This window comes from Solanum stenotomum, chromosome 6 (assembly GCF_019186545.1).
Source record: "Solanum stenotomum isolate F172 chromosome 6, ASM1918654v1, whole genome shotgun sequence".
Classification (NCBI taxonomy): domain Eukaryota; kingdom Viridiplantae; phylum Streptophyta; class Magnoliopsida; order Solanales; family Solanaceae; genus Solanum; species Solanum stenotomum.
Window position 1 is genome coordinate 57,960,800 of NC_064287.1, and position 278,860 is coordinate 58,239,659.

The following is a 278,860-nucleotide window of genomic DNA, read 5'->3' on the forward strand; positions in this document are numbered from 1 at the left end:
AGAAAATTGTATATATACATATATTTTCGTTCCCCTCTCTCCCCTCTCCTAGATCTCACTCGCCACTCTCCCAGATCTCGCTCTCTCACTTTATACAAAAACGCAAATGTATAAAATGCGTGAAAATTGTATATATACATATATTTTCGTTCTCATCTCTCCTCTCTCCCAGATCTCACTCGCCACTCTCCCAGATCTCACTCGCCACTCTTCCAGATCTCGCTCGCTCACTCGCCTCTCTCACTTTATACAATTGATCTTTTTGTATATGTATACCAAAGCAGATTATACAACTGCTTTCTTTTGTATATGTATAGCGAAATATACATATTTATGTTTGTTATGGAGCGCAATTATGCAAAGTTTGCTATAACATACAAATATGAATTTTGTGTTTGCTATATGTGAAAGTTTTAGCTGATTTTTTTATATATAATATCCAAAGTTTTATTGTAAGGAAATATTAGGTAAAACTAGTCAGGACACCACAATTAGTGAAAAATAAATTTAAGAATTAATAGAGACAAATAAGTTTAATTCATTTTTTGACTTTGACCAAGTGGGAATGCAAGAAAACAAGGACAAATTAACAGGTAAGCAAAATATACACAATATTATCAACTTTTATTAAATGCACAATGAATAAACTTGACTTATAAATAGCATTATCATTTTGAAGTTTTCTATAAATTAACAAATAAAAAAAGATAAAAATACAACCATGAAAAATCTCAAAATTGTGTTTGGATTTACAATATTTTTTATCATCTTAGCAAATGTTATTGGAGCAAATATTAGTATAAGTAAAATATCTTGCAAAGGCTTATGCAGACTTACATGTATAAGTTCTTCTCAACCTGATTTTTGCAATGATGCATGCATGAAAAGATGCATAATTCATAGTGTTTATGAAGCTATGACTCATAACACTAGTTGTTATGAGCAATGCTCCAACACCATCTCAGGTATAATTTCGATCTTATATATACAATATAATTTTTGAATAAAAAAAACGATCCTAGTAACAAGGGTTTTTTTTTTTTTTACTAAGAACACTGTTTTTAAAAAAATTAAACTATGGATCCAAAATTAAAATTTGTTCTGTTTTATTGTTTTTGTTGCAGATGAAAAGAAAATGGGAGGCTGCTATGATGATTGCACAGCCAAATATAACAAGTCAAAAAGCAGTAACGTAACTAATATTTAATGTGGATCATCCAATAAATCTTTATGAATATTATGTTATGATATGAAAGGAGTTTACTTTTTGATACTCTAATCTTTTCCAATTTAATTTTAAAGTATTTAATTCATATTAGTATGCTCGATAATTTATTGAAAATAACCCTTTTTAGATCTCTGATAAAATTACACCGATATATTATTGTTGTTGCAATTGACTTTGTACACCATAGGAAGAATCACGGGTTATACTGAAGACAAACGAATGCCACAAAAGAGCTTGCAAGTTGCAAGGAGACTAACATTATCTTGGCAAAGTAAAATAAAAGCCACAATCATGTCTATGATACATATATTTTTTTAATTTTCTATATGATACTCACATTACGAATCGATTGAATTCAGATAAATTTCATATCGAAGGTAAATTCTATACTCAGAACTCGTACTCCCTAACGAAAGAGACTCTACATCCAGACTTAAATTCTATACTTAGAATTTGTACTTCCTAACGAAAGGGACTTTATATCCTGACTTAAATTCTATACTCAAAACTTGCATTCTCTAACGAACGGGACTTTATATCCAGACTTAAATTTGAGGTCTTTAATTAAGGAAGAATGAGTGGCTTACCACTCCACCGCAACGGTTGTTGGTGATATATAGAAGATACACTATATACAGTATACTACACTATACTCCCAATTGAATTGGAATTGTAGGTTGTCATGCATGGTGACACGTGAACCTATATTCAAAGAAACAACTTCACGTGAAACTATCAAACAAAATTTTCTTATAGAAAAACTAGAGGTCATTATAATTTGACAACTCCTAGCCACTAACTTCCAACACTTTTTGAATCTCATGACCAAAGTATTATATACCAAAATGCAGAAATCAAGAAGAGTTTAAAGTACAAACAAAACTTAGAAACTTGGAAAAGAAAAAAGTAGAAAAGAAACAAAGCAAATTTGTGAGTTTAAGTTGTTCAATGAAGAAACAAGGTTGTGAAATTGAAGCAGTAGGCATCAACTACACAATCTATACACATAAAAGAGAAACCCCTTTTAGTTTTTTTAGCAGAAAACAACACCACAAGTGTATAAAAGGAGTTCAAGAATTGGAAAAAGGTGATACTAATAATAATCCAAAGTCTATAAGGCATGTTCTTAAGGATGTGAATTGTAGAGCAAAAACAGGTGAAATTCTAGCTATTGTTGGTCCAAGTGGTGCTGGAAAGTCTACTTTTTTAGAAGTTTTAGCAGGAAAGATTGAGCCACAAAGTGGATCTATTTTTGTGAACCAAAAACCAGTTGATAAAGCAAGGTTTAAGAAGATTTCAGGCTATGTTACACAAAAGGACACTCTGTTTCCTCTGTTAACTGTTGAAGAAACATTAAGTTTTAGTGCAAAACTAAGGTTAACACTTGCTCCTAAAGAATTGAGTTCAAGGGTGAAGTGTTTGATTCAAGAACTTGGTTTAGAACATGTTGCTGGTGCTAGGATTGGTGATGATCGAATTCGAGGGATTTCAGGTGGTGAAAGAAGGAGAGTTTCTATAGGAGTTGAACTGATTCATGACCCTGGAGTCTTGATTCTTGATGAGCCAACTTCAGGTCTTGACAGTACTTCAGCATTGCAGATCATTGACATGCTTAAAACCATGGCTGTTACTCGTGATCGAACGATAATTCTTAGTATTCATCAGCCATGTTTTAGGATCATGAAGTTGTTCAACTCAATCCTACTTTTGGCTAATGGTACAATCTTGCATCATGGAACCATTGAACAGCTTAGTTTAAGGTTAATCCTATTAGGATTAGACCTTCCCTTTCATGTCAACATACTTGAATTCGCCATCGAATCGATTGACATAATCCAGAAACAAAACCACACATTGTTGCCTCAATCAGCACTTATGATCAAGAATTCAGGTAAGTTCACTTTACAGCAACTCTTTCAAGAATCTAAACTGATAAATGAAGACTCTTTTTCTATGTCTATGTCTATGCCTATGCCTATCCATGTTGGCTTTGCAAATTCAAGTCTGCAAGAGATTGTTATCCTTACAATAAGGTTTTGGAAAATCATATACAGAACAAAGGAGCTTTTTGGTTTTAAGACACTACAAATGTTACTCTCAGGACTTGTTTTAGGATCAATTTTTTACAATCTTGAAGATGATTTAGTTGGAGCACAAGCAAGAGTTGGCTTATTTGCATTCATCTTGACATATCTTTTGTCAAGTACAACAGAAGCATTACCAATATTCTTACAAGAAAGGGAAATACTAATGAAAGAAACATCTTGTGGGAGTTATAGAGTTTCATCTTATGTCATAGCCAACAGCCTTGTCTACTTGCCATTTCTGTTGATTCTTGCATTGCTTTTCTCAACTCCATTATACTGGATGGTTGGTTTAAACAAACAGTTTATGGCATTCATGCACTTTTTGTTACTAATTTGGCTCATTCTATACACAGCAAACTCAATTGTTGTGTGTTGTAGTGCCTTAGTACCAAACTTCATCATTGGGAACTCATTAGTTTGTGCTATGATGGGATCATGTGCATTGTTCTCTGGTTACTTTGTTTCAAAAAATGAGATACCAAATTATTGGATTGTGATGCATTATGTGTCCCTTTTTAAGTACCCTTTTGAAGGGTTCTTGATTAATGAGTTTTCTGGTTCTGGAAAGTGCTTACAATACATGTTTGGGATGTGTTTGGCTAGTGGTGAACAAGTACTAAAAGAGGAAGGATATGGTGGTGAAGAAAGTAGAAGGAAGAATTTGCTTATTATGGTTTGTTTTATCATGCTTTATAGGTTCATTTCTTATGTAATTCTTAGAATTAGATGTACTTCTCAAGGAGGATTCAAAAAGATCTTCATTTCAATTAGATGAACTAATTTTAAGTACTTCACAAGTCACTTGTACAAAATACATAAAAGTTGTTTGTTGTAATGTTATATTAATTGTGCATTTTGTTAAAGGACTTGTATAGTTTATATTTATCCTTCTCTGTTTGAATAACTAGTATCCATTTTCTTGAAACGTTTTATGTCACTTCTCTTTATTTTCCATGCTCAATTGAATCCCCTTCGTCGAAATATTCTATCGTATGTATATAAGATCCCATGACGAGGTTTGTGTCTTCGCCATGGATGTGTAGACACAAATTATCAGGATTTGAAACTTATGAGTTCTGAACTTGTCATATAACTCATAAGTCATTTTAGTTAGACACAATACATAAGCATACACTCAAACTTGGCATCAATTGGCAAAGTAAGCACTCTAATTTTGAGTATGCATATTTAGACATCTCAAAAATTTATGTGTCATGTCAGCATAAGTTGTCCATGAGATACAGTTTAGATGAGTTGGGGTGTTTAGTTGTCATTTGTCTGCATGTGGACTCTCAAAGTTGAAGTACTTACTTTGAGATCTAAACAAAAGTTTTTGAATCCATTCAAACGCGCACCTAGTATTATTTTGTTTATTGAATCCATTCAATCACGCACCTAATATTATAGCTCCGCTCCTTATCTCGTAAACTTAAACTAAACAATAATGGGAATAATGTGACAAGATCATTCAACAAAAATAATTCATGTTTGGCACAATAAGTGAAGGGTACAATATTTATTAACAAATATTCTTATGATTTTAATTTATTTTATTTTGGATACAAAAAGACAAAGGAGCATCACGGACTCTCTTTCACAGTTTTACTCATGCAATGTTTTATATTCCGCACACACTTTTATTCATGGCCACAACGAAAGATTTATAACATTAAATACAAATCATTTTCTAACTCTTTATTGTCTCTTTCATATCCGTGACTTGTGTTCCTTTTTTATTATATTGTCCTTTTCAATCATTTTAAAGAATACAGCGAAGTGATGGATTCAAAATTTAGACATATGTATGTGTTTTAATAAACGAATAGCATCTTTTTTTGGAAATTCTAATTATTGTTAGTATGATATGATTTGTGGCTTGTGAATCCATTATGTGTGGATTCAATTTCATTGTTTGTCCTTGATTTCTAATATGATCAACTTTTCGTAAGAGTATTTGTTAGTATGATATGATTGGTGATTTGTGAATCCATTACGTGTGGATTCAATTTCATTGTTTGTCCTTGATTTCTAGTATGATCAACTTTTAGTAAGAGTATTGAATAGTTATAAGTAAACGATAGCTTATCATTTAAATGAAAAAAATTATAACTCTTAAAATTCAACGCGTAAATGGAGTGGAAGAATTAGAATCTTAAAAGTATGCTCATGAGATGCACGATTAACTCTGTTTACTTGTTTTTCACACACAAAAAGGTTGAGGCAAAGTCATAGTTTTATCGAAGTAATAGAAGTCATTATGAATCCACCACTAATAATATTCCACATGTTTTATTTTATATAACAGTGTTGATAGAGTGTGAATCAGAGTCTGGAGAAGAATGAAAATCTATTGAAATTAAAATTTTAAAAATATCAATATATCATGACATATATATGTTGTTTTAAAAGCATGTCACTAAGTAATATGAAATTTCTAAAATATACACTATTTTTTCCATATGAAAATGCTTATTCTCTTCGAAACATACTTTACTAAAAAGAAGATAGCACTACATACGATATAATCGATCCATAGAGTTATAATGGAGTAGTCTAATTGTGACTAGAGAAACTTGTATTATATCAAACTCAAAGGATTAAAAGAGAAGGTTTATCGCAAATAATTGGAGCTTGTTTCACTTCGTATTTTTCAAATATATTTTGAAACCTTTTTCTTAAGTCAAAGGTCTAACGTGATTAATTACTCTACCTCAAAATTCATTAGGTAAAAATAACGTCTTTATAGGTCGTACATTTTAACTTCCTCAGATTTCACACGGAATATGTTATTGTAATGAGTATGGGTTTGTAAACAAAAATTTGGCCCATGGATATTAGTGAAAAAGCCCAATAGTTGTGTCAAATGATGGGCCTAACCATGAATAAACCGGGGGCCCAAAAATACTCCTCCAACCCGTTAATAGCTCAGAAATTGAGCAAAATTCCTACTGTTTGTAATAATGGGACGGAGCATATCCCGGTCGCCGTCATATTCTCGACGGTCTCGATCTCCGGTGAATCGTCATCGCAGCAGTCGCCGGAGCCGACGTGACCGAAGCCGCTCACCCTATTCCAGCAGGTAATATTTTGTCTTCCAGCTCGTATACTCATGAATTTGCATCTCTTTTTTGTTGAAAAATGCAATTTTTATGATTTATTGCTAGTTTATATGAATTTGCATATCTGTTTTGTTGAAAAGGTTCAAACTTTTGTTATTTTTCTTATTTACTGTATGGAGTGCGGTAACAAAGGTGTGGCTTAGTGGTCAATGAAATGTGTGTCGAGCACCATGAGGTCTTATTTGTTGTAGCCTTGGTGGACAGAGTTACATGGTAACTGATGCTGGTGGGAGGTGTCAGGTATCTAGTGAAATTAGTCGAGTGCCCACAAGCTGGCCCCGACACACTTTTCGTTTTCTATTTTTAGTTTAAATGTTGGAATTTCAGCTGCATTGTTATGAAGCCTGAAAAATCTATCTTCATTTAGTAGTTTGTTTCAAATCTCAACTAGAAATCTCCTAATTGCTATATTCTATATATAAACCGATGTCTTTACAGGTATGTAACTTTCTGCTTACTACTTGTACTTTTGGATAGTTTGGTTTGATTGTGGTAGTCAAAAGGGTGGGCTGAGAGATAGATAGTAGAAGAGGGTTGATTTAAAGGAAATTGTGTGCGAATACAAATTAGGAATGCCAGCAGACGGTGTAAGTGTGTGTGTTCTACTTAAAAGTGTAGCCTTTTACACGGCAATCACTTGCTTAAAACTATATCCAGCAAGTTTTATGTTTTTGTAACAGGAAGGTTGTGACAGTGAACCACACAGAATAGTTCATGTTTTAGTAGCGGATTTTCGTTGAAATTGGTCGTCCTTCACATTATCATCTCTATTTAGTTACAATTGTTATATTTCGCAGGAGAAAGAGTCGCTCTGGTACCCCTCACCGCCGTCGGAGCCGTTCTCCAGCTACAAGGCGCAAAAGAAGTCGGTCCCCGACGACTAGGCGTCATAGGAGACGACGAAGTCACAGTTCCTCAGAGTCTCCTGTACCTAAGTCTCGAAGTCCTAGTCTTACATCCACTGAGCGTAAAAGTGCTGCTGAAAAATTGAAAAAAGAAGAAGAAGAAAAGAAAAGGTTTGTTAGATGTGATTGATACTGTTATGATGTTCCTTTGGCTCTAGTCTATGTCCTAAAGTTACTAAGCTAATATGCATGTGTGTATGTAGCTGTATCTTTTTATGTCGTCGTTTTTTGTGCTTATATATAATTTAGAGTTATCTAGAGTGTACTTATACGAAATTAATGCTCATGTTAACATATTTATACATTGCTATACGTACTTGATATTTGATATGCTATACTTGAGCCGAGGGTCTATTGGAAACAACCTCTCTACTCAAGGTAGGGGTAAGGCTGTGTACACACTATCCTCCCCAAAACCTACTTGTGGGAATACACTTGGAATGTTGTTGTTGTTAACATATTTATCCAGAAGGTTTTAGTGTAGTATTCAACCACTGTAGACTCTTGGCATGTTGGGTTATTAAGAGAAGATTATTACTTGATTTTCTGTGGGTCTGAAACCCTCTGAAAAATGTGCTGTACATTTTTGTCTTACATCTTGATCATTGGTGATATGTCTTGGCATTACAGGCCATTATGTTTCAAGATACATAGTGCAGCATGCCTGTTGCTTTAACGTACTTGTTTTTTCTATTCAAATGTGGAAGTGTTGAAGAGTTATGGTTTTATTTCATGTGCTCTCTGTATTTTGACCTAATTGAATAACTTTCAGGCTACAGCTAGAGGCAGAACTCAAGCAATTAGAAGAGGAAACTGCAAAGAGATTGGAGGAAGAAATAAGGAAAAGGGTCGAGGAAAAGTTAAATTCAGAGGAAGTTAAGCTGGAAATAGAGAGGCGAATAGAAGAAGGTCATAGAAAACTGTTTGAAGATGTTGAAATTCAACTTGAAAAAGAAAAGCAAGCTGCTCTTACGGAGGCAAGGCTAAAAGAAGTAAGTTTCTGTTGGGGTGGTTATTGACCCATTGCTGATATCTACTAATCATTATATTCTCCGCTTGTGTACTTCTTTTTGTCATCGTATCTTTATGAGATCTTATATGAAAGATAACATGTTATTTACGGCTAAAAGATAAGTATTTTAATTCTTAGTTCGGATGAGGAAGGAAGCAGGGAAAGTTTAACTCTTCTTTGTTCTACTTGTACTTTAGTAGCAGTACAAGAGGTTAGGCATTAGCCCATGAACCTGATATACTCCACAAACTTTCCTGTCTACACTGAAAACTACTTGTTAGTTCACCTTTAGAGAGCGAGTCGGCTAGCTTTCCTCCATTTATGAATCTTATATTTTAACAATTCCAAAATAGTTTCTTGTCTTCCCATTTAATCGAGGTTAAAACTATCATGTTCTTGGTCTAAATATACAAATCTTTGAACTTTTCGATGGCGTTGTTTCTAACATAATAACCCACTGAATTAAACAGGAAAAAGCACGAAAAGAGAGAGAGGAGCTGGACAAAATGCTTGAGGAGAATCGAAGGAGGGTACAAGAGGCTCAAAGGAGAGAGGCTCTTGAGGCACAGCGAAAAGAGGAAGAGCGACTTCGGGAGTTAGAGCTCATTCAAAGACAAAAGGAGGAGGCTGCTCTAAGGAAAAAACTTGAGGAAGAAAATCTAAGGAAACTATCGAGCAAAAATAAGTCTAGGACCAACTCGATTGGTCTATAAAAGCACACTCTCTTGAGATTTTCTTACTCAGATGTAATTGGATAAAGATATCCGGCATTATGTGTCAAACATGGGGAGTCGTAGAACCAAGATTAGCTGATTTTTGGAAGTTCACTCGACCAGAATGATATCACCATGGCTCAACTCAAAGTCTCCATTGCAGGTTTCTACAATTGCAAGAGTTTCTACATCTTCAATTCATGGCTAATGCTGTTAATCACTGTATTTTGTAAACTTATAGGGGACAAGCAAAACAATAACTGATTGGTGAAAGTTTGTTCATGACTTTTAAATTTAGTACATGTATTTGTTAGAACTACTAGGGGGATATTCAATAGGTGATAAAGAAAAATGTGAACTTTGATCTTATGGCATTATGCAAGATGTTCTTGCTTGCCTCTTCTTGAAGTTCTCATGCTGAGTAGCTCTTCTCCTGTATCACGTTTTATTTTTATTTTTTGGTGTTGTGTATTGAGCCCTTTTTTTTAATGTCACTATCAGAGCGATGTCTCTGTGAACCATACAATGTTCGTTCTTCTATTGTTGGTTCTTGAAATTTCATCTGTTTATTCATTCAATTCACAGTCACAAGGGGCCGGAAGGACTTTAAAGTCTATTGGAAACCACTATAATAGCATGAAATGAAGGTTTCACATGTAAAGTGTAAGTTACCAAATAATACAATAAAATTGTAAATGCAAGAGCTAAGACTTAATTTTTTAGCTTTTACTAGAAATTGGTTGGAATAGTATCCAATTATCCAATCATGGTATATGCTTTTTAGAAGGGTGGAAATTACCAAAAGTTGTATTCTTTTTCAGAAATTTGTTTGGCCATTTCAATCACATTGATGGCTTCAACTCAACCAAAATTTGTTAAGTCCATTTGTAAGTAAAGAATGCTAGTAATTACTTCAAGTATTTTGACTTGATAAAGAAAAACAACAAACATTCAGAATAATTCGAGTTACGAATAGAGCGAAAAGATGGAAATTTCTACGGAGGGGTAAGAAAACAAAACAAAAAAAAAAAACTTGAAACAACTCAGATAATGAAAAAGAAACAATATTTTATCCTTGGAGTGTACAATAGTTGGAAAAATGTATCATTGAGAAAACTAAAAAGCAATGGTCTTTGTACATATGCTCAATAATCATACCTACTCAATATGTTGGCATAACTTTTTAATCTTTAGTTCAACAATGCTTGAAGAACAAAACAAGTAAACAACACCCCCCACCCCTCAACTCCATCTTTTTTTTTTCAAGTTTTATTATCATTAGTAAAAGAGTTAGTCCACCAACTTAATCTCTTCTAAGATCATCTCATCAATTGACAAAAAGGCAAAAAAGAAAGAAAGCAATAATACTCATTAGTTAAAATTTATGTGGCGGTATTTAATTAGATACATAGTTTAAAACTTTAAAATTTGTAATCTTACATATGATGACAATTCTCTGAAATAAAAACTTGTCATCACGGGGGAAAATAAGAGAAATTGAAAGCTAAATTATTTTTTAATATAAGAAAATGCTATTATTTTTTAATAGACTGAATATAATATTTTTATCATATAAAGTGGAATATAGTGAACCTTTTGTTTTCTAGGTAGAAAGTTAAATAGTCTGATGTTAATTTCAATTACCTACTTAAGATGTGCCACCTAATTGGCAACACAATATTTTAGAATGAAACATTAGCTAACATTATTTTTCCTATCCACCCATTAGAAGGACATTTTGTTTTATTGTCACCAAATAAAAAAGTACATACTTTTCATTAAATGAGAAAACAAATTATTCTTCCATAATATATCCTAATTAATCTACTTAGATCATAGTCTTACCCTATTTATATTTCTCTATCTTGCTAATGTTACCCTAGGTCTTCAGTCCAACTAAGGGCAGATATAGAGTGTTAATTATAGACTCGTCTGAATTATATATATACCTTAAATAAATACAAATAATTGATTTTGAATTCAGTAAATCAAATGAGTTGATTCGAACCTATAAAATTCAAATCTGGAATATATATGAATTTCCTTCAAAGGAAGGTTAAAAAAGTTTCAAGAATTATTACTACACAGTATACTACCTATTATGATAGTGTAGAATAATGATAACTACATTGCTTGTTATATGTATAAAAGTCCTTGTCTACATAAAATTCAAATAGAAATGAACTAAAAAAAATAAAATATATGACTCACTTCCCATTTATTTCTTGTCATCTCCAACAACTATTTTAGTGGTGTAATTTTTTAATTAAGTTGATATTTCACCTTCCTTTTGATGTTGAAATTGCTCATCACTTCAATACCCAACTTTTTTTCTCCATTTTGATGTGCACCTATTTTTTATTTTATTTTTACTATATACTCCCTTTTGAGTGTTTGATACATATATATATATATATGTTACATATTCTTTAATCTTTATATTACCAAAAAAATATATGGCTTCATCAAAGTTTGCCTATTACATCCTATTTCTTTTTCTATCATCAATCTTATTTGCTTTGCAAGTGAGTTCAACATCTAGACATGTTCTCAATAACCATAAGGGGTTCAAAGTGAGCTTAAAACATGTTGATTCAGGTGGGAATTTCACAAAATTTGAACGTTTACAACGCGCGATGGCACGAGGGAAATCAAGGTTACAAAGGTTAAGTCTAGTGGCTAATTTTGCAACTTTATCATCAAAAGATGAAACAAATGATGTAAAATCAACAATTCATGCAGGAAATGGTGAGTTTCTAATGCAAATATCAATTGGTAGTCCAAGTGAGTCTTATAATGCAATAATGGATACTGGTAGTGATTTAATTTGGACTCAATGTAAGCCTTGTAAAGAGTGTTTTGATCAATCTACACCAATTTTTGATCCATCAAAATCATCAACTTTTGAAAAAATTTCATGTTCTAATAAACTTTGTGAAGCATTGCCAATGTCATCTTGTGGTGATAATAATTGTGAGTATATGTATACATATGGTGATTATTCATCAAGTGAAGGTTTTTTGGCTAGTGAAACATTTACTTTTGGTAAAGTTTCAATACCAAATGTTGCATTTGGATGTGGAAATGACAATGAAGGTAGTGGATTTAGTCAAGGTGCGGGCCTAGTGGGTCTTGGACGAGGTCCACTATCACTAGTTTCTCAACTACACATGTCCATATTCTCGTACTGTCTGACCTCGATTAATGAGGATGCTTATAGCAAGAGTAGCACGCTTCTCATGGGATCGATGACACGTGATGATCATAACAATATTATTACAACCCCATTAGTGAAAAACCCAACACAACCATCTTTTTATTATCTTTCATTAAAAGGAATATCTGTTGGGGATACTCAATTGGCCATCAAGAAATCTACATTTTCACTCAACAAAGATGGCTCTGGAGGAATGATAATTGACTCTGGGACAACCATAACATACTTAGAAGAAAGTGCATTTAGTCTTCTCAAGAAAGAGTTTTCTTCACAGGTAATCATCTTAATTTCACGTATGATCACTAAACTAATTTTCGTCACATTATAAATATACAATAAAGAGAGAAAACTTTACTCACTATAACAGTAAGGTCGCCTTATTAGAATAGGTTTTAATTGTTATAGTGAGTAAAGTTTAGTGATTTCAATGCGACATAACATAAATTTAGGACTTTATATTATATTGTTCTGATGCATAGGATTCGACGACTATACTGTAATAGTGGATATATAAAACTCAATAACTTAATTTGTTGTAGTTGTTTTGTGACTTTACTAGTCTTTATATATATGGTTAGTGGGTATTCATACAACCAGTTGACCATACTAAACACTGTTGTTACAATGTATAAAGTTCATTGATCATACGTGAAATTAACGTGCAGGTAAACCTTCCGGTGGATGATTCAAGCTCAACAGGACTAGATCTTTGTTTCAAATTGCCATCAAACACAAATAACATAGAAGTTCCAAAATTGATTTTTCATTTTGAAGGTGCAGACATGGATTTGCCTGCAGAAAATTATATGATTGCTGATTCAAGAATGGGAATTGCTTGTTTAGCTATGGGAAGTTCAAGTGGAATGTCAATATTTGGAAATGTTCAACAACAAAATATGATGGTCATTCATGATCTTGATAAAGAAACTTTATCATTTGTACCAACACAATGTGATAAACTCTAGAAGGATTGTGTGTGCGCTTTCAGAGGCGGAGTTAAAAGTTCAGATACGGATTCAGGTTCAATTGAACTCAATATAACTTCTATTGCACAAACAATGTATTTGTGTTGAAAAATTCATTAATATGTGCACATATTAAAATCTTAGCTCCGCCTATGCGCGTTTCAAATTGTTCGTTTATTTTTTTTCTCTTATTTTCTTTGCTTTTCTTTACAAATACCATATTAATAGAATCTTACAATATTTTTATGTATAAAATTTACTCCCAATTTATATAATTTGTTTAGGGCTATTTGTATTGTCCAAATAAACAATATTTAGTAATTTTAGTATAATAAAACAAAAATTGAATGTCAAGTTCTACAAATTAAGATAAAGTGGATAGGAAAGTTATAAGAGTCAAAACAACTACAACAATAATTGCTTATATTATAATTAGTAGAGGAAAAAAATACTGAAAATAATGAAGCATGTAATTAATTAATTTACCTGCCTTGATCACCTAACTAATCATTTTACAAAGGCTTGTTCAACTGCCTAACCACTTTATGAATGCCTTAATTTCTCTATTTTATTAGTATTATATTATAACCTGTGTGATGCACGGATAATATTAAAATATATTAATCGCATCAAATTGTGATTTCACTAATTTTACATATTCTTGTTCAAAAATCTGATTTTGTTACTTATTGCAATATTTTTCTGTTTTTGTATTGTACTTTTGGATTTTTATTTAATTTTGGGCCATTAATGGGCCTAATAGGCTTTTCTAAGGTCCTTAGAAGTAATACTCACTCCTGTCCCAATTGGGCTTTTGATTGAGACTTAGGCCCTTAGAATGGGTCATTTGCACTTTTGTCCCTATTTTGTATTGGTCTTTAATTTTTCGTCTCAAGGCAAATAACTTTTTTGCGGAGATAATTTTATATTTTTGAATAATAATATCTCTCAAGTTATGTCTTACTCCCTTAAAGAACTTATGTCTCGATAGGCATAAGTTCAACTGCTAAGGGAAAAAAATAAATAAAGACGAACTCATTTATACAATAAAAATTAAAGACCAAACACATTTGAAGGACAAGTGTATAAACACTCGTCAAAGTTGATTGTGAGAAGAAAATACTATTTAAAAGGGGAATCTTAGTAGCTTGTGGCGTTCTAGTGCGTTGTAGTCCTGTAGATCGATTTTATTTTTCACCTCGTAATCCTCTCCCTCATTTCTCCTTCCCCTACTTCTACCCTCAATATTTTTTTTAAATTATTTTTTATATAAAATGATTAATTATCCAAACGTGTGAAATCTCAACCTTCATAAGAGTATGCTTAAATTGTATTTTTAGTAAAAAAAATCAATGACACTAAAAGATATTATGATTCTATCTATAAGAAGAAAGTGAAGACCCATAAACATCACTTGTGGGGTGGACATAAAAGAGTTGGCAAATGTTTATCACTTTTTCATAATAAAATGAAGTTGTAGAAAAAAGCCAAATCACAAAATATTATGGCAAATGGATCAAGTATTTTGGGCGGTCTAGTGATGTCAATCTCTTTTATCTTGTTTTTGTACTTGTAGCTTGAAACAGTTGACTTAAAAGCAAGTCATGAAATTAGTGGGGTGGGCAAGGCCATGATTAAAATCATTCGGTATTCAAAATTTACTGATCGAACTAAGTCAAAGAATTTGTGTAACGTATTAGGACCTTGCGAAGGAAGTGTGTTCCTATCAAGATTTTCTCTATTTTCTAAGTATGATTTAGAAACTTCTGATTTCTGAATAAGGATATAGAAATTTTATTCATCCCGACCTGCCTTTACATTAATTAATTTTCAGTCATGGTCATTTTTTGTGCAAGTTGTAAGGAGTCTCAATCTCAAGACAAGTTAAGGTGTCATTTCATTCTGGAATATGAGTGGATCAAATTTTACTGATCCGACAAATTTGAAGAAGTTCATGAGTTGTGTAGAAACTTGAAATGAAACATATTTGTACCAAAATTTTCTCAACTCTTGAAGCACAAGTTAGAAACTTCTTATTACTGAATAAGGATATAAGAATCCCATTCACCCCAACCTACCTTTTCATCAATCAATTTTCATCTCGACTGGTTTTAATACGAGTTGTAAGGAGTCTTAGTCTGAAATCAAGTTGGACGTCATTTCAATGCATCAAAATTTTACTAGTCCGACAAAGGAAAAAAAAGTTGAGTTATATTGGAATAAAGTATATTAATATTAAGATATTTAAATAAAGATGTGGAGATCGATCTCTTCTGTTCTGCCATCCTTCTTGATGTCCAGAATGATACTCCCTCCGTCCCTATTTACTTGTCCATATTTCCTCTTTTAGATATCCCTATTTACTTGTCCATTTTGACAAATCAAGAAAGGACAAAAAAAAATTTCCTATTATACCCTTATTTAAACTTCCCCCAACATTGATTAGTTATTTTGAATAAATTTATTTTGGAATCATAATTAATAAGGGCAAAATTGTAACTTCATTATGCTAATCATTGTTGCCTTAATATTTGTGTCATTTCAAAAGTGGACAACTAAATAGGGACGGAGGGAGTAGTTGATATTCTTTTTGAGTTACTTGTAGTTCCTTCCAAATTAATTTCAATGATTTTAAAGTGCATGTACCTGTTATGATTGGGGAGATATGATTTGAAGAAATCTTTCCTAACCAAAAACTGCAAAAATAAAACTATCTAAAAATAAAGGTCGGTAGATATTGGAGATACTACATATTTCATTGAACAACTTTTAATTTTGTTAACTAAAGGGAAAAAAAAATAAAAAAAATCACACAATTGGTTAGTTAATAAGAGAAATAAAAACAAGAAAAAAACAAGTTCAAATCCTGGGTATGGAATAATGTTTGATAAGAACATTCAATTTACTTTTACATCGAAATTTCTTAACGTAAATTGATAAGATTTATCGAATTGCTTATACAATATCAACTAAGAAATTGAATATAAAAAAAATTGTACTATAAAGCTAGTGTGCCAGACCCAAAAACAAATGTATCAACATAATTTTGTACAATCAATACAATGCACAAAAAATAGAATAAATTCTAGAATGGTCAGTATTATGTTTATTTCTATAATAAAATAAATAAAAAGAACAATAAACATAAGGAAAATGCGTGGAATATAATTGAACTATGCAGACCAGAATCGTATCAAAGGGGATCAATGATATAAGTGTGGGACATATAAATCTGGAATAAGGATCGGATCAGTGCGACGGATTTAAAATTTTCATTATTTTATGTACATAATAAAAAAATTAACTTTATTTATACGAAACAATTTATTAACGAAAGAAACTCGAATAAAAAAAATCTCTAGTAAGAGGTAAAATTATTACTATGTAACATTTTAAATCGTACTTGCGGGTACCATATATATAGTTTTAAATTTTAATAAACTAAACAAACACTGATTATAGTCAATTTGACTTTTTTTTTAAAAAGGGTCATTTATCAAATATTTTGAAACCCTACAATGCACTAATATATAGAATTTTATTTTATTTTTTTATTTTTTATTTTATAAAAAGGAAAAGAGATCATCACTCTCAGCACTGAATAGTTATCATCAATTCTATATATATGGTGGACCAAAGCATCTTATCAAGAGGCTCCTTTGATAGTGGAGAAAAAATAAAAATAATGTGAAAGCATAAAATAAAATAAAATAAATAAAAAGTACTTTGGGAAAGAAATATTTGAAATTCCACTTTCAAGAATATCCCTACATAAATCTCTTAATTGAAATTTTGCAATCTAACCAAAATTTATTGTTTTACAATAATAACTATGTCTTAGAGGCTGATCTAGAGGGGACATGTGAGAGTATTAATTCAGATTCTTTCGATAAAAAATTATACGATATATAGAGATTTTGAATTTTCTAAATATGATATTAAAAATTGACTATGTAGTTTACGAAGTTCAAAATTTAAATCGTAGACATTATATTTTTATTTTTCAAACCTCCTTGATGAAAAATTCTGAATTCGCGTCACAAATCTTTTTCTCAAATAATTTTGTGTTAGCTATATGAATTATCAATTATTTTTATTTAAGCTCAACGCATGTTATAGTGAATTAGTTTGTTTAAATGGGATTATAAAAGATAATTTTTATTAAAATTGAATCCAAATATTTAACACATTATATGACATAGAATTTTCAAAAGCTCTTTCTTATTTTCTTCTTATTATTTCTAATATTGATCTTGAAATGTATCATTATCATTGCTCCACTATAAAACTTGTGGAAGATAATGAAGGAATAAAACAAGAAACTAATAAACCCAAATGTATAAATACAAGAAGAAAGAGGGACCACTTTGAAAAAGTATACCCAACGAAAAGGGTATAAATTGCAAATACAGTTCAAGTAAATTTCGCATATCCGTATTTGTACGACCGGCACAAGTCCACTATGGCCTAATTCTTTTTATAACTTCTCGTATTTTAACTAATTTTATGAGATATTTATTATATTCAACTAATGTAAATATCGAATAAGTCTGACCATCATAATTTGAACATATAGAAAAATATCATCTAGTATTTTGCCTCTGAGGTTTCTTATGTCTTAGGATTTTAGATCAATTGGGTACATTAAATAATCTAAAATATCTATTATGTGTTAAGTTAATCAACTCTGATTTGACCATAAATTTTGAAATTAAAACTTAAAATTTTGAAATTTAAAATTATATTTAGACATGCATTTTATTTAGAAAGAATTTAATTTTTTTATAAATATAATCAAGTGAAATTTCTCAGAAAAACTTACTTGAATATTTAAAAATACTTTAAAATTAGATTTTTTTAAATCTAATTAAATTTATGATCAAACAGATATCTGAACATAAATAAGTCAAAACATAATCTAAAATATATAGTCAAACTCTTTAGAGCTTAAATATCATAGAGAGGAAGTTATATTCAAAGTTTTTACAAAGGAAATAAATCAATTTACATTATATTATGACAACATTTTTCCAACAAAAAAAAAGGAATAAGATTTAATACCATATATTCTCCACTTGACCACCCCACTAGTTCACTCACCCAACCAACACTCATTCTCCACCATCTTATAATATAATTATTATTACCATCACTTTTGCTATAAAAAATTTTCATTAAATATTGACATCAAAAGCAAAAAAGCACCACAACTTTTTCTTCCAAATTTCACAACCTTATATATACACACTCACATATTCACCACTTATTAGACCTCATCACTTGTTCACAACACACATATTCTCCCTCTCTTATCTTTTCTATCGCGATCAATTCTGCGATCAAACTTTTATTAATTTATATATCAATATCGAACGATAAAAATCATGAAGGTGAAGAAAGGATGGCTAGCAATTCAAGTAGGACTAGAAGAAGAAGATGGTGGTATTCAAAAATTTGTTATCCCAATTTCATATCTATATCATCCTCTTCTACAAAAGCTTCTTGATAAAGCTCATGATGTTTATGGCTACCATGTTGATGGACCATTAAAGCTACCTTGCTCCGTCGATGACTTCCTCCATATAAGGTGGAGGATTGAGAAGGAACCTAATCGGAGCCACCATCACCACCACCACAAAAACAATCACAACCATCATAACCACCAATATTTTTCTAGTTCTTTGTCTTTTCACTCATGTTAATTAAATTATAGTACTAAGGTTTCCTTGTAATTAAGGTCTAATTTAATTTTTCTTGGGAAATTTTGACTTTTGTTATTATACTATCTTGTTAAACACATTTAGTTTTCAATTTATTGAAACATGCACTTTTAATTATTTTGCTTGTGAAATTTGGACTATTTACTTCATATTTGGTATAATATATACATATAACAAATTCCTAAAAACAATCTAAAAGGTCCAAATATGCATATGCTTAGTCAAATATCATAAGGATCGAAGTTAAAATTTATTAGCAACCGAAGATCATAATTGCAATGATTCCATTCTTATTTTTTCTTGTTTTTGGTTGGAAGATATCCTTATACGTGCCCACATTATTTTGAGAATTTTTTTTTTCTTGAGAAAATAATAAACTAATTCAAAAGATGAGTTGTATTCTTATTTTACTTTCGTGTTCAATGTTCTAACACTAATCATGATAAATGTTTTGCTAATTTGACTTTTTACTTTACGATTAGATACAAACTAAATCAATACTATACGATTAGTTACAAATTAGATCAATTATTGGAATTAACTAATGAGTTGTAGGTTTACTTAAAGATAATTTGTTATTAAACAGTAAAAGTTAGGTCAAATCTTTATTAAATGACCCTTAGATATTTCAAGAGCTAAATAAATTTTTATTTAGCGTTAGCGTGTGTTTGACATGAAGAAAATCAGTTTATGTCATTTAATATGTTGGATTTCATTTTTCTGAAAAAAAATCATGACTTTCCTCGTATATATCAAAAATGTATAACTTAAACATTATTAATATTATCATTCACAAAATCTATCAAAAACATTCTCCAATTTTCTGATCAATGATATATATTCAATGTATGATATCAAATTCATCTAAATTAGTACTTTTAACGCGGAATATATGCTTATATGAAAAAAATCACTAAAATTTTTAATAGTGTAACGTTAAAAATATTATAATTGATTGAGTACTAAGAGAACTTAAATAATGAATTTACCTCTATTTCTGATATTACTATTGGTCTTTAATATACTTATATTTTGAGAAAAAAATATTTCCACTCACCTATATTCAGATAACATAAGATAATTTTCAAAATATTATTTTAGGAAAATGACTTCCACCGTACAAACCATCACTTAATTATTTCTCTCCATTTAATTTGTATCAAAGAAAAAGATGAAATAATACTCTAATAAATAAAGAAAATTAAAGTAGACAGTAAAAGTTATCTAATAAGCTTTGAAAATTAAAGTTATCCAGCCAAAAAAGTAATAAAATCCACTAGTCTTGTAATTATGTGTGTGTATCAACTATCATCATCCACTTTAATTTTCCCTTTTTGTGTTGTAGGCAAGTTAATTAGTGGAAGGTACGTACTACAACATTTGTTACGTACGATATTATATATATATATATTGGTTGTATTATGACTAAGCAAAACTTTAGTTTACATACGTACGTTAATTATATTTGACTTACTAATATATTTATAAACATAATTAATATATAGTTTGATACTGCCTTTTCAATATGGTATAGGTCATGATAATCTTCGATATGATAAGGTGTTTGGTTTGATATGATAATTCAAAGTAATGAAAGGTTAATTATATAGAAAATTGTTTAATTAACAAAACCTAAATCCCACAACTTTATAAGATATTTTTAACTTATGCACATCTAAACAAGCACTAAAGATAATGTAATACAGTTGTTATACCTCGTATATGATTTTTAAATATAGAAACGTTGAAAATAGAGCACAAATGAGGCATTTCTATTGTCAAATGCTAATTAATTGTGTATTGAAAAAAAAAAGAAATAAGATGTAAAATAAGTATACATGTGATAAGAATGGTTTTATGGTATTCGATAGGGGATATTGTATGAATAATGACAATAGATAATCAATAACCATATTTTATATTTTGATTTTGTAGATTAAGAATAATATATTTGACTATTGTTGTCTTACTAGTCTACCTACAATAATTAGCTCTTATTATTGGTTAGGTGGAGAAGGGATATAACTTAGCGATAAAGTGTAATTTTGATGTGGTGAAAGTTATCAGTTCGATTCTGATTATTCCGAAGTTCAAAGTGAGTTTTTTTAAAATAAAATTTGCTCCTTTAACATCTCTCAAAAAGGATGATCAATGAGAGGGTTGTGGGATTAATTTGAAAGTGGCAAAAAAGACGCTTAATTCTAAGCAAAACTATATAGATTTGATTCTTACTTTAAATCACAAGTAATTCATAAGTTCTTAATTTAAACTTCTAAAATCTACTTGCATACACTATTATATACATTTTGAGATAAATTTACAAATTAACAAGTTACTCAAAATATTATCAATATATGAATATTGTTGATTTGATTGAATATAATGATTAATCATGATTAGGTGCATGAACTAGTACTTTACTCAAATTTGACAAAGAAATCAAAATTTTGATTTTATAAACATAAATAGATTGAACACCTCTAGTGATTGACACCTGTGGCATAGATTTTCAAACTATATCATTCTCTTTGCCTCCACTATAAAATTTGTGGAAGACAATAAATGAGAATAGAACAATAAACTAAACTTATAAACCTAAATGTAACAATACAATAAAAAAGAGGGACCACTTTTATAATCCAATGCCGACCAAAAGGGTATAACTGCAAAATAAAATCTCAAAAAGATTCCGTAATCCTTATTTGGTACGGCCGACACACTTCACATTTTTTACTAAATCAAAATGAAATTTGTGTATAATGTTAGTTAGAGAGATTTAACGTCCTCGTTGAGGTTTATTTCACTGATCACACATCTTTGTTGATATTGATTTTAACAATCCAATATCACTAATATTGTTATTTATTTTAGATTTAGAACGCTTCAAATTGCTTCTTCGTTATAAGATTTGCAATATCCAAGATTTTCTAACGACCACATATATATTTAGTTAATGTCAATCACAGAAATATTAGACGAGTTATGCCTAAAACTTGTATGGTTTAAAACATGTCACTGTAAGTTATGTGATTGCAAGCCAAATAGATTATTTTTTTTCGCTCGATCTATTTTTAAATACCAAATTTAATTAATATGTACCTAAAAAAATTGTGATTATTATTGTTATTGGTCGTTTATGGTAGTTCTAATTTATGTTTATTCTTAACACCTAACTTCAACATCTATTAACTCCTAATTACTTAAGAAATTAGTCAATTTTATATTTTCTTTTTTCTCTCAATGAAAGGGCTCCACTAAGCCATTCTCCAACTAACATATATATTATTAATTATCATAACACTTTCCATAAAAATTATAAAAGAATAGTCACCACATTTTATTATTCACAACCTTATATATACACACATAACATCATATATTACTACACAAACATAAAAATATTCTCCTAGCTACTCACCACTCACTATACACTAACTTCTCCATACATTTCAATAGAAGAAAAAAAGAGAGAATAATTTACAAAAATTACAAGATGAAAGTGAAAAAGGGATGGTTAGCAATTCAAGTAGGATTAGAAGAAGAAGATGGTGGTATTCAAAAAATTGTTATTCCAATTTCATATTTATATCATCCTCTTCTACAAAAGCTTCTTGATAAAGCTCATGATGTCTATGGCTACCATGTTGATGGACCTTTAAAGCTACCTTGCTCCGTCGACGACTTCCTCCATATAAGGTGGAGGATTGAGAAGGAACCTAATCGGAGCCACCATCATCACCACCATAAAAACATCCATAAACACCTTCCTAGTACTTTGTCCTTTCATTCATGTTGATCATGAAGGACTTCCTAGTTTGTAAAGGTGTAGTTTTTCTTTTTCTTCTAAAGAAACGATCAGACAATAAATATCTTTTCATTCTTAGTCATGTCCTGAGATCTCGGGTCCAAACTCTAGAATGAAGTTTATTTTTTATAGGGTGTGTTTCATCTTCAAATTAGTCAGATTTTTCGATACGAATCTAAATTGATCCTGCTTCAAAATAATAGATATCAAGCATCGAAATATTGGAAGTTGAGTAGAAGAGGAGCTACATAAAAGGTGTTGGGTTAATTTTTTATATGGTACACGACTTTTTGGGGAAAACCGTGCATATTTGATAAGACCATGGTTAAAAGTATTGTTTTTGAGGTGGCTTAACTCAATAAATTGGTATTAAAGTCGATGTTTTGATGAGACGAATATACAATAAAAGTGGTGGGATGATTAATGTGCAGAACAAGTTTTTTATAGTCTTTATTCGTCTATCGATATCGAATATCGATTTTATTCGTAATTTGAAAATTCACGTTCAAAAAGACGCATAATAATATAGATGACACACTATTAATTTTTAAGTAAGCCTATAATTATTTTACGATGAACAACATGACGAGATCACTTTCTTTTTGTTTTCCCTTTTTTGCTACTTTTATTGATAGGGATATACATAGTAAAGATTTGATCTTTATATTATTGATATCTATCCTTTTAAGCATCTTTTTGTTTACTTTGTGCTCGATGAAGACGATGTTATTGGATCTTGTTGCTTATAATGAAAAAAAAAGTTTCAAAGAATATGTATCTTATTTTGCTTTTATTATTAAGGCATATATTTGTACCATATATTATATATGTGCCACATAATCTCATTAAACTGTTGAAATATATTAGTGGAATTTTAAATAATCCATAAAATATAACAACTCCACCCATTATATATGCAAATTAGTTTACTATACGACGGGTACAGTACCCAATTTCACCTACCATTTTTTTAATTTTATGACTATATATTGTACTATATATGTACGTATATTTAATAACAAAAATATCTATGACAAATAAAATGAATCGAAGAAAGTAAAAATTTCCTAGCACAAAAGCAAGAAGATCACTGGTAACTAACAAATTCTATACATTCATACTCCCTCAGTCCCTAGTTACTTGTCCACTTTTAAATTGACACACCTATTAAGAAAACAATTATTGACATAGTGAGTTTACTATTTTACCCATATTTATTATGAAGTAGATGGATTAAAAATTTAAGATTTTTAAGAAATTGTACCTTTTTCAAAGTAATTAATTGAGGGTGTAATAGGTAAAATTATTTTATCTTTTATTGATTTGTCAAAATGGAGAAGTAATTAGGAATAACTATAAAAAGAAAAGTGAAAAAGTAAATAGATAATTTTTTTCTTGCACAAAAGCTAGAAGATCACTTGTAAGTTGTAACTAATAAATTCTATATATTCGTATTAATCAAAAGCTACTTTATTTTTTTTTTCCTTTCCTCATTTGGTTGATTATTGACTAAAGAAATTTAACTTTTTATCTTCTTTTGACTTAATAAATAAATAAATAATTTTGGTAGTGGCCTTTGAGTACGGATTAAGGCGGCCCTTTGATGAGGTGATTCAATAAGTCAAAAGTTATATATTGTGATAATATTCTTATTCTAAAGTGTTTATCAATAATATTAACTAAATTAATCCTAAAATGTACTTTGTAGATTTCCAACTAATTATGCACACGTATAAAGTAGGAAATCTACACTACTTGTGCACTATGATGACACATTGACACATATATATGTAATTAATAAATTTTTAATTGTCAAGTGTGTGATCTCATTAGTCATTTCAAATTGCAAATATATAAAATTGTATGGATAGACAAACTTAAAAGTGATGTATTTCTCGAATAAAAAATAGTGTGTGAGTTTTTAAAAAGTTGATTTTGAGAAATAACTTTTTAAAATGTTTTCTTTTCAATTGTTTCTCAATCAAAGAGACCCAAAGTGATGAATTTCTCGAGTTAAGAACTATATCTACAAACTTCTTAAAGTATTTTATTGTCAAAAAAGGTATAACAACACCTTTTATTGATCTTGAGAAAGAACGTCATATCGCTTTGTTGCTACAAAAATAATATATTGAATATCTTTATTTTTTTATTTTTTTTTTAAATACTTCAAGAATTTATGGCGTATTTCTATAAGTATATTATATATGGGCTATGGGCCTATGACATTACTAGAACCAATTAATTAGAAGTATATATGTTTTTATTCAAACAACGGGCAACTATATAAATACATTAAAAAGAAAAACAATTAATGTTGAGATTAACGTCCTAAATATTCCAACTTTTGGTACTGATTATAAGTTAATCGTCATTAATCTACGACATAGTCCTAGTCAAATTTGTCCTTTCAATTGTGCACGAAGGTAGACATGACGAATAGATCGATTATATTAAATTTAACCAAGTCAAGTTCACAAGTACGTTATAATTTAATCCTTTCAAAATCAAAAGTTTATTTATGTAAAATAACAAATGAATTGAATCAAACAATAAGTCATAATCCACCGCATCCAATATATAGGATCCAAAATTTTATCATACTGCTCCAATAATGAGTCAAAGTTTTGAATCTATATGGATTTCATTCCGTTGAATTACACTTTTCTAACACGTTAATTTAATTGTTCATTTTAATTTCAATTTGCTATAAGATTATAGTAGTTATGTTATTTGTTATTGTTATTATATTTGACGATCAATTTATTAGATTAAGTACACGAACAAGTTATTACTCAATCCATTAAAATTTGAATAAGTTGGACGAATTATTAAAACCTAAATTTTGCAAACACCACATTCCCATGAGAGTTCAATTTGTGATCTAAAAGTATAGATAAAATAGTAATTTGAATTTTAATAAAAACTATTACACTAAATACAAGTTCTAGTCGTAGAATTTATCTCTAAATTTATTTATGAATAACGTGTATATATATATACGAGCTACGGTTTTAGAGACTTTCATTTTTTTAGTGGGTATAATACAACTAATTTTGCATTTATTAATGATATATGTATTTATCTTTTGAGAAGTTTGTTATTAATGAACTACAAAAGTCTTAAAGAGATTTTTAAATGTAAATATTCGTGTCATTAATCTTATTTATAACTATTAATTAAATAAAATATTATATTTTATTTTAATTATTATAAAAATCAAGCCGTGTTTGTAGCTCTAGAAATTGAGTCCCGCCTTTAAACGTTGCTTTCACTTTTTATTACTATTTTTTTGCTTATAAAATTCAAATAGTTGAGAATTTCTTCTTAATATAAAATATACAATTTTTACGTATAAATAGAGATTCTTCATAAATTTTTTGATTTTTGAATATTCTATTATAAATGTCGAATTTTTTGCTCATCTCCGCAAATCCCTTTTGCCGATTATTCAGGTTCCTGATCTTCTACTTTTGATTTCCTTTTTTTTTTTTGGTTTAATATAATGTATTTTTGAGCAATCTTCATATATGTATGTAATTTTAATTTGTAGATCTAAACTCAATTTTTTATGTTGATTTGAGGATTCATATAGCTAGTTTCGGATCGATTTCATATGAACTGATAATGTTTATGTCAATATATAATATAGACATTTTTTGTTTTTTTTGGATAGCTATGTGTTTTTAGATATAGATATGCTTTATTTCTAAGGTTGTGTTGTTTGGGATGTAATGGGAATTTTAATTTACATAGTCATTGTGAATTTGGGTAGACCTCCACTTGTGGGATTACGTTGGGTATGTTATTGTTGTTGTTGTAGCTATAGTGAATTTGGGCAAGGCACCACTTGGGGGATTACGTTGGGTATGATTATGTTGTTGTTGTAGCTATGATGAATTTGGGCAAGGCACCACTTGGGGGATTACGTTGGGTATGATGATGTTGTTGTTGTTGTAGCTATGGTGAATTTGGGCAAGACACCACTTGGGGGATTAAGTTGGGTATGATGATGTTGTTGTTGTAGATATTGTGAATTTGGGCAAGACCCCACTTGTGATGATGTTGTTGTTGTAGCTATTGTGAATTTGGGCAAGACCTCACTTGTGGGATTATGGTGGATATGATGATGTTGTTGTTGTAGCTATTGTGCATTTGGGCAAGACCTCACTTGTGGGATTATGCTAGATATGATGTTGTTATAGCCATTGTGAATATGGGAAAGACCCAACATATGGGATTACACTGGGTATGATGTTGATGTTGTAGCCATTGTGAATTTGGGCAGTTTTTGATCCATAAAGTGCAAAATTATTGGGGATTTGTGAAGGGTGAACGGTGTGGTGATTTGAGAATTCTACTTCAAAACCGTGTTTGGTTTTCATTCGCCATCCTCTTAGGGGTTGTGTGGGATTGTGGGATGGCTACCTTCTATTGGGTTTATTATTTTGTGAATGAAAATATGAGGAGTGAGGTTTAGTCTAGTTTGCCTCTTTTATTTTGATGGATGTTTGGAGTTACCATATAACTCATGAATAAAAATCTTATGCACTATTTTTATTGCACGTTTATACATTAGTTATTACTTGTACGGTTTTGCCTACTACAAACTCCATTATGCATGCTTCAATTTGTTCAGTAGTATTCTTTTAGAATCCAGTGAGATCAGATTATATTCGTTGGAATTTGCAACAGCGAAATGGTCCTTATGGAAGACAGGCTCATTTATGATGTTTTTAAAAAACCTATATTCTTATATGATATCATGTTTAGATTCACCTACATCGTCTCAGTTCTAAGATGTCATTTGATAGAATAATTCTCTGATGGAGATTCAGTTTGACTGAAGAAGTAGCAATCTGTTGTCCTTTAGCCTTGCTCGTGATATCATTTATGGATACATTTGTCTTTGGAGACTATTTGCTTTTTAGAGTATTATATATTTCTGGATGTAGTTGAATATTAGCACATTATTTTACTACCATACTATTCTATTAAAATTTCTTTACTTTGCTTATCTTGTTTTGTAATTAAACAAAGTTTCTTTTGGTAGGTTAAGGTTTCAATTACCAGAATTGGCTCCATAAGGAATAGCCTCCTGGCTTTTTATAGGAGTTGAAAAAGAATAATGAGACATTGGTTTAACAATGGTTGATATCAGTGTTTCATTATTGAGGTTGCTGAACAGCTCAGACTTTTTTAGTTCCTGTATCTTCGCATGGTTGGTTACCGGATCTCTTGGACTCTTGGTTGTTATATATGTATTGCATAAGTGGCAACGGAAGACATCTCTCAATTGGGTTAAAGCTGCTGCTGTAGCAAAGAAGCAAGTGTGGGAGAAACTGAAGGTTCCCTTATCACATCATATGTGGGTTGAAGATTTTGCTTATGGTGTACAACCATCCACATGCAGTGTGTGCTTATCATCACTTGTTTCTCCACATAACTTAAGTACAAAAGCTGCATCACATTCTTCAGTACATCGTTGCTCTATTTGTGGTGTCGCAGCACATTTTTGTTGTTCTCAGTTTGCCGCAAAGGATTGCAAATGTGTTGCACAGGCTGGATTAAGCCATGTGCGGCACCATTGGTCCGAAAGATGGACTAACTTGGATGAGAATCCTGAGATGTCTGCATTTTGTTTCTATTGTGACGAACCTTGTGGTGTTCCTTTTCTTGATGCATCTCCTACTTGGTATTGTTTGTGGTGTCAACGATTGATACATGTCAAATGCCATGCCAAGATGTCTGAAGAATCTGGTGATATTTGTGATTTGGGTCCTCTCAGGAGGCTTATTCTCTCTCCACTCTATGTTAAAGATGTAGAAGCTGAGACAAAAGGTGGTACAATGTTAAGTTCTCTGGCAGAAAAAATGAATGCCAATGGGCACATCAGACGAAAGCGTCATCGGAACAAACATGGAAATGACCTCATAAATGGTAAAGTGCAAGGCAGTTCTGCCGCAAAGCTAGCTCTGGAATATGTGATCAGATCCCTGGCGCCTTTGAAGCTTTCCAACAGTGAGAGGAATAATGGCTACTCTGTAAAATGTAACAAGCTGGGTGGCAGAAAAGGTAGCCAGAACAAATTGGCCTGGAACAACCAGGAAAATAGAATCTTGGGAAGATCTAAAAAGTATGCACTAGTGGATTTGCCTCAGGATGCTAGACCTCTTTTGGTTTTCATAAACACTAAAAGTGGAGCTCAAAATGGTCCTGCTCTAAGAAGGAGATTAAACATGCTGTTGAATCCTGTTCAGGTGAACTTTCAATTAAAGGCTAAGACTTAACTAGTAATCCTGCATATTTAGCTGTCCCACGCACAGCTCTATTTAGAAGGAAACAACTAGAATAATTAGCTAATGAGTAAATTATAGCAGATGTACTTAAAGACTATCTAAATGGCTCAACTTGGCTCTTACACTTACGTAAGCCAGTAGCTTGGCCCTATCTTTTGCTATGGCCAGGATGTACCTCATGCTTCCAAATCACAAATGCTCATTCTGTCTGACATGTCTTCTTCATTTAGAATGTGATCTATCACCATCCTCATTTTCCTCCTTATTTTGTAACTTGAAATAATCTAAGTTCTGTTTATCTGTCATGAAAAGTGTTGTTTCTATGTTAAAGCAGTTCAAACTGCATAAGAATTTCATTTTTCATAATTGCAGGTATTTGAACTTGGTCAATCCCAAGGGCCTGAAGCTGGTTTAGAATTATTTAGTAACTTGCATTACTTTCGTGTCTTGGTCTGTGGTGGTGATGGGACTGTTGCCTGGGTCCTTGATGCAATTGAGCGGCTTAACTTTGAATCGCCCCCACCAGTAGCAGTTCTTCCTCTGGGAACTGGAAATGATTTGTCTAGAGTCCTGCAATGGGGTGGTGGATTTGCGATGGTTGAAGGGCAAGGTGGACTAAGACCCTTTCTGCATGATTTGAACCACGCTGCTGTTACAATGCTTGATCGTTGGAAAGTCAATATAATTGAAGAAAAATCTGCCTGTAACACCCCTAAGGTGCAATCAAAGTTCATGCTGAATTACTTGGGTAATCTTCCATCTGTTTGCATATTGTGACTTGTCTTATTTGATTTGGGTGTTTGGATGCCATTTGCCTGCCCTAGGATGGGGAAAGGGGGTTTATGATGCTAACCCAGAATTCAATGAAAAGCTCCTTTTATTCTGCTATTTTTATCTGTGATGCTTGGACATGCCTTTTAGTACTTATACCTGTACTGCTCTAAAAAATGTAATGACTCTCAATGCTGCTTGCATGTCCTGTCACAAGTACCTTTTTGTCTATCAAATTAATCTTTTCTGTTACAGGTATAGGATGTGATGCAAAGGTTGCATATCAATTTCATATGAACAGGGAAGAAAACCCTGAGAAGTTTAACAGTCAGGTATGAACATGCCATTTTGAGCCTCCGTGATCTCTGAGCTGCAGTTGTTTCATAACATAATATATGAGAATGTTTATTTATATGTTCTCGAGAATGACCTTTCCAGTTGCTCATATATGTTCTCCGGGAAATAATATATAGAAAAACAATGGACAAAGGTTCAATGGACATCTTTGAAGATGATTGGTTTTTATTGCTTGTTGTCAATAGATTACTATGCTTTTGTTTTCTTCTGTTTTAATTAAATTCCATTTGGGAATGTACTGTCTGTGTTGTATGTGTGTCTAAACAAGCTTCTCCTACAGTTTGTAAATAAATTGCGATATGCAAGAGAAGGTGCTAGAGATATAATGGACAGAACTTGTGCAGATTTGCCATGGCAAGTATGGCTTGAAGTTGATGGGAAGGACATAGAGATCCCCAGGGTACACATTGCAAAATCTGGAAGTCAAACTGCTTCTTGCTTTCACATTTGTAATTCCTAATCGATCCCCTTATTTATAATCTATCAGGATACCGAGGGCTTAATTGTGCTAAATATTGGTAGCTATATGGGTGGAGTTGATCTGTGGCAAAATGAGTTCGAGCATGATGATGACTTCAACCACCAGTCAATGCATGACAAAATACTTGAAGTTGTTTGTGTTTCTGGAGCATGGCACCTTGGCAAGCTACAGGTATGGAGAGTTTCCTTCTGCTTCCATTTCTATCTATTCATCAAGTCTGCCTCTTTCACGTTTTCCCCCTTTATTACTGCTTCAGTCTTTTTCTACTATTTAACTTCTTACAATCCTTTTCTTTTAGGTTGGACTTTCTCAAGCGAGGAGGCTAGCCCAAGGGGGGACTGTAAGGATACATGCTTCCAGTCCTTTCCCTGTCCAAATTGATGGGGAGCCTTTCATACAGCAACCGGGTTGTTTAGAAATAACGCATCATGGACAGGTACCTAAATTTCCTCGGTCGAGTTAACATGAGCCCTGACATGAAATGACAATACATTGTATAAAAATGATAAAAGCTGGTTCTAATTATTTCACAATTTGGAACCTTTTGTATGTATCTTGCCTGATTTCTGGCTAATGATAACAACAAAACAACATACCCAATGAAACCCCACAAAGTGGGGTATGGGGAGGTAGAGTGTATGCATACCTTACCCCTGCCTCGTGCAGGTAGAGAGGTTATTTCTGACTTATGATCAAGTGGATATTTCTGAAACAATAGATTTAAGAATGGCAAAACTTCTTTGTTTATGCAGTTTCAAGAGGATTTTACGAAAGAGTTAGGTTGTTGATACTTACCTGTCTTTATTTGTTTTAAGAGCATACAATGGTATTGGCATCTATTTATTCTTCTTTTGCACTTAAAGACTGCATAAGGCTGAACTCATAAATTGGACTCCACAAAATGTGTTGTAAATCTAAGCTTATTCTTTTAGTTATTTAACCCAAATTGTTTTGACATTCGATAGTGGCCCAGCTCTATACGTGCTTGGTATTTTCCTGTAAACTAACCCCTGGGCGTTGTTATTTCTTTGATTGACATAGTTATGTAAATGGTGATTGAAGATCTATCAGTATTGTTCATGAACTACAATCCAATTAGTTACATTAAGTGGGTTGTGGTGTCTAAATTTCTCCTTTCTACTTGTATTTTGAGTTCAGGCATATTACACTTTTGTTTTTGATACATGTGTATAAACCTTCCTTTGAAGGCTCAATTCACAAACAATAATTTTCACTAATTCATTTAAAATGTCATAAATCTTCTGGTTGAAATTTATTCTCTGCTACATAGTGTTTCATGGAAGATAATTTCCGGTTGTGTGCTTTGATCCAAAATCTTTTGCAACTTTCAGCAAGAATGTGTCTAACTCGCTTGACTTTATTCAAAGTTGTCAAGATTCTTGCTGAGTTAATTGTCTTTCTGAGTGAAACTCAAATTGAAGGTTTCGTTCTTATTTCCAATCTGGCCTCTTAATCTTCATCCTGTACGGTTTCCAGATGTTCATGCTGAAGAAGGCATCAGGGTCCAACGAGCCTAGAGGTCACGCGGCTGCTATTATGACAGAGGTTCTAGTGGATGCTGAATGTAAAGGTCTCATAACTGCAGCTCAAAAGAAGGTACTTCTTCAGCAGATAGCTCTCCAGCTTTCTTGATTTTCACTTCCATAGACTGACCTCATTCAGCTCATACAAACACAAGTTTAGTCACTCATATTCTTTTCTTTTGTTTTTCTAACGGAGGGAAAACTTTTGTACACTAAAAGAGAGTGAAAGATTTTTTAGACATAGGAGATACGAGATAATATAGAAGACGTGAGTTCCAAATGTAAATTTTTGAGTATACAGTTTTCTTCTACAAATAGGGAAATCTCTTAAAGCTTTTGCAACATGAAAAATTATTTGTTGTTATCTATTATTCATTTGTAACAAGTATTGCACAAAAACCACTTTGATCAGGTATTGTTTTGGATGGTATGATAACAACCTAGATAGTTGATATGATTGTTCACAACATCACATACTATGGCTACTTCTTTATGATACATATTTTTGTTGTCCTTTTGAGCCGAGAGTCTGTCAGAAACAACATTTATATACACTAACCTCTTCAACCTTATTTGTGAGATTATACTGAGTATGTTATTATTGTTGTTGGCCTTTTGAGCCGAGGATCTATCAGAAACAACCTATGTACACACTACCCTCCCCTAGCCTTATATAGAGTATGTTATTATTGTTGTTGGCCATCGTAAGTGTTACGTTGTGCTTTATAGGATATCTTGCTCTTGGAATATGTTTCACTCTTTGTTTCTTAATATCTTGGTTAGGTCAAACAATTTTTTATGGTATTGTGCTTGTTTCCTTAATGAAGAAGTTACTATTAGGATATTTTGAAAACTTAGGGGTACCTTTGAGAAAAGTTTCTATAAAAAGATGGGTCCCACCATGTTATTATTTGGTTGTATCTGTTTGAGTTGCCCAAAGTTGCAACTTGAATGAATACATCATTTAATTAGTTTGTAGTACTAGGTTAAAAGTATGTACCGTATTTTATTTTATTTTTTAATTATTTGGTTGTATCTGCTCAAACATTGTTATATGAAATAAAATGAAATATGTTTTTAATAGGAATTGGCAAGAATATTGTAGAAGCTCCTTTAGAAAAAGTCTAGCAAATGACGTACAAAAAAGTTTCTATTTTTGGAAACTAAAAATATATGAAGCATACAATTGGAGCAACTTGTGTATAATGAAGACAAAAAAAAATTACCCCCATCATACGTAAACGAAAAAAGCCCACCGTTGGAGCCTTATAAAAAATACTAGTAGTTTGGTTCGATCAATTATTTGAACACTAATATTTTGATTACTCAACCTTGTATAATCAAAATTCAATTGGTTTAACAATCAAAGAGTCCGAGTGACAACGTTAAGAATCAAGGTTTGAATCTGAATAGATGGAATGTGATTTTCAAAATGCTATTGTATTCGTGTTGAATTTCTTCAATATTTTTGAGAAGTTCATGTGATTAGCTCAATTACCATTTGATTACGTTCAAATTCTACATAACTAGTATGATGTATATCTTAGACATTCAGCTTCTACTAAATAACCATATGTATTTAAAAATTAATTGTAATGTATGCAAGTTGAAATGAAAATTAATATAAAGATCAATGAAGATTATTATAAGAATATATAGTATGTAACACCCAACAAGTGGAATATAAACGACATCATTGACACAATATTCGATGCAAAATTTCATAATATGTCCACTTGTTGTGGTTCAGAATTTCATTCATAATTCATAATTTAATAATATATGTAACAACATTTATTTATATAATATAACATCGCCAACAAAAATTTAAATATGAATCTTCATGCATGATCAAACAATGAATATAACCCAATAAATTAAAGTAGACGGTCCTTTTTACAATATGATTTCTTAATATTATTATTATTTTATTATAATTTAGCTAATACTGCTCGCATAGCCCACTGGTTCTTACACTCTGGTTTTCTTTTTTTACTTATATATATATATCATCACTATATTATTATGTTAAATATAAAGTTCTTGTAGCTTTATCCCAAAAATCCAAATTTTCTTTTATATGCAAACCGGTATGTATTATGTACCTAAATACTTATTTGGCTTTTAATTTCTTGTTCGTCGATTGTTATTGTTATCTGTGTTTTTTTGTGCTCCGATTATTATAGCCTTATTACTTCATTATTGTTACTATATTTTTTTTCAGTGCTTTATTTTCTTATTACTATTTACTATTGCTTTCATATTTGATTTTATTTTTTTTAAAACTGTTTTAAGATGTTTTGACTTTTGTCAAGGGTCTATCAGAAATAACTTCTTTCAAAGTTGCATGCACCCTAATATTCACTTGTGATATTATACGATATAAAATTGTTGTATTGTTGAAAAGAGAGATATTTATCCAATCTACATTAGGTACATCTTGTTATATTTCACTCTCTATAAATACTCATCCTTACTATCCCAAAGTAGCAAATTTTGATTTCTATCTAACTTTTGAGTTTCCATTACTTCATCCTTTTGATAGTCTCTATTTATATTGTAGATATATAAACCAACTCTCCATGATGAGTACTAGCAAAAATGGGCTAGAAAATGGCAAATCATTCCACAAGTTTTTCGAATCATGGCTCGTTAAACAGAATCAAGACTTGGATCAACTTGTACGTGCCTCAAAAGACAACAACAACAACAAGAACAACAATGACATGATGTTGTCACCTTTAATTCATAGTGTGGTGAAACATTATGAAGAATATTATAGAGAGAAATCGCGATACGCTAATAGTGATATTTTAGGCATGTTGCACCCCTCATGGTTAAGTAATCTTGAAGATGCATTTTTATGGATTGGTGGATGGAGACCTAGTATGGCTTTTCATTTGTTATACTCAAAATCAGGTATACAACTTGAAGCTAATCTTCATGAGTTAATTGGAGGATTTAACACAAAAGATTTAGGAAATTTAAGTGGTAATCAACTTGTATTAATTGATGAGTTACAACATAAGACAATAAGTGAAGAAAGAAAGTTAAGTGAAAATTTAGCTAAAGTTCAAGAAAGTTTAGCTGATACATCAATGGTTGAATTATCACATGTTGTGAGTGAATTAATGAGGGATGAATTAGTTGTTAATGATGAAGAGGAAAAAATGGAGAAAAATATTAGTAAAAAAGAGGAAAGTTTATTGGATTTGTTGAAAAAAGCTGATGATTTAAGGTTAAGTACAATTAAAGAGATTTTGAGAATTTTGACATCAACACAAGGTGTTCATTTCTTGATTGCTGCTGCTGAACTTCATTTGAGGATTCATGAATGGGGTAAGAAGAAAGATGCTGCTGTTTCTCATCATAAATGGTCATGTCAAACAATAAACGAAGAGCCGAATTCTGAGGGGACGTCTGTCAAAAATTAGTCATTCAGATCTATCAGAACGATACAGAGAAGATCAACATGGTACTTAATAGTTATGAATATTCTTAATTACTACTTAAGGAGCTAGCCAAATGTTATTAGTATTAATTACTAGGTAGATTGTAATAGGATGAAGTTCTTTTTAGGGCTTTTTTTTGTTTCATTTTTGTTTATGTAGTGACATGATTAGTTTAAGAATTAAAAATCCTTTTTTTGACTTCTTTTCTTTAGTTCTGTTACTGATGTAGAGCTATGATAACATATTTGCTCCGACTCTTCAAAAATATCGCTAAAGTGTATGTTGGAACCGACCAACAATATTTTAGAGAGTCCGACCAACAATAGACCCTTATGTTATTGCTGTCATGCATAAAGTAGGCTAGGAAGTTTAGGCAAACCATGTACTCTCCCTGTTTTATCTTATATGACGATGTTTTGACCAGGTACGAAGTTCAAGAAAAAAAATGACTTTGTGAGATTAAAAAGGAGTTTGCAATCTTAAACATGTCGTGTCATTTCTATGGTTTTAAGAGCCATGTCATTAAGGGAAAAACGGAAAGTTTAAGAACGTGTCATTCTTTTCGAGACATTTAAAAAGAGAGGGTAAGAGTGTCATTTTAAAAATTGTTTACTCAACTGCAATTTGCTAGTCAATTGCAAACACATGAGATGATGCATATAAAACCAGTTAATTGACATCAAGCAAACAGAAATTTTTTTTAGAAAAATTGAAGTTTGTCATGTAGAGTTGTCATGAGATAATTTTAAATAACAAGACTTTCTTTATTGTTCGGATTCTTCAAAAATACATTCACACGATGGTATTTTTAAAGAGTTTGAACAATATAGTCAACTTCAACTCAACAAGTATGAATTAACCATTTGCTAAATTTCATTGAAGCATTGAACAAAACTTCAAAACTAGTAATGTTGAGTTGAGGATTTGTCATTTGATAATAATAATAATGAAGATTCAGTTACAACTGATACATAAAATTGTGCAAAAGATATAACCTAAACTCAAAACATCAACATAAAACAGCAAATCCACAACAAAACTTGAGTCCTCCATGGAGACAGAATCCCAAAAACCTGAAAATCAGAAAACAAAAATATCAGAACTTTGATCATTCTATCGACAATCCAACAAACGATTCAACACAAGAAGAAATGCAGTAATCGTTATAATAAACACTCGAAAAAACAAGAATTTACATACTTATAGCTCATCTTTTGCTGAATCTGTTGTTACTGATTCTGGTTTAGTGGAATCAGCTTTGACAGATTCTGAGTCATGAGCAGCAGGCTTATCGCGATTCTTTTCAATAAACTCGATGATGGCTTCTTTTGTTCTATCACCTTCATACTGGGATATATTACCAGAAGCAGATTTGAAGTACAAAGTTGGGAATCCTTTAATGTCAAATTCACCTTTTGGAATGTCATTTGCAGTTGCATCCTGATTCACAACAGTATAAACAAGTAAGTATATTGCGATTCTTTATCATAATGACTGTCTTTAAGTCCCATAATACTTACAAGTTTTGCAATCAGAACATCAGAATCTTTTTCGAATGACAAAGCTACTTCATCCAAGATTGGAGCTAGTGCCTTGCAGTGGCCACACCAAGGTGCATAGAACTCTAGCAGTACTGTTTTAGGGGGCGGAAAGCAAAAGAACGATCCAAACAAGATATTAGTTCACAGAAATGAGCATTTGTCAAAGTGCTTAACACTGACAGACGTACCATTTTTGCCCGAGTTGAGAACCAAGTCTCGGAGGGTATCCCTAACAACCACCTTCACTGGCTCGTTGTTGACCTCAGGGATCGGTTCTGATTTAAAAAATTGCTTCAATTTACCATCCTGCAACCATACAAAAAGAGAAAAAATGAGGAAATTAGCAATCCATCGCTTAAATGCAGAAAACTCCTAACGAAATGATCCTCAGCTATGTTTATATGAATCCTCACTGACCATGTTTCTCTGTTTAAATTACCTTGTAATCCTTCAACCATGAAGCAAGAACATCAGGTTGTACATGTGTACTGATATACTTTTCGCCTTCATTGACCATTATAATGATCAGAGGTGCCTGTTTGGGCTCCAATCCAAAGTACTGCAATCCATATATCAAATGAAACATTAACGTGTGTCGTTATATATGGTCATTTGGAAAAGCCACTATTTACTAATCAGATAGGCTGAAACAATGTTACTAACTTTGAAAGCAGCTGCACCAGCCTCAACATCTCCCAACAGAAAGCTCAATCCGTCCCCCTTGTAAGACACAGCGACATCCTTATACTTGGACTGAAAAGCATCGAGCTCAGTGCTAAAGTTCACGAAAAGCAACACCTGCATATCACAAATTCATGGTGAGTAAAATAATTAACTCTGTAAGGTATGAACATGTTATAAACTTGTCCATCGGGTACCTTTGCATTGGGAGTTTTAAAGAATTTGCTAACATAAACTTGGTTTTCTGGTTCTTGATCGAAAATAGTGACAATAGGAACAGTAGCTTCTGCAATGAACTTCTCTGCTGCATCAACATCAAAATCCTGCACGAATACACGTTAAGTATCATTCTAACTGAAGAAACAGGTCCATATCAAACCACATTATCATTAAGGGAAAGAATATACAACCTCAAAATCAACAAAAAGCTCATCGAATGGCTTAAGGAGACGAATAGTTGGCTTATCAACTGGCTCACCCCGAGGGAGTAGTTTAGCATCAACGGTGTAAGCAAAATCATAATCAGCTCGTAGTTTCTCAGCTAATGTTATAAACTTCTCAAATTCCTCCCTGGATAGTTCAGGAAATACACCAACCTGAAAGAAATCACAAGCATTTCAACAACCAGTTGCATAGCCAGGATTTTTACTTTAACATGACAACCTCTACAATATACTAAGCAATGATTGAGGCGCGATAAAAGGTAACAACACTTACAACATTGATCTTTTTCTCATCGATAAGACTAGAAACATCTTCTTTCGACTTGATTTCAACTGATGCAGGACCAGATTGTTTCTTCAAATAAGCAACGATACCATCTGCATCGCGAGGACCTTTGTATTCTTGAACGTCTTTTCCTCCGTCTCTCAAGATCTTAATAGTTGGGAAGCCTCGAAGCTCATACTTTATAGCAAGTTCTTTACTTGAATCATCACTTGCATCAAGTTTAGCTAGAACAATTGGAGGATCATGACTACTCAAAATTGAAGCAGCTTTTTCATACTGAAAAAAAGATAACATTTTTATCACAAATCATATAACTTACAACAAACAAAAAAAGTGAAAAATGTCAAATTAATAATCTAAGCAAGTTAGTACCTCAGGAGCAAGTTTCTTGCAGTGTCCACACCTGTTACATTTAAAATGAACTTATCAGATTTCAAAAACAAATGGCTCTAAAGTAATTGGGATCTAATCTATGTTGCTCGGACTCTTCAAAAGTATAAACACATGTGTGTTCGATCATCCAAAAGCTATACATTTCTTGGAGGATCCGACAAGGGATTGGAAAATTTACAGTTGATACATCCTAAAAAAACCCTTTACACAACAAGTTTAAATACAAAATCCTCTTCAACACAAACTCAGAGGCGAATTCAGAATCTAGAGAGTTATATATATACTTTTAGCGAAAAAACAACGAGTTCAACTGAACCTCAGAGTGGTCATAACATAGAGGCAAAGGTGAATTCAAAATCTAGAGTTATACATTTTGATATGTATACATAAGTTTTCGCCAAAAAGCAATAGAACTCGCCCTAAATCCATCTCAACATAAAAAAAAATAATCCTAAAAGTCAACAAGCAAGCAAAAAACATCCTCCACAACACATATAAACATTAAAGCGAATTCAAAATTTAAAGTTCTACATTTCAAATCTATTCACATGTATATAAACAAATTTTATAGAGAACTCATCCTAGATTCGCCTCTGAATAAAATAAATAAAAAGAATTACCATGGTGCATAAAATTCAACAACAATAAAGTTGTGTTTGGTGATGGTGTCAGTGAAATTTGTATGGTCTAATGTTAACACATATTCATTCTCTTCTGCTATACAAACTGAAAAAACAACACACAAAACTACCAAAACACCACTCCACTCCATTTTCATTTTTTCACTCTTTTTATGTAATGAAATAATATAATTTTTTATTGTTGTGACAAACTGAGGAAAATGTTGGTCTTTTTATAATGTTAAAAAAATTGACCATGACAATATGGGTGATGACGTGTAAACATGTGATTGGTCAAAACATGTGTCAAAAAAGAATTATAATCAAAATCTGATTTATATTTAAGTCTTCTTTCATTCTTGAGTATATTGTCAAGTTTTTACCTTTTTTGGTTTTTTGGATTCCTTGTGTAATATAATGTAAATATGGCAAATTATAATTATTAACATTGTAATATTAATATATATTCATAATATGGTCAAACATAAGATAAAGTTGAATTAACTTCCTTATATTTTAGATTTGAATACATAATACAGAGATCTATTTTAATTCAATTACCTTAACTTGTTGATTATGTATATTTCCCATATTTGACTCCTTTTTTTTTTGGTGTGTGATATTTTTAAAATATAATTGACCAAAATATAAATGTTTTCTTGATAAGTCCAACGCACATAAGGCATGCCTAACTTTGGGACGCAAGCTCGAATGACTTAAAAAACTTATATGTATTTTGTTTGATATCGAACAAGAAAATTAAACAAAGCTAATATATAAATTCATATATAATTTGAATGATTGAGATGTGATTATTATAAATTATGAATCATTTTGTTTATTTTAGAAAAAATGATTCTGATGTGTATTCTTACGTATATATTAAAGTGTTTTTCAGACATTTCAATCTGTTTTTATTTCATTTTTACAAACCAAGACTTAGTTCTTATAATATTTTCAATTCTGAGTACTGTCTTGCTAATAATTCATAAAAAATAATAATTAAAAATACATTTACTTCCTTATTGATTTGACAGTATAATGGAAAAAAATTGTAGTCAAATTGTAATAGGCTTGAAAAAGGACAGAGCAATTTTATTTATCTTTTATCTCCTTTTATCCCCCATTGAACTTGGGTGAAAATAACTGCTCATATTTGACAAGTACATTTTGACAAGGGTCTTATCGAAAATAATTTCTACGTCTTCCAATGACAGTTTCGCATTGAGAATCTGTTAAACAACTAATCATTAAGGGGTCGTTTGCTACAAACATTGATAATGAAGAAATTAGTATTGCAAAGATTAATAACACATGATTAGTAATGCATGGATTATTTTTTGATAAGTGTTTGATTTATTGTTTCCCACTTAATCTTGTGTTTGATTTAAAACTTAACAAAAAAATTATTTCATATTATACCCTTTTGTTATTGTGAGATTGTTTATTTCATGTAATTGGGTCAAAGTAGATAACCGTCGGACAATATTATCTACTTTTTTTTTTTGGTATTTTCTATTTCATTTAACTAGTTGAGTATTTAAAATTGTTATTAATTTTAAGGTGTGATTGTACCACTAAGGCATGGGCGCTCACCATAGGCGAAGGGTGGTCCGATGCACACCCTTGGTCGAAAAATTATGTGGTGTACAGAAGCTAAATGTTAGTTATTATGAATGTATATTTAATTTTGCATACCTTTAACATAATTAAGAAAATTAATTGCACACCCTTCAACAAATTTCTGACTCCGCTACTACACTAAAGAGATCCTTGATGGCACGGTGTATTTCTAATTTTTTATTGATCAAATATATCTTAAACTTAACATCAATTTAAAACTACTTAAATTGTTCAATACCTAAAGCTACTAAAAAACAAATAGTTCAAATGGTTAATCGACAAACTACATTGAATAAAAAAAAGGAGAAAAAGATATTAGTGAAATCATTAAATTACACTAAACTAAACGATCCACAGAACATTTATAACTATTCCAATATAAATAAAAAGGAAATTAAATGACAAAATAAATTCAGGAAAAGAAATAAGGAGATGGTTTAGCCATATAGGGGTCTTAGATGGACTAAAATTTAATCCATGGACTATTTTATTTAATACCGCCTACCAAACTGGTCCTAAGGATATATCGGACAAAGTTTCTCTGCCCACAAGATCTTCTATTGATGGTCAAGCCCCCAAGAGTCTATCAAAGATAGTTTCTCTACCCCGCCCACAAGATCTTCTATTGATGGTCAAGCACAGAGAGTCTGTCAGAGATAGTTTCTCTACCCCGCCCACAAGATCTTCTATTGATGGTCAAGCACCGAGTCTGTCAGAGATAGTTTCTCTACCCCGCCCACAAGATCTTCTATTGATGGTCAAGCACCGAAAGTCTGTCAGAGATAGTTTCTCTACCCCTATGATAATTGCCTAGCATGGAGAGACTCTACAGATCTTTTGCACCACATTAACAGTAACAGCCACAGCCACCTAGCTAACAGACACCAATAATAATCAAATAGCAGTAGCTTCATAAAGGAGCAGACCAAATTTAGGCCACCATAAAAGACAACTACAATAATTACTTATTATTACTAGCCTTATCAATAAACTGGACTCAGAAGCTAAGGGCAGAAAATAGTGTCATCATTTTTCAATTGATCACCATTGGCATTTGCCATATAACATAATGTGTTAGCCACAATCTCCTCAATTGCACAATACTAAAAGAACAGTTATTCAACTATCATTGCATTAGATATCAAACACATTGTCAACAATTCAACGATTCGAATGCTTAAACCAAAAACATCCTTGAAATTAACCTCCCCAACCCCCTTAAATGAACCTCAACAGCGCGAATGAAAACTCAAATGTTATAGATGCTCAGTCGTGCAGTGTCCCCAAAATGTCTTCATCCCGGTACAAATGAAACCTGCCACAAGATCATCAAGAATGGTTAGAAAGCTGAATAAGGCTTTAAGCCTTTAGAACAACACAAGGACAGTTAACAAAGTGCTCTCACTCTTTCTCCCCCAACTTGACTTGAGTACCACCATACTCAGGCAACAAGACGGTGTCACCTTCCTTGACAGCAGTAGGGATTAAGTTCCCTGTCTTGTCATGAAGTCCTGGCCCAACAGCTACCACTTTACCGGAATTCAGCTGAAATTAACAAGACTGACTTGATTACACTTGAAAACACAAACACTAACAGATCAAAATTTATAGCTCAAATTGGGTTGCATATCCAAGATAATATAACTCTAACAACAACTCAATCAATCAACTTCTTAACCAAACTTGAACACACACACACCAAAATATCCCAACTTTAGCTAAAATTGGAATATCCACTTTAGAGTACACTAACTCAGTCAAAGACAAGTTAAAATCATTCAAGTAAATCTTCAACATCAGTCAAATTGCTCAACAAATTCTACAGGTCCTCCAAATTTAGCACTTACAATACACCAGAATATTCCCCATCACAATTTCAACTCAACCGTCTACATGACCACCACTTATTTACACCGACCCAACTCGAACCCCTTTCATTCAGATACTTGAGAAATGACAAGTCTTTCAAAACTAAATGTTCTCTAAATCTAACACTCTTTCAACCTATGGAATCAATAACCAAATTATGTTGCCAGATAAACCAAAGGAGTTTCAAATACTTATTTGTAGAGGTTTCTCAAACTACATGTTCTCTAAAGTCACAAGACAAAAGATCTCAACTTTAGCAAAACACCAACCAATCAAAACTCAAAAGTGTCTCACAATCAAATATAAATCAGAATTGGCTACGAAAATCTTCAATACTATATGTTAAGCTTAAAATGGACCCATATGAGTCAAATGCTCAACAAAATCTAAAATTTAGCACTTGGATTAATCCAAAAAACCAAAATAGTTGAGTTCTGAGCTCGGCTAAGTAAACCCAATTCATTCGGATACTTAACAAAGCAGAACCTTTTTACAAAATTAAATCTTGTCTAAATTTCACACTTAATCTACCTAATGGAACCAATCAAATGAAAACAACAGACTATGATGAATCTAACAGAGATCCATTTACCAATTTCAATCGAACATTCCAACAAATTACTCAAGGTTACTGACCTTAGAGGACTTCTCAGGGAGAAGAATACCGGCACTTGTTTTAGCAGGAGCTGTAATTTTCTCGATCAAAACCCTGTTAAGTGTTGGGATCAAACGTTTCGCCATGGCTACTGCTGAAGATTTTGCTTTTCTGCTGTACGTGGAAGAAGAGAAGAGAGCTGGATGAAACTGGGATTTTATATATGCACAGATTTGCGTAGAAGGTTCTAGTCTCAGGGTTTTAAAGTCCTTTTCCTGATATTGGGCCTTATCATGTGGCCCAATTTTATTATCTTTTTGTTAATTTTAATTGAGTAACTTTCACATATAGCAAACAAAAAAATCATATTTGTATGCTATAGCAAAGTTTGCATAATTGCGCTTCATAGCAAACATATATATGTATAATTCGCTATACATATACAACTAAAAGCTGTCTATTTCGCTATACATATATATAAAAAGAGCAATTGTATAATTCGTTCACTTTATACAAACAGAAACGCAATTTATACACTTCTGTTGTATAAAACGAGAAAGAGAGAAAGGCACAAGAGAACTGGGCAGGAGAATATTTTTATTGTATAATTATAAGTGTATATGACGAATATATATGTATTTGCATGTGTAAATACAATTTTCTCTCGCTTTATACAAACAGAAACGCAATTTATACACTTCTGTGTATAAAGCGAGAGAGGAGAACACAGAGGGAGTGAGCGAGAGAGGAGAGTGGCGAGCGAGAGTTTGAGGGAGAGAGACGCTGACAAACAGTTTGCTACAGGACACAATTAAATCAAAGTGTGGTTATACCATTTAATTTGAATTATTAGTTTGCCATTATATACAATTTTATTAGTAGGCTTCAAACCAGCAAGAAATTTCACACCCATAAATCAAATAGTAGACAATGTGAACGGAGAAGGTCAGGGGATCTATCACCATTGTTCAAAAAAGGTGATTTTTTAATACTTTTTATCTTCATGTCTGGTAATTTAATTGTTGATTTTGTTATAGAAGAAACTGAAAAAGGATTAAAGTTTGTATTTTTTTTAATAAAGAATTGTGAAATAAAATGTTCTCTGTAATATTGTCATTTTGGGACTTTTATTGAGCCGAGTGTGTATCGGAAACGGACTCTGATTTGCGTACACTAGTGGATTGTTGCTGCCATGTTGGGAGTAGCTTGAGGATAGGAATCAGTCAATTGGGTTTTCTTTACTCTTTTACTTTTTAGTTGTTTTCAGTTATGTTTTAGTCTGCTCCTAATTTATATAATGCTCTTGCTGGTAAGTTAAATATTTATTCTCTTTGTTTTTTGGTAATTGAATTGATTTTGTTATAGAAGAAGTTGAAAAAGGATTAAAGTTTATATTTTTACTAGTAATAAAGAATTGTGAAATAAAGGACAAAACTTGATTTGGATATGTTGTTTTCTTGTGTTTAGTTATGGAATTGGTGCTTTCTTTTGGCTGTAATGTTGCCAGCCATTTGAGACTATCTTTCAGAAAGTTAGCTTTAGGATAGGAATCTGTCAAATGGTTAAATTATATTTTTGGTTCTTTTCTGTTATGTTTTAGTATGTAACTAATTTGTATAATGCTCTTCTTGTAACATACTTGATTCACCAGCAAATGGTTTCATAGAATAAAAAGATTATGCTATGAAAGATTGACCAAGTCCCATACCTCATGTGGTTGTGACCTTGTGACAGTTCACAAAAGTCATATAGTTTCTTCCAGAATCAAAGAGAAAATTATAGGAGCAACACAAGAAAGATAATGACCACTTTGAAAGCTGGATGCGACATATGATATGCATAATTTGACATCCTGAATTGTTAAGCTGAATCCTTATGAATAACTTGAGAGGCGAGATATAAATACTGTTTTACATTGAAACGACTAATTCTTAGATTCCTGTGACTGTATACATGGCTCCCGCCTTTCATTGTCGTCGTTTTAGAGGTTCAAAGAGTTGATAGAAGCTCTGTTAAATTTGAATATTTTCAACCTTTTTGTCTGATTTAATAAAGTACATTGTATTTGAGTGCTTGAGTAGTTATCTTGACATGGTTCTTCGTTTAAGCTTCTATCATTTAGTTTCAAGAGCCCAGACCTGTGAAAGTTGTGGCTAAAATCTTGATGGTGGTTGTCTGAATGTCCCAGATGTCCTTCACTTCACCCATGTACAGAAGCTCATTTGTGTTGTAGCGGAAGAACAGCAGCAACTCACAAGTATATCTCTACTTGGAGTGTGCATTGAAAAATGAAAGGCGGAAATGTTGGTAGATTTTTGGGAGGACAGTTCTCCTTCTTCCTGTCTGCTCTCTTATTTACAACCATATTTCTTTGGTCCTGGGAGAAGAATCCACTTCTTACTAACTTACTGTCAGCACAAGATCAGTTCATAATGCAGCCCTCAGGTTTGTACTTGATTGAAACCTTGTGAGTATTAATAACATGTCAAAGTTGTATATTTACACTAAAGACAAAGAAGATAATATGAACTTAAAAGTCGAGAGATCTTGTATTTTCTTCCAGTCACCTTTTATCTTTTCTTGCACCCATAGTTCTGTATCAAAAATCAAGCATTTAACCATACTCTTAGTTATGTCTTATTCGAATGGGACGCTTTGATGGGAGGATATTTATGCAGTCGTCTACTGATAATTAGAATAGTAACTGGCCTTTTTCTTATCCGTTATGAATAATCAAAGAAAATATTAGAAAATAACCTTGCTTGTTCTAATTGACAACTAACGATCCACTCCCACCTTGATCGTGTAATTCTGTATCCTGATAATCCCTCATTCCCCTCCAATTTAATTTATTTTACTTAAATAAGACACCATGATAGGAGAGGGCGGTGATTAGATGGAATGCTCACGTTGAAGCTTCATTCCTTCATGTATGTCATTGATATACTGTTATTAATGAATTGTGCGGGACCAGTGCATGGTTGAGCTTAGTAGTTAGTATCATAACTAACTATGGTACTTAGCCTCTCATTTCCTCGGAACAATCTTTTGCTCAGCTTTTCCAACGAAGATATGATGGATTGACCACAGCTACATGCCTATCTGATCATTTTGATAGATATTTTTAATTAGCATATTTGCCTATTCTTCTGGGGCAGCATACTTGCCATTGAGTTGATTTCCCCCTTAACTCCAATTTGGATGTCTTCATTCCAAAAAAATGAAGTGCCTATTATTGGTTCTAATTAAGTAACCGTGCTAAAGAAAATTAGTTATATGAGAGAAGAAACTAAAAGAAAATCAGTGCAACAGATACAACACTGCCAAGGAACAATTCTTTTTAAACTGTGAAAGTTTATGTGTCTTTGGACTTACCTCGCTGTTTCTGAAGCTATAATCTGTGTGACTTTATTTAACTCTCTTTTCCTCTTATTTAGTGTTTATAGCGCTATTATGTGATGCTATGTAGCTGTGGCTTATACCCGTATCAGTAAAGCAGTGATCAGTAAATTATTTTTGAAGTAATCTTCGCTATTTCTATTCTTATTGTTTTGTATCTCTTATTGTAGATATTTCAGTGGATGAATCTGCAGTATCATTGAGATCAAACAAACAAATAGTGGACGAGCATTCAAAATCACAAATAGCAGAAGGAAGAATAGAGGAAAATAGATTGGAAGTATCTGATAGTTTTGTATAAGAATGTCACAGTTTCTCCTTCCACTAGAAGGAAAGACAAAAAAATCATGACTTCCCAATTAGAGAGAAAAGGTAATGTTTCTGTTTGTTTTTCATTATATTCAAAATTGATATAGTAGACTTTTCGCTTTTCCCTTCAAGACTTTCCTATTTTTTTGCCTTGATGAATTGTTATAAAGCACATTGCCAGCTTAGAAAATATTTTAAAGAGCCAATTACCTTTGGACTAATCTGTTTAAATGTTTTGCAAGAATTCGATATCTTCTTTTGCTGGATCAGTATTACCATATTATGAGATCAATTACAAGAATAAAACCTTTTTAGGAAAAGAAAAGGGGAGATGCAATGCACATATTAGGTTGAGAGGAAGAGTTATAAGTTCTAATTTAACATAAGTGCAGAAATGTTCTGACCGACAATAGTTATAATTTGAAACAAATTAATTCTATTTTAAACCAATTGTACCAAAGATTGCCCAAAATACTTTTTGCTTTTAAGCATTACTAAAACCACGAGGCCACAACAATGGAAAAAAAGAACTGATCCCAAAATGATCACTTGTACCATGAGTACAGTTCATGTTTCTGTCAAAGTAAATAAACCTCTTTATTACATCCTACCAGAGAAAATGTGAATGAGATTGCACCCAATAGTGTGGCCTAGTGGTCGATGAATTGGAGGAGAACCATGAGCGCTCGGGTTTAAATCCTGGAGGGAGTAAAAAAAGAAATCAGATGATTTCTTCCCATATACCTAAGCCTAGCCATGGTGGTAGAGTTACTGGTATCTGTGCTGGAGATGGAGGTAGCAAGTACCCAGTGATCCATTGTGTTGATAATACATAATGTACCAATTAGGAGAAATTGCTGATTTTGTACCATTGCATCATAAAAGTTTATGTGCTTCAGCTGGTAAGTCCTAAATGGAGCCTGTCTAACCCAGGATAATCTTACCAGAAGAAATTTCCAACTAGCCAACATATGCTACATGTGTTTTTCCAACACAGAGACTATCCATCATTTGTTCATCCGTTGCCCAACTGCAACATACATTTGGAACATGTTTCTAACTTGGACTGAGATGGACTATGCCACATACTGTCAGAGATGTTTATGAATCCTGGGCTCTAGGGAGGTTGATAAAGCCATCAAGAGCATCTGAATTGTGGTGCCTGCTTGCATTTTTTGGTGTATTTAGACTGAAAGGAATCATAGATATTTTTGATGAAATATCAACTCCGAGAGGCTCCCTAAAATCTGACATCTTCTCTCTTTTGTAATTTCTGCATCTTCTAGATTCCTTTTAATGATATATCACTTATTTCATTAAAAAAACTGCTGAATTTTACCTTTGAATCTTTAACGTTCTTTCAGTTTGTTTTCGACCTATTATTCTTCTAACTTTTACAATCTATGAGATTTTTCAAGTTTAGTTCTGATATTGGCTTGAATATTTTTTATTTAAGGGGTAAGGAAAAATTCTTCCAAAATCTTTAGCTGTTGTACATCTGAGTTTTCTAATCTGATGGTTACATTTGACGTTTCATCTGAAAGACTAAATGATTGATATTGTATCCTCATTTTCCTGTTCTTTTTTTGCAGCTTGCAATTTTGCTAGAGGCAGGTGGATTGCAGAGAGAAGGCGACCATTATACTCTGGGTTTAAATATAAGCAATGGTTATCAGATATGTGGGCTTGCAGACTGACCCAACGTACAGACTTTTCCTATGAGGGATATCGTTGGCAACCTTAAAATTGTGAAATGCCAGACTTTAACGGCTCAGAATTATTGAGAAGGTATACATCAATTTTTTCCTGATCATTGAAATTTTTGACTCAGGTGCAATAGAGAGAGGTGGGGAAGTATATGTCTCCGAAGTTTGAATTAGTTGCTTAGTTTGGATATCACCACACACTGATATTTAGAAGAGGCAGTTTTGCAGCCAACATTGTGGTCCCGCATGTGCTATGAGGTAGATAGGAAAAAACATAGTAAAAGGTGTTACAAAGAGATGAGATATTAAAAAGGCACACCTGAATCAATTATTTTGAGCAGATTTTACATTTACTGCTTCAACCCCTTAGTGTAACTTCATTTCAGAATGCAGGACAAAACAATTGCTTTTATTGGAGATTCACTTGGTAGACAGCAATTCCAGTCTCTCATGTGCATGGCTACCGGTGGTGAGGACATGCCTGAAGTTGAAACTGTAGGATGGAAGTATGGCTTGGTCAAACCACGTGGAGCTATACGCCCTGATGGATGGGCTTATAGGTTTCCAAACACAAACACCACAATTTTGTATTACTGGTCAGCAAGTCTTTGCGGTATAGAGCCCTTCAATGTTACAGATCCTGCCACAAAGTCTGCCATGAACTTGGATCAACCTCCTGCTTTTCTGAGGAAATATCCTGTGACAATACTATTCCACTTACTAAAGGAAATGAAGTCCAGCAAGAGGAATCAAGTGATCCAGTTATTGGGGATGCTGTGAAGGTCACAAAGGTTAAGTTATTGGACATAACAGCTATTTCTGAACTAAGGGATGAGGGTCATATATCTCATTACAGTTTAAAAGCATCAGAAGGTATAAACGACTGATTGCATTGGTGCCTACCCTGCATCCCTGACACGTGGAACGAACTCCTGTATGCACAACTTTAGTGTTTATAAAATCTGCTGAAAAAGCATGAAGCTCATCCAACTTGACCAATGTTGATGACCTGTCACTCATGTTTGGTCCAATTCAGCCTACTCACTTGTGCATTCTATATTATTCTTTTTGTAAGTAGAGTTATTCATATACCAGGAAAGAGAAACAGCTATTCCCAAGTCAAATCAGAGACAAAGCAAGATGCAAATGCAATGCATTATATGGGTTACAATGCTTCATCTGCAGAGAATACTGAAGCTGCTGCAGTACTTGAACGACGTTCATGACTCTTTTGTGATTTTTTGTGAAAAGTTTCTTCCTCTGTAGGCTTATTCATCAGAATATTAGGAATTCTTAGTTTGAAGCTCCTTGTTCATAACTTTTGGGATTTATACCAATTGCGTATATTCATTAATAGGTGTTCTTTAGAGATTTAGTCTTGATAGATTCAGTGTTGTAACAACATTATGATTTATTATTCATCAATACATGTTTATAATACGTTGCTAAAGTATTTTTGGGCTTCCATTCAAGGCTTGTATTCTCCTTTTGACCTTCTTAACATTGAGCATGTGTCAGACTCTTTGCATCGTGTTATCTTGTGTTGCTAATAAACAGTCATTACCCACAGGTATATGCCACTTTTCTAATTGAATCTTATCTAATAAAGTTAGTCAGTGTTACAATCAACACACATTGCTCAAGATTAATTATTCAAGAAGAGAATTTTTTTAACAACCATGTTCTTATTTCATGATTGTTCATGTTATGTTATTTTATATTTTCTTCTCTATAACTACATTTCGCTATAACAACCAATTAAAAAGGTATCGTGACAAACGATACTATTATAGAGAGGTTTGACTGTAGTAGATGAAATGAAGTAAATAAATTAATCTTACTGGATTTATCTCATGGAGGTCAATGGTGAAAGGGAAAGTCATCCATGTCTTTTGAATCTACTCAATTCAATTGACTTCCAAGTCATATAAGCTTCCTAGTTTTGACTGTCATTTTCTCAGAGCAAGTTTCTAACTTCATTCAAATTACTTTTTCCTCATTCACCATTTTTCCACCACTAAATTTTGATTTTCCAATGTTAATTATCTTTGTTCTTGAAAGAACAACTAGTCCTTTTCATGTATACCTCTTAACAGTAAAACACGCGTTTTCTTTTCAAAACTATGAAAAAAGATATTGAGCCGATTCTTCGGAATGATGGAGAAGAGTTCTGATATATTGATGATGGTCAGTACAATAATAATCAAATTGTAGATGAAACATTACTGCAATAGCTGTTAACTTTTTCCTATAGGCTTTGCATTTACAAGACCACAGTGACTATTATAGAACTTGTGCTGGAGTGTTACATGCAGAAACCACACATATTTTCACCTTTATTGTTCTAAATTATGGTGGCTATGTGTTGTATTCTTCTATTTGTTCTGCTAAACTAAAAGAAGCATCCTCTTTGTTTCCTCTCTGTGCAGTTGCTTTCAACCAGCCTGCAAATATCAGGTAACACAAGTTAAATTTAATACAACATACTCCATGTGACCTATAGGTCACCGTTTGAGCCGTGAAATGTGCTTGTGTAAGGGTAGGCTACCTACATCACACCCCCTTTGGGGTGCGACCCTTCCTCAGACCCTACGTGAACACATGATGTTCCCTGCACCGGACTGTCCTTTTTTTTACTGACTTCCTATTCTCTAAGGGGAAAAGTTTAACTTTTACCTGTTTTTGCTGGTGCTATTAGCACTCATGCTTTTCTTGATACTTCTGCTATACTTATTCTCTTTTATAACTACATACATAATCTTCCACCAGTCCTTATTCACAGATTTCTCTGATTCATCAACCGATGTTTTCGATGAAACTTTTGAGTAGTTCCTTGTCTTTAGTTTCTTCTTGCTACCTATAGAGGTAGGGAGGAACATTTTCAGTAAGAAAACCCCACTATCCATGCTTTCACTTCTTGATATTTGACTCCTTTTCAAAGTTTTTCTCTGTTGTGGCATTCTAGCCTTTTGATTTGTCCCTCCTACTATTGTAGCTTGTTGGCACTCTTTTATCCTTTCTTGATCATCAACAATATCTTTCAATGACAGTTCAAAAGATGACTCTGGCAAGTCTTGAATCATCTCCATGAGGTGCCTCCTACCACTCTTGATCACCTATAGACATAGACGGAACATATCGAGGTGAAAAATCACAACAAATATGTTATGTTGAAACTCAAATTTTTCAAAATAAGAATCTAAAGGCTAAACACAACAAATTTAAATCCTGAATACGACTCTAATCACCTGTAATCTTGATCCGGGAAAAGGATGGCCAAAATAGTCATAACATGGAGTAGATGCTTGAGTTTTGGTTTCACTTAATGCCCTTTGAGTCATCCATAAAGGTGGAGAACAAGGAAAGTTGTCATTTGTGATATTTTCAAACGTCTGAAACTCTATATCATCATGTTTTTGTTCATTGTATGGTTGAAGTGTTGTTGATAATTTGTTGCCTTGATTGTAAACACTTTTTGATTCAAGAAAAGGGTCTAAAATGTGAAGATTATCTTGTGTCATGACTCTAATTTGAATTCAAGAATGGTTTAAAATTTAGATTAGACTAGCAAATTGAATTCTAATTTGTTTGGAGTTCAAGAAACAAGATTTATGGTTATATGTATAATAGGGTGCAAAAGACTTTGTCAATGCCATTTTCTACAAGAAAAAATGTATCTCATTTTCAAAATTCTACCACTTGTGACTTATAAAGTCTTTCTATTAGTCAAAAACTCTGTTCTTTCATGGAATGAAAAATTGGCCTTTTTTTTTTCTTTAATGTAGAATTTAATGAAACGTAAGTGAAGGTTCTAAGACATTAGGCGAATTTTACATCGGAATGTGAGAGAATAGTGAAGGTCTTTATAAGACATTAAAACAAGGTCACATGGTACGCACATTTGTTGGACTTAATGATGGTGTAGCTCCAGGGACAAATTTGTAAGATTTGTTAGGGCAAAGCTGATAATACATGTCATGTGCTTGAATTATGACAAATTTGTTTTTCGATTGGTGTAAGGTCTTTTACAAGATAGATTTGTTTAGGCCAAAAGATTACTCACGTTTTGATGCTACATCAAACTATATTATTTTATTATTATGAAGTAATAAAGCAATTAAAATATACTATAACACAAGATTAAAATATATATATAAATTAACTACGGATAAATGATAAAATAAATGCAAAAATATACGTATTATATATTCATATTTGACATAAACACTTAGTACATATAATTCTATGTTTAAGTGGCAACTAACAAGTGTCTAAAGCTCAAACCTATTAATCGAGACGTTGAGTTAAATTTAAAAGTTGAACGCATCAAATTTATTCATACCGCACTATTGATCTTGTTCCTTAGGAAAGAGTTTTTTAAAAAAAAATAGGGGAGAAAAATTCTAAATGTTATTGAAAAATTGACTTTGTTGCATCACTTTATTAACTCCTACAGTTTAATACTTTCTATACATGTAAGTCATATGAAATTTCCTCTCATAAACTTTTTGACTGACTTGTCAAATTCATCTTTTAAATAATTATATACGGTTAATATATAGGAAAAATTGTATGAAATAACAAATTATTAATTTAAATTAAATGTTATAGCCACAGTTTATTTTATTTATAATTCACAGCAAATATCCCATTTTTTTGTCATCTGATTCGGTATACAATTAGCCATTTTCGGTATACAATTAGTCATTTTATACATTTCAATATAAAATGCGTTTATATTTGTATAAAGAAAAGTGTATATACAAATATAAATACATATATTTTCGTCCTATACACTTATAATTATACAAATACATATCTTATTATATAAATTACAATGTATAAATGAATTTATACAAAACTGAACAATTTGTATAAAATTGGATGTATCTAGCGAATTATACAAATCAAAAGCTCCATAGCAAACATAAAATTTGTTATAGAGTGCAATTATGCAAACCATAGTTATAACATACAAATATGATTTTTATGTTTGTTATATGTTAAAGTTGTTATTTTTCATTTCTTTATTGGGCTTGAGTTAAACATTAAGCCCAATACATATGTCAATCAGATTTGGGCCACAAGTTTCAGCCCATTGAGGGAGGCTAAAATAAAATTGAGATATGTTAATTTCATGTTATCTTTTTCAACCTTGTATATACGTGGAAAACGTGGCGTATATTTAATTATTAATAAAGTGTGAGATATATTAGTTTTATTAATATATTTAGCTAGTCGTTCAATTTATTAATGTCAATATAATTACATTTCATAGCATTATATGAATAAAATACTTTATATATCTCTACTACTGATTAAAATTGAATATAGGTCTTTAAAAACAATCTTTCCATCTTTACGAATTACGAGATTTTTATGCATTTTAACTTTTTTAATCACCACTTACAAAATTACACTAATATATTATCGTGTTCAACAGAATTCACTAAAAAATTAACTTAACATATATATTGTCCCATATATAAAAATCAGATTTCATTGACTTTAAAATTAAATTCTCCATTTATTTATGGAATAAGGAATTATACACAAAAAATGGTGGGTATAAACACACTTGTGATAACACTTTTGGAAATTTGGAACCAAATACCATATCTAAGATGCCTATAGGGAGAGGATAAATGCCTAACTTTTCATATACTTAATTTTAATTTTTAATGTATAACATCATACATTACTTTTAGGTCATGTCTAGCCAAATGTATTGTCAAAATCTTCAAAACCTTTTTCTTTTTTCTTAACTTAAGCTTTTAGGAGAAGCTTTTTCTTACTTTTCTTTTTCCTCTATTATTATTATTTTTAAAGTCTTTTGCATTAGAAAATAAAAGGTTTAACAAAAATAAGAAGAGGAGAGAGGCTAGTATTAAAAAAATGCAATTAAGTTATTTGTTTAATAAAAACGTGTGAAGTTTTATTGATTATGTTTCAATCAAATGCTTATAATTTAATTGAAATATATTTAATTTCAACAAATTACAAACTCCCTTCATAATTTTATTACTAAATATCATTTTTATGCAAACATTTATAGTATGAGATGAGAGAAAAGAAAACGATTGTTAATTCGATGGGATAGTTCTTGCTTTTGGCTAGAATATATTTGATTTGATACGGCGAAAAATATATTCCTGAAAAATAATATTTTTTTTATGAAATACACATTATTATATAAAAAAAAAAACTAATACTTAGATATTATTATTAATTTTTGATATATAGTAAAACTAAATACCACCAATCAATTGTGTATTTGTGTTTATGTTCTATCCTTACAATAAATAAATAAATAATAATAATCTACCTCTGCTTTGTAGGATTATCATGTCTTTTATTTGTGTATTTGTGAAAATTGGCAAAGTGGAGAAACAATCATGTCTTTTTTCAATTATTCTTCCATTATCCAATCTTATGGTAAAATTTAAGTGGAACAGGATAAAAAAGATGATGAATAATTGTATTAAAGTGTCTTTTTTTATATTAAAAAAAAAAGACCAACTTTTTCATATTTCATTCAAAGCAAAACATTATGAAACCATTGCCTATATCATCGTTGCACCTTTTCAAAAGTTTTATTAACAAATTAAATCATAACACATTTATCATCAAGTTATACAAGGTTGTACCATTAGAAGTAAAAAAAGTACAAAAGTTAGAGAACACCCCAAATATTAGAGGATATTGTAATAGTTTAACATCGACATAATTTAATAACTTCGAGTTTGAGCAAGTATTTTTTTAAGAATCGGAGGATAAAAGATAATCATCCGTCTTACTAGATGAGTTAATTATATTTTGTTCGAATTATATATAAATGTATGTGTGTGTTACGAAAAGGTACTAACGAGTCGTTTAATTTGTCACACTAACAAAATAATCATAGCATAAAGTTTTACTTAACTAGTATTGAAGTAAAGTTTGATTGGCCTAACATAATTTAATAAACCCTTTAGTTGACTTTATTAAACTCTGCAAGAAAAAAATAATTAATAAGAGCAAGAAGATTATTTTATTTAAGAAAAAAAAACTAAAATAATCAGTCCACACCTAATATTCCTCTGTTATATTATTGTAGGATTTTGTAGTAATATCCTAAATCAAGTATGTATATAACATTCAACTTCTCTTTTTTCTTTTTTTTTTTCAATCCAATTTCTGATACCTGTTTTGGAGTTTTTTCTAATCTGAATTCACGGTGAAAAATCTTACTTAAAGGTATTCCTACTCTTCACTCGAACTCGAAAGTATAAATAATTAAAATTATCACTAAACCCAAGAGCATGTGAGAGTGTTATGATATGATTAATGAAAGGATAGCTCAGTGCATAAAGTATATAATATTTATGTAGAGGCCTTAATGCAGAACTCGAAGAAGAGACGCATCATAAACATTTGATTGATTTCATAGTGGAACTTGTGACCTATAAGTGAACGAAGACAAATTTATCGTTACTCTTAGAAGTTGTTGTTTGCCATGATGATTATCCAATAAAAAAGATATTGCTCTCCTTTAAAGAAGAGGGGAATATGGTCATGCTCATTGATTGCATTTGGGGTGTAAGCATCTAAATATTAAAGTATAATAAAGTAGAGAGAACAATGTGTTTTTCCTGTTATTAGTAGTGGCCTTCTCATTCACCATCAACTCATCACCAAGTAGACTCTTTTTTTAGCTCCACTCACCCCCCCCCTCTCCCCCTACCCCTACCCCTCTCTCAAAATTGTTCTATTCCTACTTTCTTGAATGCTTTGTGTGTCCCACTTTACACATTACACTAAACCCCCCAATTGCCATTTGAATCTCACCTATTCATCATCATGTCATCAATTATCTACTATTACTCTTCCTTGTATATCTTAATCATTCATTCTACTCTTCAAAATCCATGGCTATTAGTCCAGGTCACTTTTCTTACTAACTTGTATATTTACATATTACTATTTGCATATATACATGTTGTGAACCTCATATAGTCGACCTCAACTTGTTAGGGACTGAGGCGTAGTAGTTGTTATACATGTTGTGAAGCTTATATAGTCGACCTCAACTTGTCAGGGACTGAGGCGTAGTAGTTGTTATACATGTTGTAAAGCTTATATAGTCGACCTCAACCTGTCAGGGACTAGTAGTTGTTATACATGTTGTGAAGCTTATATAGTCGACCTCAACTTGTTAGGGACTGAGGCGTAGTAGTTATTATACATGCTATTATATAATTTTCTTGATATTTTTTTGGGTATATTGAACTAAGTTAATTTTGCCTTAGCTTTTAAATGAACTTATGTTAAGGGGATTCAATAGTCTAATATATATATGTGCCTATCATTTAACATATGTATGTCATTTAGTTTTTGTACCTTTGTCGTCCCTCAACCCCTCTCCAATCTTTTCTATCTATCATTAGAAGTAGGACAAGTAATATTCCGGTGAAGGGAATAAAAATTAGTTTAAAGCTTTTATGTTTTGATGATCATTTGAGAAATCAACTCTTAGGAAGACTAGTCACTCAGAAATAGTCATTTTGATTCTTTTGTTCTTACTCAGTATGAGCATTAATTCTTATTGGTAGCACAAAGAGAAGTGGATACTTCTTGAACTAATTGGTAATATTTTCATTGTGTTGCAGCTTCAAGGCCTATTTCTTTGACATCATATTCTCCGACCTAGACTTGTTTGAGATTGAGGCGTAATTGTTGTTGTTGTTGTTATATAGAGTATCGGAAACAAGGAGAAGGATCAACTGGAAGCTCTCCTCTGGTTGATAGAGAAAATTCAATGTCTACAGCCTTTTCGTTCCAGAATTTTCACTTGAACTTGCTGATATTCCTACTTTTATGCAGCAATGGTCTCTCTTCAAATGATTATGATGTTGAAGGTATGGAGTTATAGGTTTTGGTTACTGTACCTGTGAAAATTTCATATGCTTGCAAAATAATGTGCTAATAAAATCGCGATAACTGTTATTCTTTATTGAAATCATATATCATATATACATCATTTCAGGTCATGCTTTAATTGAGTTGCTGAGGGCTCTGAATGATTCACACAATAGAATCAAAGATTGGAACATTGATTTTGTGACTCCATGTTTCAGTTGGTCTCATGTTACATGTAAAAATGGAAATGTCATATCCCTGTAAGACTAATTATTTCCTTTCTGTTATAAGTAAATCAAGTAGATTCATATAGTCGACCTCAACTTGTTTAGGACTGAGACGTAACTATTGTTGTAATCAAACAGGAACTTAGCTTCTAATGGATTCTCAGGAACACTTTCACCATCGATAACCAAATTGAAATTTTTGGTTAGCTTGTAAGTATACTGCACTTTGTATTAAAATTAGAGTTACTGGTAAAAATCACACCTAAAGTATCTCCTTTTTTCGAGTTCCCTATCACCAACTATTTATCAAAAACACACCTCAACTATTAGTTGTTCCCTTTTTCCTACCTGAGATATCACCATCGTTCAGGCAGGAAAAATGAAATGTTGCTAATACTCAATGTCTAGCGAACCTAGGAAAGTTTTGTGAAGTGTTGCTAAAATGTTAATGGAACTGTGCAGGGATTTACAGAACAATGATCTATCTGGTGCCTTACCTGATTACCTTAGCAGCATGTCAAATCTACAAAACTTGAATCTTGCAAACAATAATTTCAATGGCCCTATTCCACCAGCTTGGGGTCAGCTCTACCAACTTAAATATTTGTAAGTACTTGTTGTTCTTTGTTTCTTTGTTCTCTCAGTTTTCCTAAAACATCAAGGAATGTCACTCGGACTCTTCAAAAATGATGACAGGTTCGTGTCAGGTCCTCCAAAAGCAGTGTATTTTTGGAGGATCCAACACGAGTGTGACAACATTTTTTGAGAGTCCTAGCAGACCTTAACATAGCTCTTATTAAATAGTTCTTGTAACAAAGTCTTTCTATGATATGTCCTTTTGTCCTGCATCAGGGTCATGAAAGGAAATCACATAACTGGAACTGTTCCAAATTCACTTATAAACATCACAGGCCTAAAAGAACTGTAAGAACTATGTTTACCTTACGGGCGTAATTTACTCTTTGTTTGAAATTTTCGGTTGGATTGAGGCCTATGTTGCTCAGACTCTTCAAAACTACTATAGTATGTGTGTCGGACCCTTCAAAAGGTGGTACCATTTTGGAAAGTCCGAGCAACATAGAATGAGTTGTTATTTGATGTTGTCATTTATTTCTGGTTGTAGTTCTTACTTGTTTTAATTCTTCACAGGGACCTGTCCTCCAATGATCTGACTGGAGGTATCCCACTGCAGTTGTTTTCAATACCAACATACAGGTAAAGTCATCATTTATTCTTCTTTCTTGCCAACTTGTTTAGCCTTCCCATTTTGATGTTGAGCTCTCAAAAAGGGCTACTCGATGTACAAAACAGCCATGGGGGTGTGACATAGGCAGTCTACCCTGGTGCTAGCATCAGTAGCTTATTCCACAGCTCGACCTCATGACCTATAGGTCATATGGAGACAACTTTACGTTGCTCCAAGGCTCCCTTCAACTGATAAAAAAATGAAAATTTGTTACTCATGACTGCATTATTCAACTTGAAGCTATTATTATTGACTTAGTTGTTTAACTATGTTGTTTTAACAATCATTCTATACGTCGTAATCAGTTTTTCAGGAACTCATCTTGCTTGTGGCAATAGATTTCAGAAACCCTGTGTTTCTAGTTCCTCTGCTCCAGGTTAATAGTCTTGTCACAAATGCATCTTTTAGTTCTTTGCCAACCAAATGATTATTGCTTAAGTGATATTTTTTTCAACAGCTTCTAGCAGAAGACCAAAACTTGAGGTTGCTATTACTGGTGCAAGTTGTGGTGCATTCCTTCTTCTCTTAGTTGGGGCTATCATCACATATCGTTGTAATTATAAACGTAAACTCAAACAAGATCAATTTTTTGATGTGGAAGGTATATGCTTTACTCCTATTTCTTCAACAGAAAGAGTATATGGTTTTTCTGTACTGAACAAATTTCCTTAATAACTTCAAATGCCATCTACTTTTATGGCATTTTAGGTGACGTTGAGCGCAACATTTCATTAGGCCAACTAAGAAGGTTCTCATGGCGCGAACTTCAGATTGCAACGGACAATTTCAGTGAAAGCAACGTTATAGGACAAGGAGGTTTTGGTAAAGTTTACAAGGGCTATCTTTCAGACAACACAAAAGTGGCAGTGAAAAGACTCACTGATTACCACAATCCTGGTGGAGAGGCTGCATTTCTAAGGGAAGTGCAGCTGATTAGTGTTGCAGTCCATCGAAATCTCCTACGTTTGATCGGGTTCTGTACAACCTCTTCTGAGAGAATTCTTGTTTATCCATTTATGCAGAATCTTAGTGTTGCATATCGGTTAAGAGGTATGCCCCTTATCACTCAACCACTTTTTTTGACATTCTTGATACTATTCAGTCTGTTAAGTCTGTGTTTGTGTTTTTTTCCTCTCTTTTCGACAGATTTAAAACCTGGAGAGAAAGCTCTGGATTGGCCAACGAGGAGACGGATAGCATTTGGAGCAGCACATGGTCTAGAGTACCTACATGAGCATTGTGATCCTAAGATCATTCATAGAGATCTAAAAGCAGCAAACATCCTCCTAGATGATAACTTTGAACCTGTTCTTGGAGATTTTGGACTAGCAAAGCTAGTTGATACAAAACTGACTCATATTACAACTCAAGTTCGCGGAACAATGGGCCACATTGCTCCAGAATACTTGTCTACCGGAAAATCATCTGAGAAAACAGATGTATTTGGATACGGTATTACACTTTTAGAACTTGTAACAGGGCAACGTGCAATTGATTTTTCGCGTCTTGAAGAAGAGGAAGATGTCTTGCTACTGGATCATGTAAGTCCCTACTTCCACACACTTTTCAATTTTTGAAGAGTCAGAGCAACATAACGGATACCTTTTTACTTCTACAGATCAAGAAACTACTAAGAGAGAAAAGGCTAGGTGACATTGTGGATGGAAACATGAAAACTTATGAACCCAAAGAAGTTGAGACAATCCTTCAAGTTGCATTGCTTTGCACCCAAAGTTCACCTGAGGAACGTCCGAAAATGGCAGAAGTAATCACCATGCTAAAGGGTGTAGGTTTAGCTGAAAAATGGGCAGAGTGGGAGCAACTTGAAGAAGTAAGAATTCAACAATTTTCGCTCATGTCGCGACAGTTTATGTGGGCTGAAGACTCAACACATGATCAAGAAGCTATACAATTGTCTCAAGCAAGATAAACAAAAAGAAGATGCAGAGAAATGTATGTATAAGTACTTCTGCAATAAAATTTAAGAGTAGTTTTAGCTTCTGCTGCAGCTATAGCTAGTTATGTAACATGTAAGAGTAATTTTATCATACATCTAGCTATAGTTATGTATCATGTAAGAGTAATTTTGTCATACGTATATATAAGGCACTAAGGTGTCTTTTTTTAATTTTACAATGTATATATAGAGAGAGATAGAGAGAGACCATCTATTACTGAATTTACTCGATTCCTAGCTCGTTGTACTAAAATTCCTGCTCGATATTTATATTAAAGTTCCTTCAATTAGCAGTGCATGTGTTGCTATGTAATGCAAGTAAACTATAGACTATCCATATGTGATTTATTTTGTTTCAAGGATTATTCAGTCCACCTTCAAATATGAGATTTTTACCAATTATTTTTAGTTTACCTAATAATATAATTCTTCTACACTTGTCTTACATAGAAATATTAGAGAAAGAAATTGAAAATACATGCATATTAAAGGCCATCTTACATATATAATATCCTTGAGAAAAAAAAAGGCCCCTTACATTTACATACTACATATAAGACATGTAACTAAAAACTTAAACAAAAACAACTTTCATGACATACAATACTAAACTAACAAACTAAACACAAACAACATTCTTAAAACATAAAATACTAAACATAGAACCTAAGATTTCAAAATATAAAACATATATGGATAGATCCAATGTTTTCATTTCACCCCAGATCATCGATAAACTCGAGCCTCCAGGGAGAAAATGAAAACATTGAACATACATCACTACAAACATAAAACCCTTTACGACACAGCTAAAAGCTTAAACTATGTTGCTCGGCTCGTCCAAAAATGCTGGTATATTTAGCATTTTTTGGAGGACTCGAGCAACATATAGTTCCAGCAGCTGCAAAGTTCTAATTAGTCGTGTCACTGGATGAATAAACTGACGGAACTGCAGCCAGATTGCCAATAGTCATTGGAGCTGTCAACCTAGATGAACCGTTCCTCGGAGGGGAGAAAACAACTGGAAGATATTCATCAGTGTCACATATAAACTTCGACTGCGAAAAATGCTTCACCAATTGATCCTTGCCCTGAAATTCAATCAAACACCATTAAACAAAAAAGCAACCAACATTACAAAAAATTATATGCATCTATATAAAAGACGATACACTAGAAACCCCAAAATGTACGCTACAATACTACATTAAATTACAAACAAACTCAGTTTGTCAAAATGCGCTAATATTTGGGAGTTGAGGAGTGACCAACCATACATTGTTGTATCTCATGTCTTTCATTTAACACTTGTGTGGTGTTATGAACATCAACAAACAAGTTTGAAGTGAAACATGTTGAAAGAAATCAAGAAATGTGAAGTCATTTTTACCTGAATACGAGCCCAAGAAACTACACAAATCTTCCTTGACGAGTAAAAGCCCGTGGGAGTCTCAACACTATTCCATTTGAAGTACCTGAGAACTTTCCTAATCTCTGAAGCAGCACAACCCGACGTGAAATTGACAAAAGCATAGCCTACATTGTTCTTGGTCCTGCATTATCAGCAGGATCAATTAACAAAGAAAAATGAACATGATAAGGATTTAACTTATATATACCGACACAATATATAGAAATAAAGTAATTAGTCTCACTTATTTTTGAAGTTTCTAATCGTTTCAAGAGGGTCGTTTCTTTTGGAACAAGGATATATCTCATATGGGACTTAAGAACACCAAATTTTCGTACCAACAACAAAACACGCGAAAAATGTAATCCCAAATTTTATACCGCGAGTAGCATTCTAAAATTTCATTGTAGAGGTCATTAGTGTATAGAAGCTAAAATAGTGTGTTAAACCAACTAATTAACAATATGCTGCAGCATGTTATTAAAAAATGCAGCATTAATTAATAGAATACAATAGTAGAAGTATTACCTAAAATCCATTGGCAGATAAAGGAAATCATACTCCCAATGATTCACATTGCAGTACTGATCAACAAAAAGCATGAAAGGCTCTCTCCTGTTAAATAAAATCCATTCAAAAAGAGTTGTATTTTTGTCAGAAACTAACAGATTCATAAAAATATACATACACCAAAATTAACAAAAAGAGGAGATAATTAATAATGGAGAATTAAAAGCACACAAAAATTGCATTTAATACAGTAACCAATCATATATGATGCATACTACGGGCATGCATCACCATAGTAACTGTACATTGGGATATGAACAGACAGTGAAAAAAATTAAAGTCTGGAAAATGCATAGTAACACTAAAGAGTCAGTTAAACTAGAACCCAAATAGGACTGAGACCTATGTGTTGTTCCGACTCTCCAAAAATACTGCCGCACCCGTGTTGAACTCTCGAAAAATACACTACTTTCGGAGAATCCAACGCGCATTTGTTGACATTTTGAAGAGTTCGAGCAAACATAGATTGAGACGAATGCAATACATGATCATTTCAAGAACCAAATATGAACAAAAACAAGTGCAAAAACCAAAAGTAGCACATAATATATACTAGAAGTACTTTTTTTCAAGTCTCAATTTCAACATGCAAACAAATAAAAGAACTGAAAATAGTAAAACAGAAAGGGAAATACTATTGAATGAAGCAATATATCAAGAACAAGTATATGAAAGGTCATGTTCAAATAACAAAAGCAACCCATAATAGATATTTTGCATTCAAATCTCAGTTTCAATTTTCAACATGCAAAAAATGAAATATTACATCATTTCAATAACAAATACATGAAAGGTACAAGTGCAAACAAACAAAACACAAAATGACCCATATTAGATCATTTCAAGAACCAAGTAAATGAAAGTCAAGTACAAAAAACAAAACTAACCCATAATAGATTACTGTATTTAAAACTCAATTTCCACATGTAGAAACCCACATAACATGAAAAAAAAGGTTAAACAACATTAAAAAGTTCTAAAGATTTGACCTTTACGTAAAAAAAGATAACACATCACAGACCTGAATTGATTGGGTATGTTTCTTATCATAACAGTAGTTTTGTTCCTACTGAAAAAAGTAGCAGAAGATTTGCATGGAGAGATAGAAGAACCAGTTTCTTGCTGTGGCTTCCTCATAAAAAACCCTTTTGGCTTCCAACCATTTTCACCAGCTCTCATCAACCTAGGTGGCAAAAGGGGTTTCTTATTTTTCCAATTTTTCTTCATCCCAACACTAAAGATTTCATCTTTACCAACAAAAGACTGATCTTGATGTGTTTTCTCAACCCACATACAATTCTTCTTCACCCCATCACTAAAGATCTCACCTTTTGCAAGAAATGACTGATTTTGAGGTGTTTTTTCAAGTTGATGATAACGATCTCTGTGAATCCAATAAAGGGGAACATTTTGTTGATAGTAGTAGAAATATCCTAAGTGATGATATTGAGGCTGTGAAACATGAAATGGCAGTAATGGTGGCTGATACACAACAAGTTCATTGCCTTGTGGGAGAAAAGGGACTACTTCTCTTTCTTTATTAGTTGGTTTAAACACTTCTGCATTAGGATTCAGTACTGACATAACTACAACAAGAGAGGGAAAAAAATGAACTTTCTCAAGAAAATAGTAAATGTCACCGTTTATGTAAACTATATATACCACAAATACAGAGGGAGTGCGTGGGGGAGTGGTGATTTGGTGGAAGGTTGAGCTACAAAGAGAAAATCTTTCATTTGTTTGTTTAAAAAGGTGATGAGTACGTAGTAGACTAGTAGTATCACACTGATCATATAGGTGGAAAACCCCTATAGAGATGTAATCATATCAAGAAAATAGGTGTACAATAGAGAAGTATTAAAAACCTACCTTATCGTTCTCCGTTCTTATATTAGTACGTTTATAATTTGAATAATAAACATACAAGAAAAATAGAATATCGAATAGAGTTATTATGAACGATAGGAGAAAAGATAAAATATGATTATTAAATAATAATAAAGACAAAACAAGAAAAAAATATTGATGTAATAACGCGATTCTACCAAATTAATCGAACATAAAATGTGTCCTTTCGTTATTAGTTAACGATGGATTCAAATGATACGATACAATAGAATTTAGGCTAAACTCATCGGTGACCCTCTAAAATTGGCATCAAATTTCACTTAGACACCTCAATTAGGCAATATTCATTTTAGACACTCCATGTAGGATTTTATTGAGTCATTTTGACACTTTTTGCTAATATGTCAAAATGATTGTGATACACCCAATAATAACGCGTGAAAGGCATAATTTAGCCATCTTTTTATTTTATTTTCTCTTCTTCTTCTCCATTTTTCAAGCCACCATCCCCCACCATTTTTTCAAGCTTAAACTCCTGAATGGAGGTCGAATTTTTTATTCAAATTTGTTTTTCAGTCATTTTTCTTCTTCTCCATTGTATTTCTTTTTTAAATCTATCATCGCCTCCCTCCACTTTTTGTCGGAAAAATGGATATCAACACCCATATTTCATATTTATTATCTCTTTCTTTCTACCAAAAAAACAACACTAAAAAAAAAAAAAAGAATAAATATGAAAAATAGTAAAAGAAAAGAATAATTCTTAAAAAAAGCACAAAAGAAATTTTGGGTGTAATGAAAAAAGAGATTTTTTTAGAATAATATTTTTATTTTATTTACTAAATAGATTTTAAAATAATTTTTAACTGAAAATAACACATGTAATCATTTAATTGATTGTTTGTCACGTCATCAATGAGTGTATGTATTACACACTCCTTCACTTTTTTGTTATTGTCAGAAAAGTGTCAAAATAATATAACGGAATCCTACATGAGGTGTCTAAAATGAACATCGCTTAGTTGAGGTGTCTAAGTGAAACTCGTTGTCAACTTTAGTAGGCTGCCAATGAATTTGGCCTAGAATTTAAATAATAATCAAAACAAACATTGTATTTAAACTTACAATACAATTCAACGAGTAACAACCATTCAAACAAGGTGTAAATGTCACATGACATATTATAAAAAAAAAGATAGTATATTTTTATATTTAGTAATAATTTAATTTTAAAATATTTATTTTACTCTTAATAAAATGAGTCAAAATAACTTATAACCATACAAATACTCTTGGGTTTAAAAAGAATGGTCTACTATTATTATTATTTTTGAGTACGTTTCAAAAACAAACTTTTTCCTTTTTTAATAATATTTTAATTTTATTTTTTCACATGACATATTTAAAATTACAAAATTAAAAGACATTTTAATATAATAACTTTATATAACTTTATTTTAAAATTACAATTTTTTTATTATTATTTTGTTAAACTCTATATTAAATTAAACTAAGTCACATTTTTTAAAACCAAAAAAGCCTCCTTATATCACAAATTATAAAAATTCTATTTTTCTTTTAGAAAATAACATAGGAAAGGAAGTGAGTATTAAAGTCCGTTTAAATTGATTTAAAAGTTGGTCAAATTTATTTTTAGGTCGGTTTTTTACTTTTGAAAATGTTTGATAAATATAAAAAAACAACTTAAAATAAGTCAAAAATGACTTAAAATAAGTCAAAAATGACTTAAAATAAGTTACGATGTATTTGACAAGATAAAAAATGACTTAAAATAAGTCAGAAATCAAAAGTAGATCTTTCTCTACTTCTAATTTTTTGAATTAAAAGTTATTTTAGTTTGATTTTTTATTTTTAACTTAAAAATTAATTTTTTTAAAATCAATCTAATTTTTTTAAATCAATCCAAACGGATTCTATTTGTCTTTTATGTTTGAGATTGTTGTTATATACATCCAAATAAAATAAAACAAAGAGTATTATAGGGATAGGGATATATGAGGGGAGGCAAAAGTGTCAGAGAAGTAAAATATATATTCACAAAAAAAGGGGGTGTAAAATCTGTGAAATGATGGAAATAGGCAGATTCAGATACTCTAATTATTACACTTCATTTAATGCCAATACATTTGGCGGCCAAAAACATTTATCGAGGATTTTCTTGATTAGACCATTATAATAAATCTACTTAAAAAATAATTAGAATTACTATTAGGAGAGATCTAATATTAAAAATAAAGATATTCAGAATAAAGTAAATGTGACTTTGGTGGAAGATATTGAAAGTGAGATTAATATAGTTTTGAATTTTGGTATATAAAGATATTCTAAAATGTGATTAATTATGACATAACATACTTTTAATTTATCGAGAAGATAATTTTCAATGAAAATACTTAATAGTGTGTTGTTATCTTGTTTATTTTTTCATACTAAATAATGTCTCATTTGTCCTTGTTCAAAGAATCAAAACTCTTCATTACACAAAAGAAAGTGCATATATAAAGCTTGTATATCTCATTTAAAATCTAATATATCAAATAAATAAATTCATTTTCCATATTGTAATAGTTAGTAGTCTGTATACTTTATTATCCAAGGGTCAAACAAGTCCAAAATTTTTTATGTAAATAACCACAAACTAGTCCCAGGTCTAAAGAAAGACTCCACTAATAAGAAGGAAATAGAAATAAGCAAAATGACTTGACTATCACTCTTAAATCTGCACATCAATCAGTACTACTCTTTCTCCCTTTTTTTTTTTTCCCTTTCATTTTTATATCAAACTCACTAATAACGTCTCCCTCCGTCTCAATTTATATTACAGTTTAAATTTTGAAAATCAATCAAGAAGCTCTTTGATTGTGAGATCAAATAAAAAGATATAACGCTCGGAATCCAAACTATATTATATAAGGAGGAAAGGAGAATGAAAATATGACCTTTATAAAGTCACAAAGTCATAGCTTCCTTATTTGACTATAAAAACAAGCAACTGTTTTCAAAGATTCACTGTTTGTTGCTTCTACTAAATCACCAAAAACATGCTGTATTGTGACAGTGTTTTTGACAAACCAATTTAATTGTTTTCCTTTTTCCAATAAAAAACACCTACTACTACTATTCATATTTCAATGAAAAAAAACTACTCCACACTGTTTTAAAAGATTTTGGCCAAATATCCTCTTCTTGTTAACTGTCATTTATCAGACTTTGCTTATTTTTGTTGTTTCTAAGTTTGACCATACCTCTTTTAGCTAACACACCATACCTTATACACTATTTAGGATATATCATAATCTGAATTCACAAAGTAGAAAACTGAACTGTTCATTTCTGTACAATCTAACTTTTATAGTTGATGCTGGACAAGAAGTTGCCTTTTCTTTTGGACTATATAGTAAAGTTGGTCATGGTTTGATTTTGAAACTTGCTTTTGGGTTTGACTTTTGAAAAGGTGGTTCTAATTGGTTAGTGCAGTAGTTCTGTATCTTCAGATGAATTGACTTATAACCAACGAGGGTTATGATAGAGTGATACATACTCCTTCATCCTAAATTATGAGAGTTGCCTTTGTAAAGAAGCGCTTCAATAAGAAAATGAATGAATCGACTCTTGAGAAACATGAATCCCTTGAAAAGAAGAAACCATATAGGTGCATTTCTAATGATTTCATTTATCCCAAATTCCCAATTCATAAAGCAGTTATTGCAGTTTCACACAAACATTTGATCCTAACAGCAATAAAATAAAAGGAAATCCAGAAAACCTATGTCGATAGAATCTGGTATTTATAGCTACAAAAAGACTTGAGATTGGGAACTTAAGAAACGTGGCGAAAAGGTGATTGACATCTGAAAGCACCAGAGCTCCCCCCCTCTCAAGCCGCTGTTGTCACATTTCCAATTCTCGATTAAGCTACTTGACTTTGAACATTGTAACCAAAGATCCTGAGCAATTACTAAACGTCCTGAAGCAACTCATCATCGTTGCAGGTACCGAGTTCATCCAAAAACAAGAAGCAATCTTTCTGACCTTTACAGTTCATTGATGTTGTACTAAAGAGTAAGTGAAAAATTCAGCTTAGTTAGTTTTCTTCTCGTCTTCTTTCAATGCTGGAGTATCTGAACTACTGGCAGCTTGATCCACATCTTCCGCAGCAAAACCAAACTCATTCACCCGTTTCTTATCTACTGGATAAACCCATCTCTGATATATGTATATCAAAAATATAAGATCTGCATGGCAAAGGCAGATGAAATATCAGTAACCCAGAGTGAGCTAATGCACAGAATAGAGCCACAGAAACGCATAGAACATTTGTAATGATAGACTTCTAAAACAAGACGACCACAAAAATTACTGCTCAACATCATCTAAGCTGAGGGCGGATGTAAAAGCTTAAAAGGAACAGTAGCATTCAGGCTCTGTTTATTTACCACTCCTTTCATTTACACAATAATTATCAGTACCTCTAAATGGCAAACTCTAAAGTAAATCCAGCATATGAGCTGTTGCAATTAAAGAACCAAGTTCATCTTTTATAATGGTTAAAGAGCTCGAACTTCTGCAAAAATGTGAATAGTAGCCAATATTGAATTCTCTAAAAATTGAAAACACATACTTGGCATCTTAAAAGAATCTGGCATGGATCATTACCCATGGATGCTCTTATCTAGCTGGTTACTTGGTTAACCAAGAAATTTTCAAGATCTTGAGACGGTCAATGAATCTCTCTAAAGAGAGTGTACAACGTTCTCAGGCTTTGAGCTTATGATACATATATGAATTCAAGTACAGCATTGAACAGGAAATACTAGCTTGGATTCCAAGAGTCACGGAAGAGAACGACACCACTGCTTAACCCAATAAAAACAATCAATCGACTACAAAGGAATTTACTTCAAAAACTTACCATCACGGAACACAGACAGGCGATGTAGCGTTGGCATTTTTATCACAAATGCAAACAAATCATCAATGATGGTATTTAGAAATTTGTAAGTCATTTGCCTCCAAGGTAAATGAGCAACAGACTTCAGTTTATAATTGATGAACAACTGTGGACACATCATAACAAAACCTGCAGCAGTAGTAGAAAATAATTAGATTAAGAAAAAGCGAAGTGATAGGAGCATATGGTATTAGAAGTCCCTGCTTTAAATGGTTTTAAGAATACAAGCTTATCAAAAGTGTAAACTGTCCATTACTCCATCTCAACATATCTATTCAATGAAATTGTAATATCAGCTGCAAGATCATCAACTGTTAGAGCACCACGAGGCTCAGAACTAGGTTACTAGATCCTAGATACCAGAAGATAGAGAGTCCAGAGAAATGGAGAGCAATCATATGAAAAGACTGACAGAAACTTACCAAACATATAAACGCAGCTTGTCAGGGATGAGAGGATCCACGAATACCAACTCTTGTGGCGGTCATACATTAGAGAGTATATGGCAAAGCACACGGCAAGGAAGAACAACACATAGGACAAATATTTCATGGCAAGATCATCATATTCTTTCGTCTTATTTCCAGCATATGATTCCCGATCTCGGAACCTCAACATGGGTATTCTACCAGATCTGTCAATCTAGAAATCAAGGACAATTATCAATAAAACTACTGGTGATTAGAGTTTGAGCTTAATCAGTCACCGTATGTTAAAGAGAAGCATTAGTTCTGAATAAGACATTGATAAGTTTGAATTCTCAATTATTAATCACAAGTCCCATGTAGTATTCTATCCCCAAGCAACTCAAATTTCCAAGTTCATCAAAATAAAGATTATGAGAACCCCAGGAGAAGCAATTATGTAAGATAAGGACACATGAAACTTTGTCAGAGTGTGTGTGTGTCTCCTGAATACTTGTCAATAAAGAAGAATCTAAGTGTAAACAATGAATTAATTTGGATGATTGAGAAAAAAATGGAGATATCCATACAACCTTGACTCAAACTTCCAGCCATTGTAACAGTAAATAATGGAGAGAACCGACAATCAAACACCAATATGAAATTACATGACGATATTATTACAACCACTGGTAATAAAAGAGCTAAACAAAAACCTGACTCCATTATTAGTGATCATACCTCAATGTGCATGGCCTTCCCTATTTTCCAGAACTCAATGCAACAACCAACACCAGAACTTGCAAGTATCATCCATGAAGTATCATTATCAAGCAAATACAGGAAGACAATAAACTGGCAGAAAAAGTTCACAACCACTGATTTTGCAGACAGCCCTTCCATGGACTTGTTTTTATTCCAAAATTGAATATCTGCAAGGAAAATCAAATATATTCTGAATCCAATCTACTCCACACTTCCTGTAATTACCTTAGAAGGCTAAATGCTCACTACTGTACTTACCATTCTTGAATGCCAGGAAATCAAATAATGAATGCATTACTGAAACAATCATAGTCACCCCCAGAAGGTACGGATTTCCTTCCAAAAACACTCTCTGGAAAAAGTGTAATAAATCACATGTCAAACACATAAATAACAGATGTTGCTAAAATTTCACAGCATTGCTACAGCAATCTAAAGCAGGACCTCTAATATGTTAGTTTGGACTTCTGGAGTTGAATTTTTTAAAATATTCAGGGGAAGAGAACATGCAAATTGTTACTGATGTAACCAAGTAATACAAACAGAAAAAAGGAAAACATATTCTAGATACATAGAACAGAATATACACTAATAATGTACTTTTCAGCTTTTCTATTTTGAAATGTCTAGCATACTCTTGAGCCTTATGGTGTCTGCATAAAATTCATGTTTATCTACTCACTACTCAGGCTTAATGACAAATCATTCACATCTGGTTATTTCATGTGCAAAAATGCTGCGCCAATGGGTACAGCAAAACAAAGTAAATGATACCTTCAGTTCATCAGACTCCCCGTCGAGCATGCTACCATAACTACGATGAATTTGGAAGGACTGGTCCATCTGCAGGAATAGCTGCCATTTTGTCATGCTTATGGGACTCACCTCTAGATGCAGAGGCACCTCAGTTACTGTATCATTGATAGCTATTAATTTATCCCTAAGCAACCAAAACTCATTGAAGAAAACAGTCGGATAGTAGTTTCCTGTTGTAGATTCAATATTGATGTCTAACAAGTCAGGTCAAGGAATTGAACAGTGTGAAAATGTCTTTTGTGAACAAGAAGAGCAGACAAAGATGCTCTTTTATTTTTTTTATTTTTTATTTTTTATTTCAAAAAAAAAAAGAGCAAAAAAAAGAAAGGATTCAGCATGACGGAAATCATAAATTTGCATCAAACAAGTCAACCAATATCTCTTCCACAAGTTCAATTGAAATGCTTCTTGCCTTCTGCAGAAGTGCCTTACTATCGAAACTATTTTAGCAGAATACATTGTGTAAAAGGAACCCATGAGAAAATAAAGAGACAGAGGAAGTAAAGGATACAAGGAGCAACAATAGGTGGAATGGCATTTGCAGTGTATCTGCAAAAAGAAAAGAGCAGTGTGTGGAACAATTAACAAGATGTTAGAATTGTATACAGAAAAAGGAAAAGCAGTTCAACAGATCAGAAAGAGAGACACACATCTAGTTTAACAACAAAAACCCATACAGCAAAATTCTATATGTAAGATTGTCATTTTAAATTGGTTACAGAAAACATAGCTAAATGAAACCAAATGTACTATTCAAATCAGAACTTTAAGAAATTGCTGGTCAAGTAGGCATACCTTGTGAAATCATCAACCAAGTTGATTGTAACATTAGGTTTCCAATATGAAATCCATTCAGGAGGACCATCCTCCTTAAGATCATCTTGAGCTTCTTGAACTGCCTGAGGAAACTGCTCATCATACTTCATGATTATATGGTATAAAAAATCATATATGGTGATGAAAGGGATGACAATGCATTTAAAATAAACAAAATTTATTACATCACAATGTAAATTAGTCAAAATACGCATTCTAGTCTATTGTTCAGGGAATCGTGTGGAAAAAGTGACAAGGCCCTGCTTCACGCTTTAAGCAAAGCATGAAGCAGAAACAAATGATCTCAATGCTCACACCATGAAAAATTGCACAGAATATTACATACAAACACAAGTCCGAATATAAAAACACAGGTGTACCTCAGGAATGGTGACATCCTCCTTCGAGTCCTCAGAATTTCTTAAAAGGCTCTTCTTCTTGTCTGCTTTAGATTTGGGTAAATATGCCACAATAGCTGAGTTCACAAAAATAGTACATTAGTATTAGGCACTCACAAAATTCCATCTTCTATAGCCATAGATAAGGACAAAAACTTCACAGATAACACGATCTTACAATATGTCCGTCCAAAAGCAGCCAATGGCTGATACTCGGGATCATTTGGATCGGGAGAATACCCAGAACGTGCAAAGAAAACATGAGCATAAAGACTCCCATTGTTCTTCACTGCCTGAGAGGAAACAATCATAGGCAGCCAAGTACGATAAGTACTGTGCCACAGTAAAAGATAGTGCAAGACAGTAAAGACCAATGCATCCAAAAGAGAAAGGCAGTATCCTGAATCAAATGTTGTTCGTATTGAACCACACATTTTAAGGCAGTTAATGTTGAAGATCTTGCATTTACCAGTTTCCAAAAAAAAAAAATGTTACCTCAGATAGATGATACTTCAAAGAAAGAGACCTGGTACTCTCTGGTCCCCAAACTGCATATGGTATGTTTGTCTCATGCCAAATAAGTGCACCTTCATTACCAAAGTCACTGAAATTTTGTTGTTCGGAAAGATAGAACCACATGTCCTATTAAACATCCAAGTCAGAAACTTTTAAGTTGAGCATAATTTGTTGTTAAATAAGATGTTGCATTCACAAAGCAGTTCTCAGAAATGGCATAATTGTGCAATGGAAAGATAAGTTAAAGAACCCCTACACCCACCCTCCTCTTTACCTCAACACATGCATCTAATTCATCAATATTTTCAGAATTGATTTATTTCCATTGTATAATGACCACCTTTTCATCTTTTTTTTTTTTCATTTTTTCAGAAATGTAAGAATATATAAAGACAGTGTTGGGTGCCATGTCTACATTTCAAAGACCAAAAAAAAAGTACATGTATTTGATTCTTCTTGCAAGTATTCTAAAATAGTTATGAATCTCTCTAAAAACTTAAGCTTTTAGATAGATCATTACACGCCTCAAAGTATGGTTGTTGTTTTTTTGCATCAGATTCAACTGAACTCCCTACTTTCAGCTCAAACCATATATACAAATAAAAAATAAATACAAAAGATGCATGTATAAATATTAATAATAAACTTCACATAGTCCGAACGCATTAATTGTAATTTAATATTAGATAAATTCAACTAACCAAAGGTTCGCCTTTGTTGAATAGATTTGAGATCTGGAGATTAGGAACCGACGGATCGGACATAGGCTTTTTTGGTGAGAAGAACTTGGAAGCAAAGTACCAGAAAACCGCTATTCTTATTACTCCCGTCAGCATCTGTCCAATTCCCCGCTGCTGTTGCTGCGGCTGAGCCGCCTGTTCCTGCACTTCTCCGCCACCTCCATTCGCCGGTGGCGCCATCGATTCTTGACGGAACTAGCTCAGCTTACAGTACAAATTCTCCGATCCCTTGCCGCCGGCGATAAAATACAGAGAGAAGTGAAAGAAGGAATATTAGTGAAAGCAGGAGTTTTATATAAATCTCGAGGCGATTGAAACAGAGAGAGATATTTTATTTTATTTTTAGGGAGAAAGTATAATTGGAATAGAAATCTAAAACTAAAATTAAGCAAAAATAATCTCAAACCTAAAATTTAGTACTATTAAATCATATAAATTTAAATTAGATAATTTAATATTGAATTTTTTTTACTCGTGTCTACTTTTCGTATAAAAAAAAATATATTAATAAAAGTGAAGGATTTCTTCAAATAATAAGTTGTTTGATATGGAGTATAAGGTATAATAATCTTAAGATAAAATGTAGAAATATTTTATCATGCAATTGGTTCAGTTATTAGGTAGTCATGAGATTATTTATCCCACAATTTATACCTTACTGATGGGATAAGTTATCTCATGTACATAGTGGAATAACTTATTCTATAATAATTTATACTTGAAAAGTTAAGCCTATGATAACTTACTCCCAAACCAAACAACCCAAGGGTTTAGGTTAGACATTCCAATAACTCAATAGACTCGAATCTCGTCTCTACCCAATCTGATCAATTAGATCTTGAGAATACAAAATATTGATCCAACAAAACAACCCAAGGGTTTAAGTTAGGCATTCTAACAAGTCAGTAGATTTGAATCTCGTTTCCACGTGATTTGATCAATTAGATCTTGATAATACATAATATTGATCCAATTTAGTATAAATACTGAATATTGAACAATCTTATCATTTAAAAGTGAAGGATATATTTGCACTTCATGTTTACATAAAATCATATCAACTTAATTAATAAAGTTAAGTGATTTAATAAAGTGTTCAGATAGTGAGTAAGTTTAAGAATAAGGATAAGCACAAATGAAAATAAATGACTATTATGTTCGTTCAAAAACACTATAATAACATATTATAAGATAATTTGATATTTTTCTTAAATTTGATTGTATCTAATTATCAAAAAAGTTCATCACTAATTAGATTTTTAATATAAAATTAATATAGCATTGACATTATTGCCCTCTTTTATTATGCTTGGGTTAGTGATCCGATTTATTTCAATGTTAATCAAACTTATTAAGAATATTCATAAGATTAAACTTTCAACTTCATCAATTCAAATTTGTGTGTCTCGATTTTTGATGATCGTGGTATCCGAATCACTTTTTGTGCACCTCAACTATTGAGTATTAAATCAGAGACCTCAGGGTTCTCAACAATTTCATTAGTCACTAAGTCATATCCTTTGATGCAATGTATTTTTATATAGAGAGAAATAATTGATATGTTTTAATAAAAGCATATAAAGTTCATTAATATTTTGAGAATATTTTAAATTTTCAACTAAACATTCTTTAATCATGTAGTACATTCTTAAAATATCAATTACATGTTAAACATATCATTGTTATATTTCAAAATAATAAGTTAGTTATGTTTATAAAAAAAAAAAAATTAGTTTTGTAAGTTTGAGTAACAAAGGATGAAACTTGTTAATTTTGAGAATCGATAAGGATGCAAATCGAATGTTTAAATAACAAAAGAATGAAACTCGTTAATTTTGAGGATAAATAAAAATGCAAATAAAATAATTGAGTTTTGATCCATTAATTAACCTATGTTAGTCTAAATAAATCATATATTAATTAATTTACTTTATTTTAACACGTCTAAATTCAGCCCAATTTATTTATTTGTTGCCTTTAGATTACAAATTACTTTATTCCGTTAGTTTTTTTGTACTCTAGATAACGGAAGGACGAAACTTATTAATTCTTAAAATCAACAAGGTGTTGTTTTGTTCATAGTGATACTTCAAGGACAAGTCTTAGCAATAGGTATAAATTAAGAGGGTGTTTTAGGTCAAAATAGACGTTTTTGCTTATAAATTTTCTATTCCATTTATACCCTCGTTAACTTTGTGCTCTAAATCAAGCAAATTCGCTTCTGGATTTTGTGTCTTGCAAAAATTTACAGAGAAAAAGATTGATTTTTTCGGCTCCTTCTTTTGCTGCGTCTTCGCCATCGATAAGGTGACCGGAAAGTTCACAACTTCTTTTTATTTTGGGGATTTTCATGATTTTTGCTGTTTTGTGTGTATGTAATTAGATTCAAAGATTTAGCTTTTTTTTTGCTTGTCTGGGTTTTTTCTGTTTGCAAATCTTATGTTAATGAAATGGAATTGGTAATCGCTGAATAATTGTTGTGGCCTCGTGGGTGATAAGCTTTTAAATGTTAATTCTTTTGAGATAAAGAGAACTTTGAATTTGCTTGAAATGATTACTTTTTTAGTGTTAGGATGGAATTGGAAAACCTAACTGATTTTAGAGTGAGCTCTAGTTGATTGATCGATTAATCACTGTGGTTTTTGCTGTTATGGGTGTATGTAATTAGATTCAAAGATTTAGTTTCTTTTTGGGTTTATCTGGTGTTCTTTCTGATTGCTGATGTTATTGTTATGAAATGGGATTGGCAACTGCTGAAAAATTGAAAATGTTAATTCTTTTGAGATGTAGATAATTTTGAATTTGCTTGAAATGAGAAGTTTTTTAAAGTGTTAGTATGAAATTGGAAAACCTAACTAATTTTGTGAGACATAGTTGATTGATTGATTACTCACTGTTTTTTTTTAGTAATTTTCTTTTTTGCCCCTTTTTTCCCCTTTCTCAGTTGATGGCGTGTTGGTTGAACTAAAAAATAATCTTTATAGGGAAGTATGATACTTGCTTGAAACGAAATGGATATGCCGGTCCACCAATTATGTTTGCTCATTATTATATCAAATTTTGAATTTTGTAAGCTTGCTACTAACCAAAGATATAAAAGATGATATCTTGCCTTTAATTGAAAAAAGATGATACTTGCCTTTAATTGAAAAAAGATGATATCTTGCCTTCAATTAAATTCGCAAAATAGAAATAAGATCTATGGTTGTAGAATTTTAATAAGACATGAAGCTAGCTTGCAAGATCGTCACTAGCATGTGAATATTACTTATAAATGGCTTTGCATTTATTAAGCTGTTTGTGGATTTGGTGAAAAGTTTATAACTTTGTTACCTAAAGATGGTTTTAGTTGTTATTTTCTCAGAACAACATCAATTTAGGTGGATGATATTCATCAGGTTTTAATGTTTTGCAGGTTGTGGTTCTTTAGGTTCCTTAATTTATATGCTGAAAAAGCCAGAATATGAGTGGTACTCCGAACAAAAGACCTCATGAGGATGGTGGAAATGGTGGGGGTAGTAACCATAGTTACTCTTCCGCTCCAAAATACTCACATGACGACTCTGGTGCATTTCCCAAGGTGATGAGCTCGGGAACACCTGAATATCATGCCTCCTTTGATGTGGGCCAGAATGCTCGGATGCCAAAGATTCAACGGACTGAATCATCACGAGATGCAGACAGAAGATCTCCTGTGCTACCAATGTACCGTGTGTCATCATGTCCAGTTGTTTCACATCCTGATCATTCTGTTGCTTCAGAAAATAGGTTGGAGCCCAAGGAAATTAACAAGGACGTCAAGGTTGAGAATCGTGATGCGAAAAGTGAATTAAGGGAGTTGTACCAAGGGGCTAAATCTGACAAGGATGATAGATTTGAGAACAGAGCTGATGATGGTAAGGACATTAAAAATAGTAGGGATACTTACCCTGAATACAAGGGAGATGTGAAGGCAGATAAGGACAGGTTTAGCGGAGTGAGTTGGAAAGATTCGAAAGAACAGAACAGGGGAAAAAGATATCCTGATCTCCCTGTTCCTGTCGGGAACATGGATCCATGGCATGCGTCAAGAACCCATGGTGCTGCTGAGATAGGAAAAGAAGTCTCAAATTCTGAGAACAGGGATTTTGCTAAAGTGCGTGAAGCCGTTGCTGAAAATAAGATGGATTTGAAAGGTGACGATAAATACAAAGATAAAGAGAGAAAAAGGAAAGAAGGGAAGCACCGGGAATGGGGAGATAGGGATAAAGAGAGAAATGATTGTCGGAACAATTTACAACTAGGGAATAGCACTTCTGATAACAAGGAGTTGCTTAAAGAGGAACGGGAATCTGAGCGGTGGGAGAAGGAAAGAAATGATCTTTCGAAGGATAAGGACAGACCAAAGGACTGGGAAAAGGACCATGTGAAGAGGGAAGTGTGGAATGGAGTGGAGAGGGAGGTTTTGCAGAGCGAGAAAGAAGTGATTGATGTTCCCGGAAAAACAAATGAGCCGGAAAACTCAACAGTGGAGCAGAAGAAACAGAAAGATCATGATAACTGGAAAAATACTGACAGGGATGGAAGTGAGAGGAGAAAGGAAAGAGATACTGATTTGGAAGGAGAGAGGCCTGAGAAACGTGTCAGGTGTCATGATAAAGAACCAGAGGAAGGAGACCTGGATACTGAAGGAGGAGGAGAAAGGGAAAGAGAAGCTTTTAATTATGGAGTTCAGCAGCGCAAGAGAATGTCGCGGCCAAGAGGGAGCCCCATGGCCAATCGCGATCCTCGTTTTAGGTCACACACTCATGAAAATGAAGGGTATGCCTTTTTGATGATTGACTTGACACTATTTGATGCTTTACTCATTAATAATGAGCCATAGACAATCCATAGCCTACAACCAGCAGACATAATGGTCCATTAAAACTCTAGATAGACATCATAGACTCTATCTGCTACAATCCTAGAGTTTGATGCTGTGAGAACTATTGTATTTTAGAGAAATACGTGTCTACATTCATACACGTCTTAATTCAATGAATTTGTTGAAGGAAAATATTATAGAACTAATAAAAAAGAATAAGGAAAAATAATAGAACTTTCCATAGGATACCTTGTGAGATCCTGTATTCAATTATAGAATATTTTCTTACCTTATATGCATAGAGAATGCTTACCTGTCATATTGTGCATAGACTCTTATATATGAGTTCCCCTTGTACATTGTTAATCAACTAAATCAATAAAATGTTAGATTTAATTTTCACAAGGTAGTTGAGCCTTTTCGATCTTGGTAGACATTCATACAGCTTCCACCTATAAGAGCCGACCTTATGCCGCCTGCAGGTCATTGTTTTTCTTCTTTCCTTTTTGTTTCCTAGCGATCAACACTCTCATCCACGAGTGGTGTCGACTGCTCTGACCTCTTTTTTCGGCTATTGGCGCTGCTCCTCTCTTTTTCTAGCATGCCGGTCCTCTTTTTCCTGTGACCAATGTCACTCCTATCTTCCTGAGGCAACTGCCCCTACTCATTTCTCTGGTGATTATTCTGGATGCTCCTCTCTTCAACTACCAATACCACCGGTGTTGCTCTTCTCTACAGCGGACGACCTCCTCCTCTAGACCTTGAATTTTGGTCATTCTTCTGCCAATTCAAGTTTCCGATGATGTCTCGGAGATCTGCGACACCATATCTCTATTCGATTATTGAGAATAGATTATTTTCTGGTCCTAGGTCTTTGGTTCAACGGCAAAGGTAGTACAACGTGGGGTGTGTGGTAGGTGCACGCCACAACTTCGAATCCTATTGGGGAACTAGGTGTTGTGTTTAAATGGAGAAGAATAGGGGGTGACCTATTTTCCACCGATTTTTGAAGCCTAAACAATAGATTTATCGGTTATAAAAATAAAATAAAGAGTACATTATTTTTTCTCTGTTTCTGAATCCAATTATATCTTGGAATTCTTCCATTTCCCTGTCCTGAAAATTCCTCCTGTCAAGCAATTCAACTAGGTTATCATAGACTTATTTGTCAAAGAGTAATATATGGGATGTGTTAAGTTCATTTTCTCGTCTACCAACTACAAATTACTCATTTTCTTGTCTTGCAACTACAAATCGTTAATCTGTGTTGAAAAAACTTCCTATAAGTTATTTAGCCTGGAAATTTGATGGTTTTTTTACCACTTAGATGATATCTGGACATAGATGTTTCTTTGATTGTTATGTAGTGTAACTCTTCTTCTGTCTTTCTGTGCAGATCTCAAGGTAAGCTGTTAAAGTACTTATCTTGGAGTTGTCTCAAATTGGTATCATCCAGGAGGGAGTTGCCCTTAGCATTCATGCTTGCAGATTTGTTTGATTCTGAAAAATTGCTAATTTAACTAATTAGACAACATTGATCCCATCTTTTATTGGTTGAGATAGTTTCCATGTTAGGAATTGATGTTCTTTTGACCAGCTGTTTCTGCCTTAGGTTGTCAGATATGCCTATATGCAAAATCATAGGCTCACATGTTCCTGCTTTTTGTTCCATTTTTCATCATAAGTGCTTTCTGTTTCTGTTTATAGTTTCATGAATCTCCTTCTATAGAAGTGTTATACTTGAACTGTTTTGAATGTCTCGTTGGTCATTACTTTTCCAGCATGATGAGAAAGGAACTCTGTAGATGTCCTGATTCATTTTCTGCATCTCATGTGTGCATGTAGTTTTTTTCTTTCTGGATTTACTCCATTGATTGCTGGAACTTTTTTGCACGGTATATCCGGATACTCTATATAGTCTTAGCTATCCTGAATTTTGTATTATTTTGGACCGTGAACTGCAAATTTTGTGCCATTTGTTTGAATTTGTATAACCATTGTAACTGCCTCCACAGTTATAAAGTTTTGTTGTGCATTAAGATAGTGATGCAGTGACCAATTTCTATGTTTACTAGCCAAAACAATCAGTAGTTCGTGACCAAATTAGCATGATGCATAGTTGAAAACTGTTCCCACCAGAATTAGAAGACTGTCTTGCTTGAAATGCTTCAAGTCATATTAGATGACAATGCATTTATCTTTTTGCATTGGAGTCTTCTTGTACAAACACTTTCTGGCTACATGTTACATATTAAGTTCACTTTTTACAACCATCTCAAAGGTCGTTTGACTCGTGTGCTCTGAATCAAGGGACCATTTGCTGGATTGTATAAAACCAATCAACATCGTCAAGCTTGTGCTCTTTCTTTCTTTAGATACTAAAAAAAAAAAATCTCTTTATACCTTTCTTTGTTCATCAGATTGAGCAGTACTTCGTAACATACTAAGCTTTTCAAAAATAGTCTATATGTGCAAGCTACGATTAAGTTAGGAACTAAAAAATCATTTTACATGAAATCATACCCGAAAATTAACCAGAAAAAAGTACACCAGAATGGAGATTAGGTGAGGTGATCAGGCGAGATATCTAAGTCATGGTATGATTATCTGTTTCTTTGAGAATATGACTTTTCCTTGTATTTTTGCCTTTTTAATAAAACTGTGAGTTGCATTGATCTCCTTTCTAGTCTGCCAAAATTACAGAGTCCTTCTTCTGATTCTGATGCATTAAAATTTCATTACAAATTTACAAATTCTTCCCTATCCTGTGTCAAATCAAATCTAATTTGAGGAATGAACATTGGCCAAATTCCAAAATACTCCAAAAAGGTCCACAAAGATTAACAAATTAAAATGGTTAAGTCAGTCATTATCAAGAGAAAACATGCTATTGTATCCTGTTTGGCATGTATCTGTTCCCATTTCTTCCGTTGTGTCTTTGGGGAGAATTAGGGAAAGTGACTCCTAATTCTTAAGTGTCTGTTTAAGAAAAAATTAAAATTGAAAATATTAGCTTAACCACAGTAAAAAGAGGTCAGAATAGTTACTTAAGCTCAATCCGAAATCTATGTCTGTATGTTTTTGTTATAAAATTGCACATTGGTTGATGGAATGAACTGTTGTGTGCTTACATGTCCTTGGGCCTCCTCATGAGCTAGCCTTTGTGATTGAGTAAGGCTTGAGGTTCATTTTATTTACATGGTAGCATAGCCAGAGCCATCCCTATTGTTCCACGCTCCAAGTGTTCCATGTGAGGCTTGGGGGGGTAAGTATTAGAATGTCTCACAGTGGCTGAGAGATTGTTGTCTCCGCATATGGTTTTGAACAGTCCTAATATCATGAGCTAACTTTTGGAGTTGAGTTAGGCCCAAGGTCCAATTTTTTTCAAAAAATGTCTGCTTATTTTAAACATGAAAGCTTTCTATTTTGAATTAGAAAAGTAACAGCCGGACATTACTGGGGATTTTATTTTGTAGTTTCCAGGATTTAATTTTTTACGTTGTCAAAAAAATATAGTGGTAATTGTTACATTTCACATCAACTAAATCAAAGATTTAGATAATCAGCCACACTTCGTGCAAAACCCAACTTATAGCATACAGCTGTTATCTGATATTTGTGGAGCTTGTAACACATACTCCCTCCGTCCCTTTTTAGTTGTCCACTTTAGAAATGGCACACAGATTAAGGCAACAATGATTAGCACAGTGAAGTTACAATTTTACCCTTATGACAACTTTTCACTTCAAAATTACAACCACTTATTTGAATTAAAGTGAAATAAATTGGAGGGAAACAACATACACTTTTACAATTTTCAAGAAGTGTAAATAAGGGTATAATAGGAAAAAATTTGTTGTCCTTTCTTGATTTGTCAAAATGGACAACTAAATAGGGACAACCAAAAAAGGAAATATGGACGAGTAAATAGGGACGGAGGGAGTATTGTATTAGCTGTCAGATAATATCTCAGATTCACATATAATCTGTCATTTGTGGAAAATTGCTATGTGTAAATTCTATTGATGTACTGACTGCAACCTTTTATTCTAGTAAAGTATGCTATTTGCTTGTTGTGACCCATCACGGTACATCGTATGCTTGAAGTTGCGGATTTGGTACTTGTAACATATGCAAATGATTCCGATCCATTAAATTCAGACCGGCATATCTACAGATCATATTACTTATTTAGTGGAAGGGATTTATGAAATTCCTCTTTTGAATAGTCGAATCAAAAGAGCAAGTGGATTGAACTGTTTCTTGCCTCTCCTTTGCTGCAGAGTCGATGCGTCTAATGAGTTCTGTGATGATAAGTTCTGTAATTTCTTTTTTCTTTATGAAGTAGCTTGTAATAATAGCTTTGATCTCAGACATTTTTTAGGAAATATTTGTTGCTTCACCTGCCATTGAAATATTAGTCATCGTAGGTTAGGAAGTTTTTCTAACTGTTTCATCCCACTATGCTTGCTCTGCTGTTTTTGTATGGAAACCGGCCAATTATGGTACCACTACAAAACAGAGGCTGTTCATAGATTAACTGACTAAGATGGGATGCAAAAATTATTGTCGACTACTTGGTACTCATGCACCATATATGAACAAATGTTTCCTTTGTCTTTGCAGTTAAGCATGATGTATCTGCTGTCAATTATAGAGTTGGTGAGTGTATGCCAGAACTGATTAAATTATGGAAGGAATATGAATCATCCAAAGCAGATGGAGCATCTGATAGCTCTCCAAGTGATCCTACTCTAGAAATTAGGATTCCAGCTGAACATGTATCAGCTACAAATCGGCAGGTAAGATTGGAGAGGTAGCTGAGGGTTCATATACACCTTTTTTATTTTATTCATTTTCTTCTATATGTGTTCTTCAAAGATAATGATCTTCTTAATTTTAAATAAAAGCTCTTTCGATACTCCACTTAGGGGTTTTCCTTTCCGATCATTGAACAACCTCTCTATCTCCGTGAGTTAGGGTTAAGGTCTGCATACACTCCCCCCTCCCCAGACCCTACTTGTGGGATTTCACTGGGTGTGTTGTTGAACAAGAAAGGGGTTGTATGATAGGTGTCTAAATACTTGTGGTTCTAGATTAGTTTAAATAGGTTTACGGGTAAGAACTAAGATGTGAACACAAACTGGTTTTGATTTCTTAATTGTAAGTTCGTCTTAATAGTTATATTTCAAAGGATATCCTTGTATTGATTGAATCAAATCTGTCGCTCGGATTTGTGGCTTTGCATTAGGGAAGTAATTGTTCCCTTATGGACCTTGTTGGTTGAGGATTCTATCCATGCAGTGCCTAAGTTTTCTACTTCTCTCAGCAATTGTAGTTTTTTGTGTCATTCTATGTTTAACTACACGCTTCTACTTCCCATGCTTCCTCTTGTTGTATAAGAAACCTCTATTCATGCAATTTGACTTCCTCTTGTGTATTAGGATTGAAATTGCTTTTATGGAAGCAGGAATATAATGAGTTTGCTTAGGTAATTTTGCATAATATGTGAAGAATTCTTCATGTACATGTTTGGCACGTATAAAGTGTTCCATTAATAAACAACACCAAAATGGTCTAGAGACTCTTGACAATCAGAGCCTCTACCATCTTGGTGCAGTCTCGGACACCACAGTTATTCCATTGTTGTGAAAGGAGATCGCCTCGTCGCCAATGGCGAGGCGACCCTTCATCGCCTTTTAGCTTTGTGGCGAGGCGATCTTCAAAAGGCGATGTCATGGCGACAAAGGCGAGAAAGATGTCACCTTTTGTATTTTCTTTAAAAAAGGCGACCAATTTTGGGTTTTATAAGTTAAAAGGTAATTTTAGGGTTTTCGACTAGACTCCTCGGGCGACCGGCCAGAATTTTCCGGCGACTCCAAAGTCAAACCAATGCGTTGTTCTTTCTTCTTCCTTTGTTTCTTTTTCCTTCTTTTTCTTCAGGCTTCAGAGTCACTTCTACCTTTGTTTTTTTTCACTATTTTGATTTTTGTTCTATTTTTTTCTTATTCAAGTTCTAAGTATGTACTATCTATTTTTAGTTTTTGAATTAAAATATTTGCTAATATGTTATTGCTATTGCGATTTTGATTATTTTTATATGCAATTAAATATTTTACTTTTTTTATATTAATTGGGCGCACTTCAAAAAGGCGAGTGCCTTGCCGCTCGCCTCGCCTTGTGGCGAGGCAGACCCTTGTCGCCTTTTATCGCCTGTTGCCATCCAAAACACACTTATTCCAAAAAAAGGAGGGGCTCTATACAGGAGTCTAGCCTAATAAGGTAAGTAATTAGCCTATAATTAAATCTAGATATCCTAAGGTATCCTATTGCAGTATTCTATAGTTGTTCTTAATTACTTCAATAAATCTAGGCATGTGTGAATGTATGCACATATAATATTATTTAGAGCCTGTTTGGAGTAAGCCGACTAACAATAGTTGATAAGCATCAATTGCTGAAAAACACTTTTAAGTGTTGGAACTGATTTTACATATTAACAGTTACATATCTGGACATATGTGCTGACATTAATAACAAGTAATTGGTATCTTTGGTAAAAATCTCCTTATTTCTGTTTAAAATGACTGAAATACCCTTAAAACGATTTACAGAAATTATAAATTTACAAGTGCACATGGAAAAGAGCTAATAGTGGATATAGAAAGGAGGAGATATGGATTTAGTTTTAGGAATGGTACATCAACTATTACAAACTTTTTTGAGGATAAAAGAGTTAAGAGTCTAGTCAAAGCAAAAGTGCTTAGAAGCTGAAAAGTCATAAGTGACCAACTTATAGCTTTTGCCTGATTTTGACTTACAAGCACTTGGCTTATAAGCTATTTCGGTGTTTGTCAAACACCGAGATAAGCCCAAAATTGCTTAATAGTTGGTTTGACCAGTTATAAGCTTACTGAACACACCCTCTTAATCTCGTAACAATAAAAAAAATTGTGTGCAACATTAGACTGGTCAATTGATGGACCAAATTTGACTTGAGATGCAATAGAAGAGAGCTTCTGAATTCTAATATAAGTGTACCCAAGCGTCATCTCTCTCTCTCTGTCTCTCCCTCATTATGTTGGGTGCATAAAACTTGTTCAGCAATTTTATCCGTTGTATGCATATTCCTGCCACTAATTCTGATACACATCTCATATCCCCATGCCTACAGTTCTGGCTAATGTTACATCTTTCTCTCAGTCTTATCTCTTGCGTTTGTAGTTTGGATTTGTCTAATCATGTTATTATCGTCATTTGAGTACTACATCATTTGCAGGTGAGAGGTGGCCAACTATGGGGAACAGATATATACACCAATGACTCGGATCTTGTCGCAGGTTTGTCCTTGTCTCAATAATATTAAGGCTCCGTTGTGCACTCATGTATGTATGTATGTATGTTTGTAGTTTGTGCACTTGGTGAAAGTAAAGGGTAAATTAAGAAAAGCAAATTTGCTTAGCCCACTGCAGTTTCCAATTACAACTTTCTTGTTTCTCCTTGTGTATTGTGGGAGCGGCTTGTTATTCTTCCAAAAGGAAAATATTTTTGTTGATTAATTTTTGAGGGATGTTTTGGAGAAAGATAGAGAATCTATGAAAATCAGATGTAAGGAAATGCATATGCCTCTAGACATGCTTTCCAGTTTCCACAATTACATTAAATTGGTGAAATCAGGAGCCTTAAGTTAGAAAGTTAATTTTTTTTTTTAGAAAGTTAGTTTCAAACCCTACTTTAGATCTCAAACATGGTGCCACCCTAAATATTTCAGTATTTTATTGGAAAAATACTCAGCAGGCAAGATAGAATGGCCTGCTGTAGAGCATTGTCTTGTGTGTGGTATTTGCAGGCTATAAGATCTTAGTTGAGGCATTATGGATTTATGGTGGGATTGTTAGATGTGTAATTTAAGAGAAAAATATATTGGATGAGGTAGTTGCTTAGTACTTTAATGCAGGTGATAGTGGCATTAACTGATAACCCTAGATGACAGATGACTCTGGATGTTGAGTTCGTGGGTACTTGTAGTTAAGTTTGGTTAAGAGGAATCACTCTGTTGTTGGTTGTGACCCATTTCACTTGTCGATATACTGATTCGGCAAGCTATTCTAGAACGCTGCCTCTTTGTCTCAGGCCTTTCAGAAACTGTTTCAGTTTAACTTACTTCAAAACCGAAATGAACTGTCTAGGTCAGACAGAATTGAATTTCTCTTGATCCATAGATCTATTCACTCCCAAAGGACACATGCAGAGACGTGGAGCTCCGGTGGGGGGTTTCATAGGTGTTATTTCTTAGGAGGTGTTCACTTTTCATCTTCATTCAATTTTATTTTAGCCGTATAGGAATGTAGTTAGTTTAGGAGTTCAGGATTTTGTCGGAGAGGTCTAAACTTGTGGTGCACTGCCCTACCTGCGTACCTATTTGTTTCCCCAGTTCTCTAAGCAGAGGTAGCAGGTGGAGTAAGAGAAAGAAGATGGCTTTGAGAAGGTTTAAACCAGAAGCTAGGTCATTCTGGTTAGTATTACTTAAAACCATCGCTTAAGAGCAATGGGGTTTTGCTTCATGTGTGAAATTATGCACTTCAAAGAATGAGGCGGAGAAGTGATCTCAGCGTGCAGTCAATCCTTTGAATCTCTGCTTTGAGAAGTTTGATTTGTGGATGTTGATTTGGTAGGCTATTCAAGAACTATGCCCCTTACTCTCAGGCCTTTAAGGACCTGTCTGGTTGAACTTACTCAAAAAAATAAAATTGAAGTGTCTGGGGTGAACAGAATTGAATCTCATGATCCATAGATCTATTTACTATCAAAGGAAGCATGTAGAGATGTGGAGCTTCAAAATAGATGGTATTTACTTAGGAGTTGGAAAGTGTACAATTTTTTTTTTTGAGAATGGTAAACTTTACTTCTATATGTCCTTAGGTGTACTACAACAAAGTGTAGTCCCCCATCACAAAAGTTGTCTCTTTACAAAATCGTAATAAATCTAATTACAGCCAATCAATTGCATTAAAAACATCTTCTGTGCTGTCTATAACTACTTGTTTATACCAAAAATAGTAAATGCCTAAGCTGTCTTGATCTTCTGTATGTCCTTAGGTGTACTACAACAAAGTGTAGTCCCCCATCACAAAAGTTGTCTCTTTACAAAATCCTAATAAATCTAATTACAGCCAGTCAATTACGTTAAAAACATCTTCTGTTTAGCTCTTTTCTATTTTTGGTGTAAACATGAATATCCTCATGAAGATGAGGATATCACTAGTATGTTAGAGTCTTTAAGGAGTTCATAGGAAAACAACAACACTTTTGTATTTTTGATTGTAAGTATTACTGGAATACATCCTGAGTATTCCTGTGTTTATAATACAAGTTACCTTTTCAAAAAAAAAAAAAAAATCTTCTGTGCTGTCTATAACTACTTGTTTACACCAAAAATAGTAAAGGCCTAAGCTGTCTTGATCTTCTGTATGTTGCTCTTTTTGCCTTCAAAACATTTATGATTTCTCTCTTTCCATGTGGTCCACCAAATACATGCAAGAATCATCTTCCATCTCTCCTCCTTTCTTCCAGCATTACCATCATTGTTCCAGCTTCTTAGCACTTCTTTGATTCCCCTAGGTTTCACCCACCTGATCTTCCTCTTGTGGATGAACATCTGCCATAGCTGGTCTGTCCATTTACAATGCAAAAAGAGATGGTTGACTATCTCTATTTGTTCTTCACATAGATAGCAACTAGAGCATAGGTTGAGTTTCCTCTTGTTAAGGTTTTCATGAGTGAGGACGTCTTCCTTTGCCAATAACCATGTAAAGTAGTTTACCTTATTAGGCACTTTGGTCTTCCAGATCATTCTCCATGGCCATCCTATCTCCTGAGTATTTGTTCCTGTCAGATCTTTGTAAGCAGACCTGACAGTGAAAATTCCTTTGCTATCCACCTTCCACACCAAGCTGTCCTTTATTCTGTAAGATTGAGATTTTGAGGGATTGTATTATGAAAATATGCTATAAAGGTCATCTCCCAATCATTTAAATTCCTTCTTAGATGAAAGTTCCAACCTTCTCCTGTCCATACTTCAGCCACAGTAGCATCCTGGGCCTGGCATAAGTTGTAAAGCTCAGGGTAAGTTTGCTTCAGAGGCCATTGCCCACACCATATATTTTTCCAGAAAGCCACCTTCTCTCCATTTCCAACCTTGCAACTTGTTCTTGTTGAAAGCTTCCTGATGGATTTCCATACACTACAATTATAGGGAGTTGTCACCTCCTCTGTCATCCATCTATCCTGCATGCCATATTTTGACCTGATCACTTCTTTCCATAAAGCTTTTTCTGGGGATGCAAACTTCCATAACCACTTCATCATCAGTCTTTTGTTTTGTCTGTTTAGTTCCCTGATGTTTAAGCCCCCTCCTTTCTTACTTTCCAGTAGCTCCTCCCATTTCACTCGATGATATTTCTTCTTGTCTTCACTTCCTTAGGCTAGGTATTGGCTTTAACAGTTTGCCAATCTTTTTTCACTTCTCTCTATCACACCACTCCATATGTCCTTAGACTTGCTCTTAGCTCCTAAGGGCATTCCCAGGTATGTGGTTGGGAGTTCACCCACTTTTCCCCCAACTTTTCTACCAGATCTTCAATGTTGGCACTGTATTAACTGGGTATATGAAACTCTTATCCCAGTTTATGTGCAAACCAGAAACTGCTTCAAAGATGTTGAAGATAACTCTGAGAATTAACAGTTGTTCCCTTGTGGCTCCACAAAATACTAGAGTGTCATCTGCATATTGCAGATGTGTTACCTTTAGATTATTGCCTGCTATGTCTCCCACTTGAAATCCTCTGACCCATCCTCTAATTTTGCTGTTTGTACATGGTTGCTTAGTCCTTCCATGGCAAGGATGAAAAGGAAAGGGGACAGTGGATCCCCTTGCCTTAAACCCCTACTGGAGGAGTTAAAGCCACATGGACTTCTTATCAAAATTGAAAACTTCACTGTGCTGATACATTCTTTGATCCACCTGAGCCACCTTGAACCAAAACCCATCCTCTGTAGCATATTCATTAAGAAGTCCCAATTTAGGTGGTCATGTGCTTTCTGGATGTCCAGTTTACATAGAATCCCTGCTTGTTTGTCTTTTTGTCTTGAGTCTACACTCATTTGCCACCAGCACTGCATCCATGATCTGTCTGTTCTTGATGAAAGCCATTTGTTGCTTGTCTACTAGCTTATGCATCACTCTTTTCTGCCTTTCTACTAGGATGTTTTCAATAATTTTATATACTCCCCCCATGTACAACTTTTATTTTCATTCAATTTTTAGTGTAAGGAAATGTAGTGGATTTAGGCGTTCGGAATTTCCTCAAAGAAGTCTAAACTTATGTTACAATGCCGCATGCTTATTTGTTTTCCCAGTTCTCTAAGCAGAGGTAGCAGGTGAATGAAGAGAAAGAAGACAGCTTTGAGAAGGTTAGAACCGCAAGCTACTCATTCTGGATTTACGGTAGTGCTGGTTTATTCAGGGCTTGTTGTGAAAGAAATGGGTAGTGTGTACTTTGAATAATGAATCAGTGGCTGCACAAGTGTACAGTTATAGCATTTTTTAGTAGCGATAATGGTCTGGTCTGTAGGTGTTTTCTGACAGTGGTGGCAGCTATGCAATATGGTTTGTGACTTAACCTGGAACTGATCATAAAATTGAAACTTCCTTGATGTGGGAACATGACAGAAAGAAAAGAGTTGAATATGTGAAAAGAGACAAGCACACAGGTCTATGGATGAGGAGGTGTTTCTTTGGATGGGAGAGAAGAGTATGTAGGAAGTCCTTGTACATGATGAAAAGATGGAGTAGATTGGAAGGTGATAAGTTCATCTTGACCTTACTCACCAAATAATTTGCACTAGAAAACAAATTTAGTGTACGGTTGTTTTATGCATTTTGCCACAAACTTTTGCAAACCAACAGTGTTTTAGGGTTTCCAGTTTGAAGGATACCTTCATGTGGTGGATTCTTTCACTAGTCAAGCTTCCATTGTCCCTCCATTGTTCCTCGAGTTTTTCAGAACTATGATCTAGTCAATTGGCCTTGTAGATAATTATTCTAAAGGGACAATGTAATTGTCCTGAACTTTCCTTGTTGTTGACTGTGCTACTGGTTTCTGTTTGTCTCCCGTTAAAGAGGCACAGATATATGCTCATATCATATCAATTACTATCAACTTATCTGCTTGTCCATTCAGGCAAACTTGGGAAAACTGTTTTGCCTTATGCCCCAGAATTGCTCGAAAACTTCCCATGTACTTTTCCTTGTGATCAGGGACAATATAGATTATGATATCTATTAACTACTGTTTGTCTTGTTTCTCCAGTTCTTATGCACACAGGTTACTGTCGTACAACTGCGTCTCCTCTTTTACCTACTATTACGGAGTTACGTGCTACTATCAGGGTGCTACCTCCACAAAATTGTAAGTCTCCTGCACAAAATCTTGCTTTAAAAATGCTATTGTTAGGAAACAAAGCCTGTTCTACAAATGGTATGATGTTTTAAAGTTTTCTCTTGGTTAGTTGTTTTGAGCTGCACTACAGCCTAGTGGTCAATGAAGTGGGTTGAGAACCATGAGGTTTTAGGTTCACATCCCACTTGAGACAAAAACATTAGGTAATTTCTTTCCATCTGCCTAAGCCTTGGTGGACTTAGTTGCCTGGTACCTGTTATTGGTGGGAGGTGGCCCGAACACCATGGTTATAACTTATAAAAAAAGTTGTTTTGACCTTCTTTGTAGCCCTAAAATGAAGAGGATCCTTGGAGCAATGGCGAAGTATCTCTGTGTGACCTACAAGTCATGGGTTTGGGCCGTGGAATCAGCCATTGATGCTTGCATCAAGGTAGGCTACCTACATTACACACCCTTGGGGTGTGGCCCGTCCCTGGACCCTGCGCAACTGTGGGATGATTCTCGCACTTGTAGCCCTAAATTTTACAATCACCTCTTTATAGTCACGAGTTTTGATTAAACTCTCTCTACTACTGTTTGTTAATACTCTTGGTGTGTATTTTGGCACCGGGAAGATCAAACATGGGGTACGATACTTTTTTGGGTAGCTGAAGTGATAATGTTTTCTTTCATTAATATTGATGTCTGGGGTTCCAATTAAAGAATTTGATTACTCAAGGCCAAGATAATATTTATTAAAAGCTTGTGACTTGGGTAAGCACCTTGCTTCCCCCCTCAGCCAAGTGTAAAAGAATTTTAGAAAGGGAAGTGTGCTTCGTATTAACCTATGCCAATTGACATATATTTGGAAAATCAATGCATGATCTGGTGAAAAATGACTGTTTGACCTACTTTGGTTATTGAATAGCTGTAAGGTGCACCTATCCAGGAATATGTAAGAACAATGATGAAACGGAAAATCTCTTAAATATGTGTTGCACTTGCAGAGTATCTTTTTGAATTTCTGGCACTTCTACATATCCCATGACTCATCTAGAAAAACTTTTTTGATGAAGACGAATCATCAAAAAACAAAGGATCAGTTAGGATAGCCTCTTGTAGTTTTTATTTTCATTCTCTCTCTGGCTTGCTCTTTCCTTTTTGGTACTTACCTAATGATTATGAATCTCTGAAGATTTATGTGGTGAAGACCTGGATGCATGCATATTTTTTTCCACAATGTTAACTAGTTTGTTCCTTATGGAGATTCCCCCACAGTGTTTTATACAATATTGGCCCTAAACTTCCATTTTTAATTTTCCTGGTCCTTATTTTGATAAGTTAAACAGATATCAAATCCAAGCTTCTGCAAGTTGACAAGTTGCTGATCCCTCGAAATGTGCATCTTATATGAACAGTACTAATTGATTATGGTAAAAATGGAGAAACTATGGAGGTGCAAGTAAACAAATTGCTTATCCCCTTAAAATATGCATATTGTTCAACTATACCAATTGATCCCTTGTGTCTTTGTTTGTTTGTTCTTCTTTTGTGGATTTCATGGCCTTCAAATCTAGTAGGCGCTGTACTCTCCTTATGACATTTCTTTACTAATGGGGAAAAAGATACTTATTGACTAGCTGTTCAGAACCTTAGAATCTATAACATGATTTCTGTGAGTAAAATCATAATTCTGTTCAAATTAGTTGTTGCATCCCGATTCACTGCCATTTCTGATGTCAGACTCTGAATTTGTTGTTGAATTTATGAAGGCTACATATCAACTCTGAGGAACAATGTGCGGTCACGTGCGTGGGGAGCTGCAGTTGGCTGCAGCTATCGCATTGAGCGGTGCTCTGTTGTGAAGGTGTGGATTACCATTCTTCATTCCTTCCCTTCTGTTCTTTCTGGTATAGCAAAAAAAGTTCATTTTTTTATAAGGTAAATAATTTTATCAATAATTGGAAGAGCACTTCTTTCGGAAATAACCTCTCTACCTGACAAGGTAGGGTAAGGTCTACGTACCCTCTATCCTCCTAGACCCCACTTGTGGGAAAATATTGGGTATGTTGTTATTGTAATGGGGAGATCTCCTGTTTACAAGTGATATGCCAAAAAGTAGTGCATCTTTATCAAAATATGACTCTGACGAGCAGCTCCTAATTTTCTATACAAATTGTAACCTCATTGGTGCACCAAAAGTAAACTACGAATCAGACACTATTCGTCAAATGTAGATATTCGTTAATCCCCTCGAAAGCTCTTCTATTTCTTTTTTTCCACTGAACCCACAAGGAGTTCTTGTGGGGCAACATCCAGGCTCTTGTTCGAATTCTCTTTCTAAATTTCTAGCGGAGAGTCTCTTTCACTGTACCTACTTTGTTTTGCCAAAATTTTAGTTGTGGATGGACTTGCATTTACCAGCTATTCTTGCCTAGATACACACTTATTTACTTTTGATTTATATATGCGAGTAATTTCTTTGTATTACTATTGAATGTGCAGTTATCTCTATGTGGAACTTTGTACCGCTTCCTATATAACCTTTTTGATTATTTGTCTCATCCTTCAGAAAGGAGGTGGAACGATCGATCTTGAACCTTGTCTAACACATTCCTCAACCTTGGAGCCTACTCTTGCTCCGGTGGCGGTAGAGCGCACTATGACCACTCGAGCTGCAGCTTCGGTATTGTTTCACTTAAGTAGAAGTTCATTCTGCTTTCTAAATTTGTTAGTGTTATATGACAAAAATCATTTGCTCACTTTCCTTCTCTGGTAGCCTAAAATTGTTTGTCATTCTGCTGTTTTTTCTCTATAAATAGCATAATCAGCTGAAAACCTTCTAGGCGGAGATAATTACTGGCTGTTTCTCTTTTCCATTTCTGTAGGCTACTGCTAAACCCTTTTTTACTCTAAAGCTGTCAAACTAACATCTAATGGATGTAATCCTATCCATTTAAACAGTTCGATAGAAAAGGAGAGGATTTTGGTTTATTCGTGGGAACATGATTTGGCCTCAACTATATTATCAAAAAAATGATTTTGCCTCAACTATCTTTAAATTTTAAAATAATAACATAAATTTAAATTCTGAAACTTGGAACTTCCTGCATCTATACCTTTTTGGAGTGATCCAATTCCTTCTATATGATTCATCATATAAACAGCCCAAGTACATCACAGTTGAGTTCGAGATAATACCCAGTCTTTATACATCATGTTATCATCTTATCTACATTTTCTGTGAGATGTATTATGCTGCGACTATTTAGGATTAAGGGAATGACCTCGCACAGGTCTGCATGTCGAAGATTAGGCTTCTCACTAGCCTGCATGGGGCTAGGGACTTGTCATGGAAAACTCAATATGACACAATGTATAAAATTACTTCCTCCGGATTTTGAGCTTTCTGCTAGATCCAATGGTAATGAGAACTGGAAATAACTAACTCAAAATAGATCTGATACTCCATTTAGGTTAATCAATGTGATCTGATGATCCTCTTTTTGTTATGCATCTTTGCCTAAGCTACTGAAAGAAGAAGGAGATTTAAATTATGCCTTCTCTTTTAATCTTTGTTGTAGTGTATTGTCGTTTGCTATTTTTACTTTAACTCAGCCCCTCAACTTTTCTGTTGGTTACTCTCTTTGTAGAATGCACTACGACAACAGAGGTTTGTACGTGAAGTGACAATTCAGTTCAACTTATGTAATGAGCCTTGGTATGTACTGATTTTCTGGATCAGCTTGCTCTTCAAATAGATGTTTTTTTTCCATTCCTTAGATACAGAACTTTCCAGTTATGCAGACTCTTGATATGTTGTTGTTGTTGTTATGCATAGACCCTTGATGTGGTATAATACTCTGTCTTTTTTTCTTCTCATTCTGATTTTTCTGTTGTGTTTTGTTCATAACAAAAGAAGTAATTTTAATACTTTTGGTAAATAATTTACGGGGAGCAACCATTTTTGTTTTCGCACTTTTTAGTAATTTATCTGAAGATATTTTTCAAACTTATTGGAAAGGAGAACCAGGTAAATTTTCTGTCAAATCATCTTTTCTCTTAAATAATGTGTGTTACTCAATAGTTACAAAATTGTTTCTATCCTATGCAAGGATTGAGGGCAGATGCTAGTGTCTATAAAGATAAATCTCTAATAAATCCTCCTCAAGACTTCCCTTCAATTTGCTTCAATGAAGTTTCAATGGATCTGTGAAGGCTTCTCTGCATTACTTATCCTTTTGTCCTAATTTCCATACTTGTTAAAAATATTGAGCATATGACTAGAAGTATAACTTCGAAGCAGTAAGATTCATTCTTTGGAGGACCCTTTATTTTCCTTGATCTCGATCGTAGGGTGCTTGGGACTTTAAGGACATTTCCCTGGTAGATATGGTCTTTGTAATCTTGCGTTGAGCCTTTCCCCATATGTTGATAAGCACTTGAAGTATGAGTTGGTATATCAAGGATGATCCATGCTATGTTTTACTTGTCATGCTCTATCCTCTGACTTGTGGTTTTGAGTCAGTAACAAAACCGGTGGTTTGATTGATATCCTTGAAAACAAAGCCCACTTTACTGGCTCATTTACCTTGAAAGGTTCTTTTTGATATTTTATCCTGATGAGCTGTAGCCTATGTTTTTATCCAGGCTTCTATTTACGTACTGTTGCTCATCTCTTTCCCCAGGCTCAAATACAGTATTAGTGTTGTTGCTGATAAGGGTCTAAAAAAGGCCCTTTTTACATCTTCGCGCCTGAAAAAGGGAGAAGTTCTTTACTTGGAAACTCATTCTAAGAGGTAACCACTGGCTTCCATGGGTAAAAATGTAACTCCATACAGCTCTCTTAGTCTCTTATATTCCTTGCATGTTTCCTCTGATAAGAGCGAAAAGGAAAGAAAAATCACTGAGAAAGTGATTGATATGTGATCTTTGATAATTTTCTGTCCAATTTGTACCTTCTATTGTGATCCTCATTTTCCTTCACTTCCTGACACTAGTTAATTAACCTGAAGGTATGAGCTCTGTTTTAGTGGTGAAAAGATGGTCAAGGCTACAACTTCTCAGATGCTTGAAATGGATGTTGACAAACCTCAAACTTACAATTTACACATGGCAAACGGAGAAAAAAATGGAGTGAATGGTGAGAATACGATGGTAGATATGTTCCGACTGTCTCGTTGTAAGAAGCCCCTGCCTCAGAAACTAATGCAATCAGTTGGAATTCCTTTGCCCCTTGAACATGTTGAGGTATTCATCCTTGTTTCTGCCCCATTATATGTTATCAATACGAACCTATATTGCTCGGACTCTTCAAAAATGCCGATAGATGCATGTCAAATCTTCTAAAAAGTAGTGCATTTTTTGAAGATTCTACACTAATATGACAATATTTTTGGAGAATCCAAGCAACATTTGTATAATAGCTACACCATTTAATAATGGTTCACTTCTTAGCATGAAGAAAAAGTAAAAATGTGCTGTGAACCAAAGCTACTTCCCTTCACTAGGAAAATGGCTTCTTTTTTCTCAGGGTCTACTTTTACCTTGATTGTCTAACAATGTTGTTATTAACTTTTGGAAGGTTTTGGAGGAGAATCTGGAGTGGGAAAACATTCAATGGTCACAAACTGGTGTTTGGATTGCTGGAAAAGAATATCCTCTTACTAGAGCACATTTTCTTTCCCCAAATTAGGCAATGCTTTGTAATAGGTTTTAGATACAGTTTATCTATAAGACAAAGATGTACTGTGGGATTGATACTGATTAGAATGATAAATTGTGGAACTCATGAACAATGTTTTCTGAACATTGTGCATATGTTGATTTCTTCTTCTAGTTTCTCTGTTGTTTTTCCTTTCCTTATTGATGATTTCCAAGTTTTACCTTTTCGGTTAGCTGCATAGGTGTCACAAAATAGAAATTCAAGAATTTAGACATTTTCCGTGTGTATTAGTTCATTAGTTTTTCAAAAATTAGTCTACCCAAAAGTTTTCAAAAAAATTGCCCAGAAGATATTTCACCAAATATTCATGGGACTCACGAAAAATTGAAGAATTCCTATAAAAAGGCTCCCAAATGCCCAAAAATGCCTCGAATCATGGTGAGGTTATATATACTACTCTCCCAACTCCTTACGGAGGGTTTGGTAAAAAAATTTCAAAAAAATTATCCGGAATTCATTTCACCAAATATTCATGAGCTAATATACGCAAAAAAATTGAAAAAAATCGTTTAATTCCTATAAAATGACTCCTAAATGCCCAAAAATGTCGCGGATCATAGTGAAGCTATACGTACTGCTCCCCCAATTCCTTACAGAGGGTCTTGTAAAGTTTTTTTAAAAAAATGCCCGGTAGTCATTTCACCAAATATTCATGGGTTAACACACATAAATAATTGAAACAATCGCCTAATTCCTATAAAATGACTCCTAAATGCCCAAAAATGTTGTGGATCAGGGTGAGACTATACGCCCCAACACCTTACGGAAGGTCTTGTAATGTTTTTCAAAAAAAGTCGCCAGGAAGCCATTTCACCAAATATTCATGCACTAACATACACCAAAAAATTGAAAAATTCGCCAAATTACTATAAAATGTCTGCTATATGCCAAAAAATGTCGTGGATCATAATGAGGTTGTATGTATTGATCCCCCAACTCCTAACAGAGTCTTGTAAAGCTTTTTTCAAAAAAAATCTACCGAGAGTCATTTTACTAAATATTCATGGGCTAACACACACGGAAAATTGAAAAAAATCGCCTAATTCCTATAAAATGACACCTAAATGTCCAAAAATGTTGCAAATTATAGTGAGGCTATACATATTGCTCCACCAACTCTTTACGGTGGGTCTCATAAAGTTTTTTTCAAAAATATTGTCCGAAAGACATTTCACCAAAAATTCATGGGCTAACACACACGAAAAATTGAAATATCACCTAATTCATATAAAATGGCTTCTAAATGTCCAAACATGTCGCAAATCATGGTGAAACTATATATATTGCTCCTCCAACTCCTTAGGAGGGTCTAGTAAATTTTTTCAAAAAAATCGTCTAGAAGCTATTTCACCAAATATTCTTGAACTAACACACACGAAAAATAGAAAAAATCACCTAATTCTATAAAATGGCTCCTAAAAGTCCAAAAATGCCGCGGATCATGGTGAGGCTATATGTACTGACTTTTTCGTGTGTATTTATCTATTAATTATCTAGAATACATGTGATCAACCCTGTTCAAAGTAAAACCTTCTGCTATCATCCAGGTTGACAATGATATTAAGTTACTATTATCAGTAGATAACAATAGAATGCAGAAGAAAGCATCTCAAAATTTGGGCACAGAAAAAGGAAAAGAAGATGATTCTCAGGTTGAAGGATGAGTGTTATCTTGCTAGTATTACAAACTTACTATGACAAAGCAAAAACTGAATGCTTCTCACTATGGCAAACACCAAATCTACCTTTCCTCTTTGACAGTATATCCAGGAAAGTAGTCAGGTCCAAACCTCTATTCAAAATCTAGCATCTTACATATAAGGTTCTAAAATAGATCGTTCCCGGTAACTGCTGGCGAGAAGCAGCAGGTACCCGGTGGAACTAGTCTAGGTGTGCGGAAGCTAGCCCGAACACCACTGTAATCAAAAAAGAAAATTATATTGTGAATAGGGGGTATAACTTTTCTCCACTCATCCCATGAACACATGAAGCTATTCACATCTTTTCTCCAAGAAGCATGAATCACCACTCATCCCATTTATTGATAAAGTCATTCCACATTGCTGCTGTAACGGAATCTCTCAATGCAGAGGCACTCTGTTCTTGTACCTGAAAAGCCAAGTGCGGATCAGGATTGTCATCTAAATCAGGCAACTCTTCTACATATCTTCCTTCAATGTCTTTAAATAACCAGTCACTCTTATCCTCACGCCGGATGTGATTGTGAATAACACATGCAGCTATAACAATGTCCCTCTGTGTATGAAAAGCATATTGAGGAGCAAGTTTGAGGATTGGAAATCTTGTTTTCAGCACATCAAAAGATTTCTGAATGGCATTTCTAAGTGATGCATGCCGGTGGTTAAATAACTCGTTCGCATTTCTAGGTAATAGATTAGCACCCCGATATTCAGGAAGATGATAACGAATTCCTGGAAATGGAGCAATAAATCCATTCATATTAACATAACCTGTATCAACGAGATAATATTTCCCTGCAACAGACAATTTGTTGATAAATATCAATGAGTTGTTTGAGCATGTGTAGAAAAGAAAAATGAACTAAGGTAAAGACAAAACTATTATGTTTAAAAATTATGAACAACCTTCAGGAATTGGAGGGAAGTTTTGATCAGGATCATCTAGAACTGCTCTCAGTACCCGTGAATCTGTAGCTGAGCCTTCCCAGCCAGGGTAGACAAATATAAATTGGAGATCCAAAGTGCACGCTGCCAATACATTTTGGGTCAAATTACCCTTCCTATTACGAAAACGAGATTGATCCTTGGCTGGCACATGAGCAGGGATACGCATGCCATCAATCACACCAATGCAATCCTGTAATAAAATAGTCAGGTTAATAAGTCCAATCTACAATGAAATGAAATAAGTAATAAGGGGATCAGAGGCTAACCTCAAAATATGGGTAGAATCTATTACTTTCAAGGATCTGGAGAGGAGTGCTGACTGGAGGAAGTTGAAGGAACTCACGTGATAACGACTTAAGTGCCCTCAATACATTATTAAAATGCCTGCTTATTGTTTCACCAGAGTGCTGATAACGCTCTTGTATTACCCTGTTGCGTTCATTGTGGCCAACAATGTTCAAAAAGATTGCCAATTGCTCCTCTATCATAACACCAGCTGTGTCACGTAGCATGGCTCTTTCTCGAAGGATGTTACATAGCTTGTGAAAAACATGTTTATCCATCCTTAACATTTCCCGACACACATCATTGTCGGCACTGAGCAGTTCGCTCAAAAACCCAGACCCTTTAGGAGTTGAACCACGAGAAGGCTGCCTAGCTATACAATTATAATAGTGGTAACCAGCAGCAGCAGCAACTAATTCCAGTTCATCCAATTCTATGTCGACATCATCCATGCTTTGGTGTATATATCTCCAAATGGATTTTAAAAAGTATTAAGAGAATGTCCTACATGATGTGAATTTGGTCAATTGATCACGAATAATCATCAAATCAACATTTTAAGCTGTCATGTCCTTGCGCAACAAATATGAAGTTAAGAACACTATATCGGAAAACCAAATGTGTGTGAAACAACCATCAATAATGAATTAAGACTAAATATGCAATCAACAATAATAACTATGCCTCAATCCCGAGCAAGTTGGGGTCGGCTACATGATACCTCACTGACCATGTTTCTCTGTTTAATCTTAACTCATGTCATCATCATAATTCATACCAAACAAAAATAAATGTGAAAAATATGTTGTGTACATATAAATTGATTAGGTCAAAATGCTCCTAGAAAGGCAACAGGTTCAAAATGAATGTACTAACAAGACTAAACCTATTCCCACCTAAAAGATATCACCTATACGAATCTTTATCTTCCATTGTGCCCTAATTTTAGCTAAGTCAGCACTGATTCGAAGAAATTGTTGGTCTTTGTGGACAATTTCTTTCCATGTGATTTTAGATCAACCCCATCCCCTTTTAGCACTTTTACTCATCATAGTTCCACACCTATGGACTAGTGCATATGTAGGTCGATGCAGAACGTGACCAAGCCATGTCGAGTTGGCAGCTCTCACTTATTCTCAATGTGTGCTACCTGCACCTTTTGGCGAATGTGGTCATTTTTAATCTTATCCAAATATACAATCAAAATCCAAGAAAATCTTCTACATAAAAGCCACGAACTTATAAAAAAGTATACATGCCCTTAAGTTGGTTGCACTTGACAAAATAGTTCTATTTGTAGAAAACTATATTTGTATACTCCTAGTTTTTAGCTATACACCTTGTATACAGATGCTATTTGCCCTTTTAGTTGATAAAATTTGATTACTTCAAAAAAATATAGCTTCAGTCTCTTCCAACATTTGACAGCAAAATAGAAGCACCATGAGGTACTTATTTTCCTTGCAAAACCACCTTTGAAATGAAAGTGAGCTCTCTGTGGATCCCTAACATATCTTTTTATGAACTCAAATATAGCACAGAGCGAGAGCTTAACCAAGACCTAAAGCTAACTGAATTCATTTACCGAAGAGAATGTGATACACTAACTAAAGTAGAGCCTTGTTAAACCAAAACTTAGAGTAGGGAGTATCAAAATTATATCTTTAATGGAAGAATTAGCACATACAACAGAAAAATAACAGAGCATTTCTAAAAGATATTAGCATTTAAGTACACGTCTCTATAATTTTAGTTATTCTTCCCTTTGACATAGCTAAATCAAGAATCAAATGACGGTAAAGATAGAACCCACCCCACGAAGCTCTGAAGAACGTTAAAAGGCTTCCTCCAACTAAGAAGTCACACTGAAAACAACATTGCACATGGTCTCATGCATCAGATAATATATCCAGAAAGACGACATTCAAAGATAACTAAAACACACCACACAAATTATCAACAATCAATGTTCATAGTTATTTTTCGCAGAAAAAAGGAAAAAAACAGACAGTCCCTCATTTTCATAATAATGTTGTTTCATCTCCAAAGCAATCCCAATTTGCATTCACATTTCATTGCCTTCAACTGTCCCAAACATAAACAAACAAACAAACAGATGGAAACCAAATATACAACAAAAATGGTACATTAAAGAAACCATGATTTATTTCAACAAGTATCACCAAACCCCAGAAATCCATATACAATTCAATGAGCATCAAAAAGACTACATTTTTCAGAAACCCACAAACAATGAAACAAGAATCCCCCCACCCCACCCTCACTCCATGGACGAATGTAGCTTTCAACACCCCTATTGCCTAAAACGAAGCAAAAAAAATAGCAAAAACAAAAAAAATAATTAATAAACAGAAAAGGGTCTTCAATTACCTGAGAAGAAGATCGTATTGGAGAATCCAAATGTGTAAAAGTTGAAGTAAAAGAAGCAACTTCATATGAAAAAGATTTTTTGGGGGGTTTTTCTTTAGGCCAATTGAAGGGTTTAAGAGTGTTTTATGAAATAAAATAAAAAAAAGCCCAAAAAAGTATTTATGTTTTGAGATTTACTTTAAATTATGTTATTTTTGCTATAAGTTGTTGTTTTTGGTATGATTTGATTTTTTTAGCGGAGCGTCTATCAAAAATAATCTATCTATCTTTTAGGTGAGAATAAATTTCGCGTATGTTATATTTTTTATGTCTTACTCTCTAGGATTATACTACATATGTTGTTGTTGGGATTTACTTTGAATAAGAAAAAATATATGTTAATGTGTATAATTTGATCGTAATAAATAAACTCATTGGATACTTCTATTAGATGATACTCACTTTATCTTTTTTTTTTTGATGAAATAAGTTGTTTCATTACCGACATCAAGAAGATGCAAAGAGTATAAAAGTAGATATTCTATATATCGAAAATAATAAAGTCATGTTAGGATCCGAAATAATAATTCTTATATACATTATTTATTAAGTTCACTCCTTAGATTTTTCACTATTAATACTGGTTGCACACGAGTGAATGTTTCTCACCTCATGAGAGATTAATATTATTTTTTTATATTCTGATAAGTATAATAGTATTTGAGAGAGTGTTTCTTTCACGATATAAATGTTATTTTGATTTTGCATGGAGAACTAATTTAAATGATTTACTCGATGAAAGAAAATGTTACTCTATCTAACAAAAACTACATGAACAAGCTATCTCTAGAAAAGCTATGGTGATCATCCAATAGGTACTACAAAAAAAAAATGTATTATTTACATATAGATCAATTTCATCATGCTGATTGTTCGTGAAGTAGCACATACTTTGAATTACTATTATCAAACTTAAGAATATCCTTTTCAAATAGCTCGTAGTAATTTTCGGGCTCAATCCAATTTTCATTAGTAAAAATGTTATTCATGCAAGATCCATTACATATGACTCTACTCGCTTCAATTCTTAATTTTCTTAAAATTTGAATCTAAAACCTTTCATTGAATATCATAACTAGTTCTTGTTCAATAACAAAATGCATTTGTGATTAAAGAAAAACTTAATTAATTAATGTAGCATGCCAAAATTGACTTTTCAAGTTGTCACAAACAAAGTAACTATACCCTTGTGGGAACCTTTTTTCCCCAAGCCACATAAAATAAATATTCATAAACTAGAAAAATAATTACAAAAATTGTGGAGGTTGAGTTATTGAGATTTTTCTGTTTTTTTTTTTCTTCATTTGGTTTCAATTTAATTAGTTGAATAATTCTTCTTCTTCTTCTTCTCCTCTCTATTTTCTTCCTTTTTTCCAATTTCTCTTTTCTTCTCGACGATCGCCGGAGATTCAATCGGAAAATTCATCAACTGTTTATGGATTGCAGAAGCAGATCCCTATCAGCATCGCCGTCCGCCGTCTCCGCCTCCGTCAACAACCAATATCCGATTCTTCAGTTTTCATCTCAACTCTCTAATCCTTCATATACTCCTTTCACCCCGTGGATACGATACCTCCGGTTCAGTTTTTCCTGATTTATCTTTCAATTTATTGTATTCGAAGAGAACTCCAGAAGGTATATTGACGATTTTACCCTTGATTCCTGCTTACATATGTTTACTAAGAACTGTTTTTCTTAAACTATTAGCTGAAGGTTGGATTTTTACTGCTTTATAAACAAAAAAGGAAAAATTGGAGTTTAGCTGTTTCTGAATGGTGTTAAGGTTTTGTATGTTGTAGGAATTCCTTTATTTTATAACTGTGTTGTTTGGTCCAGCCTGTGCACACCTAGACTACGGATACCCCATCGACAACATGTACCATAAGTAACCTAGAACAAATAGAAAGCAATCACCTTGTGTTTAGTTTCTGGAATCGAATCTGCGACCTTGTCGTGCTCAATTCACTCCATTGACCACTAAGCCACACCGTTAGGTTAAGCTGTAGGAAATTATAAGTTTAGTGAAGCTGATAACTATTGGACATTAAGGCTTTGATTAGGAACATATATTACGCTCTCCGATTACTTTTACTTGTCTACTATTCCAAAAAATGTTTTTCACTTTTATTTGGCACTTTTAAACCTATATTGCTTGGACTTTCCAAAAATGCAGCCGCACCCGTGTTGGATCCTGTAAAAATGGGATCTGACATGCACCCAGTGACATGTTTGAAGAGTCCGAGCAACATAGCTTTTAACATATTGAGAAAAGACAATTTTTTTTCATGTTTTACCCTTAGCGTTAATCATTTATTCCCCAAATTATTTTTCAAAACCTTAATACTAAACATCAATTAAAATGGGCATTATGGTAAAGTACTCATATCAATCATTGTTTCTTAAGAAACTTGCAAGGTCTTAAAAGTGGACAAGTAAAAGTGAATGAAGGGAGTAATTGATATTTTCCTTAAGTTTAGCTAAAGTTTGGATTTTTACTGCTAAAAAAAAGGTTGGATGTTTACTGTTTCTGAATGATTGCTAAGGAATTGAAGTCCTTAGAGATTAGAAATCTTACTGTAGGTGGTTATTGCAGGACATGAAAGTTTTGAACAGGAATACAAAGTTGTTTGTAGTTCTCCTAAAAATGAGCTTAAGGTTGGATTTTTACTACTTCTCAAAAAAATAAAAAAGAGTAGAAAGGTAGAGATGGTTGGATTTTACAGCTTCTGAGTGACGCAAACGTTTTGAGTTGTTAAAAAAAATTAATTTTACTGAAGGTGACTGTAGTAGGACATGAAGATTTCGAACAGGAATATATGTTAATTGTAGTTTTCCTAAATTTGTAGCTAAAGGTTGGATTTTACAGCTTCTGAGTGATGCAAAGGTTTTGAGTTGGTTAGAAAATTAAATTTACTGAAGGTGATTATTGTACGGCGTCAAGATTTTGAACGAATATATGTTAATTATAGTTTTCCTAAATTTTTAGCTTAAGGTTGGATTTTCTGCTTCTGAATGCTGCAAAGAGTTTGAAAATGTAGAAAGTTCATGTTTTTACTAAGGTGATTATTGTAGGAGATACGCTTTGTAAAAAATGTTTTTTACTTATATGTACAAGTGGAGAGGTAAATACCGTACCGCTTTAAACTGAATTTTCTGTTCTTCAAGTATGATTGTAGAACTTAGATATACAATACAAAGTTTTAATTGGATTGATTTGCATCGCGGTAACTGATCAAAAGGTCACAAGGGGAAGTCCTAGTGGTTGAGGTGGGGACTAACGACCTAGAGATTTCAAGTTTGAATCCTAGCTTGAGTTCACCTGATCTAACCTCAGTGAGCATGATCACGTCAAAAACCTATGCTTGTCGGTTGGACAGGCTGTTTATTGAATTAATCATGTGGGCATAAGCTAGCCGCGACACCATAGATATTAAAAAGGAAAAAAATTGTAGACTGATCTTAAGTGGAGAGCTTATGATAGTTGTAGTCTAGAATGAACCTTCATAGTTAAACATTATTTTTCAACCAGCCTTATTGCTTGTATTATCTTTCATTTGAAATTTGATGTTGGAATTTTTGTGCAGTTTAAACGCCTTCAACCTATCATTTTTTTCAAAATCCGGAGCCAAAACTTAAACTTGAATTAAGGAGACACTTATTAAATTATAGCCAAGAAGAGGTGGTGGTGTGGCACTTAAAATGATTTAAGTGCTTTCCATGTCAACTTAAGATGGCTGCTTCTACGAGTGTGACAAGTCCTCTACATAAGAAGATGTCTAGGAGGAGGGCTAAGACTTCTGGTTGGGCAGCATTTGACCTTAATGAGAGACTGAAGCAACAAAATCTTGAGCCAGAGCCTGAGAGAGAAACCTTCCCCCACTTATCCGTTCCCTCCACTTCCTTAAGGGGTCCATCTCAAAGCATCGCAAAGAACAGTGGAGCAACTCTAGAGAAGCCCTTTTCATCCTTGCTGCTACCGTCTGTAAGTTTTCCATCTTTAATGGCTAATAAAGAGTCTGATGCAAATCATAGTCAAGTTGGCGATTCTTGTTTCAACCGGAGTGATGGTTTTATCCGAGAAAGAGGTTTTCTTGAGGTGTGTCAAAAGCTGAAAGAGCTCCAGCCATGGGCTGATGACACCTTGATCGCAGATGTCATGGCTGGTGTAAATGATTTCAATAAGGCCTTGACATTGTTAGAAACAATGGTATCTCCTGATCATACATATGTTGCACATGACAACAGAACAACTCCAGAAGAAGCAGATACTCCCTGCATACAAAAGCGTAAAGACGTAGACACCGATACTAAAGGGGTGAAGTCTAGTAGTAAGGATTCTCTCATGAATATTAGTAAGTTTGCTGCTAATACAGGTGTGTCATTGACAAACAACGTGGATCTGGATGAATTGAGGCATGCACTTGCTAAGTGTCTTCAGAGCAACAGTCAAGAACTAATAAATAACTGTGTTCCTCACAAGAACAAACTTCATTTTGATGGAGCAGTGGGGAGTATGAGCTTTGTACCGGTCGAGCCTGAATGGGAAGAGGATGATATTTACTCGATCCATCGGAAGGATGCGGTGAAAATGACGAGGTAGATTTACTTGCACTTGTCTATACACGTTTACCTTTTGAGTGAAAACATGATTGATTTACCTTTTCCTTGCTTCCCTGTCTTTTTTTAATTTCATTTAAGATTGCAAGGATAGTTTATACTGACGATAAGGACAACTTATACCAGCGAGGGTCAAGCATTGGCTGGGTTTTGTTCAGGCCAGTAACTTGATTGAGAAACCAAAACTATTATGATTTCACCAAATTATTAAAACTCTGATTCTTCTTGTTCTTTCTCAGAAAACTATGATTCTTTTATTGAAAATTTGAACAATACACCAATTTGAGGGAATAAATAAGAAATAAGACTACATTCGTGAGAGGAAAAAGAACTCCAACAACTTTTCCATCTCCCCTCCTTTCAATTACCGATGGTCAGTAGTAACACCTTTTTCAGTAAATAGAGAATCAAGTGGAAAGATGGGATGCAGACAATTTGCAGCTAAATCACAATGACAACACACAGTCTACATAGCCCACTATTTGAATATCTAAGATTTCTTTCATCTATTGGTGCAGATACCTGGTGGGTAATATATTTAAAATTCTACCAGGGTAAATCAGGGCAGTTAAGACTGGTAGATTGTGTTTTTCATGAAAGGGTATTTGGTATCTTTTATTTTACATAAATGGAAGACAGTGGTAGTTGGTGAACGTTTCTTTTGTTATTGATTTTTCTGTATTTGAAGTGATACTCTCTAAGATCCTATGAACAGAAGATGTCTTCTCAAAGCTCTGCCAGGTTTGGTTCTTAAATAAAGATAATTAATTATATTTGGCATATTTTAGTATGAAACATTGGGAGAATTATAGAGGCCAAACAACTTCAAAAGCAGATATCGCTTTTTCAACAAACTAAGTTATGCAACATATTATGATGAAACAAACCATCTTCATTCTTTGTTATTATCATTGCAGCCGTAAGTGTTAGAAGTTTCATGGTTTTGAACGTGTTAAGCTCTTATCCAAGTTATTATTAAATCAATTCTAAAATCCTCTCTCATTCTATAAACAGGTCAGCAGCCCGACATTCTAAGGCTGCCAGTGAGGCCTATCTCAGAGGTGACCACTTATCTGCCCAACATTTTTCTCTAAAAGCCCAAGAAGAGTGGGTTGCTGCTAATAGGCTAAATGCCCAGGCCGCAAAAGAAATTTTGACTACCCGCAACGGTAAGAATGATCAATGGACACTGGACTTGCATGGTCTTCATGCAAAAGAGGCAGTTCAAGCCTTACAAGAACATTTGCAAAAGATTGAATCTCAGGTGGCACAGAATCTTGTTGGCCATATGAATCAAGTGAACTTGAAGCGCAGCTTAGGAGCTGCTGTCTCTATTGATGTGGAGAATGAGAGCAAAGGGTCCCTATTGAATAAGCAGCGGCCAGCTTTCTTAGAGGTCATAACAGGTATTTTCCTCTTGAAAAGTGTTGCTCAAGGATATGATACATCTTACAAGTCTAGATGTATTCACCAGCAACATGTTCTTCATTGTGGTTGTAGTTATAGGTTGGAGTGTGCTTGGACCTGTTATTACTTTATGACTGGCTCTTCATCATTCACTCTATTTGTTTAGCTCTAGGCATTCTGTTACTATCTTCTGGAAGTGTGGAAGTGTTATGAGAATGTGTGTTTTCTAAAAATATTGTGCTTTTAGTTGCTTTTACTAGGAAGATTGAGTAGCCTAGTTGAATTGTTATGCTTGATATGTGGTGATCATGGAGCTCAATCTCATACATGTTACCGAATCATAGCATCATGTATCTAAATGAGTTTGTAGTCCTTGCCTTCAATAGAACATGTAATGGTGGTCATACTTCCTGGTGTCAAAACTTCTCATGGATTGTCGGTTATTTTTGAATTTTATTCAATTGGAGCCTATTTTGTTACTAGTGCCTTAACTGACTTACAAGCATAAGGTTGTCTGACTAGTGTGAAGTGTTGTACGCAATTTCACAGGTAAAGGTATTCATAGCCGGGGACAAGCTGCGCTTCCAATGGCTATAAGAAGCTTTCTCGTGGAGAACGGGTATATTTCTCTTCCAGGAACTTTTGTGTGCTTTTGCCGAGTCTAACAGGTGGCAAATGTTCTTTTCTTCCCCAATCAATAAACTAAGTGAAATGTGAATCTCATGTTCTGTAGATATCGTTATGAGGAGACAAGGCCCGGGGCGATCACAGTTAGACCCAAGTTCCGACCACGATAAATATGTTCATATGTATATTTTGGGTCCCAGATTTAGTGCATTTGTTTCTGTTGCTATCAACTTTGTCCGAGAGATTGTGAGTCTTGAACTGGTCTGATAAAAACGACCAGAAACCTGTTGTGGTTTTACCATCAAACATTATATGTACTTGCTGATTTCTCCACAGGTCCATATCTAACACTTGAAAGTATATTGATATCAACATCACTTCACGAAGAGGTAGCTTGGCCAAGTGTCTCAAATTACTATTTGCGGCGATTTTTATATGTATTACCGGCAGTTGAAGTCACCATACTCTTTATAAGTATTGCAGCGGTTATAGTTGACCAAATAAAACACCTTTGGCAGCGACTTTTAAGAGTATTGGTGGCAGTTATAGGCGCCACAAATAGCATATCTATAGAGGCGATTTTTAATAGTAATAGTGGTGGCTAAAGTCGCCACAAATAGAATTATTTAGTGGTGAATTATATTAGTTTTAGCGACGGTAAAGGCTACCACAACTAGTGTATTATAGGGGCGGCAACCGCGGCGACAAATAATATGCATTGAGTTGCCAAATAGAAAGATGGCGAATTATATTAGTTTTAGCGACGGTTAAGCGACAAAACTAGGGTATTTTAGGGGCGGCAACCGCGGCGACAAATAATATACATTGAGTTGCCAAATAGTTCATATTGCGGCAACTTTTATTAAGTTTGAACGATGGGAAATTATACTAGTTTTAGCGATGTTAAGGCTACCACAACTACTAGATTTAAGAGGCGGCGACAAATAATATGCATTGAGTTGCCAAATAGTACACTTTTGGCGGCAATAATGTCGTCACAAAAAGTGTACTTTTAACGGCAACATATTTAGCTTTAGTGGCGTCAATGTCGCCACAAATAGTATATTTTTGGCAGCACGACAAATTTAGCTTTAGCCACAAATAGTATGCTTTTCGCGGCGACATATTTAGCTTTAGTGGCGATAACGCTACAAATAATAGGCTTTTAGCGGCGACCAATGTAGTTTTAGTAGCGATATATGTCGCCACAAATATTAAACTTTTAGCGGCAACTTATTTAGCTTTCATGGCGATGAATGTCGCCACAAATAGTTATCTTTTAGCGGCAACTAATATAGTATTAGTGGCGATATATGTCGCCACAAATAGTTATCTTTTTGCGGCGACCAATATAGTTCTAGTGGCGATATATGTCGCCACAAATAGTTATCTTTTTGCGGCAACTAATATAGTATTAGTAGCGATATATGTCGCCACAAATAGTTATCTTTTTGCGGCGACCAATATAGTTTTAGTGGCGATATATGTCGCCACAATAGTTATCTTTTAGCGGCAACTAATATAGTATTAGTAGCGAAATATGTCGCTGCAAATAGTAGGCTTTTAGTGGCGATATATGTCGCATCAAATAGTATGCTTTTAGCGGCGACTTATTTAGCATTAGTGGCAATAATTGTCGCTACAATATTAAACCCTTAGCGGCAACTTATTTAGCTTTAGTGCCGATAATTGTCACCACAAATAATGTACTTTTAGCGGCTCGCCAAATTGTTTTCCTTTTACGGCAACTTGTTACCGCTTTAGCGGCGATTACTGTCGCCACAAATAGTTTTCTTTAGCGGCGACTTGTTTTTAAGTTTTGGCAACTGTTGAAGACTCCACTGTGACTTTTATTGCAAGTTTTGGCAGCGTTGAAGACTTTTATTTTAAGAAGACGCCACAGTGTACTTTTAGCTGTTGTCGCCGCATATAGTGTTCTTTTAGCGGCGGCTATAGTATACGTATACCTTTAGCGGCGTTTGTGACTCCTACAAATATTATTTCTTTAGTGGTGACTTTTTATCAGTATTAATGGCAGTTAACGTTGCCACAAATAAACATTTAGTGAATATTAAGGTTTATTTTGACGTTTTGCACTTAATAATGAATTATTGGCATGTTTTAGAAATTGTTTGCAAGTATTCTCCGTGACTAACGTTTAATCTTACCTTATTTTTGTGTTGGTCTTCATGCTGATTTATTCTAATATGGTGAGTGCTTCATATACCTTCTAATAGACAGTACTGATTGTGTTCACCATGACTTTACTCGTATGAGTACATGATTTTCCTGAATTTGATTTCAGACTTGGTATGGCCTTAAATTTGGTGGATCCTTTAAAAAACATGCCTGATAGCCAATACTGATACCCCTTACATTGTGATTTACTAACCATGACACAGCCATCGTACTCGCAATATCAAAATTAATTTAAAACCAAAAACTGAAACAGAATCTATATCAAATACAACGCAAACATATTGACAACCAACAACTGCCAGCAGTCAAAAACAGCAGAAGTTACATGTCGAGCACAAAAATTTCAGCAATCAGTCCTATACTGAAGTCATATAGACGAAAACTTCCAAGTGGTTATCAAATGCAGTTTGAATTGCAGAAGCATTCCACTGCAGCATAGTATCATGTTCATTCCGGAATTAGCTGGTCATTGTCTGCATCACCTTCTTCGTCTATTTTTGGTTTCGATGGTCCTGTTCCAGGGGCTTGCTTCTTCTTTATTCCACTCACAATGTCATCAATTCTCAGAAGTAGGCAAGCAGCTTCAATGGCAGTTTTAAAGGCCTGTGCTTTTACAGCATAGGAATCCCATATCTGGACATATTTAAAGATTGTTCGATCAATACAAATTCCTAAATTTTGTTTACTCAAAAGATATTAAAAGATGAAAACAAGTGAAGCATTGTCTCTCTTCAAGTCTATCTCCTATTTGCCATCACTGTCCAATAAAATATATCAAATCAACCATACATTCATTCTTCATTCACCTAATAAAATCTAATTTTACCGACTCTTACGCATACAAGTGTGTAACAACAGTCCTCCCCTATCTAGTTCTGATGGGGTCATGGAGGAAGAACTTAATATCATACCTTCCGCTCTTTCATGTCGGTAATCTCACCAGTGTTTCCGTCAATGCCTATCCATGCATTCTCGCCATTTGCATGCTATAGATAAATGAAAAGAATTAGATGAACACAAATAAAGGAAGATTGCATATCCACCTCAAACAATAAAGTTTCTACCTTTCCTTGAAGAGCGGTCATAGTACGAATCACATTCACACCGCAGTTCTGAGCCAAAGTTCGTGGTATAGCTTCAAAAGCAATTGCAGCAGCTTCATACGGCCACTGCATATGAAGAGTATTAGCATCCGTTGGCTTTTTTTCAATTCCACGAAGAGTCTCAGAAGATCATATATATATTCATGACTTGATTTCAATCTGCAAAAGAATAGCAATAACTTGACGAACACAACTTACCTTTTCTATGCCTTCAACGGATGAACTTTTCTGCTTTAACATGGCAGATACAGTTAACTCTGTCGCACCACCACCGGGAACTAGTTTAGGACACTTGATGATGTTTCTAGCGACAGACATGGCATCCTGAAAAAGAACAAGGAGCAGCTCAAAATAGTGCGATTTATAGATATCGATTATCATCTGCTAAACTTGTGGAATTGAGGAAATACCTGTAGATTTCTTTCTACTTCATTCAGTAGATCTTTGCTCGCACCCCTTAAAAGTATAGTACATGCTTTCGGATCCTTGCAATCGACAATAAAAGTAAAGAACTCATCCCCAATTTTTTTCACCTCAAACAGACCAGCACCAGTACCAACATCAGATTCTTGCAACTCATCAGGTCTATTAACAATAACTGCCCCACATGCCTTAGCAATTCTGTTATTGTCTGTCTTCCTTAGCCTTCTGATTGCACTGACACCAGCCTTGCACAGATAATGGCATGCCAGATCACTAAGTCCTTTTTCAGTAATAACCACGTCCGGCTTGAATTTAAGTATCTGTGCGCACATGTTCTCAATGTACTCTTCTTCCATTTTCAAGAGGACAGTCCAATCCTCCTCTCTAAGGATCTCTGCATTGGTTTGGTTCTCACCTTTCTTGTACTCTAGAGGACAATCAAGCAGAATGATGCGAGGGTTTACAATCTTTCTCTTCATTTTGCCAGGGGCAACTACATCTTTGTTCATCATTACTCCTTTAAGCACTACAGAGTCTTCCAACTGCCCACCAGGCACCTTCTCAACCTTGATGTACTTCTTGATATCCACCTCGCGTAACCCTTGGCCAAGTTCCACACCAACCATTCTTGTGGCATCAATTGCTAAATCCTGAGATGATAAAGTCAGACAATGTACACTAAATACATGACCTGTTCAATCCTATTGCAGTAAAGGACTTCTTGAAGGAAGACTTCTTCAATTTGAAATCCATATATCAATCAATCAGTTGCCCAGTGAAGACCTGATCTCGTGGTTACCAAACCAAAGTCGAGGTGCTGGAACCAAGAGATCAGAGGTTCCATTCCCATCACTCCATAAAATATATATACACAAATCCCGAGAATCTCAATCATGTTGTGGGAAGTAACTTCTAAAGTCATTATAAATAACACACTTTGGAAAGAAATACAAGAACCAAGTATCTATATGACTACAAGAAAAGTAATAAGAAACATTAGTAGTTAACTAGTCTGTATGCATGTGTTTCTTCTTGATCTTCAAACAATTAATTATTTACCCTTTTTGAGAAAAAAGAGTACTTCCTTCTTGATGTTCAAACCATTTGATGTGGGGTAATAGAACGCATGGGAAAGATATCTAGGCACGAATATATGTTATGCTTTGATTGCTTTCTGCTATTCCCACTTGTAGGTTATACATAGTACATACCTTCAAGAAGAGGCAATCTATACAAAATTAAGAAACAATACTAAATTAAACAATTTTAATTTTTTGGACTTCCATCAAAAGATAATATGGAAACAAATGTAGAACAAGTAAACATTTCGCCCCAAATACCTCCAGATGTAAGTTTTTCAATTTATTTCTTCATGCCACTTGGAGGGTAGGGGTGGGGGGTATTAGAAATAATTTTTACTTACTGCAATTAAATCCCCAAATTGACTAGTAAATTTTGTGCCGATGCAACTCTTCACCAGACCCAACATTGTTTCACCTGCCACAGTTAGCAATTATTTTGAGTAATAATGCATGTTAAAATCATTCAGAAAACTTATATACGAGCTACAATAATAGCATAAAATCTATTCCTGTAAAAAATAAGCACGAAAAAAGTTAAAACTTGAAAAAGAGCAGGGAGCGATAAGAAAATCAAAATCCAAGAAAGAAGGATTAAGTTAAACGAAAAGCACAAAAGGCTGATCTTTAAGCTCACAGAAATTTGCTCATCCAATACAAAAGTAAAGCTTATCCGGAGATGAGATCATTCTACAGTGCTCTTTTATTAGTTAAATGTGTAACTTCCATATACTCAATTCGATGTTCATAACAAAAAGCTATTTCAAGAATTTATTTAAAAAATAATGTTGTTTCTCTGCTTACGACCCCATATCAAGACCCAGCAATTCCAGCAACCACACAATATTAAGTTCTCTTCCGCACTAAAAACAAATAGCAAACTCAACTAGTATTCTTTTTTCTGTTTTAGCTTATTTTACCTGTAATCCAAAAGCAATTCCAAAATTTCTAGAGAAGACATCCAAAAAATCTAGGTGTTTTGTATTTATCTAATACCTCCGGGCATGGAACTACTAAAATATAGAAGTACTCACAGTGGAGTTAAGAAAAGACAGAGAAATGTAAGAAGCAGAGGAAACTTACGATCTTCAACATCAACTGTCATTGCAATTTTGTCAAGCACGGCAACAGCATCCTCAAGAGCTTTAGCGTAAGCTGGTCACAGAAGTACATATATTAATTCCAGAGAACTTGGGCTGAAGGATATAAAATTTTAAGGCTCGTCTGTTACCTCTACATATTACTGTAGGATGATACTTCTTGTCAATAAAAGCTTCCGCAACATGGAGCATCTCACCAGCTTCAAAAATATTGATAACATAATTAATATTGAAGAAGTAAGCAGCCAGCTTAGAGATCTTTTATACACTTCTCATCATAGTATTGTGCCAGAATTTAACTCATTTTTTATTAACTTAAAAACAATTGACCCCTTGTCTCACTTTAGAGGCGTTGAAACAAATGTGGTTCAGCTTAACTTTAAAAACAAAGACAAGAGCCTCTGCCCCTCTTCTCGTGCTTCCTCTCTAACTCTCCCTCCCTCCCCCCCTCTTGTTTTTATTTGCAAGTGTTGAGGCTAGATTTCTAGCCCATAACCTTCCTCTCTAACTCCCTCGGTCCACATCAATCAAACATAGGCTTGGTTTTTGGTTGTCTTCCACTGTGCCTGACTTCCTCTTTTTTGGTCCTCCTCCCAATTCTAGTCCATTTCGACCTCCATGCCTCCTATTTCATCTTCCTCCCTCCCTCACGCGCACACGCATCGTAATCAAGCTCAAACGCTATTCCTCTACTAGTCTACTGCTTTAAAAGTGACCATAGACATGCAGATTAGGATTAGGTAGGTTGGAAACATCACAAGAAATTGACCAAAAAGGTACATGGGTAGAGCTAAAATATATTGCTTTGACTACATATGAAACAATGTCCAAGTCTTCATGACTCGTTCGTTTTATAAGGTGAAGGTTTTATTAAAAAGTACCAAGATGGTACACAAGAGTGCATGAAAGAAAGCTCCAAAGCAGCCTATTACAATTTCCTTGTAAGCATCTCTAAAATGTCCAAATATTGTTCTACATTATTTGATATGCTACTCTTAAGCCAAAAATAAAAGTTAGTAGACATATGCTCTCCTTTTTTTGTTAAATCAAATAAGCAAAAATATTACTTCGCTAAAAGCATGCTGGTACATAGAGACGTGCAGTTACATAAAAAAGGCTTAGTTCCTTTACTGCAAATATAAGGAAGTAAGGAAATCTATCATCCTATCAGCATCCTTTATATCCAAAAATTTACACCAAAAATCCAAAGTTGATATCAATACACATATCTCATTGATGTTCTTATTTGTATCCTCAGTTTGAGTTTTGATTCAAGTAGAATGCCTTTTCAAATAAATTCAAATTTGGGGAAGGAATTCGATATAGTGAAACTGAAATTAAATCCCAAATACTTACAGACGGAGGTCTATTAAAGTGTTTGCCTGTTCATTTCATGGAATCTAGTGGCTGCTCTTCTAGAGAATTTAGGCAAACTGAAACTTAAGATTACTGAACACCCCTCAAACAATTGACAGCTAGACAATATGTATCAATTGATTACACAATTAACAGTTAGATACCTAAGATAAAGAGGTGAGTGAGTTAATGAGTTGCATGACAACAACAATTTAACTGATAAAACCATCCACCTAAATGAAAAAAAAATTAAATAGAGACATACCAAGGACAATTACTGATGTTGTTCCATCTCCTACCTCTTCATCTTGGGTGCGGCTTAGTTCAATCATTGACTGCAGCAGCAGAAAGATATAACCAATATGAAAGCTTAAACAAGAAAGCAAGCACACAACAATGTGACCACAAACATATTCATTAGAGTATGGCATGTAATCAAACATTAACACAACCAAAACAAAAATCCATGAACCAAACAAGGGAACACACACAAACATATATGTCTAGGGGTCAGCAGAGAGAGAGAAAGCATATACCTTGGCTGCAGGGTGAGCAAGATCTAGCTCACGGAGAATTGCATTTCCATCATTGGTTACTACAATTCCTGAAATTATTCATTAACATTCATGACTTTCACCAAAACTACCAAGAAAGAGGATACGCTCATGACATGTTTCAACATGTGTACAAAATAGTATACCTCCAGCAGCATCAAGGAGCATTTTTAACATGGATCGTGGTCCCAAAGTGGTGCGGATAATGTCAGCAACAGCCTGGCAACAAAACAAAACATAAGAGAACTAACATACGTACTAACATGAGCTGTGACAAACAATTATAAATTCTGAGAAAATACAGAGAAATATATGATTCCTCGTTCCCACTTTATTTGGTTATGAGGGTGGTATCCAGACAAGCTTGCCCTCACCTCGAATATTCCCTACCTACTTCCCACCCGCACAAGTATTGGGTGACTCTGCCCTTGGGCAAATGGGAAAAAGCCACCTAGTTTTTTGCCTCCGATAAGATTTGAACCCCAATAAGAGGGATTCAAATCCCTTACTTGTCCAATGTATTCTTTTTCTAACTTAATTTTCCATGCAGTTTGTTGTTTTAGGTTGAGAGCAACAAATCAAAGAAATGCCTTGAAGACACTTGAACTAGCAAATAGACTTGCCTCCTCAAAATTCTAGAGCATCCAAAATACGGCTAAGATTTCTACAAATTCTCAATCGTTCTTGGTGTTTTATAAGGATCGCGTTCATTCTTGCATAATGTTGATACTGCCTAAGGAAAATTATCAATAGCAATGCTTGCAGGATTGCTTAGACAACATAATGAGAATAGGACCCAATATAAGCACATATTCAACTCAATAATCATTTTCAGGAACATCAGTCAACATGCATTTTAGTGCAACCTGTGTATAACCACATTATGCAGTTTTACTGACAAAAGCCACAACAAATAAATGAAAGAAGAATATCAACAAAGCAATCAGTTAAGTCAAGTCCAATTTAGCATGGTTGTATAAGCAAGTGAATGATCCATAAATGCATAGCAGGAACTCAAACTAGTGGGCACAGAAATGTAGCAATTTCAAAAGGATCAACAATATCTTCCTTCATTTAGATGTCCGACGAATAAACATAGAAGTTCACATCAAACATGCCATTTTAACAGCTAGTAAAAAACAAGTATATCAGTAAACATATAAAAAAAAATACAAATTATTAATGTGTTTACTTATTATTATAAGAATGGACAGTGGAAAAATGAACAAATAAGTACCTTTGCCGCTTGGATATTAGCCCGCTGTACCTTGCCACCTTGCTCACGTTTCATAGAATCCTCTGCTCAATACAACCATTGTAAGAAAACAACTAATAAAATGGGTCCTAGAAACTAAAACACTACGGGGTCGTTTGGTAGGATGCATCAGATAGAATAGTACATGCATTAGCTTTGTTTATTATTTATACCTTGTTTGGTATTTATTTTAGAAATCATGCAACACATCTTAATTTTAATACACCAAACCAAGCTGAGCATATGAAATAACTTAGCATAACTAATACACTCTATTCAACATTGTTCTTGTACACCCTACCAAACTACCCCTAACTAAATCTGCATATGCAATAACTTAACATAACTAATACAAGCATTAGCTATACACTCTATTCACCATTGTTCTTGTACACCCTACCAAACGAGCCCTAACAGAAAAGCTCAAAACCATAGTAATTACTACATCCTCAAGCACCCTTTAACCCATCTTACTCAACCCGTGTCTAAAAACTCAATCTTGCACAAACAGATCGAGCATTTAAAAAATGAGACAATCAACAAATCAATCAATTAGTTCAAACCCCAACAAGTTAAGATTCGGCTAAATATAAACTCTTATCTCTCAATTCCCCTCCATCAATTAGTTAAAACCTCAATCCCAAACTAGTTCCTGTCACACTACATGAATCCTCCAGATCCGTTCTACTCCACTCGACACATTTTCACGCAAAACAAGCAAAAAGGTATCCAGAAAATACACGGAAAAGTGGAGAAACGAACAAAAAAACCCAAAAAAGGGGGAAAAATCAAAAACAAAAACTTACGCATAACAAGAACTGGAGCATGCATCTTGCTAATTTGAATGGTGACCTAGAATGGAAATGTTGAGATTTCTGCTCTTCGGAGATTATGGGGTTCGCGAGAGGGGGGGTGGGTTAGGGCAGAGAGAACACTTTACTATGATCTCTATCAGAGATTTGAGTTTCTTCGGTGCTCTATTTGAACAACTCGAAAACCCTCGAAGGGTTTTGGGTAAAATTCAAGTGTATCGCTGTCTACGTGCTTATCCTGAGTACCCACTCATATTATGAAGATATAATACATAAATAAATACGTGTTACCCTTTTAACTTAGCTTTAATTAGTATTTATGTTTTTTAATAAATAGACACACATATTTTATATGGTAAAATACACATAAGATATCACACAGGACACGAATTTTCATGTAGGACGTCATGTAGGATAGATATGTCTATTTATTCAACTTTATACAAGTTTAAGTGTTTACTAATGCACATTCAAAGTTTGAGGGCGTAGATGTCAGTTGAGGCCTAGTTAAATGACGTGTTTATATATTATATCATAATAAATATGTTATTTAACTCAACTTCAACTGACATTCATGATCATAAACATTGAATTTGCACAAATAGGCATTTAAACTGTATACAATTAATCAAGTAGACACACGCATTTTACATGACATAATATGACGCCACATAAGATGTTATGTAGTACATGAATCGATACATACGACACCAAGTAGGACACATGTGTTACTTGTGTAGACCCAAAATTGGAAGGCATAATCAGCATGTTTATGTATTATGCCTATTATGAAACTTGTTTTATACTAAGGTGTAAAATAAAATCTCATTAGCTCAAAATTGTAAGTGTTAATTATAACTATATTTGTTAATGAATATAAAGACATAATACATAGATATGTGCTTTAACTTGATCTCATTTCATATTTATGTCCTCCAACTCTGGCTGTGTATAAGTAGACACTTAAGCTTTTATAAAGTTGAACAAGTAGAGTAGTAGACATACACATCTTATGTGGCATCCTACAGGGAAATTTGTGTCCTATGTGGTATCCTATTTGTATTATGTCACGTATGACTCATGTGTCTATTTGCTCAACTTTATACAATTTTAAGTATCTACTTATGCACACCCAAAACTGAATGACGTAAATGTAAAATGAGGTTAAGTTAAAGACAATATTTATGTATTTCGTCATATATCTATTTTTTTAAAACAAACAATTGTTACTAAAATAGTATGTGGTTGGAATAATAGCTCATCATTTAATAATTGTTACTTAATTGTTTTGGGCCAGGTCACTTTTGGGCCTGGTCTGTTGTACCTAGAACTGATTTTATTTTAGGGAAAATTGTATATAATAGCAAACTATTAATTCAAATTAAATGCCATAAATATAGTTTGATTTAATTGTACCTCATAGCAAACTATTGTTATTTCACCTCTCTCTTGNCAACACGTTTATGTATTATGCCTATTATGAAACTTGTTTTATACTAAGGTGTAAAATAAAAATCTCATTAGCTCAAAATTGTAAGTGTTAATTATAACCATATTTGTTAATGAATATAAAGACATAATACATATATATGTGCTTTAACTTGATCTCATTTCATAGTTATGTCCTCCAATTCTGGGTGTGTATAAGTAGACAATTAAGCTTTTATAAAGTTGAACAAGTAGACACATGCATCTTATGTGGCATCCTACAGGGAAATTTGTGTCCTATGTGGTATCCTACTTGTATTGTCACGTAGGACTCATGTGTCTATTTGTTCAACTTTATACAATTTTAAGTATCTACTTATGCACACCCAAAACTGAATGACGTAAATGTAAAATGAGGTTAAGTTAAAGACAATATTTATGTATTTCGTCATATATCTATTTTTTTAAAACAAACAATTGTTACTAAAATAGTATGTGGTTGGAATAATAGCTCATCATTAAATAATTGTTACTTAATTGTTTTGGGCCTGGTCTGTTGTACCTAGAATTGATTCTATTTTAATAAAGAGCTTAATTCCCAGTTTTTTATTTATTTTTTATAAAAAAGAGCTCTTCATTAAACATTAAGGGTAAATATGGATCAATTTTCTTATAGTTTATAATAACTAAGACTTATTTTCATGGATCTAGAATAATTTTTATTATTTTTCTTTTAAAGAGTTTCAAATTTGAATTTTTTTTTTGTCATTTGTGAATAAAAATACATTAAAGACAATCTTATAAAGACAAGTATATTAGCTTATCTTTAAGCGAAGGACAAATTTGAATTGTTTCATGAAGTTTGAGAACATCTTTGAACATTTTTCTTATAAGAACATGTTGTTTTACAAAGGTTCAGAATTGCTACTAAACTTTGTGAAATAATTTAGTGTGATAGTTTTATTCTTGTTGTCATAACACTAGACTACATTTGTTCTTATTGGCTAGCGTCATATGTTTTCCAACATGTGGACCTTTCTTACAAGGAAAAATGTTCAAATTTAGACTTAACTATACAAAATGGTCTAGATTCGTCTTTAAACTTTGTAAAATGGTTCATATTTTTTTTCAATCATTGTATACATTCCTTCCCATCCTTTAATATCGTAACAAACAATTCTTTCTACTTTCAAGAACTTGAAAATATCACTACTTTATCACCTTACCGTCACAATACACAGAAAACAATCAAGATTATTTGAATTATTGTTTACCTACTTGACTTGCCCCTCCTTTATAAGTAAAGAGGAAGTTGTGCCAGCAAAGCGAAATCTATTAGAATGAAAAAACAATAAGCTTTAAGTTGTGCTTATACAATTTGAGGGTTGAAGATATTGAATTGTAACCTAAATGAAGATGATGTTATCCAATTGATTGAGCAGAAGATCGACAAGAAATGTCGATGTTCTTGGTACTAATTTTTAACGCCAAAAATGCTAATTTTGAAGTATTATAAAAATTTTATTATCTAAATCATATTCGTTGAAAAATCAAAACCACCACAATGTATAGAGAGTGAAAATAAAATATATTGATGTCTTTAATGATGATTCTTCAATCTCAATCAAATTGGAGTTAATCTATCAAATTACATGAATCTTCAATTGCATATCTTTTTATATGTAAGCTCACCTCTTAAAAATACTAAAGTTCGCTATACTTTATTTTGACATACAAAAGTGTGGTAAGACCCTTTTTTTGTCTATTTATATTGTTATAATACATAAATACGTCATTTAATTTGACTTCAACTGATATTTATTTTTTTTAACTTTGAATATACATAACTAGACAATTAAACTTGTATAAAATTGAACAAGTAAACACACACTCCTACATAAATACAATACACATAAGACACTATATAGGACGGAAAGACATATATATCTATTTGTTCAACGTTATGCAAGTTTAAGGACATCAATATAAGTTGAAACCAAATTAAAGAACACATTATAAGATTTATCTGTTATGTCATTCAAAAAATGTTATTTACTTTTTAAAACTTTGTATCAAATCAAAATCAGACAAACAAATTAAAACGACCGGAATATTTAATTTATATCTTTCTTGCCACAAGATTTTCCAAAAAATAGAAAAAAATCAATTTATATGGACCAATGATTCCACGTTGCCTTCCATCATTTTGGACTCATCCATCAAATGCAATCTCTACCACAAGATCATATACCCTTAAAATGACCAAAACACCCCTAATGGAATCCTAAACAAACTTAAAAAAGAATATCTCAATGAACAATTTCGTCATTTCACCTCTCAAACTCTCTTCTTCTCCCTTCAAATCCTCCGCCATTTTATCTCTCTCACACACACACTGCCTCCACTCTCTCTACCTACACATACAGAGCTATACGTATAGACTGATAATAGCAAAAATGGCGTTACAAGTTCAAGTAAATCAGGTACTATTGAAGTCATCAATGGCGCCGGCGCAGTCGGCATCTTCTCCGTGGAGGTTCAACAAACAGTCAGTGGTATGCGTTGCAGGAGATTATGGCTTCTCGTCTAGGGTTTTGAGGAACAGAGGATTGAGCTCGAAGGTGAAGTGTAGTAGCTCAGATGCTACTGTTACTACTACGACTGTGACGGTGGGACAGGTGACGGAAGTTTGTAAGGATACCTTTTGGCCGATTGTTGAAGCCGCCGGTGAAAAAACTGTCGTAGTTGACATGTATACACAGTGGTAAAATTACATATACTTCCTATTTCCTATTAGATTTGATGATGAATTTAGTGCTTAATTATGATTATTACTAGTAAGAATCACTGCTAATTTTGTTTTATCCCTTTCTCCAAGTCTTTTTTTAGCTAAATATTAGTGTAATCCTGATAAAAGATAGGAGGATTGGCGTAATTTGATAGTTATAATCATAATTATGATAATTAACATATAAGTGTGTGACTTACTGGTTCAATGAAGGTCGAAATGAACTACCTTGGTTGAACAATGTTCGAAGTATAGTGGAGACGAAAAATATTGGTGAAAGGATGCAAATACTCGGTAGAATATTTGAGGTCCGAGTAAACTGAGCCGCACACTACTTCTATATAATAAAGAGGAAAAGAAACTAAGATGAATTCTGCAACGGAGTTCTATTTGTTTTCCTGAGAAGAATATACTAGATTATGAATCCATAGACTGGAACAGAATGGATTAAGAGGATTCATATAGCTGACTCTGATTCATTTGTGATTGACGTGTGCTAGATGATTGGCAAAATCCTTATCTTATTAGGAGGAAGGAGGTTTCCGAGTCAACAACCAGATACTATCTAGTTTTCATGTCATTCCACTGGAAAACTAATTAGATATCCAAGAGGAAATTATTTGAACTTAAATGGTGTGGTTCTCATATCACTCCACTATTGGCGAGAAGTTTGCTTTACTAACATAATTTGGGAGGTTGTAGAGTAGGAGAATGAATTAAGCTGATTAGTTTAAATATGGTTTGATGAAAATGAATTGCCACTAAACTAAACTTGTACGCATTGACATGAAAAATAGAGGCAAATGGAGTCAAAGGCCAAGCCTCAATCAGCAAAGGGAGATGAACTCTTTTATTTGGACAACTTGGAGCAGAAAGTTATCTTCAAAATTTAATGCTTAGCTTGGATTAGCCTCTCATCAATTGCTTTCTCCTAAATTGAAGTGATTATTGAGATCAATCATTGATAGATAGTTGAGAACCTATATGACTGCTGGTTTCTTGGCTTAAGCAATTTTTATTTGACTCTCTGCTTTGTCTTGACCTTACGGGGTGGGGTGAATGTAGTAAAATCTTATTTGGATGTTGCAGAAAGAATGTTAACTGTCAGTTGATAGTTCTATAAGTTTCTGCTGTTGCCAAACTGTTTTGAAGATGGGGTAGATTCTACCTAGGTGGGTAGTTGGTAGTATATGATTGAGAACCAAAATTGCTCTCATCCATAGCTCTACACCTTGCAAATGAAAGCCTCCCATGCTTCGCCTCCCATGTCCCAACATATTACAGAGTGAAAAAGGGAATACAACGGAGAGAAACACCAACGGATTTCACTATTGATCTTCATGAAATGATATTTGTGTATTCATCTTAAAGAAAACGGAAAATAAAATGGACTAATGAATAGTCAATTGTTTTGGAAGACATGTTTTTTCTGCTTTCAAGTGTAGGATTTGAAGAGTGTCTGATATATCATTACTTGATTGAATGCTTCTTTGGATTTTGAGCTAGATGTTTTCTGGACCTCACTTTTATCTATCATCAGTAATAATTGGTTAGTACGTTTGTTCCTCTGGGAAACAGTTTTTCAACAGTGTCTTCTCCCTATGTCTTGGTTTTCCGCTTTGTGATTTCTGATTTCAATCCACCTGCAGGTGTGGTCCTTGTAAAGTGATCGCTCCAAAGTTTCAAGAGCTATCGAAGAAATATAACGATGTGGTCTTTCTGAAGCTGGACTGTAACCAGGACAACAGGGTATGTATTCTTTAAACTACCTCTCCTTCTAATGAAACAATACACTCTAGAATTGATCAATGTGATAATTTTTGGCAGCCACTAGCCAAGGAACTAGGCATAAAGGTGGTTCCGACATTCAAGATTCTGAAGAACAATAAGATCGTTAAAGAAGTCACTGGAGCAAAACTTGATGATTTAGTAGCAGCAATTGAGGGTGTGCGATCAAGTTAAATATTTTTTTTTCTATTATTTCTTCTCTTCTTTTGTTTGTTTAAATATGAAGCAGATAATGTCTATGAATGTCGTAATTAGTTCTAACTAAATTCAGTGTATAGCCGTGGATAATGAAATGGAAGTGATGTATTTGTGCTGCAAAATTGCAATAGATCTTGTCTTGTTAAAATATCTCTTCCCAATGTTTTATTTTACCATGGAGAGTAATCGAGAAAGCTAAATTCCTGTATTCTTATTTCACATTTTATAATCGATATAAATTTTGATTCTAACATAACATATGTGAGGAAATGACAAGTCTTGTAATAAAAGTTTTTTCGAGTCAACATGGGTCAAGTAAAATGAAACTGCAATTATAAGTATCGTATGATCCGCCATTTTTGATGATTCTTTTCCAAGGCAATGATTAAACAGTGAAGAAAAGGCCTGGGGCTAAATAATCAAACTTCATACAATCCTTAATTTGGTTAGTTATCTTAATTTGATGAGATAGCTATCGAGGTACAAACCTCAAATAAATATGTCAAATGAAAAAAGGAAAAATCAGTAAAGCTAGAATCCACAATAAAATGCCAAAGAATACCTCAGATTAAACACTAAACTCTCCTAATGAGTTTTAGCAAGAATCGTCTATTCCATCACACTACCAGTCATTGCAAACATACTCACTGAAACTGAAATACTGCAAAATATCATAAGCCGAAGGTAAACAAACACCTGCCAAGTTCCTCTGCATATTGTTTCCTGGGTCTTACTCGAACAGTTCTATGGTTTGATGACAAACAGAGGCTGCAGAGAGATAAATACGATATTAGGAAGGAAATGGTATTAACAAACTGAATAGTTGGATTAGGTTAGTCAAGAAACTCACAGTATCAACACTGACAGGTTTTCCATCTTCAGCAACAACCTCAACGATGGTTCCTGACCGATCAGCCTGAAGGGAACAGATAGAACATAGCAGTCAAATTTAGACAAGGATAACTTTTCAATTGCCCCACATTGGCAGGTAGGAATAGGTTGTCTCCTTATATGGTCTTATCCTCATTGCATGACCTAAATTTTGAGGTTAAGTTAGGGGCAAGGTCCATTTCATGGATATCAGAACCCAGCTTTACGTTATTCATGCTCCAGTTAACCAAGCTAGAATGTGCGGGGGGAGGATGTTAGATCCTCCTACATCTATTGAAGGAATGAGATTATTGTCTCCTTATATGATGTTGTGCAACATTCACCTCTTAAGCTAGCTTTTGGGATTTAATTAGGCCCAGGCCTATTTTCTTAACAATAACAAACTAAAAGAAACTGAAATCAAACAATCATGTGGAACTAGAAAAGCGCATCAAGAGGATAATGCAAAAGTAGGAGGCAAAATCAGGGAGTTAATGGACATAATGTTGTCTTTGAGTGAAGCAACAAATGAATACTTTAACAAAATTAGCCCAAGGTTTCCTATCATCATTCTCTCATCAACTCTCTAATGTCTTCCAAGAATCACATACAGTAGAACAAGCTTTGATGTAACTATTAGTTCATAGTGGGACGACATAGGTGAAATAGCAACATCAGTCATAACTACCACTAGTTTCCACAAAATTTCATCAGGTCGACAAGAAAGGATTTCTCTGCAACATGAGGGCAAGGAAACATGAAACTTCTGCCACTTACTTACAAGCATTTTATTGAAACTGGCATGAGTTCATCTACATGACAACTCCAGCAGAGACAAAACCAGCATGTTAGAAAACGAAGAATGAGGGGATGTAAAATAAATAAACTTATGGATTCCCAGTATAGTTATACAATAATAAACACTGAATGCCTGCTCCACATATACTCTTAACATTTTATTTTTCTTTCAAAAAATACAAATAAAGAAGTTATGGTTCTCTAACAAGATTTAGATTTTTCCCTTATTTCTAAATCTGTCAGCTTCAACCATTCCAAGGAACAACAAGGCCCCTCAACTTCTTTAATATTGGCGTCCTGAATTAATTGAGTAGCTATTGCAAGAAATTTTGTTCACTTCCTAACCACAACGACATATACTTATAGTCATCTTCATGAAAAGAAGACTTCACTGATCTACTAATCCCTCTAACAGATGCCAATTGGCATTCATCCTTCTTTCATTGTCAATTCTATGCCAATTGCCAATTCTAAATTGAATTGCAAATACAGAATCAGATATTTATTACATAAAAATGAAGAGAATAATGCAGTACCAAAATAAATAATGAACAAAAAAAGAGTACACCCCGCCCTCCTCCTACTTGTGGGATCACACCGAGTATGTTGTTGTTCTAAATTAGAATAGCACCAAAGGATGTTGCTAAGTCTACAATGACAGTAAAAATGTTACTATACCAATTACCAGACGAATCTCAAGTAGAAAAAGGTATTCCCAAACATTATGTACATTTCATAGCAAACCTTACACGTCCAAACTAGATCCACTAAGTATCATCAAAGTTTAAGCATGCAGCATGCCCAAACAATCCACAAGCCCAGAAGTGCCACTACAAGAATATAAAATCTAAGCCTGTTCATCATTCATTGAAACCCCCAGAATCTTGGGGTATCTTCCTTTACTACTTCTAATAATATAAGTAAATAGTCTAAGAAAAAAAATTCTTAATTTGTTTGGTAGACTAGAAATATATAGGTTGTCCAATATATATATTGGATGTGGTCTGGACTAGTAGAGTAGAAACATATATATTTAAAGATACTTAATATTTCTCCTGTTTATTTTCTTTTACAAATTTACAAACTCTAGCAAAACCAACAGACATCAGTTTTGGAAAGGAGTCGTTAGATGGTAAAATGACAACCCAAAGCTTTTTGTCTCAAGCTAGCTTGTGCACACCCCCACTAATACATCATGCAGCCTGGCCAGCCCACAGGTATAAGTTCCCAAGGTAATCCTATTCACAAGGCTAGAGCATGGGGTCACACAAATGTGGTAGCTAGAATGAGAACCTGGGATCTCTCATGCCTCAACCACTAGGTCATCCTTTTGGAGACCTCATTGCTTGTTTGTATAAGTAGAAAGCAGGTTTATACATTAGAAGTCAAATGCAATCTTTCTTACTGCATCTTTTTGAGAGTTATGATGCATTGATGCTACTTCTGTTCCACACTGGGAAAAAAGAGCAGAGAGGCAATAAATTATTTCTTTGATGAATGAGCAAACAATTACTAATCACGATTTCAATTTGGTTCAATGCCTTTCTAAAAGTTGTGCAGGTAAAAACACAATTTTTTTGGCACCAATTTAAAAGGAGAAATATAAATTTAAAAATAGTTAAAAGTCATGAAACAGAGATCTCGTATAAGTACAAGAAAACAATATAGCAGGCAATGGCAATAGCCAAAGGAAAAGGTTACCTCTATTTCGTTCATCAACTTCATCGCTTCAATAATGCAAAGAACTTGACCCTTCTGCACTTTGTCTCCGACCTGTTGTAATGCATATCATGGAAACCAAATGCATTGAGAGAGCGCAATAAACCATAAACGTCAATTTTTTTAATCTTTGACGTTTCCATATTTGAATTTACTACATAAAAGATGGACATGCAGTACCTTCACAAATGCTGGTTCACTGGGTGCTGGACTTCTATAGAATGTCCCTGCCATTGGGGATTTGAGCGGTGGAAGAGATAAATCAGCTGACTTTGCTGCAGCTGGAGAAGGTGCAGGGGCTTGAATTGGAGCAGGTGCAGGTGCAGGTGCAGGTGGAGGAGGTGCATTAGATTGTATAGATGGTACATGATATGATTGTATAAATGGAGCTTGTGCAGGAGCAGGAGCAGGAGCAGGTGGTTGTGGTAGTGCCTCCTTCTTACGGATTAGAATTTCACAATCAAGTTGTTTTAACTGCAGCTCCACAATATCCCTAGAATCAACTAGCCTGCACAAAGGACAGTCTGTCATGATTATTCATGAAAAGTTTCTTCAGAGATGTGAAAAAAAAATGGGAATGCATACTTGACAAGGCTTGAAACTTGGCTAATAAAGTTAGCTATTGCTTCCTCTGATACCGAAGTTGCAGATGAAGTCTCACTTGGTGATTTCACCTCTTCTGACTGGGTGATAGGAGTAGCTGAATTATTTGAAGATCCACCAAGAGCAACCTTGAAGGCAACAGATGGTCCCAAAAAGGTTTTCACAAAGGTTACAATATTTGAAAGAATTCTTCCAATGAAAACCATTTGAAAGAATCTTACCTCGTTCGATTGGGCTCTTGTTACAGCTGAATGATTCCAACTAGATTGTAGACCCTACCAAAAAAAAAAAAGATTATAGCCACATCAGTTTTTCTTCCTCTGGTACTAGTAAAAATGGAAAAAACATCTCTGAAAAAATTGGGAAATGGGGATTTGTACTTTGGTTCTTCCATTAAATGAGTTACACAGGGTATAACTTGGCCACTCGGGATGGTGGTCCAAAAAATTCTTTCATATGACAAGTTCTAAGCATATTATATAATCTATCACCATTTTCCAGAAGAAGATAAAAAACAAATGAGAAGAACTCCGAAATAGTTGCATAAGTGCTGCAGAATCAACTTCTCGTATAATAATATAAGAGCAACCCTTAATTTTTTAACTACTTCTAAAAGCAAATGTACTCAAAAAAATATTTTAATTCTACCTAATGTTCTTAAGCGGCAATTTCCTTCAAATTAAAAGTGTCCTGTGAAGGGTTCTTTCAAGTTTAACAAATGAATATATTTATTCAGAATTAAGGGAATGTATTATTTGCTTTTTGTTGTACATATTCAACAAAGTTTTAGTGTTGTTTAATCAACAAAATTTATACCTTTGCCGATCTGAAAAAAGGTTCAACAAACGAATTACATCACTACAATTGATACAAGATCGCCAATGAAATACTATAGGGTTTTCATAGTAACAGAAAACCCGTCGAGGAAAGAAGATACTACATCACAGTGGCAGATCGAGAGTGGGTTCAATGGATTCAACTGAACACATTGTTTTGGTTGGATCATAAGTACATATGTGAAAAAGATTGTGCTTGTGCGTATGTAGGACACATTTTGTATCCACTGACTGTAAATGTTAGATTCTGAAAGTGCTACAATGGCAATGTTAATACAAGTGCAGTTCTTCAGTTAATTTATTGGCTTCCAACATATTTTAGGTTTTCTCAAAATATGAAACAATACTAAAATAACTTTTGTTGTTGTTTACTTCGTCAATTTCCCTGACCCAGGAAAAATCATTAACAAAGGTCTCTGGATGCTCTTTTCTACTCAATATTAATGGCAAAGCAGAAAAGAGAATAGCAGAACAAATAAAAAGGATGAAACCATTTTTTAAAAATTGAACATTCATTAATACCAAAGATGAAACCTTTACACCAATTAATTAGCTTAACTTCGTTCGTTGCATCTAAAATAACATATAAGGTGTCTTTTCCGTTTCCAGCTTCAATTTCAGCTTGGAGATATTCACTTCTTTTACATAGTGTTCTCATATCAAGTTTCACAAGCAAAAGAATACCCAAAAGATATAAAATTATACTAAGAATAGAAATAAAACCATTGGCCAATACACCCTTTCACAGTAACCTCAAATCAAACTATATGGTATAGCTGAAAATCATTTCTAAAATATTTCGACCCGAACTAGTTTGAGACTGAACAGTAGTTTTATCATATCTAATTATAACGGAGCCCAAACTAGTTCGAGATTAAGACATAATAGATGTTGTTCTAGTATATTTACACTAGTATTTGCAGTAGTAATTTGTATCCCTGATAAAAAATTGTGAATCCTACTCCATATAACAAAATAAATAATAGAGCATGCATGACATACCATTATTTACCTGCATACATAAAATATTTATACAAATAATTTTATAGCATCAATCTCAAATTTATTTATTTTCTTCTTTTTTTAAGACTGGTTCTTCAACTGGATCAATGCATGTATGAACCCTAAAAAAATCCCGACGGTCTAGTCTAGAAAAAACCCGGATTTTGTTGGGTTAGTGTTTGGTAATGTGTTCTTCAATTCTCACTATTACATGTTGCTTCATTTGATCTGTTTATCTTGCTATTTTCCATTCTATCATGATTTGTTTACACTTCTTTTGAGCCGAGGGTCAATCGGAAACAACCTCTCTACCCTGCAAAGGCAGAAGTTGGGTCTGCGTACATCCTAACCTCCCAATACTCCACATGTGGGATTATACAAGGTATACTGTTGTAATCTCAAAAAACATGGCTTGATTTATGCTAGCACGGCACCACCTGAGAGTGAGCTAGCTAGATATATAAGAGAATTTGTTTCCAAAATGTACACATTTAACAAATCGTATTCATTCCGAACTCACTGAATCTAAATAATATGCATATTTCATAGAGGGAGGGCCGTAAACACAAAATAAATTGAAGGAAAGTGAAATGAGGAGGCAAAACAGCAGAGAAATAGTAATACCTTACAGGAGAGTCGGAGTTTGGGCGTGATAGATAATTTGGAACGTAAATGATTGTAATGGCGATGATGGCAGAAAGGTAATAAAGTCAAGGATTTCGGGGCATTTTTGACCGGAAATCCTGCCGGTGAAGCAGATGCCGCCGGTGTCGCCGTCGCCGTCGCCGTTGTTCCGAACGACGTCGTCATTTTGCTCGCCGATATTCAGAGAGAGAGGAGGAGAGAAGAGAGAAAAAAACAGAGTTGTGTCGATGAATCCAAAGACCACTGGAGATAATGGAGAAATACTTAAACGATGTCGTTTTTAGTTTCGGAACAGTCTGATCTAACAAGTCAGCATGTGGGCCCCCTTGGACCAAATCTGAATGACGTGGCAGACGAAAGAATTTGTGTTTTTTTTTTTCAAGTGTTATAGAGGTAGGGTTTAAAATTCGGCATTGTAAAAGTCATATAGGTAAATATTTGAGATATATATAACAAGTATATCATAAGTTGATTTCATTTTTCTTCCAATAAATTGTGAATTGACAAATCGATAATGCTAGGTAATACTATATTTCAAGACGGGATATTGTTAGTTTGTCACTAATACGTGTAGTACACTTTTTGTTGAGAGAATAATTATACATAAAGCATATTATGCGGCATATTTAAAAATAAGATATGTTTTAGACTGCTATTAGTAGAAAAGATTTGAGTTTACCATCTCAGTTAACTTCATGATACAATTTCTTTTAAGAAAAGGATGTTAACTCGAGTTAAATCTATGTTGCATTTTAGTTAGAAACTTAAAAACCAAAAACACAATCTTGAATCTTCCACAAACAAATCGCCCATGATGGCGAAAAACACGCCTGGGAATTTTTAAATGGGTTATTATCTCCACAAGAGGTGCAATCTCAAAGGGTGGTACAAAAAAAAATGTCATAACACTAGCTAGAGCATAAAACGTACATGTCATTTTGAAGATCAAATATCAAACTTCACCCTACCACTTCATAATCCAAAAAACGACCAAATAAAAACAGGCAGTATATATATGACATCATCTCCTAGATACTACCAAGTACCAAACATCCACCAAATCAAAGATACAATCCCCACGCCACAGCAACTTTCACCTAGTAGCGATCGTAACGCCTGGGAAAGAAAAAAAAACTGTTAGTGAATATTGAACAACAAACTTTTATCAAATGCATAGTAAAGAGAATACAATAGTGCGTGCATCAATACCTATATTTGCTAACCAAGTGGATAATTATATTGAAACTACGTTTCTCTGTGTATACAATTGATTTGGCATGGCAAGGGTCAACATTATGTATGCAATGCAATATGCTAAGTGAAAAAAAATAAGAACCTGTGGCGATCATAATCCCTTGACCTTTCTTTTGACCGTGAACGTGATCTCCTGTGACTTCTTGAATCATAGTTCCGAGAGCGGTCTCTGTTTCTGTCACGATCGCGATCATAGCTGCGATCTTTACTCCTGCGATCATGATCTCTCCCCACTTCACGGTTATCAACTCTATCCCTGCTTGATTCTCTCTCGCGTTCCCTGCTTTTCCTTTCTTTAGATCTACATAGTAATATTGAACATTTGAAGATAAGATGGTAAAAGCAAAAGTAGATACAGTAAAGTAAAGCTGAATAGGCACGTCACAACAGGAGATCCAACCTCCTATCTTCTTCTATTGCCTTGCGCTTCTTGTTTCTTTCTTCCTGGCAATTCATCATTGAGAAAGCACAGATGAAGCATATCACAAACTCCCATAGTTGTTCCAGTGAAATTACAATGAACACATATTCAAAGAACAAAATTGTGAAGTACAGAATGATAATCCCTATTCTTCCGTTCTTTAATTGACTAGTCGATTTTAAAACTTAAAAGGAACATCGACCTAAGTCTTACCTAGTAACATCCTCATCAAGTTCCAAATTTTATAAATCAATAGGGAATGTGCACATAATGAAAAACAGGAAAGCACAAAATTTTCAAACATGACAGAAAACAAAATAAAAATCTCTAGCAAATAATTGAGAAGCATTTTCACACACATTATATATAGGAGAACATTATAATAGAAAAAATTGAATTGCTAATAGATAGTAGCAGTAATAAACCATCGCCACCAAACTAAGTTTCATCCTTGTCACGCAAGACTGGACAACATAGGAGATTTCGCTGTATTTTCTGTTCATAAAGGAAGATGCAGGAAACGGCAGAACCTAAAGCCTGGCAGATCAATATTTTGATTCATGCATTAAAGAATTGATAATACTCTCCTCTATGATGATGATCTCCTTCATATAACTACCAACTCTTTTTAGCTCTTAAGAAGCCAAACATAGGTCACTTATTCAACCATTCTACCCCATCTTAAATTCTACCCTAATACGGTTCAATAAAAATATTAATAACCTTTCATATCTCATTTATGAACATCAAATAAAATATGAGGTGTGATATGAGAATACGTATTTCCCTATGGACCATAATAAGATCAGTAAAAGATAGATTAACTATACAGGGCATAAATGTAGAAAGTGACAACAGAAGAAACTGAAACATGAAACCAGGACCAGAATCAAACAATTCAAAATATCAATTTAGGAACTAAAAATCAAATGTGTTCAATCAGAGATTACTTTATGCAACCAGATAAATAAGGAAACAGGCACATGTATTGACAAATACCACATGGCAAAGTTCTCGTTATATACTTCCAATAACAGAACCTACACTGCAACAGAATATAAGAAATCTTCAAGTAGATATCTTATCTTTACCTGAAGTTCAGCTAATTTCTCACGGATTTGCATATATCCCAAATGAAGCTTTCCTCCAAAATGATCAGCTAAGCGACGATCACTGGAAAGAAAAAGAGAAGTGAGGATAGCTGGATTTTCAAGTACTATGTCCAATAGTTTTAAGAAAAAAAAATTGAACAGATAACAGCAAAATGAAGTTGCTCCCATAACTTTCTGGCTAAACATAACATGATTGAAAAATAAACACAGAAAAGACGCACATTATTTAGCGGCAAAAGTTTATCCTCGAAAAACTGGGCCCAAAAAAGCCTGCTGGTGACAAGGAGGTACAATCACCATGTCAAAAACTGAACCACACAATACTTCAAAGTAGCTTTTTGCTTTCCCTACACAGCTATACTTGGAAAATGTTCCAAAAGATGTAACGGAAAAAGGAGCATTTACCTGTCATAAACACTTAAGAAAGCTCCACAAATATCGCATACACGGAGCTTCTGATCAGTCTGCAAAAGTTATAATTAACATTTCACTTGTCAGGGACAGTAAATTCATATCAAGACCACATGCTGAGATTCCTCGGCAGAAATATATGCAAGAACAGCAACAAACAACACCCTTTCCTGATTCTGTCTGCTCACTCATACATATATGTGCCCACTTGAGGCATCTTTTTTGTACTTCAAATTGCAGCGAAAAACACTCCAGCTCTTTATTTAACTTAAGTTCTTAAGAAATTCTTAATAGTTAATTTTTTTCAAGAAAATGCTAGAGAACTGTATCATTATCATCGGAAAGTATCAAAAAGAAGAGAGCTTTTTATTGACATGTTAACAGCTAGAAAGTGCTCCTATATCAGGCCTAGGTTACAAACAATATTGTAGGTAATTATTCTCCAGGTTATGAGGTAAATAGATATACTTAATTTAATAGAGAATATTCTAGTAATGAATCTTACGTGATATTCTTTTTTATACAACAACATACCCAGTGGTGATATTCTTTTTTATAAAATATTTTTTTTTATTAATGATTAAAAAATATATTGTACACTAATATACCAAAAAGTAGAAATCTACAACATAATGTGATCCTCCACGAACGAAACACAATCTTCTATACAAACAGGAACTTCATGGAGGCACAAAATCCAGGAATGACAGGCTATCCTCAATTATACAATCACTCTCTATCCCTTTAAAATCTCTTCTAGACCCACGTGAGTGCTAATGGTGCAATGCTCCGCGGTCTTCGACTTCTCTTCTTTCTTCTAAATACCAAGCATCCCCCATTTCAGCTGAAACATTTCAAAATCTCTGATCCCACGTGTGTTAAATGTGTTGCCACCTGATAATATAGGGTGAAGTGGTCCACATCTTCAGTTGAGCATTTGCACATAAATCACCAACTAATATATGTAATCCTCCTTTCTCAAATCCTCAATTGCTAATAAAGAAGCACACAAGGCTTGGTAACCTGGGGATCCAAACCAGAGCAGAAACCCAATTCCTCCTTACTAAAAGCTCATGATAATATGACTTCACTAAGAACAATCCACTCTTCTCATTCATATTTCCATTAATCACGACTAGTGTGTGATGATTTGCTTGTAAAGAAGTTCAACCATGCCTCTGAATTAACCTACTTCCCAGTCCTAAAGGTTTCTCCTTACCACAGTGACCCTATTAATTTAACTCCCCTGACCCACCACTTGTAACCGTCAAACTAGTCATACTACCGTTGGACTCAAGCTACCGTAAAAATTCAGAGAACGCGAGTCTCACAGTATATTCTAAGCACCATCTGCAACTCCAAACCATGCTTTTAGAAAATGATTACATATGGCTTTTTTTTCTCACGGAATCATCTGAATAAATTTTTTAAGTAAGATCACTATTCATTTAGATTAAATTCGGTAGAAACACTTATATAAACTTATAAATGAGGAGAACCAACAGTACATAATGCTTATCAGAGCTAGAAAAATGACTTACAATCCGCACATCAACTGCAGTGTACTTTGAGGAATCCTGAACAGGTTCTTGCCTCACAGGCAGCTAAATGAAGTAGACAGGCATATCAAGGGGAGAAGTGTTAAATGTAGTCAAACTGGAAGGGGAACTGTTTTGAGCCAAAAAAAATATTAATAGAGAATAGAAAGAAAGGTAATTTGAACACTAAAAAGTTATAATGAAGCACAATTGAAGTACAAACAGAACTGTTTGGCAACCTTCTTAAGAGCTTCCGCCTCTTCCAATGCTTTCTGAGCTTCATCAACCATCCCTTGTTCACCTAGATACCAGGGTAAAAGGAAAAGTTTACGATAAAAACAAACATTGAGCAAAAGCAACCCTGCTGCAGAGTCTCTTTTCTATAAATTAAATCATTTCACAAAAAGTGCAACAAGATGGTACTGAGAAACTGTAGAAGGTGTATTAATAGGCTTTGAGCTTCCAAAAATTTGGGTATATTTTCTTTGCTTAGATAGAGCAGATATGATAAAGTAATTCTGGTGTAACATTCATTTGAGGCATAAAACACAAAAATGCTTCCATCTTGCTTACATCACTTCTAGGAAAACTTTTATCTAACATATACCTTTACTAATCAGAGAATATGTGCAGATAATTTTCCTTAGCCTCCCATTAATGCATTTTCATCATAAATTTGAGATCAGAGTAACAAAATCTTACATAGAAATTTGATAGTGATCTTTAGAGGTCAAGCCCACCCCCCACCCCCACACACACCAAGGCTCACAACCTTTGGTGATGGCTTATTGGAGAAATAAATAATGATCCCTCAATAAGGAACCAAATGAATAGGAATGAGCATAGGTTTATTTCAAACTTTTGCAGCAGAATATGGCTCCTCTGATCTCAAGGTACAACAACAATTGTCCAGCAATGACGTTTGAAGATTCTTATTTCATATTATCAAAAGCAAACATTATCTCCCACTTCAGTCGCATAATACCCTGCCATTTCCCATGTATTTACCACTAACAATCTCAAGGTAGCATTAACCCAGAATCACTCACTATTTTATCCAGATGTTACTTTCCTTTTCAACTGCCCGTACGCAAGTGCATGGACATAGACCAAAATAATGAGTTTGTACTATATCCAGAGAGATTCAACATAATAAAGAATATCAAAAAGAAATTTCTGGTCCTGTAGAAGAAGTGGAGGATGTTGTAAGCAACGCCAATTTAGAGCTATTTAGATTTCAACATACCAAGATCTTCTGCTTTCTTCAGTTTCTCATTTATCATTTCCTGTATGCGAGGATCTGGAGTAGATGCAGGCAAGGGTGCCAACTGTGGAGCATTCTGAAGTGGCTGCGGCAATGATGCTCGATCTTTGTTGAATGCATCCAAAAGAAGCATTGACTGCCATTGGATAAAAGAAACTATGAGTCCTGACCATACTGCATACACACTACCATGTGAACTGTTGAGTATTGCAATGTCATTAATTTTTGCCAAATTGACTGAAGGGCAAAGTAAAATTCAACATCTCCAAGTTCCGTACCTGTTTGTCCGCTCTCTTAGTTCGAAGTTCTTCAACTTCTTCCAAAGCTCGAATTTTCATATCTGTCTTACCTTCAAGATCTGCAAAGAAGTAAGATCATTCAAGAACTTGGCCAACTCAAAAAGAAACATTCAGTTTTTTCATCAGATAGAAAATTCCACAAAATAATTAGCACTTCACATTTTTTAATTTTTGATAACCGTGGTGTCCTGGCGAGCTTTCACACACTTCGACTAATTCCACGGGATACCTACCACCTCCCACCAACAACAGGTATCTGTCCACCAAGGCTAGGACGGGAAGAATCACCTAGTGTTTTTTGTCTCAATTGAGTTTTGAACCACTTCATTGACCACAAGGCCACAACCTTGGGTGCAATTAGCACTTCACATTTTGATACTTTGAAATCACAGTTTGATCAAATTTACCATGACTCATAGGTTAATTGACACCAACCTAGATTCAAGAATGAAACTAAAACCCATTCCAGCTTAAAATTATTAGACAAAGTAACGATGAATCTTATAATATCACCAGCAATCATCAAGTATAGTTTACTCCCTGAACCTCTGTATGCTCAAAGAGGTATAAGATTGACAAGCTGACTCGTCATTTATGTATATGCAACAAAAAAAAAAAGTAAAATAAGAGCAACCTAACAATGGGAAATAACCAATCAACACTACATTGTCATGCGTGCACGACTTGTAAAAGGTACTTTCATGCGGCATTCAGGTAATCAGCAATATCTAAAAGAACTTACCATGTATGTCAGCTTCTTTCAACTTTTCTTTAATTTGCTTTGACAACTCATCAATCTCCGGAGTCTACAATTTAGACAAGTTGAAAACACTTGTAACAATGAATAGTATACAAAGGAAGGGAAAAGAGGAAGTACCAGACCAGTGACCAACAAAAGAAAATAATGAGCTTGGAGCCCAAACTTGACAATTACCAGGGTGACTTCAGATACTGATATGGCAATAGCAGCTTTGGCATCCTCCTCATCAAGCCTTTTAAGGGCTCTAGTTATTTTCCTGTCACACTCAACAATCAGCCTATCTATTAAGTCCTCCAAGTCCCTGTCATAGTTATCCTGACCTTTTGCTTTTGCTTCTTCATATCTTAGACAAGGTTAAGTTAAGACAAGTGATACTGGATTTTTACTGATTCAAGAAGCAACATTGACCAAAGAATACAACATCTCCTGTCCATTTATTTGTTTATTTTGATGATGACATCACCTGTAGATTTCTCTTTTTTTCTGTGGTTTAGGTAGAATTCAGGGCTGGCTCGACTATAAAGCCACTAAAGCAATGGCTTGGGTCCCCGACATTTAACAGGATTGACAGTTTGAGGAGGAGAGCAATGATCTTCAGATTGAAATCCTTGTTAAAAACAACCATAACATTTAACAGGATTCAAGTTGATCACTCACTTCCAGCTACTAGGTAGCCTGTCAGTCCCTAATAATTTTTTTTATGACCTCCCACTAATATCGCAACAGCTTCTATCATCTCCAAGAAAACAGATAATCTAGTTAAACAGCCTGTGACAACAGCTACCCTATCTAGCATATGTAAAGACATAAGAACACTTTTTTACTTAATAACCCAAAATGCCTTGACGTGATATTAATTCTCCAAATTATTAGGGTCACAAAACATGAGTATGAAACACTTCGAAAATCAAAGTATACACATCAAAGAAGGATACTCTTTTCTCAGAGGCAATGAATGCACCTTAGGGCATGCCCCCATATCCATTTTCTGCATATCAGGAAAGAAATTAAAACAAAAAATCATAGCAAAAAAGATATAGTCAAACAAGAAATGAAGAGGGAGAAGACCTGGGACAAAACTGAACCACTCCAACACCCCTCCCCCTACCCACCCAAACAAGTATTTTCTACAGTAGATATTTCAAATTCAACGATTTAATATGGATAGCATGTGAGTTGACTCTTTAATGCTGACTGGTTTCGCCTTATCAATAAGAATTGACTAATTTCACTAGATAAAGATTATTGCCATTAAATTAAATAAAGCTTGATACTAGAGGAGCAATATTATCATTTTTTTTCCTACAAGTATTGAGCATTACTGATTATCAACTTGTATTTCACTGGTTCACATTTTCATACTTGTAAGCATTTATCAAAGTAGGAATCAAGAACAGGGATAGCTTATGAGGGCATAGGTGGTGACAGAAAGGAAGTCCAAGAAGTGCTTTCCTCGAAGTTCTACATTTTGAGCCATAAGATTAATGCTAGTCGCCCAGGTGTAAGAGATGCAAGTGTGAAGAATTTCATAGACATAGGCTTCAGAAGAAACCTGCAAGACTGAGAGATGGATGAATTCCACAAATTTATGGAGCTTCTATACAAGCAAGCATTGACAGAGTAAGATGTCCTGTAGTAATGTGAGCACTGAATGAGAATGTTCTAAATGATGTCTTCAACCACAAGCTATAATTGGGGTCACAGAATTCACACATCATTCCATATGGAACCCATGAATTCCAAGAAAGGATTGTTTCTTCACGCAGTTGACTACTAAAGGGTGATTCTAACAGCCTTGAGGCAAAAGAAAATAACACATAGCAGTCGGTGCCAAATGGGTAAATTATAGGGATTGAATCACCTGGGTTTCCTCCAATTTGTTCCAAAAGCAGAGTGTTCTCAACCCCCATCTTTGGATAAAGTTTTCCAGCCAAAACTTATTATAATTTCATTTCAGAAGTTATAGAACAAAATAGTTATTTCAACTTCAAAAGGCACCAAAAATGCATAATCTACTCATACACTTAGTCAACGAATAAACTAGCCTAGATGCACAGTAGAGGTTCTCCTTTGATGTCCTCCTCTAAATCACACCAAATTCAAGGGCAAAGCTGCACGTAGTACATATTCACTCTCCCCTACCCCACAATAGTCCGAGAACACTTCATTGCACCAAGTAAGATCTCTATAGAGCAAAAATATTTAAATCTAAGCCTCCAACTAATTCTCGAGAACCGATATGAATTTTTTCAGTTACCAAAAAAACAAATAACCTAGGGATTCAAATACAAACACACACATACGAATTAACATGTAAACATATATAGATAGAGAGAGCTCTATGGCATTTGTGTATACATTTCACTCTCCCCTACCCGGTAATAGTCTGAGTAAACTTCATTGCACAAAATTAAGATCTCTATATAGCAAAACTATTCAAATCTAAAGCTTCAACTATTTTTCGACGCCTAAATGAATTTTTTTCAATTATCCAAAAACAACACTAAATAACCTAGGGATTCAAACACAAACACAAACACGAGGAAACAGGTAAATGGAGAAATAGATAGAGCGGTGTTAACTTTTACGTACAGTGAGCTGAAAGAGTTCGTGAGGGCAGAGACCGGAGAGATACAGACGGCAAACTTCACGGTCGTAGTACTTCCGATCAACCTCCGTCACATCGCCGTTCCGGTTAGCTCCCATTAACACATCCAGTTGCTTCCTTATGGCGTCCATTGACGATGAACGCTTAAAATTCGCTGCTGAGTTCAAGCTTAGGTTTGCTCTATCTATGTAAGGGCTTTTTTCCTCTTCACTCTTTTGTCCTTGGAAGCTTTTTCAGTTCTCACAGCGTTTTTTATAGGGTTTGCCAAATTGGTCCTTTTACTTTTTCATTTTAATTTTATCAACTTTGATCTGAATAATGATTATTATTGAAAATTAAAACCCCATTTAGCCAAAAGGATTTTTCACCCAAATACAACTCGAATACACCAAAAAAAAATCTTATTTTCACTTTCACTATATATTTTTTCTTTTTAATTTATATTTAAATTATAGTATTTCTTTTTTTGGAAAAACTGTATTTTTGCCTACATGAAATAATTACCATTAAATTATACCCGCTACAATCCTTACATGGTGCATATGATACATTTTTTTGGTAGAACAAAGAGAATTGTGTTAATCAAGATAGGATATTTAGAAAAATACATATTTTAATTAAATAATATTATTGATCAATAGTTTAAGTTAAAATCCATACATGCCGAAAACAATAGGAGACATGCGCTTAACCCACACATTATGCTCTTCCAATTAGACCAGATCTCAGGGGCCAAGGTGAACTAGGGATTATACATCAGTTGCCATATAATGACCAAATTATTTTAGATTGCCCAAGATTTATTCATCAAAATACAGGAATAAGAAGCAAGAGCTCCTTTACTCCAAAATAACTTGTATCCTGTCACCCATTGTATCCTGAAAATCCAACAATTGTTTCCCACCCTCTTCTAAAGTTGCCTCATCCAACAGAGACTTGATGTTTACACCTACCAAAGCTGTATAAAAAAAAAGACATAGAAATTGAACTTTTCAGAAATGTGTTCATAAGATTTGACTTACAAAAGACATCACCAACTACTTAAAATAACAAACATACCTGGAACTATGTTTGTGATTCCTTCCAAAAACCCAGCCTGCGGAAAAGAGACAATTAAGCTTGCAAAATATTGGAAAAACTAATAAACTTGATGCAGTAGATAATGTGCATACAGTTTCATGCGCACTAAAATATAGAGGATGGGGTTCCATATTCATGAAAAGTCAAGTTCAAACTATGTTACAGAACCAAGACAGCCTAGAGATTGATCATGCACACACGTGAACCTTAAGAAAGCGCATAATGCTAAAGATATCACAAATATAACTCTAAATTGAATTAAACAGGCACCTCATATATTCTCTTGTGGATACCTCACGCAAGAATCACAACATTAATGAAACAACAAAAAGGTTCAGAAGTTAAAGCATATGAGTTGGACCTTCTTCAGTTAAGAAATGGCTCTGCTGCACTCCTTAGGAACTCATAACTGTTTTTGCACAAGTGATCATACCCCCTAACCCACCCCAAGAAAAAAAACGGCTCCAACAAAATGGTTGAAACATGGTTTGGCATCAAATACCAATATCAGTTATTCAAAACTAAGGAATTATTCTCTCTTAAAAATTCAAATCTTGATAATTTGTCGAGATATTTTGAAACTATATATCTTGACAAATTATCAAGATTTGAGTTTTGATAATTTGTCAAGATATTGAAACTTAGAATCTAGAACTCAGTATATTTGATAATTGATATCAAAACTGAGTCTCTTACCACATAGCTTATAACGTAGATAAGAATGCATCCCTTAAATCTGAAGCATTTTACTTAATTCTTGGCCCACCAAAGAGTCAATATCTCTAGCCTGTTACTATCATAAAAGCCCTTGCTTGAGTCCAGCAGAACAATTTAAGTCGGCAGAGTGCAGACTACGGATGTTAGCGTTCCTTTTAAAAAGAAAAAAATAAGCAGACTGTGGGTGCTAGCATTGCAAGGCTTCAAGCAACGAGGCTTCAAAATGATCTACCTAAACTGATATCTATAAAAAATTAAGAGTTGCTCTTTCAAATATTCATTGTTAAACCTCAAGACAATATCAACTATGTCTATGATAGTGTGATCCCTTCGTCATGCATCATAAACGGTTAAATAGTTTCTTAAAACATTTATTGTAAATAGTTTTTAGCTCACTAATTTCACATACGTAATAGCTGAAAGACAAAAAATAGCTGAGGAGTATAACTTACAGGAATTCTGATATCTAGCTTTTCAAATCCATCTTTTCCAGTAATCTTTACTCTCAATTTCCGAGACCAGGCCATTGAGAAATTTCCTTTCTTACCCTCACCAGAAAATTTGTCATACACCTCAGGTATCAATACCTCAACAGGATTCTCTGGTATTTGACTCCTCTGCTCTCTATCAGCTTGGATGCCGGGTTGAACACCGTACTCATTGCTGTTTGATGAGAAATCACCTGATATTTAAAATGTGAAAGCAAGGTAAAATGTCTTTGGATCAGTATTAAAATGATCTGACAAGATCTGAATCCAAATTGTCTTTTCAAATAATTAGAAAGCCTAAATTGACGGCATTGCTCACCTTTACGAGAAGGAAGTTGACTGCTTGTTGTTGCATAACGCTTCTCTTCTTCATAGTAGGTACTGAAACCTAGGATTTCTTTTAGCTCTTCAAATGAAGGCATGCTACCCGGCGATGGTATCCGACCTCCTTTAATGGCAGACAATGCATCCTGAAGATGTTAGTAACGAGTTAACAAATCAACGTTTTTTTGGTAAATGTTGTGCAGCAGAAATTTTTTGGCAAGCTGTCATGGGGTCTATATCTCAAGCCAGTAGTTGACAAGTGAAGAATTAGTCTTTTTTACTAAAAACTGATTATGTAGGGACCAATGTAGCTATTTCTGTTTCAAGTCTTGTTTTATATACATTTCGGAGAAATTGCAGGAAGAAGCAAAAAGAACATAGAAAATAGAAACAATACTAAGAAACCAATGACCGACTGCATGATGACTTACTCATTGAAGCCCTTCCAAGCCTCAGCAAGATATGCTTGATATGAGGATATAGAACAAAGAAAGTTAAGTGCAACAGCAATTGCCTTTATAAAGAGTCCCTTAGATAAAGACATCTCTTCACATGTTACCAGATACTTCTTCAATGGTAGAGAAACTGGGAAAGCAAGGGATTTGGATTGTTTTTGCACACTCAAAACCACAAACTACATAAACATTTACTAAAGCTTTATATCCTCTGCATCTTCTTTATGCCAATCAATGAATCAACTTACTTTATCAAAAAAATATATATATATTATAGCCTCTCACGGCATAATAGCCTGCTGCTTATGTACCTCGTTCTCAATGCTTGCTTCACTTAGTCCAAAAACTACAACTTTGCACAGATAAGAAACTTTGAGATCACTAAATTTTAACGAAAAGAGAAAAAAGAAGGAAGAAAAGATGTTCCTCAAGTAGGGAAACAGAAGGGGCAGTTTGGTGGTAAGTGATTTCCTTCCTAGGGAAGATATTCTCATGAGATCACCATCATACTTGCTATATAGGGTGGGGCAAAGGAATTTCTGGGTTGGTTTGATCTATAGCCAGCAAGTGTATTGTTTTTATGTGTATACTTCCAGGATGCGCCTAACTATAAAACCTGGATGAATAAGTAAAAATTCTGTAGGAAAAGGATAATATGAAGTACAAAATCTAACCTGCATTGCACCGATTGATACCCCAATCAAGGAAAGTGGATATGCCACAAGTTTGTATCCAAGTTCCTCAAGTTCAATAGGAGTGAATATTGGTGTTTTACCACCACCTTCAAGCATATTTGCCTGGATGCAATTGTAAAAGCTCTATCAGAAAATTTTACACCAAATCAATGCTGAAAGTTCCTCCAGTATAACAAAACTCAAAGCCCTGATCATGAGTACAAAGGCATAAGGACGCCACCGAGAAGAATATATATACTACATAAAGCTTTTTTTTTTTGATGAAGAGAATATCATTGAAAGGGCATCAGGAAGATGCCATATTACAAAAGATAAAAGGCATGTCAGCGCCAGCACAAAAGACAAAAAGACATTTTTAGCTCCAAGACAAGTTTCCCTATGCGAGAACCAGTGAGCTAACAAAATCAAAAAAATTGTCAACACTATGAGCAGGTGTAAGATAGTTCCAACAGAACAAACTAACTAAAGATCTAGCTTTAAGAGAATGTTCTTTTTCTTTTTTTTTTTAGAATGAAGCTTTTAGAGAATGTGTTGGAGTTGATATTTCAAGTGGAGCTTCCTAATTAGAACAATATAAACATGCTAGTCAATGCAAAATCTGAAAAGAAGGCATACAAGCTTCGGAACCAGTGGATAGACATCACAGAAAGCTTTCATCTCTTCTTTGGAAGCAAGAGCATCTATGAACAGAACATCAGCTCCAGCATCAGCAAGAGCACGTGCCCGCCAAAGGGCTTCTTCAAAGGAGACTGCTTGGCGTGCATCAGTACGTGCCACAATCACAATGTCAGATCCACTTTCTTTTCGAGCATCAACAGCCGCTTTTATTCTCATGATTGCTTCCTCCCGAGAAACAACTTTCCTGCCACGTGTGTGCCCACATGCTTTGGGAGAAACCTTAACAGCATTACACGCGATTAAGTCCAAAAACAAGGCGGAGGTAAGGGAAAGGAGATCCACAACAAATACGAATTTTCAACTATATTCTGTAAGACCGTTAACTTTTGACATAAAATTAACAAAAAGAACAAATAACAGGGAGAAAGTATTAGTGATACCAAAAAAACACAAAGAACAAGGAGGAAATACTTTTTTTATTATTGGATGTACAAAAGTATTTAGATAAAGGCAGAGATAATGTATAATACATGAACTTTGAGGGTTAAAATTATGATTCAGTGAATTGCAGTTCTGCTCATTGCTATGAAAGTTCTGCCTAAATAAAGAACACCAATGAAGAGTCAACCACCCCTTAAATTGAAGCCATGATACTTAGTCATATGTGACATGAAGATAAATAGAACTACAAAAGCCTTGCACACGGGGACATTTGTTGACCAAGTGTGTGTTCCAAAACAAATCAATAAGATTAAACTTCTATTTGCATGTTAATTGCTTCTCCTTATTTAAGTCCTAAAGAAGGAAAAGTGGTCCATCTCTTATAGCATGTACAAAAGCTAACAGTCCACTATAGAAAAATCATTCAAGTTTTGCAAGAATGTAAAATTATATTCTCTACTATGAAACCTAAAACACTTGCATCCTATAGTGCATGCTTAGACTTGTAATTAACATCCCCAAATACTTGCACTTTGTGAGATGCCTCGTTTGAAATAAATGAAGTTAAGGCATCAAAATCAAGATATTAGTACCTACAACCAAGTCATATCTAAAGTAGATTGGCTTCCTTTACTTAGTTACTGGACGTTTCTAAATACAAGTGGAAATATTTTCTTCACATGAATGGTAACTGGTAAGAGATAGAAACGGAAGGAAGAGGATGAAGACTTATTCATGACACTAACCCAATAATCAAAAAAGAAAAAAAAACCTTTTGGAAAGAGGGATGGCAGAAAGAAGAAGGAAAATGGTGGAGATAGTTAAAGATATCCATTTCTTTCTGTTTGGATTGAATAGGAAGTGAGGAATGACGAAGTCTGAACTCATTTGTTTTCTCATTCAACTAAAGAAGTGAGCCCAATAGAAGTTACATTCTTTTATATAATTTTCCTTGCAAATCATACGCATGAAAGGAAAATTCTGATACTCTGCATTCCTTTCTGTTCCCCCCTCTCAAATGAAAGTGAAAAAAAACAAAACCATTACATGAAGCTGTATATGTGGTGTAGATCTATACTCGTGGAATTCCAAAAATTTCCCAAGTAGAAAAAATCTCTTGGAGATGGAGTTCAGATGTTTAAAGGGAGACATGAGCACGAAAGTTCTCTCAGATGATGGCAAATGCGCTTAAACGATACAACCATATAGACAAGCTGAAAATTAAATGGCACTTCCGTTGGCAATCCAGTGGAAATCAAGAAGGACATTATCGATTTCTGTAGGAACTTATAAAGGGAAAATGAGAATTGGAAGCCACCCTTCAAAAGAGACAGCAAATTACAGACTGAGGAAAACGAATGTGTTAACACCATTGCTAGAGGAGGAAATGGAAAACATTATAAAGAGTTGCAAAAATGAGCAAGAATGATCAAGCAACAGTAGAGGGTAAGAACGCTTGACACACGCAAACCTGATCTTCAAGGATTATTCCCCCAAAATCTGCTCTAATATATCCTTTCACAGTTCTCTTGACATTCATGGCATTACCATATCCATTATCTCCATCCCCAATTACTGGTATGGACACTGCTTGTGTGATCTCTCGACCTTGAGCCACCATCTCTCCATAGGAAATTAGTCCTGCATCTGGCAGTCCTAACCGTGCAGCAGATATTCCAAAACCTACAGATGTTCTCCAGATATTAGCTAACAAAAGAACATATGGGAAATATTTGGCAAACTCACTATAACTTCATTCTTAGTTACATCAGAAGAACGAAAAACTAAAACATTGAAAGTTCTAATACAACACCTTACTTAATTTCCAGTGCGTATAGTCTGTAGAGACGAGGCACACCTCAACGCCTCCACAAGCTCTACCAACAGCAGAAGGGTTTGGACTAACTAACAACATTATATGGAGCCATAAACCAGGTAGTATGCATAAACCTAACAAGAACTGAGGCTAAAGAGCTTAGAAATTCTTTTAGTTCCAGAATTAACTTTATAGCAGAGAGTCTCGCCTTTGGCTTATTTCATGGCTTCATATCTTACTAAAAGATACAAAGCGAATAAGCAACAGATAGTAAATAGTAAGATACAAAGCAAATAAGCAACAAGCAACAGATGGTAAAACACGTCAAAGAATAAGAAGCTATGTGAATACTAAATAATAATACTACAGAGCACAAAGAAGTGTGGAGGAGGCTAGTCCCCTGCCTATCCCACCAAAAGTACAGCACCAGTCAGCTACCTACTACATTTCTACCCTAATCCTCGATCTCCATACCTTCTATTCTATTCCTTCCTATCTAGGATCATGTCCTCAGTAAACTGAAGTTGTGTCCTGTCATGTCTAATTACCTCCTACAATTCTTCTTTCGGCTATCTCTACCTCTCCTAACCCATCCGATAGCCCAACCCCTTATATCTCCTTATTGGTGCATCCACACATCACCTCTTCACATGCCCAAACCATTTTAGCCTTGCTTCCCTCATCTTGTCCACCACATCACGAAAGCCACTCTCACCTTATCCCATATTACTTCATTCCTAATCATATCTCTCCTAGTATGCTCACACATCCATCTAAGCATCCTCATCTCTACTACATTGTACTTCTAGACGTGGGCGTACTTGACTGGCCAGCACTTTGCCCCATACAACAAAGTTGGTCTAACTGTCTGTAGAAATAATCAGAGCTGCAGTCCACAACTATAGCCAGTCCCAAACCAAGATAAAGTAGTACCACTGTAGTGCGTCAACAGCTAGCTTAAAATAGTCAAATTACCATGAATCAACTGGATTTACTCGGTGATTAAAAGTAAAAACGATTTAAACATAGTACAAAAATACATACCAGTTGTAAAGCAGAAATCGAACCCAGCTCGCTCAACAAGCTTAGCACTGAGAGCATCGAAACAAGCTGGTCCTTGATGAACTCCCGGCGATTCTAATAGTTTCCGGAGTGCCTTCGCTGGAGAAGTATACTCATTAGAGTTAACTGAACCCGATTCCTTACCACCATAGCTAGCAGAGACAGTGTAGCGAATAGAGGTTTTCCTTCCAGCTTTGCTACTGCTGCTAACTACTCTTTCCGGCAATGAAAAAGCACTTTGAGGGAGCGTCTCGGCTACGCGCCGGTGAGCTAAGTATGCAGTTCGGCGTGACGGAAGATTCGAGAAAGTTCTGAAATCTGTGCTGGAAATTGATGCGGAATTCATTGTTGTTATGAGTTTTTCCTCTGAAACTCTATTTGTCAATCACAGCTACAACAGCATGTTTGGATGGATATTAGTTTAAGAAAATATGTTGCAAATTATTGTTACTTATAAATTTAAAATTTTACTAAACATATTGTTAATGTGTAACTAATAGCCACAAGGAGTGTTTGGTGATTTGGTTAAAAATTGATTCAAATAGAAAATTAAGTTAAAAGATTAAACAAATTGACATTTTGTTTGGTTTGATTTTATTAAAAATAACTCATAAAGAATTAATCCAAATAACGTAACTAACTCGTGAAATGGAGATGAAAGGGAGAATCGATGCATCTACAAGAAATAAAGTTTTAAGTATCTTGGGTTCCTATTCAAAGACACGTATGGATTGATGATGTTGTCACATACTTGAATCGATGCAAGTTGGGTGAAATAAAGATTTGTCTCTAGGGTACTTTGTTTGTCACCAAGACTTAAAAGGTAAGTTATATATAGTGGTGATTAGACCTACATTAATATAAAGATAGAACGGTAGTTAGACCAATATTATTATACGGAATAGAATGATGGTTAGACCAACAATATTGTACGATAGTAAAAAAAAAAATTATGATCAGAAGATAAAGATAGTGAAGATGAAAATAATTGTGTGAATATATTCTACTATATTATAAAAGAGAGTTTTAAGCCCAAGTATAATATATAATATTCAAAATTGGGACTTTTCCCAATCTTCAATATTATATATTATACTTGTGGGACTTTTAAAAGGGAGTTTATGCCCAAGTATAATATATAATATTCAAAATTGAGACTTTCTTGAATATTATATATTATATTTATTATATAGTAGAACTTGGGCATAAACTCCCTTTTAAAATAATATATATATGATATTGAGAATAAACTTTTTCAGTACTATGTAGCAAACTAATAACACTAATATTTGTGCCAATAAAGAGAAATAAAGTGATAATGTATGATTTTGTTTAAATTTGTTAAAGTTAGGGGAGATTTATATATGTATCTTTTAAATTTTTGTATATTCTAATAATCTTAAATTTACTTATCTATCATATCTTAATATAGAATTCACTAATTGAAGGATTGAATTATTTTAAAAAATTAATGCAAGAAATGATTTCCCCCCCCCCCACCCCCCATCCCCCCTTTTTCCCATTATATTAAACATTTTACAATAGATAATTCGATTTATCAAACCTATCACAATATTGGTGGTGCTTGGCCCGTGCTGAGCCCGGACTCAATATTCTAATCATAAAACCAAAAAGTTGATGAAGATTCATATTTTCAAACTTTGATTGTGAACTCGGATGTAAAATTTTTATATTTTATGAGATATAATTTATATAAAAAATTACATACAAATTACTATAAAACACAATAATTAACAACTTATATAATTTAAAATACATAAAAAATGTTCCAATAAAAACTTCATGAACTCTTAAAATTTCAATCATGTCACATAAATTAGGACAAAAAAATACGTATATAACAATTAAGGTATTTGTCACTAAAATAAGCATTATTATAAAAAGACATGAAAACATTTTATTTATCAAAATTTACAAGATAATTTTTTTGTAATGAAAATAAAGGACAAAATATAAGCTACAAAAGTAGAATTCCACGTGGCATTTACCGGCAATGCAGAAGGGACATAAGGGTAAGTAAGTACATAAAGGGTAAATCGCATTTGACGAGTGCGAATTATGTGTAATATATGTACAACTTATTGAGGATATGATCCTAAATAAAATTATATAAAAGTTGATCGAAAATTGTTTAGTTTTTCTTGTAGTTTTCGATTTTATAATTACCTATTATTTTTTTATTTCGTTTATCATAGTAAGCGCTTTTTTTTCTCTACTATTTTCTACTCCCTTCATTTTAGTTTCTTTGTTAGATTTTAACTTGACACAAAATTTTAGAAAGTAAAAAACTTTTGAATCTTATGATCTTAAATTATAGACATGTAAAATATATTGAAGTATGATTTAATTTTGGAGTTTAAAAGGGAGTTTTATAATATGATAGTATATGTCACAAATGGAAAAGTCCCAATCTAGGAAACAACATATATCATTTACAAATGACTTAAAAAACATTAAAAATTACAATAATTACCAATTTAAAATATTTAAAAGCTATATAATAAAATAGGTTGACTCTCAGAATTCTATCAGACTCACATATATTGGAACAAAAAAAATAACACATATCATTTTAAAATTACCAAAAAAGTATTATAAGTAATAATAATTAACAACTTAAAATATCTGAAAGACATTTTAAAAGGGTTAATTTGTAATTTTATCCATATCACATAAATTAGGACAAAGTGACCACTAATGTACGTTATTTCAAAGTTACATAAAAATATTATAAATCACTATAATTAATAACTTAAAACATTTTTTTTAAAAATATGAAAATTTGGATGACTCTCTAAATTTCATTTGTGTCACATAAATTGAGACAACAAAAATAACATATATTGGGTCCATTTTAATTTATTTGTCTTTTTTTTTTGTTTTTTTTTTTATATTTAAAAATTGCGTAAAAATACTATAAATCATGATATTTGCAACAAAAAATATGTTTTGAAAAAAATACAAAAAATTTCACTGATTCTTGAAGTGAATCTATCGTAAAAATACTATAAATTATGATAATTGACAACATAAAATATTTCAAAAATCTTGTATGTGGTAGTCTTATTATGCCTTAAATAGCATCAAAGAAAGTACAGGTTTGTGATAAAAAAACTTATTCCTTTATCCACGCAAACAATCGCTTCAAAAACTCGGTTATTAACCCCAAAACATACCATTTATATTATTGGGTCCTTGCATAGCACGGACAACATTATCTAGTTATAGAAAATATAGCTTAGAATAAAATTATTTGTAGCAAGGTGGAAAGTGCACTGTATTGAATGAGATGAAAAAGTGAGGTTACAATTATGGGTGTTCATGGTTCGGTCTTGATCGGTTATTGATTAAAATCAAAACTAAATCAATTTAGTCGGTTTTTAAATTTCTAAAATCAAACCAAACAAAATAAAAAAATAACTGTCAGTTTAGTTATTGTCGGTTTGGTTCGGTTTTTTTAATTTTTTCGGTTTGAATGTAATAAATTTTTTTGAAGACATACGTATCTCGATAGACACAAACACCTACCACATGAAAGCTATTGTGGATTCAATTAAGCAATGTTGAGTTATTACTATACAAACAAAGTGATTCAATTAAGATTAAGTAGGGTCGATAAAATTTAAAGTAATGAATTTTGAATAATAGTAAGTATTATATATATCTATTTTTTATTATTTTTTTTGGAGAAGGATGTCTCTTGACTCTTGATAGAGTATCCAGAACCGGCGCCACTCACCGGAGAGGCAGAGCAAATTTGCAATGGCTCTTTCATTAGCTAAATCCACTTTGTTCTCTAATCCCACTTCATATTTTCCCAAGAATGGCATTCGAAGCTTTGGATTTCTTGTTCCTTTCTCCTCTTTCTCTACTTCTTCTCCGTTTCTTGCAGTAGATGGAGTCCATGGTCACAAGAAGAGGCAATCATCAGTGGTAGCCTCTGCTCTCGATCTTGGTGGAGTCAAGATTTCAAAAGATGGTCAGTTTACTTATGTTTTTCTTTTTCTATCTGTATTGGCTTTGGTTTTCATTTTACATGATGTGGGGTTTGTAAAGTTCGAGTTTTTATGCCTGTAGAATGTTGAATTTTCATCTGGGTCGGTCTAATTGGGTCCAAATGGAGAAGAATTGATATTGAGGATTTGGATAGTGTACTTTGGACTAAGTAGCTTAGTGTATTAGCTTTTGGGTTGTTTATGAAATGGTATTTTGTAGTTACCTCCCCATTGGAGGCTATTAAAGTTTGCATTTTTATGATTGTGAATCGAAATTTATCCTCTAATTATGGGTCCAAATGAAGCAGAATTGATATTGAGGATTTATACAGTTGACCTTAAACTCAGCCGTTTAGTGTAATAGCTTTTGGATCGTTTATGAAATGGTATTTTGTAGTTACTTCCCCATTGGAGACTATCAAAATTTGCATTTGTATGATTGTGGAATTGAATTTCTCCTCTAATTATGGGTCCAAATGACGCAGAATTGATATTGAGGATTTGTATAGCCGTCTTTGAACTATTTTGGGATTGAGACGTAGTTGCCCCTCGGTCGTTTATGAAATGGTATTTATAGTTACCTCCCCATTGGAGACTACTAAAGTTTGCATTTTTATGATTGTGGACTTGAATTTCTCTTCTAATTATGGGTCCAAATGAAGCAGAATTGAGATTGAGGATTTGTATAGCAGTCTTTGAACTGATTTGGGATTTTTTTTTTGACAAAGGTAACAAGTTTGTATATAAATCTTCAGCACTAAGGCTGGGATCCCAAGAATTTACATCACAGAGCTACATACAACTGAGTAAGCTCAGCAACCCAAAAAAGAAAACCTATCTCTAGGTCCTATCTCATCTTACAAGGATCCTAAGATGTCTACAATTGCTACATGATCATCTATATTCTCGGAACTACACCAATAGCAAACAATGATAGTGCAGTTCATTTTAATCCTATGCAAAGGACTACTGATACTTTCATAACATCTTGAATTTCTCTCCTTCCAAACGGTTCACCATATCACTGCTGGGACAATTCTCCGTCTGTTTTTGTCTGCGCTACCACTCCCCTCATTGTTCCAGCTTACTAGAGCCTGACTTGCCCTTTTAGGCGTAGTCCACCTTATGCCTCTGAAACTAGTAAACAGGTTCCACAGTTGGCTAACCACTTAAGTTTGGGATTTCCAAGGATGGTCAGTTACTTAAATAGCATAACAAGCTTTCTGCCCTCTCTGTATTTTTTCAGTTTTCATTAACATGAATTGGGTTTGTTAAATTCGAGTTTTTATGAGTGTAGAATCTGAAATTTTCATCTGGTCGGTCTGATGGGGTCCAAATGGAACATAATTGCAATTTGATACTGAGGATTTGTTCAGCAAACATTAAGCTAGTTTGGAGTTGATGCCTAGTAGTTTTTGTAACAGCTTGTGGGTCGATTATGAAATGGTATTTTGTAGTTACCTTCCTGGAGGCTATTAAAGTTTGCCTTTTTATGATTGTGGAATCGAACTTCTCCTCTGGGTCGGTCTATTTGGGTCGAAATGGAGCGGAATTGAGATTGAAGATTTGTATAGCCGACTTTGAACTAGTTTGTATTGAGGGGAAGTAGTTGTAGCAATAGTTTCTGGGTTGTTTATGAAATGGTATTTTGTAGTTAGTTCTCCATTGGAGTCTCTGCTCTCGAGCTTGGTGGATACAAGATTTCCAAGTATGGGAAAGTGCACACTTGTGCTGAAAAAAATATCTTTTCTTCACATTTTCCTATGTACATACAAGGTTCAAGTTTGTTTCCTTTTTCATGTTGTTTCTATGATAGAATTTGTCCTCCGGGGCCAACAGAAAGCTCTTGGAGATAAGAAGGCAAGTAGCCAAAGTCAAGTCTTATTATATCATACCTTTGTATTTCTCATTTTTTCTTTTGTTGTGTTCTCTTAAAATTGCAATTCTGTAACTACAGACAGTTTCTATTTTCACTTATAACTGTGGCCTTATGCTTATCCATTGTGTTTTTGTGAGTAAAAAATGTTTTCATTTGTTGTTAATTTGACATCTGTATTGCCTTGGTGGAGCTTTTAACAGAGAGAATTTTGTTCTATCATCTGGTAATTGGTACTAACCTGATGATTGCATATACAGAAATAGTAAGGGATGACCCCACAAACAATATTCCAGATACAATATTTGCAAAGCTTGGAATGCAGCTTCATAGGAGGAACCAACATCCACTTGGTATCCTTAAGAATGCGATCTATGATTATTTTGACACAAACTATCCAGATAAGTTTGACAAGTTTGATGATTTGTGCCCAATAGTTTCTGTTAGACAGGTTGGTCCAAGAAGGTTAAGGAATCTTTTTTTGCACTCTTCATGATTTTGTTTTTTTGTAATTATATTTGCTTTCTGTGCTAGAATTATGTTCCTTTCCCCATTGATCAAGCATTTTCTTTATTCATAATTTCATATAGCTGGCATTAACATCTGTTTAATTTGCAGTGAAGTTAGGGTCCTAACAAACCATTCATTTTGGCCTTTTCATGGGGTTCCTCATATTCTGCTGAGTAATGAATTATACTCTTCTACTCCCGAAAACCTAATTCTATTAGCTCTAAGGTCAACAATATTATTCCCCATCAATTATGAGTCAGGCATGTCAACCATTCAACCACTAACATAGACAGAGTTATATTGAAGAAACCGTTAGAATCATCAAGTTTCTCAATGATAGGTTGAAATACTATTCAGTATGTCTACTTCTTTCAGTTGCTTGATTTACATTTCTTAATCGTGTTATTACATGTTCTATGTGGAATAGGAAGAATAGCTCAATGATGGTATCAAACTGGAAATAAATTTATCAGTGGATTAAGGATAGGAAAAGCTTTTTGAAACAGAACTCATTTGTTGATGGGATATTCATAAACTGCACTTGGGATGTGTTTTCCCTTTTGTTCACGTATCCTGGTAAGAGTTTTAATTAACTTCGGTTGCTTTCTTCTTACTGCAACTTGTGGGTTCCTACCTGCAGAACTTTGATGAAGTCTTGGTACCTGCTGATCACGTTAGCAGGAGTTACAATGACACATATTATGTGGATTCTCAAACTGTCCTAAGGTGCCACACAAGTGCACATCAAGCTGAGCTACTGAGGAATGGACACACCCATTTTCTTGTTACTGGAGATGTGTACCGTAGAGATTCCATCGACTCAACTCACTATCCTGTATTCCATCAGGTTCTCTACCTGCAAACATATTTTTCTCTTCACATTGCAGATTATTGTGTGGATTTATCCTTTAATGGTTTTCTTCCATACTATGTAGATGGAGGGTGTACGGGTCTTTGCTCCAAATGATTGGGAGGGTTCAGGTACTGATGCAACGTCACATGCTGCGGAAGATCTGAAGAAATGTCTTGAGGGTTTGGCACGACATCTATTTGGTATAAATCTGTCTCATCTAAATGAGTCATTATGATGCCAATAATTTACCATATAATTAATGGGATTGCAAACCAATAACGAGTCTTGGTGATTTGACTATGATTTACCATTTTCATATCTATATCGCAACCAATCTCTTACTCTATGACTTCCTTGCATCATTAGGAGTTGGTCCTAGAGGCCAGTTTGTAATTATGTTCATATCGTCTTAGAAGTTTGGTGCGGTGATGGTTGTACATTGTATAAATCTTTCTTGCTTCTTTCAATTTTCTTTAAAGAATAGGTGTCTCAATTAGAACCTGATTTTAGGGCAGATAGTAATAGAAGGCTGGAGCAGAGTGCAGACTGCTAAATAATAGGTCGAAGTTACTTTAAGAAGTTAAGAGTACCTATCGAAGTTCTTATCTGATAGTATAATGTAGTTGATGGCTCCCCTTAAATTCCGGTAGATCAATGGACTCAGGACGGGTCCAATGCTGCTGCTTTTCCATCGTGTATAGATCTTTTAACTTGTTCTCTTCTTCAGAAGCCATCTTTCTACTACAAAATTTACTTTTTCGTGAGAAAGATTTATGAATCTCCAGCCTAATCTTTCTAATTCTTCAGGTGGGGTGGAAATGCGCTGGGTTGACACTTATTTCCCCTTTACTAATCCGTCATTTGAACTGGAGATATATTTTCAGGTATACTTTGCATTAGTTTATGACAGACTTATACATGCTTTTGTTTCTTCTATTTCCTCCTCTCCAGATGTTAAAGTCCAGAGTATTATGCGAGTTAGTTTTGTGGTTTCATCAGATTGTTCAATAAGATACTATCAAATGTGTAGAAGAGTAAGATTGTATCACCTACTTAAACAATTTCTTTTACTGTGGCTCAAGAGTGTCAAGCATGCATTAGACGCTCACATCATATGCCAACTTCTAATTATGTGAGCTAGCTTTCGTTACTTTGAATTCAGTCAATAAGTGGATTTCTTCGTTGGAAATATAAAGCAGGAAGATTAAAGATGTGTGCCAGCAAGGACTATAGGAAACAATAGCCAAACATTCAGGAAGAAGATAATATAATAACAAAAGCAGTAATCATCATTTCTTGGATTGGAGCGCTTGGCTTTGGTTTTATTTGATATACCATATAATAATAACTATACCATATATTATGTTCTACTCAGTGTTAAGTCCTTTACAGGATCAATGGATGGAAGTTTTGGGTTGTGGAGTGACAGAACAAGAAATATTGAAAAGAAGCGGTAAAACAGACAATGTTGCTTGGGCATTTGGGCTTGGATTGGAGCGCTTGGCTATGGTTTTATTTGATATTCCAGATATTCGACTGTTCTGGTCAACTGATGAGCGGTTCACTTCTCAAGTAATTTCTTCATCTGTCCTGTTTTCATTTTTCACCTTGTTCTGAATTTTCAGCTACTTCTTTCCACCTCTCTCTCTCCTTTTTATCACCAGTTCAGATTTTGCTAGCTTTCGGTAACATTTTCTTGATCATGATGTAGTTTTCTAGCGGCCGGCTCGGGTTGAAGTTTAAGACATTTTCCAAGGTAGGACTTGTTTACTAATGTTTATCTTATGTGGTTTTCAAGCATTTGAAGAATCCAACTCTTATATGTGAAGATTTCATTTTTCATTAAGTGCATAACATTTTGTTTGAAGAATGCACTCAAGGGGTCCATTTGAGTCTTTGACTGCATAATCATGTTTGTGGATCTTTTAGTGTTTATGATCTTGTTTAAAAGACTTAAGCTCCTTAATTTTTGCAGTATCCACCTTGTTATAAAGATATGAGTTTCTGGATCAGTGATTCATTTACCGAGAACAATCTCTGTGAAGTTGTTAGAGGTATTGCTGGAGACCTTGCCGAGGAGGTATGTCCACGTGATGGTTCTAGTTACTGCCAAATTCAACTAATAGATATGAGAGGCCCTTCATTAATGTGTTGTGTTACTAGTTTTTGGTAGAATAGATGAGATGCACCTCAAGCTGGTTCGGACACTAGTGTTTTAAAAGAAAAGTTAACATTTAATCTATTTTGTTGGGGCACGTCTACTGTTAGGATTTTATTGAGGGACATTCACACTTGTGCAATGGTCATTAAACATTCTGCTTACATGAGCTCCATTCCTCCATAGAAATGGTGATTGCTGGCCCCGACACTACAGTTATTACAAAAAAAATCAAGAGATTAAGGATCTAGTTTTGGCTTTGAACTTCTCTCGTTTAATGGTCCGTGGATATACCCCAATATTTGAATTCTTGAATGTCTATTCCAGATTATTCTGCTAGTTTTCTCGGTTATTTGAAATGTTTCCTCTTACTCGACCAGTTTTATGGGGCCTATTCATTGATATCATTAGTTCATTTCTCCAAAGTAAGCTATTCCGAATCTTGTACTTTATCTTAAGCTTTAGTGATTTCCATGTCATACCCTGGGGTTAGAGCTGAGTGACGGTTTTCCTAGTGAAGCCAACCACCACAGGTTTGGCCAATTTTACAGTAGGTTTATTGGGTTGTGTTTGTAACACGAGTTTGTGTGGTAACTAACTTTGGTATGTAAGTGGAGAAGGGTAGAGAGACATACTCACTCATCCTCTGACCCAATGGGTCGGATCTAGACTGATTTCTCAGTCATCATGTACTTCGTGTAGTGACTTGTGTTTGTAACATGAGTTCGTCTAGTGACTGTTGCTTCCGTTTCTATTGCTGTCAGGTGAAACTGATCGACAACTTCACCAATAAGAAAGGAATGACAAGTCATTGCTATCGGATAGCTTATCGGTCCATGGAACGTTCACTTACAGACGAGGAAATAAACGATTTGCAGGTAACCCCTCTTTCAAATGAATCTCTACCATCTTTCTCCTACCATTGCTAAATGTCTTTTTGTGTATTTGAATGCAGTGGAAAGTGAGAGAACAGGTGGAAAACAAGTTAAAGGTTGTCCTAAGATGAGCTATTTTCAGTTGTTTGTTTTTTTCACCTGATTTTGTAGCTTACAACATGTAGTTAATTTACCTGAATTTTATTTTACACATTTATATGTCACACTTTTTTTTTACACTATCTTGATTGTTTTAGTAGAATATGCTTATTTGCTGTCATTTGGAGTTTTGAGGCCAATATGTCAAGGCAATACATGAAGGGGTTGTTTGATTGATTGTATTGGAATAATAATTAGTATCAAAAGTGAAACCATTCTGTTTTGGTTCTTCTTTTCAAATGAGATTTCGATATAGAAAGATCTCTTTATTTCTTCACCGTAGCTTTTCATATCATTTGTCACATGGGAGAGTTAAATATGAGTGATGTTTACCGTTCCATTATTCTCACACAAATTTTTTGATGACTTATCAACTGCTTTGCTTGATGAATAGTTTCACAAAATGAATTGAAAAGGGATATACGAAGTTCGTTCTCTTCTTATGTGCAATTGAAAACCAGACTACATTTGTGCTTCATGCTACTCTTCCCCTCTAAAGTATTATTTTTAAGAAAAAAATTAATTTAATTAATATGAAATTAAATTGAATTAGATTAAATCAATAAGTAGATAATTCAAAAATTAAGTCGTTCTCTACCCCACATAAAGATAAGGCTTAGTTCGCGTAACACCTTATATTCTTCAAATACCATTTGTGGAACTATACTTATTCCTTTTGAATCTCTCAAAAAATGAAGAGTGACAAATATTTTGGGATCGAGAGTAGTTTTTTAAGAATTTTCTTATATAAATTATTCAATGAACACGTGTCATATCGCAAGTGGACTATTTGCAAGTAGCTTATTCAGTTATGTATATAAGTGTCATCCATTAGAACAATTTTACTTTTTCTTCTTCTTCTCCTGTCAGCTAAAACCCTAAATTCTTCTTAAAAAAAATGGAATCGGAAAAACCCCAAAATCCATCTCCAATGGAACCACAAGAAGAAGGAAGCAACAAAATCTCCAAAAAAGAAGCCGCCAAGCTGGAGCGCCAGCGCCGCCGTCAAGAGGCAGCCGCCGCCGCAGCCGCCACTGCTGTCTCCACCGTCTCCATTGAAGAATCTGATCCACTTTCCGGAAACTACGGTGACGTAGAGCTGAACGATCTGCAATCTAAGGCTGTGACGGGTCGCAAGTGGACTGAAGTTGGGTCCGTCACGCCAGAAATGAAGGACCAGGTTGTCTTGATTCGGGGGAGAGTACAGACGATTCGTCCCGTCGGGAAAAAGATAGCTTTTGTGGTTGTGAGGGAACGAGGATTTACGGTGCAGTGTGTATTGACTGTGAAGCCTGAATTGGTTAGTTCACAAATGGTGAAATATGCTACTAGTTTAAGCAAAGAGTCCATTGTTGATGTTGAAGGTGTCGTTACAATACCAGAGAAGCCAATTACTGGTGCCACTCAACAACAGGTAGATTTATTTCAAAAAGGTTATTGCTTTATGCTTTTATTGTTCTTCTTGATACACTTTAGCCATATATTTTAAAGCCAATTCTCAAAGAAACTGAGTTGGTGTCACTTATATGAATCATTAAAAAAGATTGTTTTAGGTTGAGTCCTCAATTTTCCATTCCACTGGACCTGTTTCATTTCAATGCTCCCTAAATTATCTTTCAAACTTCCGTTTGGCCATGATTTTGAAGTTGAAAGTAAAAACTTGAAAATTTGAGTTTTTGGGAACATGAAGTTGTGTTTGGACATGCATTTTACTTGGAAGTTTTGTGTGTAGAAGTCCCAAAAACCAAAATTTGTTTGATCCAGTTTTTGGGAACTTGAAAATATTTAAAGTTCAGATTTCGAATTTCATGCCAAATAGATATTTGAAGAGAACTTTTCAAAATGTATGACCAAAGTCTAGCTAAGACAGTGGATCAGGAGTAATACATAACTAAGTTCACAGGCAAAATATTTATATATATTTAGTGGATTTTTTAATGCAAATGCTGTTGGGTTCACGTGAACCCGTAGGTTAAAGGCTAGATTAGCCAATGTATATGACTCCTTAATATCCATTTGCTCCATTTGGACCCACTAATTCCAAACAGTAACAACTATGCCAAAATTCCAAATAAGTTGAGTTTGGCTATATGAATTGTGCCAATAATTTGTCATTTAAGACAACTTTAGGGTTCATATCACCAGAGCTTTTCTACATTTTAGTCTGACAAGTACCTCTTTAAACAAAATAATGATTCATGGCAAATGAGAATAAACAAGAGAAGATTAATAGTGGAGTTGCCTTATTATATGATAAACCTGATCTAAACGGTGCAGAAGAATCTTTGAATTCTTGTATATGCTGATTATTTTGTTGTTTTTGGTAGTTCCTAAGTACTTATTAGTCTTTTTTATTTGCTTCAGGTGGAAGTTCAAATAAGCAAACTTTATGGTGTCAACAGGGCTGTGCCCACTCTACCGATTAATATTGAGGACGCTGCTAGAAGCGAGGTGGAGATAGAACAAGCCTTAGAGGTATATTCTTTTCTCTTCTCGAATTGGTTTATTGCTTTAATGAAATTTTAACGTTGGAATTGGCTGACAATATATTTCAAGGAAAGTCATCAGCATTTCGCAGTTACCTTTTCAAAAATTGAGATTCCATTAAATTTCAAAAACTGGACTAATGCAGTCTATGTTCTTTCTATCCTTTTGATCGTGTACTGACATATTTCTATCAAGTGCAGAAAGGAGAGCAGCTTGTTCGTGTAAATCAGGATACTCGCTTAAACTTCAGAATACTAGACATGCGCACACCTGCAAATCAAGGAATCTTCCGCATTCAATGTCAAGTTGAAAATGTTCGTTATACTACCCGATATTTCCATTTCACCTATTTACTGTTTGAAAATGTCTATTGCAAAATATGCTTTATATTCTGTTTGGAGAAGAGAGAAGACTGTTGAGGACAGAAGACATTTAATTAGAATAGAGTGGAGACTGGAGAGAGGTGCCTTTGTGCATAATTTAGTGTATTTGACTGGGAGAAATCAGTTGTGTGAGTGAGAATTTTGAATAAGGTACTGCATTGCCTGAAATACAGGGACCTATATAATTTGTTATAAACAAGATACAGTGAACTCTTTGGGGAATTTCTGGTACTTATTGTAATCCCTGAGAATGTAACTTGTATGCCATTACAACACATCCTCGGTGCTATAAAATATTGAATAAACTTCTCATTTATCCAAAAACAAAATTTATAGTGACGTTATTATTAACAAGTCTTTTTAAGTTTAATGTTAGCTAACACCCAAGTGTATCCAACTGGATTTATTTGAATTACTTCATTTTGTGTTTGCTTTAATTTTCATCTTCTTTACACATCTGCATTATGCTTGTTATGAATTGTCATTTCATGAGGATTTAAGATTCAAAACTGGTAGCTTCATTTTTTCTTGAGATGTAGCCACAAAGATATATGGTAATCTTTTACCAATCTCTATCCACCGTACAATGGAATTGGTATCACTGTTTCTAGACATGGTGCCTTGATGCATATTCCCTTGCTTGCACATTTTCACAATATCATATTCTTATTCTTGTTATATTTTTAATGTAGAAGTGATTCAGATTGTGGTTCCAGTCACTTTCTGGTGATAATAGAAGAAAACTTGTTAACAAAAAGAAAGAAGTTGCGAGATTGTTCCCTACATTTCTATTGAGTACTTGCAAACTATAAATGATGAGCTAATTTTCTACAGTTAAATGCAGATATTCAGGCAGTTTTTGCTCTCTGAAGGGTTTGTAGGAATCCACACTCCAAAATTGATTGGAGGGTCTAGTGAAGGAGGTTCAGCTGTTTTCAGATTAGATTATAAAGGTCAACCTGCATGTCTGGCGCAGTCACCTCAACTTCACAAACAAATGGCAATATGTGGTGATTTTGGCCGTGTATTTGAAGTAGGCCCTGTCTTTAGGGCAGAAGATTCTTTTACACATAGACATCTGTGTGAGTTTACAGGTCTTGATGTTGAAATGGAGATCAAGGAACATTATTCAGAGGTATGGCATGCTAGAGCCTCTTAGAAAACTGCTTCTGCAAGTACAATATGAAGTGTACTTTTATTTGGATATTACAATATGAAGTCTACTTTTGCAGGTCATGGATGTTGTTGACCGCTTATTTGTGGCCATGTTTGATAGCTTGAATGAGAAATGCAAAAAGGAACTTGAAGCCATTGGAAGGCAATACCCTTTTGAACCTCTGAAGGTAACTAGGCTCAACTTCAGTGATCAGTATGCTACCTATGATTGCTTAACCTCCACAGATTGACTTGCTCTTTTATACATTCATATGCTTATTCTTGGAAATAGGGAAACCTTATTGCTTGTGGCAATGACTTATATACCCACGAGAAAGTTACTTAAATAGCAACTTGTATTTTTCTGCAGAGGTAGTAACTGTTTGTTTGATTGACAATGCAGTATTTGCGAAAGACCTTACGACTTACATTTGCAGAGGGGATTCAAATGCTAAAGGTAAATGATTGTTGTAGAAATTTGCTGTTTCCTGAAGATAAGGTGTCATGCCTTGCTTCACAGGCAAGCATTCTGTTATTATCAGCTTCTCTCGTGCTGAAGAAACCGAACCATCTCGAGTGCAAAAGTAGCATAAATTTAGGGAAAAGGGATTAGGGAATATGAAGTAGTAAACAATTTGACAATGGGCTATGGTTGCACACAGAAGTTCTAAACTGATAATTAAGTTCTATTCATCTGCGTGCACATCGTGAGTTTCCTTGCCAATTGAGTCCCAACTAATAATTTTGCAGGCAATTGCATCAGTTTTGTCAAAAAATTGTAACTGCGCCCCCAGGGCTTAATTCAAGTGGCAAAGGGTTGAAGGTCTTGTGAGTTGTGACTTAGGTCACAGGTGCGAGCCTTGCATCATGCGAACTAAGTTTGATATTTAAGTAGAGTAAGGTAGATTTGTGATGCCCACTATTCCCGAGTTCTGAAGGACATTTGGTCCTAAAGGTTGGCCCCAAATGGATTTCTTGGTCATCCAAAAAAATGGTCGTAATTGCACATAGCCGAAGTGATAGGTTATGGGGGAAACTGCTGGGCTCTCCCTTCTGTTCCCTGTTTCACCCCCATGCCCTGGATGTCAGTCTCTTGGGGAAGAAACTTGCTGTTTCCCTTCCCATTGTCGTCCCAATTGTGAGTCTAACCTTTTCATGCTCTTCTGCTTCACAGGAAGCTGGTGTTGAAGTTGATCCTCTTGGGGACCTAAATACAGAATCAGAAAGAAAGCTTGGGCAGCTTGTTACGGACAAGTATTTAATAACTCCTCTACCCAACCACAAAAACTCTCTTCTTCCAATTCACCTTTTCTTTCTTGCTTTCCTAATATGAATGATGGTTGTGTTAATTTTCTGTTTTTCTTTTTTCTTCAGGTATGGAACTGAATTCTATATACTTCACAAGTACCCACAGGCTGTTCGTCCATTCTATACCATGCCTTGTCATGACAATCCATCTTACAGCAATTCTTTTGATGTCTTTATCAGAGGTATTTAAGTTATGAATTTCTTAATATTGTGAGAAAATTATTTTATTCTCATTTGATGGGTAAGATGTGATTTCATTCAAATGTTCCTAATGCCAAATATGTATTGTGAGCAGATGGATGTTTAATATTTTGAGTGAAGTATGGTGCATCATTTAGGTAGTACTTTTTTTCATTTCTTAAAAAAAGGAACCGCTCTAAAAAAAATTCAATTTTTCTTTAGTGTCCATTGTTGTGCTCAAAATTTAGCTTTTCTTGACATGTAGCTCTAGGTTGGAATGTTTTAGTTCTGAACTTGTTAGTCCAATTTGTTGGCTAGGACATACTTTTTTATCTTGAGAAACGGGAATGTGCTGACTTGAGTTATGTCATATATACCCTCTTGGTTGCTGGAGTGTGTTTTTCTTGACCTATTGCATTAGGTGGAACACTCCCATTCCTCGCGAACCTTTCCGCTTTTGTTATGGAATTATGTTTTTTTTTCTTTAAGGAAAAAATAACATGTTTGCTGACAATTCCCCTCTCTTTTGTGAGGCTTTCTTTTAGTGGATCCATTATGTTGCATGTTTGCAGTGCCTCAATTTGTATTAGCTTTCTGGTTCTAGAAATTTAAAGGAGAAAGTGACTGATAGTTCTGATGCAGTGAAACATATTTTGTGTGCTTGGAAATAATGTTTATTCCCTTTTTTTCAATTGAAAAGGTGACATAATTACATATTTTGATTGCCTTTTTGGTAGGGGAGGAAATTATCTCAGGAGCTCAGCGTGTCCATGTTCCTGAATTCTTGGAAAAACGTGCCGGAGAGTGTGGAATTGATGTGAAGACAATATCAACATACATCGATTCTTTCCGGTATTTCTCTTTGTGATTCAATTTGTCTTCTATACTTGAAAAGCTTCAGTCAAATCCAGAAATTGTTCAAAAAGAAATTCAAAAACTTCAGTCAATATTTAGTCTAACTGATAATCTATTGTGAGTGCCAACAGCGATAACCATATAAAGTACCTCTAATTGGTTTTTAAGTGAGCCTATAGTATGAAAATTCTTTGTTCTATCAGTGCATCAAAGTTAAAACTCTCTTCTCAATCATCAAGGATCATTTTTTTATTTATTTATTTATTTAACGAAGTAGACTTTTATAATTGAATGTTTTGTGTGGCTTTATTTAGCCTGTAGGTCATTAATACTAAATTCAATGTTCTATTATTTTCTTTGCTTGAACATAAAGTTTAATCAGCGCTGGGTGAAGGTTTTATTTTTGAAAGGAACAGCCAATAAGTCTATAGGATCAAGGCCAAAGAGCCATTTTGGAAAGGGGAGTGAGACGTATGTCGTGGGCATGCAACTTTTTCTTTGTAGGGTGTGAATTCAGCCATTTTCTGTTGCATCTGCCATGTGTTTCATTCTTCAGTGCTTATGGAATCTGTGAGGAATCAAGTTTATATTTCAGAATTTAGGTAAACCTAAGCTTAGAAACCACTGTGAGATTCTTGGACTTTGCAAGTCTGTGAGATTGATGTCATCAATGAATTCAAGCTAAGTTTTTGGCTACTTGTTCTCATGTCTTGCCAATTATGCCTGCTTAGATCATCATGCATTTGCTGTAGATATGTTTGCAATGGTAACTTATGTATAGAGGATCGTCAGTTTATTAGTGTAAAAGATCACTAAATATATTGAAAGTTAGTGTTAGAATATCAAAGGTTGGACCTATCAAGTTCAAAATCTTGCATCCATTTCTGCTAATATCTGCACCTGATTTTGTGTTTTGCCTGTTGTGAAGGTATGGTGCACCTCCCCATGGTGGATTTGGAGTCGGATTGGAGCGTGTGGTGATGCTTTTCTGTGCTCTCAATAACATTCGCAAGACATCACTTTTCCCTCGCGACCCACAAAGGCTTGCCCCATGATTTGTTACTTTTTTGAACCTTTTTTCTGTTTTTGTTTCACCAAAGCTGGTATTTGTTCATGTCCTAGCATGAAAACAATAAGTAGGCGACTGATTGTTTTAAATCTCTCCATTCTGGGGTTACTCAAGAAACATGAATTTCAGAGTTTATATATGACTACGTCTAATCATATCTATGTTTTATCTACTTTTATTTGCTTTTAATGGATTTCACTAAACCACACAAGTCTTTGGGTGCGCTTAACTTATGAAGTGTGGGTTAAGCACATATCACAGATTCAAATCCTGTTTTCATTCAACAAATTTCGAACCATGGGCCAGATGGCCAAAAGAAGCCAATTTTATCATCTCATGTCTTGTTGACTAGGAAAATCAACAGGAAACATTGTTAGATAAATATAGTTAACTGGTCCTTTCCAAAACTTCCATAAAATGACTTATTGATTCCTCCACTTCTAAATTACAGCAATTGATTTCACCATTGAGCAATGTGTTGACTATTGACACATCAACTACAATCACACAATGAGATATAAAGAACATTTTATCCATTTCCAGAAATTTAATTCAAATAAATGGTATACTGCAGCTCATTTATTTCAAAACATGAAGTTCTTATCCGTATAGACATCAAAACATGAAGTTCTTAAGCGAATAAGCTCACTAGATAATGGAAGTGATTGACATTGTTATGAATTATCCAAAACTTAAACGAGCTGACCAGAAGTCGTACAATTAACCACAGGCCAACACAGTCTAAGCAAACTCAAGGCTAGTCTGTTCCTTTATTTAGCCTGGGGGTGAGATGCAATGAAAGCAACAGCTAGATCAATGGAGCTAATCTTATCAGCTTCATTGTCAGGAATCTCGAACGCAAACTCTTCTTCAAGGGCCATAACAATTTCCACAGTGTCTAAACTATCTAAACCAAGATCATTCTGGAAGTGGGCATTTGGAGTAACCTGCAGGTGTAAATACAAAAAGAACATGCCTCAGTGTAACAGTAAAGACTAAAGAGAATGTTAACAACCTAAATTAATCTAAAAGCAAAGCCACATTCAAGACTAACTAGAAATAAAAAGTATAACATGATATGGCTGGGTTATAGTAGCATAAATGAACAAAGTAAGCTATATCACTTAAATAAGCATGAGGAGTAAATCAAACAAAGAACGTAAAATCAAGATCTATCCTTTAGATACTGAATCAACCATCGGACATGTGGGTTTCAACACAACCTTAGTAGTGCTTCTAAATGCTAATTCCCAAAAACAAAAACAAAAAAACTTAATCAACCAAGTTCCTTGCACACAGAGAGAGTTCCTTGATAAAGGTCAGCAAATTCATTATAAAATCTTTGTTCTATTGGCACTACAAGCTCTGATTAACTCACATAGGGCACTTCTGCCAATTTGCAAGAGAACTTAATAAGAGGCCGTTTATATACAATAAGGTCAGAATATTTTCAAATAAATTCAGCACAAACAAGACATCCTTGTGGCATCTCAGATAGAAAAAATCTGGCAAAGGTAGACACCCTAGCATTCCAGGTATTTACCAGGAGTCTCCATCTTACGGCTATTAAGTAATTCGAAGCAATCCTCTCTACCAGCTGAATGAAAAAATATGGGATGGAGGAACAGGCATTGCTTCGACTCTGATAAATTCGGGAATTTAGGCATAGAATATGGGATAAAGAAAGATGCATCATTAAACCATAAGGTTCATGCTTATATTGCATATTCAAATTGCAGAAAGCAGGCAAGCTAAAAAGGAGGAATCATAAGGAGTTTTTGACTCTTTTCTTAAAAAAAATTGGTAACTGTAAGGAGTTTTTGACTCTTTTCTTAAAAAAAATTGGTAACTGTGAGGAGTTTTTGACTTCTCAAACATGTCATCCACATTTCACTCTAAACTTGCTTATCTTTATTTTTACTTTGATTTACTTCCATTTTTTCCTTTTCTCTTCATAAATTGAGTTACTGTTCCTACTTTCCCTGCTTCCAAACAACCCTGTAGTCAGGCGACTTCTATCTAAAAGGTTAAATAATCAAACAATCAAATCCACGGCAATACTAAATAGTTGCATTGGCTATATGAAGCCTCTAAATCCATTATGCTCTATCTAGACTCATTTCATCGTGTGCTTAGGTAGGGGCACGTATGAATCGTAACTCGCACTATCATTCCGCTGGCCATCCACACATCCCCAACTCTCCTTTGTGTGCATGCAGACTATGTGAAGCTCACATGTGTAGAGTCTATACATAAAAATATTAGCCAAAAAAGAAAATGTACAGTGTGTATTCATTTCTAGCTCAAAAGCAAACATCAGCTCGCCACAAATCAAAAGAACTAGCAAGCACATAAATAGACAATACATAAGCATCCAAAGATGAATATAGCAAACTCTCAGCACATGTAAAACAAGCCTTCTAACATCCCTAAAACTGATTTAACCAAAAAAGCCAACAACAAGCTCATATCTTCCTAATCCAATGTAGCAAACTCACAATAGAAAGTTTAAAACAAGCCTTCCCCCATGCCTAAAACTGATTTAACCATAATAAACAAACAACAAGCTCACATCTTTCTAGTCCAACATAGCAAACTCACAACAGAAAGTCTAAAGCAAGCCTTCTCACATGCCTAAAACGGATTTAACCAACAAAAAAAAACTCATATCTTTCTAGTCCAACGTAGCAAACTCACAAAAGAGCATCTAAATCAAGCCTTCCCCCATGCCCAAAACTGATTTAACCAACAAAACCAACAGCAAGTTCATATCTTTCCAATCCAATGTAGCAAACTCGCAATAGAAAGTCTAAAACAAGAACTTCCCCATGCACAAAACTGATCTAACCAAAAAAAAAAGTCCAACATCAACAACATACCCAGTGTAATCCCATGATTGGTAAACCAAGAAAAACCAACAACCAGCTCATATCTTTCTAAGCCAATGTAGCAAACTCCCAATAGAAAGCTTAAAACAAGAATTAACCAAACACCCAAACAACAAGCTAATATCTTTTCAAATCCTTGACCTTGTAACAACTAAAATCAATCAATACATCATAAACACAAAACCAACATATTCTATCCCAGCTCATTTCATTCTAATTAGCAAATAATTTTTTGCTTCACTACAAACCAAATAACAATAATCTAATTCAAAATATTGAAAAAAAACCTTTGATGGGTCGAGTTTTGGGAAGTTCTTGACACAATCAATAACACGATCTGTCACTTCAGACTTATCAAGAAATGACCCCCTAACTTCCTCTGAGAAGTGACGTTTGAGCAAATGGGCAAATGGGGTTCCAATAAATCTATGATTTTGCAATTGTAGTTGTTGTGGAAGACGAGATTCTACTCTAAGGTACTTCAACAATGCGTTTTTGGCCGCCATTGAAAGAGAGAAGTAAAAAGAGGGTACAAAGAAGTTGTCTTAGAAGATGGCTAAATAAAAGCTAAATAAATGAATAAAATCTGTTTTTTTGGAAAATTTCTCATTTATAAATTATGGATATTTTTATAATTAGTTTGGATCTCTTTTATATCATTTATTCAGAAGTTGATTCGAGGGAAGTGTTTGGTCATGTCACCACATAGATACGAGGTGCTGAATTAACATATTAATCTTTTAAAAGATATTTTTAGGCTTTGAATTGATTCAAATATATGTGATTTATAAGTGGTATTATAAATATAAATTATTTTTAACGCGATTTACGATTTGTATTCAACAAATTTTATTGTATTCAACAAATTTGAGCTAAAATGTTTGATCTCGTTACAACATAAATATGAGCCGTTGAATTAACTTTTTAAAAGATAGCTTTAGGCTTTGAATTAATCCAAATAAATGTGATTTATAAATGGTATTATATGAAGCATCTCTAATGCCATTTACGAATTGTATTCAATAAACATGATTTATAATTCATATTCAATTAATAGAGTTATAAATAGAAGTTTATGATTGGTTCAAAAGGCGGGTTACAAGTCTTGATTATAAAAAATAATAATGAGTTCTTTGTTGACAATGAAAGAGAGGAGAGGAGGGAGATGTGAAATTGTGAATGATGGATGGCACAAGAAAGTAATAGGAGTATTATGCTCTTAACACATAACTCGTGTGCATCAAATGCGATTTATAGGTAAAAAATAAATGGATACATTTGTATTTTTGGAAATTTCTTTTTTATAAATGAGGAATATTTTTATAACTAATTTTTATTTCTATTGTTTTTCTATATTCCTCATTTATCTAAAAATTGATTCAAGGCAAGTGTTGGACCTATTTCGAGATAAGGTTCTTCATAGTGAAACTGTAACCAATATGCCTTGACTTATTGGCTTATCAATATTGAATTATCAAATTAATGACTAGTGAGCGAATTACAATTTTATAGTTAACGGTTTATCAATTTTCTTATTGATAAACCGCTAATCCATTAAGATGATCATAGTTACATTTAGCCGTAAGTATATTCATTATGTGTATGCATTTCAAAATTTAGACTTTCATATATTTTCTCAATGTGATTTAAAGTTATAGAATTATCAGCTTACGTAGGGCTAGAATTTTTTTATTTTTTTTTTATGGGAGATCAATATATTTACGAGTGAAAGTAAAGAAGGGAATATAAAATGATTAAATCAATACACTAGATAATCATCCGTTAATTACTAATTTGATACCGAATCGATTGTAGCTTATTGATGGGCTAATAGATTAATATATTTAAGATTTGATATCCGATAATTAAATTATTAAATATAATTATCCGTCTGATTCATTTAATAAGCAACCTTAACACAAAATACATTATCAATTTCTTGTAAGAAAAAAATATCTTTATACCTTTGTTTTTTGTTTTTCATTTTTTCTGCTATTTGCAAAAGTGAATTTATTTTTCTAAAAATTGAAATTTTCAATGATATATTAGATTGAAATTTTTTTGTTACATACATTTCAACCAAATCATAATATTAGGATAAACTTCACTAATATTACTAATTTTATATTTGTAATAACATTTTTTATTCATATAAGTAATATTAGCTAATTTGAGATTGTGGGGTAGCAAATTCATTGTTACTTATTGCAATTTTAATACACATATTTGCAATTTAAGTATGGATGTCATGTGATTTGATCTATAATCATTTAATTATTTTTAAATAAATCTAAAAGTTCCCAATAAGTGGACTTTAGGACCAAATAGAATGTACTAGAAGCAACACTCGTTGGTCATAACGACGTGTCCTTCTTTGATTGGATACAACTTTAGAAACAGTCAAATAGATAAAAATATTCATTCTTATTTTATTTGTTTGACATAGTTTAATTTGAGACATAATAATTAAAAGAAAAAAAAGGATATTTAAAATTTTTACTCCACTCTCTTCGTCTTAATTTATATGATACAATTTGATATTTTAGATCAAACAGTTTAATTCAGATCGTAAGTTTGGATGTATAGCTTTTATGTTTTAAAAATAAAATTGCTTATTTGAAAACTATGCAAAAAGTACTGTCAATCATATTAATTCACATTCAAAGATATATAATTACGATAAAAATAAGACTTGCTTGAATCTTAAAATTTGAAAAATGTCATATAAATTGAGATGAAGGGTAACTCTAAATTCACAATAATATAATATTTTCCCCTCCTATTTGATTAATCACATTAAATTCTTATTAGTTGAAATGCACGTATTTAATCATTTTATGTAGAAAATGTATTATACTTACAATATTTGATATGGGACAACTAATAATTATGATTTATGTTTTTCTTGTAATTATTCACAAGTAAATATATCAAAATTGCATGTTTTAATTAATTGAAGTCAAATAGGTCAAATGAGATATCGAAAATGATTTTTTTTAATCAATAATTGAAGGAATAAAGATACTATCAGTACTTTATACAATTATAAATATTCAAAACTCATGATTTTAAATATATTATATAATACTTATATTACTATAAAATTATCATTAAAAGTGAAATGAAAAATTATTTTCAAATACAAAAAAAATATATCATTATTTTTTAAACAAACTAATAAAAAAATAATTTCAAATAAAGTTTGAACAAGAGAGAAGGGTGATTATGTAGTTAAAGGAAATTTCAAGGTCTAAATCTTAAAACCAACTTTCTATAATTATTCCAATGACCATAGAATTCACACATTGGGCAAATGGCTCTTTCCAAGAATGAAAAAAGAAAAAGTCTACTACTAGTCTTCTCACTTGAATCATTTCTACTAGTTTTGTTACTGTTTTCAATTATTACATCTTCATTATCTGAGATCTTCTTTGAAGAACAATTTGATGGTACTAATTGTTGTTTTCTGCTTCTTTTAGTGGTACTTCATAGTTAGTTTTGAGCTTGTTGTTCCATTTTTTATGTGAGTAGTATGTAAAGTATCAATTTTTATACACTTTTGTTTAGACCCCAGAATTTTTCTTTGAAGGAAGTGTTCATTTGGTTGTTCAATTTCTGCTTCTGTTTGTGGTACTTCAATGTTGAGCTTGTTGTTCCATTTTTTATGTGAAAAGTATGTAAAGAATCAATTTTTAGAGACTGTTGGTTAGACCCCAGAATTTTTCTTTAAAGGAATTGTCCATTTGGTTCTATAATTTCTGCTTTTGTTAGTGGTACTTCATAGTTTCATACTTGAGCTTGTTGTTCCATTTTTTCTGTGAATAGTATGTAAAGAATCAATTTTTAGACACTACCCCAGAATTTTTCTTTAAAGGATTTGTCGATTTGGTTGTCTAATTTCTACTTCTGTTAGTGGTACTTCATAGTTTCATATTTGAGCTTGTTGTTCCTTTTCTTTTTTTTTGAGTGATATGTAAAGAATCAATTTTTAGACACTTCCGGTTAGACCCATAATTTTTCTTTCTTGTTCATTTGGTTGCTTAGTTTCTGCTTCAGTTAGTGGTACTTCATAGTTTCATTTTTGAGCTTGTTGTTCCATTTTTTCTGTGAATGGTATGAAAAGAATCAATATTTAGACCCCACTGGGTATGTTGTTGTTGTTGTTTAACTGTGATTATACACTGATTAATGTTTTGTTTTTTTCCATATTGGATTATTTAAAAAGATGATTGGCAGAGCAGATGGGTGAAGTCTGACTGGAAAAGGAGTGAAGGGAAAGCAGGCTCCTTTAAGCATACAGCTGGGAAATGGGCTGGTGATCCTGATGATAAAGGTTCGACTCGTAACAGTTTTTTAGAAGTCTTCATGTGTGTAGAACAACTTAAACAACATAGTTACATACTTTTCTTAGTGTATTGCAATATATATAATGACTTGTATAGTTTTATATTAAGATCTGTATTGAGAAAAAACTAGTAAATACTGGGATTGTGTATGCTAAGATGATTCATTGTGTACATAGTGCAAATATTTGACTTGCTTTTAGCTTTAGTTCTCTGTTCTTGTAGGGGTATATTTGTTTGACCATGGGGAACTTACCACATATGATTGTGATTTGTGATTTTGTAGGTATTCAGACGTCAAGTGATGCCAAACATTTCGCCATCTCTGCTAAGATACCAGAATTTAGTAACAAGAATAGAACATTGGTTGTACAGTACTCTATAAAGCTTGAGCAAGACATTGAATGTGGTGGAGGTTACATAAAGCTTCTCTCTGGATATGTCAACCAGAAGAAATTCGGGGGAGACACTCCTTACAGGTTTTTCCTCACTACCTTTTGCATGTGAACTTGCTCCATCTCATTTTAAGATATCCCGTAACTGCGAGAACTTTTGGAGCTGCTTAGGCATGATTTCATAAGATCTGCTTGTGTGCTGTCAATATTTTGTCTCACAGTCCCATCTTTTGGTTTCTGAAAAATGGGGAATTCACACATTGTTTCTGATGTTAAATATGTTCCTTTGATGAGACTGACTAATCATCTGCCTGAACATATTTCTGTAAAATGTCACTCCTTAGCCCCAACTTTTACTTTTATCTGAAAGTGCACTAAGACAGCATGTCGATGACCTTAATTAGTAAAAAGGGTTGTGACTTGTGAGTTCAGATACACATCTAACATTCATCAAATTTCAGTTTTCCTATTTTCCTGATTAGTAAGCGGTTGTGAGTTTGGATACACATCTAACACTGGTCAAATTTCAATGATCAGTATCTGTGACTGAGTAGTTACTGTAAATTGATTGACGTATATAGTTGTCATAGTAGTTTGTTTACATGGTATGCACTTTTTCCACTTTAATTTACAGAAAGTCTTTGTTTCTGCAGTATGATGTTTGGACCGGATATCTGTGGTACACAGACTAAGAAACTTCATGTTATACTTTCCTACCAAGGCCAGAATTATCCAATCAAAAAGGATCTACAATGTGAAACAGACAAATTAACCCATTTCTACACATTCATTCTTAGACCTGATGCATCGTACAGCATCTGGATTGATGGCAGAGAAAGGGATTCTGGAAGCATGTATACAGACTGGGATATCTTTCCTCCTCGAAAAATTAAAGATGTAAATGCGAAAAAGGTATTTTAGGAAAATGTTGTACTTGTTTATGCCTCTAGACTCAATTTGTTTAACTATTCTGTAAAGATTTCTGATATTTGTCTGCTCATTAATGGCTTATTTAATTGCCATTGCTTATAGCCTGCAGATTGGGATGATAGAGAATATATAGAGGATCCAAATGAGGTTCAACCAGAGGTAGTTCATACTGCACATTTGGTCAGTTTTTTCAGTTTCTTAGGCTTTGAGTTGTTTTTTGAAATTTTCTTGTTACTACTTTTTTCTCCAGGGATATGAATCTATTCCAAGAGAGATCCCTAACCCAAAAGCTAAAAAGGTTAGTTCAGCTGGCTTTAATGTACACTATCATAATATCAGCTGTGTTATGGATGAGGTTTTGAAGTTACTGCTTCTGAAATGTGGTTATTCTGAAAAGACTCTTCTCTTTAGTTCTATCATCAACTTTTTATTCCTTGACAGTGAACTTTCTATTCTTGTCCGCCGTCCTGAATATTTTCATTCACATGTAGTTTCGTCAAATAATTTGTCTCTTATATCACTACAACCAATCTTTTTTTTTGTATAATTAACTTTATTCCACAAGTGATGTACTCGTCGGTCAATGGTCATCACTGTCTTAGCAGGTTTCCTTACTTCCCCTTCCGCACTTGTAGAAACATAGTGGGAAGTGTACACCTGCTTCATTATCCTTTCATATGTTGTCATCATTTGAGACACGTTAGAGGCCTGCTTGCACCAATGAGCTTACAACTTGCAAGTTTTAAAATTTAAGCTAAACTTCCAAAGTTGCTTTCCTTTTTTAGCCTGATCACTGGGATGATGAAGAGGATGGCATCTGGAGACCACCAAAAATTCCTAATCCAGCATATAAGGGTCCATGGAAACGAAAGGTATGCGAAAATCATTCTGATTACTAACTCTGGAGATTGAATTCTTCAAGTTGTAACTGGAATATTTACTTAGCAAGTGCATCTTATGTCCCAGAAAGTAAAGAACCCTAACTATAAAGGTAAATGGAAGACCCCTTGGATCGACAATCCAGGTAATGAATGTATGCATTTGTATTGAGATGCATTTGAATACGCTTGCCTATGATATGAAGTTCTATCATATTGTTAGAAATCCATTCTGATCTCTCTCTCTTTCTCTCTTCAGAATTTGAAGATGATCCTGATCTCTATGTGCTGAGGCCTATCAAACATGTTGGAATCGAAGTTTGGCAGGTAAGATTAGTAGTCTGAACTAGTATAATGTTGTCTTTTCACACTCTATGAAGTTAGAATGGGTGATTTCAATGGCGGATTTAGAGCAAACCCAACAGGTTCATGGGAACCAGTTGTTATATTAAGAAATCCACTAAATATCTATAGATATTTGAATGTAAACCAAGTTATTATTGTATATTAATTTGAGATCGTAGGAGCCCGTGAGCTTCATGTCGTGAATCCGCCTCTGGGTGATGTACTGTTGTGTTTTGACTTTTGTCATTGGCTGCAGGTCAAAGCAGGTTCTCTATTTGACAACATACTGATATGCGATGAACCCGATTATGCAAAGAAAGTGATTGAGGAAGTCTTTGCTAATAGGGAGGTCTGTCCTTGATCCCTTATCCTATGGTATCTGGTGCTAGCTTATTGCTTTAACACTCAGATTTCTCGACATAAATATCTGCAGGCTGAAAAGGAGGCTTTTGAGGAGGCAGAGAAAGTGAGAAAAGCAAAAGAGGAAGAGGTTGATATCATGTTTTCATTTATTTAAGGCGTAATACATGAACAAACACTCAAACTTGACCTCAGCTGGCAAGTAAGCAGTCTACCTTTGAGTATGCACATCTAGACACCTTGACCTCAACTCGTCTCCACTGTGTCAATTAAACACTCCAACTTACAAAATGATCATCTAGACACCTCCAAAATTTATGTGTCACGTCAACATCGGATGTCCACATACATGGTGGGGGCGAGTTGGAGTGTTAGTTGCCATTGAGATCAAATTGAGGTGTCTAGATATGCACTCTCAAAATTGAAGTACTTACTTGCTAAGGAGGCCAAGTTTGAGTGTTCGTTTATGTATTATGCCATTGTTTAAAACATTGTGTCTTTTCGGGCACTAGTGCTAAAATAGCTGGAATTTTCAGGAAGCCCAAAGAGCAAGAGAAGAAGGTGAAAGGAGGAGAAGAGAAAGAGATAGAGATAGGGGTAGGGACAGGCACAGAGATAGAAACAAGAGGGTAAGTTTTTCACATGTCTCTGAACTCAACATGCTCTATGCTTTTCCCTTTCAGTTTTCTGCCATCATTTACTCGCTTTTTCCCTTGCACAATTTCTTTCTAATTTTGTTGTAATCCTTTCCTCGTTCGGGATAGTACCTACTCGGATTTCAATTTCTATGACTATCTTTCTGCTTGTTTAACTTATTTGAATGATTCATAGTTAGCTGACCATGACTGGTTATACAATTTATCTTTGACAAACTTGTCTTTCTTTTGTTAACAAATTTCAAACTCAAATAGCTTTAAAGCTAAGAAATCGCAAGTTGCCCCCGACTTATGGCTTTGGTTTGCTCAATAAGCATTAATCAGAACCAGTAGGAGTTTCCGGCCACTGATTTTTGTTCATGTTAACCAGATTCAGTATAGCAATAAAAATTTAGTTTTAATGATAATCTTGAAGTAGTCATTATGCCATTTTGTTATGCTATGCCCATGTCTCTTATTTTGCTCAGTAATTCTGTCTCTTGAAATATAGTGTCTAACTTCTCTGTCAAATTTATTGTTTTGCAGCGCTATCGCCGTGATTATGATGATGACTATCATGTAAGCTCTGAATAAACTGTTTTTTTTTCTTCCAACTCTCTATCCCCGCCCGATTCTCCAAAATGCTGCTGTACTTGTGTCGGATTGTCCAAAAATGCACTACTTTTGGAGAATCCGACAGAAACCCTGCGGCATTTCTGAAGAGACTGAACAACATAGGAAAAAAATACTAGATGTTTGGAGATTCTCTTTATAATAGGTATACCACACATGTTTTCTTGTACCATGAATGATGTTGGTACTCTTTTTTTGTTGCAGGATGAACTTTGACTTGGTGTTAAAGGCCACACTACATCTTCCATTGTTGAGACAGAAATATGGTTCCATTCATTTGGGCTTTGTGTGTTCTTCCTGTTGTATTTTACTCTTAACATCAACTTTATTTTTGCATAATGCAATGTGTTGGGCTTAAGACAAGACAGATTGTACTATTTCCATCTTATTTAGCTTTTTTGGCAAAGCAAAACATGGCTCAATATTTGAAAATCCAATTAATAATGTAAAATCCAGTTGATTCTCGAGTTGAGAGTCTATTAGAAACAATCTCTCTACTCCACAAAGGTAGGGGTAAGGTTTACGTATATCTCATCCTCTTCAAACCTTACCTATGAAAATATACACGGTTTGTTGTTGTAATATCTTTTATGGATTGTCATCTTGTTTAGTATCACAAAGGGTTGTGTTGGAATAATTTCATTCTTAATATAATGTTTCGGCTTGAGCTTTGTAAACGGAGGGATAGGTTGGCTTGCCCCATTAATGGATCTACCCAATGTTATGTATCTGAATTAATCAAACTATTGATTTTGATTATCGGATAGTGAAATTGAATTCTTTTTCTTTTTAGTCAATTTTTCTTGTAAATAACAAAAAATATTGATGTCAGAGTTTAGTCCTACAATAAAAGAAAATGGTTGCTTGGGCATTAAAAAAATTTGAACAAATAAAATAAGGAGTCCCTTGATAAAATGCCTTGCTTAGAAATAAGAAAAATAACTTCATTAGTAAAAATAGGAAAATATAAGTTTCGTAAATAATATTTCATATTAATTATGTCATTTCACCTTCTAATACACATTATCTTGCTCCGCAGCTCTTAGCTTATAATTTTACTTGCGCCTCTTATAATATTTGTCAAAATCATATATCAATATTTTAATTTTAAACTAATATTTTTACTTATATATCGATCACCTAAGAAATTTATTTATTATGAGTTCAATTACCGAAACAACCCTTTTTTACTTGTCAATATTCCAATTATATCCCTAGGTTCGGATCCATAACAGTTCTAACCCGCTTTCTCTTCCTCTCTTCCCTTTTGCCTCCGCTTCTACTCTCTACACTTCTTCGCCGACGCCGTATTTGGTCACCGGAGGTTGCCGCCAAATCCGCCGGCATCGGAAAGTGCTCCACTTATTCCGGTTACGAGACCACACACATTTTGTTCCCAATTTGTAAGTTTACGGCCATGTTCTCATTCAATTTTTGTTCAATAATCGCTGAGAAATATTATTAGGTTCTATGTATTCGGAGTTATGCTTGTGTTTTCTGTTACGTGAGTCATTAGTTCTTCATACGAAGAGAAAATCAGTGGTTACCGAAAGATGTGAACATTTAGTTTTGTGGTACGTGATTTTCTAACTGATTGATGGTGAACTGTAATTAGGTTTTGATTGTTAAATCTTTAGAGAAATAGCACACGAAATAATTTGAAAGAATATGTATGACTGAAGTGAAATACGGTGGAGGTTATCTATCTTTTTTGTGCTTTGCTCATTTGTGAAATATGGTGCTTGAACATTAATGTATGGATTTTATGGTTTGTGAACTCACCTATGCTGTTAGTGTAGCTCTAATTATCCAAAGTTTCTAGTGCCGAGGGTCTATCGGAAACAACCTCTCTAATGTGTGTGTACACACTACCCTCCCCAAATCCCACTAGTGGGATTATACGTCCGGGATGGGTTATTTGTCTTAGATGCGGAATCACTAAGATCATGCATCACTCTTGAGGCAATCGATGCCTGTATTTTGTTTCATATCCATGTTTCTGATTGTACATTTTTGAAAACTTCTGCTTGCTGAAGCATCGTCTTTTATAACAACTTTGAAGATAATCTTCTGTAAATGCTTGAAATTGATGTCGACTCTCTCTATGCTGTCACTTCTAATCCAGAATATCTGTAGAGGTAGCTTATGTTCGTGGGATGTTAACATTTGTGCTGTTGTATAGCTATCCATAAATACATGATCATTGATAGATGTTCTTTTACTAGTGGATATTATTAGGGCTCTATTAGCCACTATTTAATAGGTTTATGTATTGTTCTAATCAGTAAGTCTCTAGGGGACGTTTCCTATAAAAGAACTCACCTATTTGAGCTACACATTGCTGGTTCCGTTCAGAGGAAGGTTGTGGTAGTATTAAAAAAAGTAACTAGGGTCATTGAGTTGTTGCTGTTGGAATGAGACTCCTGCATATTTTATTCCCCATATTTCTCCCTCCCATGGTACCTTATTGTCCTCTTATGCTTACTAGATTTAGTCTGTCTCTTACATTATGAATTATTTCTTGAATGTAAATTCACTAAAAGGTTATCTCACCAATCATTTTCTCCAATTTCTCTTCATCTCTCAGGCTGCTGTCTCGTATTGCATTCATTCAATGAATTGCTGAGAATAATCTAGCGTGGGTTTTCTCTCTTGATGACTTCCCCTGAACGAGTAAGGAGTTATCTGAAACAGGATGACCCAGACTTAAAGTTGGACGATGACTGGGAAGGGGATGATAAGAGAAAATACAGGTCAAGTAATTCAAGGTCTGGCAACAGTGAAGAAGCTGAAGGTTTAGATAGTAATGGAAGAAGGAGAAGTACTGTAGAAAGAAATGAGAGTCGGAAAAGATCAGGTGGATCAAGCAAAACTGATATTGATGAGGATGACTATGAGGGAAACGACTTGCGGTCCAAATTGATTAAGAAGAAGCAGGGGGAGAATACATTGGAGACGTTGAGCAATTGGTATCGGGATGGAGAACTTGGGGGAAAGTATGATAATGGAGACAGAACTGGGGATAGAGGACAATTCCTAGCTAATGAGAGTGTCCGAAGGAAATCAACTTCAAGGTTTTCTGATGGTGATGGTTCCCAGACAAGGAATCAAGGTAAAAATGAAAAGCTACTTGGTGGGGATTCTGAAAATGCAATGGAAAGGGACTCTAGACGTTTGGAAAGGAAGGATAGCACCAAAGAGAAGGAGAATGTGCAGTTGGATAGCCTTAAAAATTCAAATGGAGACAAAAATAATGAATGCCCGGAAACTGGCGAGACAAAAACTGACTCTGACAGGAGTAAGAAAGTCAGGTTGTATGCTATAGAGGAAGACAATGGTGGAACATCTTCTATACAAGAAGATAAGTTGAGCATAGAGAGAGTTGAGGAGCATAGACAGATAAAAAGTGCCACAAGTCATCACACGGCTGAAAGTCATGAAAGGTCTATGGTAGCAGGTGATGACGGTGGCTCATTGGTGCGAGAAAGAAATAGGAGAGAGATGGATTCCTCTGATAGGTCCAGAACACCTGAGAGAAGTGGAAGGCGCCGTTACGACTCAGAAAGCGTTGAGATGGAATATGAAAAACGAGATACCTTCAGGAGGAAAGAACAAGAAAAAGATGGTGTGAGAGATGATAAATCAAAAGGAAGGGATGACGGCAGGAGTGATAGAAACAGAGTTCGGGATGGTTCCAAAGATGGGTGGAAAAGAAGGCAAGGGAACTTTGTTGACAAGGAAATGAAGGAAGGCGAGACACCTTACGAACATGGCAGAGAGTGGGAAATACCCAGACGTGGTTGGATTGACAATGAAAGGCCTCGTTCTGGTGGTAGAAAAGATGGAAATAGGACTGAAGCCTTGAAAACTTCATCGAAATATGGAATTTCAAATGACAATTATGATGTCATAGAGATCCAAACCAGGCCATTTGACTATGGTAGGGAGGAGGCCATATCTTCTGCAGCAAGAACAACTGAAGTTAATCAGAGTTCTGATGCAAAATCACTTCCAGATGATGAGAACTATGCCAGGGAAGGCAGGGGAAGAAACATGAATTGGTCAGGCCAATCTGGTCCAGATTTAAGGGATACGTCAGGTGACAGTTCAAATAAGGATGAGATTGAAGCAAGGGGTCAGAAAGGAGATGCATCTATTCGAGCTGCCTGGGGCCAACCTTCCAGTTCAGAACCTTCATATGTAAACCAGGAACCGTCTTCCTTCAATAGATCTGTCCCAATAGGTTCTAAAGGAGGTAGGGTTGGGAGAGGAGGAAGAGGGAGGCCTACAGGAAGGGATGGCCACCAATTCGGACCTCCAATGCCAATGATGGGATCACCTTTTGGACCACTTGGAATGCCGTCGCCTGGATCTGTGCAATCTTTAGCTCCTAACATGTCACCTGCTCCAGGTCCACCTATGTCCCCTTTCATTCCTCCATTTTCGTCTCCTCTGGTTTGGCCTGGAGGCCGAGGTGTTGAGATGAATATGCTAGGTGTTCCACCTGGACTTCCACCTGTTCTGTCTGGACCTGGATTTCCCCCTAATTTGGGGAATCTGCCAAATCATGCAATGTATTTTAATCAACTAGGTCCTGGAAGAGGGACACCACCTAACATGTCTGGTCCAAATTTTAATGCACTAATACCAGGAGGTCGTGGACAGGTTAAAGATAAAGCTAATGCAGGTTGGGTGCCTTCTCGAGCTAATGCGCCACCTGGAAAAGCTCCTTCTAGGGGTGAGCAGAATGATTATTCCCAAAATTTTGTAGACACTGGCACGAGGCCTCAAAATTTCATCAGGGAATTAGAGCTTACCAGTGTTATTGAGGACTATCCCAAGCTTCGAGAACTTATTCAAAGGAAGGATGAGATTGTTGTCAAATCTTCTTCATCTCCCATGTATTACAAATGTGACCTGCATGAGCAGGAGCTCTCCCCGGAGTTATTTGGGACCAAATTTGATGTCATTCTAATTGATCCCCCATGGGAGGAATATGTTCATCGAGCTCCTGGTGTCACTGACCATATGGCATACTGGACATTTGAGGAAATAATGAATCTCAAAATTGAGGTATGACTTTTGCATGTCAACCTGGTTCTTTACTCTAAATATTTTTACTGTTGCTTTGGAGTAGGCTGGTGGAGAAATGTTGTGTTATTAGCAACTTTTACTTTGACTTATACAGTTGTACTTCTATTTTTTTTAAAATGGCTACATAGTAGTTGGTTCTTTACTCTGTCCTGTCAGCTTCTCCTTTCTGAGCCTAAAGATGGTGTAAACTGTCTATTCTCAGGCAATTGCTGACACTCCATCATTTGTTTTCCTTTGGGTTGGTGATGGCGTGGGGCTTGAGCAAGGGCGCCAATGTCTGAAGAAGGTATGTAGTTTAAACAATTTGAGAAATACTCTATGTTCATGAATGTCTTATCGGAAACAAACTCTCTACCTCACAAGGTAGGGGTAAGGTTTGCGTACACATTACCCTCCCCAGACCCCACTTGTGGGATTACACTTGGTATGTTGTTGTTGTACTCTATGGTCATGAATCTGCTGATTGCTGCTTTTGATATCTTCCTTCTGCTACTGCCACAGATGAGCACAATCACAACTAGATGCATCTGTTGGTTGCTGTTTTCAATATTAGGTCATTGTGATTATTTCTAAACATTGTTCTCTCCATTCTGCAGTGGGGATTCCGCAGATGTGAGGACATATGTTGGGTGAAAACAAATAAGACCACTGCAACTCCAGGATTGCGTCATGATTCCCATACTTTATTGCAGCATACAAAGGTTTATATCCTGTTCACTCATTTCACCATGCTTGGTATTTTTCCATCATATGGAACTTACGTTCTGCTGTTCACTGTCATGGTATAGGAGCACTGCCTTTTGGGCATAAAAGGAACTGTTCGTCGTAGTACCGATGGCCATATAATTCATGCGAATATTGACACAGATGTGATTATTGCTGAGGAACCTCCTTATGGTAGATTCTTTCTCATTCCAGACAATGCTGTGTGTGCATTTTATGTTTGCTTTGTGCAGAGTAGAAATGTTAATCATGAAATATGGGTCGCAGAAACTGACAGCATGTTGCTTCTGTCATCCACTTTCCAATTGTTTGTTCTTCTAGATAAGTAAGATACTGATAGAGCTATTGACCTATGGCAACAACAACAACAATAACAATTATGCTTCAGTCCCAAACAAGTTGGGGTTGGGGTCAATTATATGAACTTATGAATCCTCACCGACCCCGCACCTTCATTTAAACTCATCTCATGCCAATACTATGAAAATGAGAACTTATTAGAAGCTCTATACATCTTCTATATGTATAGATCTCCGAAAGGCTAAACCACTCCTAGAATGCATAGGACCTATAAAATAAAAGTTCTAATATCTATAAGGCATTGTGGTCTATATCAGTTCTCCATAACCACTTCCATAATAAACTTGGTTTTGTAATATGAAGTTTCTGATCCCCAAATCCCCTAACATTTTGCTGGATGAGACAGATTTCCACCTAACTAAATGAGTTCCCTTGTTACTTTGTCAAAGAAAGTTTCTTCTCAAGTAATCCAATCTTTCTCCACCTTAGCGGGGTGTGGGTTTACATAATATAAGTGGGCAACGCATTACTAATCATTATGTGACCCTGTCTCCCAAGGATAAATATTGTGCCTTCCATCTTGTCAACCTCTTTATCACATTTATCAATCACCCCATTGCATATGTGCATAGACCTATTCTTTGCCCCCCCAAAGACAGTCCCAAATTTGTCGTAGGTAATAAATATCCTTGCATCACATCCCAGAACACCAGCAACACCTGAATAATTGCTCAATTTGTCATCACAAAAGACCAGTGTATCATCAGCATAGAGTAGCGGAGGAATCTCCACTCCCTCATTCCTGCTATCCACCTAAAAGCCCCTAATTCAGCCATAAGAACCAGCCATCTTCAGTTTTCTCCTCCTCGTTTGGTTTGCTCATAAAACGAGGACAATTACCATTCCCTGGGTGGGTGAAGGCTGAGAGACTGATGGAGTGGGGATTCTGTCTTATGAATTGCTCCTTTCACTATTTTTTTGGGCTTTCTTTATGCTTTCCGGCCCGTTTTGGTGTTGGATATGCCTTTCAGTTGAAACCTGGACTTTTACCAGAATTCTGTATGAACACATCTTGAATAGAGCCTTTTGTGGTTGTTTGGTATGTGAACAAGATTATTTAGTGGATATAAATTTAATTGGTAGATATATGGGGCATAATAAATGTGTTCGGTTTCACACTAGATAACATTGAATAAACTTTTATTTTCAATTTTAACCTTGGCTTTCTTGAAAGACTTTGGAAGAAGAGCTTTGGAGAAGGGCAAATGTGTCATTTTGTTGTTTTATCCCTGGATTATTGTTTTTCCACATTGAATGTGGTGTAAAATAATACAGCAATTGTGGTATAAATAAACATAGAATTACTAATCCCGAAATTAAAAATTCAACAAAACCCGGAATAATAAGCCACATTTTATTCCGGAATTATTATCCTTCATCCTCATAACTAAATGATCCCTCAGTTTTCTTCTCCTGTCGTTCAAGTCTAAGTTGCTTGGACTCTTCACTTTCGGTGCCGCATCCGTGTCGCTACGATGTGGGTGTGGGATCCATACCGGATTTGGTCAACTGATTTTGGTACTTTGACCAAAATTGACGGAGAAATTCGGAATAAATACCAATGATTTTTGTAATCAAAACAAAAACTAAGGTGAAATTGAAGAAAATGGAATAACTTGTTAGTAGAAATTTTGATGTCAGTCCTTTTCCTTTTTTCTCCTTCGGGATCCTCCTCTTGATCAATAATTTCTCTTTGAAATACCTTGTAAGTTTTCAAATTAATGTCTTATAATTTAGACATATAATTCTTGTTTTGGATATTTGAATTATTTTTAGCTGAATCTGAACATCTGTATCCATACCTGGATTTGTACCCCCGAATCTTAAAATTAAGAACACGAAGGATCTGACCTCTAGATCCACACCTATATCAGACACCCGCACCCGAGTCTGAGCAACTTAGGTTCAAGTTATGGTAGTCCTTGATTGGTTTGTTATTTCCAAGTTATGTAACAGCTATTGCTTCTGCTGGAGAAAGTTTAGAAGTTAAACTATCATGTGATTCATGAACTGCATTTAATTTGGATTCTGTCCTAAAATGAATGAAATTTTAACATAATATGCTGCATTGTCTCTCTGCACTGGGTATGCACAATGGCTGAGCTCACTTTGAATTGCTACTGGTCCCCTTATGCAGGATCAAGTGCAAAGCCTGAAGATATGTACCGTATAATTGAGCATTTTGCACTTGGCCGGAGAAGGCTTGAGCTCTTTGGTGAAGATCATAATATTCGATCTGGCTGGCTAACTGTTGGTAATGGATTATCTTCATCGAATTTCAGTGCAGAGGTAAACTCTTAGCTACCCTTCCTTTAGTTCATTTTATTTATGAGACATGGAGAGTATATAGTTGCTCTGTCTTTCACCCCCCTAATCACCCAAAATAACTCAGGTAGGGGTTTGGGGAGAAAGAAATAACATGCATTTTGTCGGGAGATTCCTGCTCTTCTCAGTATGCATCAGACCTGCTTAGTTATTCTGTCCTACTCATTTTCCTTTGTGTTCTCTCAATGGTATATTTCAATAGTTGTCTTCATTTGGAAACAAAGATTGGTGATTTGTGATCTCTTCCCCAAATATGTCTGAAGATCAAAAGATTGGCTTAATCTTCTTGTACACTGAAATAATTTAGTGTGCGTGTATTATGCTGTCTTTGTTACTTACTGTAGATTTTGAAAAATTTCAGTCCTATGTGCGGAATTTTGCTGATAGAGATGGGAAAGTGTGGCAGGGTGGGGGAGGGAGGAATCCACCACCAGATGCCCCACATCTTGTTGTTACAACACCTGAAATAGAGGCTCTTCGTCCCAAGTCACCAATGAAGAATCAGCAGCATCAGTCAGCATCTATATCTATGACAACAAACAACTCATCCAACAAGAGGGCAACCGGGAACTCACCCCAAAATAATACTAATTCACAAAATGTGAATCAAGAAACCTCTAGCTCTAACAACCCGAATTCAGGTCCTTGGGAGATTTTTCCTGGGAGAGAGGATGGACATATGATTTCAGATAATAGGCTTTTCGATATGTATGGGTATAATGCTGCCTTTAGACAGACAAACTCTGAATTCTTGTAGTGAGAAAACCACATTCGTCGTGTTATTAAACAGTTTTTTTTTACGTTACAATATTGTGGTCATGAAGATGTCTTCATTTCTTTAATCTGTTGATGATTCAGTAGAGAATTGAGTATATATATTCTTCATCAATGGATAATTGAGGATCTTCTGTTGTTCAACCTACTTGATTTTTGTCTTGCTCTTAGCTCCTACTATCTCCAAATTCAAATGTAGTACATTTGTCCTATTTTATCTTTCTTATTATACAAAAGAACTAAACACAACTAACAATTAAAAATTATACTACTTCGGTTTTTTATTTGTTTGTCTTGCTTTTTGTTTTATTCTGTTTAAAAAAGTTTGCCTCTTTTTTTTACTACTCTTGAATTTCAACTTTTAGTATCAAGATTATAAAATTTAAAAGATATTTTTATATAATCTATATATTTCTTTTGTTTTAATTTGTTTGTTAGTTTGTTTAAAAAGTAACATTTCTTTTCTTTTTTGTTAATTCTTTAGTTTAAATTTTCACAAGATCAAAGAGTATTTGATACATTCTACTCTACATATCTCTTATTTACTTTTTTTAAACTCGGTGTTGGAGAGTAATATATATTTTTTTAGTTTAAGACTAAAGAGGGTCACAAATATTCTTTTTCTCTTTTAAACCTCCTAAATTAAAACTAAATTCAAATAAATATTTTTCAATCTTGATGAAATTAAACATGAATCCAACTAGTAAAAAATAATGACACGTAAATTAAAATGATGGAAATAATTAATTACGTATTCATTATGTCAAAGTTGATCGGGTCAATTTTCCTTTGATCCATCGAGGTTCGGATCCATAATACTTTAAACCCGATTTCCTTTATCTTCCCTTTGCTTCCACATACCTCCTCCATATTTCTACGACGACGCCGTGAATTGATCACCGGAGATCACTCGCCACCGAATCCGCCGGCATCGGAAGGTGCTCTACTTCTTCTGTTTCTCAGTGTAAATTCTAAATATTCGGAATATGCTTGTGTTTTCTGTTATTTGAGTCCTTAAGTCTTCATACAAAGATATACATGAGTTTCCGAAAGATTATTGAACTTTTAGTTTGTGGTGTTCAGTTTGGAACTGATTGATTGAATTATAATTAGGTAGTGATTGTTAATAGCCTGATTAGCTAAGCTTTTGGGAAGCCAAAAATGGTAGTGATTATCTTAGATAGTTGAGGTATTTGGCCAAGCTTAAGTATTTTTGAGTAGTAGCAGAAGTTGTTACTCAAAAGCTGAAAAAGGGAACACTTTTGGAACCTTGGCCAAACACAAGTTACTGCTCTAAGGCAAAAGTGTTTTTGCAAATTGATTAGTCAAACACAAACTGCCAAATTCTAGAAGTACTTTTTTGAAAAACATTTTTTCCAGTCTAATAAAAAAAATTTGGTGCAAGTTTATTGGAAGCGTATGTGTGACCTAAATGGAATAAGGTGGCGGTTATCAATCTTTTTTCTGTGCTCTGTTCTTTTGTCGAAAATGGTGCTTGAGCATGTGAAACATATTGCTGGTTCCACTCAGAGGAAGATTGTGGTAGGTTCAAAATAGTATTTAGCATCATTGAGTTGAAACTATTAGAATCAAACTCCTGTTTAACCTGCATAGTTTATTCTCCGTATTTCTCTCTCCCATGGTACCTTATTGTCTCTTATAATTACAATATTTTGTCTGTGTCTTATATCATGAATTGTTGCCTGAATTTAGATTCACAGTAAGGTCAGCTCATCAATCATTTTCTCCATTTCTCTCTATTTCTCAGGAGGCTATCTGGTATTGCATCATTCAATGAAGTGCTGAGAATCATCTAGTGAGGGTAATTTCTGTTGATGGCTTCCCCTGAACGACGAAGGAGTTATCTGAAACAGGATGACCTAGACTTAAAGTTTGACGATGACTGGGAAGGGGATGATAAGAGAAAATACAGGTCAAGTAAGTCAAGGCCTGGCAACAGTGAAGAAGCTGAAGGTTTAGATAGTAATGAAAGAAGGAGAAGTACATTGGAAAGAAATGAGAGTCGGAAAAGATCAGGAGGATCAAGCAAAGCTGATATTGGTGAGGATGACTATGAGGCTGAAAACGACTTGCGGTCCAAATTGACAAAGAAGAAACAGGGTGAGAATACATTGGAGACATTGAGCAATTGGTATCAGGATGGAGAACTTGGGGGCAAGTATGATAATGGAGATAAAACAGGGGATAGAGGACAAATCCTAGCTAATGAGGGTGTCAGAAGGAAATCAACTTCCAGGTTTTCTGATGGTGATGGTTCTCAGACAAGAAATAAAGGTAATAATGAGAAGCTACATGGTGGGGACTCTGGAAATGCACTGGAAAGGGATTCTAGACATTTGGAAAGAAAGGACAGTACCACAGAAAAGGGTCATGTGTTGTTAGATAGCCTTAAAGAGTCAAATAGAGACAAGAATGGTAAATACCCAGAAAGTGACGAGAGAAAAATTGACTATGATAGGATTAAGAAAGGCAGGTCGTATGCTATAGAGGAAGACAGAGGAGGAGCATTTTCTATACGGGACGATAAATTGAGCATAGAGAGATTTGAGGAGCATAGACAGCTAAAAGGTGCCACAAGTCATGACATTGCGGAAAGCCGTGAAAGGTCTGCGGTCGCAGGTGATGACGGTGGCTCACGGGTGCGAGAGAGAACTAGGAGAGAGTTGGACTCCTCTGATAGGCCCAGGACACCTGAGAAGGGTGGAAGACGCCATTACGATTTAGAAAGCGTTGAGATGGAATATGAAAAAAGAGATACTTTCAGGAGGAAAGAACAAGAAAAAGATGGTGCGAGAGATGATAAATCAAAAGGAAGGGATGATGGCAGGAGCGATAGAAACAGAGTTAGGGATGGGTCCAAAGATGGGTGGAAAAGAAGGCAAGGGAACTTTGTTGACAAGGAAATAAAAGAAGGTGAGACACCTTATGAACATGGAAGAGAGTGGGAAATGCCCCGACGTGGGTGGATTGACAATGAAAGGCCTCGTTCTGGTGGTAGAAAAGATGGAAATAGGACAGAAGCTTTGAAAACTTCATCAAAATATGGAATTTCAAATGAAAATTATGATGTCATAGAGATCCAAACCAGGCCGTTTGACTATGATAAGGAGAAGGCCATATCTGCCATAGCAAGAACAACTGAATTTAATCAGAATTCTGATGCAAGATTGCTTCCGGATGACGAGAACAATGCCTTTACTAGGGATGACAGGGGAAGAAACATGAATTGGTCAAGCCAATCTGCTCAAGATATAAAGAATACATCAGGTGATGGTTCATATAGGGATGAGACTGAATCAAGGCCCCAGAAAGGAGATGCATCTGTTCGAGCTGCCTTGGGCCAAACTTCCGATAGTGGTTCAGAACCTCCATATGGAAACCAGGAACCATCTTCCTTCAATAGAGATGTTCCAATGGGTTCTAAAGGAAGTAGGGTTGGGAGAGGAGGAAGAGGGAGGCCCACAGGAAGAGATGGCCACCAGTTTGGACCTCCAATGCCAATGATGGGATCACCTTTTGGACCTCTTGGAATGCCATCACCTGGATCTTTGCAGTCTTTAGCTCCTAACATGTCACCTGCTCCAGGTCCTCCAATGGCCCCTGGTGTTTTCATTCCTCCATTTTCACCTCCTGTGGTTTGGCCTGGAGCCCGAGGTCTTGAGATGAATATGCTAGGTGTTCCACATGGACTCTCACCTGTGCTTCCTGGGACTGGATTCCCCCCTAATTTGGGGAATCCAATGTATTTTAATCAATCAGGCCCTGGAAGAGGGACACCACCAAATATGTCTGGTCCAAATTTTAATGGCCTAATACCAGGAGGTCATGGGCAGGTTAAAGATAAAGCTAATGCTAGCTGGGTGCCTCATCGAACTAATGCCCCACCTGGCAAAGCTCCTTCTAGGGGTGAGCAGAATGACTACTCCCAAAATTTTGTAGACACTGGCACGAGGCCTCAAAATTTTATCAGGGAACTAGAACTTACCAGTGTTGTTGAGGACTATCCCAAGCTTCGAGAACTTATTCAAAGGAAGGATGAGATTGTTGTCAATTCTTCTTCGCCTCCCATGTATTTCAAATGCGACCTGCTTGAGCATGAGCTGTCACCGGATTTTTTTGGGACCAAATTTGATGTCATTCTAATAGACCCCCCATGGGAGGAATATGTTCATCGAGCTCCTGGTGTCACTGACCATATGGAGTACTGGACGTTTGAGGAAATAATGAATCTCAAAATTGAGGTATGACTTTTGCATGTCAGCCTGGTTCTTTACTCTTGATACTTTAACTGTTGCTTTAGAGTAGGATGCAGTGAACCTCAGGTGCAAAACTTGTTCGTTGTTATTATCTACTCTTATTTTTACTTGTATTGTTATGCCTTAGCATACTACACGGAGGAAGTATATTGGCAAGATACCCATTTTTTTAATTTCCTAAAATGTCCTTAATAACACACTAGCAGCAAATGAGCTAAATGGATTTTCTGTCTTTTAGGTTATTCAATGCTCTTCACCATTACACCCAGCATTTGAACAAGGAAAAGTAGCCAACTTTAATTTCCTTTGCTGCAAGCGCTCTTTTTACGGATTTCAACCCATTTCCGTAGCTTCAATTTTTTTATTGATGGATTGTTAATTATGTCTTTAAATTGAGATTCTTCCAACCATTAAACCAGTATTCTTTCAACTTAAACCAATTTCGGCAAATCTAATTTTGTAGTCATCTATAAATCCTCCACAAGAAGCTCCATTGACACTAAACCCAAAAACTGAACTCACTTTCAGCAGAAAATAAATAATCGTAATGTCTTTTGGTAAGAAAAAGGAGCTTTATAATCTTGCCGGTGTATAAGTTGCAAAACTGCATGATAAGCTCCTTAAAGCTAAAGAGGCGATTGATCACATGTGTAACTCCATTGATGTTGTAGTGTATTTTTCCAAGATTGGCCTGAAATATCTAAAACAAAATACCAAAGAAGATAATATGGGATTTAGTCAAAAAGATCTAGGTATGGAAACTGAAGAGCACTTTATAGTTATTAGAAATTATGGCCATGGTACCTTTAATTTGACATTGAAGATGAAACTGGAAATGGCAGAGAGGGTGGGGGAAGAAGAGGAGGATAGACAAAGGGAGAGACTCAAAAGTCAAGAGAGACATGGAGTATCAGATATGTTGGGTTTATTATATTTATAAAAAGACCAGACAACCTCATATATTAATATGTACCAACCAATAAGCTATTAAGGGTATTTTGGGTAAAGCAAAAATGGGTATCTTGCTAACATACTACCTTCATGTAGTATGTAAACTATATATAAATATATATCTATATATGTGTGTGTGTGTATATATATATATATATATATATATATATATAGAGAGAGAGAGAGAGAGAGAGAGAGAGAGATTAAATGTCTGCATAATTGTTGGTTCGTCACTCAGACCTGTTAGATTCTCCTTTCCGGGACTAAAGATGGTGTGAACTGTCTATTCTCAGGCAATTGCTGACACTCCATCATTTGTTTTTCTTTGGGTTGGTGATGGTGTGGGGCTTGAGCAAGGACGGCAATGCTTGAAGAAGGTATGTAGTTCAACCAATCTGAGAAACACTCTATGGTCATGAATCTGCTGATTGCTGCTTTTGATATCTTCCTTCTGCTGCTGCACCACAGATGAGCACAATCACAATCACATGCATCTATTGGTTGCAGTTTTCAATATTAGGTCATTGTGATTATTTTTAAATATTGTTCTCTCCATTCTGCAGTGGGGATTCCGCAGATGTGAGGACATATGTTGGGTGAAAACAAACAAAACCAATGCAACTCCAGGATTACGGCATGATTCCCATACTTTATTTCAGCATACAAAGGTTTTTAACATTATGCCCTCTCATTTCCCCATATGTGTATTTTCCATCATATATAACTTACATTCTGCTTGTCCCTGTCATGACATAGGAACACTGCCTTTTGGGCATAAAAGGAACTGTTCGTCGTAGTACCGATGGGCATATAATTCATGCAAATATTGACACAGATGTGATTATTGCTGAGGAACCTCCTTATGGTAGATTCTTTTTCATTCCAGACAATGCTGTGTGTGGTTTATGTTCTCTTGTGCAGATTAGATATGTTAATCATGAAATATAGGGTTGCAGACACTGGCAGCATGTTGCTTTTTCTCATCCACTTTCCAATTGTTTGTGTTCCTATGTGAGTAAGATACTTGATAGAAGCTACTGAGGCTGACCTAACAGCACTAATTCGAAAATATGGATTTCTCTCAAGTGATACACACACACATATGGTTGTTTGTAATTAATGATAATAATGTTGTGAAATTAAAAAAAAAAGTGTTTCTTTGAGTCTTACAAGGAAAACTGTCCTTTTTGAGGTTGATGGATTTTCCCTATCTTCAAATGATGCTTTTTTTCCTTTTCCTTTTGGGGTTTTCTTCTCATTTGGCTTACTCACAAAATGAGAAGAACAAACCCCTTTACCTGGGGTGAAGGGTGGGAGACAGATGAGGTGGAGATTCTGTCTTATGAATTGCTCTTTTCACTTTTTCTTTTTGGCGTTCTGTGTAATTTCTAGCTGGTTTTGGTGTTGGATATGCTTTTCAGTTGAAACCTCAGCTTTTACCAGAATTCTGTATGAACTGGTTTTGAACAAAATCTTCAATTTTCTCCTCTCATAGTTCAAGTTATGGTAGTCCTTCATTGGTCTGCTATTCCCAAGTTATGTAACAGCTATTGCTGTCTGTGGGAGAACGTTTCGAAGTTGCAACACTATCCTTTGATGCATGAAATGCACGTAATCAGTGGCGTAGATGCCTTGTCCAAAGGGGTGTCACTTTACACCCCTTTGCTGGAATTTATACTGTTTAGATAGGTAATTTTTTTTATGTATATAAACTACACGTTGAATCCCTTTGAATTCTTCATGTGGTTATTTCTTTATAATTGGACTCCCGTTAGTAAAATTCATGGCTCCGCCATTGCACGTAATCTTGTATCATCCTGTATTCTCTCTGCTAATTTCTATTCTGTCTTGCAATTAATGATATTTTAACATAATATGCTGTGTTGTCTCTCTGTACTGAATATGCGTGGTATGCTGTGTTGTCTCTCTGTACTGAATATGCGTAGTGGCTGAGCTTATTTTGTATTGCTACCGGTCACCATATGCAGGATCAACTGTAAAGCCTGAAGATATGTACCGTATAATTGAACATTTTGCGCTTGGCCGGAGAAGGCTTGAGCTCTTTGGTGAAGACCATAATATTCGATCTGGCTGGTTGACCGTTGGTAAAGGATTATCTTCATCGAACTTCAGTGCTGAGGTAAAATTTTAGCTAACCTGCTTTTGGTTGTTGATTTTATTACCTTGTAGACATGGCAAGGACATAGCTGCTCTGTCTTCCCACCCCTACCCCAAATAAATCTCTCAAATTTGTACTTTTTAAAGGGCAGGGGGAGAGAAAACAGAAATATCATTGGACGTGCTTAGTTATTCTGTCCTATTCATTGTCTCTCTTTGTGTTCTCTTAATGGTATCACTTGAATACGTTGTCTTTATTAGGAAAGAAAGATGGTAATTGTAACCTCATTCACACGCTCGTTTGAAGATCAAAAGCTTGGCCTATTTTGTACACTTAAATGGTTTACTTTTGCATGTATTATGCTACCTTCGTTATGTTTTTGTGTCTTATAATGCTGACTATTAACTTTGCAAAACTTCAGACCTATGTGCGGAATTTTGCCGATAGGGATGGTAAAGTCTGGCAGGGTGGGGGAGGAAGGAATCCACCACCAGGCGCCCCACATCTTGTTATTACAACACCTGAAATAGAGTCTCTTCGGCCCAAGTCACCAATGAAGAATCAGCAGCAACAGACAGCATCTATATCTGTGATGACAACAAACTCTTCCAACAAGAGGCCAGCCGGTAACTCACCCCAGAATAATAATACTTCGCAAAACGTGAACCAAGAAGCCTCTAGCTCTAACATCCCCAACACAGGCCCTTGGGTTCCACCGATGGAGAGTTTTCAAGGGAGAGAGGGTGGACATATGATTTCGGATAATAGGCATTTCGATATGTATGGGTATAATACAGCCTTTAGACAGTCCAACACTGAAAGTTCAGAGTATGAATCTCATAATGCAATGAATTCATTGTAGTGAGAAAATCACATTTGTTGTGTTATTATGTATTTGAATTATTATTTTTTTACCTTATAATATAATGTCAAGGCCATGAAGATGCCTTCCTTTCTTTATATGTGTTCTTTAGCCAGAAGATTGGTGACAGATCCATGAACTCTAATTATGTAGTAACTAAGTGGGGAAATAATGATAGTATCGTAGTTTGTATGTACTTTGACTAATTTATCGAGTACAATTTTTTCCTTGTATTCGCAATTAACATTTTTATTATCTTGCTATGATAATGAATATAGTCAACATACCCTATATCGTTTAGTCAAAGAAGACATCTCAGTCAAAGTCAGATAACTTCGAATAAGTAAAAGAAGAAAGATATCAACTTTACACTATAATTTTTCTAAAAATTCTATGTTTCATTTACAAAATGTATGATTAATCCCAAAATTTGTATTAGAAAAAATTGGAAAAAAAATAAAAATAAATTATCAACGAGGTGCTAAAGAAACAGTAAAGTCAGTAAGCGGAGCAAACTTCTCGGCCCAAGTCTTTGATTCTAAATACATTTGAGAAACCCGACCCGCAACCCGACCCATATCCGGTCTGTTCTTCGGGTTAGTCTCCACACATTCCAACCCGATCCGAACCAATCTCTCCGCCACCTCCACCGGGTACGAATCCTTCAACCGCTTATCCACCCACCCCCTCACCCCTACACCGCCGTCCTCCGACGCTTTCACCGCCGTCTCGATCACCGAAACCCTCACATATCCACCAGTCTCCTCATCAAATTCGTACTTCACTGCCTCCTTCCCGGAAATCAACTCCAAAACCACCACCCCAAAAGCATACACGTCACTCTTCACCGTCGCCATTCCCGTCCACTGAAACTCCGGCGCCATATATCCTCTCGTACCTTCAAACTTCAAACCTTTACTTCCACATTTCTTCAATTCCGGTGATTTCTTCGGCTTAATTTCACTATCCGAATCCTGTATTTCACTCGGAGTTTCCCCGCAAAGCTCCGCCGTACCGAAATGACAGATCTTCGCATGAAACGAAGGTTCAGTAACAATAATACTTGTGCTTTTGATGTGATTATGTACAAATCCTAAACCTAACCCAGTTGAATGATGAATGTAATCCAAACCATGAGCTATATCCGAAGCAATTTGAATCCTTGATATCCAATTCGAAAGAACAGTAAAACTAGGGTTTCTTCGATTCCTCAAAGCTTCCGATAGATTAACTCCTTGTGTATATTCATACACCAAATATATATAATTTCCAGAAACTGAAGCTCCTTTTAGTGGAATTAAGCTAGAATGGTGACTTCTGCAAATCATTGCTACTTGATCCACAAGCTCATCAGTTTCCATAGGTCGTCGGAATTTTCTCTGTATTACAACCATCTCTTGACCACGAAGAACACAACGCCACGAAGTTGATGTAGATGAAGACGAAAATGGATCCTTTAAGAAATTCTGGGTAGCTGAACGAATTTCTGTGAAATTGTATATATGAGGTTGTTCTGGAAATAGTACTCCTTTAAGGCTTGTTAATGAATGATGACTTGATTTTGACGAAGCCCATGATTGTGAGTTTTTCAAATTGTTGAGTATGAAACTCTCTGTTGATCCATTTGGGGATATCAAATTCTGGCTTGTAGATAACGACGACTGATGATCATGATCATTCGAAGAAGACAGCCTTTTTGCAGCCGCGGGTGATTTTGAAGAAGAAGATCTTCTTGGTTTCTGTTTCGGTTCCATAACTTGAGTGGTTAATTTCTTCTTTGATTTACACATGAAGGCAATCAAACTCAAAGGTATCTTATCTATCTATATCTTTTCGAATTCAAAATTGAATTCGCGATCACAACTAGTTTGAGATCGAGACGTAATTGTTGTTAGAATTGTCATATGAAGGCGGTTGGTGAAGACGTAAGCTGTTTGATCATAATTGTAACTGGTAAAGATTACTTTTTTTTTTTGGCCAATTGAGTCTTTGGTCTTCTTTGGAAATGGCTTATTCTATTAGTGGTGTCTCTTTCTTGGATTGAGTTACTTGAGATGAGTGAGACAGAAAGTCACAAGAAAACTCAATAAAGACTGTGTGTCTGCCTGTTTTTCTTCTCCTCTTTATTAGTTGAAAATATATATATTTTCATGAAAAATATCTTAAGATAACAGATTGTTCATAAATATATATATATATATATATATATTAAACACCTCCGTTCCAAAATACTTGTCACAATTTCCTTTTTAAGAGTCATATTGATAGAAGAAAAATTTGCAATTTATAGTATTTTTTGTATAGTTTTTAAATATTTAAATTTTAACTTTAAAATATTGAATTAATCTAATCTAATTTATAGCTTTGATAATTAGTCAAATTGACTTTTGAAAAGCGAAACATGACAACTATGTTGGAATAATGGAATGGATGGAGTACTTTTTTACTCTGAAAATTGTGATTTTTAAGTTTTTATTGTAATTTCTAATATGTAGCTTTTTTGTCAAAAAAAAGTTGGAGACTTTCACCCTTGGTACTCATCATTCTGTTTGAATGGATTAACTGTTAGTGATCTGGAAGTCTCTTGTGCAAGGGTCATTGCTCAACATGTCAATGGCTCCTTGTTGACTCCACCCAGTGAGGGTCTCGCACCAACTAAATCAATCCCTATAGTCTTGTGGATACTAGTGTAAACAAATTTGTGGTGGATGATGAGATGGGCATGAAAACATTAGAACAAATAGGAGGTGCCAAATGAGTGACATGATTATGTTTGTAAAATGATTTGCTTACCTTTAAACTATTAGTTATGTTGATCGGACTCTCTAAAAATGTTGTTGCACCTGTGTCGGATCCTCCAAAAATGTACACGCATCTGTAGACATTTGAAGTGTCCAAACAACATAGACTATCAGCTGTAAAAAAGTTTATCTTAACAATGAGTGTTAAGTGCTTCATTTTTTACTGGTCGTTTGGTATGCGCGATGGGATGGGATAAGCAAGGATATCCCTTGGGAGAAACATTTTATGAGGATAGTAAACCATTTTAGTACAAATGGTGGGATAGAATAATGGGATTAGCTAATACTTCAAACCAAACATGAGATAAAGTTAATCCTGAATTTTATCCGGGATTATTATCCTTATCCCACGTACCAAACGAAGACATCTGTGCTTTGTCTACAAGTTCAAAATATTTGTTAATTGGTGGAAAGAAAAGAAATGGAATGGAACACTGAGTTACATAGCAAGTTTTTACTTATAATTGCTATATCATGAATATTATTTCTTTTACTTTGTATTACTTTAAACCAGTCAACCCTTAATATAACTTGTCCCCCCTTCTACAGTTTACAATTGTTGTTGGCAACAAAAATGTCATATTTTTATATAAACAAGACTGTGAAGTGACTTGAAATAAGCTGATTGCTCTTGACTGGCTGACTTGGGAACTTCTGCAACTCTTCATCTGTAGTTAATCATGTTAATAAACAGACTAGATGTTCTTTTTTAAAATTGGAACCAGAAATTAGTTCGACATTTAAGTACAGGAAGCTCGAATGGATAATATCCTATGACTTAATACCTCTGGTTCCAATTTCAATTGCTTTACGCAGTTTCATTTGTTCCAAATTTCCATTTCTGCAACTTCAGTTGGTGCATTGGATGTTGTTGTATGTCTATTTGGCAGACTTCTACAGTGTCGTAATCAATATTGCTCGCTGTGCTTTTGTTTTTTCAGGCAGCAAATGTGTGCAGCCATACAAAAGAATACCATTTCACTTGTTTTTTGGGAAGAGTTCAACAGGAACAATTTGATCTCCTTAACAGAACCTTTTCTGAGTTGGTTTCCAAGGAAGATACCTACCAGATGGAAAAGGCCATGGTAGACCTATGCCCCCAGGTATTTTAGATGTTTTGAAGGTAACATTTTTCTTTTATGATCGAGAAATCCGTTTGGAGCCTACCCTTTAGGCTAACTCGGGATGATGGGCCATCCCTCCACCCTTCTCCGTTTAAACAACAAAGTTAGTTAGTTTAGCAAGGGCTCAAACATGTGACCTAACACACAAGACTCTCAACCTTTGCCAACCGAGTTGACTCGTGGGGGTTGAAGGTAGCGTATGATCCACTACATACACTTGAGACATCTTATTAACTTCTTTTAGCCTTTTGACGTAGACTTGATTATGTAAATTATGAAGTTTATAATACCTTCACTTGTAACAAGATTAATCCCTCAAACTTTTGTAATTTACAACACGATATCGAATAATACAGTTACTTAATCAAGGAAAAAAGAATATTTGTTGGAGGTTGCCATTTAATTTGAACTATATGTGCTGATATTTTCTTATGGTTACCACCAGAGACGAACCCAAGATTTGAAAACTGTGGGTGCACCAATATTAAGCTAAAAAAAGAGGTTCTACCTTGGACAGAACCCTGGTCGCATACACCCCCACATAAACATGTGGGTACAACTTACATCTAGAGTTGTAGAACCCTTATGTCAATATCCTTCTAGTTACAAAATATTACAAGAAATCTTCAACTGTCAATTGAAAAAAAAATTTAGTTAGAATCAATTACAATATTTAGGTCACCCATTCTATTGAACCGGCCCTCTAGTTGACCTATCAGTTACTCCATATTTATGAATTCTTATCATAAGTTCGCTCTGCAAAATCTAGACAAGCTTTCTCACAACTCGAAAGAGTAGAAGTTGGAACTGCTCGGCATGATGGCATGCATGCTCTGGCCCTATCTGCGAGACTTGCTATTGCTACATTTGCATTTTGCATCAACATAACTAGTATGCAAATTACAAACAAATTTGTGAAAAAATTATTCTTATTTTTGGTCATTTGCTTTGGTTAATTTCTTAATCTTTGAAAAATAACTATAAAGTTTTGAGACAAGAATTGTATTGTTTCTTAATATATTTATAGCATTTAGGTAAGATAATCCATTATTATCTCCTTATCTATTTCCCTCCCACATATCCTAAACAACCAATATCTGGTGGCATTTAAAAACTTGTTGACTTTTAATTTATTATTTTATCATTTATGACATGCTTCTAAAACATAGAAAATTAGAAATGTTATGATATGTGATTAAAAAATTTGTTTTATTCTGTTAAGAGACAACCCTTTTATATATAAGAAATTAAATTATATAAATTGATCGTTTACGAATTCTTTTAATCATATTTTACAGTAATTAGCATTTAACATTCTTGTCATTGTCAAAATTTATGATCCATTTCTCTTTCAAAGTTCAAGATTAATGAGCACTTTGGATTATGACATTTTTTGTTATTTTTGTTCTCATGCTATGTGCTTACCTACTTTTTGTATACAAGTTGATTAATGGCCAAAAAATTAGAAAATATATCACTCTCTCCCTTCTCACCTACCAAACCTCCTCCACTCATTGACAACTCTAGAAGGGGATTTGTTGGATAATTCAAACTAATGACCTCAAATCAGAGAGCAAAAATCAAGATGAACAAAATGATATCTACAATGAAAAATATTTAAAATTTGTTGAAGTAATCTTCTTATTGTCTATACAACATTTTCTTCTTGAAAGAAGCCACAAAAGTTTAAATACAATTGCATCATCAATAAGTTTAAAGATTCACAAATATTCATACAAACCATTAGAAAAAGTTCCACAAAACTAGAAAAATAAACTTAAAAAGTAATGTACCTACAATATTAAGACAAATAAATTTTCTCTATGTTGCTTGCACCGTCTCAAATCCTCTAAAAATACACCACTTTTAAAGGATCCGACACGTACCCTTTGAAGTGTCCAAGCAACATAAGTCCTTCTTTCTCTTAACAAAGTGGAAGAGGAGCACCATTCCATTCCTTCAAGCAATTAAGCAATGGATCTATCAACTTACCTTCGTTCATAGCTGTAAACACTTTATCAAATACTTCACCAGGAGATAAAACGTTTTCACCTGTCAAATACTTAGCACCTAATTCTTCCCTGACAAATTTGTACAATGGATATGACCTGCATTCTTGAATTCTATTACCAATTGGTGCCTTCCCATTCTCCAAATCACATCTAACACTTTCAATCTCCTTAGGCAAAACAAGTTTCAATTCTTCCTCAAATGCACTAATCTTTTGGAAGATTTCAGTGTTAGAATTCTTTAGTGCATGATCCACCAAAACTTGTCTCAACTTTTGCATTAAAGGGTAATTAGCACTGCAGGGGTCATCAGCATATGAAAAAACATACTCTCTGTCAACCATTGTGAGCAAGTCTTTCTCACAGAATCTTGATTGATGAAGCTCACCATTTTGGCCAGTGGTCAAGACTTTCTTGGCTGCTAAACTCACTGCACTTTTCACTGTGGCTTTGAGATTTTCTTCCAAATGCCTCAAGTCAATTGCTTGACATAGTGCTACTAGGTAAGTGGATGACATGAGTTTCAATATGTCAACTGCCTCCTCTGTCTTTCTTGATGAGATTAGGCCTAGTGAGTTGACATCTTGGTTGTGTTGTTCAGCACTTTGTACATGGTTAGTTACTGGATTCGCGAGAAATTGGAGTTCAGAACAGTATGAGGCCATAGCGATTTCAGCACCTTTGAAACCATAATCCAAGCTAGGATTCCTTCCACCGGTGAGATTCGAAGGCAAACCATTGTTGTAATAGTCATTGACAAGTTCAGAGAATTGTGCAAATAGGAGTTTGCCAATTGAGGCAAGTGCTAGCCTAGTGTTGTCCATTGACACACCTATTGGTGTCCCTTGGAAATTCCCACCATGTAATGCCTTGTTTCTTGACACATCAATCAAAGGATTGTCATTAACAGAGTTAATCTCTCTTTCAATCATCTTAGTTGATGATCGAATCACCTCGATTTGTGGGCCTAACCATTGTGGAGATGTCCTAAGCGCGTAACGATCTTGTTTAGGCTTTTGTAACGGGTCCATTTCATGGATTTTCTTGGCTTCTTTCACATAGGAACTTCCATCCAAAATGTGTTCCATTATAGCTGCAGCTTCAATTTGGCCAGGGTGATGTTTCAATTTGTGTGTCAAATGGTCCGTAAATTCGGGCTTTCCTTGCATAACTTCAGCAAATATTGCTGATAAAACTTCAGAAAGTATAGCAAGAATGTTAGCCTCAAAAAGAACCATTGAGGCCAAGCCAGAGCCAACAGCTGTACCATTCACTAAAGCTAATCCTTCTTTGGGCTGCAGCTCAAAGAATCCAGACTCAATACCAGCCCGTTGGAACGCGTTGACGGCATCCAACAGTTCTCCATTAGGCCCGGTGGCCTTGGAGTTGGTCCGGCCTGTTAAAAGACCAGCAATGTAGGACAGTGGTACCAAGTCACCAGACGCTGTGATCGTGCCACGTAGGGGCAAACACGGGGTAATGTTGTTGTTCAACAACTTTGTTATAGCTTCCAAAATCTCAAACCTTATGCCTGAGTAGCCTTGAAGTAGGGTGTTGATCCTCACTAGCATAGCTGCCCTCGTGGTGGAGTGTGGCAACGTGTGGCATGACTCCGTCCCGTTGCCAAAGACTCCGGCATTCAAGAACCTAGAATTCAGATGAAATTCCATTTAGCAAAAATCATCAAGTTGTAGTTGACTTACAAAGTTTAATGTAGCCAAATCATCAACATAAGTTGACGTACAAAATTTCATGTAGCCAAGTCACACTACTAGCGGCAAATCGGCAATAGCTTAATTGCCGATAAAAGTATTTTTTTTAGAGGCAATTAATCCTCTTTGTAAATGTGTCTATAGCGACATTAAATTCAATGAAAATTAACTAACGTCAGTAAAAACTTCAACATTCTTTATTTATGTGCATATTTATTGTTGACATGACGTATAAAATTCTATTAAGTAAAAACATTAGTTTAAGTTAACGTATAAAATTTCATTTAGCCAAATCATCACCATTGGTTGGGGTATTAGTTGGTCCACTTTAACCTATCAAATTTATGGATCAATTAAATGCCTTCTTTTTTAGAAAAAAATTAGACCTAAATATAGATACAGCTAACATTTATTAGCCAACAAAAGCAAAAGCAAATATTAAAAAGACTTTTCATGCTATCACGTGCACTTAATCACGTGGCATATTCACATCCTCCAAACTTTAAAAATAAATTAAGTAATTAAAACTTTTATTTGTTGGGGCAAAACTAAATTGAGCAAAAATTAATTAAATATACTACTAATAAATTAAAGGATCTAAAAATATTCTCTTTACTTGCCTAACATGTTTACAACTACTTTTCAAAATCTTTTAGGACACACCTACTTTAGACTTCATTTTATTTTTTATGTTATCAGCTCCACTATTTTCTTTTTAAAAATAAATAAATCACCCATTTTTATTTTTTGTTTTTTAATAATTATATTGTTTTGTTGCATAAAAAAACTTGCTTCCACGAAAGCAAATAAACAAAAAAAATTAACAATTTACCCAAGTTAAATTATATATCAGAAAGAAAAAAATAATAAGTTTGGTTTAATTTTCTTGATTTTTACCCCCATAATAATTTTCTCTCACTGTTTAGTTATTTATGGAAATTAAAGCTACACCTTTCTTATTATCCTCACCCTCTAGAGGAGAATAATCTCTCTATATATATATATACTTAAAGCCGCTTATAAGGTAATTATTGATAACTCTATGATAAATAATGAGTAATATTATAATCTGAAGAAAATGATAACGTCACGAATATACTATCACATGTTAATCTATGTATACTACAAATTTTAAAAAGATGAAATCCTATTTCAGTATTAAATAAGGTGAAAGTAAAATTTATTGTAGACAACTTTTTTTGTAGACTATAGGTTATATATCAAAATGGTAAAAAATAAAAATAGGTACATATAAGTAGTATATGGTAGTAATTTTGTAATTACCTTATTAGCTCTTTCTGTAGGGCTGCACCTTGTTTGGTCCTTCTATGTGATGTTGCACCAAAACCAGTAGTAACACCATAACTATCAGTCCCATTTCTCATCCCTTCCATCACCCAATCACTACTAGCCTTGACACCAGCTCGGGCCGCCTCTGACAGTTGCACAATCACGTCTTTACCTGACTGTGCAGCTATGGCGGCCACTTGAGCTACTGTCAAGGTCTCCCCTCCTAGCTTAACAACCGGCTTCCTATACTCCTCCACCATTTTCTTCACCTCATCTAGGTGGCTACCCCTGAGCGCGTCAGCTGACATGTTCCAATTCAATGGATCTTGTTGTTGTTGTTGACCCTTAACGCAAAAAACTTGATCATCATGAGTACCATTACTATTTCCATTAACGTACTCCATTATTTTTTGTCACAAAATAATCTTGGACAAGAACTCAATTGGTTAGGGAAAATAAACTGTGTAATGTTTTGATAAATAATTGGGGTAAAAATACAATGTATATATCAATATTTTTGGTTGTTGGGATTAGGAAATTGCAAAACTTATGAGTAATAAATTTAGCTGAATTTCCTGAGTTTGTTGAGCCAAAATGTTAGGTGTTTAAATAGAAAGGGAAGTAATACAATTGTCATTGAGTGTTGGACTTGGCAGGCCAATGTGTTAGTTGAAGATTAATCTTGACCGTTGGATTGCACATGGTAATCGACGGTTACGGTTGGTGACACGTGGAGAACATGAGGGTGGTTGTACATAGAAATTTAAAGGAATGGCAGCCAAGTATAGGCTTCTTCTTCTCACTAACAACACCACAAAGAGGAAAAAAAAAATACCACCAACCAAATATAAGTCAATTGGAATGAAAAACACTCTTGATAGGGAGCGATCTCTATATGGCGTGAATTCAAATTAATCAATTCAATGAATTATGTATACCAAACAAATATTAAGTGAATACATAATAGAATCCGGTGTAGAGAACAAGTAACGGGTTCATTTGAACCCAATGGTTGATTTACACAAATATCTTTTTTCTAGATAAGTATTCAGATTTTGTCCCAACTTCTAATTTTGTGGAAATATAACCCTTAGGAAATTACCTCTTCGAATAATATTAAACTCGAGCTAATATTTGTTGATATAATGTTCAATTGTGTAGACAAAACATTAGATTGTGATCTTCCAATTGCGATAACTTATGATTACAAAATTTTAGATCGTAATCTGACGTATATGATTTTTAGTTTGTTCAAAAGAAATCTTTAGATTGTAGTTTAGAATACAGTCCATAAATTATAGAGAAATTAAAAAAAAGGATCATTTCCTAAATGTCATCTCAGAAAAGATAATTGATCGATAAATAAATCATCAATTCAGTAATACAAGTAAAAGATTTTGAATTTTCATAGTTGATTAGGTTGAGTATAATATATAAATTTTAAATTCACTTTTATGATATATAGTTTGAATCGAAAACGAAGTTTCATTCGTGTGTAAATTGCATGGTTGGTGGGAAGGATACGTCATTTCACACGAGGAATATGTAACCAACATCCCTAAAGTTTCTCTAATTTGAGTTTTCATCTAAAATGAGAAATTTTAGGAGTTAGTATTAATTTTTTTACTTTGATTAGTAGGCATGTACAAAAGAGAATATTTCATAAAGCTATATCTTTTGGAATTATAAAGAAGTTTCTATTTAAAAAGAAACAATAATCATAAATGATGATTTTTACAATATTATCTGATATTTGTACTGGGGTTCAGACTACTTCGAATTCTAATCGATTAAGACTCATTACTAGATGTGAATGCCTCCTAATAAGATCTTTCATACCCAAAATTGAAATCATATACAACTTCTTATTAAGCATGTAGCCGTTGAGAAATCATATTCATCCTGAAACATCCCTTGTTGATATATTGACCTTATGTTATATAGATAATGTGGGGTTTAAGGGTGCGACGATACTATCAATTAAAAGTATTCTCTTGGTTTATTTTTTTTCACCTTATATGATACTATCTACTTTTGAGCCTTGATTTATTTGAATTTGCGTAGAATAAAGCTTATAAAAAAGGCTTTATAATAAGATATTTTTTTCTTTCTCAAGCTCCAAACCTCTATTAAAAATGAAATAATTCTTTTCATACTATCACATCCATCATATGGTTACCTACTTTATTGGCAACCTACTATTTCATTTATTAATTAATATGTATATGAGTTGGAATATCACTTTATGTCTCAAATTAATATTTATTTATTACTTAAATGCGTATATATAAAATATTTAATTTTTATTCTTTTTAAGATTTTGACTCAAATTTCACCATTATTGCTTCATCTTTTTTTCTTCTTTGTGTGTACATTTTCCTTATTAATACTTGCATTGAGAATGAATTGCATTGCACTTGAAAAAGATTAGGTGGGGACAAGGTTTATAAGAAGCTACCTACCATGCAAGAAATAACTACTTGTACATTTTCCAACAAATATTTTTTTGTATTTGATTGGAAAGTGAATTATCTTTTGAAAATTTTTTTTATTATAGATTGATTTTTGTCATCTAAAGATAAAAAAAAAATATAAGATCGACTCAACTGATATAATAGATAGATCTCAAATTTTATTATAAAAATAATAATGTTTTATCGTTAGTTAAATCAGTAATGTGAAGTTAACCATTGAGATAATTATGAAAGAAAATGACTTCCGCTCAAGATCGAGGAAAACCATTTTTTTCCTGAAAAATTATCTTCAACAACCACACAAGAAAATTTGACTTAGTTCTTTAAAAAATATTTTTCTATCCTAAAAAAACGCAACCTAGATGTGAACTCAACTTTCTTGAATTATTTCCTCCACCGCTCTATTGACTTCATCATGACAATTTTGAATGAGTCAATATACATGAATTTTGGTCTAAATCAAGAAAATAAATTTTCATCAATTCTTCTTTTAATCTTTTCTTGTTAGATTTAACTTTGAAAATGTAGTAATTGGCTTTCTTTCTAGATTGGTCAGCAAACATTTCTACTTTAAATTGCATTTAAAACAAAAATAAAAGTGTTATATGTCATGTTGATAGGCTTAATTAACCATATTGGAGGTAGGTTTAATTATGGATAGAATTTAAAATAAATAAATATAAGTAATAAGTTGGTAAAATAAAATAAAGTGTACTTCCTAATGAGATTTTGTCAAGCCTTGCTAAACAACCACCACCATATAAGTTATTGGATATTTGTACCTTTTTGTCATTGGAGGGGTTGGTGAAGTTGGAAAAATAAAAAATATTTTTAAAAAAATAGAGGGGGTTGGTGAAAGGACCAAATCAAACTTATCAATTTCTTAAGGGGGCATCATAACATTTTTTATTTTTTTGATATATTTTTAGCCATTAGAATAATAAATAGAGAGGTACGGAAATATATTAAAGACCAACAAGAATTAGAAGTAAAACGAAACGTTTCTTGTGTGAGATTTAATGTAAATGGACATATAATTTAAACTTTCGTAGAATCTAGAGTTATGTATGTAAATACATAACACACACAAGTATAGTGGTAAATGTTTAGATACTTGATTCTATTGTTGCTTAAAAACATTTCTTCAATCTTTTAATAATAATATCTTTCACGATCATGTTTCTCCCCTCCTCCTCTAGTGTAGTGATCACTTTCATAGTTTTTCTGAATTTCACCAGTTCCAAACTCGAGTACTTGTTCATCTGTCATCATCCTAATCAAAGACGAACATCTCTATTGAATGACAATAACTTCTATGGTTTACAATGAAACAAAAAAAACTATTTGACCTAAAGAAGAAAAAGTCATTAATTGCTAATAAGATACAAAACTTCCCAAAATATGAGTTTTTTTTTGGTTTCCCACCCGGTGTTTGGAGCACGCATTGGAGCTTCGACTAAATTCGGATCGCGTTCTGTAGGGCCCATTCGAGGCCCAACAAGATTTTCTCCATACCCAGGGCTCGAACCCGAGACCTCTAGTTAAGGGTGAAGGACTCCCACCAGTGCACCACAACCCATGTTGGTCCAAAATATGAGTTAAATAATACCTTGTAAAGGTCAATCAATGTTTTTAATTGTGTAAATTTCATATATGACATATATTATAGTGTTATTTTCAAGTTATAGCAGTAGATTTAGACTTTCAAGCTATAGCATTAAAAATTTCAGGTTATAACAAATTTACAAAAAAAAAATGTTTTTATTAATTGGAAAAAACTTTTTTTTAAAAAAAGATAAACGAAAATTAAAAAAAAAAATTTAGAAATAATAAAGAAAAAAACTGAAAAAATGGAAATAGATGTATTAATTAAATTTGAATTGATTGATGATAATTTTTAATTAGCATAAATTTAGGAGATTCAAACTAATTAGGAATATTTGTTTTCCTTAATTCACTCTAATCTGTTAAAATTAATTAAAAAGTCTTATTTTATCCATTTTCAAAAAAAAAAAAATCAGATGTAATTGATGTTGGTGCAACATTTAATGATCTCTGTTTTAAATTGTAAGATTTGTTTATTCCAGTATTTATACAGATTGTATACAACTTCATACATCTTTAAAAATACTTAATCCACGCTTGTTAAGACAATATAATTTACAATTAGGTTGTAAACTGTCTAGCATGAAAAAAATGTAAAACAAAAATGTAATTGAGGTTGTTACAAAATACAATTATCACTATTTTACATTGGCATAATCGTTTATACAAGGTATTTATACATGTTGGATACCAACTTCATTTATTTTTTATTTTTTTATTTTTTGTGTTAGAATATGAATTTGGATGCCAAAGGTGTACATTTTGGATACCAATTATAAGTCAGAGTTAGTTCATGAACTCTAAATTAGTAGTATGATTTCTTTCTAGTTAATAAGACATTGTAAAATCATAAACTCTAAATGTTGAATTCAATTTGTATGCATTTTGTATATAACTGTTATCCCGAGAATTATTATAGTCAATGTGTAATTTATCTTTAGAATGGTGTATCCATTTGGAATGCAGTCTGTATATAACTAGTATCATGCGATTACAATAGTCAATCTGTAATTCATATGTAATTGGTATCTTTTTGAAATAAAACAGTGGATATTATATATATCAAATACTTAAAGCTGTAACAAACACAAAAATATCGTCCAAAAGTAAAAAAAAAAAAAAACTTGTAATTCTAAAAAGTCTAAGGTGCAATCAACTATATCAAATTTGATCTCCGTGGTCTTGGTGTGGGATAATTGCTGGTATTCGGAGCATGTTCTTTTGCTATGCAGGGTCCATCAAATTTGCTAGCAGCAGTGCCAGTTACTTCACTCTCACTGGTCGCGCCATCATCGTTCTTTGTTTTTCCATAATGCCATATGATTGTGGCATACCTTTGACGATGGTACTTTGCATTGATATCAACAGAACGCATATCAAAAACTCCATTACTGATGTATTCAGCAAATAGACACGTGTACAAATCACAATCACTGAAAAAAATTTGAAAGAAAAATCATTTTATACCATTTTCATACCAATGTTAAAAATTTAAATACATTAATGAAGAAATTGAAAAAGAAACCTTCCTATTAGAAAAAATCTCAATTTCATATCAATATTAGTCATAATTCATACAAAACAGAGTAATTTAACAATTCATACCATTTGCATACCAATTTAACAACTCATACCATTGGGCTACTGATATCAAACTAATTTCATACCAATGTCAAAACACAATTCATACCATTTGCATACCAATATTATATCACATTTCATATAATATCCCAAAATCATATATTAAAGTGAGATTCATATAAATATTATTCACATTTCGTACAAGTTTCACCCAAACAAAAGTTTCGAAACAACAATAAGCATAATGTGATATTTTTAGCAAAAAAATCACTAATTTGAATAATGTGAAAATAAATTAAATATAATACTTACCCTAACAACTTTTTTTGCCTTTTTTGGATATTCAAATTTCTGATTTCTTCTTTTTTGTTGTTCTTCTTGTTGATGGTTTTGAAGATTGAGCAATTTCTACATTTGTTGCTTTTTTTCTTTTTTATTTCACTAACAAAATCAGAATTCGAATCAAAAGGGGTTTCTACAATTTTCCCCTTCATCTTCTTTCCCTTTTGATTTGCCGGACTCACCATTTTCTTTGCTTCGTTTTTTTCTCCTTTTGATCCTTCGACTGAGAGGAACCACACTTTGCAGGAATTTCAACATTCTTTGTGTGTAGATCTCATCCCACCATTAAATCATATAAATATGGGAATTCTATTGATTTTCTTTTTGAATGAAGAAGACGAACGTTGAAGATGGTGAGAGAGAAAAAGTTAGTTCTCTGTAAAAGAGAAACGTGGGGGTGGGGGTGTGGGATTTACGTGTGGGTAAAAGAGGAAGGTGGGGGTTGTTGTGTGAAATCTGAAAAAAAAAAATCCCTAAAATTGTGGAAGAGATAATGACAATTGATTCTCTAATATTAATGTTATCCCTAAAATGGTGGAAGAGATAATGACAATTGATTCTCTAATATTAATGTTATTTCTCTTACTTATTAATTATAATGTAATTATAAAAATAATAACTAATTAATTAAATTAAATTAATTAAATTATAAATTAAAACTAATCTGTTAATATTTGTAATTAAACTGTTATAAGTAGTAATATAAAAAAAAGTACATCTAAAGGCTGTAATATTAAGCCTTAAATAGATATATGAGGTGATTTTGCCTATTTAATTTTATTTTATTTTTATAAAGGATGATGATGAGTTGGGCCTCATTTAAGGCCCGTTTGATTGAAGAATTTGGGCCTTATCTATTTTGGGAAGTACAAATAAGCCCAAATTCATTTAGCGGGTCGTATCGAAAACACTTTAATGGATAACAACCAAATTTGGCCCAAACTGCGATCCGTTACGGCCCAGGCCCAATTTCAACTTCGCCAGTAGCTATTTCTTCTTCAACAAGTTGATACCACTACAAAATTGCTTTTCAATTTTTCTCCGGCGAATTCCTTACGATCTCTTTCTCCGGCGATTTATAAATCGTAAGTTCCCTATTTCGTTAATGTAAGCTTGATTTATTATCTCGCATCTAGTATTGTGATTTTCTACCTAATAATATGCATTTTACTTTGCTTGTTAGGTTGTAAATGCGCTGAATTTTTTTTGGTATATTTTAATGATGTTTTTTGAGTTTTCTTACATCCAAGTGATAACTTTCAAGTCGTTTATATAAAATGATGGTTTAGAAGAATTTTTACAACTAGTTTAACCAATTATAGCAGGTTCCTTGGCCGGGTAGTTTTGATATGCTTTGATGAGTTTGTAACTTGTAACAGACCTATGCTCATCATTTGTTTGATGATGTGACTTTTGTGAATACACAGTTACCCTTACCTCTAAAAATTATAGCAGGTTGCTTTGCTTGCCATGTTATAATGGTGCTGAATTCTTTATTGTGTAGTAAGATGCCTTTGGGTGTTAATAAGCAATGGAGAACTATTCTTAGAAGCACATATAAAAGGAGTATAATACCATGAAAGATGGAAATTTTGATGATGCTTTTTGAGCTTTTCAACACTTGGGATAGAAGTGATAAATTTTAATAAACTGATGGGGTAAATAATCTTTAGGTTTGTCCTTGTTAAAAATTAACCTTTATTTTGTTGATGAGCATGGTGTCTGGGCCAACTTGTATGCACCTCGACTAATTCCATAGGGAACCTCTTTTCCACCAATAAGTACCAATTAACTCTGTCCAAGAAGGTTTGGATAAGTGGGAAGAAATCACCTAGTGTTTTTGGCCTTTGCTTGAATTTGAACCTAAGACCTCCATGTTTTCAACCTACTTTATTGACCACTAATCCTTTTCTCTCAAACCTTCCAATTATCCACAACCATTTTGGTTCCTAACTATGAACTATCAGCATTTGATATCAATTGATTTAAGTTATCACTTTAACCCAACTGAGGCCATATGGAATGCCTTGAGTTTAGTTTAGTATGTTAGAAAGCTTTGATAGTTAGGTTCTCTCTTAATAATCAATCAATTTTTTGTCTACCGCGATTGTTAAGTATTACTGAATGATATGTATTTGATTTATCCATTATTGCAGCTAAAGGTTGTAAATGATGAAGATCGATTTTAGTGGACTTGAACCAAGGGCCCCACTTCGAGGGGAGTCTTCTGAGCTGTTCGATGGAATTTCGAATTCTCCATCATTCCATCTTCCTAATACTGCTAATGTGAGTCTGACTATTTCTCTGTTGTGTCCAATTATATTCAGTTAATTGGGGATCTATCGAGTCCTAATTCTCTAAATATGTTATACTTTTTTTTCCTCTGTGTTCTTTTAGTTTGATGGTTTTCAAAAAGAAGCAATCCAAATGGTGAAGCCCGCAAAGGGAACCACAACCCTTGCTTTCATTTTTAAAGGAGGTGTCATGGTTGCTGCTGATTCTCGGGCTAGCATGGGAGGATATATATGTAAACCCTTTTGCTCATTATTGTCTTTATGATAAACAATGTGAAGAAATTCCTCATTTACTTATCAACTCTGCTACTGATATGAACATCCATTTGTCTATGGTTTATGGTTCTTGTGTTGTGACCTTGCTGGCAAGAGAACTTACTACCCTCTGCCCCTGTCTAATGACTTGATATAACCATATTCAGTGGCTCATGGGACATGCAAGACCTCATTGTTTTCATGATTGAGTTTTTTTGGGTGCAAGTGAAGCTATATTTTCCCGGTTTGAGCATAAAATGTTATTGGTTTTAAAAGTGTCTACGTTCTACAAAATTTTCCTCTGTGCTGTGTCAGTGTCACTATAGCTATTGGTATAGTGACTAGAACTTGGAATTGGTACCTTAAGCAGGGTGTTTGGATAAAATAGACATAATCTGATTTTTTAATGATCAGAAAAAGAAAGTCTGATTTATTGGGTACCTGAAACGTAAACTTTAATTAACTTCAATTTTTAAATGGTTGTGTTATGGATTTATGCTATATAAGACTTGTATATGTTTTAGTCTTGGGTGTGTCATATTTGACTGTGAAGTTCTTCACTAGAGGAATGTGAATTCCAAATTTTAGGTAATAACAAATACTGTTTAAGTGTTATTCCTTGATCTATTGCAGCTCTTTTGATTTGGCCTGTCCTTTTAAGATGTGTCTTCCTTTCCTTGTAATATTTTGCAGCATCTCAATCTGTGAAGAAAATCATTGAAATTAATCCCTATATGCTTGGCACAATGGCTGGTGGGGCTGCTGACTGCCAATTCTGGCATAGAAACCTGGGAATCAAGGTATTCGGTTATAAACTACTTATGCTTCCTTTTCTGAGTTGCTGTATTTACCCATTTTACCAGGGGAGTACTTGATATAAATCAATTCTGGGCCTCTACATTACAGAGACCCTGTATTCTAGAGAATTTTAATGCTTCTGACTGCATATATTTATTTAGGATGGTTGTGTACTGCTCTCTTCACTCAACAGTAAAAAAAAGAGAATGGAAAAAGGTGAGTATAAGCTAATAATAAGAACGGAAATATGACCACATTGAAGGGGTAAAAATAAAGAAATGACTAAAAATAAGTAGAGATGTTAGCGAACTGGTTCTTTGAAAGTCTCTTTCCGGTTAGTTTCTTCAAGTCTATGCCCCCATCTGTTGGCCATATTTCACTCTGCAGATTAAGGTCTCCTGAAGTTAAAGTCTAATTGTGCTTATTCAAAAGATAATAAAAAGGGTGGGGGATGGGGAGGGGACATGCATATCCTCTACCCCTGACCTATTTGCAGAAGAGAGTTCTGAACCTTTTATTTTATTTTCATAAGAGGTAGTAGTAAGGATTTTGGCTTCATGTACTTTGGAAGAGTTGGTCACCTGTTTCTTTTTCTGATTCAGTGCCGTCTTCATGAACTGGCAAACAAAAGGAGAATTTCAGTTACTGGAGCTTCAAAGCTGCTGGCAAACATTTTATATTCTTACCGTGGAATGGGTTTGTCTGTTGGAACCATGATTGCTGGTTGGGATGAGAAGGTAGTGAAAGATGGATACTGGTAAAGTTTGCAAAATTTCAAATTCCCTTTTTCTTACTAATATAAAAGCTTGATTTCGCAGGGTCCAGGACTATACTATGTGGATAGTGAGGGAGGACGGCTTAAAGGAAACAGATTCTCTGTTGGATCTGGTTCTCCTTATGCTTATGGTGTTTTGGATAATGGGTGTGTGTTTTCTTCCACATTTTCCTATCAGCATTGCCATGGTTTCCCTTGTGTGTACTTGATAATGATTGTTAACTAGAATTGTCATATCTGTATGACAAAGGTGACTGACTTTCAGACATCTTATTAGTCAGCCTTTCGTATATGGCTTGTGCATATTGAAGTGCAAAAGACTGCATTCACGAGATCAGATGCATTTACCTGTTGGACATACTAGACTTCAGTGTCTTCTCAAAATGAGAAAGTTGTGTTGTGCCCCTAAGGTCTACAACATATTCAATACGCAGGAGGGTGGGGTGGGGTGTTGCAGACGTTTCAAAGTGACTCCATAGTTTATTGTGCTGATCACTTTTGCAGCTTAAAACTCCTCGTGCTTATGACACACTTTTAACTTAAGGAAACCACTGAACTCTGCGTCCCATCTCTAATTCTAATTTTCCTCCCTATGCTGTTTCACTCTAGGTACCGATATGATCTGTCTGTGGAAGAAGCAGCCGAGTTGGCTAGACGAGCAATTTATCATGCTACATTCCGTGATGGAGCTAGTGGAGGTGTTGCTAGTGGTATGTTTCATGCATCTCATCCACAAAAAAAGAGGAAATGCAATATTAGTTGGCTTTCCCCCGTCTCTCTGTTGTATATTCGTTCCATGGTCTCTGTGTATTTGTCATTAACTCGTGGATTGTTTCAGTTTATCATGTCGGACCAAATGGATGGAAGAAGCTTTCAGGTGACGATGTTGGAGAACTCCACTACCACTACTATCCCGTCGAAGTGGCAGCTGTGGAGCAGGAAATGGCTGAAGTGCCAGTGGCCTAAGGAAAAACAAAACCAAGATCAAATATGTGCTCATCTTCGCAAGTTAAAGCGACTGTTTAATTTTCTTCTGAGACTGTATTTTGTGGTCTTGCAATCTGTAAAACCGTAAAAACTTATCTACACCATATGTTTTAAACTTTAAACCAAGCCAATAGATGCAAGGCAATGTGTGTTCCATTCATCACTTAGTGTGTTTGGTATGGACAAAATGTTTTCCAATTTTTCCATGTTTTGTTGGCTTAAATGTTAGGAAAATGTTTTTCAAATCAACTCATTTTCCTCAAATTTAAGGAAAATGACTTGCCTTCAAAATTAAGGAAAATATTTTTCAAAACTCTATTTCATCCTTTAATTCTTTTTTCTTACCTTACCCATATCTTGTGGCGGAGTTAGGATTTTTACTAAGGGGTTTAAAATTTGAAGTACGTAACACACGAACTAATCGATGAGAACTCGACATCTACTATATATACATAAACAATAATTTAATCTTGCTAAAATAGTTAAAAAAGAATGACCTAGTTTCATTTTTAATCTGTGTAAAAAAAAATGACCCCTTTCCTTTTTTGGCAACACTTTAATTTCAACTTTTCACGTGACATGTTTAAGGCCACAAGATTAAAGGGCATTTTGGTATATTTGACATAACTTTAATTTAAAACCATAAGATTAAAAAGTCTTCTTTTTTTCTTAAATTCCGTTCCAAGTCAAATTGGGTCATTTTTTTTATATCTTTTTTTATGACAAGGGAAATTCGCAGCCGTTACCCTTTGGGTGCGCACAAGGTAAAACCTCCGCTCTTATGCAATAGCTCGCAAACTACATAGGAGAGGTAACCAGCACTAGACAAGCCTGGTGCGACGAGCTCGACCCAGAAGGCAAACCCCTTGCTTTCGCTGGCAAGGGGTTTCGAACTTGAGACCTCCAACATGGAAGTCCCAAGCTCAAACCACTGGGCCACCCCGAAATGAAGAGAGCAATATTTTTTGTCGAAGGGGGTTCAGATAAACCCCTAACAGAAGGCTAGCTCCATCCCCTACACATACCCCATACCCGACCCTCCCCATTCAAAAAAATAAAATTATTTTTTTTCAATTTTCTTATTTTTTTAAATTTCAAATATATTTTTATCCCTACCACCAAATCAGCCCTCCTCCCCCCTCTCAAACCAAAAGAAAATAATTTTTAAATAATTTTTTAATTTTTTTTTCAAATTTTAAGATATTTTTTTTACTTCACCACCCCTACTCCCTAAAAAAAAATTGCTTTAGAAAAATACATTTTTTTTAAAAAAAAATTTACCCACTCCCCTCTACCCCCAATTGTTAGATGACAGTAAAGGAATGGAGGGAGAAGTAACAATAAAAATACATAATTTTTTTATATTCTACTTAAGGTATTTTGTTTCATCAGATCTGGTTGTCTCTTTTATATGTATGTATGTATCTCCTTCATCTCCTTTTGGTTCTTCGTTTAATATTACCTCTTACTCGAATTGTGCATCTTCGGTATGTTTTCGTAACTGAATTTGGGGTTTTTTTTTGGTTCTTTGGAGGCTCTGCCCTTGGCAGGGATGAACTCGTTATCTTCTGTTTGTTGTGGCTATGTAATTATCTGATTGATATGGAGTTCAATTGATTAACTTGAGTGTATATTGTATAGGCATTTGGTTTAAGCTAAGTTGATTTCGACAATGCAAACTTCAGCCTCATCACTACAAAGCTTATTCTGGGGGAAGAATCTCAGCTATGCACCATATACTTTTAGCAGAACGCTAGATTTCATACCTGCTATGACATCTCCTCCATTAGGTATGTCTGATATAAAATATATTAGCATTTATCTTCTCTGTAGGCAATATGATTATGCTTCTCTTTTTAACTGTACAGGACCTCAGAGGCTATCCGTACAATGTGGAGTTGGGTTCCGCCCTTGCATTGACATACACAAGGTATACCTGTGTTTTTTTTTTATGTCTTCCAGTGTTTGAGCTATTTATACCTTTCAAAGTTTTGTGAATACTTATGATGCAATGCTTGGTGCCCTTAGTAGTAACTTGAGATTATGTATTTGAGAAGTTTGACAAACAGTTCACTGCATTTATGGATGGGGCTATGATATTATATGAGTATAGTGTTGTTCTTTATCTTTTCCACCTTGTTGTGCCATAGCAAATGACTTTTAGTACATCAATGCTTAGCATTGGCAGTGCCAAGTATATGTGTATACCATAAACCAGGTAGTGAAGAACTAATATGTATTTGGTTGCATAGAAAGAATTAAAAAGAAGAAGAAAAGGTTCAATTGCTGTTGGTGTTCATTCAGTATTTAATAGCATTTCATTTGGGAAGTTGAATCAAATAGGTAAGTAACAAAGAGGGGAGCAAACTGTTTTTCTTTATCTAATTACCTTTCAAGGTTAAAGAGTTTTGAGCTTGTTTCATATGCTTGGGAGATGCATTTCGCTAGGTGCTAACATAACATATTTGTAGATAGTTGGAAGATTTTACCTGAAAATTTCATTTTTTTTAGGGAAAAGTGAAGCAAATTGTTGGATCAACTCTTCGAGATTCTAAGGAGGCAGATACAAGCCTGGTAACTAACTTTGAATCTGATAAATCGGCTGCAGAATATGCAAAGCTTTACAGAGATGACGGCCTTGTAGGTGGCCATGTGATTATGCTTGGTGCTGACCCCTTGAGCATAGCTGCTGCCACTGAAGCATTACATGCTTACCCTGGTAGGTACTGGTCCTTATCTAATAAGTTCCTTTATGGTGGTTTTCATTTTTCTTCGCATACCAATGCTTCTCGTCATTCTCTCTTCCACAACACAGTATGCTATTACCTGATCTATCAGCTGTTGGCCATTTTATTATAACTTCATTTGGATCTGTTTGCTGAAAATATATATTACTAGACACAGCTGTTATGATAAAGTGTATACATAGTTGATACGTCTCAACTTACAGATTTTACCCTCTGGTGATATCCTTCGAGGGTGAAACATCTAGGTGGATTGCAAGTTGGAGGGGGAATCAAAACTGAAAATGCTTTGAGTTACATTGAAGAAGGAGCCAGCCATGTCATTGTCACATCGGTATGTATTCATGATTAATTTCTTGTGAAGTAGCAACTTTTTTTGCCATATTTTTCATGTTTCAATTTATGAGGATATCTTACTGTCATCTTAACAATTATTTAGTATTGGACCTTAATTGAGTGGCACAGTTACCAAGGATACTTTCACATAACACCACCACCACCCACTCTAAGGATATCTCATATTAAGAGATTTGAATACATAATACCTCTTTATATGATTTTGTGATATTGTTGAAACCCCTAATTTATTGTACATTGAATGTCCTACATTAGGCTCTAGGTCCATTTTCTTATCACCTTAAACGGTAAATGGTTAGTATAAGTAGAAAAAATCAACCTTGATAGAGCTGAATGATATGACAGATTCATCTAGCTGAACCAACTAATATGGGATTGAGGCCTAGTAGATCTATTGATTGCTTATTTCATGAGAATAGAAGTCGTTAACGGCCTACTAGACACCCATGGTTTAAACTGATTCTTCTCTCCTTTTTGTTTAAGTTCTCGGGTACACCAATGAGAGACTGGGAAGGGGAGCAACAGGTATTAAGTTGAACCGTTGCCTACAATACGGAAAGTGGAGCGGCTAATACTTTCCCATCTTTACTCCTTATCATAATTACTTAATTCAATAAACCACCAATCAAAAAAAGTACTTAATTTAAGTTTCAAAAAAGAAAAAGAAAAGAGTACTTAATTCAATAAACAAAGCAACTTGATGAGCAGGGAACAATTTGTAAACCATCTGATTGTTGTCAGCAAACTTGTTGTCTACTAAAAACCAGATAAAAGTTCCTGGATATGAGCTCAGAACAGAATAGACCTTAGCTGCTGTAGCAACAAAGTAGTGAAACAATGAATGATTCTGAGCTTTCAAGATGATTAGAAGGTTTCAGAATAGGCATTAACTTGGTTCTTCTTAAATTTGTTAAACTCCTCAAAATCTCTTTTCCCAATATTTGCATAAAAAAACCATGAAATGCCTCACCTAATTTCATCATACTGAACAATGAAAATAATCCAAGAATGTGATAACTTATGATTCTAGATGAATGGCCTTCTAGGCGCTCTCCAAAATAATTATCCTACTTGATCTTCTTTATCTGATACTTATTGTCGATATTGCAGTATGTCTTTAACAATGGGCAAATGGACCTTGAGAGACTGAAAGAACTTTCTTCTCTCGTTGGAAGAAAGAGGCTTGTTTTGGATCTTAGTTGCCGTAAAAAGGTAATCTCTTTTTCAATGAAATTACCTTTCATAAAAAAACTTTTAAGTTAAAAAGATATCCACATTTTTGGTGCTCCTAGAAAGAGAAGTTCAGATTAGTGTGGAAGACTTTCTCGTCTAAAATTGGTTAGGGAATGAATAGATGAATAAATTTGTAAAATTAGACTCAGTTACTGCTCTTCCGCTCTTCCTTTCTTCTGCCATGAGAGTTTAATCCATGACTTGAAACAACATACAGGAGGGTGAGTATGTCATTGTCACAGACAGATGGCAGAAGTTCAGTGACGTACATCTCAATGAGAAAGTCCTGAATTTTCTTGCAGAGTACGCTGATGAGTTTCTGGTTCATGGTGTTGATGTTGAAGGCAAAAAGTTAGTCCCTGTACTTTGTCCTTTTAACTATCTTTGTAGAGATTGTAAGTTGTGACAACAATTAACACAATTGTTTTAATGAAAAGTTCTCTTTAAGTCTGATCTATTATCTAGTGAACAGGCTTTATGTCTCTTTCAAAATTTCACAATGCCAATGACTGAACTAGGTAATCCCTTGACGGTTAATCCATAACAACAGGTGTTTGGAGAGGGTAGAATGTACACTGACCTTACCCCTGCATCAGTGGTAGAGAGATTGTTTCCGATAGACCCTCGGCTCAAGGAAGAAACAGTCCAAAGTAGTCCGGGAAAAGAAATTTGCATTATACCCCATGACATAGACAACTAGGTTCTAGGCCAACAAGTGTCCCAATTGCTTGCTTATGAAAAATGAAAAGAAAAAGAATGAAAAATTGCAATTTTGTTGCAATTTAAAATAACTTATTGCTCTGTCGGTCCAATAAAGTAACTCTTTTTAGCATACTGTGCTGACATAAATGTACTACAAATGCACTAGCTGGTTGAGCTCTGACCTTAAATTTTATATTTTCTTGACTTGCATTGAGTTACTCCCCATTCTATTAATAGCTTGTATCATTAACTAGACTGATAATTTCCCGTTGACTTAATAAAAATATCAGCTGTTGCTGAACAGCTAAAGGAAAGATCTTATGTGGCTTGTATTCTTTTTCTGCAGCATTCTCAAAATATAGTATAAGTTTCTCGTGAGAGATTGTAGTTAAAGAGAAACATAATTTGGATATTCATATTAATCATGTTAATCTGACATATGGTTCATAAATTATCTGCTTATCGAGAAATCTGTCATATGCTTCATACATGATCTGCTGATAAATAAATCTGACATGTATGGTTCTTGTGTAACACAGGCTGGGAATAGATGAGGAGCTTGTAGCATTGCTTGGAAAGTATTCCCCCGTAAGTGGCATACACAATTATTAACCTATGTTCCTTATCAAAAAAAAAAAAAAAAACTATGTTTATATTACTCCCCTTTGTTTCTATTTGTTTGTCTTACTTTCCTTTTTAGTCCATTTCATAAAGATTGCCTCTTTTCTTGTTTGGCAACTCTTCGATTTCAACTTTCCACATGACATGTTTAAAACCATAAGATTCAAAAGTCTAAACTCCGTGTCAAGTCAAAACTAGACAAACAAATTAAAACGGAGGGAGTACTATTTTTCTCTCACTATTGTGGCTTCTCATTCAAATGAAGGACAAAATGCTTCTCTGCCAACATTCATGTTTTCTTGTTTTATCTCGAATGCTGAATGAGCATCGATCTATTTATAAGCTTTGAGGGATTGTACGATGACCTGGTTATCCGAGTCAAATCGAGTTCTTTACAAGCTTAAAAGAACGTGGCAAAAATTAGGGGATGTTTTGAATGTGTATGCACTGCATGTTTTGGCAGTAGATCACTTGGCTAAGGTGAAACATTAATACATTATCATGCAATTTGGCAATAGTACACTTTCTTATGTTGCTCGGACTCTTCAAAAATATTGATGGGTGTGTTGGATCATCTAGAGGCTATGCATTTTCGAGGATCTTACACAGGTGCAGCAACATATTTGGGGGGTCTGAGCAACATAAGTGTATAGGTCCCTGAATGTATAATTCCTTTAATATAAGAGGTGACCGACATTTTATCTCCATGTGGCTCACAGATTCCTGTAACATATGCTGGTGGTGTCACTGTGATGGCTGATCTTGAGAAGATCAAAGTCGCGGGGATGGGGCGTGTGGATGTGACAGTGGGCAGCGCTTTGGATATTTTCGGAGGTAACTTGGCATACAAAGACGTTGTGGCTTGGCATGCTCTGCAAGATTCTATTGCAGTTTAAGCCATTCTTAGCTTCCCATTGTTTGTTCAAGTTTTTTGAATCATAGTTGATGGAGTAATGTTCAGATGTTACATGAATCTTGACCTCAGATTCGTTTTGCCTAGACTCTCGCGTAGTTTCACCACCTATTTTATGATATTTTCTATTTAACATCTCGATGTTGGTTGCATTAGCGTCAAATTACTCAATACTTGTGCTGGTAGTAAGTAGCAGATGCTTGGTGGAGTAGTCGAGGTGTGCCCAACCTGACTTAATAGTCAAAAAAGAATTCGGTTCTGAGTTTGATTTGGGATTAGACATGAGAACATAACAAGAACAAAATGGGGGGTGGGGGTAATATTCTCTTTAAAATGTTCAATTAGTTAGTAATAAAACTTAGTGGAAGATTGGTATATGTCTAGTGTTGATAAATAAGTCTTTTAAGTTTTTTTATAGTGAAAAAAACAGGTATTTTATGTTCCTCTTGCCATTAATAATTTATTTATTTATTTTAGCTTTTTTATGTGCTTTTAGGGCTCTAATAAGAGTGTAGATTTGTTGAAGTGGAATATATTCATTTATCCTCACAACTAAGTTTATATTCATTCAAATCCATTAAAAAGTTGAAGCATAAAAAAATGTCAAATAAAATCCATTTGGGAAAATGGTAGGGCCGCCTTTTTTTCCAAGTCTTTTATATACTTGATACTTGTTTGATCTTAATATATTCTCACTTTCATAAGGTTGCACATACATACATATCAAAACAGCAAGAATTATTACTACTACTGTGCTTTGATCACATCAATTGAACTATATGAATTTTCACTCCTCTTTGTCATTCCACTTAAGAATATCTAGTCAACAAACAATGTCAGAGTGCATGTTGACTTTATTCCTATCTCATAGAAATAGAGAGGTTTCTGATTGATCTTTGATTTAAATAAAGCATTTTCAAACAGATTGAAAGAAGGAATACAAATATGAGAGTAGTAACCAAAAAAAATTGAAATGGAGAGCAAAACAAAATATACTGCAGAAAGAACAGTAACGGCAAGGAAATAATGTAATAACGAAACACAAAATAATACAAATTATAATCGAAATTGTAAAATAAAAAACGATAAAAATATTGCTACTATTTCTGATAAGAAAGAAGGTTCAAGTACGACCATCAATTCAAGAATATCTTGGTCCAGACTAGTAAAAAGAAATATGTGTGTTAAAAAGAGATAAAGTAGAGTTAAAATCACGCAAAAGGAAGTAAGTTATGTATTGTAAAGCATAATTTATAGATGTTAAACTTTTTTACTTCTTTAATTTTTATTATAGATTCACTTATTGAAAATCCTGACTCCATCACACAACGTAATAATTAAACATTGTGGGACATGATGTTTGGCAATGTACTCAACAAGATGCATAGATTAGGTTTGACTTGCTGCTGCTGCTGCTAATGATGAATATGGTAATGATTATGAATTATGATCAACACACATGTGACATCATAATAAATAGGCCTACTATATTTAACTTATATATTACAACTAGTTGATTTTACTCATATGGATGGATATGCATGGATTGAAGGGGGATAAAAGGTGCATAAAAGTGTTAAGTTAATTTGCCTTTGATTAATATTTATATTTTCTAACTTTAGGTGTATATAATTAGATATTTTTAACTTGTATATAATTGAAACAAATAGACACACACATTTTACATTATAATTGTGGTCTTTCATAACGTTTTATGTGTATTATGTCACATAAAATGTGTATGTACTTTTTCAGTTTTACACAAATTTAAGTCCTTACTTGTGCACACTCAAAGTTAGAGGACACAAAATCAGCTAAGGCCAAATTAAAAGACATATTTATATATTATGCCTAAAAAATATTTTCTAATAATTATATTCACACAAGTATTTATTAATCTATTTTACTATCATAAATTTTAAAAGTATTATAACTATATAAGTTTACGTTCTGACATATTTAAATCACAAATTTCAAAATACTCCATTTTTTGCTTAAACTTTATTTATAATCGAGTTAAACTTTATCACATAAATTAAAACAAAATGGGTAACATATTAAAATTTCTGCATGAGATAGAACCCTAGCACATTATACTAAGAAACATTTGAGGTTTCCAAAGCTATGGTAAAAAAAAAAATGGTGATTAGTCAAAGTAATTAGTAGTATTTTAATTAATTAACATAGGAGAATGAGAAGAGTCATTATTATAAGTTCCTAATGATGTACAGATAATATACATAATGCATGTAAAAACAAAGACCACACTGCCCTAAAATCACCAAAGTGGGAGGCACCATCAAAGGAAACAAAATGTTCTCTTAGAATAATGAAAACAAAAAAGTCAGCTTTCTAGTTGACTTACCCTAGAAAGTCTGGCAAATTTTAGAGGAACCAAAGGGAATCCTATCCTCATAACCCCCCCCCCCCCCCCCCCCCCCCCCCCCCCCCCCCCCCCCCCCCCCCCCCCCCCCCCACCCCCCCCCCCCCCCCGCCCCCTCCTCCTCTCAAACCCCCACACCCCCAAAAGAAGTCAAGAAGTGTGTTAGAGTGGGGGTGGGTGATTCGTTATAACTCTACATGGATTATTTTTTGGAATCTATTGATAGCAATTTAAATACTTGTTTGTATTCTATATTTACTTTGAAAGTAAGACGAGTTGATCGTATATATATGATCTTTTATTAGTAAACTAAGGTTGAACTATATGAATTCTCATTTTTTATTGCTAAAAACGTAAATTCTTGACAGATTTCATCAAAAATATTATCGACAATATTTTAATGAAGTGATTTAAAAATTTCGAGGATTTGAATTCAACTCTCACCATCATCAGGTAATTTCTTTCTATCCGTTGAAATCTTTACAAATAAAATTATATGATATTGATACTAATAAAAGATAACAAGTACTCTATGAAATTAATTGAAATATACGAATCAACCCAGGCATCATAATTTATAAAATTAAAAAGATTGGAAGGCATGTGTGCTATCAAAAGTAGGGGAAGAAATGAAAAGGGGTCACTCTCTTGGTTCCTAGTTGATGTTCTTTTGTGGGGGAGAGGAATATTAACTTTTGGAATAATAAAAAAGATAAGTTTTTTTTTCTTTCTTTTTTTACCTCCTCTTTTCCCCCTCTTTTAAAAGGTTGTCTTTTTGAGTGGGAATAGGGAACTCCACTCAAAAGCTTTTTTTAACAAGAGAATTATGTTTGGTCCACTCTTTGCTTTTTTTTCCTCCATTATTTATGTAAATACATTTATTTTTTATCATGTTCTCTTCATTTCATAATTATCCTCAATTCTTGACAATAAAAAGTAGTTTTAGTCTTGGCTAGGATTCCATATTTTGACAAAGTGTGCAAAGGTGAATCATTTGATTCCCCCTTTTTTGGCCACTAAATTCAAATGAAAGAGAAACTCATGCTGGAAAAAGTGATTGAGTTGATGTAACAGATGATATTCATGTATTTTAAATGTCAAAAATCAATCTCTCTATTAACATCTTCTAATGATCAGTTCAGATCGTCATATTAAATTATTTAATACGATTTACATATTTGACATGAACAATAAAATATTACATATTAATAGATTTTTCTTTTACACACCCAAAAAAATAGCGATTATGATTCCCTAAGAGTAAAAAAAGAGAGTGACACACTCTTCTTTCCAATCATAATATAAAGTCTACCTAAGTATAATAATTCACCTTTTTATCCTATATAATTAACATTGTAATATAGTGTGAAACTTTTTTTAAAAAAATTATCTCTCATTTTCCAAGTGTCAAAATTCTATTAGTGTTGGAAATAAAGTCACAAGAAAAATCTCCTCTATAATCTGTTACATTTTTCAAATGAAAATCCATGGAGATTTCGAATTTAAATTGTGAGAATATAATTATTTTTAATTATGAGTATTTTATTATTTTGACTTTACGATGTAAATTTAAGCTAGTCGGATAAAATTGATTAAAAAATCAAGTTAAGAAACTCATATTGTTTGAATCATATGTGATGTGTATTGTGTTTAAAAAGACAATCTAGAATTTGGACTTGGTAATTCATAACTAAAGATGTCTTCCTAAATTCTAGAAAAACTACAAAATAAATAAATAAATTATTCTTCAGTAATTGTCTTTTTCCTAAAATAATATATGCATGGATTATTATGAAAAATATCCAAATGACAACTACTTAAAGTTTGACCATATTAATTATTATTGAATGCAAATTTTCTAATCTTGTGAACTTTGAAAGTAACTCATTAATTCTATATATCTCAATACAAAAAATGTGTTGCATATTATGGAACTTTTATATATTTTTAAAGAAGAAAATTATTTTCAACATGCCATTTATTTATATTCGGTCAATAATTACAATAATCAACTTTTTATTTAAATATATAATAAGCACCAAATAGAAAAATTATAGTCAAAGAATTCACCTATAAATTTAGAAGTTTTCAACCAATTAATTACTTGCTATAATTTTTCTAGACCCATAAGAGACACACCATATTATTATTCCTAAAATATTTCTAAAAAATTGATAAATTCATGAGACTTTGCATTCTAAACAAAAAAAAAAGAGGATTGGGGTAGCCGGGTAGGTTAATTAATAACATGAAATTCTCCTAGATGTACATTTGGAGATTCGACGATAAAGATCGAACAACAATTTTAATTTATGAATTTGAGATTTAAAGTTTATATGTGTTTTGGATTATATTATAGCACATTTGAGTTACTTATGAATTCTAAATGAATAATTCGTAGATATTAAATCAAAACTATTTAGTAGTCGAGTTTATAATTAAAACTCTATATTCTTTTCTGATCAAATTATTCTAAAACCTTATAACATAAAACACATCAAGATCTACTAATGTAAACATATACTATCTCTATCTCTAATTACTTGTCTACTTTTAAATTGACACACATTACACATATTAAGAAAACAATTAATGACATAGTGAGTTTATCATTTTACCCCTATTAATTATGAAGCAGATGAAAAGTTTTACATTTTTCAAAGTAATTAGTTATTTAATTGAGGGTGTAATAGGTAAAAAATTGTCCTTTCTTGATTTGTCAAAATGGACAAGTAATTAGGGACAACTATAAAAAGAAAAATGGATAAGTAATTAGGGACAGAGGGAGTATATTGTTACATCCATTAAATAAAACAATACAAATCTTATTAAAATTTTATATAATCGAATCTAATTTACCTAAAAATAATTTATAATTAACATATGTTATTATAATGTAATCTTTCCGAAAATATTGACCATTGACAGATTAAAAATTCAAAACCGTCATTGACTTTTATGAAGTTTAATGAAGTGCACGTGTGGAAGTCATGCTTTACTAATCAAATTATTTTTTTTAAGTTCTCTATTCAATATTCAGTAGTATTCGTTTTGAGGTCTGTTTAATTTAAATTCATATAAAAAGAGATTCACTTTGAAGAATAAAACATTTTACTAAAAATGATTTCATAATTAAAATTCAAATTTAAAATTTTTAATCAAAAATATTAAATACATATTTGTTATTAGGAAAATCCCACTAATTTGAGTTTTTCTATTATAAAAAAATCACTTTTACTTTTCTTGTCATACTTATGATGCATATAGACATTTTTTTTTCAACAATGATACCTCATTATGGACCCAACTCCATTCATATTTTCTTTTTTTTACATATTTTAATTAATACGTATAATAAGAATGATACACTTTGCTTTCTCATATATTTTTTTTATCCTAATCAAATAGATAGCAAAATTATGATGAAAATTGGAAAATTTCGCCTTTTAAAGTGTCAATCACATAAGATAATCAAAATAGATTTAATTGGAAAGACTTTAATGATTTAATTAATGTGTAATTACTATATAATGTGTATATAAGGCAATCATATCAATTATTCACTTTTGAATAATTATTAGTCAAAATAATACATATTGGTAAGAATTTTCTTAAGAAATATAAAACGTCGTGTGAAAATGAAATTGGTAAACATAAGACAACTAAAAATTCTTGGAATAGTATGATGTATATTAACATAACATAATAAATAATAATGTTTTTCTTTTCCTTTGTAAATTTACATGTGAACCAAATTTAAGATTATGACAGGACTACTTTAGACTCTTTTTTTTTGGTCTGTTGAGAACTCCTAATTTTACTTTGACTTTAGAAAATAAGAAATTGGATTAACAGAAATATGATTATTAGCTCATAACTATATGAAGTGCATAGAATAAGGCCCTTATCAGTACGGACATAGTCAATTAATAAAATAAAATTGAAGCTCAACTATTTTAGATTTGTGTTATGTGGGGCCCCATTCGGAGGAAGCGCATCCAACCAAGATTTTTTTTTATATTCAGCACTCAGATTTCTCATTCGGTGTTCGAAACTTAAATTGAAGCTCGATTATTTTGGATTCGAGCAGTGTAAGGCCCCATTCAGGGGAAGCGCGCCCTATCAAGATTTTTTTTCTTATATAAGACTCGAGTTTCTTATCTTGTGTTTAATGTCTATATTGGAGCTCAACTTTTTTAAATTCGCAATGCATAAGCACACTTTACCAATAATTTTTACTTATCCAAAATTCAAATCTAAAATCTCTTGTAAAGAAAGAAGCAACCCCATCCGCTATAGCACGATGGTAAGTATTGTACCTTTTTACAAATCTCAATAAACCAAAGTCAATAAAACCAACCACAAACACATCTACAAAAAAAAAACATACAAACAAACAGGTCAGCTCTGTGGTCCTTTCTTGATTCTTCAACCAAAAATTTCACCTTATTAATCTCCATATTACTCCTCCTTCCTTTACTCTCTCATTTCCCCATTCCCCAATCCTTGTTGCCTAAACACAAAAAGCATTTTTTTTTTGGGCAAAATGCTTCTTCTTAATCACCCTTCTATGACTTTTTCTTCTTAAACCATCTTCTATTTTCTCCTCATTTCACATTTTTCTTGGTTTTTGTGCCTCACTTTCTCTTCTGTAGCTCCAATAACCAAAAGGGTTTAAAGAACTCAGCTGCATTTCTGCAAAAAAAACTGTCTTTTTAAGTCAAAGCTAGCAGAATAATAGTAAAAAAAAGTGTGAAAAAGGGGGAATTTTTTTCCTTTTTTGTTTTAAAGGGTAGGTGATTCTTGAAATCTTTTGATAAGGGGTTTGAGAAATTTTTACTTTAAAAAAAATGGTAAGCAAATGGGGGAAAGTGAAATTGGCTCTTGGTTTGAATCTTTGTACTTATGTTCCTAAAAAAACACTGGATGAAAATGATGATAGTGGTAGTTCAACAGTTTCTGAATCAGAGAGGCATTCCGGCGCCGCCCTTATATCGCCGGCGACAGCTGACTGGGATGTTGCTCCGGCGACCCCAAGGTCACAAGTGTTGAAGCTCTCCAAGAGCTTAAGTAGATCTTCTAAGGTTTGTTTTCCTGTTCTTTCTTTATTTTTAACTGTTTCACTTTTATATGTGATTGTAGCTGACAAAGTAGTGAACTTGGAAGGAATTTTGTTTTACAAGTACAAATTTTGAAATTAGTCTTTGGATGTTGAGGAAAACATGAAGGGAATTTTGAAAAATATGTAGAAAATTTGGGATTCATATAGCTGATTGACCTGAGCTTGTTTGAGAGTGAGGCGTAATTGTTGTTTGTACTTTGTAGATAGTGTGTGTCTTTCATCAATATATGTAAGTGTTTGATGTTTAAGAACTCCTAAAGAGTAAAAAGAGTAAAAAATATACTTAAGTATCCTGGACTTTTCAAGTTTCATACTTGAACTATTATGTGTGCGAGTTTCCTACTGAACTATCACCAACTATTTGGATAAACATTTGGTGGTAGTTCTGGTAGAAAGCTTGCACACCTGATAGTTCAGGTATGAAACACGAAAAATTGGGATACTTTAGGCCTTCACTCTTCTTTCAAGTCTTTTTTTTTTATCCCTCTCTTAATTTGAATTATTTCTGCTTTTTATGGTCAAATGAATTTCTTGGTTCTAGTTAAACATGTAGACTTTGGTTATATCTGTTAGCTACTCTATTCGGTAGCTAATTATACATTGTAACCTAGAAAAGCTCAATCCTTTCATATTGTCTAAATTTGGGAGTGGCCTACTAAGGATCACAGGAAAGAAATTGAGTGATACTAGGTAATTCTAGGACATGTTACTGTTGTTTCTTTAGTTTTTATTTGACTAATTGTATGTGCTTTCTATCGCTCTGTGTAATGGAAAATTTCGAAACTTTACCTGGTAATAAGTTGTAATTATTCCATTGAATTTGCTATGTTTTAGCCTATTGTTCAATTTCTGCTGTTGCTATATGCCTATGCATATTGTTTGAACTTACAGACTTGAGAAACAGTTCTCATTTTTGTTTTTTAAACTTCTGTTACTTTTCAATTAGAGAGAAAAGTAGACCAATTCCAAGCGGTTGTTGTGTGATTAATCATAATAGCCCTGTTCAGGACTCTTGTCGTTGTTCCTTGTTCAAGCGTTATAGGTGTTGTTCTTTCACCACTTTAGAAAGGAAAGTAACTTGTTCAGCAGCTTCTGTTGAATATTCTTTACCAACAAAACGTCAAGCAAAGTTTGCTTAATATGTCTGTATTTATGTGTGCATTTATCCAGATTTTGTTTTATATTTTTCAAAGTAAGAAATGAGTACCTCCAGGATTTGGCCTGCAAATTGTCATAAGAGTATTTTTCAGGATCCTTGTCCTTTCTTCTTAGTGATGGCTTTTTAAACTTTATCTTTGTTGTGCATCTTTGATTGCTTATGGTTTGTCATGAAAGTGACTAGTTTTCCTCAACACGAGAAAAAATAAAAAAAAGTTGATTTTGATTCTTTCATAAGTATGTAGTCATATGTGTTTGTCACCGGCATGACCTCTTGTTTCTATCTTATTTGAGTCCAATGGTTATTGTATGGACATACTATTCCATTTTCTATTGATTACAAAATATGCTTGAGACATTATTGACCCACATGATCTTTCCATTTGGAAGCCGTTAGTTTTATTTTTTCTGCTAACTTCTTCTGTTTGTTTCCTCTTTATTCTATTTTGGGTCATTGACTTAGCGATAAGATTCCGGTATTTTGGTCTATCGATAGATTGCAGAAGAAAACAATAATCTAATAAATAGGAAAACGAAATTTCCATTTCTTCTGTTGTCAGTGTTTTCACGAATGGTATTTGATTGATATGAACGCATACCTTACCCCTACCTTTGTTGGGTTAGAGAGGTTGTTTCTGGTAGACCCTCGACACAAAAGAAACGTGTTCGAGCAGGATTGCAAGAAAAATTTAGCAGCAACGTAGCAAGATAAAAGGCAAATATAACAACAGATAGTAATTCACATTGGAAAATATGAGACTTGATTGATATTGTCCACCTACAACTTAATCAGTAACGAGTTTCTTGGACTTGGCTAAAATTGTATTCTGTTGCTACAATAGTTCATCTCTAGTGTATGTCCATGAGTACATATCCGCTTGCAATCTTCTGTCTCATAAATAGTGCATAATTGACTTCTTTTCTACTACTATAAATCTGTTTAGATGGAACCATTTCCTTTTACTTGCATTGTATGTCAATCAAACTGGTACATTGTTCTTTTCGTCACCTCACCCGTGCTTTTCTACTTTCAGAAAACATGCTCAATATGTTTGGCTTCAATGAAGAGAGGGGATGGCCATGCTATATTCACCGCTGAATGTTCACATTCGTTTCACTTCCAGTGTATTGCTTCAAACGTGAAACATGGAAATCAAGTTTGCCCAGTTTGCAGGGCAGAATGGAAAGAAATTCCTCTGCAGTTTCCCAGCCTAGATCCTCCTATTGGGAGGGCTAGAGTCAATCCTGTGGACTGGCCCCAAAATAATGCACTAATGACTGTAATACGTCGTTTACCAACAACCCGCCCAACACCAAATCGGCATATTTCCCCTCTATTTCAGGCTCCTGAGCCAGCCATCTTTGATGATGATGAATCTTTGGGTCATCAACTCAATTCTACTGAGAAAAGTGCTTCTGATAAGAGTTCAATAGATGGTTGTGAGTCTTGTGACAACAGAAAAGTAAAGATTGAAACTTACCCTGAGGTTCCGGCAGTCTCAAGGTCCAGTGCTTCAGATAACTTTACTGTGTTAGTCCAGCTAAAGGCTCCTGGTTCAGTCTCAGTACAAGAACCAGGCAAAAACCAGGTAAATTTGTCTCAGGTTTCCCAAACGCCTCGTGCTCCTGTTGACCTTGTCACAGTTCTTGACATCAGTGGAAGTATGGCTGGCACCAAACTAGCGTTACTAAAACGTGCTATGGGTTTTGTGATACAGAATCTCGGTCCCAATGATAGGCTGGCAGTAATTGCCTTCTCTTCGACTGCTCGCCGCCTCTTCCCTCTTCGTAGGATGTCTGAGACAGGACGGCAGCAAGCACTGCAAGCTGTAAACTCCCTGGTTGCAAATGGAGGGACAAATATTGCTGAAGGCTTGAGAAAGGGTGCCAAGATAATGGAAGACCGTAAGGAAAAGAACTCTGTTACTAGTATAATACTGTTGTCTGATGGTCAAGACACATACACAGTCAGTAATAATTCTGGTAGTAGACAGCAGCAACCTAACTACAAGCTGCTTCTACCCTTGTCCATTCATGGTGGAAACAGTTCAGGGTTTAAAATACCAGTACATGCTTTCGGGTTTGGTGCTGATCACGATGCTTCGTCAATGCATTCGATATCAGAGATTTCAGGAGGAACGTTTTCATTTATTGAGACAGAAGGTGTCATACAGGATGCTTTTGCTCAATGCATTGGAGGCCTTCTCAGTGTTGTAGTCAAGGAGCTTCAGGTAAGCATCGAGTGTCTTCACCCAGGTGTCCGTCTTAGCTCTTTAAAAGCAGGAAGCTATCCAAACCGCTTAATGTCTGATGGACACATGGGAACAATTGATGTTGGAGATTTATATGCTGATGAAGAGAGGGATTTTCTGGTTTCAATCAATATCCCTACTGAATCTTCATGTGCAGAAACATCATTGTTAAAGGTTAAGTGTGTATACGTGGATCCTTTCACGAAAGAGAAGGTTTCCATCAGAAGCGAAGATCTTAGGATCAAGAGACCTGAAAAGGCTGGACAAGAGAGTGTTTTAATTGAAGTAGACAGGCAGCAGAACAGGGTCCGAGTAGCCGAGGCAATGGCACAGGCACGAGCTGCTGCTGAGAAAGGAGACCTAGTTGGCGCGACTTCCATCCTAGAGAACTCCAGAAAGTTGTTGTCAGAGTCACAGTCTGCTAAATCTCATGATCGGCTTTGTGTTGCACTTGATGCTGAGCTCAAGGAGATGCAGGAGAGGATGGCAAGCAGAAATGTATACGAAGCATCAGGAAGGGCATATATCTTGTCAGGGCTGAGCTCACACTCGTGGCAAAGAGCAACAGCACGAGGTGACTCCACAGGTGGATCAAGTCTTGTCCAAGCCTATCAAACCCCTTCCATGGCTGAGATGGTAACTCGATCTCAGGCTACATTACTGGCTAGCCCTTCAGCTCAAAGAAATGTTCGACCAGTGTGGTCATTTGCATCACAACCAAAGCCTAGGTAACAGTTACATAACCACGGAGCCTCATATGTTACTTATTGTTGTCTTTCCTCTTTATATTACTATTAGTTTTTGAAAGGCTGAGAAGTTTTTGAATGTCCATAAATTCACGTCTATTCTTGTAAAGGAATAAACTTCAGCCAATCAAAATCTGGGAAAGGTGCTATATAATTTTGGGAAATGGAATGTAAGGTTACACTAGTTAGGTTCTTATGACTTTTTTGGTCCTCTCGTTTTTTGTCATTTGTTTTGACTTTTTGTTGTTGGGGGTGATGTACATAAGGAGAGATGGCTTATTTCTCTGGTAAAAAAGGGTATAAGTTTGTCATCTATATATTAAATCCTGCAAAGTTATTCTTTTCCTTTGACTTTCTTGCCTCTACTTTCTCCCAAAGGGGAGCCTTGGAGCAATGATAAAGTTGTGTGTGACCTATAAATCACGGGTTCGAGCCATGAAATCAACGACTAATGCTTGCTATCAGGATTGGTTGCCTTTGGAGTGCGGTCGTTCTTGGGACCCTGTATGATGCTTCGTGCACCAGGTTGCTTGCCTTTGTTTTCTTCCTCTAGATGTTAATAAATCAGTTAATTCAGTGATGTCTAGAAAGTTTCATTGAAGAAGCTTTTGCAGTTTTGCAAAAAGGCAGTTGAAAAATGAAAGTGGTATCAGCACTAAAATGACTTTCAAGAATTGATGATTGAACTTGTTAAAAGTCAAGGATAAACATGAAAAGGATCCTTTAATGCTCCCTTTTCTTCTTTTAATTCCCTTTTACATTGCTTTGGTGTGTTGGGGGTGGGGGGAGGTGCTTTTAGTTTTGAATTTGATTCTCCATTGTAGAAGATAAGTTGCATATGTGAGACTGCATGATCTTTTGTCAAGGAATAAACAGAGAAAAGGGAAAGGCTGTACTACACAGGACAAGTATGAAAGTGAAGGCAACTTGTGTTGTAGTTTCTGCATTGAGTTTTTTTTCTTTTTTTAAAGTCCCATGCAAGGGAAGTCAATTGACACTCCTTCAACGGAATATTACATTGTGTAGATACATTAATCTTTCAAGGTACTATGTTGTGTAGATACGTTAATCTTTCTTTTTAATGTATAATATAATATGTCAAGTTTTCTTAGTATTTGCTAGTTAGAGTTGGAGATTGTAGGTACATAATATTCAGGGGTGTGTACAAGTTGGCTCGGACATTGCTATGAAAGTTCCCTTTCTAGATTTCATTGATGAAAATATGCATTAGTGGACCATTGGCTTTGTCCTCCAACCTTAAAAGACTCTAAAAAAGTTTGCCATTTTAAAATAAAGTTGCCACTTTGAAGATATCTTATTCAACCTTTTCTCATAGGGTCTTTTTTTATAGTTTCTTTTAAGAAGTGGAATTTGAACCATATACTTTACATTTGCAAGTTGCTAAGGAGATCACTCTTTTGAAATGTTCAAATTGCTTCATATTTTGTATTCACTTTCTTATTGTGTCATTTGGCTATCAAGAGTCACAGTATATATATATTCTCAAGGGAGTATAATTGGATAAAGTCATATAGTTTTAAATTAACATATAAGTGGTTGACTAAAGTTTCTTTCAAAAATGTAAAATTTGGCAACTTTAGCCATGTTTCTACAACTTTACCACAAATTGAATGCATATACAACAACATACCCAGTATACTCTCACCAGTACATTCTAAAAAGGATAAGATACTATATTTGAGATACCAAAAGAAAAATCTCTATCCTCATTACGTTTCAATTGTAAAAGATTTATACTTATTAGGACAAATATTTGATTGTCAATCACAAAATAGTAATAATAATAATATATAATAAATAAATAATGTGATGTAATTACCTCTTAAAATTTGTTGTTTCATGTATCTTTATTGGGATAAGGAAATCTCTTATATATGGAAAACAATTCAACGAGTTCTAAGCTCATGAATCTTGAAATTTCACACGTAGAATTTAAAATTGTATAACAATAATTATTTTCAAAGGTCGAGTTGAAAAGTGATGAGGACAAATGCATAAGAGCAAGCCCAAAAATATGTTTGGCCCAAGTAACATAGAGCCCAAACTTCCAAAGTTTGTTGGCCCAAAGACCATAAGACCATAGATAGAAGCCCAAAGTCCAAAAGTATGTTTGATCCAAGAAATATAGAGCCCAAAGGCCAAAATATGTTGGTCCAAGCCTATAGAACCCAAAGTCCAAAGATCATAAAGCCCAGTCCAAAAGTTTGTTGGCCCAAAGACTATTGAGTCCAAAAGCTTGTTGGCCCAAAGACCATAAAGCCCAAAATCAATGCTGAATTTTCAGATTACAGTGTATGAATCAGTTAAAAGAGAAGACTGAGAGAACAGAGTTTACCAATTTTTTTTCCTCGAAGACTAGCAATGGGAGCTATGGCGATCCTTCGATTAGCCCTAGTTTTCTCTATATTGACCTCATTTTCGTTACTCGCCGGATCTTCACCTTCGCTGTCTACGGAGTTGCAGATCGTCACCGCCGAACGCAGAGTAAGCTCTCACCTTCACTTTAATCTTTCAATTTCAATTCATTTCTCCTGTTTGGTAATTTTCCGAATCCTACTGTTTACTATCATCATTGGTTAAGGATTTTCACTTTTATGTAATTTTTTGTTTTCTGGGAATTTATGGTTATAATTTTGAAGATTGAACTCTTTGTAGAGGATTTTAATTTTGTTCATTTTTAGTTGTTGAAGGAGACATACTGATATTGCCACCGGCTCTCATTTTTGTTCTGCAATCCTGAATCTGCACCAATTAAGGTTGCCTCCTTGGTTCAGCTATTGACTATTGTAGTTTTTTTTAATAGCGAGGGGATTACAAGGTGGGAAATCGAACCTTAGCAACAAGGTGAAAAGTTTAGGTAGCTAACCAATTGAGTTACTTCGATCCCCATTGACTATTGTAGTTACTCCGTATAATATAAGACAGTCATTGGGTAAATATGGAAATGTCAACAGAAAACAATTCAACTATGTCAAATCAAGCATAAATATTTTTTTAGAAAAATAAAAATATTAAAGGTTATAGCTTTTGGTATGATGATAAGTGCTTAATCCTAACAAGTGGCATCATAGCCAAGAGAAAAAGAGACCTTCCCTTAGCCTTACTTTGTTCTTTAAGAAAAAGGAAAAGAGATCAGATGCCTTTCGAGTGTTTCCGATTTTGTGAAGATAGTTTCTGTATATATAATGCCTATACGTGCGATCATTAGCCATCCTCATCTGACTCATTGACATTGATTTTTCTGACTACCGTGTTTTCTCGCATCGTTGATTTAAGGATTGATTTCCTGATCAAATTTGTGTTTGGTATGACGTAAGATGCTTTTTTTCCCCTGAAAATATGTTAGCTGAAGAAATGCTGTTTTTGTTACCTACAGATTGTAAATTCCGGAACGAAAATTACATGGAAGTAATTCTTCCTGAGAAATATCTCAACTTTTACTACATTTTTGCCAGTTTGACACTCAGAATTATCAACTGGCCACCGTCTCATTATGTGTATTCTAATTTGTATTTAACTACTCTATCCCACCAACCTTGGAAACTGATCCCATTTTTTTCCTATGGAAACCATATCCCCCCATATCAAACGTCTGAAGATGAAAAATGGAAAGGGTTTATATTCCAGATGAATCCAAAGATTTTAACTTTTCTCTACTTCTAAAAGTGTGGGTGCATAGAGTAGCAGTCTATGCAACTTAACTCTGCACCTAAATGGTTCAGGCTTCATATCTCACCAAGAGCCTTTTTTCTTATTCAGTCCCCTTCCACAATGATAAAAAAAGAGAGAAGGATTTGGAGAAAAAAGTTTGCTTGTGATCTCTTTCATTCTCATGTCTTTAGCAAACTTTTTATTGGTCGTCAGAAGAAGCTCCTCATTTTTTGCAGCTACGCTTATCGAAGTTTCATTGTTGTTAGTATTTGCGTCCATTATGATTTTGACTACTCACTGGTTGTATTGATTTGCTGCAGATTGACTTGACATCACACATTGTGAAGGTGTTCTTGACATTGAAGGTACTAATCCAAGTTTACTACATTAACTGGACCTTATGGAGTTTTGACGTATTTCATTTAATGTGCTGATCACTTGCTATATATAGCTTGTTGTTCGTCCTTTAACTTTCCGTATAAATTTTTTTATCCTACAGTGAGTATTTATAAACACAACATGTTTCTGCGAATTTGGTTATATCTGGATTTCAAAGTTAGTCAAATTTCAATGATAATAAAAACAGACTTGGTGATTAAGTGAAGAGCCACTGGAAATAAACATTCATTACTTTTCTTTAGCATAATATAATGGGATGTCTGATTGTTTGGCAATTTCAGGTTGAAAATATTGGTGAATCTTCTGCTTCAGAAGTCCTTCTTGCCTTCTCTCCCACAGAAGCTGATCGTCTGGCAGTGGTAAAAGCAGCCGCTTCTGCTGGAAAGAAGAAAAAGAAATCTTATTTGCCTCTTGATGTGAAGCCAACTGACCTGCCTGATGGACCAAATGGGACTAAGTACTATTTAATACATTTGCTTAAGCCATTGGGCAAAGGTGAAGCCATCTCACTAGAAGTTCTTTATATATTGACACATTCTCTTGAGCCTTTCCCAGTAGAAATAAGCCAGTCGGAGTCTCAATTAGTTTATTACCGTGACAGTGCAAAAATCTTGTCACCGTATCCTATTAAACAACAAGCTACGTTTCTAAAAACACCAAGTAGCAGGGTTGAGTCGTTCACAAGAGTTGTGCCTACAGATCGTGCAAACACAGAACTAAGATATGGACCATATGAGGAGCAACCTCCATTTTCATATTCACCTATAATTGTCCATTTTGAAAACAATAAGGCGTTTGCTGTGGTTGAGGAGCTTGTGCGCGAAATTGAAATTTCTCACTGGGGAAGCATACAGGTTACCGAACATTACAAATTGGTACATGCTGGTGCTCGGCATAAAGGTGCATTCTCAAGGTCAGTTTGCCAATAAATATAGTTCATAATTCCAAATTAAATGTGAAATTTGAAGATCTACTAGATACTGTCAACTTATTTCTCAACTGGAGAATATCAGACCTCAGTTGATAAAGCTGGTATTTATAATAGAGTAAAGAAAGTATTCACTGAAATGAATATAGTTAAAGAGAAACTCTTTCTTCTGTCCAGTGTTCATTCACTAAGATGTAAGGACAGTAAAAAATGGCAACATAAACAAAAACCTAACACAAGTAATCAACATTCTGTCCTTGATAGCTTTCTGAGACAAGTGATTTCCGGGATTAGAATCACCTTCTTTATCGATATGAGTTAACTGAATTCTAGAAGCTTGTTTGTCTTCATTACCAATTATAAGTTCAGATTCATTTTGTGTGTATTAGTTGCTTCAATCCTTTTTGTGCTTCTGGCAGGGTTGAATATCAGTCTAGGCCAAACAGCGGTGTTTCCTCATTCAAGAATCTTCTTGCAGAATTACCACCAAGGGTCCATTCTGTCTACTACAGGGATAACATAGGGAACATTTCATCCTCTCGCTTGCGCACAAATTTTAAGAAGGTATCAGTCCTATTCCCTCCATACATCTTTGAGACATTATTTCATTGTCCTTATTTTTTCTTTTGTGTCAGGGTTATAAAGCACTTTTTTTAATTTTATGATCTCCATGAATTTCCTCTGTAGTCAGAGCTGTTAATAGAACCACGATATCCTTTATTTGGAGGCTGGAAATCTACTTTTGTCATTGGATATGGGGTTCCACTAGAAGACTTCCTTTTTGAGGCAGCTGATGGCACACGTTACCTGAATTACAGTTTTGGATGTCCACTTGCAGAAACTGTTGTAGACAAGTTGACAGTCAAAGTGGGTGCTCCATTGAATTATCGTGGTTAACTATGTTTGATTGATATTAGTTGCCTCAATTCTCTGTAGTCTTTGTTGCAACATCCAAGTAAAGAATATCAAATTTCAGGTTGTGCTGCCAGAAGGATCAAAGAACCCATCCGCTGTGGTTCCTTTTCCTGTGGAACAACGGACTGAGGTAACTCTCACATAACATAACAGATCTTGTTTCTCATGTAGTAAACTTCGTTATTTGCTCATATGTTAAAAGTTAGCATTAGCTCTACCTCTAGTTCCTGTAGAAATTTCTGCTAATCAACTTTGGCGTATAATTTTTTTTGATGATTCTGTTGAAGTACACCATTAACACATACAGTATCATGAGAAACTATGAGAAAGAACAATAGATGCTCAATGGAGTCAAACCTGTAATGAAAGAGAAGCAAAACACAATTTTAGTTATCCTTTCCGTCTTACTTTCCATCCAAATCCATATAAAGGAAAGAAAAAAAGTTTTCTCTTACTTTATTCTTCACCTCTATTCTATTTTCCCTTACTTTTTGTCCTACCCTTTGTTTCCCATCGATGGGTTAATGTCCCAAGTGTTGCAAGATGTTGAGGTAAAAGGGATTTAACATGTGCTTTTGCTTTCTTTATTTTTCTTAATTTTCAGGTAATACTCGAATGCTCCCAACTTTGATAAATATATTTCACCACACACAAGTTAAACTCAAGTGCTTGCTTTGATTTATTTTTTTTCAGAGGAAATACTCATATCTTGATGTTGTGGGAAGGACAGTGGTAGTCCTGGAGAAATCCAATGTAGTTCCTGAGCACAACTCCCCTTTCCAGGTGATCTTGCTGACTTTAGTATTCTGATTTTCTTATCTTATCGTCTTCTGCAAAAGAAGACTGATCTCTGGGATTGGTTAATGAAAACACCTTATCCCTTCGGGGAAATATGGAAAAACGAACCTACCTTAGCTAGTCCAAGATTTAAACTACCTTAGGTTTGTGCAAACTGTCACCAGTCAAGTTGTGCTGTTCTGTGAGGTAATGTTAGTTGGTAAAAGAAAGGAAAAAAGAGTTAGTAGTCTTCCCAGGTTTGCGACCTCGTGGTTTCTTATAAGGGTGGGAACTCGTGAAATTGTTACTAAGAGAGCAGTTTTAGAACTTCCCTTGGGGTTGATATCTTATTAAGTTGGTTTTTAGAAACCTTGTATTATTATTCATTGTTATTGCCTTTAGCTGGGAACCAACAGGCAAATTTTGGTCCCTTTTTGGTAAGATGGTCCAAGAGGGAAACTGTATTTTGAATTGCAAATCTATCCACTAACTATGCGTTCCTAGATTAGTCGGGTTTGGAAGTATGAATCTTCTGCATCCAAGTGCTCAGATGATTCTTCATAATTAAACTATTTTTACATTGACCGTCAACCTACCCAGTACAGAGCCAGGAATCTGTATAAGGAGATTCAAAACTGTCATACCTGGGACTTGAACCTATGACCTAAACCAATTTTCGAACCCCCATTGGCCACTTAACTTTATTGATAACCGAGAAATTCCTTAGGGCCAGTGGCACAGAGTTTTGAACTTGGTGGGTAATGAACAAGCTCCTTAAATACCAAGATTTTGTCTGCCACAGGGTTCAAACACATGGCATGCGCCTAACGCACACATCACAAGTAGCGATCTTACCACTGGACCAAAGCCTAGAAGCCCCCTTTTACCACTTCACTAGAACTTTTTCTTGTGACGAAGTATTCAACAACTTATATATAACTAAAAAAATAGTTTTGCCCTATGTGCACATGATATTTTTAACGAAGGGGATTCAATTGGGCCCCCTTCCTTTAAGCTTAGCTCCCTTGAACTTAATAGCGGCTAGCCACTTCGTTTATCAGGATACTGTTATGCTTTGCAAACCTCTCACAGAGGGAGTTGTATTTGAATATGAGAATTAGAAACGTTAAAAAGCATCTGAAATAAAGGTAAAAAATGGTCAAGGATTTTGATCTGAGCAATGTAAATGGATCCTTGATTTTGGCAGAATTTTAATTTTCTTAAAAGAGCACGGGATCTGTTTTTATAGGAAATAAGCGATTCATGAATGTTCTGTTACTGCTTTGCTCCCATTTTTGTCATTAGCGTTTGACATGGTAAATTTGAAAGTTTGTTGTATTTCAAAGAGAATTCCGTCAATGAATAGGGTTAATGCTAAACCATTTATATCCTTCATAAAAAAATTAGCATCCAATTTGTGCATATGAATTTTTTGACTTATGAAAGGAGGGGTTAAAAAGTTAAAGTTTCTTATGTTTAATTTTTTTGTTCTTATAAAAAAATTTAAGTTTCTTACATTCGAGGTTTTATGAGGACAGATGTGGGTATTATGCTACTTTTCAAATACCATTACATCAAAAATGCATTGAAGAGTGAATGAGTTAAGTTTTCTATTATGGAAAGTACACTGCATTGTGGGATCAATTTAAGAGAATGTAAAGTAGGGTGAAGGCCTCTCTGCCTCACAAAGGTAGGGGTAAGATCTGCCTACATCCTACCTTCTCTGGACCCCACTTGTGAGACTACACTAGGTATGTTTGTTAGTATTGTTTGTAAAGTAGGGTGAAGATTCTGAGACAAAGGGGGTAATATTTCATGTAACATTGTTAGACAGTAAATTTAGGTATATCTGAGTTTATCTTCTTTTGGGAGATCCTAGAAGAGAAATGAACATTTCATAACATCACAGGAAAGCAACCCCTCATGAATTTGCAGGCTACAAAAAAAATAAGAGCAATTGGTTTCATAAAATAAAACAAGATAATGGTTGTTGTCTTCCCCAATCTTTGCATACAAAGCCTACAAGAACAGGACTAATTTGGAACACAACTTCTGTGTGAGAAACCTTTTGGCCGCGGGAATAATTGTCTATCTTGTAATTTGTAAATTATATGGAGAGTTTGGTACATGCTATTCAAATAATAAATTAGAAAGCTGTGTGCTTTCTTTCTTCTCATAAGAAATTAGAAAGCTGCATGCATCAACAGACATATTGCTTCCTTAAATTTAGTGTTGTTCATGTATGTGCTCTCTCTCATACAATCAAACCTATTAGAAGCTGTTAAAACATATTTGTCAAAACTAATATGAGTTTCGTAGAAGACTTAAACAAATATAGAAGAATACATGTAGCAGGAAGGTACGCAAGTCAAAACAATTGTCAATCACCAATAACTCATAGCAAGGTAACATGTATTCATGAATGCTACTTAAGCCCTGTAGAGCTAGCAATATTCTTGAAAGAGGAGCCCTTCATTTGTCACCCCCAAAAAGGAGGGAAAGAATGTTTATTGTTACTATACTATGAAACAACTGAATTAAGCAGTCAATTTCTGACCACAAGTGTTTTAAGAACCGGATTCAGCTTTTATTTTGCTTTTAACAGTTTGTGCTTCGTTTTTGTTATATTGATTTCATCTAACGGGTTGATCATGGACTAAGCCAAATCCCTAACGGCACTCTCTCTGCAGGTCTATTACCAATTCAGCCCCATTTACATGCTTGCAGAGCCATTGATGTTGACTTCTGTCTTCTTCCTTTTCTTTATGGCTTGTGTCACTTATCTACATTTAGACCTTTCAATTAGCAAGATCAAGCAAACATGAGTTTTGACACTCTTGAGAGGTGCTTTATCTTAGCTAAAATAATTCTAGTCCTCAAGCCATTATTGTTACAACCGTTACACTGATAATTTCCTCGTTTCTTTCCTCTGTGAAATGTGTAGAACTTTTGACTGTGAGATTAAATATTAGTAGAAGCAGCTGCAACTTCCAGTCAACCAAAGGTAGAAGACATTGTATGAATTGTAATCTACTGAATTGAATTTTGAGAACATCTATTGTTGTTTACCTTTAGATCATGTCTTCTTACAACTGTATTGGTCTTGCATCTGAGAGATGGTATTCAGAGAACTGCTTACAGGTTCGTCTTTTCGTCTAATATATATAGATTTGACGATCAAATGTCTCCGTTCTTACCTTCTGGATTGCAAATTCAGTTAATTGCACATTGAAGTGTTGTCTGAATGTATCTGCATTACATATATACTCAAATGCATTAAGTCAAATAGTTTGCATTGTTGGGGAGCGCTTTACCCCAATGTAGGACTTCCCGGTGCGAAGTTGGATTTAGCCGGACTCCAATGTGGGTACCGGACACCGGGTGGGAAACAAAAAAAAGAATAGTTTGCATTGAACACTTGTTTGTTTTTGGCCCATTTGATCATGTCATTGTTCAATCGGCATGTTGGTTGCAACTTCACCTTCAAAGGGTAATAATTGAATTACTTTAATATGAATCAGCAAATACCCACCCTTGGCTATTACTTTAATTGCAAAATAAATCAGCTCAATAGATACAACATGTCTGTCGAGATTGCTCAAGTGGGGTCTGAGAAGGATGGTGTACACAACCTTACTTCTATATTGTGAAGGTAAAGAGTTTAGAGACCGTTTCTAATAGATTTTTGGCTCAAATAATGCATATCCAAAGCGGTTTGAAAAGGAAACACAGAAATCATATAACTAATAATGGAAAAAAGTAACATTATCAACAACAGATTGTAAGCCAAACAATGCACAAGAAATATGTAAAAAATAAAATTGACGAAAAAGGTAGTAGGAGAGTACTTATAATACTAATACAGAAACTTAAACTATCAATCATATTAAAATTGCATCCATCCACATAAAAGTACTTTGAGAGATAGAGGTTGACTATAAACTTCACCTATCTTTGGATCTTAGAGAGTTTTTTCAGAGCTGAATAATACGTGCATTTTGTCGGAGATAAATCATATGTGTGCGTGGTGTATAACCTTACCAATATCTTCCATCAGTTTCCGAAATCGGCTGTATTTTAGGCTTTGTTAGAAATTGTCGGTTGGATTGCTTGTGTGTCCAGGAGATAAATCTTATTTGAAATATATGGTGTGTATTTGTCAAATGCTCAACAAGCGACTACATTAACGACTCTCTCAGTCTTGCACCCCTCATCTTGTCCACCACGGAGGTCACTCTCACCGTATTCCAAATATCCTCATTCTTGATCGCATCTCTCCTAATATGCTCACACATTCATCACAACATCCTCATTAGATAAATAAATATACCTTTTTTTCTGAATACTTTATATACAACAATAACATACTCTGTGAAAACTGAAAAGTGAGATCTAATAAAGATAAAGTGTACTTTATACGTCGATCTTATCCCTACCTCGATAGAGATAGAAAAATTATTTCTGAATGCTTATATGTATTGAGGATGTTAGTATTTCTGACATCATGTACAAAAAATTTGAAAACATTTAATCAAAAAACTTGTTGTTTACTCATTGAAAAGGTTAATACTTAGGTATAACAATCTTTAATTCCTTATAATATATCACTCCATACTAACCATTAACCAATGATACTCCCGTCTCATAAAGAGTCACAAAACAAGTAGTATTAAACTCATGTATTTTTCAATGTGATTCAAACTTTAATTTTGTTTAACTTTAAATAAAATTTGACATAACTAATGGCCTATAAGTACAAAAATTATATGTATAAATTGTTTTTGAAAATCAATCATAGTTTTTAGATGAAAAAAAATAATCCATAGCGCAATGTTTCATAGTTCCATTCTGAAACATCAAGTCTTGGCTCGATAGTTACCAAATTAAGGTGGAGGTGTCTAGACAATGAAGCTTTTAAGGAATTTTTCACTCAATCCAACTTCTATATTGTTGTCATCTTAATAATCGTGATGTTAGAATTAATTTAAGCACATCTTAACTAATTTTATAAAATATTTGTTATCTTTCATCAAAATTTTAATCGATGAGGAAAATTCACTTAATATTTCTGCGTGCAATAGATTTGAACTTGTACTATATTGAATATTGTTCTCACTAGGTTACACTCTTAAATATTGTATCATATTATTCATTACTTTGAGGAACTAGAAATGAAAAAAAAAAAGAGAAAGAAATAGTGTATATTACCATTGCGACAAAAAAAAAACAGTATTTACTTATAAATAATATTACTAATAACTTTAATTTAAATATTAAAAAATTTCTTAAATATATTTCAGAACTCGTAAATTTAAAATTACATAAAATAGCAACGGAAAACCGTTGGGGTCACGGAGTTTAGTGATAAGAAAGTCAACATTTTACGGTCACCGACAGAGGGAGGATAAGGCATCGGAAAACTCAAAAAAAAAAAAAAACCGGTAAATTTTTCACTTGCCGGTTAAGTTATAAAGTGTCAGAAAGTGTTTGTGACCGTCTATTACCGGTTAAACTTGTCGGCAAGAACTAGTGTCGGCACCGACACGCCAGACTCATTACCGGTTTACATTATATTATTATTTGGCTTGATTTAAACATTCTTATATATCTTTTTAAAAATTGTACAAATATAATTCTTGTGATGTTATGTTTTTAGACTACATTAGATTCCGATATAATATTTGCTTATATATTTATTCAACTTTACTTATAGAAAAATTAAATTGTTGACTATGTTTTATGATTAACTACAATAAGATTTTTTAGATTATAGTCTGGCATTTTCTAAAAAAAATCTTCAAAATCTTAGTTGTCTATAAATTGTGTGAATAATAAAACTTGTACGTATATAGTTCTTGAGAAATTATCTTTTTGAACTACGCTAAATTCGTAGTCTAATAATTGTTTATATATTGTTTAACTTTACATAGGAAATATTTAACGGTAGTCCAGTATTTGTGATAAATTACAAATTTTAAATCATCATTTAATATTTTTTCATAAGATTTTTAGTTTGTTCAAAAAGAATCTTCAGATTGATTGATATCTATAGGAGAATATTTAAAAGTCCTTGAGAAATCACCCTTTTGAACTATGTTAGATTCTAGTCCTATATTGCTCAACTTTAATAGATAAAACATTAAATTATTATCTCTACAAAATCTTAGACTATCATTCAATATTTTCTCGTAAAATTTTTAGTTTAATGGAAAAAAAAGATGGACCATATTTTGGAAAAATAATAAAATTATAAGAGAAGTAGAAAAAAGTCTTTAGCCGACGAAAATTTCACATATTATTTTGGATTGTTTACGTATAATATATCCTCTTAACTTTTTGGAGCTTCTTAAATTATGTGGGTACAGAAATCTTTTTGCTTTATAGTACATTTAGACATGACATATAATATTTTGTCCATGTACGTACCACTTGTATAAAATTGGGTAATGGGTATTTGAAGGTGTGTTTGGTATTTCAAAAAATATTTTCCAATATTTTGTGATTGGTTAGTTAAACTTAAACAAGTTCCAAAAAGAAAAAAATTTCACTAATAGAAATATGGAAAACAAAATTCATAAGTGGCATTCTAAGTTCATTGTCTTCTCCTCACCCATCTAACTCCATCAACCGTCACCCTGACCATTAACATTCCGTAATGTTTTGCTAGATTACATATAAATGGTATTGAGAATCTTTTTTTGGCTTACTTATCAAACACTAAAAAATAAGTAAGAGTCGATCGCGCTTGTTTTCTAAAAAAGTATTTTTATTCATATCGAACATACCCTTTAAGAAAAGTACACCTTCTCGAAATAGGAGTAAAATTGTGTACACATTACCCTTTTCAGACTCGATCAAATATGTTGTTGTATTATTGTTTTATTTGTATTGATATTTTGTTGAATAAAGTTTGGTCATAATTTTGAGTAGATGACAAATGAGTGAGTCTCCTTGAATGTGGCATGTGCAATTTATGAATGCTGTCACGCCTCTTTTGGTGCGTCGGTGAACAATAAATCACTTGGTCAATTTCTTTGTTTTTTAATAAATATGAATAAATTAAGCATTAAATTTCTCATTTTGAAGATTTTTTTTTTAATTTCTTTCATTAGTTTAAGTATGAATTGTATATTAATTAATAAACTGTGATTAAATAATATATGTAAAAATGCATATTATATATTCATTAGATTGATACAAATATCAAAATATAAGTATATGATTATTTTTTGTTTTTTTCCTTCTTTCTTCTAGTAATTGCCAATCTAATTATTTTCGAGTAGTTCTTTTCCATATGAGCCACAAAAAAAAAACAAAACGAAATCATTGAATGAATGAAAAAAAATTGTTGGATTATTTTCTTTTTACCCTTCTTAGATCGAGCTTTCACTTATTTACTTTTTTGGTGATTTGAACTTAGAATTTTAAAGTAGAAAGTAAAGAGTATTTATCATTTGATCAACCCATTATTTTCATTCTAACTTAAATTCAATAGTAACTCTTAGATAATTCATAATGTAAAAATATCCATCTTAATCAATAATTTTGGGTTGAAGCTCTTAGTATAAAGTTGTCTTTATTAAAGAATACTTTATCCTAGATGTGAAAACTTCCTATACGACTTCGTATTTAGTCAAAATTCAATACAAATATCGATCATTGAATGAGATATCCTTGTGTATGTCCCAATTAAAAAGGTGCAACATCCTGACAAGAGACAACAAACAATTTTTTTGAGTAATATTTAAGAAAATGGAAATGAGAAATATAATAATATCCACATGAAAGCATGGCCCAAAAGGACAATCTTCAAATTGATGTTCTAAAGCAATGTAGTTAATCGACCCTACATCTCAATAGTTACATTATAGGGGTGAAGTTTTTTTTTTTTTTTTTTTTTTTTATGATCAATTTAATCATATTTTATGCACTAACATCATTATTTTGGATTCGCACCGAATAATTTAGATTATATAATATTGATCACAAATAGTTTAAATTGAGTAACATAGTTAAACACGATTTCTGTAGTCAATTACAACATATTCGACACTAATAAGTAATTATTTTTTTAAGAAAAGATCTCAATTATTTTATCACATTTTTCTATTACTGTCTAAGATTGACTTAGAGAATCAATATTTGTTTGTAAATAGTATTATTCCGAAAGAATCAATAAAATTTAAATTCTGAATTTGAGTTAATGGTGATCATTAACCTATTGATTAAAAAAATTGATGCTACAACATTTCTCAATCATGAATAGACTGATTCTGTTCCTCTGAAAATATTTTTAATTAAATTAAATGTTTTAAAAATAGAAACTTTCGTCTGCATTAAGCTAATATATGTACTTATATTGTTTCTTAATTATTTTTTTAAAAAAAAAACAGTGTCAGTTGTAGATCCCGAGGTACAAAAATCATGTGACCTTGTTCTAAAAGCAATTAAAAAAATGCCAAGCTGGCAATGATCCCAGTGGATTCCTCCACCGTGTGGGCTCCACCTGGCACTGCCACGTGGATGTATGTTCCAATGTGGGACCCATCACCGACGCCGTAACGTGGTTTGTAGGACCCACATCCACACAGAAAGAACGTGGGGTCATGTAATATGCTTGATCGCACGCTCTCCTCACGTGATTTTGATTTAAAAGGTTTTTGGTAAATGTTAAATACCAAAAATAGCCTTCTTTAAGGTCAAACTTTGAGATTGACCTTTGAAATAATATTAATTGATTATGCCAAACTTGGAAAAGTAAAAGATAAAACTTAGTGTGTGTCTAGCTAATATAGCTTTATGACTTTAATTAAGTTGGATAATTTGATTCGTAATATCACGTATTTTAGATTTAGTAATATCATAACAGTTATTAACTGTAAGCCTTTCTTGATTGAGAATCTTAAATCATGTTATTGCATTAATAGACAAATGAAAAACATAATTATCTCGTTAGATTATAAAAAAATATTATATTTCCTTTAAAAAAACATTTTTATGCTTGGTATCTCTCTTTTAACTCTTATGGTTGAAACATTGAGTTGTACAATTATATCATATCGCCAAACCTATGTAGATATGCAATATCTTACCTAGAAACTATTAGAGAAAAATTATAAGAGGAGACGGTTAAATTTGAATATTCTTGTGTGTTGAGAGAGAGTCAATACTATGAGTATACATGTAATTATTAATAATTTTATAATAATGAAATAGTTACAAGTCCAATTTCAAAGGTGTTAGGAGAAAACGAGGGGTCAACAAGATGTGAATGATAACACAAAATTTTAATGTTTAATGACAATTCCATGTCTCCTACAAGTTACATAAAAGTTCTAATGGAAAGCAACTAAGAAGCTTAATTTACTCCTAAGATTATGGTGAGCAATTACATCCCCCCACCCCCCTCCAAAAAGGTAAAACTTTTAAAAAAGTAAAATTTTGAAAATAAATTGAAATCTTATATACAACTATACAAGTGTTCGAAAATAAATCAACGACAAAATCAACATAATATCTTAACATTGAATTAAGTGTGAGTGCTCCAATTACTTTAAATGGAACAAAATAAGTCTGCACTTATTACTATCAAAAAAACAAATAAAAATCTTAATTCGCTTTTAATCTATAAAACAATAATTTGAAATTAACAAGATTATTAAAACAATATGACAACATAACAATCTTTCTATACATATAATTTTATTATAAACACACATGTATGGTTGTACCTATTTTGAAATTTGTTTCTTGATTGCATGTAATCCCATGTGCTAATTCCCCAATTTCTTCAACATGACCTCATTGTCTATTGACATATATAATTCTTCCATTTCTTCTTTTAGTAATTTCAAAATGATAAAAATTAGTTTAGTGAAATTATTTTGTAGTGACAAAAATAGTTTGGTAACTTTTACAAGGAAAAAAATGTAAGTGGGATCACCATTTGGACTTTGCAACTAATAATACTCTAATTAGATTAATAAGTTTTAATTAGATGAGTATGTTTATTTGATAAATGTCATTATATTTGTCAGAGTATAAAAGGGTACCACACAACTACTTGATTGCTTATCTTTGAAGAGAAGTTTTGATTATGGCAATCATTTGGTTTTATAGCCTTTTCATTTCTACTCACTATAAATATAAAATAAAATAAATAATTATTATGTACAAATTTTGAAATTAAATTGTCTATACTTTATAACTAACAATTTCTTTTTATAATTCATCGATTATCCCTTGTTAAATAAGATAAACGATAATTCTTTTACTATTTAGCAACAAAAATTGTTTGTAGCTAATTTATTTATCCAAAAGTTTATAAGAATCAGTGTCTCTATACCATAAAGATAGAGGTAAAATTTGTGTATATTTGACCTTCTTCAAATCTTATTTATGAGATTACACTGAAATGTTGTCATGTCGTATATTTCTTCTTGTGTTCACATAAATTATAAAGAAATAGCTACAAAATCATGCACTATTAAAAATTAAAATTGGTGCACCACGCTCGTAGTTCTTTTTTTTTCTTTATAAAAAACAATTACATAAGAGCGTTATTTATTTACTTTATGAAAAGTAAAAAAGTCTTTTAGGAAGTGATTCTATGAGTGCAATTTAAGTTAGTTAAAAGGGAAATGATGTATCATGAAACCCATTTTCTTTCCCTTTTTTTCTGGCAAAAAAAGAATTTTTTTATTATTACTTTGATTAAAAATATTTTATTTATTTGATTATAATTTAGTGAAATAAATTGTCATATTCTTCCATATTACCTCTCCTCTTTTGAGTATATATAAAGTATTCTTGGAACTAAATTATTTTAATATATTCAGAAAATAGAAGTGCTTTAATATTTTACAGAAAAATTATTGGAATATCAAAGATTCAAATCATTTACAAATTTAAATCAGCAAAATATTTATATTTATATGTTTTAATAAGATTGTAAAAAAAGATATGCTACATTAATTATTTAATATATTTAATACAAAGCAATAAAAGCAAAGTGGCAAAAACAGGCATATCCTACTTTCCCTTTTTTATCTTTTAAGAAAAATCTATGAAAAGAAACCAAATATAAACCTAATATACATCATAGCTATAAATAAGGCCAAACACATATACAGGCCTTCAAACTTGCCCTCATTTTTCATTTTGGCACTCCAATTTAGTCTTGTTCCATTTTAACCCTTAAACTCCATTTTTTCTGTACCATTTAAACACGTGTACTAATTTTTATGATTTCTTTATTTTTATATATATTCTTCAATTGCAACTTCTTATTTTAAATCGACATGTGTTAGTTAATTTTAGTTAAAAAATTAAAAATTTACAAAAAATAATTTTTTTTAAAAAATAATAATTTCTTTTTAAGAGTCTTATGTATTTTTGTGTGAAAAATAACCGACGAAATTGTGTTGGTTTTCTTTCTTTAAAATCACCGACAACCTAACAAAGTCAATCGAGTTTTAACATTGTTTAGTAGTGTTATTAGCAATGAACAAGAGTCTTTTTTTAGTAGTGTTATTTACAAAGTCAGTCGAGTCTTTTTGAAGATGAGTTTTTTTTATTTGTATTGATTTATATTAAAAATTAAAAGTGAGTATTTGTGTTAAATTTCGATAGCCTAGATGATAAGAAAAAATAAACAAATAGTGTTATTTAATTTAATTGAATGTTTAAGAAAAGAAAATCAAAGAACTTTCATCAATTTATTTTCATACGAAAATACAGAGAAATATCAAAAAATAATATTATTGTTTGAAATTTTTTATGTTCGTTCGTGAATGTTTATTTTTTTTACGAAAATTAACAGGCACACGTCTATTTTTTTAAAACAAGAAATTGCAATTGAAGAACATAAATGAAAAGAAATCATAAAAATTAATATAAGTGTTTAAATGGTACAGAAAAAATGGAGTTTAAGGGTTAAAATGGAACAAGGCTAAGTTGGAGTGCCAAAATGAATAATGAGAGCAAGTTTGAGGGATTGTATATGTGTTTGGCCTATAAATAATGTATAAAATTATATAAATTATCATTGTAATTTAATATGAAATAAAAAATATATATGAAATTAGTTATCATTTGTATTAGATTATTATTATTAATTAGTAATTCTTATTACAAAAACTTGCCTCACTTATGATTTAATCATAAGAATACAAATGTAGTACAAATAAATCTCTTTATAACAATATTGTTTATCTCAATATTTTTAATTCTTATAACAAAATGCTATTATAAAGAATATCAGATAATATAACATAATATCAAAGATTAATTTCACATATAATAAAAAAAATATGATTCTTATAATAAAATTTTGTTATAGAAAATGATTGTCACTCGAGGTCTTAGTTTAATTAATAATTTTTCAATTCACCAAAACAAAAATAGAAAATAAAAATAGTGTGAGAGGGGTGTGGGACCCATGGTGGTGTATCTAAAGGGGGGGGGGGGGGGGNNNGGGGGGGGGGGGAGAGAGAGACTTAAACATCAAGACAATGGAGGGGTGAGATGAGTGAGTGGTGGTGACACTAAAATATACAGCTAGCATTTGATACAATTCCCTTACCAACCCATCAATCACTCTCCTCCTACTTCTCCCTTCTCCTTTTAAACTTTCTTCATTCCATTTCCCAATTTCTTCAAAAGAAATCTTCAACTCCCTTCTCATTCTTCTAGATAGCTAGCTAGTTTCTTCAAGGTACATATTTTGCATTCTTTTTTTCTATGTTAAATCATAGTATTTACTCATAAAAATGTAATCTTTTTTTGTGTGTGTGTGGGTTTTTGCTTTTGTCCCTTTTAGGTATGCATAATGTTAGTCCTAGTTCATATGGAGAATTTTTTGTTGTGGTTGTTGCAAAGTTTTTGTCTTTTTTGGGGTTCATTTCTATTTGAGGCTAAGGTTTTTCTAGTTCTTTATTGAATTTCCCATTTTCTTCAAAACTCCTTCATCTCCTTTTTCCTTCTTCTAGCTTGTTTCTTCAAGGTATGTATTTTCCATTCATTATAAAAATGTAATCTTTTTATGTAGGTATTGCAAAGATTTTGTCTTATTTTTGAGAAAAATGTCTGAAATATATCTAAATTTTGATCGAAATTGCTCTAATAACACTAAACTTTGGAAAGAAACTTTTATCTGGCATTATTTAATAGTGTATTTTAAAAGTATATATGTACCCACGTGGACATCTTAAATATTGCATCATTTTAAATAGTAATGTATCCACGTACGCATATATATACCTTTAAAATATACTATTAAATAGTGCAGCGTAACAACAATTTCGATCAAAATAAAAAGTACTTTTTAGATATTTTCCCCTTATTTTTTTGGGTTTAGTTCTATTTGAGTCTATTGTGTGTTTAGTGTTGTTTACTTGTACATTTTCCAACTTCTGCAAAACCCCTTCAACTTCTTCTTTACTAGTTTCTTCAAGGTAAATGTAGTTCATTCATTTTTTCTGTTTATAACAGTAAAAATGTAATCTTTTCTAGTGGATGTTGCAAAAATTCTGTCTTTTTGGGTCCATTTCATTGTACTCATTCATAAAAATGGAGTCTTTTTTTGTGGGTTCTTACTGCTGTCTTCTTTAAATTGCATATATTTCATATGTGGGGTATACTTTTTTTTGGTGGTTGTTGCAAAGTTTGTCTTGTTATATGAACTGTCTGTTTAGTGTTGTATTCATGTTCTTCATTCCATTTCCCAAGTTTTCACCATAAACCCTCATATCTCTTTTCCTTCTACTAGTTCCTTCAAGGTACATATTATTCATTCACTCATTCAAGAAAATATATTTTTTTATTTGTGGGTTTTTGCTTTTGTCTTCTTTAAGGTACATACTGTTAATCTACTTCATATGGAGGTATATTTTTTCTTGTGGGTGCTTCAAAGTTTTTGTCTTTTTTTGGTTACAATTTCAATCTGAGTATACTGTCTGGTTACTTTTGTGTTCTTGTTTTTTTTCACTGCTTCCTTCATTCACTTTCTCAGAGACTAGGAAAATTCTGCAGTTTCCTTGGGTGTTGAGCCTTTTCTGAAATTTCACTGTTTCCTAAGAAAAAATTCACATTGTTTGTTTGTTTATACAACTAAGAAAAGAGAGGGAAGAACAAAAAAGGTTCCATTTTTTCTGAAATTTCAAGTTTGTTTGGTTCATTAACAGAGAAGCATAGAGGAAAAAGATTTAAGTCTTTTTTGTTGTGTGTTGCTTCAAATGTGCCAACTAGTTTTGGTTACTAGATATGTCTAGGCATAAAAGTTTCAATTTTTCTTCCATCTTTTTCCTAGTTTAGATTATTTTTATGCATTTTTGACAATTTTTGACACTCTGAAGCTTTTTTCTGTATATTGAGTCTACAAGTTCTTTCATTTTTAAAGTTTGCTTTAAATTTGCATTTATTTGCAATTTTCCAATATATTTTTTTAAAAAATCCATTTTTCTTGCAAATATCTCTTGTTGTCGGTACACTCGGTGTGAATTTTGAAAATTTCCCAATTTTTTCTTTTTGAAATTATTTTCTTAATATTACAAGAATCTTGATAAATGTTCATTTTGGATTAACAAAATTCCAAAAAAAATTCAACCTTTTTCTTCTAAATGTGCCATGTCCCATTTTGACACTCTGGCTCCAGCTTAAGTATATGGTGTGGTTTTTGGCCCCTACCCTTCACATTAAATTTCACTTTTGTCCCTATAAAATGTGTATATATAATGTAGCTCTCATTTGTTGGATAATTGGAAGTTGATGAAATTTCTTTTTGGGGTCATTGTTAATGGTTTTGTGTTAACTTTTGCAGGTAAAGGTTTTTAGAGTAGAAAAAAATTCAAGAAACTATGGGGTCAAATGTGGTAGATGAGATAGATTGTGGCAGCTTCTTTGACCACATTGATGATTTGATTGATTTCCCTCTTGAGAATGAGAATGTTGGCCTTAGTTCTACTGATTGCAAAGATTTTCCAAGCATTTGGAATGACCCCTTACCGGATTCCGACTCCCTTTTCTCTGGCAGCCACCGGAATTCTGCTTCTGACCTCTCGGCTGAGCTCTCAGTTCCGGTGAGTGTTATGTTTGTCTCTACTATTGTCAGTGTATTTAACTTAAATCTGTGTTTAATGAAAAATGGTCAAGTTTAAGTGATTCATGTGGGGTCTAAGTCTATTTTTATGTCTCAGTCATGTGATTAGATGTAAAGGTTTAAATATGTTTTGCTTAGTGAATGATTAAGTTAATATATTATAATTGGAGAGATTAGCTCTTTAATGGGGATTTAATGATGATTAGTTGATGGACTATCATATAATTTTGTTGGTATCTGCCAGCCAGCTGTGCTGTCGGTGTTAAAGAAGTTCAACACAATTTGTTTTCTATTAGTATTGATTGTGTTTAGAGTTGGACTGATGCAAGCACATATGGTGAAATCATGTTTTTTGCCATATTAATGGTGACTAATCTAGATTTTGCACGTTGTAGGGCCCACTAAAGAGAGAAACACCCCATACTCCGTTTCCTAGGCTTGACCCCATAACCTCTTGTTATTAAGGGTGAGAGAATACCACACATGCTGAAGTCGTTTTTCCCCTTCATATTAGTAGTGACTAATCTGGATTTTGCATATCATAGGGCCAACTAAATGTAGAAACACGCTCCATATCAGGAGTTCCTCTGTTTCTAAGACTCAAACTTGAAACTTCTAGTTAGGGGGTTGGGGATACTGGTGATAAAGTCAATCTTTCATATTAGTGGTGACTGGTTTGAGATTCTCACATTGTACGGCCTACTAAAAGGAGAAATGCTTCATACTACACGTTTCTTAGTCTCCAAGACTCTAACCCGTGACCTTTGATTAAGTGTGAAGGAAAAACCATTCTTCCCACCATACTCCTTGGTGGTTAGCCATATGATACTTGCTCAGAGTAATTAATGGTTATGGGTGTTTCTCTCATGGTAGTTGGGATTGATAAGTCCAGTCTATTTCAACTTCCATCCCTTGCCATCATCATGAATGACAGATAATATCATTCAATTTGCACCAGCAAGATTGTGCAACTATGTGCAAAATTGAACCAGCATTCTCTTAAAAGTCTAGTCATCATAGAAAGGGACATTACATCTACTAAGCGATGTTTGACTTCCTATTCTTTTGCTTTGGTGTTAATTTTGCACATAAGAGTGTCATAAATCAACATATAGTTTGTGAATAGAAACTTGTATTTCAAACTACAACTCTGAACTGCTTGTCTGATATGTTTGTTATTTTGTGTTACAGTATGAGGATATTATCCAGCTTGAATGGCTTTCAACATTTGTGGAGGATTCTTTCTCTGGCGGGGGATTGACTCTCGGGAAAGAAAACATTCCTGTTGAGAAAGAGCCGTCATCCAAAGGAAAGTTCCAGACTTCGAGTCCTGTGTCTGTGCTTGAAAGCAGCAGCAGCAGCAGCTCGTCATTTTCCAGCTCGGGGGAAAAAACTTTACCCCTTAGTCCATGCCACCGTGGTCCACAACGTGCTCGGACCAAGCGTCCTCGCCCAACAACTTTTAATCCCTTCCCAGTATTTGTTGCTCCAGGAGTTCCAACAGAATCAGAAAATTTCGCGGAGTCTCCCATGAAGAAGAATCTGAAACCGGCTGCACCAGAACAGAAAAAGAAAAAGAAGATCAAATTCTCTATTCCTCTATCTCCGGTCGAGACAAATCAGAATCCAGTGGCACAACAAGCAGTTAGGAAATGCCAGCATTGCGAGATTACAAAGACTCCTCAATGGAGGGCCGGTCCAATGGGACCAAAAACTCTCTGCAACGCCTGTGGTGTTCGTTACAAGTCAGGACGACTCTTCCCTGAATACCGGCCAGCTGCAAGTCCTACATTTGTTCCAGCATTGCACTCAAACTCTCACAAGAAGGTTCTCGAAATGAGAACCACCATCGTCCCAGACAACGACACCATAGCCAGGACCTCGTCACCAGCAATAGCCACCCAACCGGAGTTTAACCCGAGCAACGTGTCGGTTGAGGAGGAGCACAAGTGAATGAAAAGAAGCAGAGAAACAGTTTTTCCTAGTCATAGAGTCTGTCATTTCAGTTCTTAGTGTTACTTGGCTAGTGTTTTTTTTTTTCAATTGCTTTGTTCAATGTTCTTTTTGTATAGGGATGTAGTATGGAAATAGAAAAAAAAAGTAGATGATTATATTTTAGGAGATTAGATTAAGGGATAAGACTAGTGTTAATTAAGTTTCTTAGTTAAAAAAAGTTAGTTTGGGTCAGTGTTGGTCTTGTTAGATGTTTTAGGCTTTTATTCTTGTCCTTAGGATGGGAATTCTTTTTGCAGTTTATTTGTTATCAGGCAATTCTCAAATAGTAATGGTTTATTTTTAAGTTTTTCCTACAAAATGTTATCTTAGAATTTATGTAACACCTGTTATATTGAACGTAACAAAACCAAACAATCAATAAGAAAGTCTCGATTTATAAATTATACATGTTAGTGTGACTTGATATGAAAGTTAAGAAAGAAAGAAAGATTTTTAAAACTTGAGGTTTAAAATAAGTCATAAGATATTTGTGTGGCTAAAAATTATTTAAAAGTTAAATTGTTATTAAATTTAAAAATATATCATTTTTTTTGACCGGACTAAAAAAGAAAGCAATTCATATAAAATGGATCAGATAGATGGAGTATTAATGAATAACTAGTTTCAGTATAACTAATCTTAACATGATTAATCCCAGCTTAACTTGAGTTCAAACCAAACGATTCCTACACAATAGAATTTTAATGCCTAAAGTTAGTTATGATTAAAAAAAATGCAAGTTGCAACGCGAATTGTCATATCACAAATATAAACACTTAATACTCAATCAAATTTTAATACTTACCACTAATTATAAACCTAAGATAACTTGATTTTAAACAAAATAACTTTGTTCAATAAGATTTTAATATCTAAATAAAATAAACACAAAACCACGACGGAAATCATAGTGTTACGAATTTAAACAAATAAGGTCATTTAATACATGGACTAACTTATCCAAAAACTATAGTCTTGAGATTATAGTTCTTGAACTAATTTGTACTAAGATAATCTCATGTTTGATTTTAAGATTAGATTTATGCTACACTTAGATAATTATTTTCTAGAATAAATCATATCGTCAACTAAATATAATATAAATCTAATCCAAACTTAATACGAAAATATCTCACCTAATCCCGCGTTAATTATATTAGTAATATGATAAAGAGAAAAAAGTGAAGTAAATGGCAAATAATATGAAAGTTCCGAAAATACCCTCACCATCATCACTCAGTGAATTTCAACAAGCTGAGAACCAGAAAGAGGGAAAAATCAGGAGGAAGAGCTTTTTTTTCAGTTTCAATTTTAAGAAGAAAGCTCTTTCCTCTTGACTTCACTTCAATATTTTCTTTCTTTTCATACGTATATACGTAGAAAAATACGTAGTAGTATATGTATATACGTACGTCAAAATCTCCAGATCGAAATTAGGGTTTTAGTTTTTTTTTTTTTTTATAATTTATTTGAAAATTTTAGGTATCGGAAATGTCAGGGCTGAATCGATCTTCTAGCGCTCCATCGAAAAATGGGCTTCCTCCTAAGGAACTCATTGACGATCTTTGCAGGTGCTTATGCTGTTTATGTGATTCTGCTAAACTTCATTTTTGCTTTTTCTTGATGTAATTTTTAGTGATTTAAGCTATTTTCTTGGATTGGATGTGAAGGAGTGTACTTTTAATGTTCCTAAGTTCAAAGTTTAGCTATATCCTGTTGTATTTCTCAGTGATTCAAGCTAACCTTTTTTTTTATTAGTAGTGATTCTAGCCAATTTTTTTCTGGATTTGGCTGTGAAATAGTGTACTTGTAGTGCTCATAAGTTCAAAATTTAGTGTTCTCCTATTGTGTTTTTCAGCGATTCAAATTATTTTTTGGATTTGGATGTGAAAAATGGTGAACTTGCAGGTTCATAAGTTCAAAATTTAACATTTTGCTATTGTTTTTTTTTTCTGTGATTCAAATTATTTTTTGGATTTGGATGTGAAATGGTGTACTTGTATAGTTCACAATTTCGAAATTTAGCATTTTCCTGTTGTATCTTTTAATGATTCAACCTAATTTTCTTGATAAGTAGTGATTCAACCTATACTTTGGTCTTGGCTGTGAGATAGTGTACTTGGAGATTGCATATTTGCCTAAGTTCAAAATTGAGTTTTTTAATCTGTTTTAACTGTCCATGAGAGTTTCCCAAAGTATAGTAGTTGCAAGATTGGATAAAGGATTTACTCAGTGGTGGATCTAGGATTTCTACTCTATAGGTTCAATCTATAAGGTTCTTCCCATTAAGCCCATTGTATTTTTAAAATTATGGGTTCAGACCTACCATTTGTTCAATTTTAGATTAAAACTTTATGCTCCACATTGAAAAGGTGTCGGTTAATTCTGCTCAGCAAGGCTATAGGATATGTGCTCACTCTAAGTGTCATAATTGGAATTCGAAACAGGAATTTTCAACTTGTTATTCCTATGCTAGTCATCCCTCACCTTTATGTGTGTTAAATAGGTTGGAAGTTCCAGTACTGGTATGAAATGGTGTTGAAAGAGCAAAACGATTAAAGAAAATATAGATGACAAAATAGTTTGGAACTGACATAGTCATTGAAATTTCATTTTAGTATTTTATTTGAGGAATACAGATGGCTTCCCTTTGTCAATATTATAAACACTGTAAGTCTTAAGCAAGCTTAATCTCTGAGTCATGGTCAAGAAATCTTATGACTTCGATAATAGATGCATTCTGTCCTTGCATATAGCGTTTCCTATTTCTTTTTCAATTTCTTGAAGTTGGTTGTAGCAACTTGTGATATCAGTTGACTTTACTTGGTAAATGGTAGATATTGCGAGGTTATGCATTTGGTATGTCTTCCCTTGATGGATGTGTTCTATTTCCTTGACACAGTCGGTTTATTTTGAACGTGCCAAAAGAAGATCAGCAATCATTTGAGAGGATTTTGTTTCTTGTGGAGTGCGCACATTGGTTTTATGAAGACAATACTGTGGACTACAATCCGTCATTGAAGTCTATAACCCTCAAGGAATTTACTTCCTTAAGTATCCTTTGATGATAGAACCTAAACCCAGATCTATAATTATTTAAATGCAGGGAATCCTATATCGATCTTGCACGCAACTTACCTCTTTCATTGAATTTGCATGATTTACTCTTTTGAACATGAATGCCCTCTCGCCTTTTCTTTTTGCATTTAAACTAGCCACTTGGGCTTGCTTTCCACTCATTTGATCATAAAGCATGACTTTGATAGATATTGGTAATCCAAAAGAAAGGTGGGTTTTGGGGGGGGGGGGGGATAGCTTTGATATTGCTATGTTTTCCATAGTCATAGTCTCTCGTCATTGTATATACTTTTTTTGGCCAAGGGTTTAGATGTTTCTCTTAATTAGAGCTGAGTGTTATCTTTGTATTCTTTCTTTTTTCAACTTTGCTTTGAGAGCTCCTTGAACCTGCAACATGTTTATAAAGACTGGAAATATAAAATTTAAAGAAAGAATTATTGTGACATATAATATAGGGCCACTGTTTCTGACTTTCATTCGTAAGTTACTATGCTTACTTCTACTTGGCTGGTGTATCTGAGGTTGAGTATATGAACATTCGGGCTTTCCTTAATCCATTACAGTGTTTAACAATTGTGATGTTTTAAAACCATATGTTCCTCACATAGATGACATATTCAAGGACTTTACCTCTTACAAGGTTCGAGTTCCTGTAACTGGGGCCATCATCCTTGATGAGACTTTTGAACGGGTAAGTACCGTTTGCATCAAAGCAGCATATTCAAGTTCCTTGTAAATAGTATCTTCATAAGATTACTGTTACCATTTAAAAAGAAAGGTATCTTTACTAGATTCTGTTAGGTGATTGGTGCTTTATTGAGCGTGCGACTTTTAGGACCTATAATCATGAATGACCAAGTAACTAATATGTTACCGGAACTCAAATTGTTGCTGCTTTGACTTTTTGAGGACCATTCATTTAACTACAGTCTTTTCTCTCTCTCTTTCTATTTATTCGTATGATTTTCCTCAATTTAAGCATATAAGTTGTGCTATCTACAAAATTAAATAGGTGCATATCCTTGTAATCCTTTATGGCACTTTCTTAAAGACAGTAGATCTCATTGATTATTTATGTCAACTGCAGTGCTTGCTAGTAAAGGGATGGAAGGGTTCAAGTTGGAGTTTTCCACGTGGGAAAAAGAACAAGGATGAAGAGGACCACTCATGTGCAGTTAGAGAAGTATGCAGTTCTCTTTACTATTTAGTTCTCCAATTGACATTAAAGATCTCATGAATGCTTGTGGAAGTGTAGATGTTTTCCAGTTCTTCAATTGCAGGAGATGTGTTTATTTGGATAAATTACTCTTTTTTGATAGAGTAATAATGTCCATTAAAGAGGAATGTGTCTGTATACAAGGAGTATACTATATATATATAAAATACCTTAATGAACTGAAGCTGCTAAAGCTCATCATTTCTCTAATTTGAATCGAAAGTTGGTTTTTACTCCTCCACCTTTGAAGGCTGGTTTCATCCAATGTCTCCTACGAGGCTGCCTTAAAGTCCAATTCCAACCAATTTCTAGTTAATTCATCCGTAAGAACCCGACAATTCCCCGTATGGGAGCCACCGTCATTTCGTCTGGCATGTACTCTCGGGACCTCCGAGTATGACAAAGTGAAAGGAGACAAGACTCACCTCCCCCTACTTTGTCAAGAAGCACTTCTGCAACTTCCTCTCTTACCCAACACTCTTTTTTTTCTAAAGGGAAATGTAGGCCTTCCTTAAAAATTCTCACCCAATCGAAAGGATACCTTATCCAAAAAACTATGCACTTACACATTGCCAATTATATCTATCTAGTCTCCTACTTTCCCCCACATGTTCTGTTTACACCAAAAGTAAAAAAAAGACTCAGACAATTCATCCTAATTTTGGTACTGCTCATCTTCAAAATGCCTTGAATTTCTGTCCTTCATATTGTCCGCCAGATACAGGCTGGGATGATCTGCCACCAATCCTCCATAGCACTTCTTTCCCCCCCACATTCTTCCAGCAGCTTAGCAACTTCCTAGTAGAATTGGACATAACCTAATTTATTTCCAAAATACACAAGAACACGTGCCACAGATTTTTAGTAGTACTACAATGCATGAATAAATGATCAATGTTTTCACCATCTTGACCACAATGCATACATCTTGAACAAATCTGGATACATCTTCTCTGTAAATTTTCTTGAGTTAAGCAAGCTTTCCTTGTCGCCAGCCAACAAAACAGGATTCCTCAGCTGGTATTTTGGTTTTCCAAGTAAGTTTCCAAGGACAATTTCCATTCCAAGAGCCACCTTGATTATAACTCCTGTATGTGGATTGGAGGCTGCCGTGACCCACCGATGATCTAACCAAAAGGATGTCTTTCTAGCATTTCCACCATGATCTCCACATTTTCTTGAAAATCCTGTCAGCGATTCTGTATTCCATACACAGCAACCAAATGGACTATTGACTTCTTTAGTGATCACCGACTCTCTAACCCATATTTCTGAATGATAAAGTTTCTCCATATTGCCATTTCTTGTGAGTTGAATCTCCTAACCATCTTTGTAGCAGGTTCCTTTTATGCAAACTTAGCTTCTTGATTCCCAGGCCACCCTATTTTTTAATTTAAAGTGAGAACTTCCCACTTTACCATATTAAAGCTCTTATTCACTTTATTACCTTAGGATTACAAAAACTCATTTCTTTTTAATTTATCAATCTTTTTCTCCACCCCCTTGGGGATAGGTAGAATAGCCACCATATAAGTAAGGAAGACATATAACACAAAATTGATTAGAGTCAGCGTCTCACTCAGAGATAAAGATTGGGTTTTCCATCCAGCCCAATTTTTTTGTCACATCTCTAGGACATCATCCCATATTTCTATTGACTTATTCTTTTCCCCCAGAGGTAATCCCAGATACTTAGTGGGTAGTGACTCCACTTGGCATCCAAGGTTACCTGCCAAATATTGTATATTGGTCACCTGTGTATCTGGAAAAATGGAACTCTTGTTCCAGTTAACATGAAGACCAGATAGAACTTCAAAGATCTTCACCAAAAAAAAATATCTTCACCAAGAAGATAGAGCCTCAAAGATGGTCAGAATTGCCCTAAGGTGTCTGATCTATCCCATTTCAGCATCACAAAAGACTAGAGAATCATTGGCATAAAATAAGTGATAGATTTCTAGACCATCACCATATTACTTGATTATCAAAGCCCTCGATCCAATAATTTGATTTGGCTATCCTAAACATGTGGTTAAGACGAAATGACTAGCAAAACTAGGAACGGTGATAGTGGATCACTCTGCCTAATACCCCTTTGGATTGAAAAAAGCCTTCAAGACTTCCCTTAACTCAGGATTTTACATTAGGGTAGAAAAAAGGGCAATCCGGTGCACAAAGCACCCCGCGTTAATAGGGTCTAAGGGAGGTCGCACCCAAGGGGTGTGCTGTACACAACCTACCCTAATGCATGGATTTTTATCTTCTTCCACAGCCCAAATCCATGACCTATTGGTCACACAAACACAATTATGTTGCTCCAAGGCTCCCTTTCAGAGAATTTTACACTAGAAATGCAAAATTTAATCCAATTTAGCCATTTGCTTCCAAATCCTATGTCTTTGAGAATTTTCAAGAGAAAGTTCCAATTGACATGATATCTTTGCAGGGAGAATTTTGGAGTCGGTCACTCATCTTTTTGTTCATTGTAAATTTGCTAAGCAACGCAGTGCTGTGTTGCTCAGACTCTCCAAAACTGTCGCCACACCTGTGTCGGATTCTTAAAAATGCACTACTTTTGGAGAATCCAACATGCATCTGTCGCCATTTTTAAAGAGTCCGAGCAACTGAGATGTTGGGAGACTATCCTGAATTTGTGTGGTGGTGTTTTGGTAATGCCTTTAGATGTTAAGAGTTTACCAGAGAGCTGGAATGAGCAGAAGATAACAATACCTCAGAAGCAGATCTGGAGGACCATCTCTTTGTGCATCTTCTAGACTATTTGGAAAGAAAAGAGAAGTGTGTTTTGATTATAGAAAGAATCATATCCTTTAAGTCATGAATCTTTGTCTTCAGAAATATGTTCTTTTGGTGTAAGAAGAGCTAAGCAGAGAATATGGATACATATATGTATTTTTTGGACTCACTTAGGAATATACATCTGGTCTATAGTAGGGATTGTCTGATTTTCTTGTACTTCTATATGCCTTCTTGGTACCTTTATTAATCATAATTTTACCTTTTCAAAAACAAATCTCTCCTTTTAAATTAAGTGTCAGCTACCACTAAAGTCATAAGCTAAAGAGAATTCTAAGATAGTCTTCCCTTCGTCATTCTTAGTACCTTAAGTAATTACTCCTGTGTAGTTGTTCAAAACTTTCACCATCTTTACCTACATGACCATTGAATTCTTCCCCTGTAAAGATTTATCAGTCTCCTACTATCCCTTGAACCAAGGTGTCCATATCCTCCCAAAAATTTAGATTTAGCGTCTATATCTTATCCTATTTATTGTCTCCATCCTTCATACTAGCCTTAATGCAATAATCCTATTAAAACTAATTTATTTTTATAATTTGACATATACGTCTTGTTTCTACAATAGTTCTACCCTTTTGTCTATCCCACTATACAATGATTTAAATTCTATTGTTACCCATCTCTCTAGCAGTTTGTCCTTCCCATTTAGTTTTTTGTAGGCAAGCAATAACAACTCCCCCCTCCCCTTTCCCCCCTTTTTAGGGTATCCATGATTCTATCGAGCTTCCAGTTATAGTGTTTATGTTCCAGGTACGTACTCAAATATAATTCTTTCTAGAATATCTTTTTAACCCTCATCCATCCATGATGCGAGAACCCTTTCTTATTTTGTACCACATCTGAGCACTGTTGTGGTGGAACTAGCTTCTTAACTCACACCTATCCCTAATGTGGGTACCCTTTCATGTTCTGAACCACATCCGGACGCTAATGTGGCGTACTTACTTTTTTACATATACCAAACCACGATGTTGGAACCCTTGCTCATACTTCTTCAGGCAGACAATAATGTGATGAACCCTTTGCTCATTTTTCATTACATCAGGTGCTGATGTAATACATGTCTAGATGTATTACCTCATGTGAACGATATTTGTATTATGATGATTTATCATGAATTGACAAGTTTTATGCTGGTTGTCAACCTACCACAACTGCACAACCCTCATTATTCGGGCTTAGGACTGGCACTGTGTGATCATGCAAATTAGAAAAGATAAAAATGATAACGTTTGGTAAAAGGTGCCAGTTGTGCATATATAAGGATAAAATGAGATGTCACTTGCAAGTTGCCATGGCACCACGATTCTCAAAAATAAAATAAAATATAAGAAATCATTTGTGATAGTTTGATTATGTCCTATGTTGACCTCCAAATCTTCCGGATGGCATGCTCTGTAGGTGTGCAACCATGATGAGTGAAGGTGTCCATAGGAGACAAGATAATCCTAAAATCACAGGGAAAGAAATTGTGTCGACTCTTAAAAGACCTACAATCTCTTGAAATTCATGCAAGCTTAGGGAAAAATTTAGTACAATGGAACCAATTACGTTGGAACTTAGTTTTTCAAAGGAATTTCCATGATAGGGAAATGAATAGCTAGTTAGATTTGCTCTAGAGACCGGAGAAAGATGGATAACAACCGGAAATATTTTGCCAAGATTGGTTTAGTGTTAGCAAAATTAGTAATTTAACATGGTTTAACATGTAGAAAACTTGCCTCTGTATCTCTACTAGGAAGAGGTAAGGTTTGTGTACACTCTACCCTCCCTAGACCGCACTTGTGGGACACTGGGTACGTTGTTGTTAACATGTAGAAAGCTTCTAGTGGTAGAGAAACTAATTTTCTAAGTTCGACTAATACGGTGTAAAATGGAACAATATGTTGTTATGGACATTGAGGTTCTTATTGCCCATCCCATTTCTTGATATTGAGGCATAGTTGTCTGACTTGCTGTATTTGACTCTCCTGTACAAAAAAGAGCTGGCAGATATTTTGTAGTGGTGGAGAAAGCTGGTTCGACCAATCCATAACGGAAGTTCAATATCTGTTCTACATGAGTAGTGGATCGTATGTGGACTGTATGTAAAGGTCCATGGTGGTTATGTTGTGTCATGTTAGAAAATAGAAAGGAGGAGCGGCAACTGAAGATGGGGTGCTGCTGCTAATAGTCATTTCATGGTGTTGTGGATGCAGTGAAGTCAATAAATTAAGTATTTAATTATATTTTAAAGTAGATTTATTTATAATTTGGGTAGCTTTATTTATTATTCTAGAGTAGGATTTATGTTTCATAGCTTCATAAGGATAAGGTTAAGCTATAGTTATTAGTTTGGAATAAGATTTGGGTTTCCTACTTTCATAAGGATTAGACTTCCTATTGCTGCACTAGAACTCCTACTTAAAGGGGTTTCTAATGAATTAATCAGCAAGTCATATTTTAGCAAAAAACAAGAGATTAGAATTCTTTCTTCCATTGAACTCTAAGGTTTCAGTCTCCCTTTAACGACCTTTAACGAGCTGAAGAGATCAGAGTTTTCTCTTCCATTGAACTCTAAGGTTTCAGCCTCCCCTTTAACAAGCTGAACTTATATATCGCCCCTTGAATCGATCGTTCCCTAAAGATCATAACACATAGCATATATTGTTCCATCGTTTCTGGATCAAGCTTTGTGATTCAAAAGGGAAAAGAGCAATAATAGCTGAGTAGCTTAACAAATATATTTATTCATTATGGATCAGCCTGTCAGAAGTTAGTTTAAAGCTATCTAGGAGTCGAAACAAAGTCGACAGTAGTTTATTTTTTCAGTAGTCAAGGAGTAGGGATCTATGTTGCTCGGACGCTTCAAAAATGCCAACGGGTGCGTGTTGAATTCGCCAAAAGTAGTGTATTTTTGAAGAATCCGAGACGGGTGCGGCATCAAAAGTGACGAGTCCGCGCAACTAAGGTAGGGATACAATGAGCAAGAGCGCTAACCTTTTAAAGCATATGGATGGACTAATCTAGGATTAGTGGAGGGAAAATCTTATAGTTGAGTTTAGGTTCTTACACTTCTCTGATAAATAAGTTAGTACTGGATCTGACTGCTCTAAGTTGAAGACTTTGACTATGGTAAAATCTTGGTGGGTTTATATGTAGTTGATAAGATTATCCTCCGAGGAGCTTGGCCCCAACATTTTGTTCCTTTCTTTTTTTCTGGGTTCCCTCGCCATTTTCTCATCTTATGTAAATTACTATCCATGGTTTATCTTTGTGCAATGCTCAATTTGATTCAACTTTCTAAATTATGCTTTGTATTGGATGCAGGTCTTGGAGGAAACAGGATTTGATGTCTCGAAACTTCTTCAGAAAGAGCAATACCTTGAAATGACTTTTGGACAGCAAAGAGTGCGGCTTTACATAATAGCGGGAGTGAAAGAGGATGCATCATTTGCCCCACAAACCAAAAAAGAAATTAGTGTAAGTGAAATTATTTTGTCAAAGTTAAAAGCTTCAAAGAATGTAACCAGATTCAAAAAAAGAAGAAGTTAAAGCTTCAAAAGAGATTAATATCACAAAAACACTTCCATGAAATTCAAAGCCATCAATCAAAATCCTTTTCTTGTGTGAAAGTTAAAATTCCTTTCCTTACTATTTTTAATTGATGGGTATGCTGTCCCCGCTACTAAATTTGAATTGCTGGGTGGTCTATTCACTACATTTGTCTTTAAGAATAATGACAGTAGTCATTTGCTTTGCTTGCCTTTGTTGACTTTAAGATTATGTATTTATGTATATCGCTATTTGACTGTCTTACTTCCCTGCAAGCCTGCTTTGAGCCTTCAAGAATTTTTCTTTTGAGTCAAAGGTCTATTGGAATTAGAAATTAGGATATCTGGGACAAGGTGGGAGTTGCTTCGTGGTGGACAAGATGTGGGAAGGGAGGCTGAGATGGTTTAGGCATGTGAAGACGAGATGTGCAAATGCCCTAGGAGGTGTGAGAGGTTGGATATAGTGGGTAGGATGAGAGGTTGAGGTAGGTCAAAGAAGTATTGGGGAGAGGTGATTAGATAGGACATGACACAATTTCATCTTACCGAGGATGTGACCTTAGATGGGAGGGTATGGAGGTCGCGGATTAGTGTAGAAGGTTAGTAGGTAGTTGAGCATTGTCTTGCTTTTCAACGGAATTAGGCTTGATGGTAGTCTTGACTCTTGAGCACCGTTTCTGTTGTAGTATTAGCCTTATTCATGTAGTTTCTGTTGTTTATTATGTTTAGGTGATCAGATTTTTCTGATGTTACTGTTCCTTGTGTGTATGTTCTGCACTGCTTTCCTATTAGTTGCCACGTTTGCTTTATTGCCGTTTTTCTTTTCATTACTACCCTCCCCAGACCCCACTTTGTGGGATTTCACTGGCTATGTTGTTGTTGAGTCGAGGGTCTATCGGAAACAACTTCTCTACCCCACAAAGGTAGGGGTAAGGTTTGCGTACGTCCTACCCTCCCTATACCCCACTTGTGGACTACACGGGTTGTTGTAGTCTTGATTTTAAAAGCCCATGTTTTAATAGATAATTTCTGAGCTTACTATCTTACTTTGTATGACTATTTAGAGCAGGAGATGTCTATGGAATTTTACTTCCATTGAACTTCATGTTTCTCAGTATCATGTCATGTAGAAAGGTTTTGTGAATGAGATTTATACTCTGTATGGTGTGTTCTGCTGATACATTTGAGCTGGATGTTCTTAAGCCATTATTTGCTTGGACATGAAGTGTTAAGACCTTTTTTTTGTTGTGTGTGGGTGTGGATAGGGGTTTATTGAGTTACCATTGATTTCATTTACTTAAAAGATTTCCTAAGGATTGTCTTTGCTGTCATGGATTGTGGATGAACTCAATACTTTAGATGCTATCTAGAATGACCACTTTTTCATCTAGATGCAGAGAATCTTTTGTAAGTTAATTATAGTAACATGCACATACTTTCTTGCTCTCCCAGTTGTTACTTTAACATAGACGATTATTCTCTAAACACAAGAGTGCACCATTGCATGCAAACATGTGACTGCTTCTTTTGTGAGTTATAACATTTGTTGGTTTGCACTTTGAATTCAGGAAATTGCATGGCAAAGACTGGATGAACTTCAACCAGCAACTAACGAAATCATATCTCGTGGGATGACTGGACTCAAGCTCTACATGGTTTCTCCATTTTTATCGTGAGTGAAATGCTTATCTTGTTAACTTAGCGGATCCCCTTAATTCTTTTCTAATGATTCTTAACTTCTCACAGATCTTTGAGATCTTGGATTTCAGCACATCAGCCTCCTGTAGCGCCTAGATTTGATAGACCTTCAAGAGGTGCAGTCTCTCTTTCTTCATTGCCTCAAATCCTCAATTCTGGACTAGCTAACACTTCTATCTAGCACATTTATTTCATTCTGGACTGTTATTTGAACTGGATAACCTGTCCTCTGGAAACTAGCTTAGAAGTTCCAATTTACTTCGTGAAAGCCAAGTAGGTTGGGCTAGGATGCTCCGCCTCTTTAATCTTTTTCCTATTTGAGTTCAGTAGTCATATTTTATTGCAGATTACTTGTATATCTAACATCTAGCTAATGTGGAAATTTTACTCGTTGCATCAAACTATGAGATATGAAGGTTAAGTGAGATGATTGTCGTAGTAGACATTTCAACTAACATACCCAGTGTAATCCCACAAGTAGGGTATGTGGAGGCTAGGCTGTATGCAGACCTTACCTCTACCTTTGTGGGTAGAAAGATTGTTTCTGATAAAGTGGAAACTTTACTCTTTGCATCAATCTATGAGACAGTAAGGTAATTAAGATGATGGTATAAGTAAACATTTCAAACATTATAAATTATTAGGTCCATATAAAGGGTAAGGTGGATCTCCCGTCTTTCAGTCCCTTGACCATTCTCGTTGGTTACATGCATCTATTTGAATCTCTTACACCTTCCATGTCCACCCTCAAAGAAAACAGGTGGTTAGGATGGGATTCTAATTTCTTCTTTTGGTTGTTTGGTCTCAACAATCACAAAACTGATAACTACTTTGCATAACTGATCCAATTTTCTTCTCGACAAAACCAGCCACAAGTTCCTCTGTCCTTCTATTTATTGGTAAAGGAGATCTGGGGTAGAACTAGTTTATATGATTCAGTCTTGATGATACATGAGAATATGCAGCTCCCCCCTTTGTTTTTTCTTGTGAAGCGTCTTGTAAGATCCAAGGTTTATTTTCCTTATCAAAAAAAGTCTTGAAGATGATTTCATTAGGGATCCCTGAGATGTAATAAATATACGGAAGGTGCACCAGTTGTGCTTCAATGATACTTCTAAGCCCTTTTGCACCGTTCGCCAAGTCAAATGAGATTGAAACAACGGTGTATATTCTCCTTTTAACTTTTGCCTGAAGAAAAAGTTGGGAAGAATGATATAGTTTTTTTTTAGGATAAGAATGATGATAGTTACCTACCTTCAATACTGTACTAGCTATAGAAAAAAAAGTTTAATGAAGCCTACTATGGAGAGGTTGCATTACGTTGTCCAGTGGAAGTTTTAACACTAACTTTCATTTAACATCTTGATGTTAGGACACAACATTTTATTCAAATGGCTAATAAGGTTTAGTTCTTTTATGTAGGATTAAGTGTGTGGAATGCAAAAAATAGTTCCACCGGAAGCAGCTCAGTTTTAGCTGAGATTCAATTGAACAAACCTGCAGTTGATGCACGTCCCCAGGACACAGGTCCTGGCAAAAGCTTCAGAAACTTCCGATTTGACACTGCTTCAATATATCGCGCAATGGAAGCTGGCTTCTCTTCTTGAAGTGTAGAGTATAGTCGTGGTTAATTGTTGTGTTTCATGTGCACATATTTTGTTTAGCTCCCGTCTTCACTACATCAGTCTTTGAGGAAATCTAGGACTCTTCTTCGTGTTAATCCTGCTTAGACAAGTTCATAGTTTTGTGGCTGTTCTTTTTTGCTTTCAGGTTTGGGATGTATGTATAGTATGTATATACAGGAACCTTGTATTGAATAGTCACCATGTTGTTTGAAGTTAATACAAAAAAACACTCCTTTTGATTTGGACACCACCTTTGCTATCTTAGCACAGTGTTGACCAACCTCTCAACTATGTCGGCACCTCCATCTTATTCTTTTCTTTCTTCTTGAGCAACGGAGCTTCTTTTATGGAGCCCTTAAACTCAAGTTATGTAATTTTGGATTTGGCAAAATCTGGTATAGTGTCTTTGATCTTTCAGAAAATATCTTGGAAGTGTTTGCTTTGTATTTGTAGGAAGGCTAAATCAAACAAGTTTGTCAATTCGACCCAAAAGCTGGAGGAGGAGAATCTGGTTGCTGCTTATGACATAATACAAGGTGCCACTTTCTATCTACAATTATTACATGAAATTGAAATATGTCTAAAGATGGCAAAATCAAAATCTTAGTAAGTACTCTCTTAATAACGTAAAAAATATCACATTGCTGCATATGTTATAATCCACAACAATCCTCCAAAAGAGGAAAAGGAATAGTTTAGACTTTTGCCTTGTGTGAATCATGCATGTGTTATAGCCCATAGTTGCTAAAAGGAAGGAAAAAGAAAGCTCCGATAATGATGCTTTCGCATTTTGGGACCTTGAGATTCAACAATAATAAAAATAAAAGCGACGTCTATGAGTGTGTCACAATAAATAGCCTATGCAAGATCAATAACCTTTAGTGAACGATACTCATAGTCTTTGAAGATCGAAGCCACTTTTTTTTAGAGGTAAGTGGTCGTGAAATAAGAAATTCATGAGTATTTTTTTCCCTACGTGATGGTTCCTAAAGTAAAACCGAGGTCATCATAAAGTTTTTTGAGAAAAAAAAAATTGGGTGCTTCGAATGCTAGATCCATGGGCTATTACACATAAAAAAATTGAGAAATTTGCGCGATTCCTTAAAAAAGCGCATGTAGATGCAGAAATGGTGATAAAAAAAATAATGTTAGTATACGTGATCGTTCTCCAAGTCAATACGGAGGTTCTCAATTTTTTGAGAAAATAATTTTGGATGCTCCGGGCGTCAAATCCATGTGCTAATACACGAAAAATTGAGAAATTTGCTCGATTCCTAATAAAGGGCTTGTAGATACGGAAATAGGGGTGAAAAAATTGGTGTGAGTATACCTGATGGTTCCCCAAGTCAATACAAAGGTCCTCATAAAAAAATTTGAGAATTTTTTTTTGGTTGCTCCAAACGCAAGATCCGTGGGCTAATACACACGAAAAATTGAGGAATTTGCGCGATTTCTAAAAATGGGCATGCAGATGTAGAAATGTTGGTGAAAAAAATGTGTGAGTATACGTGATGGTTACCCAACTCAATACAAAGGTCTTCATGAAGTTTTTTGAGAAAAAAAATTTGGGTGCTGCGGATGCTAGATCAATGGGCTAATACACACGAAATATTGAAGAATGTGCGCGATTCCTAAGAAAGGGCCTGTAGATGCGAAAATGGGGGTGAAAAAAATGTTGTGAGTATACATGATTGTTCCCCAACTCAATAATGAGGTCCTAATAAAGTTTTTTGAGAATTTTTTTTTGGTGCTCCGGACGCCAGATCTATGGGTTAATACACACGAAAAATTGAGAAATTTGCGCGATTTCTAAAAAATGGCATGTAGATGCAAAAATGGGGGTGAAAAAATAGTGTGAATATACGTGATGGTTCACTAACTCAATACGTAGGTCTTCATAAAAAAAATTTAAAAAAACTTTGTGTGCTCCGAGCGCCAGATCAATGGGCTAATACACACGAAAATAGAGAAATTTGTGCGATTCCTAAAAAGGGGGTTCTAGATGCGGAAATGGAGGTGAAAAAAATGGTGTGAGTATATGGGATGATTCCCCAACTCAATACGGAGGTCCTCATATAGTTTTTTGAGAAAAAAAATTGGGTGCTCCGGGCGCTAGATTAATGGGCTATTACACATAAAAAATTGAGAAATTTGCGTGATTTCTCAAAAAGGGCATGTAGATGCAAAAATGGGGGTGAAAATATAGTGTGAATATACGTGATGGTTCACTAACTCAATACGTAGGTCTTCATAAAAAAAAATTTAAAAAAACTTTGTGTGCTCCGAGCGCCAGATCAATGGGCTAATACACACGAAAATAGAGAAATTTGTGCGATTCCTAAAAAAGGGATTCTAGATGCGGAAATGGAGGTAAAAAAAATGGTGTGAGTATACATGATGGTTCCTCAAGTCAATACGGAAGTTCTCATAAAGTTTTTTGAGAAAAAAAAATTGGGTGCTCCGGGCGCCTAATCAATGGGCTAATACACACGAAAAAGTTAGAAATTTGCGTGATTCCTAAAAAAGAGTCTGTAGATGCAAAAATGGGGGTGAAAAAATGATGTGAGTATACATGATTGTTCCCCAACTCAATACAGAGGTTTTCATGAAGTTTTTTGACAAAAAAAAATGTGGGTGCTCCGAATGCTAGAGCAATGGGCTAATAAACACGAAAATAGAGGAATTTGCGCTATTCCTAAAAAAAGCTTGTAGAAGCGGAAATTGGGGAGAAAAAAATGGTATGAGTGTACGTGATGGTTCTCCAACTCAATACGGAGGTTCTCATAAATTTTTTGAGAAAAATATTCTGGGTGCTCTGAGCGCCAGATCACTGGGCTAATACACACGAAAAATAGAGAAATTTATGCGATTTCTAAAAAGGGGCTTGTAGATGCGGAAATAGGGGTGATAAAAATTGTATGAGCATACGTGATGATTCTCAAACTCAATACAGAGGTCTTAATAAAGTATTTTGAGAAAAACAATTTGGGTGGTCTGGGTGTCAGATCCAAAATGTTAGAAATTTGTGCGATTCCTAATGAAAGGCTTGTAGATGCGAAAATGGGGTGAAAAAATGTATGTGAGTATACGTGATGGTTCCTTAAGTTAATACGGAAGTCCTCAAAAAGTTTTTTAAGAATTTTTTTTGGGTTCTTCGGGCACCAGATCCATGGGATAATACACATGAAAAATTGACGAATTTGCGTAATTCCTAAAAAAGGGTCTGTAGATGGAGAAATGGGGTGAAAAAAATGGTGTGAGTATACTTAATGGTTCCCCAACTCAATACGGAGTTCTGCATATAGTTTTTTGAGAAAAAATTTTAGGGTGCTCCGGGCGCCACATCCATGGGTTAATACACACGAAAAATTGAGAAATTTGTGAGATTTCAAAAAAGGGTCTATAGGTGCGGAGATATCGGAGAAAAAAATGGTGTGCGTATACGTGATGGTTACCCAACTTAATACAGATGTCCTTATAAAGTATTTTGAGAAATTTCTTTGGGTGCTCCAAGCGCCAGATCCATGGGCTAATACACAAGAAAAATTGAGGAATTTGCGCGATTCATAAAAAAAGGCTTGTAGATTCGGAAATGGGGGTGAAAAAAATGGTGTGAATAGACGTGATGGTTCCCCAACTCAATACGGACGACCACATAAAGTTTTTTGAGAAAAATATTTTAGGTGCTCCAAGCACCAGATCAATGGGTTAATACACACGAAAAATTGAGGAATTTGTGTGATTCCTAAAAAAGGCCTATAGATGCGGAAATGGGGGTTAAAAAAATTATATGAGTATACGTGATGGTTTCCCAACTCAATATGAAGGTCCTTTTAAAGTTTTTTGAGAAAATTTTTTGGGTGCTTTGGTTGTCAGATTCACGAGCTAATACACACAAAAAATTGAGAAATTTGAGTGATTCCTTAAAAAGGCATGTGGATGCGGAAATGGGGGTGAAAAAAATGGCGTGAGTATACGTGTTGGTTCCCTGGGTGCCAGATCCATGGGCTAATATTCATGAAAAAGTTAGAAATTTGCGCGATTCCTAATAAAGGGCTTGTAGATGCGAAAATGAGGGTGAAAATGGGTGTGAGTATACGTGATGGTTCCTTAACACTATGGAGATCCACATGAGTTTTTAGAGAAACAAAATTGGTTGCTCCGGGGGCCAGATCAATAGGCTAATACACACGAAAAATGAAAAAATTTGCGCGATTCCTAAAAAAGGGTTTATAGATGGGGCAAATGGGGGTGAAAAAAAAATTGTTGGTGCTCCAGGCGCCAGATCTATAGGCTAATACACACGAAAAATTGAGGAATTTGCACAATTCCTTAAAAAGGCATGTAGATGCAAAAATGGGGGTGCAAATAATAGCGTGAATATACGTGATTGTTCCCCAACTCAATACGTAGGTCTTTATAAAAAAAGTTGAGTGCTCTGGGCGCCAGATTCATGGGCTAATACACACGAAAAATGCAAAAATTTGTGCGATTCCTAAAAAAGGGCCTGTAGATACGGAAATTGGGGTGAAAAAAATGGTACGAGGATACGTGATGGTTCCCCAACTCAATACGGAGGTCCACATAAAGTTTTTTGAGAAAAAAAATTTGGTTGCTCCGAGCGCCAGATCCATAGGATAATACACATGAAAAATTAAGGAATTTGAGTGATTCCTAAAAAAGGTTTGTAGATGCGGAAATAGAGGTTAAAAAAATGGTGTGAGTATACGTGATGGTTCCCATCTCAATATGGAGGTCCTCTTAAACTTTGTTGAGAACTTTTTTTGGGTGCTACGGGTGTCAGATCTAGGGGCTAATACACACAAAAAATTGAGAAATTTGCACGAATCCTAAAACAGACATGTAGATGCAGAAATAGGGGTGAAGAAAAAGTAGTGTGAGTATAGTGATGGTTCCCCAACTCCAAACGAAGGTCTTCATAATGGTTTTTGAGAAAAAAAAATTGGATGGTCCGGGCGCCAGATCAATGGGCTATACATACGAAAAATTGAGGAATTTGCGCGATTCCTAAAAAATGGCAGGTAGATGTAGAAATGGGAGTGGAAAAAATGGTGTGAGTATACGTGATAGTTCCCCAACTCAATACAAATGTTCTCATTAAGTTTTTTGAGAAAAAAAATTTAGGTTCTCCTGGCACCAGATTCATGGGTTAATATACAAATGAAAAATTGAGGAATTTGCGTGATTCCTAAAATAGGGCATGTAGATGCGGAGAAGCAGGTGAAAAATATGGTAGGAGTATATGTGATCGTTCCCCAAGTCAATACGGAGGTCAGTATAAATATTTTTGAGAAAATTTTTTGGGTACTCTGGATGCTAGATTCATGGGCTATTACACACGAAAAATTGAGAAATTTGCGCAATTCCTAAAAAATGCCATGTAGATGCGGAAATAGGTGCGAAAAAAATAGTGTGAGTATACGTGATAGTTCTCCAAGTCAATACAGAGGTCCTCATAAAGTTTTTTGAGAAAACATTTTCGGATGCTCTGGACGCCAGATCAATGGGTTAATACACACGAAAAATTGAGGAATTTGCATGGAACACCCCGTATTCGAAACAAACAAAAATGTAGATTTTGAAAAGTTGCAGGTGCAACCCACGGTTGCCATCCATGGACCGTAGGTCAGACCACGGTCCATGCTGGTGGTCCGTGGTTCGCCACTGCAACCCCTCCCCAGCCAACTCAGAAAATTGGTTAAGTCTCGACTCACGGACAGACCCACGGTCCGTAGACCGTGGTCTGTGTCTGTGGATAGATAATTGAATTATCTTTCCAACGCCACCGAGTTTGATAAATTTCGACATCCGAGTAAAAAGTTATGCCCATTTTAATGAAGCCCTGTCGGGCAGACTCGACCTACGGACCCAATCGACGGACCGTCGATTGATTGACGGACCGTCAGTCAGGTCCATCAGTCACTCCGACAACAGCTAATTCAAGGGTTTTTTGGTCTTTTCCTATTTCGTTTAACCCCTAAGATACGTCGTTTAGACCCTAAATCATGAGGTTTTAATTAGTTTAACCCTAGAAACATAACTAGAAGTTACCTAAGTCAAATCATTAATCAAACTTAGAAGAATTAGAATCAAGAGAGGAGAAAAAGGTCAAGAACCCTAGTTCAAGAACGCAGCAAGGTTCCTTCAGTTCCAGCCCCGAAATCGAAAGATTTCTCCGTGGAATTCGTCACCAGGTATGTGGGATTTCACTAGTGGGTTCCTTTCGCCCATTAGGTCCCTAGAATTCAGTCAGATTCTTGATTCCATGATTATGAACAGACCTAGGGTTTCTAGAATTACAGCAGATCATCATGAATTAGTTATTTAAATGTTCCAAATCAGATTATCATGTTATTGCTCAGTTTAT

At 34.2% G+C, this 278,860-nt stretch overlaps 33 protein-coding genes and 1 pseudogene across 40 annotated transcripts; 21 read left to right on the forward strand and 13 right to left on the reverse strand.

The window, feature by feature from the left end:
- Positions 1-2,079: 2,079 nt before the first annotated feature.
- LOC125867167 (ABC transporter G family member 5) lies at positions 2,080-4,163 on the forward strand. Its single transcript, XM_049547596.1, has one exon. The coding sequence runs from the start codon at positions 2,177-2,179 to the stop codon at positions 4,088-4,090; it is 1,914 nt and encodes a 637-aa protein (XP_049403553.1). The 5' UTR covers positions 2,080-2,176; the 3' UTR covers positions 4,091-4,163.
- A 2,100-nt stretch (positions 4,164-6,263) lies between these two features.
- LOC125867169 (uncharacterized protein At1g10890) lies at positions 6,264-9,348 on the forward strand. Its single transcript, XM_049547599.1, has 4 exons — positions 6,264-6,394; positions 7,232-7,450; positions 8,112-8,331; positions 8,822-9,348. Exons 1-4 carry the CDS (start codon positions 6,276-6,278, stop codon positions 9,062-9,064), a joined length of 801 nt encoding a protein of 266 aa, XP_049403556.1. The 5' UTR covers positions 6,264-6,275; the 3' UTR covers positions 9,065-9,348.
- Positions 9,349-11,423: 2,075 nt separating this feature from the next.
- Positions 11,424-13,519, forward strand: LOC125867168 (aspartic proteinase nepenthesin-1). The gene is made up of 2 exons (XM_049547598.1): positions 11,424-12,555; positions 12,947-13,519. The coding sequence occupies exons 1-2, from the start codon at positions 11,521-11,523 to the stop codon at positions 13,244-13,246; spliced, it is 1,335 nt and encodes a 444-aa protein (XP_049403555.1). The 5' UTR covers positions 11,424-11,520; the 3' UTR covers positions 13,247-13,519.
- Positions 13,520-26,103: 12,584 nt separating this feature from the next.
- Positions 26,104-32,629, forward strand: LOC125868218 (diacylglycerol kinase 2). The gene is made up of 8 exons (XM_049548852.1): positions 26,104-26,226; positions 27,825-29,031; positions 29,443-29,818; positions 30,097-30,173; positions 30,479-30,598; positions 30,686-30,850; positions 30,978-31,115; positions 32,177-32,629. Exons 2-8 carry the CDS (start codon positions 27,919-27,921, stop codon positions 32,330-32,332), a joined length of 2,145 nt encoding a protein of 714 aa, XP_049404809.1. The 5' UTR covers positions 26,104-26,226; positions 27,825-27,918; the 3' UTR covers positions 32,333-32,629.
- A 2,165-nt stretch (positions 32,630-34,794) lies between these two features.
- LOC125868033 (protein DELAY OF GERMINATION 1-like) lies at positions 34,795-35,824 on the forward strand. The gene has a single exon (XM_049548631.1). The coding sequence runs from the start codon at positions 34,806-34,808 to the stop codon at positions 35,655-35,657; it is 852 nt and encodes a 283-aa protein (XP_049404588.1). The 5' UTR covers positions 34,795-34,805; the 3' UTR covers positions 35,658-35,824.
- Positions 35,825-36,873: 1,049 nt separating this feature from the next.
- Positions 36,874-39,828, reverse strand: LOC125867513 (protein disulfide-isomerase-like). The gene is made up of 10 exons (XM_049548042.1): positions 39,640-39,828; positions 38,999-39,029; positions 38,615-38,902; positions 38,308-38,493; positions 38,095-38,220; positions 37,880-38,014; positions 37,656-37,775; positions 37,405-37,522; positions 37,196-37,308; positions 36,874-37,115 (listed from the first exon to the last, which is right to left on the reverse strand). The coding sequence occupies exons 1-10, from the start codon at positions 39,795-39,797 to the stop codon at positions 36,876-36,878; spliced, it is 1,515 nt and encodes a 504-aa protein (XP_049403999.1). The 5' UTR covers positions 39,798-39,828; the 3' UTR covers positions 36,874-36,875.
- A 2,446-nt stretch (positions 39,829-42,274) lies between these two features.
- On the reverse strand, positions 42,275-52,748 carry LOC125869037 (10 kDa chaperonin, mitochondrial-like). The gene is made up of 4 exons (XM_049549593.1): positions 52,745-52,748; positions 43,768-43,880; positions 42,668-42,807; positions 42,275-42,577 (listed from the first exon to the last, which is right to left on the reverse strand). The coding sequence occupies exons 2-4, from the start codon at positions 43,870-43,872 to the stop codon at positions 42,529-42,531; spliced, it is 294 nt and encodes a 97-aa protein (XP_049405550.1). The 5' UTR covers positions 43,873-43,880; positions 52,745-52,748; the 3' UTR covers positions 42,275-42,528.
- Positions 44,627-50,366, forward strand: LOC125868978 (protein trichome birefringence-like 16; annotated as a pseudogene).
- Positions 51,520-52,736, reverse strand: LOC125869036 (uncharacterized). Its single transcript, XM_049549592.1, has 3 exons — positions 52,389-52,736; positions 51,817-52,256; positions 51,520-51,584 (listed from the first exon to the last, which is right to left on the reverse strand). Exons 1-3 carry the CDS (start codon positions 52,659-52,661, stop codon positions 51,533-51,535), a joined length of 765 nt encoding a protein of 254 aa, XP_049405549.1. The 5' UTR covers positions 52,662-52,736; the 3' UTR covers positions 51,520-51,532.
- A 4,103-nt stretch (positions 52,749-56,851) lies between the features above and the next one.
- Positions 56,852-61,523, forward strand: LOC125867328 (probable LRR receptor-like serine/threonine-protein kinase At5g63710). 3 transcript variants are annotated; one of them, XM_049547784.1, is made up of 12 exons: positions 56,852-57,063; positions 57,789-58,037; positions 58,166-58,298; positions 58,404-58,475; positions 58,728-58,871; positions 59,118-59,189; positions 59,415-59,480; positions 59,817-59,887; positions 59,969-60,112; positions 60,220-60,561; positions 60,658-61,052; positions 61,130-61,523. In XM_049547784.1, exons 2-12 carry the CDS (start codon positions 57,938-57,940, stop codon positions 61,439-61,441), a joined length of 1,851 nt encoding a protein of 616 aa, XP_049403741.1. In that variant the 5' UTR covers positions 56,852-57,063; positions 57,789-57,937; the 3' UTR covers positions 61,442-61,523. The 3 variants fall into 3 exon arrangements, with proteins under 3 accessions (XP_049403741.1, XP_049403740.1, XP_049403739.1); XM_049547782.1 differs by having other exon boundaries at positions 56,878-57,063; positions 57,876-58,037; XM_049547783.1 differs by lacking the exon at positions 59,118-59,189 and having other exon boundaries at positions 56,877-57,063; positions 57,876-58,037.
- Positions 61,524-62,065: 542 nt separating this feature from the next.
- LOC125867330 (protein terminal ear1 homolog) lies at positions 62,066-65,079 on the reverse strand. Its single transcript, XM_049547785.1, has 4 exons — positions 64,471-65,079; positions 63,408-63,494; positions 62,859-63,021; positions 62,066-62,559 (listed from the first exon to the last, which is right to left on the reverse strand). Exons 1-4 carry the CDS (start codon positions 65,031-65,033, stop codon positions 62,380-62,382), a joined length of 993 nt encoding a protein of 330 aa, XP_049403742.1. The 5' UTR covers positions 65,034-65,079; the 3' UTR covers positions 62,066-62,379.
- Positions 65,080-68,948: 3,869 nt separating this feature from the next.
- Positions 68,949-75,015, reverse strand: LOC125867112 (uncharacterized). 2 transcript variants are annotated; one of them, XM_049547538.1, is made up of 12 exons: positions 74,686-75,015; positions 73,964-74,110; positions 73,647-73,761; positions 73,451-73,545; positions 73,050-73,153; positions 72,766-72,803; positions 72,213-72,448; positions 71,697-71,790; positions 71,415-71,605; positions 70,692-70,911; positions 70,231-70,398; positions 68,949-69,553 (listed from the first exon to the last, which is right to left on the reverse strand). In XM_049547538.1, exons 1-12 carry the CDS (start codon positions 74,902-74,904, stop codon positions 69,399-69,401), a joined length of 1,782 nt encoding a protein of 593 aa, XP_049403495.1. In that variant the 5' UTR covers positions 74,905-75,015; the 3' UTR covers positions 68,949-69,398. The 2 variants fall into 2 exon arrangements, with proteins under 2 accessions (XP_049403495.1, XP_049403494.1); XM_049547537.1 differs by having other exon boundaries at positions 73,050-73,162.
- A 1,884-nt stretch (positions 75,016-76,899) lies between these two features.
- On the forward strand, positions 76,900-97,851 carry LOC125866609 (uncharacterized). Its single transcript, XM_049546891.1, has 12 exons — positions 76,900-77,031; positions 78,140-79,524; positions 80,967-80,974; positions 84,197-84,372; positions 86,850-86,910; positions 91,942-92,040; positions 93,783-93,877; positions 94,583-94,696; positions 95,664-95,731; positions 96,699-96,809; positions 97,026-97,260; positions 97,595-97,851. The coding sequence occupies exons 2-12, from the start codon at positions 78,188-78,190 to the stop codon at positions 97,703-97,705; spliced, it is 2,415 nt and encodes an 804-aa protein (XP_049402848.1). The 5' UTR covers positions 76,900-77,031; positions 78,140-78,187; the 3' UTR covers positions 97,706-97,851.
- Positions 97,852-99,366: 1,515 nt separating this feature from the next.
- Positions 99,367-103,192, reverse strand: LOC125869114 (uncharacterized). The gene is made up of 4 exons (XM_049549668.1): positions 103,060-103,192; positions 100,650-101,172; positions 100,342-100,573; positions 99,367-100,230 (listed from the first exon to the last, which is right to left on the reverse strand). The coding sequence occupies exons 2-4, from the start codon at positions 101,118-101,120 to the stop codon at positions 99,758-99,760; spliced, it is 1,176 nt and encodes a 391-aa protein (XP_049405625.1). The 5' UTR covers positions 101,121-101,172; positions 103,060-103,192; the 3' UTR covers positions 99,367-99,757.
- Positions 103,193-104,353: 1,161 nt separating this feature from the next.
- Positions 104,354-110,047, forward strand: LOC125866937 (uncharacterized). The gene is made up of 5 exons (XM_049547328.1): positions 104,354-104,733; positions 106,683-107,694; positions 108,730-109,121; positions 109,672-109,741; positions 109,856-110,047. The coding sequence occupies exons 2-5, from the start codon at positions 106,829-106,831 to the stop codon at positions 109,917-109,919; spliced, it is 1,392 nt and encodes a 463-aa protein (XP_049403285.1). The 5' UTR covers positions 104,354-104,733; positions 106,683-106,828; the 3' UTR covers positions 109,920-110,047.
- A 2,110-nt stretch (positions 110,048-112,157) lies between these two features.
- On the reverse strand, positions 112,158-119,867 carry LOC125867064 (T-complex protein 1 subunit gamma). Its single transcript, XM_049547483.1, has 13 exons — positions 119,625-119,867; positions 118,801-118,862; positions 117,710-117,782; positions 117,546-117,613; positions 117,275-117,344; positions 115,785-115,853; positions 115,637-115,708; positions 114,898-114,971; positions 113,462-114,124; positions 113,250-113,375; positions 113,013-113,117; positions 112,860-112,934; positions 112,158-112,581 (listed from the first exon to the last, which is right to left on the reverse strand). The coding sequence occupies exons 1-13, from the start codon at positions 119,647-119,649 to the stop codon at positions 112,396-112,398; spliced, it is 1,668 nt and encodes a 555-aa protein (XP_049403440.1). The 5' UTR covers positions 119,650-119,867; the 3' UTR covers positions 112,158-112,395.
- Positions 119,868-123,436: 3,569 nt separating this feature from the next.
- LOC125869033 (thioredoxin F1, chloroplastic-like) lies at positions 123,437-125,954 on the forward strand. The gene is made up of 3 exons (XM_049549590.1): positions 123,437-123,822; positions 125,496-125,595; positions 125,674-125,954. The coding sequence occupies exons 1-3, from the start codon at positions 123,515-123,517 to the stop codon at positions 125,806-125,808; spliced, it is 543 nt and encodes a 180-aa protein (XP_049405547.1). The 5' UTR covers positions 123,437-123,514; the 3' UTR covers positions 125,809-125,954.
- Positions 125,955-126,360: 406 nt separating this feature from the next.
- On the reverse strand, positions 126,361-132,540 carry LOC125868237 (biotin carboxyl carrier protein of acetyl-CoA carboxylase, chloroplastic-like). The gene is made up of 7 exons (XM_049548867.1): positions 132,285-132,540; positions 130,044-130,097; positions 129,805-129,950; positions 129,400-129,727; positions 129,202-129,273; positions 126,683-126,748; positions 126,361-126,600 (listed from the first exon to the last, which is right to left on the reverse strand). Exons 1-7 carry the CDS (start codon positions 132,468-132,470, stop codon positions 126,577-126,579), a joined length of 876 nt encoding a protein of 291 aa, XP_049404824.1. The 5' UTR covers positions 132,471-132,540; the 3' UTR covers positions 126,361-126,576.
- A 586-nt stretch (positions 132,541-133,126) lies between these two features.
- Positions 133,127-142,280, reverse strand: LOC125867818 (U1 snRNP-associated protein usp106-like). The gene is made up of 13 exons (XM_049548395.1): positions 141,957-142,280; positions 140,300-140,352; positions 139,539-139,707; positions 139,347-139,410; positions 138,584-138,663; positions 138,288-138,441; positions 137,281-137,342; positions 137,045-137,107; positions 135,498-135,556; positions 135,072-135,153; positions 133,960-134,003; positions 133,642-133,860; positions 133,127-133,421 (listed from the first exon to the last, which is right to left on the reverse strand). The coding sequence occupies exons 1-13, from the start codon at positions 142,101-142,103 to the stop codon at positions 133,403-133,405; spliced, it is 1,215 nt and encodes a 404-aa protein (XP_049404352.1). The 5' UTR covers positions 142,104-142,280; the 3' UTR covers positions 133,127-133,402.
- A 300-nt stretch (positions 142,281-142,580) lies between these two features.
- Positions 142,581-150,071, reverse strand: LOC125867677 (uncharacterized). Its single transcript, XM_049548238.1, has 8 exons — positions 149,651-150,071; positions 148,262-148,473; positions 146,347-146,628; positions 145,711-145,833; positions 144,577-144,727; positions 144,222-144,451; positions 143,032-143,068; positions 142,581-142,930 (listed from the first exon to the last, which is right to left on the reverse strand). Exons 1-8 carry the CDS (start codon positions 150,012-150,014, stop codon positions 142,812-142,814), a joined length of 1,518 nt encoding a protein of 505 aa, XP_049404195.1. The 5' UTR covers positions 150,015-150,071; the 3' UTR covers positions 142,581-142,811.
- A 3,316-nt stretch (positions 150,072-153,387) lies between these two features.
- On the forward strand, positions 153,388-160,338 carry LOC125867535 (phenylalanine--tRNA ligase, chloroplastic/mitochondrial). Its single transcript, XM_049548074.1, has 10 exons — positions 153,388-153,668; positions 155,821-156,011; positions 156,711-156,917; positions 157,006-157,123; positions 157,731-157,807; positions 158,316-158,495; positions 158,635-158,679; positions 158,899-159,003; positions 159,846-159,959; positions 160,037-160,338. The coding sequence occupies exons 1-10, from the start codon at positions 153,452-153,454 to the stop codon at positions 160,085-160,087; spliced, it is 1,305 nt and encodes a 434-aa protein (XP_049404031.1). The 5' UTR covers positions 153,388-153,451; the 3' UTR covers positions 160,088-160,338.
- Positions 160,339-160,853: 515 nt separating this feature from the next.
- Positions 160,854-167,691, forward strand: LOC125867097 (aspartate--tRNA ligase 2, cytoplasmic). Its single transcript, XM_049547519.1, has 10 exons — positions 160,854-161,529; positions 162,480-162,590; positions 162,803-162,916; positions 163,830-164,120; positions 164,218-164,328; positions 164,544-164,597; positions 165,315-165,394; positions 165,515-165,630; positions 166,366-166,480; positions 167,412-167,691. The coding sequence occupies exons 1-10, from the start codon at positions 161,014-161,016 to the stop codon at positions 167,536-167,538; spliced, it is 1,635 nt and encodes a 544-aa protein (XP_049403476.1). The 5' UTR covers positions 160,854-161,013; the 3' UTR covers positions 167,539-167,691.
- A 476-nt stretch (positions 167,692-168,167) lies between these two features.
- LOC125869138 (acyl carrier protein 2, mitochondrial-like) lies at positions 168,168-171,001 on the reverse strand. The gene is made up of 2 exons (XM_049549696.1): positions 170,728-171,001; positions 168,168-168,499 (listed from the first exon to the last, which is right to left on the reverse strand). Exons 1-2 carry the CDS (start codon positions 170,944-170,946, stop codon positions 168,323-168,325), a joined length of 396 nt encoding a protein of 131 aa, XP_049405653.1. The 5' UTR covers positions 170,947-171,001; the 3' UTR covers positions 168,168-168,322.
- Positions 171,002-173,702: 2,701 nt separating this feature from the next.
- Positions 173,703-179,426, forward strand: LOC125867386 (calreticulin-3-like). The gene is made up of 14 exons (XM_049547866.1): positions 173,703-173,889; positions 174,666-174,773; positions 175,070-175,262; positions 175,832-176,090; positions 176,211-176,267; positions 176,359-176,406; positions 176,894-176,980; positions 177,075-177,132; positions 177,246-177,313; positions 177,588-177,680; positions 177,765-177,821; positions 178,228-178,320; positions 178,873-178,905; positions 179,164-179,426. The coding sequence occupies exons 1-14, from the start codon at positions 173,754-173,756 to the stop codon at positions 179,173-179,175; spliced, it is 1,302 nt and encodes a 433-aa protein (XP_049403823.1). The 5' UTR covers positions 173,703-173,753; the 3' UTR covers positions 179,176-179,426.
- Positions 179,427-180,224: 798 nt separating this feature from the next.
- Positions 180,225-188,371, forward strand: LOC125869051 (N6-adenosine-methyltransferase non-catalytic subunit MTB-like). The gene is made up of 7 exons (XM_049549614.1): positions 180,225-180,362; positions 181,547-184,032; positions 184,256-184,339; positions 184,650-184,754; positions 184,842-184,950; positions 187,274-187,425; positions 187,823-188,371. The coding sequence occupies exons 2-7, from the start codon at positions 181,615-181,617 to the stop codon at positions 188,216-188,218; spliced, it is 3,264 nt and encodes a 1,087-aa protein (XP_049405571.1). The 5' UTR covers positions 180,225-180,362; positions 181,547-181,614; the 3' UTR covers positions 188,219-188,371.
- A 643-nt stretch (positions 188,372-189,014) lies between these two features.
- LOC125869049 (N6-adenosine-methyltransferase non-catalytic subunit MTB-like) lies at positions 189,015-196,539 on the forward strand. Of its 2 annotated transcripts, none has more exons than XM_049549612.1 (7): positions 189,015-189,173; positions 190,004-192,497; positions 193,757-193,840; positions 194,027-194,131; positions 194,220-194,328; positions 195,452-195,603; positions 196,004-196,539. In XM_049549612.1, exons 2-7 carry the CDS (start codon positions 190,071-190,073, stop codon positions 196,442-196,444), a joined length of 3,318 nt encoding a protein of 1,105 aa, XP_049405569.1. In that variant the 5' UTR covers positions 189,015-189,173; positions 190,004-190,070; the 3' UTR covers positions 196,445-196,539. The 2 variants fall into 2 exon arrangements, with proteins under 2 accessions (XP_049405569.1, XP_049405570.1); XM_049549613.1 differs by having other exon boundaries at positions 189,035-189,199.
- A 262-nt stretch (positions 196,540-196,801) lies between these two features.
- LOC125869203 (lysM domain receptor-like kinase 3) lies at positions 196,802-198,537 on the reverse strand. Its single transcript, XM_049549765.1, has one exon. It carries the CDS (start codon positions 198,232-198,234, stop codon positions 196,915-196,917), a length of 1,320 nt encoding a protein of 439 aa, XP_049405722.1. The 5' UTR covers positions 198,235-198,537; the 3' UTR covers positions 196,802-196,914.
- A 3,463-nt stretch (positions 198,538-202,000) lies between these two features.
- On the reverse strand, positions 202,001-205,962 carry LOC125866946 (phenylalanine ammonia-lyase 1). Its single transcript, XM_049547338.1, has 2 exons — positions 205,375-205,962; positions 202,001-204,025 (listed from the first exon to the last, which is right to left on the reverse strand). The coding sequence occupies exons 1-2, from the start codon at positions 205,782-205,784 to the stop codon at positions 202,294-202,296; spliced, it is 2,142 nt and encodes a 713-aa protein (XP_049403295.1). The 5' UTR covers positions 205,785-205,962; the 3' UTR covers positions 202,001-202,293.
- Positions 205,963-212,350: 6,388 nt separating this feature from the next.
- LOC125868301 (proteasome subunit beta type-5-like) lies at positions 212,351-216,595 on the forward strand. The gene is made up of 8 exons (XM_049548943.1): positions 212,351-212,467; positions 213,539-213,668; positions 213,780-213,909; positions 214,625-214,731; positions 215,332-215,466; positions 215,548-215,651; positions 216,114-216,214; positions 216,343-216,595. The coding sequence occupies exons 2-8, from the start codon at positions 213,552-213,554 to the stop codon at positions 216,468-216,470; spliced, it is 822 nt and encodes a 273-aa protein (XP_049404900.1). The 5' UTR covers positions 212,351-212,467; positions 213,539-213,551; the 3' UTR covers positions 216,471-216,595.
- A 1,274-nt stretch (positions 216,596-217,869) lies between these two features.
- On the forward strand, positions 217,870-223,232 carry LOC125869120 (1-(5-phosphoribosyl)-5-[(5-phosphoribosylamino)methylideneamino] imidazole-4-carboxamide isomerase, chloroplastic). 2 transcript variants are annotated; one of them, XM_049549676.1, is made up of 9 exons: positions 217,870-217,904; positions 218,133-218,281; positions 218,360-218,421; positions 219,003-219,214; positions 219,470-219,569; positions 220,703-220,804; positions 221,043-221,176; positions 222,067-222,115; positions 222,868-223,232. In XM_049549676.1, exons 2-9 carry the CDS (start codon positions 218,164-218,166, stop codon positions 223,042-223,044), a joined length of 954 nt encoding a protein of 317 aa, XP_049405633.1. In that variant the 5' UTR covers positions 217,870-217,904; positions 218,133-218,163; the 3' UTR covers positions 223,045-223,232. The 2 variants fall into 2 exon arrangements, with proteins under 2 accessions (XP_049405633.1, XP_049405634.1); XM_049549677.1 differs by having other exon boundaries at positions 217,893-217,978; positions 219,003-219,210; positions 219,484-219,569.
- A 6,598-nt stretch (positions 223,233-229,830) lies between these two features.
- Positions 229,831-235,031, forward strand: LOC125867058 (E3 ubiquitin-protein ligase WAV3-like). Its single transcript, XM_049547475.1, has 2 exons — positions 229,831-230,528; positions 232,759-235,031. Exons 1-2 carry the CDS (start codon positions 230,295-230,297, stop codon positions 234,706-234,708), a joined length of 2,184 nt encoding a protein of 727 aa, XP_049403432.1. The 5' UTR covers positions 229,831-230,294; the 3' UTR covers positions 234,709-235,031.
- Positions 235,032-237,039: 2,008 nt separating this feature from the next.
- On the forward strand, positions 237,040-244,508 carry LOC125867377 (dolichyl-diphosphooligosaccharide--protein glycosyltransferase subunit 1B). The gene is made up of 9 exons (XM_049547857.1): positions 237,040-237,227; positions 238,715-238,759; positions 239,075-239,706; positions 240,141-240,285; positions 240,409-240,588; positions 240,698-240,766; positions 241,330-241,419; positions 244,104-244,257; positions 244,358-244,508. Exons 1-8 carry the CDS (start codon positions 237,105-237,107, stop codon positions 244,236-244,238), a joined length of 1,419 nt encoding a protein of 472 aa, XP_049403814.1. The 5' UTR covers positions 237,040-237,104; the 3' UTR covers positions 244,239-244,257; positions 244,358-244,508.
- A 9,464-nt stretch (positions 244,509-253,972) lies between these two features.
- LOC125867525 (GATA transcription factor 8-like) lies at positions 253,973-258,809 on the forward strand. Of its 3 annotated transcripts, none has more exons than XM_049548058.1 (3): positions 253,973-254,128; positions 256,232-256,490; positions 257,702-258,809. In XM_049548058.1, the coding sequence occupies exons 2-3, from the start codon at positions 256,269-256,271 to the stop codon at positions 258,461-258,463; spliced, it is 984 nt and encodes a 327-aa protein (XP_049404015.1). In that variant the 5' UTR covers positions 253,973-254,128; positions 256,232-256,268; the 3' UTR covers positions 258,464-258,809. The 3 variants fall into 3 exon arrangements, with proteins under 3 accessions (XP_049404015.1, XP_049404017.1, XP_049404016.1); XM_049548060.1 differs by lacking the exon at positions 253,973-254,128 and adding an exon at positions 254,755-254,867; XM_049548059.1 differs by lacking the exon at positions 253,973-254,128 and adding an exon at positions 255,056-255,191.
- Positions 258,810-259,719: 910 nt separating this feature from the next.
- LOC125868004 (mRNA-decapping enzyme subunit 2) lies at positions 259,720-272,609 on the forward strand. The gene is made up of 8 exons (XM_049548598.1): positions 259,720-260,076; positions 261,408-261,559; positions 262,147-262,274; positions 262,671-262,766; positions 268,926-269,078; positions 270,718-270,821; positions 270,896-270,963; positions 272,270-272,609. Exons 1-8 carry the CDS (start codon positions 259,997-259,999, stop codon positions 272,452-272,454), a joined length of 966 nt encoding a protein of 321 aa, XP_049404555.1. The 5' UTR covers positions 259,720-259,996; the 3' UTR covers positions 272,455-272,609.
- Positions 272,610-278,860: the final 6,251 nt, after the last annotated feature.

Bases quoted from the DNA above. Each gene is read 5' to 3' on its own strand.
- LOC125867167 (XM_049547596.1), top strand. From the start codon at position 2,177: ATGAAGAAACAAGGTTGTGAAATTGAAGCAGTAGGCATCAACTACACA.
- LOC125867169 (XM_049547599.1), top strand. From the start codon at position 6,276: ATGGGACGGAGCATATCCCGGTCGCCGTCATATTCTCGACGGTCTCGA. The intron at 6,395-7,231 runs GTAATATTTTGT...TATATTTCGCAG, and splicing joins CGCTCACCCTATTCCAGCAG to GAGAAAGAGTCGCTCTGGTA. The intron at 7,451-8,111 runs GTTTGTTAGATG...AATAACTTTCAG, and splicing joins GAAGAAGAAGAAAAGAAAAG to GCTACAGCTAGAGGCAGAAC.
- LOC125867168 (XM_049547598.1), top strand. From the start codon at position 11,521: ATGGCTTCATCAAAGTTTGCCTATTACATCCTATTTCTTTTTCTATCA. The intron at 12,556-12,946 runs GTAATCATCTTA...ATTAACGTGCAG, and splicing joins AGAAAGAGTTTTCTTCACAG to GTAAACCTTCCGGTGGATGA.
- LOC125868218 (XM_049548852.1), top strand. From the start codon at position 27,919: ATGGTTGATATCAGTGTTTCATTATTGAGGTTGCTGAACAGCTCAGAC. The intron at 30,174-30,478 runs GTATGAACATGC...CTTCTCCTACAG, and splicing joins CTGAGAAGTTTAACAGTCAG to TTTGTAAATAAATTGCGATA. The intron at 30,599-30,685 runs GTACACATTGCA...ATAATCTATCAG, and splicing joins AGGACATAGAGATCCCCAGG to GATACCGAGGGCTTAATTGT.
- LOC125868033 (XM_049548631.1), top strand. From the start codon at position 34,806: ATGATGAGTACTAGCAAAAATGGGCTAGAAAATGGCAAATCATTCCAC.
- LOC125867513 (XM_049548042.1), bottom strand. From the start codon at position 39,797: ATGAAAATGGAGTGGAGTGGTGTTTTGGTAGTTTTGTGTGTTGTTTTT. The intron at 38,015-38,094 runs GTACCCGATGGA...TGTGATATGCAG, and splicing joins TTAAAACTCCCAATGCAAAG to GTGTTGCTTTTCGTGAACTT. The intron at 37,116-37,195 runs GTAAGTATTATG...GTTGTGAATCAG, and splicing joins ATGTTCTGATTGCAAAACTT to GATGCAACTGCAAATGACAT.
- LOC125869037 (XM_049549593.1), bottom strand. From the start codon at position 43,872: ATGGCGAAACGTTTGATCCCAACACTTAACAGGGTTTTGATCGAGAAA. The intron at 42,808-43,767 runs GTCAGTAACCTT...TGTTAATTTCAG, and splicing joins TCCCTGAGAAGTCCTCTAAG to CTGAATTCCGGTAAAGTGGT. The intron at 42,578-42,667 runs GTGAGAGCACTT...ATCTTGTGGCAG, and splicing joins GTCAAGTTGGGGGAGAAAGA to GTTTCATTTGTACCGGGATG.
- LOC125869036 (XM_049549592.1), bottom strand. From the start codon at position 52,661: ATGACACAAGATAATCTTCACATTTTAGACCCTTTTCTTGAATCAAAA. The intron at 52,257-52,388 runs GTGATTAGAGTC...CTATGTCTATAG, and splicing joins TTCCCGGATCAAGATTACAG to GTGATCAAGAGTGGTAGGAG. The intron at 51,585-51,816 runs GTAAAAGTTAAA...TGATATTTGCAG, and splicing joins AATAGCACCAGCAAAAACAG to GCTGGTTGAAAGCAACTGCA.
- LOC125867328 (XM_049547782.1), top strand. The intron at 58,299-58,403 runs GTAAGACTAATT...GTAATCAAACAG, and splicing joins AATGGAAATGTCATATCCCT to GAACTTAGCTTCTAATGGAT. The intron at 59,481-59,816 runs GTAAAGTCATCA...CGTCGTAATCAG, and splicing joins TTTTCAATACCAACATACAG to TTTTTCAGGAACTCATCTTG.
- LOC125867330 (XM_049547785.1), bottom strand. From the start codon at position 65,033: ATGTCAGTACTGAATCCTAATGCAGAAGTGTTTAAACCAACTAATAAA. The intron at 63,495-64,470 runs GTCTGTGATGTG...TTTATTTAACAG, and splicing joins AACATACCCAATCAATTCAG to GAGAGAGCCTTTCATGCTTT. The intron at 62,560-62,858 runs GTAAAAATGACT...ATTGAATTTCAG, and splicing joins TTTCTTGGGCTCGTATTCAG to GGCAAGGATCAATTGGTGAA.
- LOC125867112 (XM_049547537.1), bottom strand. From the start codon at position 74,904: ATGGCGCCACCGGCGAATGGAGGTGGCGGAGAAGTGCAGGAACAGGCG. The intron at 71,791-72,212 runs GTATCATTTACT...CACTTTTTCCAG, and splicing joins GGGAGTCTGATGAACTGAAG to AGAGTGTTTTTGGAAGGAAA. The intron at 70,912-71,414 runs GTATGATCACTA...CTTGATTTCTAG, and splicing joins GGAAGGCCATGCACATTGAG to ATTGACAGATCTGGTAGAAT.
- LOC125866609 (XM_049546891.1), top strand. From the start codon at position 78,188: ATGAGTGGTACTCCGAACAAAAGACCTCATGAGGATGGTGGAAATGGT. The intron at 94,697-95,663 runs GTATTGTTTCAC...CTCTCTTTGTAG, and splicing joins CCACTCGAGCTGCAGCTTCG to AATGCACTACGACAACAGAG. The intron at 95,732-96,698 runs GTATGTACTGAT...CTCTTTCCCCAG, and splicing joins AACTTATGTAATGAGCCTTG to GCTCAAATACAGTATTAGTG.
- LOC125869114 (XM_049549668.1), bottom strand. From the start codon at position 101,120: ATGGATGATGTCGACATAGAATTGGATGAACTGGAATTAGTTGCTGCT. The intron at 100,574-100,649 runs GTTAGCCTCTGA...ATTTTATTACAG, and splicing joins GATTCTACCCATATTTTGAG to GATTGCATTGGTGTGATTGA. The intron at 100,231-100,341 runs GTTGTTCATAAT...TGTCTGTTGCAG, and splicing joins CTTCCCTCCAATTCCTGAAG to GGAAATATTATCTCGTTGAT.
- LOC125866937 (XM_049547328.1), top strand. From the start codon at position 106,829: ATGGCTGCTTCTACGAGTGTGACAAGTCCTCTACATAAGAAGATGTCT. The intron at 107,695-108,729 runs GTAGATTTACTT...TTCTATAAACAG, and splicing joins GATGCGGTGAAAATGACGAG to GTCAGCAGCCCGACATTCTA. The intron at 109,122-109,671 runs GTATTTTCCTCT...GCAATTTCACAG, and splicing joins TTTCTTAGAGGTCATAACAG to GTAAAGGTATTCATAGCCGG.
- LOC125867064 (XM_049547483.1), bottom strand. From the start codon at position 119,649: ATGCATGCTCCAGTTCTTGTTATGC. The intron at 117,345-117,545 runs GTATATGCTTTC...CTGCTGCTGCAG, and splicing joins TTGCTCACCCTGCAGCCAAG to TCAATGATTGAACTAAGCCG. The intron at 113,118-113,249 runs GTAAGTTGTGTT...CTTCATATGCAG, and splicing joins CCGTTGAAGGCATAGAAAAG to TGGCCGTATGAAGCTGCTGC.
- LOC125869033 (XM_049549590.1), top strand. From the start codon at position 123,515: ATGGCGTTACAAGTTCAAGTAAATCAGGTACTATTGAAGTCATCAATG. The intron at 123,823-125,495 runs GTAAAATTACAT...ATCCACCTGCAG, and splicing joins GTTGACATGTATACACAGTG to GTGTGGTCCTTGTAAAGTGA. The intron at 125,596-125,673 runs GTATGTATTCTT...AATTTTTGGCAG, and splicing joins ACTGTAACCAGGACAACAGG to CCACTAGCCAAGGAACTAGG.
- LOC125868237 (XM_049548867.1), bottom strand. From the start codon at position 132,470: ATGACGACGTCGTTCGGAACAACGGCGACGGCGACGGCGACACCGGCG. The intron at 129,951-130,043 runs GTAAGATTCTTT...GTTGCCTTCAAG, and splicing joins CAAGAGCCCAATCGAACGAG to GTTGCTCTTGGTGGATCTTC. The intron at 126,601-126,682 runs GTGAGTTTCTTG...ATCTCTCTGCAG, and splicing joins AACCTGTCAGTGTTGATACT to CCTCTGTTTGTCATCAAACC.
- LOC125867818 (XM_049548395.1), bottom strand. From the start codon at position 142,103: ATGGACGCCATAAGGAAGCAACTGGATGTGTTAATGGGAGCTAACCGG. The intron at 139,708-140,299 runs GTATCCTTCTTT...ACCTTGTCTAAG, and splicing joins TCATTGCCTCTGAGAAAAGA to ATATGAAGAAGCAAAAGCAA. The intron at 135,557-137,044 runs GTAAGTCATTTT...TAACTTTTGCAG, and splicing joins CTGCAGTTGATGTGCGGATT to ACTGATCAGAAGCTCCGTGT.
- LOC125867677 (XM_049548238.1), bottom strand. From the start codon at position 150,014: ATGAATTCCGCATCAATTTCCAGCACAGATTTCAGAACTTTCTCGAAT. The intron at 144,452-144,576 runs GTGAGCAATGCC...TTTAAATATCAG, and splicing joins TCAACTTCCTTCTCGTAAAG to GTGATTTCTCATCAAACAGC. The intron at 142,931-143,031 runs GTATGTTTGTTA...TTTTTTATACAG, and splicing joins AATCACAAACATAGTTCCAG to CTTTGGTAGGTGTAAACATC.
- LOC125867535 (XM_049548074.1), top strand. From the start codon at position 153,452: ATGGCTCTTTCATTAGCTAAATCCACTTTGTTCTCTAATCCCACTTCA. The intron at 153,669-155,820 runs GTCAGTTTACTT...TTGCATATACAG, and splicing joins AGTCAAGATTTCAAAAGATG to AAATAGTAAGGGATGACCCC. The intron at 159,960-160,036 runs GTAACCCCTCTT...ATTTGAATGCAG, and splicing joins AGGAAATAAACGATTTGCAG to TGGAAAGTGAGAGAACAGGT.
- LOC125867097 (XM_049547519.1), top strand. From the start codon at position 161,014: ATGGAATCGGAAAAACCCCAAAATCCATCTCCAATGGAACCACAAGAA. The intron at 164,329-164,543 runs GTAACTAGGCTC...TTGACAATGCAG, and splicing joins ACCCTTTTGAACCTCTGAAG to TATTTGCGAAAGACCTTACG. The intron at 165,631-166,365 runs GTATTTAAGTTA...CCTTTTTGGTAG, and splicing joins TTTTGATGTCTTTATCAGAG to GGGAGGAAATTATCTCAGGA.
- LOC125869138 (XM_049549696.1), bottom strand. From the start codon at position 170,946: ATGGCGGCCAAAAACGCATTGTTGAAGTACCTTAGAGTAGAATCTCGT. The intron at 168,500-170,727 runs GTTTTTTTTCAA...TTACACCTGCAG, and splicing joins CAAAACTCGACCCATCAAAG to GTTACTCCAAATGCCCACTT.
- LOC125867386 (XM_049547866.1), top strand. From the start codon at position 173,754: ATGGCTCTTTCCAAGAATGAAAAAAGAAAAAGTCTACTACTAGTCTTC. The intron at 176,091-176,210 runs GTATTTTAGGAA...CATTGCTTATAG, and splicing joins AAGATGTAAATGCGAAAAAG to CCTGCAGATTGGGATGATAG. The intron at 177,822-178,227 runs GTTGATATCATG...TGGAATTTTCAG, and splicing joins GAAAAGCAAAAGAGGAAGAG to GAAGCCCAAAGAGCAAGAGA.
- LOC125869051 (XM_049549614.1), top strand. From the start codon at position 181,615: ATGACTTCCCCTGAACGAGTAAGGAGTTATCTGAAACAGGATGACCCA. The intron at 184,033-184,255 runs GTATGACTTTTG...GTCTATTCTCAG, and splicing joins TAATGAATCTCAAAATTGAG to GCAATTGCTGACACTCCATC. The intron at 184,755-184,841 runs GTTTATATCCTG...GTCATGGTATAG, and splicing joins CTTTATTGCAGCATACAAAG to GAGCACTGCCTTTTGGGCAT.
- LOC125869049 (XM_049549612.1), top strand. From the start codon at position 190,071: ATGGCTTCCCCTGAACGACGAAGGAGTTATCTGAAACAGGATGACCTA. The intron at 194,132-194,219 runs GTTTTTAACATT...GTCATGACATAG, and splicing joins CTTTATTTCAGCATACAAAG to GAACACTGCCTTTTGGGCAT. The intron at 194,329-195,451 runs GTAGATTCTTTT...CACCATATGCAG, and splicing joins TGCTGAGGAACCTCCTTATG to GATCAACTGTAAAGCCTGAA.
- LOC125869203 (XM_049549765.1), bottom strand. From the start codon at position 198,234: ATGTGTAAATCAAAGAAGAAATTAACCACTCAAGTTATGGAACCGAAA.
- LOC125866946 (XM_049547338.1), bottom strand. From the start codon at position 205,784: ATGGAGTACGTTAATGGAAATAGTAATGGTACTCATGATGATCAAGTT. The intron at 204,026-205,374 runs GTAATTACAAAA...TCTGAATTCTAG, and splicing joins CTACAGAAAGAGCTAATAAG to GTTCTTGAATGCCGGAGTCT.
- LOC125868301 (XM_049548943.1), top strand. From the start codon at position 213,552: ATGATGAAGATCGATTTTAGTGGACTTGAACCAAGGGCCCCACTTCGA. The intron at 213,910-214,624 runs GTAAACCCTTTT...AATATTTTGCAG, and splicing joins TAGCATGGGAGGATATATAT to CATCTCAATCTGTGAAGAAA. The intron at 216,215-216,342 runs GTATGTTTCATG...GGATTGTTTCAG, and splicing joins TAGTGGAGGTGTTGCTAGTG to TTTATCATGTCGGACCAAAT.
- LOC125869120 (XM_049549676.1), top strand. From the start codon at position 218,164: ATGCAAACTTCAGCCTCATCACTACAAAGCTTATTCTGGGGGAAGAAT. The intron at 219,215-219,469 runs GTACTGGTCCTT...ATATCCTTCGAG, and splicing joins TTACATGCTTACCCTGGTAG to GGTGAAACATCTAGGTGGAT. The intron at 220,805-221,042 runs GTAATCTCTTTT...AACAACATACAG, and splicing joins ATCTTAGTTGCCGTAAAAAG to GAGGGTGAGTATGTCATTGT.
- LOC125867058 (XM_049547475.1), top strand. From the start codon at position 230,295: ATGGTAAGCAAATGGGGGAAAGTGAAATTGGCTCTTGGTTTGAATCTT. The intron at 230,529-232,758 runs GTTTGTTTTCCT...TTCTACTTTCAG, and splicing joins GCTTAAGTAGATCTTCTAAG to AAAACATGCTCAATATGTTT.
- LOC125867377 (XM_049547857.1), top strand. From the start codon at position 237,105: ATGGGAGCTATGGCGATCCTTCGATTAGCCCTAGTTTTCTCTATATTG. The intron at 240,286-240,408 runs GTATCAGTCCTA...TTTCCTCTGTAG, and splicing joins TGCGCACAAATTTTAAGAAG to TCAGAGCTGTTAATAGAACC. The intron at 241,420-244,103 runs GTGATCTTGCTG...CTCTCTCTGCAG, and splicing joins AGCACAACTCCCCTTTCCAG to GTCTATTACCAATTCAGCCC.
- LOC125867525 (XM_049548058.1), top strand. From the start codon at position 256,269: ATGGGGTCAAATGTGGTAGATGAGATAGATTGTGGCAGCTTCTTTGAC. The intron at 256,491-257,701 runs GTGAGTGTTATG...TTTGTGTTACAG, and splicing joins CGGCTGAGCTCTCAGTTCCG to TATGAGGATATTATCCAGCT.
- LOC125868004 (XM_049548598.1), top strand. From the start codon at position 259,997: ATGTCAGGGCTGAATCGATCTTCTAGCGCTCCATCGAAAAATGGGCTT. The intron at 269,079-270,717 runs GTAAGTGAAATT...CTTTGAATTCAG, and splicing joins AAACCAAAAAAGAAATTAGT to GAAATTGCATGGCAAAGACT. The intron at 270,964-272,269 runs GTGCAGTCTCTC...TCTTTTATGTAG, and splicing joins ATTTGATAGACCTTCAAGAG to GATTAAGTGTGTGGAATGCA.